This window comes from Molothrus ater, chromosome 12 (assembly GCF_012460135.2).
Source record: "Molothrus ater isolate BHLD 08-10-18 breed brown headed cowbird chromosome 12, BPBGC_Mater_1.1, whole genome shotgun sequence".
NCBI lineage: Eukaryota > Metazoa > Chordata > Aves > Passeriformes > Icteridae > Molothrus > Molothrus ater.
This window is the reverse complement of record NC_050489.2, coordinates 18989737-19246897: the sequence shown is the minus strand read 5'-3', so window position 1 is coordinate 19246897 and position 257161 is coordinate 18989737. Positions and strand designations below refer to the sequence as shown.

The 257161-nt window shown below is 52.1% G+C and overlaps 6 protein-coding genes and 1 non-coding gene across 10 annotated transcripts in view; 5 read left to right on the top strand and 2 right to left on the bottom strand.

Moving 5' to 3' along the window:
* KLHDC4 (kelch domain containing 4) overlaps nt 1-13002 on the top strand; it is a 20589-nt gene extending 7587 nt beyond the window's left edge. For both annotated transcript variants that reach the window (XM_036390468.2, XM_036390469.2), the window contains exons 6-12: nt 3031-3123; nt 3470-3629; nt 8034-8115; nt 9917-10125; nt 11206-11620; nt 12062-12184; nt 12450-13002. In XM_036390468.2, coding sequence (XP_036246361.1) covers nt 3031-3123; nt 3470-3629; nt 8034-8115; nt 9917-10125; nt 11206-11620; nt 12062-12184; nt 12450-12634 — 1267 coding nt within the window. In that variant the 3' untranslated portion in view covers nt 12635-13002. The remainder of the gene's footprint in view (nt 1-3030; nt 3124-3469; nt 3630-8033; nt 8116-9916; nt 10126-11205; nt 11621-12061; nt 12185-12449) is intronic.
* A 2901-nt stretch (nt 13003-15903) lies between these two features.
* On the bottom strand, nt 15904-63891 carry JPH3 (junctophilin 3). Its single transcript, XM_036390118.2, has 5 exons — nt 63451-63891; nt 48622-49399; nt 33349-33473; nt 27754-28673; nt 15904-17922 (listed from the first exon to the last, which is right to left on the bottom strand). Exons 1-5 carry the CDS (start codon nt 63830-63832, stop codon nt 17842-17844), a joined length of 2286 nt encoding a protein of 761 aa, XP_036246011.1. The 5' UTR covers nt 63833-63891; the 3' UTR covers nt 15904-17841.
* Nucleotides 63892-86558: 22667 nt separating this feature from the next.
* ZCCHC14 (zinc finger CCHC-type containing 14) lies at nt 86559-138519 on the top strand. 2 transcript variants are annotated; one of them, XR_008508580.1, is made up of 14 exons: nt 86559-87436; nt 100400-100523; nt 121989-122062; nt 125840-125911; nt 126116-126225; nt 128163-128257; nt 128348-128402; nt 128889-129162; nt 130415-130506; nt 131463-131590; nt 131886-132026; nt 132096-133562; nt 134475-135663; nt 136297-138519. XR_008508580.1 is itself a non-coding variant. In XM_036390106.2 (13 exons), exons 1-13 carry the CDS (start codon nt 86873-86875, stop codon nt 134528-134530), a joined length of 3252 nt encoding a protein of 1083 aa, XP_036245999.1. In that variant the 5' UTR covers nt 86559-86872; the 3' UTR covers nt 134531-138519. The 2 variants fall into 2 exon arrangements, 1 of the variants encoding a protein (XP_036245999.1); XM_036390106.2 differs by having other exon boundaries at nt 134475-138519.
* Nucleotides 138520-138661: 142 nt separating this feature from the next.
* Nucleotides 138662-147097, bottom strand: MAP1LC3B (microtubule associated protein 1 light chain 3 beta). Its single transcript, XM_036390107.2, has 4 exons — nt 146966-147097; nt 144439-144494; nt 142039-142145; nt 138662-140178 (listed from the first exon to the last, which is right to left on the bottom strand). The coding sequence occupies exons 1-4, from the start codon at nt 147003-147005 to the stop codon at nt 140004-140006; spliced, it is 378 nt and encodes a 125-aa protein (XP_036246000.1). The 5' UTR covers nt 147006-147097; the 3' UTR covers nt 138662-140003.
* An 8823-nt stretch (nt 147098-155920) lies between these two features.
* Nucleotides 155921-155993, top strand: TRNAM-CAU (transfer RNA methionine (anticodon CAU)). Its single transcript has one exon. It is a non-coding gene; the product is annotated as a tRNA-Met (tRNA).
* A 403-nt stretch (nt 155994-156396) lies between these two features.
* Nucleotides 156397-181027, top strand: FBXO31 (F-box protein 31). Of its 2 annotated transcripts, XM_036390132.2 has the most exons (10): nt 156397-156811; nt 164119-164190; nt 165958-166044; nt 169545-169621; nt 170992-171159; nt 171798-171872; nt 173203-173312; nt 173979-174132; nt 174672-175033; nt 176292-181027. In XM_036390132.2, the coding sequence occupies exons 1-10, from the start codon at nt 156433-156435 to the stop codon at nt 176512-176514; spliced, it is 1707 nt and encodes a 568-aa protein (XP_036246025.1). In that variant the 5' UTR covers nt 156397-156432; the 3' UTR covers nt 176515-181027. The 2 variants fall into 2 exon arrangements, with proteins under 2 accessions (XP_036246025.1, XP_036246026.1); XM_036390133.2 differs by lacking the exon at nt 165958-166044 and having other exon boundaries at nt 156399-156811.
* A 6563-nt stretch (nt 181028-187590) lies between these two features.
* On the top strand, nt 187591-211486 carry KIAA0513 (KIAA0513 ortholog). The gene is given in 14 exon segments (XM_036390373.1): nt 187591-187685; nt 200396-200516; nt 200518-200882; nt 201908-202007; nt 202480-202553; nt 202677-202747; nt 203222-203429; nt 203815-203855; nt 204300-204378; nt 205172-205249; nt 206754-206783; nt 209119-209199; nt 209457-209551; nt 209631-211486. Coding segments are annotated over 14 exon segments (1473 nt in total). The 5' UTR covers nt 187591-187605; the 3' UTR covers nt 209681-211486.
* Nucleotides 211487-257161: the final 45675 nt, after the last annotated feature.

Genomic DNA, 257161 nt, shown 5'->3' with positions numbered 1-257161 from the left:
GCACAAAGATGATCCAAACACAGCAAATCCCAGCCCGTTAGAAGCCGTGCCAGCAGCTGACTTTGACTTAGTGCAGCCACCTTATCTTGTGTGTGATGCTCGAGGTTTCCTCAGTCCATGAACTGTTTCTTACCCTGCCTTGGAGCAGCAATATTTTAACCTAATTGCCTCATTCCTTCCTAGAGAGAACATTCCCAGTCAGCTCTTTGAGTCCCAGTGCCCTCCCTCAGGGAGAGGCAGGGAGCATCCTTGGGGCTTGTGCTTGGGAATTGCCACATCCCTCCCCTGCAGCTCCCTTCACTGACATTCTGAAATGCTGCTGATGCTTCCTGTAGGATTTAGTGGGATGTGCTGCTGGAAATTTCCCAGTTTCACCAGTGTCTGTTGAACTGGAGCAGTCCCTGCAGTGGAGGATGGCCCAGCACAGGGTTAGGGTCTGATGGAGGCCTCTCCTTGCTCACCAGAAAAATCAGGTCCTGCCACAGCAGGTAGGAGGTGCTTAAAGAAAAGGGTGTTTTGGTGTAAATCAGGTAGATTGTCAGCCCAGAAATGAGTTTGTTCTTTGGTAGATCAGGATGCAGGTGTACAGCAGTGGATTGACTTTGCAAGGGGTTGGAATTGAGGGTTCTGGGCTCTGTGCCAGTTGTGTTTTCCCTTCTCTATTTCCACCTGAGTGTCCAGACATGGGGGGACAGGACCTCGTGTGTGCCACTGGTGTAAAACAACACAAATCCTGAGTTCACCTTCCTCTGCAGGATAAAAGTGCTCTGTCCTCAAGTGCCCCTGTGATGGAATGTTCTCTTCATCCCCACTTTTATTATTATTGAGCACTCCCAAGCTTCTCCTGAGCATCCTGTGGATGAAGAGGTAACTCCTGTAGCCACTGGGACAAGTAATTCATGAATCTGGGGGCTGAATTCAGCTCTGATTTGTTACTACAAATCCCAGAGTAACTCCACAGGCAAAAGAAAATTCCTTATGGAGCAGCTCAGCTCAGCCTCGTGCTGTACATGTGTAGAGCCAGTCCTTAGCCAGGGTTTTTCATCTATTTTTAAAAAAAGTCTGGAGAATTTACAGCTCCCTCCTACATGTCTGCCTTCTGGTGTCAACCCCATGAAAGAGAGCATTAATCACAAAGTCTGGGAAGCCATTTCCAAAATGTTTCTTTGGGACCAGGAGCACTGAAAGAGGTAAAAGAGAAGAGTTTGTGTTTGGGAAACAAGTTGCAGGAAGATCTTCCTGGAGTGGGAATGAGGTCCTGCCTCACTGTGCCATTTGTGCCTTGGAGTTAAATCTGCATTGGTGGGAGCTTTATTAAAACACATCAATAAATAAATTTCTATTGATTTTAAACTCCGAGGAAACCTGTTTGAGAAACAAGGCACAGGATATTCTCTGAGAACCGGATTTTAGTGCTCATGTTGGGTTTAATTCATCCTCCCCTTAAAAAAATAAAAAGATGATTTAAAAAGTGCCATCTTTTAGAGTAATGACACAGGAGCTTTGTTACAGCAAGAGGAAATAATGATTTCAAGTCTTGATGAAATTAATACCAGAGGTGCTGTTCTGCAGGGTGATACTTAAAGATCCAGTAAATGCTTGGAAAAACCTCCTCTCTGTTAGAATAAAGAGTCCCAGCAATCAATATTAATTCAGTCTTCCCCAAACGCTGCTCTTCTGGTGGAGTTTCTCATTATCACCAGGGTGAGGTTGTCATTTTCCATGGTGAATAAGGGCCCTCGTTCTCTCTCTCCACAGAAATCCATCACCACATTCCCAGCTCCCTGCTGCCACTTCAAGTGTGGCCAGGGGGTTGTGGCTTTAGGTTTTGCTGCTGTTTTCAGCTTTATTTATTTAGGCCCTGATTGTGCAATCACTTCCACACCCTAGGGCTGCCTGGTGGAGGAGTCTTGCTGGGCCCAGTGGTGCCAGCTGGGAGCTTTGGGAGACTCCTCAGTGAGGGAAAACAGGATGGATTCATCCATGGGGGCAGAGAACACACAGCAAACCCTCTTTGGCCTAAAGTTGGCTGTTGGAAAGTTGCTGGGGTTGTTTTTGTTGTCTCTTGTGTGATGCTGGGGGTGAAGGTGGGGAAGGAGGGTGGATCCATGGTGGGGTGGTGTCCAGCTGCCCAGCTCCTCGGGAGCCTTGTGGATGGGACACATGGAGGGGGTGTTGCTTGTTCCTGGAAATGGAAGCTGCACATTTAACTGCAAGGTCAGGAAAGCTTGGAAGAGCAGAACAGGAGTGTGTGGCTGCTTTTGAGTGCGTAGGGTCATGGAGTGAGTCACAGAGTCATGGAATGGGTTGGGTTGGAAGGAACCTTAAATCCCATCCCATTCCTCCCCCTCCATGGGCAGGGACACCTTCCACCATCCCAGGCTGCTCCCAGCCCTGTCCATCCTGGCCTTGGGATCCAGGGGCAGCCACAGCTGTGCCAGGAAGAATTCCTTCCCAACATCCCATCTATCCCTGCCCTCCTTCAGTGGGATCATGCTGACAATGATGACTTGTTTTGCTGCAGTGCCTTTGTTCTTGAGGAAATCTGGGTAATTCATGAAGTGTTTTCACTGGCTTGGAGTCATACCCAAACTGCAGGTGGATGAGTGAAGGTGGTGTTGATTTCCTGAGACACTGAGGGAGGGGGGTGTCAGAGCCAGGCTTTGTCTCTTGGTGCTTGGAGAAAACATCTCAGTTTGGAGTGTCTTCCCTGCAATTGTGAAGTGCTGTTCATTAAACTCTCCTGAAGAATCAGCTCCTGAGTCATCACTGGAAAGACTCTGGGTGCTCTTAGGGTGGTTTATCTCTAGGAATAGAACTGCCTGTGCAGTCCCAAGAGTTCCTGAAGAGCACCCATCCTGTCCTGAGGAAAAGCAGCCGTGGATTGAGGCAGCCCCGTTTCCAATGGTGCCCATTTCCAGGAGAGGCTGAGCTCAGCCAGCTCAGCTGCCAATGACTGCAGTAAAAATGGCCTGAGGCACTCCCAGGGCAGGGGATTTTGCTGAGAAATGGAATTTCTTTGTGTTTCAGGGCACCAGGAGGGCCCTCTGGACGAAGTGGACATCGGATGGTTGCGTGCAAAAGGCAGCTGATCGTCTTTGGAGGATTCCATGAGAGTGCAAGGTGGGTTGCTGGGGTGGCTGGGGGTTTGAGTCCTCCTTAAAAAAAGGCAACAAAATTTCACCAGTAACAGAAATCTGGGTGTGAATGGGAGCGTTATCCTCAGCAGGACTGGGACTGAACTGGATTTTTGGGTTAGAAGGACAAGGGATCTTGATTTAAAGTCTTCAGGTGTGGGAGAAATCATTGTAGCACTGAAGCAGCTGCCCATCCTTGTAGCCAAAGCTCAGTCCAGCACTTTTAGCCTCTCAGTCTTGTCAGATCCTTGTCTTGTGGAAGTGGGGGCTGTGAGCAGAGCTCTGAAATGCTGTTTTACCCTGTCCTGAGTGTCCCCATGTGCTCTCTGCAGAGATTTCATCTACTACAACGATGTGTACACCTTCAACCTGGACTCCTTCACCTGGAGCAAGCTGGCTCCTGCAGGGATGGGGCCTGCTCCAAGGTCTGGCTGTCAAATGATTCCCACCCCTGAGGGCAACATCATCATCTATGGGGGCTACTCCAAGCAGGTAGGGGACACTGTGGTGGCAGGTGTTGTCCACAGGCTGGGAACCAAAACAGGCATCTTCTCATTCTGCCTTTTTTTCATGCAGTTCTGCTGATTGAGGGGCTAATCTTGGTTCACATGATTTCTTTATTTTCCCTGCTGTTCTTATCCAACAGAAGGAATTGATGTCACTGAGGGAGGAATAAGCAACTGGGAGAAATGACATTTTTTTGGCAACTTAAAGCATTCTCAGGTATTCCTTTGTGCTTCAGCACTTGCAGGTTAAAAGCAGCAGTTGCCAAGAGACTTTTATTTCGTGCCATCAGTGGCAGAGGTGAGGGAGCAAACTCAATAAGCCAAAAAAGACTTTTGACAAGCACCAGGCTCCCCCAGCTCTGCTCCTTGCTCTGTTAATCCTGGGAATTCATACCAGAGAGCACATTCCTCACTGAGCAGGTATCCCTGTCCATGCTGGGCAGCAGGAAGGAAGTGTTTCATTGAGCAGAAGGCTCCTGCCAAAGCTTTTCATGTTGGGAATGAGGCAGAGGCCTGGATCCTGCTGCTCCCGTGGAAAGGCAGCAGGGGAGGAGGACGCCTTGTTCTTCTGAGGGGAATAAATGAACAAAGGAGGGAAGCAGGGAGAGGAGAGAGGGGAGTTGGTCTCTCTGTATATTTAGAAGCACTTGTGCCTGCTCAGGGCCTGAGCTTTGGGCTCAGCAGCAGGAACGACACAGAGCCTTCTCCACCCAAAAGGGCTTTGTCCTCTTCCCTTGCCTGTGCCGTGTGCCCGCTCCTGAGGGTGGGCAGGGAGCAGGAGCCTGCATGCTCTGCTGGCTGTGGAGCTCTCCTGGCAGCAGCTGGGCTCCAGGTGCCCCATGGAGATAGGAAAGTCTCACATGTTTGCAGTTGGTTCTGTTCCACTGCTGCTCTGGGTTGGTGTGAGCTGATAAAAATGAAGGAGAAGGGATGGGGGAATGCAAAGCTGACCTCAGCCTTTGGCAGGGCACTGGGTGAGGATGGGAGCTGGGGGAAGTTCTCTGCAGCTTGGAAAACAGCTTTTCCATTAAAACAAGCACTCCATTAAGCAAAACAGACATTCCATTAAAACAAGACATTTTTCACAGATGTTAAAAGTCTCCTTCCTTTGTCCTGTGGAGAGCTCTGTGTGCTTCCCTCTGATGGGCCATTCCTGCCAGGCTCTGCTTTTGTAGCACAAACTGGCCAAAGCTCTGAACAGAATTTTCTCTGCAGCCTTCAGCATGCTCCTGAAAATTAAATTCAGCAGGATATGGCCCCTCTAGGAGAGACCCACTTCTGTTAATGTGTGGCTATTTAATTCTCATTGTGTCTTCACTTAGAGCTGATTGTGGAGCCGAGTGTCTGCGTTTGCTTTGAAGTGCAGAAAATGTGTTTGCCTGGGATGCTCCTGGGAGAAGGCAGACATGGAGAAAACAACACTTAATTGGAGTTGGGCAGCTGCAGGAGAGGACTCACCCCTTGTCTCCAGTTACAGGGGCAGATACTCCAGTCAGGGCTGATGTGAAGACATTTTGGGGAGTTTGAAGACATTACTACACCTGAAACCAGGCAAATATCCAAGCAAAGCACCATTCATCAAATGCAGAGTATTCCAAGGAGAGGCAGGACTAAATCACACATAGGATAGGAAATTTTGAAGGGAAGAGGGGAGGAAAATTGTAATAGCTCTTCTTTTTGAATAGGGACATCATTTGGCTGTCACATTGCTGGAGGAGGTTGGTGCTGCTGTCCAGGGATGGGCAGGGAGCTGGGAAGGCAGGAACAGAGTTTTGGGAGCCTGCTTTGATTTCCTGAACTTGCAGAAGTGATGTGGAGAGTCTCCTCTCAGTAACATGGCAGTCCCATGCCCTGCATGGGACATGATTAAAAAGTCTCTTTCCTGGCTGGGGAAATAGAGGCAGGAAAGGTGGAGTGACTTTCTGAGGCACTGCAGGACCTGCAGAGCCAAGGCCAGCACCTTGGTCCCCACACACCTTTGCTGTGGATTTTCCTGAGCAAACCAGGCTGCAAATGGTGAAAAAGGAGCTTTCCAAGCCTGGGTGTGACTGCCTTGAGATGCTGCTGCTTGATATTTTAAAGAGCAGAATTCTCAGCACAATGATGTCTCTGTCCCTGTTCCATCAGCAGCCTGATAAAGACAATTTCTGCAATTCCTACAGAAGGGATGTTGTGCGTGCTGCCAGCTCTGCCTAGAACAGACCTCACAATGCCCAGAGGAGCTCAGACCTGCTCTCCTGCTGATCCTAAAGATGTCCTCAGCCCTTCCCTGTGCTGGGGATGGGGCTTGCTGCAGCGAGCTGCATTTTGGGCTGGCTGAAGCTCCATTGCTAGGCAACAGAGGGGCTGGAGCTGCTGCTGCTCCACCTTGCAGGTGCAGCCTACAGGCCAGGGGAGGGGTGGAGTTTCACGTGGGCAGGGCTTTGGGATGCCAGACATGGCTGTGGTGTTGTTTTGGGTTTTTTTAGTTTTTTTAGTTGTCACAAAGCTGAAGTGGATTCTGCTGGGAGATGTGGAAGTGCCTGAATTGTAAGGTCTGGTGGGACTGGTTCCCTCTGTAGCTCTGCCTGCTGAACACTTCTGCTATTTGGATGTTTTTCAGCACTGTTGATCTCCTATCAGACAATTTTGGAGAATCCTGATTCCCCCCCTCGAGCTCTCTGTGCCTCAGTTCCTTTGCAGGCTGGCAGCAGAGCTGAATTTCCAGCTGATGCCTGTAAAGCTCTTGCACCTCCCCACTGTGCCTGCATGTGCAAAGCACAGACTGTCCACTGTGGGCACCCCAGCCAGTTTTTCCTGGAAAACAAACACCTGGAACTGGAAAGCACCAAGGACAAGGACTCACTCTTGTGAGTGATGGAAGGATTTGCTCAGGGCTGACTTGTCCTGCCTGGGAGGGGATGGATCTCTCCAGCAGCTGGAATTGCCTCTGACAACAAAAACTGACTCCCACTCCACCTCATGGGGGTTTTCTGAGCCCAGGGAGCTTTGTCATGGTGCATACACAGTGTGTTTACTACAGGAGAAAGGAATGTGGATTTTCCACACAGCTTGGATGGCTGTGGAGCCAGCTGCTCTCTCTGTGTTTGCTCTCCTGCCTCTCAGGCAGTGCTGTGCTCCTCACACTTCACCTGCCTGGAGTTGTGCAGTGCCTGGAGCACACTTCCCTCTCTTCTCCCTGAGAACTGAGCACCAGTCCCAAGAATTGGGTACCAAGTCCTGCAGCACCAACAGAACCTGCCAGCTACAGCTGTGCAGCAGGAGAGTGCTGGACCCAGTTGGTTTTAATCCCCTGTGACAATTTATTTCTCTTCTCTGGGTGCCAAAATTCCTGCATCCTGTGGTCTCCACAGAGCTCATCTTGCTGAGGGCTGGAGCCTGGGGTGCACTGCAGGGATGCACTGCAGGGATGCACTGCTGGGATGCACTGCTGGGATGCATTGCTGCCATCCAGGGAGCAGAGTTCCTCGTGCCAGGAGGAAGGGAATGACAAGGAAGCTGTGCAGGAAGGATGGCTGGCTAATGACATTATTAACACAGCTCCTGTGGTGGTGTGGCACAGAGCTGCCTTGGGATGCTGCTGTTGCCATGAGCACTGGAATCCAGGGAGAGGAGCAGGGAGATCACACTGAAAATCAGGCATTTCATGGCTTCTGCTGAGCTTTCACCTCATCCTTGCTGCTGCCTTTTGCAGGGATGGGAGTGGAGTTTCTGCTTCTGTTTGGGAGGATGAACCTGTTGCTCAGGGCTGTGGCAAAGCTGCAGCTGCAGGGGGACCGAGCTGTCACCTCTGCCCCTCCTGTGCTGCCTCAGGGGGGTGACAGGGACCCACAGCCTGGGCTGCTCACAGGGCTGGGCCACGTGAGGCCACTGCAGATCAGAGCTGCTCCCCATCCAGGGCAGCATCCCAGAGGGCCTTGCAAGCCCTGGAAAGTTGTCACGTCCCACTGTGGGGTGGGAATTCTCCTTTTACAGGAGTTAAATCAGCCCTAAGAGCACCTGGTCCTGTCTGGGGCAGAGTGAAAGGCAGGACCTTGGCTCTTCTGTTCCCTCAGTGCTGCCCACCCTTCCTTTGTTTACAGACCAGTTGGTTTTACTCCCCTGTGACAATTTATTCTGCTCTGGGTGCCAGAATTCCTGAATCCCATAGTCTCCATACAGCCCCAGAAATCCGTGCTGCAGCCTGGGGAGCCCTTCCTGCTGCCACAGCCAGGAATTCTGGCACATCCAGGGAGTATCCCTGCTTTGAATCCCATGGTTTGGAGCTGCCTGATGCTCCAGAGGGACCTCTCCTTGCCCAGAGCCAGTGTTTGCATTTCCAGTTGGATCCCTCTGTGGTTTGGCTGCTGAAGCTGTTTCCTGAGTGTCTCTGTGTTTCCCTTCCCTGCAGAGGGTCAAGAAAGATGTGGACAAAGGCACCCTGCACACTGATATGTTCCTGCTGAAGGCTGAAGGGACAGGCAAGGAGGAAGGTGAGCACTGCCATGGGAATGCAAATCCTCTCCCTTCCTTGGAATAACACAAAAAAACCTGGAACCAAATTCCCCTCTCAGTGATAACCTCTGTGCCCCAGTGTTGGTTCAGGAAGAAATGAGATTTTCTCTCTCAGGAAAAGAGATTTTAGTGATTTTTTTTTTCCCCAGTTTGTATGTGGGGGGGGAATTAAAACAACATTTCCAAATTCCTGTTTCTGGGACATTTTGATCAGCACTTTCCTGTTCACAACAGAAAATCTTTGGGATTGCAGAATTCTCCTGTGGTGGGGTATTCCTGGGTGGATGCCCGGGACCTGCTAAAGCTGCTCCATCCCTCCCTCCCCAGCTGGAGAAGGGAGAGAAAATCCAATGGGAGACTCATGGATTGAGATAAGACACAGAGAATCACTCAGCTCTCCCCTCTCCCGGCTGGGCCCATTCCATGGGGTACAATCCTTCTGGGACAGATTGATCCATGCTGGCTCTTTGGTTATCTTGGATTGGAATAGGAATTCCATCACCTTCCTTAGGAGATTTCCTCCTTGACTCAGGCAGTGGGACAGTTTTCTTGGAGCTGAATTTCTAATATGTTAAAATTGTGATTGATTTCTCCAAACCTGACTGTCTGGGATGGGGTTTGGGGAGGAGGGTTGGTCACCAGCACTGTCTGGACTCCAGGCCCTGTTTGCATTATTCCTATTTATAGTTTTATCTTGCTGGAATTGCAGTTCCTTCAGAAGCACAGGGCCTGGCAGTCTTCTCCCAGCCTGAATTTCAGGGATTTGCTCTGAAGTCAGAGTAGAAGGGATTGAAGAAAAGCAGAGGGATAGAGCACAAGTCTTGTCCTGCTGCTGAGCCCTCTTTTAAAGCCTGGCTGGGGCTTTTTGGGATGATCTGTGTTTATTTTTGGGGATAAGGCAGCAGTGCAGGGTGGCAGAAGAGGTGGAGAGAACTGATGGAAGGTGGGAGGGCTCCATGGGATAACTGAGGGATGTTTTTTGGTGCTTGAAGGCTGCATCTGATCAGGCCTTGTCTGAACTCCACCCTCCAGTAAAGGTGCAGACACTTTCAAGAGTCTCCTTGCTCCAGAAAGCTCTGGAAATACCCTGAAAATGCCACGAGACTCTCCAAAACAGGGCATGGAATTGATGCCTCAGGTTTTGGCTTTTCTATTTTTCAGATTCTGTGCTGCTTTAGTGTGTGGGTCTGGGTTCACATCAGGGGATGCTGAGCTCTGTGCACAGAGCAGGGAGACAAAACAATTCCTGCTCCAGCTGGGCACCAAGGACAAATGATCCAAATCTCAGCCCAGGAGCACAAACACCGTGGGCTGAGAGAGAAAAACAAGGATGGGACTGCAGGGGCTAAAGCTGGAATGGGACAATGAACTGCAAGATGCAAATGGAGCAGAACTGATCCCAGGGAGAGACCCCAGGAGCGCTCAGGCATTTTGGGACCATTTTGGTCCATCTTGGGACCATTTTGGTCCATCTTGGGTTCATCTTGGGACCATTTTGGTCATCTTGAGTGCATTTTGGGGCCATTTTGGTTCACCTTGGGTTCATTCTGGGACCATTTTGGTTCACCTTGGGTGCAGCCCTGGCTGGGCTCTTGTGCTGCCCAAGGTGGATCCATTGAGGAGATCCTTTTAATAAATCCCTGCTTTATTCTGTAGCTCTGCCCAGCCTCTGTTCCAGCTCAGCCTTCCCAAGGCCTGCTGGAATTCTGAGAGCCTTGGAATACCCAAAGCAGCCAGGATTCTCCTTTGCTGCTGCTCACGTTTGTTCTCTCCTTGCAGACAGGTGGAGCTGGAGTCGGCTCAGCCCCTCTGGAGTGAAGCCCAGCCCCAGGTCTGGCTTTGCTGTGGCTGCTGCTCCCAACAACCGCTGCCTCCTCTTTGGGGGGGTGCAGGATGAGGAGGAGGAGGAGAGCATTGAGGGGGACTTCTTCAATGACCTTTATTTCTATGACATCGGGAAGAATCGCTGGTTCCCTGCACAGCTCAAGGTCTGGGTTAAATAATTCGCTCGTTTCATCACCTGGCACATCCTTGTGGCTGGTTTGGCCTCTTTGAGATTTCACAGATTGTTTGGGTGGGAAAGGACCCTAAAGATTCTCTCATTCCACCCCTGCCATGGGCAGGGACACCTTCCATGAGCCCAGGCTGCTCCAAGCTGGCCTTGGACATTTCCAGGGATGGAGCAAGGATTTTTCTCTCTTTAAAGGAATCCTGTGTTTCTGGTAGCTCAGGGTGCACCTGAGCAATCCCTCTCCTCCAGGAATCAGGCTGCCCCATTATTGTGGAATGCATAATGAAGCAAAGCAGCTTGAAAACATATTTCTGGTGTTTTGCTGAAAGCCCTCTCCAGGCCAGATGAGTCTGACATGAGGAGAGTTCACTCAAAGCTGCTGTGAAAAGATTTCGGGATCAAACCCTTCCCTTTTCTCCCCAGTGCTGATGAGCTACCAGAAGAGATGAAATATTAACCTTGGCTCCAGGAGCTTCAGAGCTCAGCTCAGCTCTTTGATTACGTTTGAACCACTCTCACAGGCCAAGGGAGGTGCAAACCTGGTTCAGCTTCTCCTTCCCCCTGCCCCTTCCTGGCTTTGTTCTCCAAATGGAGAAGTCGATCCCATAATAACAGGCAAACAGCCACTCAGCTGGGTGCTTCAGCCTTCCCAAACTGATTGTTTTCCAGCCCTTTCAGAGAGTTCTTCCAAGACCTGGAGTGCTGCCTGGTAATGGGCTGTAATTTAGCACCCAGCAATTGTTGTGATTTCAGGAAATCGTGGGGTACTTTCCCTTGTCACAGAACAGTGGCCTTTGTGTGTTTGTGGCACCTGGGAGCAGGAGAGCTGCTCCTCTCTTAACAGAGGGAGCAATTCCACACTCTGGATTCTCCAGGATCTTCACTGTTCCTTGTTGTAGGCTGGGAGAAGCTCATGCTGTAGGAGGAACCGCACTGATCACTTGAGACTTTAAATTGTGGTGAAAAATAGGAACAGTTCCTTCCCTCCGTGCTGTCTCTATGAACTGCTGTTAGCTGCATGCAGTCCCACAAAATCTCCTTCAATTCCTGTTCTCAGGGCCCGAAGTCAGAGAGGAGGAAGCGCAGGCGTGGCAGACAGGCTGAGGCAGAGGCTGCTGGAGGGGAGGAGCTGCAGCTGCCACCTCCCCAGGGCCCCCTGGAGATCGTCAAGGAGGTGGTGGCAGAAGATGGCACCGTCATGACCATCAAGCAGGTCATCCCTGGAGCTGCAGAGGACAAGGACAGGTCTGGCTCAGAGGAGGAGGAGGATGAGGAGGAGGAAGGTGGAGCCCTGGGCCAGCCCGTGGAGCCGTGCCCACGCTCCAGTGCCATGGTGGCAGTGAAGCACGGGGTCCTCTACGTGTACGGGGGCATGTTCGAGGTGGGTGACCGCCAGGTGACCCTCAGTGACCTGCACAGCATCGACCTGCACAGGATGGACCAGTGGAAGGTGCTGCTGGAGATGGATCCAAGTAAGCTCTGCTGCTGGGAGCTCTCCCTGTGCCTTCAGGGCAGCAACACTGGGGGAAAAAAGCAACTCTGGGGCTTCCTCAGGGGTGGTGGAGAGCCTTTGAGTGGAGGTTTTCCCTGGATGGGAAAAAGTGTCTTACCTGTGTGGCCCAGAGCTTTGGGGTCACTGTACAGTCAGCTCTGCCCTGTGATTTGGAAATCCAAGAGCTGCAAACAGAGTTGTGGTGGCATGAGCCATCCTGGGAATCCTGCTGTGCCAGCCTTGTCCACTCCTCCAGGGAACTGGGATGCTCTTGCCTGTCCCCACTGTCTCAGGGCAGTGAAGGGCTTGGGTCCTGCAGAGCACGTGGGCATTACCTGGAATTAGCTCTTGGTAGTTCAGTTATCTCCTTGGACCTTAATTATCTCTTTGGACCTCTCTTCTCTTTCTTTTCTCATCAAAGAAACCCAGGAATGGCTGGAGGAATCAGAGTCAGATGAAGAGGAGGATGATGATGTGGAAGGTGCAGAGGGAGGGGAGGAAGAAGAAGAGGAGAGCTCTGAAGAGGACAGTGAAGATGAGGAAGGTAATTACTAACAAATGCTGTCTCCATTCTAACCTCAAGTGGGCTTTAGTGCAGTGCCTGGTTCTGCTGGGAGCCTGGAAGGTCTCCTTGGCATCCAGGTGAGTTTCCAGCAGAAGCAGCTTTCCTAACACATTGCTCTTGGAATAGAAGAGGAATTTTCCTGCTTGCTGGTAGATTTCCAGGCTGTTACCTTCAGCCCCACGTGGCCTGGCTGATGTGGCCCTGGTGAGCTGTGTGTGACCTCTGTGTCCCTCTCTTTGCCCAGGGGAGCAGCAGCACCCAGCAGTGCAGCCTGGGGAGGCCCAGGCCCAGTACTTGGCCAGGACAGAGCAGTACTGGCTCGGGCTGGCCCGCAGCCACATGGGCCCCGAGGCCAAGGACAAGAAGGTGCTCAAGGTGGCTCATGCCATGGCCAAGACTTTCTATGAAGATCCCATCCAGACGTCCTGAGGCTGCTCCAGGAGTGAAGGAGCGTGCTGGGAGCAGTGGCCAGCCCTGCTGAGCTCAGCCCCATGTCCATCCTGGCTCCAGCCTTTCCCAGCTCTGGGCTGACCATCCTGGGTGGATGTTCTGGATCTGCTGCTGGTACTCCTGGGAATGCTCTGGGAGGCTCCTGAGGAGCAGGATTGCTGTCCAAGCACTTGTTCTGCTTGTTCTGGGCTGTACAACACTGACTCTGTTGTTCAGAAGTTGTTTGGGGTCTGTCTGGACAAACTGCACATGACAATGGTTCACTGGTCCCAGATTCCTGACTGGGGCAGGACGTGTCTCCAGGTGTTCCTACAATAAACTCACTTGGTTATATCACCTTTATTTTATATCGCCTTGTTTTGCTCAGTAAATCCCATCCCAGTTTGTGTTCTTGTTTTCCTCCTGGTGTGGATGAGGATTGCAGTTCCTGCTGTGACATCTGCACCAGCAGCTCTGAGATATCTGGAAAAACCTGGGAATCCTTTCCTGCCTTACCTGTCAGATGCACTCACAGAAACCTCTTCCTTTTCCATGTCCACTGTAGTTTTGCCTTTGTGGGATGTCCCAGTTCAGTTTTTCCCCCTGTTGGCCCAGTTGTCCTGCAGGTGACCTCCTGATGACCAGTGAAATGTCCACCTGCAGACCTCACTGAGGCCAGGAAGGAGTGGGCTGCTCCAAGGCTTTGTTTTTCAGCCCCTCCTCAAGGCATCCCTTCCTTCCCAGCAGAGCAGTGCTGTGTCCTTGGGGACAGCAGATGGGATCCAAGTGTGTGCTGCAGCAGCCAAGTGATGCCTGGAGGTGCCATCAGGGCTGGCTGTCCTTGTGCAGGGAATTCCAGGTGCCCTGGGTATTGCTGTGACAGGGCCATCCCCAGGGATGCAGCTCTCCAGAGAGCAGGGCTGGGATCTGCTGGGCTCATTAGGACAGAAGGAAGATTAAATAGAGCTGACAGGGAGCTTTAATTGGTGAGATAAAAACATGGCTGGCAGGGAGGGACCTTCCCCACAAAATAACAGGTGAGAGGTGAAAACAAACCATTTATTGATAACCTGGGAGAGGAGAAAATGGAGCATTTATTGATGATCTGGGAAAAGTGAAAGCAAAGCCTTTCTTGTTAATCCAGGAAGGAATCCCCTGGCTTGCTCAGTCACTCACCCTGTTGTCCTCTCACTTGGGTAAGTTCACATCTTTCTGTTCAATGTTTTGAAGGATTTGCCACTCCCTGTGAGGGTGGGCAGGCCCTGGCACAGGGTGCCCAGAGCAGCTGTGGCTGCCTCTGGATCCCTTGATGAAGTGTCCAAGGCCAGGTTGGATGGGGCTTGGAGCAACCTGGGACAGTAGAAGGTGTCCATGCAAGGGTGGGACAGGATGAGCTTTAAGATCCCTTCCAGCCCAACCCATTCCATGATTCGATGATCCCACAACTGCTGCAGTCATTCAGGAGCTGTGCAAGGAGCTGAGCTGTTTCCTAAAGCAGGAAAAGCTTTAGTCAGGATTCTGTTCCCTGCAAAGCCCTCACCCCCAGCTCAGGAGATCCCATCCCATCCCATCCCTGTTCCATCCTGCCTCAGCCCAGCCCTCTGGAGCCACCCTGTCTGTGGGACAGCTTCCAAAAATCCCTGCTTCCCATGCTCCCTGCACTTGCCAAAGCTGCCGTGTGTAATTAGTCCTTAGGTCTCAATTAAGGCCTCTGCCGTGGGTCCCACCCTGTTTCTGCTGTCGCTCCTCCCCCTCTGATGCAGTCTGGCTGTTTTCCTGGCAGGGATGCTGCCACAGCTCGGCATCTCTGGAACCTGGGGCTCTGGGGACTGCTGGAATCTGGGTCTTGGGTACAACCACCCAGACACCAGATGGGCTGGGAGCAGCTGACGTGGCACAGGGGGTTTGCCTTCCTTCCTTCCTTCCTTCCTTCCTTCCTTCCTTCCTTCCTTCCTTCCTTCCTTCCTTCCTTCCTTCCTTCCTTCCTTCCTTCCTTCCTTCCTTCCTTCCTTCCTTCCTTCCTTCCTTCCTTCCTTCCCTTCCTTCCCTTCCTTCCCTTCCTTCCCTTCCTTCCCTTCCTTCCCTTCCTTCCCTTCCTTCCCTTCCTTCCCTTCCTTCCCTTCCTTTCCTTCCTTTCCTTCCTTTCCTTCCCTTCCCTTCCTTCTCTTCCTTCCTTCTCTTCCCAAGGATGCAGTGCTGGAGCAGCCCCTTTCACACAGGTGGGATCCAAATCTCCCTTCCCAAATTCCCCCTTCCCCATTGCTCTGCTGTGCCAGCCCCTCCTTGTGCTGACAGAACATAAAAATTCCAGTGCAGCCTTAAAAACTGATCCGAAACTTCGACTGACCAAGTGCAGCTGCCAGCCTGGACATAAAGCAGCAGGGCTGGATCATTTCCATGGATTTATGGCCCACCTTGATGGGCATTTTAATGGGCCTTAGGTAGATCTGCAGGAGCCAGGCTCATAAGACAGGGAAATACACTGAATTGCCTCTGTTTCTGGGCTACTTCTCAGGAATATTTCTGGCCTTGGGCAAATGTGAAAAGCCCAGGACTGAGACAAATTGCTCAACTCCCCGGGATTAAGAAAGGAATCATTATTTTGGACCATGTGGGTTGGGAGCCAATTAATATTAGTCTGTGGCTGTCTTTCCTCCTGAGCAAACCTCAGCTTGACTGAATGGAGCAGAGAGCTGGAAAATCCTGTGCTGGTCCAGGGGCAAGAGCAGGAATAACTGGGCAGGCAGCAGTGGGAAAAATCCAGTCAGGAAACCACCAGTCCTTTTATTTGATGGATAACAAGAGGCATTCTGCTGCTGTTTCACAGATATCTAAATATCTGTGTCTGCAGGGCTGTGTTTAGCCTGCTCCTGACAGGAGCTTTGTGTCCTGCACTCAAATGCACCAAAAAAAAAAAAAAAAAAGGTCCTCGAGAGTGTCTCCAAAGTGCAGAAGCAGGATTCCAAATCCCAGGGGTGAATTCCCAAGGCTACAAACCCAATGTGTGGGGTTTTTTTGTTCATTTCAAGTGTGCAGCAAGCCTTGAAGAGGGGAAAAAAATTATGACTAAGGACCCAAAAGGAAAATCCAAAACAACACAAAAAAGGAAGAGGTGGGAAGATGATGGACAGTTACTGTGGAAAATGGAATTTCAAAATTATCCTTTCCCCTGTCCACCCATAGCCCTGTGCCTGGAAAGGGAAAGGAAGGAGAAGAGGAAGCAAAACTGCGACAGGAGGGAATCAGACCATGTAAGGAAAAGAACTGAATTTAACTGGCACATGCTCTAATCCTTAGTTTATTTCTGGTTAAAAATATAGCAATCCAGTGCAGTGTAATAAGAAATCTGCTGAAAAGGTAGCAGAGAAACAGCTAAAACAGAAGCAAAGCAAAGCTGAGTCCACGAGTCCGGGCTGGATCCAACAACTCTGGACGTGAATGTCGGGGAGGGCTTTTCCCTCCTTCCCCACCCCCAAAATCTCCTGGGAGGGTCTCACCCCCCTCGGGAGCTGCCACCCTCCCGCACCCTTCTCCTGCTGCTGCAGCTGCAGGGGGGGATGAGGGTGGGATTTGGTCCCTGGCCCTGCCAAATCCCAAAGGAGCCGTGGGAGCTGCTGGTGGGGGAGCACCGAGGGGAGGGATGGGAGCGCCAGTGCCCAGGGCTGGAGCTGAGAGCACGCTGTGTGATCGGCACCAGGACAGCTCAGAACAGGGATACGCATCTTTAATGAGTCTGCAGGTTATCCGTGGGGATAGGGAGGGGACAAAAATCAAGGCAGGCATAGTACAAAGATGGTAGAAACGAAGAAATTAAGTGACATAGAAAAAAAAAAAAGAAAGAAAATACATCCTTAGAGGCTGCCATTGCCAATGATGTTTGGTTTGATTTTCTTTTTTTTTTTCTTTTTTTCTTCTTTTTTTTTCTTTTTTTTTTTCTTTTTTCTTTTTTTTTTTTTTTTTAATACAGGGACATGTTGGAAGCTGGAATATACATCCTGCATTACAAAGTGCAAAATACTACATGCTCAGAGCCCAAGCATGATGTCTGAAACAGTCCACAGCAAGATGTAAGAGACAAACCCACCACCCTCTCCCTCCTCTCTGGGACATGCTCCAGGTGCTCCTCCCCAGGTGCCTTTGAGAAACAGTTGGATTTCTGCTTGGTTTCGTTTTATTGTCATCCTCAGTGGATTGGAATTGAGCCCTCTGTCCCCTGTCCCTCCCCACCCTGCTCCCTGTGCACATTTTTTAGGATGGGCTGGATGCTCCTCACCAGCACAGCACCATCAGCGACTCTGTCCGTGCTGCTGGAGGTGCCTCCAAAGGGCTTTTTGGGGGGATTTTTAGCCAGGAGAAATTGGCTGTGAATTAAAAGTAGCTCTGGGTGGTTTCCCTGCCTTGCCATGGGTGAGGAGCAGCCTGGGGAGGAGGAGTGAAGGCAGGAGGGTGCTGGGGCTGCTGCTCACACCTCGTGTTCCCTATTCCCCCCTGCCCCGAGGAATTCTGCAAAAAGCCAATTTTTGTTTTAAAAACAAGGATCAGAACGGGGCCTGTTCTGCCATTTTCCCATCCAGACAGGGTTCATTCCTTCCCTGTGCTCCTTCTCTCCTCCTTCTCACAGCAGCATTCCTCCATTTCCAAAGGGTGAAAAGCCTGGTTCTGCTTTTCTCTCCCATTTATCATTTGGATTTCCCTGGGAAGCTCAGCCTGGAGCATCCCAGAATCCATCCCCACTCCACCCAAACTTTCCCCATGGTCCCCTTGTCTCATCTCCATTTTGGGGTTCATTGCTGTTGTTACAAAGACAATTATTTTCTTTTGTGGGGGGGGGGTGAGGGGAAGGGAAGCGAGGTTTTTTTCTTTTGTTGGGATTCCTTCTCATCCTTCCCAGTGTTGGGGGGGCAGAGTGTTGATAGCATTTTGCCATGCCACACAGCATAGTGTTATACAAGCAAAGAATTTTGGCTAAAATCCAAAAAACATTACCCAGGAAAAAAGGCAAACTGTGAGTGAGACTCGATCATTTGTTGTTCTTCTGTGAAAAGACTTGGAAATTGTCAGAGGACAGTTCGAGTTATGATTTTTCCCTTTGTTTGTTTTTTTTTTGTTGTTGTTGTTTGGTTCTGGTTTTTTTGTTTTGTTTTTGTTTTTTTTTTTCCCCCATTCATACATGTAACTGTTATTTTTGCAAACAAGACAGTCTTGAATTAGATGAAAAAGTTAATAAACAAAATGGCGACTCCAATATTTAGTAAGATCACCATGACTACCAGGATGGGAGCTGAACCCTGCAAGAGAAAGAGAAGGACAGGAGTTAGATGGATCCTTGGAATTCTGCAGGGATTCCAGGACAATCTGGGGAGAATCCAGGAGAATCTGCTCCGGGGAGTCCAGGCAGCTCTGGGGATGAGCAGATCCCAACTGACACCTCCCAAAGTGCCCAGGAACCCTTGGAGGATTTTTGAAGCTGCCAAACAAACACTTGGCTCATCCCATGCTACTCCCATAGGAACTCTGGCCTTAAAAACAGAACTAAAATTGGTTGCTTATCAGGTGGTCAATGAAAAAAAAAAAGGCAAATTATGGGATCTTAGAGTGGTTTGGGGATGGTTTGAAGTGTCCAGGATATTTCCCAATAAATGCAGTTGTTTTCCAGGTATCCTGGACATCAGGCCAGCACATGGGGGTCCATGTTCAGGCAACATTTTGGGAATGCTCTAATAACCTTTCCTGAGTTTATATGGACCAAATGAAGCTCCTGGGAATCACTTGGGAGTGTCCAAGGCCAGGTTGGACAGGGCTTGGAGCACCCTGGGATGGTGGAAGGTGTCCCTGCCATAGCAGGGGTGGGATGGGAAGAACTTTAAGGCCCTTCCAACCCAAACCATGCCAGGATTCTGTGATTTCACCTGGAAAGCATTGCAGGAACCCCACTGCAGCTGCCCCGTGCACATCCCCACCCCAGCTGGGCTGAACATCTCAGGAATGGTTCATTCCCTCAGGGAGCATCCATTGTTTTCCCTGGAGCACATCCTGGACAATCCTGTGGGACCCCACCAACATCCCAGGAACATCAGAGCACTGCAACCAACCCTCCAACACATCCTTCTGCAGGACACTGGTCAGGAAAACATCTCTGGCACCTCATCCATCCTGGCACCTCATCCATCCTGGCACCTCATCCTTGGTGCCATGGTGTGAGCGGGGCTCTCACAGGGTGAGTGCTGCTGGCAGCAGGTGGGTGGTTGCTTTTTCTTGGATTTGCTGGGATCCTCAGCTATTCCTGCTGCATCCCAGGGCTGGGATGCTCCAAACGCTTTTCCCCGGGCTCCTGCCCCCTCCTGGCGCTCCCCACGTCGCTGGGATGGAGTGAGGACAGGGCTGGGCAGCCTCTGGGAGCTTTCCCTGGGTGGCTCTGCGGAGCTGCTGGGAAAGGAACGGGAAGAAGCAGCTCCCAGCTGCCCGGGGATGGTTTCTGTTCCGAGCAGCCTGATTCAGCTGCCGTTTGGGAGTGGGTGGCAGCGAGGATGCTGGAGCCTGCTGGAAAGGCATATTTGTAGCTTAGCAACAGGGTCAAAGGCAGCCAAGCCAAGGCAGGGATTGCGGAGAGCAGCCAGGTACCCATCCAGGGCTGGCTGCTCCCGGCAAACCTCTCCTCCTGTGCCATGAGAAGCTTCCAAAGGCAGCAACCACCCCCTGCTCGCTGCTCCTTCCCTTCCCCAGCCCGGCCGTGCCAAGCCCGGCCTTGCTGGCGCTGGGAGGGATTAGCTGCATTTCAGAAGATTATTGGGTTTTAGGGTTTTTGAGCTGCTGGTAATATAATAACAGATTGCAGGCGATTATCAGTGTCATTGTTTGCCTTGGCACGGCCCCGCCGAGGCACCGAACGAGCTCCTGCCCCAGCCCTGCAGCCAGGGAGGGCTCAGCCCCATCCCTGGGCTGCTCCATGGAGGAATTCCCTGCCAAAAACCAGCACAACCCAGCACTGCCCCTGCTCCAGTTCCCTGTTCCCTCACTTCGGGATGTACTTGAGGTCCATCCCTCCGGGGAGGGAGCTCAGCCTTCACTGCTCACTTCTCCCAAGAAACAGCAGCAGGACAAGAGGAATCACACTCCAGTTGTACCAGGGAGGTTCAGATTGGATATTTGGGAATAATTCTTCACCCAGGGCAGTGGTGGGGTCCCCATCCCCAGAGCTGTGTGGATGTGGCACTTGGGGACGTGGAGCAGTGCTGGGGGAATGGTTGGACTCAATTCCAGAGCGTTTTCCAGGTAAATGATCCCGTGGTTCTGTGATTTACACACAGGGCATCAAAGCTGTGCCCTCAGCTGGAAAACTGGGAGGATCCAACACCTGCTCACATCGGCAGCCCTGGATCCCCATGCACAGAGCTTCTGCTGAGGCTGGGCCTGTTCGCATCCTGCAGCCCTGGGCAGGGCAGGGGCAGCAGGGAATGCTTCCTTTGCCTCTGCAGGCACAGCATCTGCCCCATTTCCCATCCCAGGAACAGGGTGGCCAGGCAGGGGTGGGAGACCTTCAAACCAACCATTCAAATCCAGCTCACAAATTCTGCCTCCTTTTTACAGCTCCCTCCTTTAACCCCCTCCTCCCTGTGCTGCTGTCCAGGTGGGAATGGCAGTGAATGGCAGCTGCTGCTGGATAAGCAGTTTTGCCCCTCCAAAGCTTCTGTTTTAGCTCCAGTTACAGATCCTGCTGCACTTCTCAATGCTAATGTCTGCCTGATTTCTGTCTCGTGAGGTCTCACTGCCTTCCCCTCTGCTCAGGGGGAAGGTTTGCCCTTCTCTCCTCCCATGGCAGGGATGGCCTGGGAGATGTGACAGCACTGAGCATCATTCTTGCTCTGTGCCTGGGCAGGAGATGGATCAGTGCTGGAGCTGAGCTTTGGGAGAGAGGCTTTGCTGAGCCCAGCCTGGCTGCAGGGCACTGAACTCCCTTTTGCTGCAGCAAAGAACCAGTGCTTTAAAACCAGTGGCTTTTAAACCCTTCCCACCGTGCTCCTACCTCCAACAGGAGCTTTTGGAAAGAGGAGACACAGCCCCCGATTGGCAGCTTTGCCTGTTGCTGTCACAGTTTGGTGGGGCCAAATTTCAGTTTTTTTACAATAATATCCTTGGAGTCCTTCACAGGAGAAGGAAAACATCTGCCAAGGATGGGAATCTACACCAATGTCAGCTGGGCAAAAGGATCCTTCTCTATCAACAGGTTGGATCTCCAAGGATTTTAAAGCTTTGCTTCCAAGCTTAAAGAACAGAAACTTAGACCTTAACCCATGGAAACACTAAAATAGGAATAAGCCATGGTTATGGCACAGGAGTAATAACAGTAATTGTAGCTGTAGAGTAATTCCTGCCCCTCTGCCTTGTTTGTTTTTATCCTGGAACTGTTGTGTAGCAACTCCGGAGTTTTTCTGGGAATACGACGGACAGCTGGTTTACAAATGCAATTGTGGCATAATTAATTTAAGCATTAGCAATCCATTATTATCTGTTATCACAGGGTACAAGCTCTGCCTCTCTGCCATGGAAACCAGAGAGCAGGTTACCTAGGAATCCCTCCGGGATCTATTAAGTGTAATTACTAAGGACTTGGATCAGCAAAAAAAAAAAAAAAAAATATAGATATGCACCATTTTCCAGCCTCAGCACTGCAGAAAGGGCTGCAAACTTAGCAGCTCGATGACATTTGTGCTGAATTGTCACATCATTGCCAGGAACAGGCTCTGGGAAATGGTTAAGGAGCATTTAGCAAAGGAAACATCAGGGAGCCACTTGGCTTTCTCCAGCGGATTGCAGCAGCTCCCGTGGCTCCAGGAAGGGGCCCAGGAGATGCTAAAAGTGCTTGTGTGAGTGAAAGTGAGTTGGGTGGGATGGAAAAACCTGCTTCTAGGGAAAAAAAGGCTAAAAAAATGAGAGGTTATCCTCTTAGAGATCCTTTATCCTCTTAAAGAACTGATTTGTCACCCCCTGGTTCAATCCAGGTGCTGGAACTGAGCTCAGTGTTTGTTTAGGTATGTTTGAAGCTCTCATTTTAAGATTTTTATTCTAAAAAGAGCAGTCAAAATTTGTTTCTAATGCAGTCAAAAGCTGGTGTTTGGCCCCAAATTTTCCAAGCTAAGAGATGGAATTGGGCTCAACCCCAATATCCAGATGACAGGAGCAGAGCCAGGAAGGTGCTCCCTGGTACATCAGAGGCCGTGGAGATGAAAAGGCTTTGAAAAGGACCCTGTCGAGTTGAACATCCCATTTCTCTCTGAAGATTATTTACCTCAGGTTGTCTGAACACGAAAGGGATTAGAGGAGGAACAGTTTGTGATTATTATTTGTCTCAAGAAGAGACAACCCCTGTAGCAATGCTCAGCCCTGCCTCATTCCAGAGCTGTGATGGCAACAGGACTCCTCTTCCTCCTTACTCCCATGAAATTATGGCTTCTGTTTGTCTGGGCACGCAGCTGCCAGCCGGGATTGAGGTGAATCTGGTTGCTTGAGATGACAGGAATAAGGAAAACCCAGGGATGATTGTGTTGGGAGACCTGGGGTATGGCACCCGATGGGAAAAAAATAAATGGGAAAACCTGAAGCTGGAAGGCCACAGGGATAAATCACAGGGTTTAATCCCAGGGAGGTTAATGCCAATCAAGTCCCCAGGTTCCCAGATGGGAACACCTCCATGCACAGGGGATTTTCACACCCCAAACAGGCTGGGGTGGAGAAAACACCCAGGTTTTATTTCTAACTCATTTTACGACCTTTAGGGCTAAAGGTGCCTAAAAAAGGAAGGGAAATTCATCTCCACCTGGGATGAATCCCTTCAGGAATAACCCAGCAGCTCTGGCAAGGGTGTCACCCTGTTCTTCTAAAGTTCTTCTAAGCCTTCTGATGTTTACATTTTTGTAATGGAGTTTCTCACGCACTTTTCATGTAAATAATGATTTTTTTGCATTCCTTTCTGGAGGAAGAGGGAATTGATGAACTGTTGGTTTGACCAGTGTGGTTGGTGAGGTAGCAATTTCATCCTCCAATCCATGGTCACTTTTGGAATTCTATAAATACCGAAGTCGGGAAATAAACGCGCTTTTTTTTTTTTTTTTTTTTTTTTTTTTTTTTTTTTTGCCTTGGACATCTCAGCGGGTGAGTATCGTTCATTTCGTTTGGTGTTGCAACAGCACGGGGAGATCCAGCGGGGAGGTGCCGGTGCCGGGCTCCATCCCCGCTGCCGTGCCGGGGGAGGCTGTGCCGAGCCCCGTGCCCGCAGCCCCGGCTCCGGCAGCTCCCTGCAGATTGGCTGCGTGCTCCTGCCTTTCCCCAGCGACAGCGAAACCTGCCTGCAATATCTGCTGGCAAATCCGCCCCTCAGCCGCTCGCTGCCGGAGGAGGGAGGGAGGGAGGGAGAGGCTGCCGGGATCCCTCCCCGCCACCCCCGCAGGGGCACGGGGGGCTCTCGCAGATCTCTCAGCCGGGAGATGCCTTTAGAGCCTCTGCTGCGGTTCTTTCCCCGGGAATTTTTGCATTTGGCCTGGGATTTGCTCCGTGTGACGCTGCGGAGAACAGTCAGGGCTGGCTTTGGGCTGCTGCCCTCACGTCCCTGGGGTGCGATGGGACAGGACACCGTGAAGGGCCGGGCTTCGAGCCCCTTTCACGGCCCCGGTGCTGGAGGACCGAGCCTCGAGCCCCCTCACACCCCGGTGCTGAAGGAGCCCCCTCACACCCCGGAGCTGAAGGGCTGGACCTCGAGCCCCCTCACACCCTCACACCCTGGTGCTGAAGGGCTGGACCTCGAGCCCCCTCACACCCTCACACCCTGGTGCTGAAGGAGCCCCCTCACACCCCGGTGCTGAAGGGCTGGACCTCGAGCCCCCTCACACCCTCACACCCTGGTGCTGAAGGGCCGAGCCTCGAGCCCCCTCACGGCCCCGGTGCTGAAGGACCGAGCCTCGAGCCCCCTCACACCCTCACACCCTGGTGCTGAAGGGCTGGACCTCGAGCCCCCTCACACCCTCACACCCTGGTGCTGAAGGACTGAGCCTCGAGCCCCCTCACACCCTCACACCCTGGTGCTGAAGGAGCCCCCTCACACCCCGGTGCTGAAGGGCTGGACCTCGAGCCCCCTCACACCCTCACACCCTGGTGCTGAAGGGCCGAGCCTCGAGCCCCCTCACGGCCCCGGTGCTGAAGGACCGAGCCTCGAGCCCCCTCACACCCTCACACCCTGGTGCTGAAGGGCTGGACCTCGAGCCCCCTCACACCCTCACACCCTGGTGCTGAAGGACCGAGCCTCGAGCCCCCTCACGGCCCCGGTGCCCTCAGGCAGAGCAGGGCGGTCCCTGAAGGCTCTGGGGAGAGCTGGGTGTCACAGTTGCTGAGCAGGGACAGGGGGTGATGGATCAGGCGGTGCCTGAGCCTGGCCCTTCCCGCTGAGCTGCTCCGTGCCCAAAGCGCTTCTCTTCCCTTCCAGAAGCGGCAGATGTGCAGCTCCTGCAGGGAAGGAGATCTGCTCCCTTCTCTTCCTCCCCAGCCCTGCCATGGGCTGTGGTTTGTGGATAAAACACTCGCTGGCGTTTCAGAAAGATCCTTTCCCTTCCCAGTCTCTCGACAATTCCTTTTTTCATTTCCCATTTTACTTCTCCTCAAAGGCTCCTGTGAAGCACCCAGGCCCAGGCTTTGTGCCTCATGGGCCTTTAAGGCTGGGAGGGATGGGGACATTCCCGTAAATCCCTTAATCCCACAACACCGGCACTGGTCCTGGCACATTGGCTCCCGTTTTCCTCTGCTCCAACGCTGACAATTGCTCTGAGTTTGTCCTCTGCGTGCTGGGGTCAGTGCCCACAGAGGCACAGAGAGATCAGGTGGCCTTAAATGTCATTTTAAAGCATTTGTGTTGCTCAGTGACCCCAAAACCCCCAAATCCCCTGAGAGCCAACACCAAGCAGTGCCGAATTTCATCGATGTTACTGAGCCGTGGCCTCAAGAAGTGACCTTTATGAGAGGATTTTTCAATGATTTTTCAATTCCTGGTGTGCAGCCCCAACAAAGGACGGTGGTTCTGGGAGCTTCTTTTAAAGGACTGGGGAAAAGTGACAGAGGAGAATAAAGTTCCTACAGCTCCTACAGACTGCTCTGTGGAGTCTGCATCCCTGCCTGTGCAGCTTTGGAAAGGCTTGGATTCAAGGCCCTGTGGCTCCCAGCTTGTTTTTCAGATGGGAATCATGAGCAGTGATTATTTTGGGGTGTGTATTTGTGAGACCTGCACCCCCAGCCTGTTCCAGCACTGCCAGAGGTGTGCTGCCTTTGGAAGCTGGAGCTGCCACTCCAGCACAGAGCCAAGCCCTGGGCTCATGAATGGCTTGTGCAGAGCTGGTTTAGGGCAGATTATTTTTAAAACAAGCTAAGCTGTGAGGGTGACCTCGCTTCTGCTCAGGGATACCTCAGGTAGGGCAAAAATAGCCATGCTCAGCTCCAAGCATCCCTCCTGCTCATGGCAGCTCCTTTCTCTGGGAGCCCAGCTGGAGGGAGCTGGGAGCTGCCCTTGGAGCCCCTCCTTTTGAGGGAGCTGGCACTGCTGGCACCCAGGGGAGAGGCTGGAGCAGTGTGGGCTCTCACACACCTGCCTACAGCTGCCTTTCCCTGCCAGGCCCCAGAGAAGGGGGATTTCAGGCCAGTGTGGGCAATTGGGCTTTTGGGGGGACTGGGGAGCCTTGATTTGCTGTGGGGGAATGTGGAACTGGAGCAGGATGCAGGGGGGGTTTGCAGGATGGAGTGTGTGAGTGTCCTGTGCTGTGCAGAGATGGATGTGGGGTCTGTGGGATGAATCCTGCCCCCTCAGCCTTCCCCTCCTCCTCCTCCTCCTCCTCAGGGATTCACCACTCCCTGAAGTCTGAAATGCTTCTGACAGCAGGTGAGGTCACAGGTTTGGGCAGGAGGTTGGAGCACAGATCCTGCACCTCCCATTCCTCCCCTACACCTTCCCCTGCTCCTGTCCAGCCATCCCCTCTCTGCCAGGCCACTGGAACAAAACCCTGCTAGCACCATGCAATTCCTGCTAGAACAAATTGTTGCTGGCATTGTGGGTTATTTAAATCCACATATTATCTCTTCCTCTGTATTACATTAGCTTCCTCCCAAACCTTCGCCATCTGTTCCACCCTCGGTTATGAATGTGAGAAAACTGAACATGCTGCTCCGCAGCTCCAGCACTTCCAAAGTAGGATGTGCATCCTAATGACTTTTCCATGCACGTCTCCACGCAGGCTGGGCCCTTCCTTAGTGGCCAGGACTCGCTGGGAATGGCCAGGAATGTGTTGGTGGCAGTTTGCCTCCAGCCAAGTGGAGAGAGGTTTATTGTGACAGCTCGGAGGTGGGAGCACATCTGATGGGCTGGGTGGGGACACAGCCCAGGGCTGCTTGTGCCACTGATCTCCCCAAAATCACGTGGCTCTCAGCGAGAAGAAACAGTGGTTTCATCCCTCCTGAGGGCCCTGTGTCTCCCAGGTTTTGTTGTCAGAGGTGCTGGAACATCTGCGCATCCCACGGCCTTGCCAGGCTGTGTCTGTGCAATTACTGCTGCTGCTCTTCCCCTCTGGGAGCCTGTCAGGCTCCTAATGCTGCCTGTCATGTCTCCAGTGCTTCCCAGGCAGGCAAGGACAGCCTGCATGGCTCTGGTTTTCCAGGGCTGCAGGATGTGTCCTGTGGAACCCCTGTGCTCAGCTCCCCCTTGGTGCCGGGTGGGAGCTGCTGATCCTGAGCCCGGGGATGGGGAGGCAGAGAGCTCCAGGGCTGCTGGGGGGGATTTATCAGTAGGGGAGCTGGGGCAGATCCATCCTTCCTGCATCCCAGGCTGTTCTGGGGGGATTCATCACAGCTCCAACAGGGAAGCTGGGGCAGATCCATCCTTCCTGCATCCCAGGCTGCTGTGGGGGGGGATTCATCACAGCTCCAGCAGGAAAGCTGGGGCAGATCCATCCTTCCTGCATCCCAGGCTGCTCCCTCCTCTCTCTGCACCTCGGCTCTGCTGGCAGGTGCTGGAGGAGCAGGGACACTGCAGCCATGGCAAATGTCACCACGCCTCACACACCTCGATGCCTCTCGCCTGAATTTTCAGCCTGACTGACAAATTCATTTCAGTTTCGTGACCAGGCACCATCCTGTGCTCCCCTGACAGGGAGATTTAGCTCCTTCCTGCTAAAATGTCACCTCCTGAGCGTGACAGGTCTTCCATTTCTCCTGGGTAGGTCTGGGGCATCCTCATGGGACACCTCCAGCCCTGCCCTGTGTTTGGCAGGGACAGTTTGGGGCACTGGTGGCTTTTCCAGTGCTCCCAGCAGACCCCATCACCTCTCCTGTCAATGCCAACCAGTGGGAACAACAAGTGAGGAAACTTCTAATGGGAAATCCAGGAATCCTCAAAAAACAAGACTGCAAAAAACCTAAAATCCACCCAGCTCAGCCTTCTAAGGAGGTTCAGCCCTGTCCAGGTCCTGTCTGAGCTGTGATGTCCAACTCAGACCCTCCCTCCCCAGGCAGTTCATTACAGCCCTCACCTCATTAGCCATGGTTAATGGCTCACCCTCCTTGACTTTAAGCCCATTAATTCTGTTCGTGGAGAACAGATTATTCCCTTCCACTCTGCAGCAGCTTTTAAGATCACTCTGTCTTCTCTCCTGAACACCTTCCCAGCAGCCACTTCATGCCCAAAGTGTCCTTATCTCCCCCAAAATGAGGAGCCCAGGGTGAGGTGTCTCACAGGGAGCTGTCCTGGAGCAGCAGGAAGCTCTATGGCCATAACCATAACCCAAGGAAGCATCACCAATGCCTTGCCTGCTCCTGCAGCTTTTCCCACCAAATTCCCAGCAATAATGGATTTTTATTGCTGGCCCAGGGGCTGGGCTGCAAAACTCCATCCTCCAGGGAATGCTCCCAGCACAGTCTGCAGGGAACTCACCACACCAATGTCCAGCAGAGTGGGAGAAGGGAGGAGAGGGGATTCAAGGCACAAACCCACGATAATTCACATTTTCCAAATTTCCCCCCCACCCAACTCCACTGAGCCCCACAACAGCCCCAGGCTTTCAGGCCAGAATTGCAGTCCCAGTGCCCTCACTCACCGTACTGGATTTGAGCGCATCCCCACTGTCCTCTTCAGATTCTAGTGCAACAGGTAAAGATTTCTGTGGCGGGGAGAAGGTTAAGTCCCACCTCAGTAGCCGAGGTTCAGCTTTGTCCCCGAATCTCAGGTTTTCCAGTTTCTGCACCGTGGGCTCGGCAGAGGAAGCTGGCCTGAAATTCTCTTTGTTCTGGGACTTAGACCTCAGTCTCTGAACCCCGAAGCCCCGCTCTTCCCCGTGGTGCTCGTCAGCCACGCTCCTGCAGCCTCCCCCTTTGCTGTAGTGTCTTTTTTGGGTGTGAATCTCTTGCATATAAGAATCCATCCTCATGAGGGGCTTCATCTCCATCTCGTAATTGCTCATCTTCTCCTCGTCCAGCTCAAGCAGCTTGGAGCTCCCTGAGCTGTGGTTGTGGGACCTGTGGTGGGAAGTCCATGAAACCGTGGCTGGGGAATCTGTCCACCTCTCTCTCGGCTTGTGGTTGGAGGCCGAATGTTTGTGTCCCCCGCTCCGACCTCTGTAGTCTTCGGGGCCAGCGGTGGAGCCCAGCTGCCCGCTGCGCATCGTCCCGCTCCTCCCGGCGCGGCTCCCGCCCACCTTCTCTTCGCTCCAGCTGTTGGGGCGCAGGTAATCCCCGCCACGCCCCTCCAGCAACATCTGGATCTCGCCGCCCCTCTCTTCGTCCACCGAGACCTGCCTGGAGAAGTGGGCGCTCTTGTTCCTGCAGGAAGGGCCGAGGGGCGGCGTGGAGCAGGGGCTGGCGGGGAAGCTCTGCAGCGGGCTGTCCTCGGGGGTCAGGTCGGACGGGGTGGTCCCTTTCCGGTACAGCTCGGGGCTCTCTTGCTGCAGGGGCGTCCCGGTGGAGAGGACCTCGATGTCATCGCTCGAGTTCTGCCGCTTCGGCCGCTGGCATTCGAGCCCTTCGGGGGCAGTCGTGGAGAGGAGAGAAGGGAGAGGGGAAGGAAACAGGATTATTTCTGGTGTGCGGATGCCCCGAGGGGTTTTCGTGGCACGGAAAGGGGAGCAGAGGGTTGGGTGGTGGGGAGGAGAGGGGTGGGATTGGGACAGCAGTGTCACAGCTGCTGGCAGCACTGGTGCGACACCAAAGCTGCCCTGAGCCCCACCCTGCAGAACTATGACCAGCATGAGAATGGTTTTCCAGCCCCAGAGGTGTGGAGAAGCCGCCAGCAATGCAGAGCTTCTGGGAAGAGGTTCTGATGGTTTTTTTGGGATCCATCTGACCACATTTCCTATCAGTTTCCCAGCCTGGAAGCTTGGGAAGGGAAATCTGTGACATGGCTGGTGGCACACACCCTGTGCTCTGTGTTTGTGTGTGCTGGGTGACACCGGGACCACCCTGGGTGTGCTGGGTGTAACCGAGATCACCCTGGGTGCCCCAGGGATCACCCCACACCAACAGCCCTCGCCCCCCTCCTGCATGGGAACCACCTCGATTTTCATCTGCCAGGTGTAGGAGGGAAACGGCCACATCTGGGCAGATGTGCAAGAAAAACCCCACAAACCTCACATCTGAGAGCTTTCCTGCCCCACAGAGCCCAGCAGGACATGGAGATTTCCCTGCTCAGCCCCAGGATGGCATGGATGGACAGGGCTGGTTGTTCACGGCCACGTGAGGCCAGCACCCCCCATCCTCCTCATCCCACTGGAGGCTCCTCATTCCTTCAGCTCAGAGACCTCCCAGGCAGGGTCACCCTGGGGATGGGCACCTCAGGAGGGGCTGAATGGCTTCTGCTGCTGGAGGAACACGGAATAAAAACCTCCAACATGTTCATCGCTGATGAAACACCAAACGATTTCAAGCGAGCTAATAGTGGTTAATTCTCCTTTTCCCCTCTCCAGTCATTACCAGCTAAAGCCATGCTAAATTAGGTGAATAATTTGATAAATATATTAAGTGCCTAATGCCCCTGAAATGCATCTAATTGTGATTGCTATGGTGAGACAAGAAACGAGTCTTGAAAAGGGAGAGCTCAATTTTCCTGCCATCGTTTAAAAATGAACGCTCGGCAGCGCCTGCTCAGGTCTCTCCACTTGTGCTGAGCAATTTTCTCTCTTGAATCTTTTTGGGGAGCTGCTGAGATGTGCCTTCACCCCTGCCAGGGTTGGGATACACACAGGGAATTCTGGAGTCCCCATCTCCCCCACTGGCAGGGAGGGAAATAGTGAAGAAACTGCTTGGGTGTCTACCCAAGCAATTTATGGGAAATGGTCTCCTAATGACTCGAGTTTTTGGGATGATACTCACACAGTCCAGCCCTCATTTTTTCCCTGTTTGTATATGGGAGACTGGATCTCCTGGAGTTTATCTAGGGCCCCTGAAAAATCCTGGTGTTGGTGGGAAAATGCTGAGAAGGAGAAAGGTGGAGCTCACCCCTCTGTTTTCCTGCAGAATATCTGTCTCTGGGATAAAGGACAAGATTTTTTGGGGCTGTTTTCCAGTCATTCCTGACCCAGCTACCTTCCAAGATCCCCAATGGGAAGCTGACCACAGAGGGAATAAAGGATTTCATGTGAGAAAGCTGGAAAGCCACCTGTGGGAATGGGCTCACCCTAGGTTTTGGGCTTTATCTTCCCCAGTTCAGGGATTTTGCTGGAATTCCAGGGATTTGCAAGCTTCCTACCATCTCCAAGGCCTCCAGAGCTGATGCCCAGCCTCACAACGAGCCCCAGCCTGGCTACACCCACTGCTGCTGCTCCCAGAGCCCCAGAGCGGGGACAAGAAGCCCCAGAGATGCTCCCCACAGCCACACCAGGGAGATGGCATCAAATCCCCCTCATCCCAAATCTTCCCCAGCCCCAATCCTCACGGGGCTCTGCCTTTCCTGGCTTAATCCCTGGGGCTGGGGCTGTGGGAGGAGCAGGACTGGGGGTGCTGGGGCACATCTGGGGCACAGCTGGGGCACTGCTGCCCCCCAGCCCCGCAGCCCGCAGGGATGGAGGCGTTTCCTTGTGCAGGAACTCCGTGGATGCACCGGGGCCCTTTCGGCACCCGAGGATGTGCAACAATTATCCGGAGCTAAAATTAGCCCCAGGGCACGTGATGTTCCTGGAAGAAGGGTTGTGAGAGCGAAGGAAGATGCAGAGCACCAAATGTGGATTTCCAGAGGGATGGAGGCAGCCGAGCCCGGCCTCCGAGGCTTCAAAGGCAAAGCTGAGGAGCCACGTTTGGGATTTGGGAGCCTCTGGCTCTTTGTGCTGCTGTCTCCAGGGGGGACTCGGTTCTGCAGCACCACCCAAGCCTGGGTGATCCTGCTGTGTGCAGGAATTGGGATTGATGAGCACCTGGAGATGCCCATGGCCGATGGGCATGGGAACCATGGGTGAGAGGGCAGGATACAAAACAGGGATAGTTTTTTTACCTACCAGGAGCTGCAGCTGCCCAGGGGTGCCCAGGGCTGATGCTGAGGTGGGCACAGAGCCCTCTGTGGTGTCCCACAGCATGCACAAACCCCTCTGAGGGGGCACCCAGCACCCTTGGCACTCGCTGTGCCAGGTGGGTGGTACCCACACCCACCTCCCTGCCAGGAACACTTCCAGCACCCAGCATCCCATGGAAAGGGAGTACAGCCAGCACCCAGGGGGTGGGTGGCACTCAGCACCCACCACAGCACGCTGTGGGTGGCACTGGGAACCTGCAGCACCCTGCAAGGGAGCACAGCCAGCACCCAGGGTCCTGAAGGAGGAGGGCACATCCATAACCAACAATTCTGAATATGGGGGGCACATCCAGCACCCAAAATCCTGTACAAGGGAGACAAATCCAACACCCACAATTCTGAATAAGGGGGGCACATCCAGAACCCACGATCCTGTTTAAGGGGAGCACATCCAGAACCCACGATCCTGTGATAGGAGGGCACATCCAGCACCCACAATTCTGAATATGAGGGGCACATCCAGCACCCACAATCCTGTGGAAGGGGGGGCACATCCAGCACCCACAATCCTGTGGAAGGGGGGCCCATCCAGCACCCATATTTCTGAATAACGGGGGCACATCCAGCACCCACAATCCTGTGGCAGGGGGCACATCCAGCACTCAAAATTTTGAATAATGGGGGCACACCCAGCACGCACGATCCTGAGCACGGTGGGCACACGGAGCCCCTGCAATGCCGGCAGTGTGGTGGCAGCTCCCACGCGGCTGTCCCCAGCCTGAGGTGGCAGCTCTGTGGGTGACACAGGCACTCACCTGCCCGAGCGGCTCCGCGGTTGCTGCCAGCCCTCCCGGCACATCTGGGACGCTGTGTTTGGTCTTTAATGCGCTCTAAGTGGAACCGCCTTCCTTCCCTGCCCTCCCCTCCCGCGGCTCACACAACCCCCCAGACAGAGCTCCAGCCACACAAACCCCAGCACGAGTGAAGCGTCACGGCCCCGTCCAGGAGCTAGTAAAAAATGCATTACCTAAAAATATCTTTCCAAGAGGTGATTTAAACCAGCAAAGTCTCCTGGCAGGAGGAAATGGAGATGAGGAACATCTCAGGGCTGGAGAAGCCCCTGGGAGCACGCAGAGAAAGCTCAGATCTGCCGTGTACAGATGGGGCTGGGCAGGAGCAGGGATGGGCGGCTTTGGAGCGGGCTGAGCCTCCTCCCGCAGCCGGGAGATGCGGGGCATGCAGGGGATGCTCGGACCGGCCCTGCCTGGGGATGTGCCCCGGCTCAGGCTGCTGCAGCCCCCAAGCTGAGCCATGGGATGTCCCCGGCCGCCCCCGCAGCTCGGCGAGGCGAGCACCGGGCCGGGCTGGGCCGGCAGAGCCCATGGTCCCTTGTCCCCGAGCTCGGGAGCAGCCCTGAGTCACCGCAGCAGCCCCTGGAGCAATTAAAGCGAGTGAGTAATCCTCGCTGAGCTGGGAGGGGGAGAACAATGACAGCCGCCTCCCGAGGAGGGCTCGGGGCTGGAAAACTTCTCTATAAACACAGCCACACTTTAATTATGATGTTAATTATTACTGGGGGGACTTGGAGCGTCCGCACTCCCAGTCGGCTGCAGACCCCGGCCCGACCCCGGCTCGGCTTTGGCTCCGTCCTCCCCGAGCGTTTGGTGACTAAAAAATGTGACTGAATCAACAAGGAATGGTGAAAATGATTGAAGGAGGGAAGAAAGGAGAGAAGGAAGGAGGGAAGGAAGGAGGGAAGGAAGGATCAAATGTGGATTTTCCCAGTGACTGATTTGCATGGCCGAGGGAAGGGTCAGGTCCCACTGGGTCCAAACTTTCCAAAGCAATCAGGAACTGCACAAACCATGGGTGTAAAGTCAGTGGTGACCTCTGGGATCATCTGTTTTGTATCCAGAGCCCTTGTTGGGCTCTTTCTTTGCAACCACGAAGGGCTTTGAACTAAAAACTTGGGGAGAAAGAGGAAACACTGGGAAAACAGTACTGAACAAGGTGGAACTGCTGGATATGGACAGCTCTGCCCTAAATCTCCCCAAACCTGGTGTTCCATGGAGTTTTCCCCGCCAGGAGCTCCGATGGGGATGGGGAGCTGCAGGCACAGGCTGAGCCTCCAGCCAGGGCAGTCTGGGGCTTTGGGGTGTGTTCAGGGCTGCGAGGGCAGGGCCTGGCAGGGACTGACCGTTCTCCCTGTGCTGGAAGGAAGGTGAGAACTCTTTGGCAGTGATCCTGGCGATCCGCGCTTCCTCCTGCGCTTTCTGCGCCGCCGTCACGGCCGCCTCCGCCTTGGCCCTGGAGTGAGAGGTCCTGCAAGGCAACAGAGACACCAGCACCCCATTAGGCAGCTCCTCCCTGCCGCGGGAAACCCCACATTTCCCCCACAGATTCCTCCAAAACCCTTTGGCTGTGAGGGAGGAGCTGCCAGCAGAGCTTGGGGCTGGCTGGGGAATGGGGGATTTTCCAACACCTTCAGGAGCTGCTCCTCAGCCTGGAAATCACCCAGGAAATTCAGATTTGTTCCCCCAGGGTCCCTCCATCCCATTTCCCACCCCGTCCCAGCAGCCTCTCTGTGCATCTCCCACGAGCCTCCAGGGTTGAATTTAAAGCTGGTTTGGTTGTTTTTTTAACCAAACCCATTTTTTCGGGGATGAAAAAAAAAAAAAAAAAGAACATTTCCACGCCCACCCCCACGTTTTGCGTAAAATGCTGGATGTAAATAAATACTGGGAGCAGAGGTAGGAGCGGGGGGTTCGGCTCTGGAGCCGCCTCCACCATCCCTTCACACATTTTGATCAGGGCACTTTTTCCCTCTGGATCAACAACTGTCCCCTGCACTCGCTGATGATTCCCCAGAGGCTTTTTTTGGCTGGCATTTCATCCCATCACTCAGGATTTACAGCTTCTCTGAGAGCATCCTCCGGAGGTTGCTTTTCCCCTTTTTCCCCTTATCCGAGCTATCCAGGCACTTTCAAAAATTCCTGCTCCCACCCCGGTGCAGGCAGGGTTATAAATAACTCCACTGATTTCTTTTCCCTCCAAAATCAGGCCCTCCATCTCCTTTAATCATTTTTTTTCTGCCTCTCTCTGAATTCCCTCTAATTTCTCGACATCTGCGTGGAGAGGGAGTGCCATTTCTGACAGGCTCCTAAAAATGGAAAACAGGGCCAGGAATGTGCCTGCTTTGGTTGGAAGGGCTGGGGAACAGGGTGTGAGTGTGGCTGTGCTGTCACCTGTGTTTGCTCCTGACACTTCTCAGGTCTCTTTGCTCTAATAAATGCTTTATTCCCAGCCATTGGCTGCTTTGGAGTAGCCCTGGAAGTGAATCCGAGCTGTTTTCCAGAGTTATTGGGGGTGGTGGAGGGGCTGTGGTGATGCTGCTGCAGGCCCTGAGGGTTCTCTGTGATTAATGCACCCGAAAATTGGGTTTAAATGGGTTTTTACCCAGGGCTCTCCCTGCTCAGCACTCAGGTGGGGTCAGAGGAGGGGACAAAGGTGTCACAGCCCATTCCCTGTCAGATATCCCAGGCCTGCTCTTTTAGGAGGAGCTGCAGCAAACTGCTGGGAGAGGAGGTGCACACTGCTCCCATTTTTCATGGAATCATGGAATGGTTTGGGTTGGAAAATACTTTAAAATCCATCTCATTCCAACTCCTGCTGTGGAAAGGGACAACTTCCACTAGTCCAGGTTATTCCAACCTGGCCTTGGGCACTGCCAGGGATCCAGGGGCAGCCACAGCTTCTCTGGGCACCTGTGCCAGGGCCTCACCACCCTCACAGATATTGGGAATTTCTTCCCAATATCCCCTCTAAATCCACCCTTTTTCATCTCCAAGCCATTCCCCCTTGTCCTGTCCCTCCATGCCCTGTCACAGTCCCTCTCCAGGTCTCTTTCCAGCCACATTTTTGTCACCAGCATGCTCTGTGGGAAACACCGGGGCATCAAACCTGTGCATTAAACCATCAGAGCCACCAGGAGGTTAAAATTCAGATTCTGCCTCTCTGAGCTTCTTAAACCTCTGGCATCTTCCAGGGGAGCTTCTCAGGGACGTGGATTTGAATCTCCTCCATCCATTTATCCCCTGGCCTGGAGCTGCCCGGGCTGGGGCTGTCCCTGCCTTGCTGCAGCACTTTCCCAGGTCCCTGCTGGCCCAGCTGAGGATTAACAGTGTCTGTGAGCGCCTGGCCCGTGCTCAGCAGCCAGGATTACACTGTGCTCCTCCCTGGAGAGGCGCCTGGAGCCATCAGCCCTCTCTGCCTGCCAGGGAAGGGGGCTGGAGCGGCAGCCTGTGCCATTCCAGGGGCTGGGACACACGGGGGTGGTGGCAGAGCTGGAGGTGACACTGGAGGAGCCCACACGGAGCCACCACCCCGGGCTGGGCTTCTGGGATGGCCCAGGCTCTGCTCCTCCCTGTGGCACACTGATTGATGGAATCATGGGATCATTGATTCCATGGAGAATGAGCTCCAGGATCAGCAAATCCAACCTGTGACTGATCACCACCTTGTCCCCAGCCCAGAGCACCGAGTGCCACCTCCAGGAATTCCTGGGACACCTCCAGGGATGGGCACTGCAACCCTGCCTGGGCAGTTCCAGTGCCTGGCCACCCCTTCCAGGAAGAAATTCCTGCTGATGTCCAACCTAAATGGATTAAAATAACCATCCCTGGGGGATGGATGCATTTCCATCCCTGGAAGACTCACTCCAAGGACTCCTGGATCTGCTCATCCCCACGGACTCCCAGGATGAGCCTAGAAAGTGCAGGGAATTTTAAAAATGAAAACTTGGAGATTTGGCTCAGAAAAGGTTAAAAATCGATCACATCAATGAAGCCACCTTTGATCCAAAATACACCTGGGGAGGGATGGAAAGCACTGGATTCCCTGGAGCAGAGGGACACACTGGATTCCCTGGAGGACATGGGACACACTGGATTCTCTGGATGACATGGGACACACTGGATTTCTTGGAGGACATGGGACACACTGGATTCCCTGGAGGACATGGGACACACTGGATTCTCGGGATGACATGGGACACACTGGATTCCTTGGAGGACATGGGACACACTGGATTCCTTGGAGCAGAGGGACACACTGGATTCCCCAGAGCACTGCTGATTAATTGTTTGTAAAGCTCCCTGAGACGCTGGCAGGAGTGAAAAGCAGAATTATGGAGATCCATACGTTGCATAATAAAATCCATAAGTATTCCCAAATAAATGCCAGTAATCCAGTTAGTGCTCGCATGACTTTGTCACATCCTAAATTTACCAGCTGTCTCCTTTCTCCACGCCTGCTGCTCGTGGCGTGTGCTAAATCTTAATTCCCACTTAATTGCCTGGAGTTTATTTCCCTGGAAAAGTGGGGTTTTTTCCTCCCTGACACATGGACAGGGCCTGATCTCATCGCTCTGCTCCTCCTTCCCTAAGTGCTGCCATCAATTTTTTCCGGGATGGAGACGCCAAACTGGAGACCACGGTGAAAATAAGGCTGGGGCTTTCCCCATAAAACAGAATTATGGGATGGTTTGGGTTGGAAGAGACCTTAAAGATCATCCTGTTCCTGTGGGCTCATGAGGGGATGGAGGGAAGAGTGATGCAAGAGGAGCTGTTTAATTCCTCCCACCCCTGAGCATCCCCAGCCTCCTCCTCCAGCTGGGATGAATCCAGGAGCCTGGGATAGGGGAAGGTGTCCCTGCCCATGGCAGGGGGGGAATGGGATGGGCTTTAAACTCCTTCCAACCAAAGCATTCCATGGTTCCAGGATTTTACTGTGCTTCACCATCCAAGCTGAGCTGGGGGAAGGTGTTCAGGCCAAGACTGGGATTGGGAAGAGCCAGAGGGGGGAAGACCAGGATGGTTTGTGGCTTTTGAGCCCCCGTTTTGGGTCTGAGGGCAGAGAGTCCCTGCTGGGGCTGGCCTGGAATATTTTATTTATTAATTTTTTGCCAAGCTGACTCACTCTTCTCGGAGGATGAGCGGGCAAGTGGTCAAACTGGCAAGGGGAGCTGGCAGGAGGCAGGGAAAAATCCCAACCAACCAGATTCCCAAAAATCTTTGCAGATCTCCTGTGATTTGGCCAGAGCTGAGAGGGGAAGGGATAATACCTGGGCCTGCTTCCTAATGCCAAGTTTAGCAGCTCCAGCTAATCTATAAGAAGCTGGAATCAACTGATTTGCAAGGAAGAACTTGGCTTTTTAGGAATTCCAGCAGTGACTCTGGGCTGGCTTGGAGTGAGCAAAGAGTGGATCCAAGGGTTCTGCTGCAAAGCCACTGCTGGGGGCTGGTTTAGCCAAAAAGGGGTGAACTCCCAGCAAAACCCTCAGGGATTCAGGAAGGAAGGAAGCAAAATTCAAACCAGGTGAGGCTTGAGAGGTGTTTTGGTTCCAGGAATGCTTTGGCAGGAGAGCAAGTGGGACAAAGTGCTTTAAAATTAGGCTGGAAATTAGAGCGAGTTTGCAGAAGCCCAGAAAGGTTTCAGAGCTGGGAATGTGACACCTGGAATTGCCAGGATGGCACCTGGAGCCACGAGAAACCTGGATCACTGGTTATTCCTTCTCCATTCACTGTTTGAATCCATCCAGGGGAGGGATTTGCCCCCTTAATTCCTATTTTTCCAGTGTTTTTGTACAGAAAATACATTCCAATAAAAACCAGGCAGCAGACACTGAGCAAACTCATGCTTGGGGTCTGTGCTGAACACAGAGAGAAATCCACATTATTGGGAATGTTAAAAAGCATCCTATGGGTAAGATTTCTGGGAAAGAAGGTCTGTTTCCCAAAATCCATATGGCAGCTCTGGCTGCTCTTTTCCAAGCAAACTTCTCGTTTCCCTGACCCCAAAGCCTGGCTGAGGGAAGGATGAAATTCCTGCTTTATTGCTGGGATCCTGCGCAGGGATGGAGATGCTCAGCCCTCCTCCACCCCACACCCAGAGCTCTCCCATTATCCCCACTCCAACAGGAGCACCACCAGGCTGCAACAAGTCCCAAACCCTTTCTGCCCCATGAAAGGACCCCGTGGTCCCTATTTTTGTGGAAAACCTGGAAACTGGCACATTTCCCACAGGCTTCTCTGGGAGTGGTGAGGATGGAGTTAAGCTGGCAGTGAGCTCATCCCTAATGAACAGCCTCAAGTTTTCCTAAGGGGCCAGGTTGGCTCCATCTGATGCACTTTGTCTCCAGGTCAATACTTCATCAGGCAGCTTTGGGGCCGGTTTTTTTTCCTCTTTAAATGCATCTTTATCTTCCTATAGGAGGGAATGTTTTCTCTGCCTCCATTTCGGAGCTTCATGTATTTTTCAAAGGGCAAAATTCAATTAAAACACACGCCAGCTGCAAGGAAATACTTCAGGAAAAATTCAGAGAGAGCATTTGCAGGGTGTGTGAGACTCTCTCATCCAAACCCCGGGGTCAGGAAAGCCTTGGGATGCACCTTGTCCTGGGGAGGGATGGCTGGATGAAGGAGAAAAAAGAGATTTTCTGGAAAACCCAGGCTGGCGTGAGGCTGGGAAGGGATGGCTGGATGAGGTGAGGAAAAGGAGATTTTCAGTGCAGCTTCCCCAGCGGGAATCCCTCGGCTGTGCGGGCTCCACGGGGATTGTTTTCCAGTCCCTGTGGCACAGCAGGATCCAGCCCTGGTTGCATCCAGCGAGGAACACAAAGCACCGGTCCCCGGGGGATGGATGCCAGCCCCGAGCCCTGGGGACGCTGGTGCGGCTCTGCCGAGGATTTGGGACCGCTCGGGAATGGGGCAGGACAGGCGGTCCCAGCTCCCAAACCCTGCGCTCGATCGCTGCAACAACGCCGGGAGGCTCTGCCTGCTCCGGGCAGCCAGGAGGGGAGGCTTGGCTGGGCTTCGTGCTCTCCTAGATGGGACAAATTGGGACTGAATTATTAATAACCACTGCAGACTGTCTGGTTTCCACCTCTGCGGGAGCCTCTCTGATTTAGGGCACAGCTGCAGTGCCCATCCTGCCTCCCTTTCCCATGCCAGGGGCTCCTCCGGGCACCGCGTCCCGCATCCATGCCCCGGAGGGCCGGGATGAGCGCAGCCCGGAGCCAGGCTCTGTCTAGACACGGCCCCGAGGGAACGGGGAGATGGCAGCAATTAACAACCTGTTTGTTATTTTCCCTATCTGGCGTTTATTACCCCGATCCAAACCCGCTCCTAATTCCAGCCTGGCTCTTCCCACAGCTCTCGCGGCTTCCCTGTTATTGCAGCAGGCTCTCCGGGAGCGATTTGTGCAGGCAGCGGCACCGCGCTGGTCCTCAGGGGGTGCAATATTAGACACACCAATTAGCTGGCTCTGGAGAAATTCCCATTTACCTGCTCAGCGCAGGCGTTTTTCCCAGCCTGCTCCCTCCGTCTGCTTTTCCCTCTGTTTCCCCCTCTCCCCCCCTCCCCGACCATGGCTGGAATTCTTAATTAAGGGGAAAAAAGCTGCTTAATGTGACCTCTGACATGACGTAATGCAGCCCTGAACGTCTGCTCGGGCTCTTTGCAGCCAGACACGGAGCAGGTGCTGTGCATAGCAAAGAGAGAGGCAGCCTTGGCAGCTCCAGATGGAGATTTTGGGATGGGAGCGTGGATGGATCACCCCTGGGCTCTGAGGAGGGGCAGGAAAGCTCCCAGCAGTGGCAGGGAAGGTTGGGAGAGGCTGGGATGGATGGAATGGTGATGGCACACTCTGAAAAAATGGCTCTGGAAGTCACCTCTCAAGAGAATTAAGGAAAAATAAACACTCAAACCCTTTAATCCTGGGGAAAATAAAATCCCCTCAATGTGTTTGTTGCTGCCCAAGAAAGCAAATTAGAGAGAAGCACGGAAAATGTTGTGGTCAAGAGGCCAAACCCAAGTTTCCCTGTAGTTTTACAGCAGGAAATGTCACTTTAGAGGGGGGAAATCATTCCCAAGACCGCTGGGAAAGCTCGTGGACAGCTGGGACATGGAATGCTCCAGGTCTCCCAAATTCAGGGGGACAGGGCTGGAGCCAGGTCCTGTTTAGGTCACTGCTCCAGGCACCCGAGCCAGAGCCTTCCCCACCTTTATATTTTTGGAGTTACAAATGGGGAGTGAATTCACCGAGGGATATTTTGCCATTTTACACTGAAATTTCATTTTTTAATCCAAGTAAGGGGGAAAAAAAAGTATCCCAAGCTATGTCCTGGTGTCCTGTGCCTTGCCTTGGAGTGGCTAAAAGGAGTTTTGTTGGAGAACTGAATTCACAACATGGAAAGGTGCAAAATCTCAGCGACTGGGGGGACAGGGATGGGCCATGTCCCCCAAATTCAGGGAGAAACAGCTCAAACCACATCCCTGAGCTAGGTCATTCCCAGTGGAGAAAGATGAGAGCATCAAATGCCAGGATTGCCTCCAGCTCACCTTCATCCCACCATCCCAAAAAGGATTTATTTATTTTAGCTCTGTTTTTGCCAAACAAAAAATGCCAACAAAATCCAAATCCATCGACTTTAAAAGGCTGGGCCAGGTGGAGCTGGTACCCAGAGGCACATCTGGCACCAGGATGCTCCCAGTATCTCCCTGGCCAAGGAACACATGGAATAAGCAGGGCCAGGCAGATTCCTGCATTTCCCTTCCTTTTAACTTTGTGCCCCCAGCAAGGACAGAGCTGATGGGCTTTGCAGGGAGATGATGCCCTGGGTGTTATCTACAGCTGGCCAGAAAATCAACATCTGGAGAGGGAGCCTCATCCCTGGCCATCTGTCACTTGGAGTGGAGCTCTGCAGGAGGCAGGTGAGTGAGAACACCAGGGGTGGCTTTGAGGCCACTGTCCCCCCTGAGGTCTGGCCTCTCTCCGCTTTGCCTTCCTGGGGCACAAATCCCCCAGTCCCCCTCACCTGCCCAGCCCTGGTGGGTTCAGGCAGGAGGGAGAGGGGCTGGAGGTGTCCCCAGGGCTCTGTCACCCCTTTGTGGGGCAAGTGGTGGCCCCAGCCCTGGTGACTGTGGGGAGAAAAAGAAGAAATCCTCCCCATTGCCACAGCAAGGAGCATCTCCTGCCTGCCTCACGCTCCAGAGCCCACCCAGCACCAGCCACTTCCCTCATCCCAGCTGCCTGCATGGGGCTTTGAGCCCCAAAATCAGCTGCACCCCCCAAAATCTCACTTTTCCTACCCCCATCTAGAGTTGTGACTTTCTTAGTCACAACTCTAAAGGGATAATCAGTCAGATCCATGGGTTAAATCCCCCTGGGATTTTCAGGGGGGAAATTTGCTTAGTGGGGTCTACAGTCAAATCCTTTAATTTCCTGGATTAGGAAGTCAGGACAGCATGCCATTTGTCCTGTGGGGAGGAGGTGACAGAAACCTCATTGCTTGGGGCTTTTCAAACCTGAATAAGAGAGAGGAGGGCCTGGAAGAGCCCAGCCCCGTTCCCTGTGCTGCCCCCAGCATCCCAAACTCGGGGGAAGGAAAACCAGTGAGGAAAACCAGCAAGGAAAAGAATAATTTGGCTCAGCTCTGTGTTTTCCTCCTGATATTAATTTTGCCTCTCCCCGGGGAGGAAAGGGTGTGGGGAGGGACAAGGATGGGATGTTGGGGATGTTGGGGATGTTGCTGAAGGGAAGAGGGTGGGAACACAACCAGGAAACCCAAAATGGGAGCTGGGAGAAGAAAAAAGCACGGAGACCTCTCTCACCAGCTGGGAAAGCAGCACAGAGACCCCAGCCCTTCCCCTGGGTTCTTCTCCACCCGCAAATTTTGGGATGCAGCATCCCTGGGACACGGCAGGGACACGGCTGGGGGGTTTGGAGAGGGAGGGGTGGGCTCGGTCCGGCCCTGGGACTGGGTGTCCCAGCATCCTCCCCACCCCTGCGAGGGTGAGGATGAGGATGGAGAGGACAGCAGCTGCCAGGGGAGGGATCTCTCCTTCCCTGCCCAAAATCCCGGGGAAAAGCAGCGCTGCAGTTTCGTTGAGCAGGAAAAGGAAAAACAGCAGAAAGGAAAAGGAAAAGCAGCAGCAACGAAAAGCAGGGGCTGCTGGGTTTGTGTGGCTGTTTTTGGTGTATTTTGCTTTCCCTGCCCGTGTGATGAAGGGCTGCTCCACCCAAAGCAACAGCGAGAGGCTCCATCACTTTGTGCCGGGCAGGCGGGAGATTCCTGGGGGATCTCCGGGGGCTGGAATGGTCCCGCTCCCCTCCGGGAAGGGCTGGATTAAATGAATTCGGATGATCCGCACTGCGATGGGCTGCGGTGCGATGCCAGGGAGGAGGAGGAGGAGGAGGAGGAGGAGGAGGAAGAGGAGCCGGCAGCTTCTCCTTTCCCCGTGCTGCCCCCGCCTCCTGCCCGGCGCTCCGGGGCAGCCCCTTCCCTCCCATGGCAGCGCCGCCTGCCAGCCCTGAGTCACCTCCCGTCCTCCCCTGCCAGCCCGTGCCACCCTCCCTGTCCCCTCCATCTGCTGTCCCCGCACAGGTGACCGCTGCTGGCACCGCTCCCCCATCCCGGCTCTGCCCTGCTGCATCCCAAACCCCCTCTCCTGCTCCGTTCTCTGGCTGAGCCATCCCTCCGGCATCCCAAGTACCCCTCCTGCATCCCAAATGCCCTCCTGCACCCCAAACCCCCTCTCCTGCTCCGTTCTCTGGCTGAGCCATCCCTCCGGCATCCTAAATCCCCTTTCCTGCTCCGTTCTCTGGCTAAGCCGCTCCTCCTGCATCCCAAATGCCCCTCCTGCATCCCAAATGCCCCTCCTGCATCCCAAATACCCCTCCTGCATCCCAAATGCCCCTCCTGCATCCCAAATGCCCCTCCTTCATCCCAAATCCCCCTCCTGCACCCCAAATCCCCTCCTGCACCCCAAACCCCCTCTCCTGCTCCATTCTCTGGCTGAGCCGTGCCTCCAGCTGTGCTCGGCTGTGGGGTTGTCACAGAGCACCGCGTTTGGGAGGTCTCTGCTGGCGGGGACAGGGACAGAGCCACGGGGACAGTGAGAATCCGACGGGCTGGAATGTTTGTGCCAGCCCAGCAAAGCTGGGAATGGTTTTGGGAATGTTTGTCACACATCTGGGCCGTGGATTTGGGATGTTCTGGCTCATGTTCAGCTCGCTGGAGAGGGAAGGGGTGGGAATGGCCAAGCTGGGGTCAGAGGTGTGGGTGAGGGATGGGAGGGCAATGAAAACCAAAACCCCACTGAGCTGCTCTGCCAGGAGTACAAATGACCCTGCTGAGGTTTTCCCTGCTGGATTTCCTCGCAAATCCTCATCCCTACCAAAGGGATTCATTGTCCAGCCTGGCCCTGCCCTGGAGGCTGCACCCCGGGGTGGGGTGGCTGCTGGGGACACACCGAGCTGGCCCTGCACAAACCCGGAGGCTGCTCCTGACTTTTGACACGGCCACAAAAGGGCTTAAGGCTGCAAATCCCGTCTGAGCAGGAAGTTATTAAATTGGCATGGCCGGAGCACGTCCACAGTCACGGTGCTCACATCGCATCGCATCCCGCAGGAGCCGCCCGAGGGCAGGGAGGGAGGGAGGGAGGGAGGGAGGGATAAACGGGACACTCCGGGATGGCAGAGCCCGGGCTGGAGGTGGGAATGCGCCTGCCGGGAGCCACAGGTGTCCTTGTCATCCCGGCTCGGGGGACACACCCCCAGCAGCAGCGATCCTAATGGCATCCCCTGAGCCCTGGCAGGAGCGGGGAGGGAGGAGGCAGGGAAGTGGCAGGGAAGGAGGGAAAGCTCAGTACCAGCAGCAGCAGAGCCCGGTGGAGGCTGCCAGCCCAGGCTCTGCTCCTCTTGGGTTGCACAGGGGAGGTTTGGGGCAGGGAGGGCTGGGGGAACAAGGAGAAGGTGCTGAGAGCAGAATCACCTCCTGCCCCAGCCGCTGCCAGCCTTGGAGTCACCTCCATCCACCCTCTGAGGGGTCCCTCCCTGACCCTTGGTATCCCTCAAGGAAAGGATGGAGGAGAGACCAGGAAGGGATGGAGGGAGCGCACTCACCCCACACGAGGCCTGGGGAATCCTGGTGATGCCCTCAGTGACCCCACCAGGGCCCAGCTCATGGGCTGAGGTGACTCCTGCAAATCCCCAGCTCCAGCTGCTGGCAGGGCCTCAGAAGGGAACAGCAGCACTTCTCCAAAGGGACATGAGCAGAGGAATCCTCACTGGACTCAAAATTTCCCAGAGAGGAGCTGGTGAGAGTCCCTGCCCCACCTGGGCATCAGCTCAGCCCATCCCTGCAGCCAGCTCAGCTCTGCCCCATCCTGGCTTTGTGTGTCCCTGCTGTCCTGACCCAAGGAAGGGGACACAAAACCCTTTTGGGACCATTAACCCCCACCCCTCCTCTTCCTCCTCCTCCTCCTTGTCCCTCTCCATCCTCAGCAGGAGCCCCTGGGGCAGCACGAGGCAGGATTGAGGTCAGCACCCCCAGGCACCCAAAGAGCAGCAGCAGCAGCCCGAAATCAAAGGCAGCCCAGACAATGGCAGAGCTGCGGGCTCAGGCCCGGCACAGCATTAAGCAGCAGCATCACCGGGGCCGGGAGAGCCGGTGGGGACATTACCGGGGCTGGGGAGGGCCTGTGGGGACATTACTGAACACAAATACACTTTCACATGCATTATTTTACAGACTCCTGTGACTCTCAGAGCAGGGCTGCAGCAGCTCTGCTTTTCTCTGGGTTTGCCTGAGCTGTGTTTCCATTTTTCTCATTTTTCTCACAAAAATGCCTCTTTGGCTCTAAGAACCTCCTGCACTTTGCTGCTCGACCTCAGCCCTGGCTGCAGCATCCTCAGGGAGCGTCCAGGCTGAGTGCAAACATCCCCCTTCTCCCCTCCTCACTGCCAGGTTGTCTTTATTTCCTTCCTTTTCCTATTTCCCTCCAGTTTCCCTGGCTGGAGTTGAGTGACACTGTGCTAATTTGTGGCCCAGCTCCTCCTGAGACTCTGGAGCTTTAATTATATTTTTCTCCTGGCTGGTGCAAGGCTGGGCTATAATTATGCCAGGGAGAGCATTACTTAGGAGTGACCTGGGAGCAGCATTCCCTCTGGGAGCCAGGGCACTGGCTGCTCCCAGGAATTCTCATTTAAGGTGCTGGGCAGCAGATCCCCCACTCTGGAGAGGAGTGAAGTGTTTGCCACGTGCCACCCATTCCTGGGACTCATCCAGGGATGGTTCCTCCTCCATAACCAGCCCAGCCACTAATTACAAACCCCTGAAATGGGGTTACACTAGTTACAAACCCCTGAACTGTGGAAGCAGGATAGATGAAGGGTCTCTTTGAGCTGCCATCACCCATCCTGGAGAGCTGGAGTCAGCCCTGATCTCCCCTGACATTCCCTGTGCACCCATCCCTCCCAGCAGGTGGCTGTGCCAAAAACCAGGGGCTGGGCTCAGCTCCCTGGCCCACCTTTGTTACCTGGATATTTTATTTTAGTGGATGATGACGCACCAGAGCCTAATTGACAGCCTGAGGTGTCAATTAGCACTAATGAGATGGGGCTCGGGGTGTCCAGTGCATCCCTCATCCTTCCAGGGTGGCAGCAGAAAGAGTGCAGGCTCTTGGCTGATTGGAGAGGGAATGAAGATCTCCCAGAGCACTCAGAGAACACCCTGAACGTTCCTTTTAAACAGGCTGGGGAAGAGCTCCCCCCTTGTCCCCCTCTGAAAGCTGTCATGGAATCATGGAAAGATTTGGGTTAGAAGGGACCTTAGAGTTCATCCAGTGCCACCCCTGCCATGGGCAGGGACACCTCCCCTGTCCTGGGCTGCTCCAAACTTTCTCCAGCTGCTACCAACAGCAGTTCCTCACCCTCATCCACATCCCTTCCTCCCTGCTCACTTCACCTGAACAATTCCAGAGGATCAGAGGGAATTTTGTGCTCTCCCATTTAAATTACAGCAAAGAACATTTAGGAGAATCTCCTCTCAAGCCTAAAAGCCTAAAAGAAATCCCCTAAAGGTGCAGATATCACTGTGCTCTGCTCACACTCCACCAACTTTAGGAAAGCAATTTACTTGTCTCCAGCACACTGTTTTTAGCCTACTTTCCTCAGGAAATGGGGCTCACTCCTGTGATTGTGCTGTTTATATATCTATATGCCATCACTCCCACACTAATAACTTTTGAACGTGTTGGCCAATTCCAACCAAATCTGACAGAGCGGCAGAGTTTTCAAAAATACTGAATTCTTACAAATTTAATGAAAGCCGTGGGTGGGCACATATTTTATTTTTTTTTTCCCCACCAAGGGAAAGGCTGCAGAGTGAACTCAGACAGAAAAGAATACACACACACAGCCACTCCAGGTGCTGGGAAATTGGAGTTTCTGTTGGCATTAGAGGGGGGATATTCCACCCCTGAGCCCCAAAACCTCGGGAATGAGCCCCAGGATTCTCCCCCAGCTCTGCTTTGTGGCATTTGGACGATGCAGTTTGGTGTGGGCACTGCAGGGGAGGCTTCCTTCATTAGGAAGCTTTAAAATTAAATCGGACTAAGATTAATAAGAAAGCTTTTCCAGCTGGATCTCAGTCTGTAAAACCTTGCTCTGCTCTGGTTCTGCAGGCTCAGGGACTCTGCCAAAAGCCTCAGGAGGGGGGAGAGCTCGAGCTGAGGGATTGGAGGTTTCAGACAAAGCGGTTTAAGGTAAAAGAGCAGAGATTTACATGGGATATTGGGAAGGAATCCTTCCCTGGACCCACCTAATCCCATCCATCTCCACTCTCCATCCTCTACCCTCCACTCCCCAGCCTCCCTGGGAGGGCAGGGAGCTGCTCACAACTGGCATTCCTGACTCGATTTTTTCCCCTTCTCCCCCATAATTAGAGGTGGAATATTACATGTCAAGAGCTCATTAAGCATCTCTTCCAATCCCACTCTCATGATGGTCCAAGATCATCACCACTGGGGGACTGAGGATGCTCAGGTTCTCAGACCCAGCATCCCATGGCAGAATGGAGCTGCACATTTCCAGAATCCATCCCACATCTCACTGGAGCTCCACATTTCCAGCATCCATCCCCCAGCTCACTGGAGCTGCACATTTCCAGGATCCATCCCCCAGCTCACTGGAGCTCCACATTTCCAGCATCCATCCCACAGCTCACTGGAGCTCCACATTTCCAGCATCCATCCCCCAGCTCACTGGAGCTCCACATTTCCAGGATCCATCCCCCAGCTCACTGGAGCTCCACATTTCCAGGATCCATCCCCCAGCTCACTGGAGCTCCACATTTCCAGGATTGCAGCCTTTCGAGGCATTGCCATCCATCCCCAGACCACAGGGGAAGATCTGGCCTTCCCACTGCTCTGCAGTCTGCTTCCTACCTGCCATTCTAGTGGGATTTTCCATTTTTTTTCCCAACCATCAGCTCGAAAACATCATCAAGACCAAATGTGCTCCCAAAGCAGGCCCGGGAGGCTCATTCATATTGCAGATAAGCCCTTGGCAGACGTGCTGATAAAGATTTCAAGTGTGACTCTGCATACAAATATTCCAGGCCCAACAATTAATCCAGCACAGGAGGCTGAGGAGGTACCTGGGTTTTTCCCCTAACCCCAGCCCTTTTTTCCCAGCCTGGCTGCTAAATATAGCTCTTGTTCAGGAAACAGAAAGGAATGACATGCTCTAATAAACCACCCCAAAATGTGATACAAAGAGCCCTGAATTCTCCAGAGGAGCTTTTCCTCCTCACCTCACTGCTGGTCTGGGAGCTCCCTGCAAGGCACAGAGCTCCAGGTGCCTTTTGGGAGCCAGCTACAGGGTGCTTGAGCTGGCCCTGCTTTGAGCTGGGACCTTCTTTCAGTTTAAATTAGACATGGCTCATTTTCCCCTTCCCTCCTGCTGGTTTTCAGCAGATCCCAGCTCTGGACCTCAGAGCAGTTCCACGAGGGCTGCCCAGGGAGAAGGGGCATTGTAGGGCACCCAGATCTGCTGTTTTCCAGCAGAGCCTCCCCAGGCCTGAAGCCACATATTGGACTGGTTTTCCACTCAAAAACCCTTTTGAGAATGGAAATAGCTGGGAAACCTCCCAGCACAGGCCAGCCCTGGGATGGTTCCTCTTGGCTGCGAGTCAGGCAGAGGAATTGGGCAAACTCAGGAGCTCTTCTGCTTATCCAAGAGGAGTGGGAAAAATGGGATTAATAACCCAGCACCCTCTAAGTGACAGCACTCAGCCTGTGACAGCCACCAAGGTGCCACCCACCCTGCTCAGGTTGCCCTGCTCTGGTGACCCTGCATGGCCTCTCTGCCTCAGCTGGGGAGGTTGTGCATCCCCAGCCCACTGGGAATTACCAGAGGGACAACTGGGCTTGGATCCACCCTGTTTTGAACAGCACTCCAAGGCTTGGGCAACCTCAAGGCTGCCGTGAGATCCACGTAACACCAACCTCCAGATTCCCACCACGAGCAAAAAACTCTCTACTACAACAAAACCTCTCACCCATTTATCCCCAGTCCCCAGGGCGGGATCCCAGCTCAGACACACCAGGATGGGCAGGAGCCCCCTTACCTGGACGCCGCAATCTCCGCTTTCTGCTTGGCGATGGTGGCCGCCCTCTCGGCCGCCTCCACGGCCCGATCCACCTTCTCCCGGATCTTGCTGGCGCGCAGCGGGATCAGGTTCTTCCTCTTGCCGCTGACCAGGATGTTCTGCTTGTACTTGCCCTCCTCCTTGGTGCCGTCGGGGAAGGTCATGCAGCCGTAGCCGTGGCGCTTGTTGTTGGCCCACTCGCCCTCGTACTTGAGCCCGTCCGAGCGCTGGCTCACGCCCGAGCCCGAGCGCTTGTCGTTCTTCCACTCGCCCACGTAGATCTCGGTGGTGGTGGCGTCGATGTCGTCCTCAATGACCGAGAGCTCGGCCTCGCCCTCGCCCAGGCTGATGGTGGAGTTGATGTCGCTGGCGGTGGAGCTGACCGTGCTCATGCCGGCCTCGCTGCGGAACGAGCTCTGCTTGCTCCGCTGGCTGGCCAAGGAGCTCTTGGACTCGGACTTGCGGAGCTTGAGCCCGCTCAGCAGCGAGCGCCGGAAGATTCCCTTCTTCTTGCTCTTGAGGATCTCGGCGTCGCTGTGCGCCATGAGGACGAAGCCGCCGCGGGACACGGCGGGGCTGCCGGCCACGGCGGGCGAGGCGTCGGGGTGCAGCGCCGTGCCGTTGGTGTGCTCGCTGCGCAGGGAGTTGATGGACGTCCTCAGGGGTGACCTGATGACCGCAGCCATGCCGTAGGGAACGCTCTGCCGGACGCCGTAACCCTGGCGCATCCCCCCGACCCACTGGCCCTGGTATGTCCCTGCGGAGAGGAGACAAAAGGAAAAAGGAAGGGGGAGGTCATGGCATCAAACTTCTCTGGGAGATCTTTGAAGTTCTGGGATGCCGGTCCCAGCTCCAGGATGGGGATTGCAATGTCAGGTTGTGGAGGGAAAATGGATTGGATCCACAGAATGACCAGGTTGGAAGAGACCTCAAAGATCATTGAGTCCCACCCAGCCCTGACACCTCAACTAAACCCTGGCACCCAGTGCCACATCCAGGCTTTGTTAAATACCCCCAGGGATGGTGACTCCATCACCTTCCCAGGCAGACCATTCCAGATTGCAGGCTTGCACTCCAGCTGCAGCATGGGGGTGTTAGAAACCAGCCAAGGCATCAAGGAACTGCCCCTTGGATCAATCCCTAACGTGAAGGGGAGGGAGCGGGGCTGTGGAATGGGGGAATGGTTATCCAGGAGCACACTATGATCCTGTCCATGCTGCTGGCATCTCACAGGGGATGGATAATGTATAACAATACATTTATTTATACACACAGAGCCTTCATGCGGTGTGCTGAGGAAGGCAGCAGCTCCATAGAAATAAAGGCCTCACGGGGAGAGATCCATTTGGATATTCCCCTTGGAATTGTGCCCCTGTTGGAGCTCCCACATTTGCGTGGGCACTTCCTGGAGTTTCTTAACTGGTTGTTGGTGGCACGAAACACACACAGGGCTCCACCACAGCATTGGGAACAGAGGGACAAGGAGCCCACCCAGCCCAGGGGGCACAGCTGGACCTCAGCACCCTCCCTGTGCACCGAAATGTGGGGTGGGTGGTAATCTGCTCAGGGCTCCTAATCCCATCCCCTCCTGGAGCTCGGAGGCTGGCACAATTCCAGGCCTTATCCCAGCCCATTGAACTGCAGGGCTTGTTTTTATTCTTAGGTCGGCTTAATCTTCTCCAGAGCAGCTCGAGATGCAGTGATGCACTGTGAGCCCTCCTGGGGCAGACTGAGGAGCCCGAGGATGGCTCTGAGCTGGGCCCTGGAGCTGCTGGAATGCTGTGAGCAGCGCCAGCCCCGGGATGTGAAGAGCTGGGATGGGCACAGACAGCACCTCACAGCAGTGGGACCTCCCTTTGTGCCAGCCCTGCTCCCACACGCCCAGGGAGCCCTAAACAGACCTGCTGAAATAGTGAACCCTGTGTGAATGGGGCCAGTCCTGCCCCAGCACTCCCTGAGGAATTTCCCTGCCCAGTCCTGGGGCACAGCAGTGAGAAGGGACCTGGGCTGGAGCAGCTCATGCTGAGCATCTGCAGGAACTGCTTCCCCAGAGTGTGAAACCAGCACCTGGCCACATTCTGGGGTGTATTTTGAGGTTCTTCAATTGTCTTTTAGCTGCCAGTGCTTTGAACAAATCCCCCAGGATTTGAGCATCCTTCCCTATGCTCCAATGACATTGCATTATTGGGGTGGCAGCTTTGTGCACCCCAAAAAACCAGCAGGCCCAAGCTGGGGGCCCCACAGAACCCGCCCTGGAGAAGGGACATGGGGAGGCAGGGGCAGGCAGGATTTACTGAGGGTTTATAGGATTAGCACCGGGATTAGGGCAGGCACTGGCAGGGCAGGGAGAGGAGGTGGTGACAGGGAGAAGGTTGGGGGAAAACCTGTGAGATGCAGCTCAGGGGACACAGCAGACATGTCCTGTGGGGGGGGGTTGAGCAGTGAGCCTGCCTTGTCCCCTGTGGTGTCCCCAAGAATGAGGAGCAACCAGTGCCATGCACCCACAGCCCTCCCCAGGCCTGGGAGGGTGGCTGTGGCAGGGGAGAGCCTGCCAAGGTGTCCCTGCATTCCCTGGGCACCTGGCAGCTCCTCTCTTCCCTTTCTGGCTCCATCCCAGACTATCTCAGCAGGACAATGGAGCAGCCTGGGGAAAGATTCCCCCCAGAGCCCCAAATTCCCCTGCCAAGGCACCCCCAGGATGTCCTCACACCGTGCTCCTGCTGCCCTGGAGATGGATTCAGGGAAAGATGCCAGTGTGGGCAGGGGCACAGGGAGAACACATCCTGCATGAGATCCACCAGATCCCATCCTGCCCAAATCCTGATCTCCCTTTCCCTTGGCTGAATCCCTTCACTCCAGCCCTGACCCCACACAGGTCCCTCAGCCTCCTCATCTCCTGGCAAACGTGCAGCTGAAAACCCTCCCTGGATTCAGCTGGAGCAGCTGAAGGATCACAGCCCCGTGCTGAAGCCTGAGGGACTGGCAGGGAGCAGAACAAACCGCTGTGGGCTGGAGCACTTGTGGAAAATTGGTCACAGCAGGTCAGAGCCGCAGCTGTGCCTGTCCCCAGCCAGGCTGAGGTGCTCAGGATGCTGCCATCCCATCCCTCCTGGCTCCCAACCTGCTCCTGGAATGGCACAGCTGCCAGGAGCAGCCTTGGCATCTCCTTGGCAAGGTGGATTTTCCAGCCACTCCATCCTGCTTGTCCTGTCCCCCAGGGATTGCCTCAGAGGTCCCAGCTCTGCTTTTGAGGGTGTCATTCCTTCCCTGCAGGGATTATCCCCAGGGATTGCCTCAGAGGCCACGCTCGTGTCCCCAGCAGCCACCAAGACATCTGGGCAGCTTCATGGCCACCAGCAGATCAAAGAGCTTCCTGTCAGGGAGCTGAGCCCTTCCTCAGCCAGCAGAGCTCCTTCCTTCCCTGACCTCATGATGTCTCAAACCCTGGATCTCCAGGATTTGGCCATGGATTGCGGGAGGCTCCGGAGCCACCTGATCTGCATTGCTGAGCCACCTCCTCCCTGAGCCCTGCTCAGCTTAACCTGTGCCCCAACATTTGCACATTTCTGCACAAGGCTTGGTCTCACAAGGAGCCCAGAGCCTCCTTGTCCCTGCAGAGGAATCAGGATTTCACAATATTCCCCTTCACGTGCCGGGATGGGCCGGCTGCAGCTGCTCCAAGCTGGGGAATGGAAAGGGAAGGTGCAGCAGGAATCTGGCAGGTGGGGCTGGGAGGGGTGGAATGAGCATTTCTGACAGAACAGAATCATCTGCTGAGGTGCTGAAGGGAGAATTCCAAGGATTTTGGTTGTGAGCACCTCACTGGGTTGGGATGGGATGGGATGGGGTGGGATGGGATGGGATGGGATGGGATGGGGTGGGATGGGATGGGATGGGATGGGATGGGATGGGAGCAACCCAAGGCAATCCTGGCCACAAACCCCTTGTACTGCCCAAGCCAGAGGAGAGCCAAAGCCACCCTGATGGAGGAGAACCCTGGGGAGGAAAAGGTCCCACCCTCTTCCCTCAGCCATGCAGGGCACTCCTGTGGATACCTCCAAGATGGCACAAATATCCATCCCACTGCTGGGTGGTCCTTTTGGCACAGGGCAAAAAGGACAAAGAGAGAGGAAAGCCTTGGGCATGGAAAGTCAAGACAAAGGTGAGGAAGTGGCCACGTCCACGCCAAGCAGAGCTAAGGAGAGGGCACAACCTGAGGTAGGAGAAAACAACTGGAGTCATCCCAAAGGATGGATTGGAGAGAAAAACCCTGTTTCAGAAATAACTGCTGAGGTGTAAGAAAGGAACAGGCTCATGGGAAAGACAGGGATTGATGGAAACATGGAGAGAAGACAAGGGGCAAGCTGTCCAACACTTCAGCTGTGGGACACATTCACTGGTGTTCCTAATGCTGAATTTGGGGTTTTTTGGCTCCCTCCCCTTGGAGCAGGGCTGGCTTGTTTCCAGAACTCCTGCAGGAATTGCCATGGCCTTGAGGAGAATGCAGAGCCCCATCCTTGGGGCTGAGAGCAGAGAGCAGGAGGTCCCTGGCCTGGGAAGCATCATTCCTGATTCTCCAGCATGACAGGGAGCAGCCCTTCCTCAGCATTTGGCTAAAATCCATCCTGGGATAGAGCTGAGAGTCTGCAGGGCAGCTCCTGGTGGCCCCACAATGCCAAAATCCCCCAAATCAGGGCTGGGCTGGGTTTGCACTTAAAGCAAAGCAGGAAGGGGCAGAGCAGGACCCTGCACCTCCAAACTCCCTGCTGGGAAGCAGCATTCCAGCAGTTCAGTGGGCTGGGAACTCTGTGCAGCTCCTGTTTGCAAAGCTCCCCGTGAGGATCAGACGCATTGCAGGAACAGCGACTCCTTCTGTGCATTTCCCTTCCTCTGCCAAAGAGATTTTGGGGAATTTGCTGGGCAGGGGAGAGGAGATCTCCAGCTCTGGCCCATCCCTCTGGGATGCAGCACTGTGGGGATCCAGGACTGCTCCCTCTCACTGACCAGGTCTTTCTTCTCCATGGCTGGGAGGGAACAACCAAGGGTTGTTTGGCCTTGCTGTCCCAAACTGAGGAATTTCCTGCACCTGCAATCTTTTCCTGCTTATGGAGAGATGGTGGAACCTCACAGTGAAGCCCAGCCACTGGATAAAGGGGATGTGCAGCACTCATTCCAGTGAAATCCAGCTTTATAACAAATAAACATCCCAAGGAGCTCCCCCAGGAACAGCTGGAGTTTGAACTGCCCAAGGGGAGGATGTGGGGCTGCTCAGGTACGTGGGGTTTCCTCTGGCTTGAGGTGGGATCATGCACTTGGACATAAACCTGCTCCATGATGTTGGAAGGCGATAAAAGCAAGGATTTTTTGGGTTGGAATGACTGCATTTTCTTTCCCCCTCTGCCCATACCCAAGATTTGGCATTTTGTAGTCGCTGAGCCCTCTGGCCCCACTCCAGGAGCACCATTAAGGAGAAGCTTCACAGCTGCTCCCAGGCTTTTCCCAAACCCACAGGGCCGGTTCTGTGTCCTGCAGGATGAACCCTTTGGCAAACACACAGACAAAGCCCACAGGAGGTTTGCACAGACCTGCCCTCTCCCAGCTCCTCCTAGGGAGACACCCAGGCAGGAATTTGGGATGTTGTGAAGCACTTTGAGGGCAGCAGACACACCACACATGTGACATTATCACAACCCGACCTCAGAAAAAGACAAATTTGGAAAAAATTTGGACACGTTTGGAAAAAATTCCTTCTCCATCCCTAACGCTGAGTTAAACCCAAGCATGCTGGGTCAATATTCCCAGGTTAGATAAAATCACCAGCAAAAGGGATGGGGCTTCCCAGCTCTGCCTGGAAAATGGGAGCAGGAGGCTGCAAAGGGCAGGAGCTCTGTCCCACCCTCGAGGCACAGCCAGGTGCTCCTGGTGCAGTGGCTGGGCTGGGCACCAGCAGCTTTCCCCAGCTCCCCAAAATCCCAGCCAGGAGGGGGAAGTGGTGCAAAGTGCCCCTCCACTTTTCCAAGCCAAAGTAATTAGGTTTTACAAATTGCTGATTTATCTCACAGAGGATCCTTCCTGGCGTGCTCAGCCCCCCTCTTATCTCTGGCCTCTGCAGCATATTAATTAAAGATGTCCGATGGCAATAATTAGGCTGGGCTCTTGAATTCCAACCAGAGGAGGGAGTTTTACAGATATCCCCTTCCAGCTGCTCAATATCACAGAGCCCAGGAGGATTCACACACAAATCATCCCAGGAACACCCATCCCAAAGGGAAGAAGCCTGGGAGAAAAGAGAAGGTTGGAGGGTGCTCACCCAGCTTCAGCTCTGATGCTGTGACAATGGGGGCGTCCTCACTGGCCATCCCAGGGAATTGATGGGAAAAATGTGCCCCCAAATGTCCTGCCCGACTCTGTGGGGACTCCTGAGCACAGCAGCACAGAATTCCAGAATCGTTTGGGTGGGAAGGGAACTTAAAATTCCTGTTGTTCCCACCCCCTGCCATGGCAGGGACACCTTCCATGTCCCAGGCTGCTCCCAGCCCTGTCCAGCCTGGCCTTGGGCACTGCCAGGGATCCAGGGGCAGCCCCAGCTGCTCTGGGCACCTGTGCCAGGGCCTCAGCACCTTCCAGGGAACAATTCCTGCCCAAAATCGCATCCATCCCTGCCCTCTGGCAGTGGGAGCCATCCCCTGTGTCCTGTCCCTCATCCCTTGTGCCCAGGCCCTCCCCAGCTCTCCTGGAGCCCCTTTAGGGGCTCTGAGCTCTCCCTGGAGCTTCTCCTGTCCAGGTGAGCACCCCCAGGTGTCCCAGGCTGGCCCCAGCCCCGTGCTCCCCTCTGGAATTGCTCCAGCAGCTCCACATCCTTCTCACACTGGGAAGCCCCAGAGCTGGAAAAGCACTTCAGGTGGGGCCTTCAGAGGGGGAGATGCCCTCCCTCAAGCCCCTGGTCACTGCATGGGTGTGGGGACACATTTTCTGCCAGGACCCCCCTCCTGGGCTGTCCCCTGTGCCCAGCTGGGGGGGTGCCCAGCCCTGCCCTGTGCCCCCCAGCCCTGCCCCAACCCCCCAGAGGCATGGCAGGGATGGCTGGGAGGTGCCACCTGCACTGCCCACCTGGGAACGTGGGAATCAGTGACACTGCCTGTGCCCAGCACCACGGGGACTGGGAATCCACAGCAAATGATCCCCTCCAGCCCTGCCAGGGCTTTCCAGCACCAAGCCACGCTGAAAACACAGTCAGATGCTTCTGCTGTGGCTGCTAATTTGCCAAAAATATGCTCTGGTAACTGCTTACACAGGGGAAGGAATAAAGTATGGATTTTTGAGTATGCAAATCTAATCTGCAGGCAGGAGCACGTGATGGGTGTTAGTCATAGTGCTAATGCTGGGTGCATCCAGACAGGGTGGGCACAGCCAGGCCTGGGCAGCCAGGGAGGCCAAGGAGGAGAGGATGAGGAGGATGAGGGCTGCCAGGGGCTGCTGTGCTCCTGCCTGGCTGCAGAATGAAATCTGATAGAAATAAATAAGAAAGAATTACAGTTTGTGTCAGCACGGCCAGCTTGTGGAGGGAGGGAGCCTCCATCCAAAGGAATCCAGCAGTGGAGGTGCTGGGTTTGGCTGAGGTTTGGAAGGAGATGGCTCTGGGAGGGGTAGGGATGGGAGCAGGGATGGGTTTGGAACAGCCAGCAGCTCTGTAGGAGCTGGGGGCTGCAGGAGGAGATGGATTTCTACAGCCTCACTCCTCCTCCTCCCGCTCCTCCTCCTCCTCCTCCTCTGGATGCAAATAACAACACAAGTATTTCTGGCTGAAATCCCATGGAACAGGCACTGCTGAGCCCTTCTCCTTGGGGAAAATCACAGGTGGCAAGAATGTTCCTCAGGGGGGAATGAGCCCCATCCCAAACGTAAGAACACATGAATGTCCTCATTGCCTGGCCCAAGGATACTCTGCAAGCAGCAGGTGAAGGCTCTTCCCTCACTGAAAACATTAAAAAAAAGAAATCTTGGGTGGAAATTAATGTTTTCCAAGGGGTTTCAGCTATTTGCTTCAAGGGGAAAATCTCTGTTCCTCTGTTCCTCTGTTGCTCAGGAAGAACCAAGCCTGTCCTGAGCATCCCCTCCCTCTTCCCACTGCTGCTGCATCTCCTGCTTCCCCAAACCTGTTGGGAAGTGCCTTTGCCAGCCAGAATTGAAGGAAAGGCTTCAAAAACCCACAATAAAGACAATCAAATCTCGGCTTCAGTGATTCTGATGGGGCTCATGGTGCCTCTCAGACCAGTTGTGATTCCTCTTAAAAGCTCCAGGTCCTGCAGTCAGGGGAAACACAACTTTTAAAAGGAAATAACCAAAGAAAGATATTTCATATTGTCTGTCCTGGGAGTGGGAAGGGCTGGGTTTGTCAGGAGGGAAAGTCAAGGAAGCATCATCCCCATCATCCCCTGGTGAAATGGGGCCAGGGTTTTCCCAGGGCAGCTGAATCCCTGCAGATTCAGCTGGGGTCAAAAGCAGGATGAGGTTTTATCTCCAGGGATGCAAACCACTCCAGGATATTGCTCAGCACCTTTATTAAGGCCAATGTGCCTCTCTCAGAAGGCAGAGTGAAATCAGGCTAATGCTGATTCCCTTCATCCCCCCTGCTCTAATCCTGCCCCAAACTCTGGGATGTCTCCTGCTCCCAGCAGGGACCCAGGAGCAAGGGCTGGTCCCAGCCTCTCCCAGCCTGAGGGCACTGCTGGGTTTGGGGGCTGCATCCCCCCAGCTGTGGGAGATGCTCAGGGGGGCGGGATGAGGCTGAGCTGCCCCTGGCTCAGGGCTGGGAGGCTGCTCCAGGAGGGATGAGGCAAGAGCAGGGTTTATTTATTCCCTGTGAAATAAATCATGGAATCACAGAGAGGTTTGGTTTGGAAGGGACCTTAAATCTCATCTCGTCCCATGGGCAGGGACACCTTCCACTGTCCCAGATTGCTCCAACCCTCTCCAGCCTGGCCCTGGACACTCCCAGACCCTTACTCCTGCCAGGGAAACACCTTGCAGGCCCCAGGTGATGCCCTGAGCAGGAAATAATACCTTTGTGGTGATCATCTTCTTGTGGAAATCAGCAAAATGAGGGGCCTTGCTCTGGCTGTTCACTCATTCATGAAAATTCATGATGCTCTGCTGTGTGCTGAGAGTCAGGGGAACCTCTTCAGGGAATAATGTTGGGGAAGCAGTGGCTGTTCTTAGGGAATGCTCATGCATCCAATGCAATTTTTAAGGATTTTTGATGCATAGGCCAGAATCTGTCTTTGAAAAGCCAATATCATCCCCAAAATACAAACATTTGCCTTTCAAGTTTTGGGTTCTGCAAGCTCATGATTTTTTTTTTTTTTGGTTAGAAATACTTTAATTGTGAGTTAAACACAATTCACAAGCTGAATCCAGGGGCAAATGACCATCAGGACTCTCCTGTAACTCCTGCAAAAGAATCCTTTCTTGCCCAGGAGTTCAATCAATGCCAAAAGCAGACCCAAAGAGGCAAAAAATCTCCCAAGGCAGATGCTAAAGCCCAGAGCTCACCCCTAAGAGACCATCCCCAAGCTCACCCTGCCCAGCTCCTCCATCTCCAAGTCATGCCTGCTTTAATACAGCTCATTCATCTACGTCAGCGTTACCTGACTCAAAGCATTCAAAATTCATCAGGTTCATTTTAAAATCGAGGCATTTTTAAACAGAAGGCATTTTTAGCTCTTGTCTGCTGCTTCCCAAGCCTGGAAGAATGACTTTTCTGCAATAGCCTGGGTGGAAACCTTGCTTCCAAACCGAAGCTGAAAATCTTGCAAAATCACATGATTCCACAAGCTGGAGCTTCTAAAGGGGAAAAAAAAAAACGTTCAGCTCCAGGAGCAGATGTCACCCAACCACGAGGAGCCCCATGGGATATCAAATCACATGCAAATATCCTGAGATTTGCATTCAAAGCCATGAGAACCCACCCCAGTGCAATGACACGAGCACCCTGCTTCAGGGCTGAAGGCAGCCTCTGCTGTGGGTCAGGGAGAGGGGTTTGAGGGGCTCCCCAAGGCTGGGATCCTGCACAGCTCCCTGGAGAATCTCAGCCTGGATAAAAGACTCGGGAAGATGGAGTGAGGGTCTGAGGCCTGTCTGGTAATTTCTGTCCCATGTTCTTTTCTCCGAGGTCAAAATCCTTCTTCCTCTGTCCTGAGCTGTACCTGAAACTAAGCAGCATGTTCCAGTGAGAGAAGTAATTACCATGAGTTCATAGCATTTATTTTTAATGAGGCTGGTCAGAATCTTCATTTAGTATTTTGATTCATTTTTCTGTGCTCGGCAGCTCCTGACGTCTCCGGTTCTGCTCTCCTGGAACCACTGCAAGCAGCTTCTAGACCCAACCCAGACAGTGAGAAGCTCCATCACCAAAATCTTGACTTTTTAAATTGATTTTCAGGTTCTGGGGGGGCTGTTGGGAGCAGCTCTGGCTGTGTCTGGGTGCTGCAGGAGCGGGAGGATCGAGGATCAGGGCGCTCTTGTATTTGCTTGTTTCCGCCCACTGTTTGAAGTGCATCAACAATTCCTTCCCGGCAGCAAAACAAGGGAGAGCTGGTACTTTTAAGGTAATTCTGACATCCGTGCTATGAATAGATCCTGAGGGAAATTTGCCCTCTCTCCTGGGTTCCCTGTGCAGGAGCTCAAGGGAAGGCAGGGCTGGGGAGAGGCACCAGGCTGCTGGCACTGTGGAATAGGGGAATATTTGGGAATATGGGAATATGGGTGGAAGGGACCTTAAAGGTGTCCCATTCCAACCCTCCTGGCTGGTAGTGGCTCATCCCAAATCATGGCTCTGCTCAGGTGAGGGGATGCAGCCCCTTCCCAGGCAGGCAGGTGCCACCCAGCATTCCTGCTCCATCCCCCTGGAGCAGCCCTTTATGCTGGCTTTTGGGGAATATTCCATGCTTTTCCCCTCCTCAGCCACTCCCCAGCCATTTGGTGGGTAGCTCCTGGTGCACCTGCTGAGAGAGGTGTCACCAGTGTCCCTGCAGGGGTGGGAAAGTGGGACATGGAGCAGGACAGGCTGGCAGGGCCCCACCCCGGCAGCTCCGCTCCCCTCTCCCCATGGCAGGAATATTTCCCAGCCCGGGCCAAGAAAACCCACTTGCCTACTCAGCCAGTGCTAACAATGCAAACACTAATTATATTTCCCTCACCTATCAAAGGATGATTCATTTTAGGTGAGTGGGCACGGAGATTACACAAGATGAACAGCACCGTGCGACCGCCCGGCCCTTTCGGGGCAGCCCTCCCGAGAAACAAGGATTTAGGGAGGGTGGGACATTCAGGATGGGGACAGGATGGCAACAGGGTGAGGCTGGTTCACAGCAGGCACCCCCAGCCTGTCCCATTCCCTCAGGGATGCTGGGCACTGGGTGCCCAGGATGGGGCTGGTCCCATCCCAGAGCCCCTGTCTGGTTTAGGATCCCAGTTGTTCTGCTGGGAACAGGTGGGAGGAAGAGGAAAACAGCATTGCCAGGGATAGAAAGGGCAAAAACAGATTTGGAGGCTTCCTTTAGCCACCCCACCTCACTCACCCCCACCAAAGCCATGATGGTTTCAGCAGCTTAACCCAAACCCAACGCAGAGGATTCCCATGGGAAGGCTGGAGCTACAAGCTCCAGCTGTCCCCGGGGTGAAATCACTGAGATCCCCAAAGTATCCCGGGCAGGAAGCAGCTGTGATGTCTCCTGATCTCCTGACCTGATCAGAAGAGGGTCTCCAGCCCTCTGCTCCAGGTCCCCCAGCCCCAGTGCCAGCATCCCCAGCCCCACAGAGGCGCTGATCCAGGTGGATGCAGCTCCTTTCCCTGGAGCAAGGGAGCAATTCCTGCTCCCACTCTGGAGCTGGGGTGAATCAGACAAGTGCTTCAACTCCAGCACCCGAGCGAGGCAATCCTTGGGAGCCCGCTTTATGTAACATCAGGTGCTCTGGAGGGGGGCAGGAGGTTTTTTGGCAGCAAGATGAGGCTGTACCAGCAGCGCTGGGGACGCCTGAGCGAGCGAGGCCACGGGGACAGCAGGACGGCGCAGGGGCCGCGTGCCAGCCGTGCCAGGGACACGTGGGCTCTGGGGAGAGCAGCGTGGATGGACACCAATCCCCCAGGCCGGGGGAGCAGGATTTGCTCTCCCGGGGGTCAGGGAGCGCGTGGGAAGGGCGTGGGGGGCTGCTGGGCGTGGGGGGACGGGCGTGGGGCGCGCGGCGGGCGCGGCGTGGGAGGTGTGAGCTCGGCAAGCTGCGCGCGGGGGCAGCGCTGCCTGCGGGGCTGGCGGGAGCCCCCGGGCCACCGAGTGCCATCCCCGACACCCAACACAGCCAGAACCCAGCGGTGACACCAACAGCCCTCCCAGCACAGCGCTGGGGCAGGGGGAGGCTGCCCTTCCCCCTGCCATGGGAAATCTGGAGCAAATCCCTGGGTTCTGGGGCTCCCCGAGCATCGCTGCGCATTTAGGGCCCCCATCCCCAAAGCCAGGGCTGGGGAGCTAAAAAAAAAAATGATGTGCAAGGGATGAATATTTATCTGTGGGTGGCAAGTGACAGATGCTGGGGCGAGGATTCTTGGGTACTTCAGTTTGCTGGAGGTAATAACTGGAATAGATTAATGAGAAACATCCTTCCCTACAGTTGCCTCCCCGGTGCCACCGCTCCCGCACACAGCGGCCTCTGGGACCCAAACACACAAAGTTCAGCAAGGCTTGGTGTCCAAAAAGGCTGGAGATGCCCAGCTTTGGTGGTTTCCACCCAGAATGGAGCCAGGCAACTGGGAAAGGGATGTGGCCTCTGGGTGCTGGGAGCTGAGTTGGTGAAAGTGGCCTTGGAAGCTGGTGTGGAGGAGCATCCACAGTTACCAGCAGTCTGCATTCCCCCAGCATGGCATTCCTTCCTCCTTGGAAGGTTTGCAGAGTCCCAGGGGGAGCATTTTGCCCCAGACCCTGCCCTTTCCCAGCACTGCTCCTCTTCCCTCCTCCCGAAATCGCAAACATGCGACGACGACGTCGCTTTTGGGTCCCCGAGCGCCGGGAAGCCGGGCTGGCCTGACAAGATGGAAGGAAAAGCTGTTTCCTTCTGGTAGCTTCTCAGAAAACGCTGAAACTGCTGCTAAGCCACCCCAGGGTGGGGATGCTGCCCAGGTTTCCCTAAAAAACGCTGCTCTGCAGAGGATGGGGAGCGCGCCGGGGCGGGGGCACGTGCGTGGCCAGGGACAGGGCCAGCCCTGCAACACCCAGCCCTCAGAGACCTGTAGTTAGTCCAGACTTGTGTCTGTCCTCCCTCAAACCTCCCAGGCAGGGGCTGGGTGCCAGGAGGAGACAGCACCCACGTTGGGAGCAAGCAGAACCCCCCCACAGCCCCTCCTGAGCGCCTCGGATGTGGGAGACGGCGACGATTCCCTGCCCAAGCTTTATTTTTGACTGAAGGACTGCTGGGATTTATCCATGGCTTCCAAACACACACCCGGCACATCCCAGCTCAGTCCTCAGCATCCTTCCAGGCAGCTGAAACAAAAGGTTGCAGCTCTCTTTTTCTCGGGGAGAAAACAACCGGACCAAATGATCATTAAAAATCCCGAGGTGGTTCCGCCTCTCCCTGCGAGAGCACAGAAAAAAAGCAGCTGCAGGTGAGGTTTAACCTCCCCTCCCTGTGCAACCACAAAGCAGCAAACTGGGCTTTCCAGAGCAAGGTCTTGCAGCACCTTTCAGCAAGGCTGCGATGGAGCTCCCCGACGCTGCGATTTCCTCACCGGAGCCGTATGGAAAACCATAACACCCTAACAATAACCCGAGAGCCTGCTTCAGGAGGCCTCCATTCCTGGGAAAAGCAGGGGCCAGCGGAGCCCAGGGCCCCCCAGCTGCTGGCAGGTAGGCCTGCCTCAGATTGTGGTGGCAATTCCCATTGTGGAAGTAGCCCCAGCCCAGGAGAGAGGATGATACAGCCACTTACAGCACGGCGCCAGCTGTTTCTCCCAGTTCAGCCCTAAAGCTTGTTAGCCCAGCAATTTTTTTGGGTTTGATCGCTCCAATTGGGTTTTCTTGTTTTTCCTCTAATCCCAGTTTCCCCTCAGCATCTCGTTAAGCCGTGTTGACGGCAGAGAAGAGCTCTGGTGATCCCTCTGAGCCCATACGCTAAGCATTAAGCCGTAAACTAGGAATGTAAGACTCTTGTCTGAATTAAAGTCTTTTCCCTGGCATCACTGAGCGTGGGGCTGCCTTTGGAGGGGCTGGAGGAGGAGCAGAGCCCCCCACCCCTGGCTGGGAGCTCTGGCAGCCCTGGAGCTGCCCCATCCACCCCGGATCCCTCCCCACACACACACACACACACACACACACACTCGCCTCCATCCTGCCCCGCGTTGTCCCCATGCAAATCCTACAGGTTCCAGTGGTGCAGTCAGAAGTGCCAATCCCATGTGCAACTTGGGTTGTGTCCCCAAGGCCTGGCCCACCCCCTGCTCTGACCCCTCTGGGCCAGAGCTGGGCGTCCCCCCACCAGCACAGCCACTTCCACATCCCAAAAACCTGCTCGAAGAGAGGAAGGAGGGAGGACCCAGCGCCCAGAGACCCCATGGAACGTTTGGGGCTACCTGTGGCAAAGAGCTGGGCTGGTGCCACGCTGGGCTGGTTCCTTCTCTCCTGCAGGGTGGGAGCATCGCTTGATCCAAGGCAGCAGGTGGCAAACTCCCAGAGTCCAACCCAAACCCCGCTGGAAGGATCTCCCCACCACCCTGCACCCCACCTGCCCCAGCCAGGAAGGGATCAATGCATCACCTACCTCCATCCGAGTAGGTCTCTGTCCCGTAGCCATCCTGTAATCCATTGCTCCAGGTGCCTTCGTACTTGGCCCCGTTTCCAGTGCATTCCCGGACCCCGTACCGTCCCTTAAATCCATGGGTCCACTCTCCTTTGTACACCCACTTCCCTTTGCTCTCCATGCCAATGCCATGGCGCTTGCCCTGCGCCCAGGTGCCCTGGTAAGTGTTGCCACTGGGCCAAGTGTAGACCCCCAGCACCTCAAAGCCGTGACTCCAGGAGCCCGAATATTCACCTTGACCCTTCGGGCCGGTACAGATTCCATGGCCATGAGCCTTTCCGTCCTCCCAGCCTCCACAGTACGACCCTCCATCGTCAAAATTAAACCTTCCCCCACTGGACATGCATGTAATTCGGTTTGCAAATCTCCCAAAAGGTGAAAAAAAAAAAAAAAAAGAAAAAAAAAAAAAGGGGGAAGAAAAAAAAATAATAGGAAGAAATGCAGGAAATAAAATGTGAACGATGACTTGGGGAAAAGGAAATAAATAAAAATTTAAAAAATTAAATCAAATCGAACTCAATTGAAATCATGCACCAGATCCAGGGAGCTGCTTAAGCCAGTTTCTTGTGATTATTCATTCTCTGGGAGTATGTTGAGGATCAGTTCTCTCTTCCCCTGCTGTGGAAACAGGATCATTAAAAAAAAAAAAAAATAGCAGCAAGAACAGCAGCAGCTATTGGATTTTGGTGCAAACGACTCCACCTAAAAACCATCCAAGGCAGGGAACGGGGGTGGGGGAAAAGGAGAAAAAAAAAAAAAAAAAAAAGAAAAAAAAAAAAAGAGGCCAAATGCCAAGAGAAGGGAAAGAAGGAAAAAAAAAAAAAAAAAAAAAAAAAGGGAAAAAGCGAGCGCTGGGCAGTCCCGGGGGAGGATGCTCAGAGCCCCCGCGGAGCCCCCCGCCGCCGGCCGGGCTGGCTGGGGCGCAGGGCCGGGGGCAGCGGCGGGCGCGGCGGCATCGCGGGGCTCGGCAGCAGCAGCGGCAGCAGCAGCAATGCGGAGCCTCCTCCGCCGCCCTCCCGCACGGCTCCCGGCCGCTCCCGCACCGCGCACGCCCCGCGCCCCCTCCCTCCCTCCCTCCTTCCCTCCCTTCCTCCCTCCCGCCGCCTCCCCCGCGCCGCAAACCTCAGTGCCGGGGGGCCGCGCTGGCCGCGCCCGGCCCTGCCCGCATCCCGGCCCGCGGGCGCTCGCGGCGAGCCCGGGGGCTGCGGGGCGCTCGGGGGGCCTGGGCTCGCCCCGCCGCCGCCTCCCCCACCCCTGCCTCGGCGGCTCCCTACGGGGATAAATCCCGCTCGTTAATGAGCAGGATCCTGGGCTCTCTGCTCTGCCTCGGCTCCCGGCGCCGGGCTCAGGGTGGATTTAAAGAGACAGGAACTGCGTCGCCTTCGCCTCGCAGCCCGGCAGGGCCGCAGCCCCCCGCAGCCTCCCGGGATGCTCCCGCATTTTTATTTATCCCTCCGGCTCTCCCCAGCGGGGCGGAGAGGGGCCGGCATCCCCCGCCGGAGCCCCCCGTGGGCAGGTGGCTGGGAGGACACCGGGGATGGGCCGAAGGGCTCCGGTGCCGGGCAGAGCCCGCTCGGTGGCGGCCCGGGCACGCCGCAGCTGCAGCACGGGCTGGTTGCTGTTTATTGATGGAGAGGCCGCGCTGTGCTTCGCCCCGGGCTGGGGGCAGCGCTCCGGGCTGGGGCCGCATCCGCATCCGCTGGGTGCCGCTCCCCTGCCTCCAGCACCGCGCATCCCACCGGGGTCCTCCCAGCCCATGGCGAGGCCCTCCGCGCTCCGCTCCGCGGATATCGGGGTTTTTCCTCCCTGGGTTTTTTTTTTTTTCCTCTCCTGGAATCCTCCCCACGCTCGCGTTGTGCCCCCGGAGCAGGCGGGGTCCGGCTCCGCTGGTGCACCCCCTTGGATCGGAACGTGCCGAATCTTTTTTGGCACCGGGATGCGTGTGCGGGTCCGTGTGCCTGCAAATATCGATGTATTTGTGTTAATACACCAGGGGATTCACGCACCAGTATTAAAGGGGGAGCTCTGCTGGAGAACGATTTCAAAGATGCTCACAAGTGCTTATAAAGCAAAACCTGGGGGATGGAGGAAAAACTCAGCTCTTCCCCAAAATCTCGGATTTGCATCCCACAACCAGCGTTACTGGAGTGGGGCTTTTGAGCCAGATCCAGCCTGGCCAGGACTCGAAGGGAAAAAAAAAAAGAAGAAACAAAACAAACCAAACAGTGTAACTGCAGGTGATGGAAACCCGCGGGATTTAGGCTGCCTGTGCTCGGTACCTGCCTCACTGCCCACCCACCGGCAACTTTCAGGCTGTGTCTTCCCACTCAGTTGTTTTGGGTTTTTTTCTTCTCTCGATGCATTTTCTTGTCCATCCATGGAAACACATCACCACCCTCCTCTGGAAGAAAACCTTCCTCTCTCTCTCTCTCTCTCTCTGGGAGCTGGAGGGAAGAGATGCAACTGGAGTGGGTGGAAATTTTCCCACTGAAGCATTTCTTTCCAGTAGAAAATGTCTTTTCAAACTACCCCGAGTCCTGAATGCAAGAACTGTGCTCATTATACACTGGAGGGCTTTATTGTTTCCTTCCCTGAAAATCCCACACTCCAGGTGCTGCATTTTTTGGCAACTGCAAACTCCCTTTTTTTTTTTTCCCCACAGCGGGAGAATTTGGGTGGGAACCCCCAAAGTTTCCAAGAAAAACACCAGAACTGAAGTTGCTTAAACACATATAAAAATTTTGGCAGGGAACAAAAGAAATTCCAGTCCCCTTCTGTTGCTTTCTCAGTAGTTTTAGACAGTTATAGTCGTTTTACGTGTTAATTAGCCAACTAATTATTGTCCAGCTGTTCTTTTGGGGGCATTTAGTGGGATGGAGGGATCTGAGGCAGGCACCAAGGTGTGACACCCCTCTGGCCAACGTGGGATGCTGCTCCTCATAAAGCAGGTGCTTAAAATAACAGCAAGTTTAATGGCACCTGGTGAAGAAGAAACTCCCAACAATCTGCTCCCTTTGGAGCTCTGCATTTCCACCATGGATAGAAAACACCCATTGCTCCCACTGCCCAATCCTCCTTTTTCTTCCCCCATCCATGCTCAGTGATTTATTGTAAGCTGATTTGCCTTTTATTGTAGTTTTTCATCATTATTTTTTTAATCCCAAACTTCATCTCACTCACCTCCTCATCCACACATGCACCAGGTATTTAAAGAAAAAACCTGTCAGCCCTGTCTAACACCATCTGTCCCCCTGCAATTGGTCACATCTCCTGGAGAAATCCTGCAGCCCAGCTTTCCTGACCTGGCATGGCAGGAGGGAAAAGCCCGCTGGCATTCAGGGCTGCTGTGAAATCCAAGCTGGAATTTCCCTCAGCCTCCTGCACACCAGCAGCACTGAGGAAATGTGAACTGGTCTGGAGAGGACTCCCAAGGCTGCTCACTGGGGCCTCACCTTCTCAGCATCCCATCCCAACTAGGAATTCCTTCCCAAAATCCCATCCAACCCTCCCCTCTTTCAGTCTGAAGCCATTCCTCCCCTGTCCATGCTCCTGTATAAACTCCCTCTCCATCACCTCTGAGATCACTGAGCCCAACCATTAAATCCACACCTTAACCCTGCTCCCAGTGCCTCAGGGTGCCAGGGAATTTTCCTGCCTGGAATGCTGCAGCCCTGTGTTTTATCCACCCTCTCCATCCGATTTCCACTCGTGCTTGGAGGCCCTGACCTGCCAGTCCTGACTGGAATCCCACTGGGACTGGCTGGGAGCAGCTCTGACTCATTAACAACAAGGAAATAAATGATCCACAGAGTTTCTGGATCAATATCCTGGGAAATAAAGCACGAGGCAAGAAGGGTCTGCAGCAGGGACTCGACACATTCTGCTTCTCTAAGCAGCCACATCCATAATATCTAATAAAAACCTTGGGATCCTTGGGGAATTCTGGCTGAGCAGCGGATGCTGGAGGTCCTGAGCTGCCAATATTAAAATATCCTCAGAACTTTGGGGGAGGAGGGGGACAGATAATATCCTAATGGAAAAAAAGATTGTCTCCAGCATGAGGGAATTCCACATTTATCCTCACTCCAGCAGGTGAGGGTGGATTTCTCACTGTGCCAGGCATAGGCCTTTGTGGCTTGATTCTGTTATGTGCAAATGAAGTAAAGCTCAAAGCAGTAATGTATAAAAATCTGTATATTTACTTGCCACTTTAAAAGTGAATCAGAAAATAAGTACAAGTCAGATCAATTCAGAGAAGGACTTTAAGTGAAAAATGTGTTGAAAAGGGAAAAACCTTTAAGAATATTTTACCCAAAAAGCAGCAACACAGGCAGGAATCTTTGTTAAAATAACCAACAACACTTGGAAAGGAAGGGAAAGAGCTGCCAAGACTGACACACAGAACATAAACACACAAAAGGAAGAAAAGGGAAACTGGTTGTAATTAATAAACCTCAAAAGCTGGGGAAATTAAAGACAGAGGGATATTTTCCATGAGTTCTGAGCAGTGGGGTGATCTCCATCTCTCAGGTGGAAATGGGAGGTTTATCAATGACACAGACAAGGCAGGAATGATCAGTGAGGGATTTATTCTGGTGTTTGGTGGGAAAAAGGACAACACGCTAAGGAAATACTGCCCAGGAGAGCCCAGGAGCATCCAGGGGATGGAGCTCAGTGGTTTCAAACCAGGGCATCTGAATAACTTGAGATGGTTGTGAAGGAGGTGGCCAAGGAGCTGTGGGGACACTTCATGGGGGTTCCCAGGAGGTCTTGGGAGAGCCACTGAAGTTCCAGAGGACTGGGAAAGTTCAGAGGACTGGGAAAGTTCAGAGGACTGGGAAAAATCCAGCACCACACTCCAAGGGGACAGGACACTGTGGGATTGGAGTGTTTAAGGCTGGGAGGTTTCTTGGACAATTATGGAACCACAAAGGCTGAAGTGGGTAATTAAAAGAGGCCAGTGCAATTGGTAATTAGAGAGGGTGGTGTCATGAATGGCAAAGAGGAGGCTGAGGGGAAAGGCAGTGGAGAGTTCAGGCTTTCACCTGCGGGGTGATGGGGGTGTGAGGCAGAGATAATCACACCATGGGATTCCTCAGCCTTCCACACAGCCCTGGGTTCAGTCCCTGCCATGGATGGATTGGGAAAAATATCAAATCAACAGGGCCTGCATTAAATAAATGAAACTGCAAAAGTGAGAGGGCTCAAGGCTCAGCTGTGAACAGGGAGGGAGGCACTGAGCAGGACAGATCTGGGATGAAGTGACAGGACAAGAAGGAATGGTTTTAAACTCAAAGAGAGGTTGAGATCTGATATTAGGAGGAAATTCTCCCTGTGAGGGTGGGGAGACTCTGGCACAGGGCATTTGTGGCTGCCCCTGGATCCCTGCAGTGCCCAAGGCCAGGTTGGGACAGCCTAGGGCAGTGGAAGGTGTCCCTGCCATGGCAGGGGGTGGGACTGGATTGTTTTATTATCCCTTCTAACCCAAGCAATTCCATGATTCCAATCTCCTGCCTGTGCCACCTGCATGGAGGCAAAGGGCTCAGAGCAGGCAGGAGGAAAAAGGAGGGGTTTGCTCCCTACCTGCAGCTCAGAGCCCTGCACAGTGGGACTCCCCAAAAAACACTCCTCTGGCAGCACAGGAGGAATCAGTGGTGGCTGTGGAATCCTGCAGCAGCAGTGGGGATGAGAAGCCCTCTGAGATGGGCTCAAACTTGATACAGGAATGGATATTGTTGAATAAACGGGGCTTGTAACCCTTCTGAGGATTGCTCACCTTCCACTCCACTCCTGGGATTGCACAGGTGGTGCAGCCACCACCAAGCACAAGAGCCAAAATATTCCCAAGGTCTCCCACCATTAGATTGAAATGTGCAGCTTTGGAAAGCAGAATGATTTTCATTTTTCCTTCCTACTCCATCCCTCCCCCAGTGAATTGAATTCCAGGCGTGTAGCATCACCTGATGTTGCCCCTGGGTTTTCTTTTCTTCACTTGGTCTCTGGCTAAATGACCCCCCAAACCAATTAAACCCAGAAGGATGTTGCAGCAAGCAGAATTGCTGCTAATCTTCAGGAAGATTGGAACTTATGGAAGTGATTGAAATGGTGGGAAATTACATTACTTGGACAAGGTCAGCCTTGGAGTTGTAAGCAGCATTTTTCTTTTTTAACATGTGGCTGCTTCAATGCTAATAATCTCACAGGTCAGGAGAAGCCAAGACCTGGGTTAACCAGAAAGGAAAACTCCTGTGTGTCCTTGGGTTTTGCTGTGCAAAAAGAAGAAGAGCTGAGGAGAAAAGGATGAAATGTTTGGCACTGTGCAGCAACCCTGCGAGGGGAAATGGGTTTGCAAGGAGAGGAAGGATGGGGCTGGATAATGGGCATGTTCCAGGCATGTGGGCAATAAATTACCTCAATTGTGCTCCCTGTGCTGGGCATGGGCTGAGTGCATTCCCTGGTCACTGCCTGTGCAGCATTAACCTGCCGCACAGGACGTGGCTGTTTATCCTGCCAATTACTGCCAATCTAATCAGCTTCAGCCGGGTAAAAATAGAGCCAGTTTCCGTGTGGAAATCAAGAGGCACAAAAACAGCAGCAAAGAAGCTGATCCTGATCAGCCAAGCACATGGGAGGGAAAGGTTTGCAGCAGGAAATGGGTTGGGATGGTTTTTCCTCGTGGGCAGGTGGATCTTTTCCCTCAGGGTTGGGTTTTCCCCAGCATCCATCAGGCAGCCTGAAGGGGAGTGTGGGAATCACTCACAGGCAGGCTGAGAGCTCCTCAGGGCATGGATGTGCTTTCAGGAGAGAAGGAACAGGGCTGGAAGCAGCTGGAAGGGACACACGAGGGGAGGCTGATGCATGGAATGCAACCCTGGAATGGTTTGGGTTGGAAGGGATCTCAAAACTCATCCCATCCCATGCCTGCCATGGGCAGGGACACCCTCCACTGTCCCAGGCTGCTCCAAGCCCCAGTGTCCAACCTGGTCTTGGACATGTGCAGGGATCCAGGGGCAGCCACAGCTGCTCTGGCCTCACCACCCTCACAGAATCCTTCCCTAAAATCAGATCTAAACCTGCTCTCCATCAGCTAAAAGCCATTCCATGATGATGGAGGGATGGATGGATGGATGGATGGATGGATGGATGGATGGATGGATGGATGGATGATGGATGGGGGATGGATGGATGGATGGATGGATGGATGGATGGATGGATTGAAGGATGGGTGATGGATGGATGGATGATGGATGATGGATGGATGGATGGATGGATGGATGGATGGATGGATGGATGGATTGAAGGATGGGTGATGGATGGATGGATGGATGGATGGATGGATGGATGGATGGATGGATGGATTGAAGGATGGGTGATGGATGGATGGATGGATGGATGATGGATGGATGGATTGAAGGATGGGTGATGGATGGATGGATGGATGGATGGATGGATGGATGGATGGATGGAGGGATGGATGGATGGATGATGGATGGATGATGGATGGATGGATGGATGGATGGATGGATGGATGGATGGATGATGGATGGATGGATTGAAGGATGGGTGATGGATGGATGGATGGATGGATGGATGGATGGATTGAAGGATGGGTGATGGATGGATGGATGGATGATGGATGGATGGATGGATGGATGGATGGATGGATGGATTGAAGGATGGGTGATGGATGGATGGATGGATGATGGATGGATGGATGGATGGATGGATGGATGGATGGATGGATGGATTGAAGGATGGATGGATGGATGGATGGATGGATGGATGGATGGATGGATGGATGGATTTGAGTTCCTGTGTGCTGTGGGACACACCCAGTGTTCAATAAGATCAAGCTGCTCTCCCATGGAAGGGGCTGTTGAAGGAGGTATCGACCAAGGAGAAGAGGAGGAGGACATGGCTCTGCAGGTGCTGGGATCCCATCCTCCTTCCCTCCATCCCTCCATCCCTCTCTCATGTTTGCTGAGGGACAGAGGTACATTTTTTGTGATCTTGGAAGGTGAAAAATTAAACCAAGGGAAAACAATGGGATTTCCCCTCACCACACTTAATTTGCCCTTTTACTTTACCGGATCACCCTACAAAAAATGAGTGTTGATCTGTCTGTCCATAATAAACCCCAGATCCATCTCAAGGAGGACACAGGCAGTGGCTCTTTGCCCTTCTCATCCCAGCTGGAAAACCCCCTTATATCTGCAGGGCCATGGCTTCCCCAGCCACCCCCATCCCCCTGCATTTCCCACCCTCCTCACCTGCCTGGAGCTCTGGGACACCCTTGGCAGGGCACAAACCCCAAGGTGACCAATTTCCCACAGCTGAAAGGTGCCTGTGAACAAACCTGAGGCAGCCAGGCTTGCCCAGACCAAAGAGGGCCCTCATTTCAGGGCTCAGGCTTCTCTGTCTGAGCCCGAGGAGCGGGAACGGTGCCGATAATTAAGGGACATCTGTCACCCTGTGCTCCTGCTGGGATTGTCAGGAAATGCTGACATCATGTGAGGAGAAGAAACCTGCTCTGGAGCAGGGCTTGGCATGCTGGCTTCCAGCTCCAGCCCTGCCACGGGCAAAGGCAGATCCTGCCTGGGCTTGGGAAGGGCTGGAGGAGCTGCTGTGGGGCTCAGCCTGCCCTCCCAGGAAGGGACACGTCCCAAAGCTTTGCCAAATCTGGAGGAAAAGCCATTCCTGCTGCCTCTGCCCCTCCTCAGCCTTGACACAGGGTTCAAGCTGCATGAGGTTAAAAAATAAGCAATTTGGAGGGTATTTTTTTTTTGCTTTGAGGGTATTTGGGGTATTTCCTGCCAAGAGCTTGGGTTTTTCTGGCTTAACAGATACAGGAAGTTGGGTTTTTTTTTAAATTCTGAGAGCTTTTATAATCCAGAGAAGCTGAGGTTGTGGCTGCCTCATCCCTGGCAGTGCCCAAGGCCAGGCTGGACAGGGCTTGGAGCACCCTGGGATAGTGGAAGGTGTCACTGCCATGGCAGGGGTAGAATGGGATCTTTAAGGTCCTTTCCAATCCAAACCATTCCAGGATTCTGTGATCCCTAAGAACTCCTGGACTGTGGGAGCTGGGATTTACAAGTATTGGTCAAATGGATTTTGGGTTTGGTTTTTTAAATATTATTTCCTCAAGCTCCCAGTGGGCCGAATCCTCAAATGTGACATCACTGATGGGGAAACTGAGGCAGGGACCAAGGACACACTCACCCCTCTGGTCTAACCCTTTGCAAAAGGTGCTGCTCTGACCCTTGGGATTAGAATCTGCTCTCAGAGGAAGGAATAAACCTCAACCAAGAATTTTGGCACCTGATGAGAAAGCAGGGCTCCCTCTCTCAGTTTAATGGAGCTGCTGATGGACGAATTCCTGTGTGAATAATGAATGTTTGGAAATGCTCTGAGCACTGCAAATGCAAAGGACACTGTGATTTCCCTGGGCTCTGAGAGCCAGTGGCAGAAGTTCCCAGAATTGTTTGGACTGTAGCAATAGGGATTTATAATTCATAACAAAGAAGAAATGTCTCTCAGTGAACCAAGAAGACACAGTGATTTAAAAAAGTTGATGTTACTCGTATATTTTCTTACGAAATTCTGTCACATAAGAGTGGTCAATGATCTTTTTTCTGGGCAGATAAATACCTATGGAGGGATTTATTCCATATTTGATGTAGGTTTTCAAACCAGGTTTCTTTCTTGCAGCCTGTTTTGTAGGGATTTAAACAGATGCACACTTCAATCTGGAGTATCGTGTCCAGGCTATCCAAGCATGAGAAATTCCTTTGCTTCCCAAAAGCCAGAGCAGAAAGTTATCCTACACATTTCATGCATTGGGTTTAAAGGAGGAAAAAAAAAATAAAAAAAGCAAAGCACAAAACAAACCCTCAGAAAACTCCAAGGCAGATTCAGAGGGTTTTGAGATCTGCTTAAGGAATCAGCAAGCAGGATTCAGGAGCAGTTAATAACAGACTGTATTACATGGCACTATTAACATGGGATTATCCAGGAGGAAAAGAAAGGGTGAGGGATAAAGGAACGTCGCCCTACAACAGTGAGACCTGCAGAAATGGAGCCACGAGAATTCTAAACCAGATTAACTCGGCTGTCACTGTCAGGCACCAGCACGGGCACAAAGCAGGAGCAGCAGGGATGGGAAGGGGAGGATATTTGGATTTTCCCTGGGATGAATGCACACCTTGGTCCTGCTGAAACAGAGGGGCCCAGGTGATGACAAATCCCAGTGGAAACTGTTCTGAAGTGAGGGAACTTTGGGATTTGGACTGAAACTCCTCCCAGACATGGTGGGATGAACAGAACTCCCCAAAAGGAGCAGAGCTGGAGGCTGCATTCCCTGTCCTCATTCACTTCATACCCAGCTTCACTTCCAGCCAGGAAAACAATCTTCCCTGGGCTTCCACCTCCTAGAGAACCTCTTCTCACAACCACCCCAAGCTCCTCATTTACCCTCTGCTCATATTTCCAGTATAGCTCGGGCCTTCCCTTCAATCTGCCTTCATGGTTTGACAGGATTTTCAAGACCCTGTGAATTTTGGCTGGTTATTTCTGGAGATCTCAGGGTAAAAGCTGCTGCCAGATGAAAACCTCTTCCAATTTGTCACAGACCTTGAATGCCCCATCCTCATCAGGAGACAGGAGCACACAGGGGGCTGAATTCTAAAGTAAGGGGCCCAAGTCAAACTTTGGAGTGAAAAGCCTCCAGGTTATTTGTTGGAAGAGCAAATTTGGAAGGAGCTGGCTTTCAATCTGCCTGCAGGCACCCAACTGATTAGCAGAGCTGCTGAGCACTCAGGTTTGGCCTCCAGCTCTGGATTTATCGACCCTGAGTGCTCACACACAGCTCTGGAGTGCTGCAGAGCAGCCTCTGCTCCTCCTGACGTGCTGGCAGCACCCAGCCCCTGGCGCCATCCATCCCTAAATCTCTGTACAGGCCTCCAAAATTCCTGTGGGGCAGAGGGATGCATCCCAAAATGAGGAAATCACATCCTGGGGAAAAGCAGAACCATCTGAAATGAAACCCTGGCCCAGCTGAAGTCAATGAAAGTTTGAACAGGGCTGAGGTCTCGCTCTGCCTGCAACAGGAGCCTGCTCCAGTGTCCCAAAAAAACCTCCTTAAACAAGAGCAGGCTGCCCGTGGTTCTCATCAGTCTCAAGTACTTCCTATGTTTATTTTCTTGGCCCAGCCCCAGCTTTGCCAGTTGCTGCTCTGTGCACTCTGCTGGCCTGTGCTCCCTCCCATGTCCTCACACGTCCTGGCTTCCCTTCCCTTCCCATCCCAAACTGCTCTGCTGTGCCACTCTGAGCCCTGATCCCACCCCACATACCTCTACATTTATATTTGCTCCCCAGAATGCTTTGGGACCATTATGGGAAGAAGGATTCTCCAGCAGTGTAAGATGAGACCATCCTTTGGGGGCTCTTCCCATGAGGATGTGGCTGCAGCCCCAGACCCTGCTGTTCCCGTCCTGGGAAATCAGGGTGCTCACAGGGATCAGGGACCACAGACCTGGGGACACACAGAGTTTCTTCTTGTCCCTTGGCCACAGCAGCAAGGAAACAGCCAGGCACGGGCAGCCTGTGGTCTGTCCAAGCTCCACATGAGATGCACTAAATCCCTCCTCGTGACACCAGGACCAAAAGGTGCCCACAGCCAACAGCAGCACTTGGCCAAGCGTGGTTTTATTGGAAAATTGCTGTCCCATACAAGCCTCTTGCTCCTTTACCACCCCTGGTTTCCTGTGTGTCAGCCAGAAATAATTGCCAATGCATGATGCTGACTTTTGGGTTCAGAAGCACCAAAAAAGCAGGGAAAGAGGCGGCTGTGTGCTGGACACAGCCCTCACCCACCTGGTCAGGACACTGCTGCTCCTGCTTTGCCCTGAACTCCCAGTCAGGAGAGTGAGATCAGCCCTGCTGGTGTGGCTCAGGGTCAGCCCTTGGCCCCATCTGCTCTGGATCCCCCACTGGGAGCTGGGACAGGAGCAGACGGCCCCAAAGCTGAGCCACCTTGGCTGAAATCCACAGGGAGAGCTGTCAGGATGTGCTGCAGAGTCAGGCAGAGCTGCCCTTTGGGATTGGCCACGTTCCCTTCCCCTCCCTCACTGCTGGCACCTGTAGCTTTCAGACACTCATCCCAGGGAGGTTCCCATCCCCTCCTCAAGCAGAAATCCATGTTCTCCTCAAGATCCCACACTGGACAGGCAGGAGAGGGATGCACAGGGATGGATGTGCCCAGAGGCAGGGCAGGGGACACAGATATCTCATCATTCAAGGATTCCTCTCATTTTTCCCCCGTGCCAGCAGCAGTGTCCCCCTGCAGCTGCAGCACAAGGGAACCACTGCCCACACTGCTGGGAGGGACAGGACACAGGGAATGGCTCCCACTGCCAGAGGGCAGGGATGGATGGGATATTGGGAAGGAATTCTTCACTGTGAGGGTGCTGAGACCCTGGCACAGGTGCCCAGAGCAGCTGTGGCTGCCCCTGGATCCCTGGCAGTGCCCAAGGCCAGGCTGGACAGGGCTTGGAGCAGCCTGGGAGGGTGGAAGGTGTCCCTGCCATGGCGGGGGGTGAATGAGGTGAGCTTTGAAGTCCCTTCCAACCCAAACCATTTCTATGATTTGTGATTTCAGAGATTCTATGACTGACTTGTCATTTGTGGTTTCAGTGATTCTGTGACTGATCCCAATTGTTTCACCAACCCTGCCACGAAATTACAGAACTTTGTTTCTCCAAAGCTTCCAAACCAAGCAGGACACTTTAAAATCTGCTCTGCCTGCTGCAAGCTGCCCAGACCTGAGCGTATTCTGCTCCTCCAAAGGGGCTCCTCTGGGATGGAGAAGAAAATCCATTCAATAACTGGGCTGTTTTCTGATGCTGGGTGATTTTTGGCAGACTTGGAGTAGAGGAATGGGGCCCATCCTTTCCTGTCTGTCCTCACCACTACACCTCAAGCACAACCAGGGACAGCCATACAAACTATTGCTCTCCACCAGAACCACCACTTTTTTGTGGATAAATCTTGTTTTCTTTAAATGAAGATTTCCTATTCACATCCAAACAGTGCCCAGAAGTCCTTGGGAATGTTGAGATCTCCACATCCACTTCTTGAAAACACATCCCTGCCTGCAAAATACCCCCAGTGAAGTTTGGACTATGCTTCCAGGCACATGGTGGGAATCTTGGAAACACCCTCTGCAAATCCAAGGGTTGGACTTGATGATCCTCCTGTGTCCCTCCCAGCCCAGAGCATTCTGTCACTCCATGGTTCTACTCTAGAAAGGGCAGAAAAATGAGTATGGTCCAAAAATGAGTATGTGGCCTTGCCCAGCCCCGAAATACACGGCCCTAAGTTGTGTTTTCCACGATTCCTGGGCTCTGTAGCAACAGAAGGTTCCTGGCACCCTCTAATGGAAAAGCGCCGTCACTGAATCACCGTCTCGGGCTGCGACTCTTGGCTCCTGCCTTTCTATTTTTAATCCAATATCACAGGAATAACTGCGAGCCAGGCACGATCCACGGCGTGCCAGGAAGGACCTGGAGAATGTGCAGAGCAAATGTCAGGGCTGCTCCTGGGGAAGGAGAGGCTGCCTGGTGCTCGGCCCCGGCCCCGGGAACCCGGCACACCCAGGAATTGCTGCTTTACTTATGGAAATGCGAGGGAAGAGCTCAGCAGCGCTGACATTTGGGCTTTGTTTGTGAATTTAAGGCCCATGCTCGGGGGTTAATCGCGTTACATTGCCTGTCCTTCCCTTTCCCCCTGCTCTCCCTCGGCTGCATTGATAGGGTGGAATTTTCTAGGATATTTTTCCAAGTTTGGCATCCTGGAAGTTGCTCCCATCTCAGGTCGGACTCGGCTCTGGAGCTGTTTGTAAACAGAATTCCTGGTTGAATTATGAGGTGTTTTTAAAGCTAGAAAGTGACACCCACAGCCAGGGAAGCTCTCCAAGGATTTGTCCCCAGCTGGGGGGGACACCTGACATTTAGAGGCACAGAAAAAGCCGGGGTGGTGCCAAGCCCAGGGCTCCTGTCAGACTCAAACATCTCACAGCCAGGCAAAGGGGGCAGGACACGGCAGGAGCTGGGATCCACTCTGGGGATCCCCGGGTGGATCAGGAGAAAGATTTGGATTTTCCACAGGTGGCTCAGTGAGATCCCTGCCCAGGCAAAGCATGGAATTTCTGCCAAGTGAGAGTCTGCCCCTTGCTGAGCTGCCAGAGGAGGAGCGGGGTAGGAAGCAGGACCCAGCCCACCAATCTCACCCTTGTTCTTCGCCCTCTACACCCAGAGACAAATAAAATCATTTAAATAACTGTTTAATACAGGAAAATCCAATTTCCAGCAAATGCTGCTCCATGCCAGTCTCAAAGCTTTGGAGGGGAGCTTGGAGTCCTTGGAGAGGGGCTCTTCATCAGGACACAGGGAATGGCTTCAAAATGAGAGAGATCAGGGTTAGATGGGATTCCTAAGGGAAGGAATTCCTCCCTGTGAGGGTGCTGAGGTCCTGGCACAGGTGCCCAGAGAAGCTGTGGCTGCCCCTGGATCCCTGGCAGTGCCCAAGGCCGGGCTGGAGCAGCCTGGGATAGTGGAAGGTGTCCCTGCCATGGCAGGGATGAGAATGGGATGAATTTTCAAGGTCCTTTCCAACCCAAACCACTCCATGATTCAATGATTGGCTGCAGTGGGCAGGAGGTTCCAGTGGCATTTCCCGTGGGAAAGGGCTGCCAAAACCCAACAAAAGCTAAAGAAGAAAGCAACCTGCCCAGAGCCTGGCAAATGTGCCACTGGTGACACCGAGAGTTTGACACTCCCATGGCCACCTGTGCATCCTTTGTCTCACAACAGAGAGCACAAACCAGGCTGTGATGTGCCAGACCAGAAAAAACACAGGTCCAGAACTCCCCAGTGTCCCCTGAGGGTTACCTGAGCCCCTCAGGCGAATTTTACCTGTGAGTTTAAGGCACGGTGGGACACAGATCCCTGGAAGTGAAAGCCAGTCCCGAAATTCAGCAGGTCCCTTCTCAAATCCCTTCAAAACCCTTTTTACTTTTAGAATCCCAGTTTCCACAGCAACAAGACACACAGCTCTCTGCGGAGTTTAGGGCTATAAATAACCCCAAGATCTATAGTTGTGATATTAGCTATGAGGGCTTTAAAAAAAAAATAAAATTGCATGTGGTAATGAAGGGAAAGGCTCAGCGCTGAAAGGAAACAAATTTAATGAGGAAAAGATGGTTCCTAACTCGGTTTAGAGAGCAGCTTTGAACAAAGGAAAGCTGCTCCTGGTAAGATCCTGCCTTTTCTGAGAGTCAGATTGATTTCAGTCAGATTTTTGGGAGTGGTGCTTTACAAGCTCCCTTTTACCTGTGTTGAAACGCTGCGCTGTTTTAAAAAAAGAAGGGAAAAAAGGAAATCGGTGTTGTTTTCCCTGCCCTGCTCGTTGTGGGGAGGCAGTCAGAAGGTAACACTGAGCTGGGCTTTAGCACAGCCCGACCCCTGGCTGCCACAGCAGCCACTCCATCCCTCTTTGGGAAAAGGATGTCTCCGTGTGCTAACTTTGAACACATCTTTTAATCCTAATTGCTGCTCTGATCCGGGAGGGAAGCTGCTATTCCTCGGGATGCAGTCAGAGGGCAGGAATTCGGTCTGCTGGCCCCAGAGAAGCGCTGGCCTTCCCCCCTGACATCAGCGTGCAAACAAAGGCACAGTCCCACGAGGCAAGATAAATATTGGCCCTGTTGGAAGCAAAAGAGGAAATTAAATAACCATCACATGGCATAAAAACCAGCTCATCAGGGGAGGGGGGACTGGTGGCTCGGAGCTGGCAGAACAGATTTGTATACAGTAGTGAGGAGGAGGAGATGAGGAAGGAGAAGAAAGGAAACACAAATCAAAGAGTTATTTGGAGTTTCCTCTCTCACAAACAGAAGGTCCATGTTATTCAAACAGATGCACTGCATGTCACCAGTTTGCTGGTGTTTGTTATTTTAAGGATGGTCTCAGGAAGAAAATAAATTCCACGCCGAGGCTCCTTTATACCCATTTTAGGCAGTCTGTGGAGAGGAGCCCAAAGAGTGGGGTTGTGGAGATTCCTCCAGGCTGAGCTGCTGGTACATCCTCTGCTCTCTCTCTCCAGGAGGGAATTTTAGTGAATTTAGTGCTGGGAAGGAATCCCACAGCAGCTCCATCTTGGGGCAGGCTGGGGCAGGAACCCACCAGCAGCACTGTGGGGCTGCACTGCTGCTGCTCCTTGCCAGGGGACACAAAATCTGGGAGGGAAAAGGTGTCTGGGACAAGGCAAAACCCAGCAAAACATGGAAAATGGGAAGTTCTTCTCTGGCCAGACATTCCCTACACAGTCCTGAGTGGAGACACCTCTGCCTTGGGCTGGGGGGACAGAGGACTCTGCAGCAAAAGGAGAATAGTTCATTGAAATGTGATCCCTTCAAGTCCAACTGGGATGTGAGCATCCATGGGGATCCTCTCAGGCCTCTGTGGATGGTGATCTGCTGTGGTGCCTCCCCAAAGGAATTGGTTTTGCAACCCAGGATACAGCAGGGAGGAGAACAATGTTCTGAGCCACACCAAAATCAGGATTTGTTTCTCCTGAAGGTGTTGGTTTGTCCATGGGGAGAAAACTGAGATATAAACCACATTATTCTGGCCCCCAGCAAGTGGTCAGGTGGAGATCTGCTGCTGATGTGACACAGACACAATGAGACAGCTTGGTGGCTTCTTCTAACATTGCCACACTCAGAACTGTAGGATTTTTTGGTGGGAAAGAACCAGGACAAATATTATCCATATAAAGGGGGAAAAAAATTAAAATAAAATTAAATGCCCAAATGCAATTTCTGAGCTCAGAGTGCAAACATTTAATTCAGCACCTCCTGCCCTGGTGACATTTCTGGATGGATTATGTTTTCTAAAAGGTTTTCAAGCTTCTCTCCTCCTCTGGATAAAAGCAAAGCAAGAGGAGACATGAAAAACCTTTCCCTTCAGAGAACACATCAGGCACAGGACACGCTGTGGGACTGAGGGAACATTTCTGTCCCTGTGATTAACTGATCACCACGCAGGACACCTCAGAAGCTTTTTTATTAAAGACACAAAAGATTGGAATCAGTAAGAAATAGTAAAAGGAAAAGAAAACATGAGGCATTGCAGAGGGAGCAGGCACCAGGCCCATTCTCTGAGGGCTCAGTCCTGCTCCCACTGAAATCAAAAGGAGTTTCAGAGTTGGCTGCAGTGGGAACAGGAACAGTCCTTAAGGCACTAATTAGTACAGCTGCCTGAATAATGCATAATGAACAGTTCATTCAGCTAATTTCATCTCTTTTTCTATTCATGACTTGCCTGTGAACCAATCCCAATTTTCTCATTCTGGTTGTCATTCAGGAGCTATTTGTGGGTTTCTTCAGGAAATCATCCCCAGTGTGTGATTCCAGCGTGCATCCCAACATGTAAATATTGGGAATTTGCACAGAAGGGTTCAAGTGTGGGACCTGCAGGTGGCACAGGTGATATCAGCTCTCCCAAGGTGGGCTGGGACAGCTGGGGCTGCTCTGTCTGGAGAGGAGAAGGATCCAGGGAGACCTCAGAGCCCCTTCCAGGGCCTAAAGGGGCTCCAGGAGGGACTTTGGACAGGGACATGGGATGGGGGAATGGCTCCCACTGCCAGGGGGCAGGGATGGATGGATAGTGGGAAGGAATTGTTCCCTGGGAGGGTGGGCAGGCCCTGGCACAGGTGCCCAGAGCAGCTGTGGCTGCCCCTGGATCCCTGGCAGTGCCCAAGGCCAGGCTGGAGCACCCTGGGCTAGTGGAAGGTGTCTCCCTGCCCTGGAATGGATTTTAAGGTCCTTTCCAACCCAAACCATTGTTTCATTTCTACCCAAGCTGATTTTCTGTAACCAACCACAGCAAGAATTTCAAATGTTGCAAAGAAACACTGAACTTCACACCCACATTCAACACATACTTGGGCACTTTCCTTTTCTTCCTCATCCTTTCTCCTCCAGCACTTTAAAAGGATCTAGCTAGTTATTGGAGTACTGACCCAAGGCAGGGAGAGAAGGGATAGGATGTGAAAACACCCCAAGGAATGTCACTGGAATAAGCAAGTAAATACTTCCAGATTTTTTCCTTTCCAGCTCTGAAGTGTTTTGGCCTTCGCAAGGACTAAATTAACATTGTGTAATGGACAAGGGCTGGAATCAGCCTGTGGATCACAGAGGACAACTCTGGGCTGTGCCCATCCCTAATTTGGTAAAGTCACCCAAAATGTGAGTTTGGTGGGGTAAGATTTAAGTGAGGGAATATTCCAAACGGGAATGCAAAGGAAATTGCTGCCTGTGATGGGGCAGGGCTGGGGCACCCCTGTCCTTGCAGGCAGGAGGGGCAGGCACAGGGAACCCAGGGAAACCCAGGAGTGCTTCTATGGCAGCAGCTCCCCAGACAGATGAGGAGCAAGGGAAGGGAGCTGGGCAGAGGATTTGGCAGCCAGGCTCTGTGGATTTTCACTCTGAAGGAAATCCCACAGGGATTTTGCTCTGGAGGAAGTCCCCCAGGGAACCACACAAAGCCAGAAGGGCATCCTGGCTTCTGGGACCAGGGAGGGACGTGCCAGCACTGCTGGAAGGGACACAGGGGACACGCGGGGCAAGGGATGCTCAGGGATGCTCACGCTTTGAATTTTGAAAGGATTTTTTTGCTCTCCTTTGCATTCCCGTTTGGCAAATAAAGCAGAGCGTGATTGAGGGGGATCTTCTCTGAGGGAGAGGTGAGCCTCTCTTTTATGCCTCCAGCTGGGAAAAAACCCCTGGAAAATCCGTATTTCCAGGCAGCTGTGTGCGTGCCGGAGCCATCGGCAGAGGGCAGTGACACTCGCAGGCACAGCTCAGCCCTGGCAGCCTTCAACCCATCCCCTGTCACAGCAAGGACACCTTCCCCACCCCGCCCAAAGCAAACCCGGCTCAATCCTTGAAAATCAGACTCCAAGGGATGCTGCAGACCCGACAGCTGGCCGCTTTTTGGTTTGGGGTTTTTTTTGGGTTTTTTTCCCCCCCCTCTTCCCAAAGCCCACGTGATATTTTTCTCCGCGCTTCAAAGCTGGGGTTTGTTTGTTTTTTCAAGCCCGAGAGCTCCAATTCCAGCATCTGCGTGAAAGCCGACAGGAAATAACCCGTGGGCTCAGAAGTAGTTGAGAGAACATGCAAGGGCAATATTTATCTTCCCCTTCCGTGGGTCGGAGCGCAGACACGCAAGGCTCCCGCTCCTGCCTCTCACCGCATCCCGCCTGGAAAGGACGGGGAGGAGCCGCAGGATTTTGGGGCGGCTTGGGAGAGCTGCCAGGGCAGAACGGCCACGGGGAGCGAGGTTTGGAACAAAACAGCCAGGATGGGATAAGGGGAGAGGGGATCGGCATTTCCCGATGATCAGCGTCGGGAAATTTGGGAGAGGTGTGGTAGGACGAGGAGTGTCTCCAAAGGAGGCGGCAGCTCCGGGGTGAAAGGCACAGAGATCCCACCTTGAAATATAAAATAAAACATAAAACCTTTGTCAGGTTTTATGTTCATCCATGCACAGAGTGGGCTTTCAGACTGGATCTTCCTGGGGAGGCAATTCAGTCCCAAGAAGAGGGAAAGCTGTTTTGGCACCCGAGGAAAGGCTGCCCGTCCCAGCTGACTCATACCCCACACAGCAGTGGGTCCATCTCTGGCTTTGAGACTCATCTGGGTGGAAGGTTTGGGATTTCCAGGCTGAATTTCTGGCAGAAGTGCTAAGATTTAAGCCACATTGAGGAGGTTTAAAATGTCAAACCTGTCATTAAATGGGCAGAGGATTTTGCAAGTGTTGAACAGCCTCCAAAAGTCTCCAAAATGTGATGGGGGAAAGCTCTGAGAAGGTCCCTGTGGAGGAGCTCTGTGGGCTGGGAGCACTGGGAACTTGATGGATCTGGGTAACTCAACTGGCCTGTTATCCAGCAGCCTCCCAAATAAATCTCCTCCTTCTCTATGGTAGAGATTCTCATTCCCATTGTCTCTGTGGATGGACACAGAAGTGAATAATCTCCTTTCACACAGGACTCAGCCATCAGCCTCACATTGAATTATTTCAGTCAGTTTTTATAGGCTTTTGGACATTCTGTGTTTCATGGAGTCAAACTCACAGGAAGGAATAATGTGTGATAATTAGGATATGATAAATCAATCCTGTGATAAAGGATTTGGCTACAATGGCTCTGAGGTGGTGCTCAGAGGGAAAGAAGTACTTAAGCCAAGTCCAAGTTTAACAGGATTGAGGAAATCCAAACAGGAGAATTCAGATCTTAATACAGCAGGGAAAACTGAGGTGTTGAAGGGCTGGGCCCTCTCTCAGTCCCCAGCTGACTGCAACATCCAACAACAGCCTCTGCATGCTCTGAGAACACAAAAAGAGGAAAATTAGTTATTGCTTACTGATCACTCCAGCAAGGAATCTTCCCCAGCTGTGCCAAGCATGCACAAAGAGAATTTTCAGGGAGAACAGGCAGGGAATGGGATGATCTGGGGATGAAATGAGGAGCCAGTTTGGTGTCCTGTGCTCACAGGAGGAGCAGGGCAGCACAGGCACCCCAGAACGCCCTTCACTCCCAACCCACTGCCTGGACAAGTGGTAACTCCAGCTCTTACTCAGTTGATTTATCTCCCTCAAAGCAGTTCCTGGTTCTTCCCCTGGACAGCCAGGAATTCTTGGTGACAGAATTATGTCATGCCCCTTTTGGTTTGCCCAGGCTTCACCCAAAGCCACTTCTAATCAGAGAAAAGGCTCCCAGTTTATCTATTACACTTCAGGTTAGGCTTTTTTTTGCTGTCTGGCATCAAAGACGAAAATTTTCTGTCTGTAAACAACACAATCACTCTTTTGCAAAAAAATTCTCATTAAAACATTTATTTAGACTCAGTCTTAGATGTGGTTCCCAAGCAGAAAGTTTCAACCTTCTTCACCTTGCTACAGAAACCTGACTTTGAGCACAGTGTGGTGTTTTCAGGATGGATTAGTGGATAGAGAAGGTGCTTTCAGGATGGATAAAACCACCAATATAAGCAGAAAGGCCACCAAAGAACTCATCATGCCCATGCCAACGGCCTGGCCCAGGGTAGAACTCAAGGCAGACCTTTCCTGAGGGAGTGAGAGCACTTCCTCTGCTTTCCACACATCCCTTCCTCCCACGGACAATGCCGGGCATGGCAGGAAAAGGAAGCACATATGGTGTGCACTCCATGAGGGAACTCTGCAAGGAAAGGACACAGAGAGGCTCTGGGGCTGTCAAGGACCCTCTCACAGCAGGAGCCTGCAACAGAAGCAGGGCTGTGTCTCTTTACAATGTTTGACATTATGCAGCCCCAGCCAGTGTTCCCTGCCTGCTGACTCCTGCATTTCACTGGGGCTCCAATAAAGGCGGTCGATGGCCTGCGATATTCCACAGGGAAATAAAAAAGGGTAAACTACCAGCGTTTGGAGTGTTTGTGGTGCAGCAGTTCGTCTTAGCAAGGTGCATAATGAGATTTTCCAATAAACCATCACCCAGAGGAACCAGACTTTTTCTTGTCTGTGATACCAGCACAAGTGGTCACACAACTCATGTGAGAGCCCACATTTGGGCATCTGCACATCCCATAAAGATCAACTCGAGACAAAATGCAGTTTTTCCTTTAAAAGGATCAATGTTGGGTCTTTTGTTTATCTGTAGTGCAGCAACGTTCCACTTGTGAAAACAAAACCCACGGTCCATCTTCCAAGATTACCATCACATAAAAACCAAGCCTGGATTCATTCGCTGCCTGCCTGGGGCTGCATTTAAAAATGTTATTCCTGGCTTGTCCCACTTAAAGATCTTCACCCATGTCATTTATCCAGCTGATGCACAGTCTGGCTAGTGGGCTACCACAGCCAAACAGCCGAGTCCCATGGAAAAACACCATGAAAAACAGAAATTGTGTCCGCCCAATGCCGTCCGTGCAAACCTGCAGCCACAACCCTGGTAGAAAATGTGCATTGCTACGTTTCTGTCAGCTAGAATCACGGTTTAGAATGGAGAATGGGAACGAGGGGGCCAAAAAACCGATCATTTTGAGAGGTCTTTGGTGTCTCTTTTGTTTCCACACTGTATTTAAAGACAATCTCGAGTCAGGTGCCAAACTGGCTGCGGGTCGGGCTGGTGGCGGCCCAGGCAAGCGCCGCTGCCAAAAGCTTTATTGGGGTTTTGGCATCACCAGGCAGCGGCAGCAGCTCCGGCTGCATCCCCGGGGCTCTTTGTCAGCCTAAAAACAACCCTGAGGAAGGAGAGCATCGCAGCCATTCCCACTCCTGCTCCAGGGGTTCCTCGTGGTTGGAATGAGGCGCTTGGACAGAAAAGGCAGGGAAATCTGCCCACATTGTGAGCAGCAAACAGCACGGGCAGCACTCGGGGACGGGGGGCAGACTCAAAAAGCGCCGGCCATGAAGGACACAATGAAGGAAGGAAGGTGCAAACACACGATTTGGGGTGTCAGGCTGCACGCCGAGGCTCCTCTCCAGCCTGCGGGGAGGACAGGAGGGCCAGGCCCAAACCCTTTAGCTCTGCGGGGTCAGCGGGAGCAGGGCGAGGCACAGCTGTGCCCGGAGCGGGGTCAGCGCCCCTCAGAGCCCCCCGGGGCAGCGCCGGCCGCAGCCGCAGCCCCTCCGCACCCGCGGGCGGCCACACACAAAAGGCGCTTCTTCCCGCCCCTCTCCTATTTAAGGACTCCTCCACCAATCAGCGCTGGGGGCGGGGCTAAACTGGGAGGATTGACAAGCCCCCGAGACCCCGCTCCGGAGAGCGCGAAAGGGGGCGGGGAGAAGCGACCGCAGCCAATCGGCACGGGCGAGCTGGCGGCTCGGCCAATCAGCGTTGCGGGGGGCGTGTCCCGCCGCGGGGTCAGGCCGGGAGCGAAGGCGCCCGTCGCTCCCTGTTCCTCCCGCTCCGCTCGCGGCCGAGCCTCCTCACCGCGGGATCCCTCCGCCTGCGCGCAGCGGCCGGCGGGGTGTGCGCGCCGCTCCGTGCCCCTCCGCCCGGGAGGGATTATTTCCCGCGGTCGCGGCGGCGGGGCGGCCCCGGCGGGGCCGGGGGATGGAGGCACCGGGCGCCCGCCGGAGGGACGGAGGAGCCGCCCCGTGAGGGAGGAACGGGAGCGCAGCGGCCTCCTCGGGGCCGCCGGCGGGCGGGGACCCCGCGGCCAGGCCGCGCCTCAGCGCTCGGGCCTGCGCCGCCCTCAGCGGGGCCCGGCCCGGCCCTGCCCGCCCGGGGCTGCCCCAGGCCGGGTGTGCGAGCCCCGGCCGGGGCGTGCTCGGCGCGGGGCACCATGGTGGAGAAGCGGTGCCCGCGGCTGCAGCGGGACGGCGTGTACCGCTGGTTCTCCGAGCTGCCCTCCCCGCAGCGCGTGGAGTTCCTGTGCGGCCTCCTGGACCTGTGCATCCCGCTGGAGCTGCGCTTCCTGGGCGCCTGCCTGGAGGACCTGGCCCGCAAGGATTATCACTCCCTGCGCGACTCCGAGATCAAGGCCAACAACCCCGCCGACCTGGGCAGCCTCACCAACCTGACGGACGAGGTGGTGCGCAGCAAACTCCTGGTGTCCCTCGCCCTGCTGGGCTCTGCCCACCGCGAGGCCGCCGGGGTCCTGTTCCGCACCCTCACCCACATCGACTCGGTCATCAACAACTACGGGCTGCAGCTCAACGAGGGCCGCACGGGGGATGAGTTCCTGTTGCTCTTCACCATGGCATCCAACCACCCGGCGTTCAGCTTCCACCAGAAGCAGGTGCTGAGGCAGGAGCTCACCCAGATCCAGAGTCTCATGGCCAGCACCAGCAAGAATCCCAGCACCTCTACCCTCAACACCATGGCAACCTATCCTGGCTGCCATAAGGTGGGTATCCTGCTTTTTGCGCGCTGGAATGGCACCGGGCTGTGCCTCCGGCTCTCATTTTAAACCGTGCTGTAGCGCAGTGCTAAATGGCAGCTACAGAGGCATTGGTTGATGATGGGGATGGTCAGCTGAGGGCACGGGGAGAGGATGGATGGAGTTTTTACGAGCTTGTGACATTTAAATGAGAAGGGGTTGACGAGCAGATCACCAGCAGCAATCTAAGCCCTCCGTGATTGCTTCTCAGAGCATCTGCTGGGGGAAGAGTCCTGCCAGCTGCGTGGAAAATCGGTGATTTAGGAAGGGGAATAAAAGCATCTGTTTGAAAGTTCCCCCTAGAAAAAGTTGGAAAGGAGGAGTAGCTGTCCAGTGTCCAAAGCAGCTTGGTGAGACTGGGTTTTGTTTAGACGGATGTGATGGCAAACGTTTGGAGTTGCTGGTGTTAAGCTCAAAGGAACGTTGTCGTTTTCTGTCACTCTGCATCCCTCGGGTATTGATCCTGGTGTCGGGGTTCACCGTCATTAACTTGCTGTTCTTTCATTCAGTTGCCAGCAGTTAGGCCAGACAGGAGCGTTTTAGGATGTGCTGTAAGTCATTAGATATGTGACTGCTTAATTGCTCTCAGCCCGCTACAAATGAGGGAGTCAAAGTGCCTGTGCCTGATTTTAACCCGCTTGAAAGTTCAACCTAAGCCCCAGCTTAGAGGGTGCTTGTGAGAAGTTAACAGGCTGCAGCCCTTGAGGGCGAGTGGATGATGTGTTACCCTGCTCTTGGGAAAGGTGAGGAATACCTAAAAGCTGTGAAAACCCCTGGATTGGAGTAATATCCTAAATAAAGCTGTTTCTCAGGGCTCAGTTGAGATTTCACTAAGTTGAGTGTTGAATTCCAGACTGAGACAGAAATCTGTGCACAGTCTTCCCCTGAATACAAATTCCCTTCCATTTTCATGTTTCTTTAAACACCTCTGCTTTGTAAAATTGAGATGTGTTCAGCTTCATATTTTTCTTATTCTTCCCCTTCCTATCTTGTTCCTGATCCCCTGTAGTAAGGGGGAAAGGAACAAGGCATGGGAGAGCCTCTTCATTCAGCTGAGACCTCCATGTGGATAAAATATAGCTGGAAAGAATATTTCACACAGGATGTAGAAGGATATAATTCAAACCAGAAAAAAGCTTCTTTTCAGGTACTTCACTACTTCCAGCTTTCCTTATTCAAATGATGCAGCGACCCTAGGTTGGAAAGGAAACACTGTAAATCATATCCAAGATAAGACAAGCAAAAAATCAAGATAAAATCAGGCAGGCAGGAAGGTTTTTGAGAGTCTTCTTTCTGAGCAGCAGGATTTATGGAGCTGAGGAACTCCAGCACTATTTATGTCAATCTAAGATGGACGGAGAATCCATCCTGCCATTTTTCCTGCCAGGAATAAGGCAGCCAGGATCGTTTGATTTTTCTTTCCTTCTGAGCTCACTGAAGGGTTGTCTCTTTGAAAAGCACATTTTTATAGATTCTGTGTTGAAGAATCTTGGTTGCTAAGTACAGAGTAGTGAGAGGGAACACAAAGGTGACTTTGCCTTCACAGTCTCTGAATGTGCATTTTTTTTGAAGCGATGCAGATTTCCTTAAGATTATTTTTTGTTGTTGTTCTTAGCTGGGTAATTCTCTTACTTTTAGAGTAAGCAGTTGGCTTAAACCAGGAGTTGGATGAAGCAAGTGGAAAAAACAATCTCTCTCCATTCAGCCCTGTTTAAATATCCACAAATAAATTCCAGCACCGAGTCCTTGAGGTGTTACCAAGCGATGTTGTGACAATCCTTGTGCTGTAACATCACCTCGATAAAAACAATGTGGCTGTGCAGAGAAACTGAGTGCCCTGGGCTGCTCTTCCTCCTTGGAATTGGAGGAGAATTCCCTCCCTGGTGCCAGCACTTTCTCCTGGCTCCTGTTGCTTTACTCCTGGGTTAGCCATGGTGAGCTGGTGCTGGAGTGTTCAGTGGGGGAGTTCTGCTCCTCTCTGAGCTCATCCTTAACTGGAGAACCACACCTCACCATCTGAGGTCCTGAAAAACTTGAGGAAGCTGGGATGGTGTGGATGTGAGGTGGGTTGCAAAGAGGGAGTGTTTGTGAACTGGCTGACTTCTCCTCAGCTTCCCCCTTGGGAGAGTGAGAATTGGGTGTAACTCTTGTGTAACTGTACCTGCCCTGCTGCTACAATTTCTGATTTATGGTTAACTTGTTTAGTCAGGGAGATGCAACAGAAGTCTGAGCAGTGTTCTTTGTTCTCCTTGCAGAACCCAATGGGAATGTGCTGCTTCTGCCTAGCCAGCCCTATTAAAATATGCCCCAGCCTGATATTAGCTATAACTTTTTCCAGAGGGTTGGACCTTGCATTCCTTCTTCCATCTCCTCTTTCACATTTAACAGTGAAATACCTCAAAATCAAATTGTGTTTAACAGTGAAGAGACTGAACAGTTGATACAAGTTTACTGTAATTATTTCATGATTCCTGGAGTAGCTTTGGGGTAGGTGAACACAGCTGAAGATGGTCAGTGATACAAAAACTGCTTTTTGCTGTTTCCTTTTACTGCCTGCAGTTGCTGACTATAAGGAGGCTTAAAACAGCTGCCCATGTATTTTTGTGCTTTTTCTTGTCTTATCTGAACCTTAACTTTGCAGGAAAAGGTGGCTGTGGCTGGCTTTAAGTAGGTCAGTAATTATTAGATTGATGGTTTCTACCTGATGGTATAAAATGAACATTTTATGAGCAGGAGGGAAAATGCTGCCCTCTCTACATTGCCTTAGACTCGCTGGGGATGGAATCATGGAATATCCTGAGTCCAGCTCTTGGTGCTGCCCAGGGCATCCCAGCAATCCCTCCTGGCTCTGCACAGCTCCTGCCAGGAGGGAACAGGGAACAGGAGCAGGACAGGAGCAGAGGGAACGGCCTCAGGCCGGGCCAGGGCAGGCTCAGGTCGGACATCAGCAGGAATTTCCCCATGGAAAGGGGGGTCAGGGATGGGAACTGCCCAGGCAGGGTTGCAGTGCCCATCCCTGGAGGTGTCCCAGCAATTCCTGAGGTGGCACTCGGTGCTCTGGGCTGGGGCCAATCTGTGGGAATTGGTCACAGGTTGGACTTGATCACCTTGGGGGTCTTTTCCAAGCTCAGTGATTTTGTGATTCTCTGCTGGAGTGCATAGCAGATGCAAACACAAATCTGAACTTGAATTCTGTCATCTGCATGGATGCTGGACATGTTAATATGAATCTCTGCATGGACTTTCCTCTCAAGAACTCCACTGTCAGTAACTCTAAGGACAGAACTTCAGAGCTAGGGAGGTTATTCATGAATCTGTCACTCTGTTTCCTGGAGTTCTTTCATCTCCTCATTGAGATGGTGCTGTGAAACCAGGGAAATAAGAGAATGCTTTGGGTGCTCAGCACCTGCTCTGCTGGGACAAGAGCTCTTCAGTGCAGCCAGGGTGATGAGCTGTAGGTTTAGATCAGATCTTAGGAAGGAATTCTTGGCTCTGAGGGTGGGCAGGCCCTGGCACAGGTGCCCAGAGCAGCTGGGGCTGCCCCTGGATCCCTGGCAGTGCCCAAGGCCAGGCTGGACAGGGCTTGGAGCAACCATGGCAGGGGCTGGAATGAGATGAGCTTTAAGGTCCCTTCCCACCCAAACCATTCCCTGATTTTGTGATGATGATTCTGATCTGGCTGTGGCTTCAGCTGCAGAGCCAGGCTCAGAAATAGCCACCCTGAGTGCAGCTTGTTTGCAGCTGAGGAGAAATAAGGGGCAGTGACCCCAGAGTTATGTGCTTGTTTCAGGCTGGTATCTTGTGAATGGGAAGGAGGGTTCAGCTTCCAAATACTGCACCAATGGCTATTTCAAGTTTATAGCATAAGGGACTATTTTTCACTCATGCTAATTCCATAGGCTCCTCTAAAACTTCCAAAGAGCACAAGGCTGTGTATTGGGAGCTGTGGAGTTGCTCTGAGGGATCCATTTCAAACACTTTCACCTGTCTGCACTGTTGGCTTCAGGAGCATGAATGGACATAACTCCATTGAGAAATATTCTGATATTTTTATTTCACCAATGGAGTGATGAGTTATAAAAAACCATCACTTGCTGGGTTGGAGCTGAGTTGTCAAGCCCTCACAGAGACAGCAGTGCAGCTATTAAGTGATCTATGTCAGCTGCCTTTGTGGCTGCTTTTTGAGCTTTGTAGGAATAGAATAAATAATGACAAAGTTAATTTTTAGCCTCTTTGAGGGTATTTCGTGGATTCAGCAGATGACCATGTTGAGAGCAGTTGCTGGCTGGGGTTTGAGTGTTTACTCCCTGCTATCAGGAGTTGCTATCTCAGGATGATCTCACTTTCCAAACCACATCAATCCAACCTCAGGAGCTGTAGGGACAGGTCTTGTAGCTTCCAGCTGGTGACATTGCCAAGCCCTGCAATGTCTTTTGCATATCCTTTGAGAATTTTTGGGTACTCCAGGCAACGCGGATTGCACACAGCTCTTGATATTCCACTCTAGAAATGTGAGGCTTCCCCTTCTGGCTCTTTTTTTACTCATGGTTTCATTTGAAATGTGATTAAATAGTTCAGTCTTAAACCTGCAATATCTTCAGAAACGAGCTTTATATATAAAGGAATCCTTGGGCAGTAACAAAGTCAATTAGCACCAAATTCACTTTGCCTAATCATATGATACATGATGAACTTGAATTTAGGAACCTAGAGGAGTTTGCCTGGGAGATGCACTGTGCACCCAAACATCAGGAACAGAGCAGCCAAAAAAATGTGTGTTGAGCTAATAATGATGATGTTTTTTCCATGAACTGTTTTCCCATTTATTTTTGCACAGGCTGAATGAAGTTTTTGTTTTAAGAGTGCATTCCACTTCACTTTTTAAATTGACTCTTTTTTCTACCAATTACCTCAGAACTGTTATTTGTCAGTGAAGCAACACTGAAGTGGGCCTCATTCTTGTGGGATAAAGATAAAGGTGTTGGATGTTTTGGAGTGCACCAGATCCAAAGTGTTTTAATGGAATCAGTGCCTGAGCTGGAGGAGTTCCTGCAGCAGATCCTGAGTGGAGAAGCAGAGGCAGCAGAAGTTAACCACACCTCACAGGCATTCCAGGGGCTGGCTTCAAAGGTGCTGAACAGCAGCCTTGTTTGGCAGTGTTTAACCATTTGGTTTAGTGGCTTTGTAAATGTTTGAGTTGCTAAAAGGGAGGTGCTGTCACCTTCAGTGTCAGTGGGCACAGCCCTGCCCCTTCCTGGCAGGGCAGAGCTCGGCTGCTCCTGGCATCTTTCACATTCAAATACTGCACTCTCCATTGACTTGCTCTGGAGTGCTTTTTATCCCTAAGAAAAGCAAATATAGTTCCAAGAGCACAGATAAGATTTCTTAGAGCCAACAGAATTTTATTATAGAAATGTTGGATCTCATTTGTCTGTGGAAACAAGAGCCATTGTCATACTTCCACTTGAATTTGCCTTCAGTCTTGGAGCCAGTTGAATTGAAGCTGTTTCTTCCTGAGGTTTGAAGTGGGTATTAACTCAAGCAAAAGGATGTTGGTATGGCTCAGATCTGTGTTGCTTTGAATGAGCAAACTTTTAATTCCTTGCTCTTGCCTCATGCTGAACCAAATTTTTTCCATTGATTCCATTGGGATAATTATCCAATAATCAGCATTGGGAGCGATAAACCTTTTAACAGATGTTCAGGCCATAAAGAGTTTCAGGGCTTTTGTGAATAGCTGAAGTGATCCAGAAATAATCAGATCAGTTACTTAAGAGCAAGGTCTTAGTTTTAATTACAGACCTGCCAAGTCCTGATGATAAATAGTGAAAGTGGACACTTTTCATGTGCATTATGAATTATTCTCCAATGCTGCCTTCTTTTATCAGCATAAGAGGAAGAAAGAAGGACTTTGAGAGGCTGGAGGGTGTCCAGGGAAGGGAATGGAGCTGGGAAGGGGCTGGAGCCCAGGAGAGGCTGAGGGAGCTGGGCAGGGGCTCAGCCTGGAGCCAAGGAGGCTCAGGGGGGCCCTTGTGGCTCTGCACAGCTCCTGCCAGGAGGGGACAGGCTCTGCTCCCAGGGAGCAGGGACAGGAGGAGAGGGAACAGCCTCAAGCTGCTCCTGGGGAGGTTTAGGCTGGATATTAGGAAAAATTGCTTCATTGGAAGGGTGTTCAGGCACTGGAATGGGCTGCCCAGGAAGTGGTGGAATCACCATCCGAGGAAGTGCTGAAAAAACCTGTGCATGTGGCACTGGGGATATGGTTTGGTGGTGATCATGGCTGGCCTTGGTGTCTCAGAGGCCCTTTCCAGCCTGAATGACTCTGTGCTTCCATGATTCTGTGGAGTTTTATTACACTCAAGCCATTACTTAAGTGAATATTGAGGAGGGGAAGGAGGGGGAACCAGAATTCAGGGGATTTGTGACCTGTCAGATGATTTCTTTGTGAGTTGTTGCAAGAGAGACGGGGCTGGTTGGCTTTAGGTGGCATCAGGTGAAGAAACAGGATCAGGTTTGTGCATTAGTGCTGGGGTGTAGAGCAGCAGTGTCTGTCCCAAGGTCTGCTTAGGAGCAGGGATTTGTTTTGATTTTGAGGTGGTTTGGATGATTGGTTTGTAAAATTCAGATTGGATGAGTCCAGTACCTCTATGGGAGATTTCTGTTCCTATCATTAACAGTGTTGCCCATTCTTTAAGCACAGGGCTTTTAGTGGAAATGAGTCTATAAAATCCAGCCCAGACTTATTTTGGTCCATCTGTTCTGCTGAATTCATGAGCAGCCTCGGAGCAGGTGTGTGATTGTCCTGTGGTGTTTAAGTACCACATGCCTCATTTCATTGCAGAGACTCTCCCAGGACAAAACCATCTGATCAATTATCCATTATCCCATTTCCCTGGGAATTGCCTCTTCACCCTTTGTGTTCCTCCTCTAGGAGAAAAGGTGGATTTCGGAGCTGCTGGAACATGGAGGCACCTGGCTCTTACAGCTTATTTGGACTGTTGGAACCACTTGAATTTTAACACAAACCAAACACTTCCAGCTGCATCCACATCCCAGCCCAACAAAGCAGCTAAATATGTGTAAATTCAAGTGGTGAGCACTTCCCTGGGTATGTGGAGAGTGGGGGGTGTTTGTGAGGCCTTCTTAACCATCCTCATGGAAGAGCCTGAATCTTCCAAAGGAGAAGGTTGGAATTTCCTTCTTCTGGTGGGAGAGCACTCAGGAGTTTGGAAATGTGAGTAAATTCAGGAGTGCTGCCTGAGGCTGTGGTTTCACAAGACTGCCTTGTTACTACCCAGAGGAAGGTGTTGGCTCAGCCTTGCCCCTTCTGGGCTCGTCTCAGTGCATTTGGAATTCCACATCCCTGCATTAGTTGCCCTCATCTCCCACTTGGATTTAGCCTGGTGAACACTCACGTGGTGTCAGCCTGACAGCTGAGTGTCAGCAATGCATTTTTATTCAGATTACTTCAAACCCCGAGTTTGTGCCTTTGGTGGGGATCAGCCTGAGCTTGCAGGGGCTCTGTCCTTGCCATCAAACTTCTCCTGGAGCATTGCTGCCAACAGGATTGCACCATGTTAAAGGCCTTGGTGTTAACCTCAAATAAGCTGCTGTTAATACTCAGTAATATGAACCTGGCAGGACAGGAGCTGAGTGGTTTTTACCCCCTGGAGTCACTGTTCCAGTTCCTGGACTCACTCACACATGTTACCTGCTCCTGGAGGGCAGTTTATGGCTATAAAACCTTTTTTTTTTTTTTAAGAGAATTCAAAAGCCAGTATGGACAGAAGCATTTCTCTGTAGGACTCTCAGTTTATCACTGGCCATTGTTGGGAACATGGGAAAGTTTTCCCTGTGATCAGTGGGAGAATGTTTGTGTGGCTTGGAGCTCCAGGACCTCACTTAACTCACTCATTGCTCCTTCATATTCTTTGCTTTTCCTGTGTAATACATGACCTAAATTTCTTACCTAACCAGGTATAGAAATCCATATTTTGTTCCCTCAGATCCTGTATCATTGTTCCATGTGTCCATGGTGCTTTGGGTAGTGGCTCTGTTGATTTTTTTTTTTTTAATATATATTTTTGGCTCTGCTTCAAACTAAGTCAGCAAATACTTTGCTATTAAACCATGTATTTTCTGTGCTCTGTTTATTTTTCAAAGGAACAGATAATTGCTGTTTTGGTAAAACTCTGACCACATTAAGTTTGACTCCTATCAGTCCTGTTATTTTTATGAAAGGCTTTGCTGTATTCAGTGTTAGCAAAGCTAACAGTTACCCAGCTTCCCAGATTTCCCCTTTTCCACAGTGCCTGGGACAGAGCCACTTCAGGCAGAGCAGCACCACCTGTGGGAAGCACCTGGCTTTATTTTCCTGTGTAATTTTAATGGATTGAGAGCTTCTAGAGCTGCTTTTGCTGTCCCAGGAAGATCTGAACCTGTTAAAACCTCTCTGGTGCTGGGAAGGAAATCACAGAATTAACAAGGCTGGAAAAGACCTTGGAGATCATCATGGCCCAACCTATCACTGCACTCTGGGGGAAAAAAGGCTGGGTTTGGATGATGACAGGTGAAAATGGGAAAAATGGGACAATGGCAAAATCCTAGCAAGGAATTCTGCTCTCTTGGCACATTTGTCATCAACCCCTGTGTCACAGCAATTGTTTCTCTTCCTGGTCAGTCCTGGGGGTTGAGGACTCCAGGGCAGCATTTAGTGATCCTCCTGAATCATCTGTGTTGGGAAGGATCCACTTTTCAGTAGCTGATGCCAATTTTGATCCTGTCATCATTGCAATGGGGAGTGAGGCAGAGAAGTCACTCTGAGCCTCAGTCACTAAGCTGTGATCAATTTTCTTTGTTCTTTTCAATTCTGCCTTTAACTCGAAGTGCAGGAAACAGCAGGGTTTGCATCTGGAAAATCACAAGTCCATCTGTGAGCCAGATGCTTTGCTGTGGAGGGAGCACATCAAAGGGTCCCAGGATGATCCAGGTTAGGAGAGACCTTAAAGCTCATCTCATTCCAAGCCCCAGCCCTGGGCAGGAGCACCTTCCTCTAGACCAGTGTGCTCCACTCAAACATGCAACATTAGAGTGGAGGAAAAATAGTTTTAAGGATCTTTTCTGCAGCCACTTTCAGCTTTTAGAGGTGTTGAAGGAGCCTTCAGGCCACTGTGGTGTGGAGGGAATTGCTGAACAGTGCAGTGAAGCTGTGGAGAGGTGCATCAGAGGCTTTTCCTTCTCCCTGGGAATGCTGGGCTGGGCTAAAATCAGGCAGGATATTTAACTCTGGGCTTGCTGCTAGTTCTGATTGCTCTTTATGGACTGTTTCTGCTGATGTTCTCAAGTCATGTCTGTAGAAAAATCCAGTCTTTTATTCAAAGGTCTACTGCTGTTTTTTCTTAGACATTGAATGATTCATGGGTTTTTTTCCTGCGTTTATAAAATGCCACTCCTGTGGTTTGTTATGATGTATGGCCTGAACATTCCTGGTTCCTGTGATGCCAACTTATCCATCTTCACTGTGGCCTGTTAGTGCCTCAGAAAACAAGCCTTGAACAGTTCTGGAGCTGCAGATGTTTATTTCTAAATGGCATCTTGGCTTTCTCAGAGATGTTACAGCTCCTAAAAGGTCCAAAGCAATTTGCTCCCTACTTTTCCAGACCCTTATTTCCCTGGAATGCCTCGTTCTTTATTCCAAATCCAGTTTGTCCTGAGTAGCTGTGTGCTGAGCCTAAACCAGGGATTTCAGGAGTGTTCAGATGTGGAGAACTCTCCTTCCTGAATTTACTTGATGTTGAATTTCTGCAGCTGAATTTGTACAGGTCCTTCCTGTAAAGCTTTTCCCAGTGTTTCTCCCAACCCTCCCAGGACAATATCTCCTGCAGCTCTGAGCTCTGGGTTATTGTTCCTCTTGTTTGGCTTGGCCTCAAGTTGGGGAAAAAAAAAAACAAAAAAAGAAAGAAGGAGAAACAAAAAATGCTGTTACTATTTTGGAACTTTGATTTGCAAACCACTTTTCATTATTTCACTTTCCCTAAACAAATCCAAACCGTTGCAGTATCGTGATGTTTAAGTCAGTGGAAAAAATGATTTCAGAATTTGGAATGGGAGCTTTAAGCAGTGGGATTCAGTGGTTCTAACACCATTCAGCTCCCTAACAAAGTGCTCCATTTGGAACTAATCAGAGCTTTGTGATTTTTCTAGGCCAATTTGGAACCGCTTTGATGTGAGACGGGATCAGATAGTATGAGCTCAGGCAGACAAGACATATGGGCTAAATTAATCCTCAGCAAGTCTAGGAAAATTAAATCTTTATGGAAAAAAATGGAGGTTATGTATAAACAAAATGCAAATTATAAGCTGCACGCGATGCTTGTTGTAAGGAGAGTGGAGAGGAGGGAATACAAGATAAGAGGCAATAAATTGTAACAAACTGCTTGTTCAGAGCTTTTCTGGAGCTGTGTGGCTGCTCTTACCCAGCTTCAATCATTCTGAGTGTTTATATTTCTGATTCTTCCGAGTATTTGGAACCTGGTTGTCCAGGATAACACAGCCCTGCCTGAGCTCCTTGCCCAGCCTGCTCCTCTGGGCTGTCCCTTTGCCAGGAGAATGGAGTTCAGCCCTCTGGAACTTCCTCCCAGCAGCCCTGGGCTGGAGGGGGGGTTTAATGAGCTCCAGGAGAGAGAGGCTGTGTGAGATAAGCTCAGCTAAGGACTGACTTTGGCAAAGGAAATTTAAACTCTTCCCCACCCTCCTGCCAAGCTGGGAGTTTAATGGTTGGTCTAAGGGAAAGCTTGGTGGTAAGTTTTGTTAGTGGTGGGAAGCTGTGCTGAAGAAACAGTGTATAATTAGATAAATAGAACATTTTTGCATTTATATATATAAAAACTTTATTTTTTTTGTCAAGAAGTGCTGAAAAGGAAAGCAGCTCCCTGTAACCCTCTTTTTTCCTGACACTCATCTGCCATCCTGGATTGATTTCTTTACACATAGAAGCTTTTTTATGGATGTCAAGTATACAGAGCCTTTCACTCGTTCTACTGCCTTAAAGTGTGTATAAATCTATAAATGTCAGTCTTAAAATGGAGCTTACAATAGGTAATTGTATGGAGTGGGGCTGTGCTATTTCTGACTTGCATTGTGTGTGCTGACTGACGGCAACATGGAACAGGAGGCTGTGCAAAGTATTGTTTTCTGCAAAATTGTCCCAGCTCAGGGCACTGTGTCAAGTTAGCAGGGTCTGAGGGAGCCTTTTCCCTTCCAGGGACCTGGAGCTGCTGGTTTTGAGTTACCCTGAGTGAAGGAGAACTCATTTTGTTATGGCAAGATGCACATTTTCTCCTGTGATTTGTGCCAGGCTAAAAATCCATGTGGAATTCTAATTACAGCTCTACCTACCAGCAGCTCAGGTTGATTCCAGATGTAACAATTGAATTTCAAGTCACACAGTTCCTCTGAGTAGGTACTGGGAGTGTTTTTGTTGGTCTGAACTCCCTCTTTAAAGCATCTTTTCCTCTTCAAGGTTCTTAAACCCCTTTTTTGTTTTGATGCTTCAACCTTCTGCTTGGGCATTGCTAGTGTAGGAGTTTCCATTGAAATATGATCATGACAGGTTATTCAATGGCAAAGACAAGAAAATCAGGGTTTTGCTGAGAATTTTTCATTGCAGTTTGATGTGGAAATGCCTTGAGTCTCATCTCTGGAGAAGTAATGGAGCCCCATGGAGCCACTTGTGCTCCCCTGGCATCAGGATGGGAAAGAGTGGCAAGAGTGAAAGAGAGGGAACTCCTGGCTTAGGATAAAGATAATTGAATAGGAAAAGCAGAAGCCACACATGCAAGCCAAGCAAAGGAATCAATTCCCTATGGATGGGCAGGGTTTGGCCATCCCAGGGAACCACACAGGTCATGGTGACTGAGGAAGAATATTGGGGTCACTGAACATCCCCTGCTTCCTCCTTCCCCCAGCTTTCCCCCATCCTGAGCATGATGCCACAGGCCCTGGGAGCAGCTGAGCTCAGCTGGCTGCCCATGCCCCGTCCCAAACCCTTGTGTCGCCGTCCCAAACCCTTGTGTCGCCGTCCCAAACCCCTTGTGTCCCCGTCCCAAGCCCCTTGTGTCCCCGTCCCAAGCCCTTGTGTCCCCGTCCCAAGCCCTTGTGTCCCCGTCCCAAGCCCTCGTGTCGCCGTCCCAAGCCCTCGTGTCGCCGTCCCAAGCCCTCGTGTCGCCGTCCCAAGCCCTCGTGTCGCCGTCCCAAGCCCTCGTGTCCCCGTCCCAAGCCCTTGTGTCCCCGTCCCAAGCCCTTGTGTCCCCGTCCCAAGCCCTTGCGTCCCCGTCCCAAGCCCTTGTGTCCCGTCCCAAATCCTTGCGTCTCCCCAGCGTCTGTGCTGGTGGGGTAGAATGAGGACCCAAAAAGGCCTCATCTGTGTCAGCCCTGCTCAGCAGTGACCAAAACATCACTGAGTTCTCCACAGCTTCCAGCACAAATCCAAACCAGCCTCACAGCAGCTACTGTGAAGAAAATTAACTCTACCCCACCCAAAACCAGCACAGTGTCATAATAGAAAAGTGACATTTTCCGAGAGCCCTTTTCCTCGGTTTTCTTGTGGAAAAGTTAAAATCTGTGGTGTGCAGAGGTTAAAGGTCTTACAGTCCCTCTGCCGTTGACTGCTGGGTGACTATTGTTTAAAAAAGAATTATGCTGTAAGTAGCTTTTTAGATTAGCCAAGATAATCTCAGTGTGTGAATAGCTGCTGACTGAAAGCACTTCCCTGAACTGTTACTTGGGGAATATCAGGAGTAACACCCTCAGTTCTGAGAGGAACCAACTTCTCCTGAGTGCCTTCCCAGGGGATCCCTCTCTCCAGAGAAGCTGTGATGTTTGTGTGTTCCCTCTGCTTATTTTAATGGATTTTTGTACTTTTCCTTCCAGGTGGCTCCAAGGTCGGAGACCCCCATCAACAGTGTCAGTAACAGTTTGGAAAATGTGCTCCACACATCCACACATTCCATGGAGGAGTCACTACCCAAGAGGCCTTCAGGGAAACACTCCAAAGGTGTGTCCTTCTCCTTGTGCTGCTGCCTCAGATCCTTGGTGCTGCTCAGCTTCATTTTCAGTGGGGTTGGGGGCTGGAATTTTGCTGCTTTACTTCACACTTGGGCAAAGTTACACAGGAGTTTGTAGGAAGTGTGAGGGTCAGGGAGGAATGGCCAGTGAGAGAGGAGTATCCTGATTTTTCCATCAGGAAATAAACAAGAAGGTTTTTGAGATACCTCCTTCTGAAATACCAGCTTTGCTTTCAAGAAATACTCTCCAAGAGTAGTGGGTATCTTGGACATTGCACCTCCCAGCAGGTTATTTCTTGGATAAAGCAAGAAAGATTTCTTGCTCAATCAAAGGGAAAAGGCATTTAAACAGTTTGATTGCCACTTCCACCTTTCTCTTGCTTTCCCAAGTGGGAACTGAGTGAAGAGAAGTGGAAGATAGGTGCAAGATCTCTCTCCTATCTCTGTTCCAAAATAAATCTGGTTTTCTAATAGCTGACCTGGCTAAAAACTGGCCTTAGCAAATCAGGGTTAATTATTCCATTTCCACACTCCATGCTCTCTCTGCAGGTATGAAAATGTCCAGGCTAAAATGTGACTAACAGTATTTTTATGTAATGCATTTTAAAGATCACTGGTAATGAGGAAAGTCTTTGAACTGGGAGCTGCTCTTTGTGCAGAACAGCTTTTGTGAGCCCTGTAGGGCAGAATTAATCAGGGGAAATATCTGCCCTCATATGTTGCCTTCCAATTTCATTAAAAATATTGTCAGGCACCATCTAAATCTTTTAATTTGGAATTTGTTCTCTTTTCTTCCACTGGCTTCCTACAGAACTTTGCAAATCCAGTTTGATACCACAGAAATTCCAGAATTTCAAAGCACATCTTCACTCAGAGGATCTGATACAGCTCAGGAAGGGTTAAATGTCCCAGGAAATGTTGACTTGCCTCCACCAGCCCTCCTTTTCAGTGACACACTCCCCTGTAATCCCAGAAGTGGAAGGAGCAGTCATTTTTTACAGCCCAGTCATGCTGGAAGGAGCCATTTCTCCAGCTGTAAAAACCATCAGGGTAGAAGAAAACGCAGCACTAAGCAGAAGCATGGCTGGGTTTGTGGCTTTCATCTGATTAAAAATAGGACAGGGTTCAACACTGTTTTCATTTGTACTCAGTGATTGCTATTCCAGTACCATATATGCTAAGATTAGTCATGGTACGCTGTGAAAATTAATTAGGTTTTGCTCTGATCTGTTTTTCTCTTATAGAATACCTGCCTCGTGTTCAGTTTAATTTACAGACTGCCTCAGTGAGGGTTGGGAAAAGGGGGTGTGGAACAAATACTGATATTCTGCTTTCTGCTTCACCAGCAGTGTTGAATTCTCCTTGATGTCTTGGGGTTCTGTTTCTTCAGCTTGGAGTGCAATTTGGGATTATTTGCCACCTGAATCCACTGTTCCTGACTTACATTCCTCATTTTCATAGCAAACACAGCTCTTAATTTGGCAGGACCCAGCAATTTTTTAACCTGGAGCACATAAAATTGTCATGAAAGCACGGGATGCTTGGTTTTCATGTTGTTATTTTTTTAGTGAGCCTGGTTTCAGGCAGCTTGACAGGACAGGATTTCTCCCCAGAAGTAATGAGCTGCCCAAGGTCATCATTCCTCTCCTGGCAAAGCCCTGGAGCTGGAAGTGTCTCAGTTAAAAAGGCTGGAGCTGAAACATGAGAAAGAAAAGAAAAATGAGAAAGGTGCAGTATTTGTTGTGCTTAGCTGGATTAGAGACAGTTTGTATTAACCCAGGCAATGTTTTAATCCCGATTTGGAGACATGTCAGTAATTTAATTTACTCTCCACAGCTGAACAGTGACTGGGGTTGTAGTAGCTTGGACCTGGAAGCTCTCAGTGACTGTGTTTTCCTTAATCCACCACTTTTGGCATCAAATGTTGCAGTTCCTACACGGGAGGGAGGCAGGGAGGGAGAGAGGAGCATTCTGCTGGATCTCTCAGGGCAGTGTGTGTGCTGCTGCATGTGGGAGCTGCAATGTTTGTGCAGCTCGTGCAGAGACTTGTCAGGTACCTGGGAGTAATTTCACCAGAGCTGTGCTGCCTCAGGAAATGAATTTGTACCAGGAGTGTCAGCCTGAGAAGTGCCCCAACCTTTGCTTTTACCTCGGAGGCCCAGCTCGCCGTGGGAGCGCTGTCAGGCATTCAGTCATAAATTGTGGAATGGTTTGGATTGGAAAGTGTGACTGTGGTCACAAGGGTTTTCAGGATGAAGAAGAGACGAGAATGTTGACTCCATGATCAGAAGGCTTGATTTATTATTTTATGATATATGTTACATTAGGACTATACTAAAAAGAAATAGAAAGGAAAAGGTTTCTTCAGAAGCTAGCTAAGCTATAATAGAAAAGAATGAATAACAAAGATCTGTGTCTCAGCCAGAGCAAGAGCCAGCTCTGCCATGAGTGGTCAAGAAATCCAAACACCCACAGGAGACCAATCCCAGGTCTACCTGTTGCATTCCACAGCAGCAGATAACCATTGGTTACTTTGGTTACTGAACTGCAGCTTCTCACAAGGGAAAATCCTAAGAAAGGATTTTTCATGAAAGATGTCTGCGACAGGAAAGGACCTTAAAGATTGTCTAATTCTGTGGGCAGGGACACCTTCCACTAGCCCAGGTGCTGGATCTGTGCTGCAATACTCAAGTTATTGAGAGTGGTGAGCAGAAAACTTAGTTTTTTTTATCAAAATTCCTCAAGTTTTTTTCCTGCTGTTTCTCCAGGCTAAAGCCCTTTGTCCCTGTGTACATATCTGTGGTAAAATGGGATAAAGCAGGTGGACATTGCTTCCAAGTGGAAGTTGTGGCACTGGGAAGTTCTGTGCCTGCTGACATAAAGGTTTTGGTGATCTGTGCTCTATCTGGGCTTCTCTTTTATAAAATAAAGTTTAAAAATTTGCCTTGTGCAAGTTGAGAAAAAAAAATACAGGTGGGTTCTGACAGAAGGATGTGGAGCCCTTGTGAAATCCAGCAAGAGTAACATGCTCTGGGAATTGTGCTTTTTATTCCTATTTTGACCAGTGATTTAGGACTGTTCAGAGCTGTTTCCACAGAGGGGCAGTTGTTTTAACTGGAGGTGCCTTTAGGAACTGGGGGCTTTCCCTGTTCTCAGGATCTGCTGTTGTGCTGGAAGCTGCAGTCAGGCTGTTCTCAGGTATTGAGGCACTGACAGATCTCACTGGTCAGAGATAAACACAGAGATTCTTGGGTTACATACAATTAAAATTCCAAGAGAGATGTGTTGCTTTCTGTCCCTCTTCCCACTGTTCCTAGAATGCAGTCAGGTTTTAATAATGGTTTTAACGCCATTTGAACAAAAGAAATTAAAATAAAGGTTGAGCATTTTTTATCTCCTAAGCCTTTCCCAGTAGAAAGTGGTTAAAAAAAGTCACGAGTTAAAATTGCTTTTCACTGTTTTGTTTTGCTGGCAATCCTCTGCTGGTAGCAAAGGGAAATTCAAGAATTCCATTTTTATTCCAAAGTTCAGGAGGAGCTGTGTGACCCATGGGAAGCCCTTTGCACAGAGCTAATTTTTAACAAGCCTATGGATGTAGGGTTGGGGTAATTCCCAAAAGAGAGGAGTTACTGGTTATCACAGCTGACTGAAAAAAAATCAGCTTATTTTTGTTCAAAAAAGCAGTAGGAATTTTCCATGCTCCAGAGATGTTGTTAATTACTCTTTTGCTGTCAGGTTCCAAGGATTTGGCCATTAGGTGGAGAGCAGTGGAGGCAAGTCCTGCTCTCTGCATGTGACATATTTTAGCAATGTATTAAACATGCTCAGTGACCACAGCATATTTTCCAAAAGCACAGAGGAATTAAATGCATTAGACCAGATGTTGAAATGCAGAACAAAAGCAGCTTTATTATAAAGACAACATAAGTTACAAACATCCCAGGAAGAGACTGTGCAGGCTTCATGCTGCCACTGCTCTCAGTAAAATCAGTAAAAATCTCAGTGAATCAATAGAATCCTGATTTGTCACAGCCTCTGGGTGAAGTTTCCTGCACTGGAGGTTTAGAAGTTGCTCATCCCTGTTCATTTTGCAGGTGGCCCTTGCCATGTCCCTCCCCAGAGCAGCCTGGACAGTGATTTCCTCAAGTGAACAAGTCTCATTTTCTGCAAAGTGACAGGAACTCTCCTATTCTTGTGTTTCCTGTCTATTTTTCTTGCCTTTTCTCTGTTGCCACACAAAACCCTCCAAATTGTCTCCACGCCAGCCTGATTTCAAATGAGGCAACTGTTGAAATCTGATCCTTCTAGAGTGAAGCTGAATCATAATTCTTGCAACACAGGATCTAAGGATAGGCACAAACTGCTTCTGGAGAGTGAGGAGGAAAGCTTTGAGATGGAAAATGGGGGCAGGAGCCTTTATTCTACAATCTCTTCTCCATTTAGCTCTGCTGAGCACAGGAAAACCAATTGCTTAATTGAAGGGATGCTCTGAGTCCACACACAAGGGCCTGAAAGCCTTGGACAAACACACGGAGCAGCACATGGATAAAAGTCCATGGGCATGAAGGAAAACAAGCTCTAAATGCATCTCAGGGATATATTGATTGAGTTTTCAATCAATATTGGGATGTAAACCTGTCCCTGCTTGCAGAATGCTGCTGAGCCCAGGTGGGATCCCTTGGAGGTGCCTGTGGTGGCTGTCACGTGCAGGGCTGGGATCTGAGTTATTTCATGACAATAGGCAGCAGCAATGGGTGATGTCAGCCTCCCAGAACTTCTCACCACTATTTTTGCTGCTCTGTTTTCCTTGGCAAAATGTGTTTGTACGGTCTTGCACCTTTTTTTTTATTCTCCCACTTCCTTGACTCATTCTTTTTCCATAAGAAACCAGGCTGCAGGAGCTCTCCCAGTTTAATGGTGACCAACAGCCTTTTCCTCTTGAAATGTTTGACACCAGCCTGCTGAAGGCAGGCAGAAAATACAGGGGGAGGGGAAAAAAATGCTCTGAAATCTATTTTGTTAAGGTCCAGACTTTAGACTGCCTTGTTCTGCATCAGTTGTGGAGCTGGATTATTCTATTTTTAAGTAACTGCATCATCTCCAACAATATTGGGTCAACTACTGGTAGGGTAGGGCTTAAAGAAATATTTAGGCTATGTTAATCCTTCAGGAAAAATCTCCCTCTCCCTCCTGTATATAATTTTTCAGCTGTTTGTGTATGTCCTTGTTCAGTTTCCCTCTGAAGGGAGAGCTCTGCTTCTAAACTTGAGCAATGTAGGTTGAGATCACACAGCAGGCAGTGCATTCCTGACCTTCTGTCTCTGCCACACGAGTTGTTTGAGGAATATCAAGTATTGAGAGTGAATTCTAGAAGTCAAACCCAAGGATTAGCGTGCTCCAAAAAAACATGTTTGGCTCTTGCATATTTTCCCCTGTGGTACAGGATTATTGTATGTTAAGGAGTTTTTTGGTGATGCATCAATCACGTTGCTCAATGTGGAGTTGAGAGTTCAGTTCAGGTTGGAGGTTTGATTTTGCAATAAAGACAATACTCAAGTTTAGGGTTTTAAAAACCATCAGAAATGTATTTCAGCTCATGTTTTTATTGATAGTTCAGTTGTCCTCTGCTTACAGAAGGCCATTTTATGTCCCCAAAGCCAGGGTGAGTGGTTGTTGTAGAGCTGGGAGTGGAGCTCCTCGTGCTGGGGTGGCACTTGGACTCTGGCAAATTGATGTTGTCAGCTGTTAATAAGTTAACTTTTACCTTCTCTCCAGGTTGGAATCAGTATTTCTTTGTCACCCTCACTGCCTCCTTTTCCCTGTAATGAGCCTTGTCAGGAGAGATCTGGGATTGCTGTGATAGGCTGGGGAGGAAGAGGAAGAGGAGGCAGCACAGACACTCTGGCTGGGTGGGGAGGTGCCTCCTGTGCAACCTGGAACTGCTCCTGGCTGGGTTTGGGATCCATGGCCCCCATTCCTGCCCCTTGTGCTCCACAGGGAGGAATCCCAGCACACCCAGAGCTGCAGTGAAGGATGCTCTGGGGCTTTTCCTGTGGCTCTTCTGGAGCCCTGGGGCTTTTCCTGGGGCTCTTCTGGAGCCCTGGGGCTTTTCCTGGGGCTCTTCTGGAGCCCTGGGGCTTTTCCTGGGGCTCTTCTGGAGCCCTGTGGGTTCTCCTGGGGCTCTTCTGGAGCCCTGTGGGTTCTCCTGGGGCTCTTCTGGAGCCCTGTGGGTTCTCCTGGGGCTCTTCTGGAGCCCTGGGGCCTTTCCTGTGGCTCTTCTGGAGCTCTGGGGCTTTTCCTGGGGCTCTTGTGGGGCCCTGGGGCTTTTCCTGTGGCTCTTGTGGGGCTCATCTCACAGAGCATTCTTTAGTTTCCTCTGAGCAGTTTTAGTTGTTTCTACACCATCTGCCTTGAGCCCATATTCCCCTGAAATAATGGATATCAAGCATTTAACCTGAGGGCCTTATCCTGAAGCTGCTGAGTGATTCTCTAACTTTGGTCTTGTTTGGACTTCCTGCCTGTTTTTCCTCAGTGAGGAGGTGGAATCACTCTGCTTGGTCCCTGCCTAATTAACTGCTGAGCCTGTTGATTCAATTCATTCCAATTTAACAAAGCTATTTAGAGATTTTATTTACAGTGATGTGTGCATAGGAGAGACTCATTCATGCTTCCTCCAGGAGAAGTGAGAACAGCTGAGGTACAGCCTGGATCTGTGGGAAATCAGGCTTTGTTTTGCTCCATGATAATCCATAAAATCCCAGAATTGGTGTTGGAGGAGACCTTAAAGCTCCTCTCATTCTACCCCTGCTACCTTCCACTAGCCCAGGTTGCTCAGAGCTCCATCATTCATCTTGATTTTATTTATCCTTGTGTTAAAAATAAAGATTTGTGTGCTGGGCAATATAATTTCCTTATTAAACAGTAGGAAATGAGCAGTTTTCTGCTACAATAGGATTCGACAAAGAACACTTAATTTGGAGGAGTCCATTCAGTTTGGCTTCAGTGGGAGCTGGATGATACTTTTGTTTATAATTAATTTAGTCAAGCTACTCAGAAAAATTTAAATTCTAAGAATAGGCTGCTGGTAAATCCAGCTGTGCCAAGGATTTCACCTCTCTGTAATGCAATCCTCAGGCACATTCCTGATCTTGGATAAGGACAGTGTAGTCCTCAATATCTACTGTGAGATTATAAACTCATATTTAATATTATTTGCCTTTTTCCATGGCTCTCTCAGGAGGCCACACACAGGATGTGCATTCCTGGAAGGATTCTCCCATTTCCATGTCTTTGGAGTCCTGGAAGTGCCTTCAGTGGCCCAGGAGTTGTTAATGAAGGTGAAATGATTGGTCATTACCTCAGCAGCTCTGGAAGCAGCAGCATGACCTTCTTCCCATAATGGAAACAAGAAAGCAACTCCAGCTTTTCATTAAAATCACATTAAATGGTGAAAACCAGTTTTTCTCACATCTTAATGGTAATGGTTTCATACAGCCCATCTTCTGAGGCAGAAAAAAGGTGTTGGGAGAGCTTTTCCTGTGGTGGAACTAATGCTTAAACCTGCATTATTACTGATAATCCTTAATTAAAAGCAGGAGATGAAATTTAAAATTTAAGAAATAACTGAGGGATAACAAATATGTAATTCAAGACTGAGGAAGAAAAAAAAAAAACCAACAAAAAAACCCCAAGAAGGTAGATTTTAACTGCTGCTTTTGCCTCCTGGCCAATTCCTGCTGGAAGTGGCTCAGTGGGGCTGGATGGACATTGCTGTGTCTGCTGCCTGCAGATGGAGAGAGGGATGTGAGAAATGCTCAGAAATGCTCAGCTGTTCCTGGTGCCTTCCGAATGCAGCACCCTGAACATCTGGGCATTTCTGAAATAGCCCATTTTGCTGCCATCTTAAACAGGGCCCTGCAAGAATTTAGGAAAGAATTTAAAAGAAATGGCTTGCTTATCTTATCTAGGCCCACATAGGCCTTAAACAAAATGGGATAAAAACTGGCACTTCAGAGAAAAAACCAGGAGTGATTCACATGTATTCCTAGAAATCCAGCACATCCCTGTCCATTTTACATACTGACACCACTGTACTAATGACTAAATGGCAATTTTCTGCTGCATGTCATGCTCAGGAAGCTCTTACAGCTGGTTAGTTGTTAGCTGGTAAATGTTCCTTCCCTTAACAGTTTATTCCTAAATCCCCTCATTTTCCAAAGCACATTTTTCATTTCCATCTACCTTTCCATTTAGATGAATTCTTGCCTCCATATCTGAGGGTAATAGGCTTAAAGTACAATAATTTTCTCAATAGGCAGCTGGAGTTTTTAGAGGTATCTGAAAATACAAGTGAAAAATGGTGTCATCTCTCACATAGTTTTGGGTCCAGACCTGCAAATTTCTGGGTATTTAAAATAAATCTGAGGTTTCTTGCTTGCCTTTGATGTCAGCATTACAATTCTCATTGGGGGCTTTTCTCTGCAGACATGGGAGGCTGTGATTTTGGAAAGAATCAGACTGCAGCAGGGAAAAGGTATCAAATACTGGAGGACTGGAGAAATGGGTGATGGTGGGAATTGGAAAGAAATGAAATTGGGGCTGTTCAGCCTGCCATGAAGCTGGGCAGGGACTCTTCATCAGGAGCTGCAGTGACAGGACCAGGGCAATGGCTTCAAACCAAAGGAGAGTTGCTTTGGGATGGATATTAGGGAGGAATTGTTGGCTCTGAGGGTGGGCAGGCCCTGGCACAGGTGCCCAGAGCAGCTGGGGCTGCCCCTGCATCCCTGGCAGTGCCCAAGGCCAGGCTGGATGGGGCTGGGAGCACCTGGGATGGTGGAAGGTGTCCCTGCCATGGCAGGGGTGGCACTGGATGGGCTTTGAGGTCCTTTCCCACCCAAACCATTCCATGATTCCATGATATGAAAGAACAAATGTGAGAAGAGTCCAAGCAGTGGAATTCTGTCCATTATTCAGTTATTTTGGGGTTGTTTAAAGGAAGTTGTGTTCTCGTGTTTAATGACAGCTTAATGGAGTTTTGATGAACGGCGTCTGTTGGAAAGTGCCAGAGCAGAGCCTGGGCTGGGACCTGCATGCAGGGATTGCTGGGGAAGGGAAGCAGCTGGAGCTGTTCTTGGACTGATTGTAGGGACTAAAATGAGAATGAAATCTCATTTGTGGGTTGCAGACAGTGGGAACTCAAGGTTTGAGGGGTGCTACTGCCCCAAACCCTATGAACGTGGTCCCTTATACTCCCTGGAGCCTTCCATGGAATTGTGCATCTGATCTGGTCCTTTGTGCCACACAAGTAGAGGAGACAAACAGTCAACTTTGTCATTGTTTAGGTGCTTTGAATTTTCATTTCTAATTTAATTTTCTTTTGTTCTTTTAAGCTGGGGAGTCGCAGGCTGTAATTATGCACGACAATGCTTTTGATTAAAGTAAATTTTCTTTCTTGGGTGCACAGAAATGCTAAGCTAAAAGGTTAATGTTTCATTTGCTTTCTGGCTTGTTCTTTTATTTCTCCCTGGAAAAAAAGAAGGAGAGGGCTTGCTGTGCTGCATGACTTCCCTGCCTGGAGTGGATGCATTTCATCAGTGGAGGGTGTGGGTGCTATTTTTAACCATCACTCAGAGGGGCAGCCCTGCTAAAATTACATCATTAATATCCCCAGCTGAAAGGAAATGGCAGAAAACACCACAGGGCCTTTGGAGTTTCTCTCCCTATTGTGTTTTCCACTCCTGGGGGTGAATTATTCCAGGTGTATCATTCCAGCAGGGTTGTTTACAGTCAGCTCTTGTGAAGAGGCCTGAGGAAAAGTGCAATAAGTGAATTTGTCTGCAAAGCCAGCAGGTATGAAATAGGTCTCAGTGGCTTGGAGAGCTCCTAGTTTGTGTTCCTCCCTGTCCCTGTTATTAAGGAGTTCAGGGATTTGCTGGATCTCCAACTGTTGCAAAAGGAGGTGGGGACCTGGAGCTTTAAACATGAATTTTTGCTAGAAGTGGGGTTTGTTTCATTCTGTAGGCCCTGCTAAAGGATCTGCTGGTGAGTCTGGAGATTCAGAGCTTCAGGGCTTGGAGATTTTTAGTGGATGGGGTCTGGTGTTTTTTGCATTCTTTTGGCTCAGTTTCTGGGCATTCTCATTGCCCTGGCAGTAAAATCTACTTTGGGCTTTTCCCTCCTGTGTTTGCTTCATAGATGTGTTACAGTTATCCAGTAGTTGTGTGGTGTCTCCAAATCAGTTTAACTGCTAAATTAGAACTTCCTTCTGCCTCTTTGAATCACTGGTCAAATCTTGTCTGGGATCCAGAAAGAAGGAACAATGAATTGTACTGAAGTAGAAAAGGGAACAAGAATGTTAAAGCCTGAGAACAGAGACGCAAAAATTGCCACAAAAGGGGAACCTCACAGAAGTGAGTGAGCAGGGATATTTGTTCCTCACTGAGCTGAGCACTTGAATGCATTTGTGGCTCTTGGCAAGACTGTCTGTACTCAAGGATTTTCTATTCCACATGGGTCCCTCAGTCTGGTGTTTTTACATAGCGTGCTAAGAGAATTTTTTTTTTTGTTGTTAACAAGGCTATAATTCCTTAGAAAATAAAAATTGAAGCTGCTATAAAATGACTTTGTCCTTGCTTCTCCTGCCTGTTATTGCAGCCTTAGTCATGAGTTTCCAGTGCTGAGCCTGGTCTCAAAAAATGCAGCAAACAGCACGTGCTTATTTACAGGAGCATGAAACCCTGCTGGCCTGGAGCAGCCCTTCCAAAGCAGGCAAGCTGCTTCCTTCATCTGCCTTGGAGGCTGAAATGCTGCATTTCTCTGCACTTGGAATCCCTTACCTCCTTTGGGTAGGGGCAGGAATCCCTGGAGCCATCTGATCCCGGGGCTGTGGTGTTTTAGCACCAGATGCCCTTCGAGCCAGGGCACGTTGGCTGAGCAGCTGCAGCCTCCTCCCCTCCCTCTGGGCTCCAGCCATGCCGATATATGGTTACAAACTGCACCCTCAGGCTGCAAAACAAGCACCCCTGTGCTGGGAGCAATGTATATTTATATATGGAGCACTCAGCTCCTGCCTTGGGCACTCCGAGTTGAAATCCTGCCGGGCAAATCTTGGTCAGATGCACTCGGGGCTGGGTTCATGTCGGGTGTTTTAATAGAACAACAAAGATTAGGATTAGCTGAGTGGTGTTAAAATCTTGATTCAGTCATGAAGTGAGTAAAATCTTGGGTGATTTTAGGGGGGGAAGGTAATGGGTAGTAACAGCTTTAGCTCAGTGTCCATTTTCCTCACCTCCAGCCAAGGTGGTTTGTGGTTAGTTCAAGCTGCACCCAAAGGTGCTTTGTATTTCACAGGGTGTTGCTGTGAGACTCCATTTGTCCACTGGTATTTAGGACACTGCTCCACACTTCAGAGCAAGCCCCAGCTCATGTCCCCAGCTGTGGTGACCAGCTGAATGTGTCACTTTTTGCCTGTTCTGGTTTCCTTTCTGAGGTTGGAATCCTCTCTCTGAGCTCAGGGGAAGCAGCTGCCCCATGCAGAACTCAAACTTCAAAGCCTTCAGCTCAGCTGGGTTGGGATATTTGGGATTTAGGGAAGTCTGGATTTCTGGGCTTTGCTGCACTTTAGCAAAAAAAATGAGAGTTTTCTGTCAGTTTTTCCATGGAAAAGTGACTTTGCATGTGTAATTTTGTAGGTGAATACAGTTTTCAGATCAGAATTAATCATGAGGCTCACCTTGGGTTTGAGGGGGCTCAGGGACTTTTATGTGCCAGAGTAAATCCTTTCTGGGGAGAAGCAGGAGATTTCTCTATGATGAGCAAAGCTCCTCTTAAGAATGAGAAACAAAGCCAACATTTTGTTTAAAAGTGCTCTAAGAATAGTAAATAAAATAAGCACTCCATCAGATAAAACCAGACTAAATATACAACTGCAGCTTGCTTACCCAGAAAGTAAAATTATTTATATCCAAAGCTGAACATTTCTCTTGATTTCAGAGATGTTTTTGTTAGATAAATTCAACACAGGCAGCCTGCTTATTTAAATTTTCTGTATCATGTTAATGGTTACTGGAGCTGCCCTTCACCCCAGGCTCTGGGCTTTGCTCACTTTTGCAGGAATTCTTTTCCATGGTTCTGAGCTAAATGGCAGAAGGAAAAGGAGTCACTGAGCAAATGAGGTCCAGAACTACATGCAGAACTCACACTTGGCACTTGTGTGCAGAGAATTGATCAGCTGCAGGTGGGATCAGGCAGTAAATGCCGGGTGCAGAGGGGATTCCTGCAGCCCTTTAACAATGCAGCCCACAAGGCACAAAACCTGAGCACATGTTGAACCTCACTGGGGCTGATCTCTCTGAATTTGTTGTTGAATACCCTTAAACCTTCAGTGTTGCACATATTTACCTAAAATCATGATTTTTTAGGAAATTTTAGGATTGCTGTGGTAGGATGGAAGGGAGAGGAGGCAGCACAGGCACTGCTCTGGTGGATGGGGGAGGGAGAGGAGGCCACACACAGGATGTGCATTCCTGGAAGGATTCTCCCATTTCCATGTCTTTGGAGTCCTGGAAGTGCCTTCAGTGGCCCAGGAGTTGTTAATGAAGGTGAAATGATTGGTCATTACCTCAGCAGCTCTGGAAGCAGCAGCATCACCAGGCTCTGGGGCTTTGCTCACTTTTGCAGGAATTCTTTTCCATGTTTCTGAGCTAAATGGCAGAAGGAAAAGGAGTCACTGAGCAAATGAGGTCCAGAGCTACATGCAGAACTCACACTTGGCACTTGTGTGCAGAGAGTTGATCAGCTGCAGGTGGGATCAGGCAGTAAATGCCGGGTGCAGAGGGGATTCCTGCAGCCCTTTAACAATGCAGCCCACAAGGCACAAAACCTGAGCACATGTTGAACCTCACTGGGCTGATCTCTCTGAATTTGTTGTTGAATACCCTTAAACCTTCAGTGTTGCACATATTTACCTAAAATCATGCTTTAAAATGCCATGGTATCAAATCCCATTCTTCTGGATTCTTTTTTCCCTGCCTTCTGCCTGATACCCCAAAGAGCTGCATCTATCCTTGGTTAAAGCTGTTGGAATTAAGGAATATATTGCTGGGCTGTCCCTGATCTCAAACTCCTGCAGCCTTTTCTGGCTCTCTACACAATTTTTGCACCCATTCCAGATTTCACAGCAGATCCTGGGGGATGTTCTCAGGCCCAGCCCCTGCCCTGTGCCATGTGTTGCTGCTCAAATTTAGGAGCTGTTTCACAAATCTGGCCAATCCAGCAGTCCTTTCTGGGTACTTTATTCTGCAAAAGCTTTTTCTGGCCTCAGAAAAGAAAAAAAAAACCCCAAAAAAAGGACAATTCATCAGGCAGTTGTGTGCTCAGTGGCCATGGCAGGAGGGAGCAGGGATGCAAAGTGCTCCTGGCCTCAAGGATTTGGGCAGAAACCCCTTCAAAACAGTGCTTGAAGCCTTGTCTCCGTTCTTTTCAGAGCAGCTGAGTGGCTCTTCAGGGTTTTCCATTTTCCTGTCCTGATGGGAGTTTTCTCCAGCCTCCAGCAGAGGCACTTTGGGGTTTTGGGAAGCTTTGGAATCCAGGGAAGTGGCACAAGCCATCTTTAGGTTGATTGACTTTTGTGGTTGGCTGAAGTGCTGACAGGATCACTCCAAAAATGCATGAATTCAGTTAGAAGTGAGGTATATAGGCTTTTTTAAAAATTTTAAATATCTGTTTTGGAGAAACATAAGAAGGTCACTTAGTTGGCAGCTTAAATCAGCCAAAGTGAGGAAATAGCAGGGACATGAGAACTCCTGGTTTGGTTGGGGTGAGTGATACAATCCCAGCCTGTTATTGCTGCTCTGGGCTGCCAAAACTCAGCTCATGGCCTTGGTTTTCACAAAAATCTCTGTAATTATTTCCTGTGGAATATTGCACTTCATAGCCTTGCTCTTCAATTAAAGCAGCATTGATTTGTCACCTGAAGTGATGGTGCAGGGAAGTGTTGGTTTGGATCTTAAACATTCTGTACATTGGAAGAATCCTTATTTTTCAGGGGAAAAAATTTATTTAACACAGGAAAATGCCAGATCTGAGAGCTTTTCCTCTGCTGACAGAAATTTTTCATTATGTCCATGAAACTTTAATTTCCAGGGTTTTCCTGTTGAGGAGCAGCCAGCCAGAAGAATTTCTTGCTAAGGAGTGAAACTGTTCTGTTTGCTTACAAGATTTTTCCCAGCTGCACTTTCCTTTTCCATGGAAAAACTGTTGTCCACTTTTAGTTTTAAGGGATAGCAGCAGAAAACTGGATGGGGAATGATGTTTTGAGGCTGAGCAGGATCCAGATGAGCCCAACTCAAATTGTATCTTCCTTTTTCTGTAGACTTCAATAATCTTAATTTTTTGTTTTTCAATCTAAACGTTCAATTTAAGTATTTACCATTTAAGTATTTAACATTTAAGTATTTAACATTCAATTTAAGTATTATTTACTTGCAGAAAGTATTTGAGATCACTTCATTGTACAAATTAGGCCTCTTCACGGGGTGTTTTCTCCATCCAGAACCACTGCAGGATGTGAAAACAGGTTAATATCTTTATAAATTACCCTTCTGGAGAGGTGTGAGATGTCATTAATATAATAACAAAAGGTCATTTTCACACGACAACTCAATGCAATGAACTGCAGAGAGAATCGCTTAATCTGTTTCTACTTTTGACTTTTCTAGAAGTAGCAAAATAAGATGATTTTCAAGAAGAAACATTTGGTTTTTTGCCTGTTTTCCCTCAATATTTGAAATACTTCCCCATGCTGTTGAGTGGAAGCATTTTCCCCTCTGCTATCTCCACAGACAAGCTCATCATGGCTTGTCAATTAAGTTAATGATGCTTTTAATTGTTTGCTGCACTTCCATGTAAGGGTGTTTTTTGGTGGTTTTTTTGGTGGTTTTTTGGTGGTTTTTTGCTGTTTTTTAGTGGGTTTTTGGGTGTTTTTTGGGTGTTTTTGGTTGTTGTTTTTTTTTTTTTGTATTTTTGGGGTGTTTTTTGGGTGTTTTTTAGTGGTTTTTTTGGGGTTTTTTGGTGGGTTTTTGGTGTTTTTTTGGTGTTTTTTGGGGATTTTTTTGGCGTTTTTGGCTGGGTTTTTGGTGGGTTTTTTGTGGCGTTTTTTTGGCGGTTTTTGTGGGTTTTTTTTGGTTGGTTTTTTTTGTGGTTTTTGTGTGTGTGTTTTTGGTGGGTTTTTTGTGGTTTTTTGGTGATTTTGGTGTTTTTTGCTGTTTTTTGCGTGGTTTTTTGCTGGTTTTTGCCTCCCCAGCAGCAGTTTCTGTCCCTGCAGCCCTCCCACAGCAGAGAGCCCCTCGTGTCCTCCTGCTCTGGACTCTGGCCCATCAGGTGATGCAGATCAGAGCTCTCAGGGGGGGTTTGTGCAGCAGCTCGTGTGTCATGGAGCACAGCAGGGTGTGTTGCTGCTGCCTGGGGAATAGAGCAGGGCTCAGGCTGAATGCTTTCAGTGCCATCCTCTCCACATACTGAGTGTTCAGAGCCTGCTGGGTGCAGGGCTGGGGCTTTGGGATGCTCCCCCAGGGAATTCCTCCTCTGCAATCACCTCAGGGACAGCTCAGCAGGGCCAGCCTTCAGTGGCAGATCAGATAATTAGAAGATAATATTAGAAGGTCTATTAGAATCTTCTAATACCTATTAGAATATCTGTTAGAAGATAATATTGTCATTCTGTGCTTTGCTAAAGGAGTTTTAGTAACTAAACACAATGATCGGAGCTCCTGGGACAGTCCCCGTCCCTCCTGGAGGTGTCCTGGGGGTCGCTGGATGTGGCACTCTGGGCTGGTGACAAGGTGGGGATCTGTCACAGCTTGGCTTGCATGGCCTTGGAGCTCTTTTCCAACCTCAGGGATCCTGGGATGGCATCAACACCAAGTTCTTGGCACCCTAAAGATGCTGGTCATGCTTCAATCTCAGTTCTCATCCTACAGATTCAAATCCTAGCATTTCATTCTGCAGGTTTTCCTCAGGCCTCCATTATTCCAGTACAAGAATAATTGAAGTTTTAAGAAGTAGGAGAAAGGGAAATCAAATTTAGTGATGAGAAAACTCAGTCCTTGTGTGTTTGTGGAGAAGAGGATCAATGTCTGTGCTGGGAACAAGAGGCTATCCTGGATTTTCATCATAGCCTGGATAAAAAGCTTTAGAAAGATTTTAAAAGTGAAAGCAAGAAGTTTTCTACAAAACAGCCCAAAACCCCCTTCTCTTAAGCTGATGTTTATAAGCAGTCAAAAAACCCAAACAAAAAGCCCACAAACCCCTTTAATTTCTGGTCTTTTGTTGCCATGAATGTGCTTTGCATGGAGCAAATAAATTCTTGTCTCTGTTTTCCTTCCCTCCTGCCGGTGGATGTGGGAATATAAATCCTGGAGGGTTTGTGGGGAGCCTCTGTGGGATTTTGTTCCCAGATTTTGGCATCTGCTGGGCAGCAGCAGTTGGGTAATGCTGCTTTGGAAGCATTTCTTCAGCACCAGGACTGATGATGATGCCTTGTGAAAGTGGTGGTGCTGCATTTCTGCCCACTTCTGTGTCAACAGCGATGTGGAAAGGATTTTATGAGGTCCCTTTTGTTCCACTTTTTCAGCACAAACTCAGTTGCTTGTCATGGTGTTTGATGCCTCTTTCCATGAATGAAAATCTAATAAATCTTGTAGTTTAGAGGCCTCATTTATGATTGTGGCCTGCTATAGAAAGGATTTTACCTAGGGTTTTTGTTTGTTTGTTAGTTTTTGGTGGCTTTTGTTTGGTTTTTGTTTGTTTTGGGATTTTGTTTTTGTTTTTTTGGGAGGTTTTGTTGTTGTTGTTGTGTTTTTTACCTAGGTTTATTATTATTATTATTATTATTATTATTATTATTATTATTATTATTATTATTATTATTATTATTATTATTATTATTATTATTATTTAAAAATAACTCACAGCCTTTCTGCTGTTTTTGGTCAAGTAGCACAAACCAAAATGTTCAGCCCAGTTTCAGGAGACTCAGATTTTGCCCCTGGAGAGTGGCATTTCCATGGTACATCCCACCCAAACTGACCCTGCACCCAGGGATTTCATCAAAGGAAATCCTCTAGGTATGGAATGGTGAAATATTGGATTTTATGGAAAAGGGCTGGGCCACAATCAACACTCCTGATTTATCTTTCATTACTTTTACTTTTTCAGGAGGAGCACAAAATTCTCCATTTGCATTGAGGCACTGATCTAGCTAATCCTTTTATTAGGATGGATCCAGAAGCTGTAAAGGGGCAATTATAAAAAGATCAATATCTGATTGATGTGGCTTCTCAAAATGTCTCATCTGCCCTGGCCCACACCCAGTGCAGGTTTTACCCTGACCTTTAGCAGCCAGGAATGGCAGATCCTGAAGGGTTGGAATTGGCCTTTTGCTTTGTGTAGCTGCTGACATTTTGGGAGGAGGAGGAGATCCAAACTCCTGCTTTTTTTTGGAGAGGGAGATCAGAAATGCAGAGGATTTAACACCTGGTGTGAGCAGAGGGAGGGAATTGTGTGTCCCTTCACAGGAGCACTGAAGTGAGCAGATGAGAAACAATCCAATATCAGCCAAAAGGGTGAAAATCCTCAGCTGGAAAACAGAAAACAGGAAATATGAAAATAGGAAATGGGAAAAAAAAAAAAAAACAGGGGAAAAGCCCCCAGGAAATAGGAAAAGTAGGAAAGCAGAGCTGAATCAAATGTGTGCAGGCTCCCTGGCTGTTTGCCCTGGCTCTGGGGCAGCAGAGGAGGTGACGTCCCTGGCTGTGCCTCAGTGCTGGAGGGTTCCACACTCAGCCTTCCATGCTGGACACCATCAGATGGGCTCCAAAACGACATGGAAAACGCTTCTCTTGTGTTCAGAGAAAGCAGAAAATAATAATAATAATAATAATAATAATAATAATAATAATAATAATAATAATAATAATAATAATAATAATAATAATAATAATAATAATAATTAGAAAAGCCCTTCAGGGATGATGCCAGAAGGTCCTGGCAGGTGGCACCACAGCCTTGCTGGAGCTTCTCCAGCCCCCTTGGTTTTCCTCTGCCCCTCTCCTGGGGATCTCATCCAGCTGTTCCACTCACCTGCTGGAATTCCCCAGATATTTCTGGATAAATCCCCACAGCAAAAGGCCTCCTGTGCCCCTTTGCCAGTGCAAATATACTCAGGGAATCCCCTGAATTAGAAACTTTTCACTTTTTGTGTCCCCTGGGTTGGGAAGTTGGAGTTTTGCTGGATTCAGCATCCTGAAAAGCCATCAGTATCATGTGTCCTTAATTCTGTACCAAGGGTTTTCTGCTCCTGGATTCATTCATTGGGATACTGAGTAGAGTCAGCTCTTTGAGCTTATGAGAGTAAAAGAAGTAAATAAAAATCCCTTTTTTTTCCCCTTCCCTTTGTACTTAGTGGATGGCACCTTTTCTTCTGCAGTTCTGTAGCACTGATTGAATAAAGTTAAGCTTCAGGGTAGGTTTGGGAAGGTTATTTCAATAAAACCAGCCAGAAGTTAAACAACACACAGAGTAGGTGAGAGGCCACAGAACACAAACATACAACTTGATAAATTAAACAAGATTTCTTCAGGCAGGTGATGTTTTTCATTTTTCATGATATTTTAGCTAGCTGGGAGAAAACTCCTGGAGCTGTTTGTGTGATCTGAGGAATTACCCAGTTGGTTGTCCCTAAAGCCTGTCCTGCAGGACATGAGCTGCATTTCCTGCTCTAGAACAGAGCTCATCTTACAGGATCAGTAAATCTGATCTTTACCTACAGGTCCATTTTTCTAATTGCAATCCTTTTCCATGATAAATTCACTGCAGTGCATTTTCTTCACTGGGCAAGCTCAGCCCATGCTTTGAGCAGGAAAAGGTTGTGGCACTGTCAGCACCACGAGATCCAGGGGTGATTTAAGGTTTGTTATTAACCCACAGAGTAAAACAGGAATAGCTTGGGTTTATGTCTCTGAGTAATCCAATTCTGCTGCAGTTGCTGGAGATGAAAAATGAATGTCTGGAAGAGATGGGCTTTGAATCCTTTAGAAATGCCAAATGATAAGAACAGTTGCAGAAAAGTGATGCTGGGTTTGCTATAAACAACAAATGTTGCATAATACAGGCTGTGTTTTTCAAAACCAGATGTTGCAGCAGTTGACACCAGGATTTCTGCAAGTTATTTGCTCATCTTTCAGCTGCTTCACCACATTCCCCCTCTCAATACCCATTTTACACATTCTTTCTCATTATAATCCTGTAGTACTCATAATTCCAATCAATATTCAGTTTATTTTAGCTGCGATCACAACTCAGGGGGCCCTGAATTCTCTTAAAGAAATGTACTGAGATAGATTTTTTTTTTTCAATTAACCTTTTCAAATCTTCATGTTCAAACCTTCATACCACTGAATATTGTGTGGATGGCTCAGCAATGTCTGCTGAGCAGATTTATCCCTGTGGTGCTCAGCATGTGGCACAAAATCATTTCAGAAGCGTGAGAGGAACCCAGTGAACTCTTTTGAAAGGAACAAACCTCTCCAAAAAGCAGAATGTGCAGGAGAAAGCAGTAAGTAATGAATTGACATTATTCTAAGCCTAGAGATTGATGTAATTGTAATTAGGAGTTACATGGAGGAGGAACAGTTGTGAGTATCAGAACAGGAATGTTCATTTTCTCCATGTAAAGACAGCCACAAACATCTGTGGAGCTGAATTTGGGGGCCTTTCAATATTTTCACTGCAAATAAGACTGAAAGGAGAGATTTTTCAAGCAGCCAAGACTCAGGTGGTAACATTTGGAAATGAGCAGGACCTGCAGAGCTGTGTCCAGCCCTGGGATTGCCAGAGTCAGGAATGCTGGAACGAGCCCAGAGGAGCCCTTGGAGCTGCTCCAGGGCTGGGACACCTGGGGGTGCTCCCCTGGAGAGGAGAAGGCTCCAGGGAGAGCTCAGAGCCCCTAAAGGGGCCCCAGGAGAGGGACTGGGGACAATGGATGGAGGGACAGGACACAGGGAATGGCTCCCACTGCCAGAGGGTGGATTTAGGTGGGATTTGGGGCAGGAATTGTTCCCTGGAGGGTGGGCAGGCCCTGGCACAGGTGCCCAGAGCAGCTGTGGCTGCCCCTGGATCCCTGGCAGTGCCCAAGGCCAGGCTGGACAGGGCTTGGAGCACCCTGGGACTGTGGGAGGTGTCAGGGTTGGAACTGGGTGGGCTTTAAGGTCCTTTCCAACCCAAAGCATTCTGGGATTCTCTGAGAACACAATAAAAACAATTGAAAAGGTCTCAATGAAACCTTCAGGCCACAACTGTTGGGAAACAGAGGGAACTCAGGCTCTCTTTGGGTGGAGCCTCCCTGGGGACAGGGACAGGGGAGGTGACCCAAGGCAGGTCCCTGTTGCAATGGTGCTGCTGTCATTTCACTGCAGTGTTTTGCTGGGCACTCAGGAGGAAGTTCCATGTGATAAACATTGGTTTGAGTCTTACTGATAACAAAAAGTTAATAATAAATAGTCCTGAAAACAGGTAAGCAGCTTGTAAATGGGGATCCTCTGGAAATAAAGTGACACAATTCTGGGCTCTGCTTGTTAGGACTGCTCAGTCCAAACACTCCGTGCACAGCACGTGTCCCTTCAGGCACCTGGCACTCACAGGTGAAATTTTACTGACTCTGGGTTGGGATAATTCTGCTTTTGAAGTTTTAAGCCAATGTAAATTGGCTTTTTATAAGAAAAATCCATGTGTGGATCCCCATGTGTGCAGTCATGAGGCAGGAAGGATTTATAAGAGAATAGAAAGTTGATGAAATAAAGGCTTTTCATGGTGAATTCCTGCTCTGGGTGTCTTGGGAAGGGGGAGTCTCCCAGAACTCAGCACACCAAGTATCTGATGTGTGAATTGACCTGTCCTGGCATTCCATCCTTCCCACACTCAGATCCTGGTTTTTCTTACACCTTATTCCAAGGGAATTTTTCTGTGAAGCTGCAGGAAGGGAGGAGTCAGGATGTGAACAGAGCCATGAAACCAAAGTGAACTTGTAAAACCAGGCCCTGAAAACATGGAGAGCTCTTCCTCATGCCAGTTCCCCTGGGAGGGATGGTGTTTGTTCCTTGATGTTATTAAGATAATTCCATGTGTGTTATTACAGAGATGAGTGGGGTGGTAAGAGCTTTGCTTGGAGTGGATTATTTGGGTTGAAACTGCTTGGAATGAAGCTCTCCCAAGGCTGGAAAACAGCATCAAATGGTGGTACCAACATTCCTGAGGGAGGAAGTTGGAACTGGGCACCTGGAGCACCTCCACAGGTCATGGGATGCTCTCAAAACAAGGCCTGGCACTTCTCAAAAGTCATCACTTCTGCCTGTATTGAGGAACATCCTCCTCATTCTTCTTCTCTCTTTGTTTTTCCACAGTGAGTGTTGAAAAAGTGGAATTAAAGGGGCTGGCACACAAGAAGAATGAAAGAAATGTTGAGTATTCCTTTGAGGTAAGTTTGGGTTTCCTTTCCTATGAAAGAAGGGAGGATAATACTTTAGGAGGAGTTGAGGAAATTTTATTGTTAGATCCCAAAAATCCTTTGTTGAGATCAGAGCTCCTTTGGGACTGATAGCTTTTAATCCATGATTTGAAAGTCATAAATGGCTGTGGATGATGCAGAGGTTGGTAGGTGGGGATTGGCAAAAAAAAAAACAAACCCAAAAACCATTTTGATGGAGGAAATTTTGGCAGTGTTTATTTAGGGGAAATGTGATGCCACACTTACAGGATATTATCCATATCTATATCCAATGTCCATTCTTCTGCTGGAATGCAGAAGCCAGAGAGAATTTAGGTCTTAATCTGGACAGAGAACAGCGTGGGCTCTGAGGGCACAGCTGCTGGAAAGAGGCAGGAGGAGGGAGCCTGTGGTGGGATATGGTTCCAAAAGGTTGGAGAGAACAGAAAAGCTTTGGGAACTCCTCAGGGCTGAGTGCTGGGTTTCTCTTGGGAGCTCTCAGAGGAACCCATCACACACCCAAGATAGCCCAGCTACCCTGAATGGCATAAAATCAGCAGGATGGCTTCTGAGGCAGTGTTGGAAACAGAAAAATGTTTAATAAAAGGCAAAATAACGAAGCTCTTACAGAGAAAAACCAAGCCAGGGGCAAGAGGTTCTTGCTCCTGCTAGAACACCCCACAGAAGCAAATATTTCCTTTGTTCTTTTCTAGTGAACTACATAGGTGGGACCTCATGGCCTCTGTCCAATTGGACAGCCCCAGGTTTGAGGTGAAGTCCCAAAGGTCCTATGAGGTGTCTTTGGGAGAGAAACTTCTGGGCTTTTTGCCTTTTTAAGCAGACAGAGAACAATTGAGTCACTCCATCAACAGGGGGCACATTCCTACACTCGAGGAAAACTCAGTGGAGCAAGAACTGGGGGAATTGACTGGAAGGGAATTTTCACCATGAGCTGAAAGTGTTGGCAAAGGGAATCAAACCCTTCCCAGCAGAGAGGTGTTCATCCAGCAGATAGGGCAGGGCAGGGGCTGCTGTGTGAGCTGCAGGCAGCCTGGCCTGGGTGGCAGTGGCAGCAGTGCTGTGGCACTGACAGGGGCAGCAGTGCTGTGGCACAGAGAATGGCAGTGGCAGCAGTGCTGTGGCACTGACAGTGACAGTGGCAGCAGTGCTGTGGCACTGACAGTGACAGTGGCAGCAGTGCTGTGGCACTAAGAGGCAGTGGCAGCAGTGCTGTGGCACTGATAGTGGCAGTGGGGGTAGTGCTGTGGCACTGGCAGTGGCACAGAGAGTGGCAGTGGCAGCAGTGCTGTGGCACTGAGGGTGGCAGTGGCAGCAGTTCCAGTGGCACTGACAGTGCCACAGAGAGTGGCAGTGGCAGCAGTGCTGTGGCACTGAGAGGGGCAGTGGCAGCAGTGCTGTGGCACTGACAGTGGCAGGGGCAGCAGTCCCAGTGGCACTGAGGGTGGCAGTGGCAGCAGTGCTGTGGCACTGAGAGGGGCAGTGGCAGCAGTGCTGTGGCACTGAGAGGGGCAGTGGCAGCAGTCCCAGTGGCACTGAGGGTGGCAGTGGCAGCAGTGCTGTGGCACTGAGAGGGGCAGTGGGAGCAGTGCTGTGGCACTGACAGTGGCACAGAGAGGGGCAGTGGCAGCAGTGCTGTGGCACTGAGGGTGGCAGTGGCAGCAGTGCTGTGGCACTGACAAGTGGCACTGAGGGTGGCAGTGGCAGCAGTGCTGTGGCACTGGCAGTGGCACTGAGGGTGGCAGTGGCAGCAGTGCTGTGGCACTGGCAGTGGCACTGAGGGTGGCAGTGGCAGCAGTCCCAGTGGCACTGAGAGGGGCAGTGGCAGCAGTGCTGTGGCACTGAGGGTGGCAGTGGCAGCAGTCCCAGTGGCACTGACAGTGGCACAGAGAGTGGCAGGGGCAGCAGTCCCAGTGGCACTGACAGTGGCTCAGCCCCCAGGGCAGCAGCAGCAGCTTCCCCCTGCTGCAGCCTGGGTTTGCTCCCATCCCCCTGCAGGGATGAGTTCCTTGTTCATCCCCTGGAGCAATGGCAGCCATGGGAATGGTGCTGCTGAGCAGCTGACAAACTGGAGTCAGGTATTCCAAAGTTTGGGATGCACAGAAAACAGCTTTGGTTTGTTTGATGAGACAAAGTGGGGGTGAGACAAGGAGAACTCAGAAGGAATCAGGTGGGAGAATCCCAATTATCCGCAGCTTTCACCAAGTTATTCCTTAAAACTCCTCAGCATCTGTTGGGATTTTGGCAGCATTAACCTCTGCAGGGCTGGATTCATGGAGAATGTCCCAAATTTCCTGAATCCCCAATTGTTCCAAATGTCATCAATCACAGACAGGATTTTTCCAAGGGCTTTTCAAGCTCTGTATGAAGCCTGCAGTTGTCTCCACTCCAATTAAGATCTCGTGAAACTTCTTTTCCTATTACAAATTTTTCTATAAATAACAGAAATTACTGTACCCAGTGTTTGCCTCAACAGCTTGAACTGAAGGAAGAGCAGAGACTTCAGCTGAGTTGATAAATTGCTGTTTGCTGGGTTAAAAACCCAATTATGGAATGGTTTTGTTCAGTTTAGGAGCTTGGGAATAGCAAGTCAATGGATGGAGCAGTTTAGTGTTTGCAGTGCTATTGTTCCCCCCATTTACAGTTCACATTATTGTTTTATAAGTATTGAAAATTCAAGTTTAAACAGAAGTCATGACAGTTGTTGAGTTATTACAGAGCTAGGAAAAAAGAGAATATTTCCTGTACTTTCTGAAATTCCTTGTGAATTAAAAAAAAATTTATTTACTACAAACTTAAAAACAAAACAACCCACAAACTTCGTAAAACTGCTCAAGTTTCTGTCTTCTTTTTCCCCCCTTTTTTTTTGTGTAACAGCTCTGCTGAGAGGAAATTCCTCCCTTATGTAATATATTTTGAAATCCTCTCCTCTCCCCACTCATTTTGGCAGCTTTTGGATGGCTGGAAAAACTTAGTGTATGTTTGGAGTTGTCATTGAAACGAATGTCATGTGAGAGGCTGCTCTGTGATCCCCAAACTCCCACCCAGCTCCTTCCCTCTGGATCCAGCTGCCTCCCAGATGCTCCAATGGACATTTTGGATCCATAGGGATTCACCCCTCGCCTGTCTCATGCTGATTTTCCTCAAGCCAAGAAATGCTGATTTTTGGCTTGATTAAACTTATCTCCCAAGCAATAAATGCTTCAATATCCAAGGGTGTTGTGGCTTGTTTGTGTGGGAAGAAATACTGACTATTCCCTTTTTTTAGAGCATAGACAAGATGGAGTCTGGAGCAGGAGCTGCAGGTTTCACTGGGAAGGTTTTGCCTGGATTTTTGCTGCCATTCTCAATTTTTCTGGCATATGGAGTTGATTAATTAGCAATAGGCAGCCTTGTGTGGGGGGAGCTGTTCCTGTTGGAAAGCAGATCCTACAAACCAGCTGTTTTCTTTAACAATAATGAGGAGAAAAAATTCCATTACTCCGTGGTTGCTTGCTTAACTCTGGATGTCTGCAGGGTGTAAGGGCTGTGTAAACTCTGAGGGGCTTTTCCAAGCATCCAGGGCAGTTGACAAATGTAAAAACAGCAAGAATTGGGCAGCAATTTTGTCCTTGTGCACAAAAAAAATGTGTTTCCTTCTTGATGTCACCCATCACAACATCTGTGAGGGACAGTTGATACCAATTACTGAATTTTGAGGAACCAAATTCAATTAATTACTAAAGCAAATCCTTCTTGCTCCTCCCCAAGGTCCTGTGGTCTGATTCTTCGGTGACGTTGGTAACCAAATCTTCTGCTGAAGTGACTGAATTCATTTCAAAGGTAAAGACAATAAGAAAAACACTTTGAAAAGGAAAAAAATGTTTTGTCCCTCTCTCTAATTTTGTTCAGTGATACTTCTCAAAATGTGCCAAGAGAATTCAGATTGAATTTCATAAAATATTTCATTTATAACAGGCAGTGGCTTGAACCTCATAGAAATAACAAAACTTTTCAAGTTTAATTTGTCATATCCTCCCCCTTTAGCTGTCTCAGCTCTATCCAGAAGAAAACTTGGAGAAATTCATTCCCTGCTTAGCTGGTCCAGATTCATTTTACCTGGAAAGGAACCACATGGACCTGGAATCAGACCTGAGGTATGCTGGGATTTTGTGGAGTTTTTATCTTGACACTGGGCTTCTTCCACTGAGAAAAAGAAAAAAAAAAAAAACCAGGAAATAGAAATATTATCTCCATATTCTAAATTACTTCAAAGAAATTAGAGCCTGATCCTAAGCTTTTTTCCTGGATGTTCCATTAATTCCAGTGCATAACAAATTTTCAGGAATTCTTTCTTGAGAAATACAGATGGTAATAATATTCTGTATTGAGCTTCCTGGAGAATTGATATTTCCTCATTCCTTGTGAAGAACAAATAGAGGATCACTGGTTTTGCAAAAGTTTGGTTTGGACTCAAAAATAACCAGAATTTTTTAAAACAACCACTCAAAACTCAGGAAAAATAGAAGCCTGAAAATTCACCGTTCTGTATTGAGGAATGGGTTGTGGGGATTTTTTTCCCCCTTTCACAGAGTTTTTATTTTCTCAGTCATTTTAGGTTGTCATTTTACTTTAATTTTAAAAAGTTAGGTATGTATTTAGGTATTATTAAATTGTTACATTTTTGGAAGTCTTTAACAGCTAAGAAATTTTTGAAGCCTTATCTTGTACCTCCTCAAATTATCACAAATCATCTGGCCATTATTTAATATAAACCATTATTTTAAATATCATCATCTGTAGCAGATCACATCAGGTTTCTCTTTCTAAATATGATTTTCCTAGGAAAATTGGAGTGACTTAAATTCCTTTCAGCTGCTACTGTCTTTATCTACACAAAACGAGATTATTGTAATATTAATATCATTCTGATCCTAATATGTTATTATTATAAAATCAAATGACACTTTAAAATATTAATTCACTTTATTAGAGCTTCTCCTTTCCACTTTTTTTTTTTTTTGCCCTAAACTATGGTGGATGTTGGTTTTCCATAGGCAGCAGCCAGCAGGTGCATGCCTGGATTGTTTTTCATGGCAGGCAGCATTCCCAGTGCCTTGCAGTGCTCCAAGGAGACTTTGGGAGGCTGCAGGGAATGTGTGTGTGCCTGCTGCTTGGGAACAACAGCCTCTGCAAATCTGGGTTAATGGAGCAGCAACTGCCCTGCCAGGGCTCAGCTGCAGCTCTGGAGCAGGGGAGAAGCTGCTCCAAGGTGCTGCTCAGCTGTGAAATTCAGCTCTGAACTCTGGGCTTTCCAGCTGGGAAACGCCTCTGGCTGTGCGAGGTGCACAGCTTTGGGAAATTGGCTTTTTTTGGTGCAATCCCACAGTGGTTTGGGTTGAAGGGAGCTCAAAGCTCATCCCATCCCACCCCTGCCATGGCAGGGACACCTTCCACTGTCCAGCCTGGCTCTGGGCACTGCCAGGGATGCAGGGGCAGCCCCAGCTGCTCTGGGCACCTGTGCCAGGCCCTCCCCACCCTGCCAGGGAAGGATTTCTCCCCCAGTATTTTATCTAAATCCATCCTCTTCCAGCTCAAAGCTGTCCCTCCTTGTCCTGCCCCTCCATCCCTTGTCCCACAGGCCCCTGGAGGAGCTGGAATGCTGTTAAAGGGCTTTTTTCCCTTAGAAGAGGCACAGGGAAAATGTGACAGAAGTTTTGCCCTAAACTGCCAGACTCTGCATCTGCTGTTTATCTCCAAGAGGAGGAAATTCAATAACAGATCCATCTCTATTTTATATTCCTCAGGTTCCTGCATTTGAAAGGCAATTTTCACGTTTACATTTGAACATTTTCTGCCTTAGAAGTGTTCAGGGTTGCTGAATGAGGGGTCTTTGCTGAAACACTCACCAGAGTTAAAACAACCTGGAGTAACAGGGTTTGGTATTAAGAATATCCATAAGTTTCCAGAATTCAGAATTGCATGGTGGGTTTCAGCTTTTCAATTTCCAATCTGATTTCCAAGTGTGTTGTCCAGAGTGCAATCCTGATGGATTTGGGAGGCTCTAACAGAGCAGGGCCTTTGTTTGCTGCAGGTACCTGGCCCCGTTCCCTTCCCATGTGGTGAAAAATGACCACGTCAGGAAGTTCTTCAGCACTTCATCTCCCTCACAGCAACTTCAGAGCTCAAGTGAGTTGAAATAAAGTTTAAAAATATATTTTTTTTTTGTACTGCATTTCATAAACTGATGCCATTTGTGACTCTGTTCCTTGTTTCCAGATCCTGGCAACCCCTCCCTGTATAAAGTAGGAACTACGCTGGGAACATCTGGAAGGTGAAATATTTATCCTGTTTATAATTCATTCTCTTAAGGGGTAATTTTCATGTCCTCCAACAAAACCCAGACCACCTTCAAGGAGCCAATATTGTGGCTTCTTTTGCCACTTCCATATGGAAAGATTAAAAATTTCCATGGGATTATATTTGGGCTTCTTTACTTCTTTTTAATAATGCAAAGGCCGCTCTGTCGAAAGCTTTTTTAAATCACAGAGAGGCAGCAGAATATTTCATATCTGTGATTAGTGAAGGAAATTATTGAAAGAAAATTCTGTTGAAGGTGAAGATCAGCTTCCCCCTTTGCCAGAAGAGCCCTGTTTTACTGAGCTGTGGAGCAGGGCAGGTACAAATCCATGCCTTGGCTCCAACGGGGTCGTTTCCCCCAGAATTTCTGTGAATTTTTCCCGATTTCTGTGGCCACAGCAGCTGATCTCTGGCTGTCACAGCTCATCACACTAAACCCAGGCCTGTTCCTGTTTTGCAGACCTATCTGTGGGGTGGCTGGAATTCAGTCTTCCCAGAGCCACGTGCAGCACTCGGCCGCTGCCCCCGCGTCTCTGGCGCACTGCTCGCACTCGGGCAGCGCCGGCTCCTCGCTGGGCTATCGCTCCCAGCTGGAGAGCTCCTCCCCTGCCATGCTGATGTCTTCCAGCCCTCAGACCCCTCAGACACAGGAGCAGAACGGGATCCTGGACTGGCTCAGGAAGCTGCGCTTGCACAAGTATTACCCCGTCTTCAAACAGCTCACCATGGAGAAGGTAGGGCGGGAAATGGAGGGAAGCAGCTTTTAATTATCCCCACCTTCTCCAGGCTGGGAACATCTGCACCCAGGATCACACAAGTTTCTGGCACGTGCTGGGGAGGTTTTCACTTTCTGAAAGCAGTAATGAATTGATGAAAACCTTCTTGCTGTTCTCACTCTGTGTTGTGTCCAGGGCTGTCCAACAGCTGCTGCTTCTCCCAGGCTTCCTCATGGAAGGCTTGGAGATCCAGCTGGGATGCTGCCTCAGCAGCTCTGCTTGGCTCCCTGGACATCCTTTTGTGTGCAGGAGATACCTAAATATGTTGATTTCTCTGGAATTCTTCTTCTTGGTTGATTTCTCTCCCAAAATATTTGGTTATCCCTGTTTTAAGAACTAGATTTTCAGAGACATGTGGCATGAATATGAACATGAGTGAGTGAGGTTTGTTTCCTGCAGAAATTCCTGTGGAAAAATCATCTCTTATGTCTTTGCATTGCAAGAGTCCCAGATCACACCTTGTGTGCTGGATTTTGTCTCTCAACAAGGTTTTGGAGCATTTTCCCAGTTCCAGTGGGAGATTCCTTGTCCTCTTTCTTTTGGCCTGGAACGCCCTCCAGTGGAGGGAGGGTTGGGCTGAGCTTTGTGCTGCTTTGGAATATTTTATGGATTTAATTTCAATCTCTTACCAGAGGCTTCTGATTTAATTTTCTTCATTATAAGAAGGGAAATATACTGGGGTTTTTTTTAATCTTTAATAATGTAGTAAAACTCTGTATTCCAGTCTATTTTTAAAAAAACAAATATTATTATGCATATTTCATTGCCTTTCATTTTAATTACATCATAATATAAATGTCTGTATCTATCTACATTTTATTACTAAATTTACTATTGGTGTATATTTTTGCTCCACTTTTGTGGTAAATGACACACTGAGAAAACTGGAGTGATTTTCTAAGATCCTTAAATTCACTGATAGCACCAAGTTCTATTTTAATTTAATTCTATTTTAATATGTACATGAGTTATTTCATCTTTATTGTGACTGGTTAAATCAAACACACACCTAATTAAATTAAATCTGCACGTTTCTTCCTTTCATGCCTGTCCCCCACACTTTCCTTTTACACTATAATTGAAAACTGGAGTAGAGAGTTTCTTTGAATTTAAAAATGGTTTTAAAGTTGGCTTTTGGAATTACTCTTCACTAAAAAAGGGAATAAGAATATTTCAGGATATAAAACTAAACATATTTTTTCTTTCAAAGTTTCTGAGTCTTACTGAGGAAGATCTGAATAAGTTTGAGTCCCTCACCATGGGAGCAAAGAAGAAGCTCAAGACCCAACTGGAGCTGGAGAAGTAAGTGAGGGCTGGGTGAACTTCTTTTATGGTCAAAAAATGCAAATTTTACTTCCCAGAGCACAAACCTGCCATGATTCCCATGGAGATATGGATGATGATTATCTCCATTACTAAACAATAGTTAGCACTTTGTGGTTTACTGCTGCCTCTTCAGGGTTGTGATAAGGATACCAAATCTTTAAATCTACCAAATACACACATTGTGTTTAGGTTTTTTTAAACTTGTATCACATTTATTGCAGAGATGTTGGGCTTCCCATCCACTTGACATTGGTGGGAGCTGTTGGCTTTGCAATCCCAGGGGATGCACTCCCAAAGTCAGGCCTGTTTTTTCCTAGCAAGTGACAATTTTTTGGGCTCCAATCCACGTGGATGGAGCACAGCTACTTCAGGAGCTGCCTCAGTGTCCCACAGTGCCCCCAAGCAGCTGTGACAGCCCTTTGGGGACACTGATGCAACAGATTGTCCTGGTTTTTGCATCTCCACTGACAGGAAAGTGTTTATTCTGCAGCTGCTGCTGTTCCTTACAAAGCAATTAGAAATCCAAATCTGTGCCCATTTTTCAGAGCTCCTTGGCAGCATTTATCAGCAATCTTAGTTTCTCCAGAGTTTGTTTGGAAAACTTGGGACTGTGTTTGTTTTGTCTTTGGGTTTGGGGTGTGCTGACATAATATGTGACAGAATTTTAGAGTTTAGTCAGGGTTTGGTGATGTTTTACCCTGGACAAATAAGAGCATAGTGTTGCAATCAGATGGCAAATAGTCCAAGCCTAACTGCTGGCTGTCCTGGTCAGCACTGCTGTGATTTCCAAGTGTTTCCATTTGAAATGGGCACAGCAGCAGTGCATTGTTCAATGGGCTTTGTCTGCTTTGGGTTCATTCAGAAATGAATTTATTTATGGTTGTGTTTTAGCCAGTTTCTGTCTCTTCACGCTTCTCTCCATCACCCTGTAGGGAGAAGTCAGAGAAACGGTGCCTAAACCCCTCCACACCTTCCTCAGTGACCAGCAGTGGGGTGGCCAGGGTTCCCCCCACTTCCCACGTGGGGCCTATCCAGAGTATCCGGGGCAACCACGCTGCAGGTAAGGGGAGCAGGGGACCCTGCTGTGCTCAGCTGTGCCTGCTCGAGGGTCAGCTCCTTCCTGGGCTGCTGCTTCCCCAAGCTTTGTCTTCCAAAAGCCATTGGCTTCACGGGCAGCAAGCAAAAAGTCTGATTTCAGTGATTATTGGGGGCAGTAAAAAGTGATTTTTCCATGGCTCTGGTGGGAATAGGGCAGCTGCTCTGTTCCACTTGTGATGTATCCCTGTAACTGCTGAGCATGGCCGTGTCCTGCTGAGGTGCTGCCAGTGTCACCTGCGTGTCCCCTGTCCCTGCAGAGCTGCGAGTGGACGTGGATCAGGCAGCCCACCCCCTGCCCAGGGAGGGCAGCTCCTCCGAGTACTCCAGCTCCAGCTCCAGCCCCATGGGGATCCAGGCACGCGAGGAGAGCTCGGACAGCGCCGAGGAGAACGAGAGACGTAAGCAGAGCCCCGCGGCCGCGCCCCCTGCCCCGCCCAGGGCTGTCCTCACCACGCCTCTCTCCCCAGGCCTGGAGCTCCACCTGGACGCCTCGGACAAGGAGAAGCCGGTGATGCTGCTGAACCATTTCCCCTCGAGCTCTGCCAGGCCCACGGCCCAGGTGCTGCCCGTGCAGAACGACGGCGGCTCGGGCCCCGCCGGCCACCACGCGCTGCCCATGCAGATGCTGTCCCCGAGCCCCTCGCACATGGCCCCCATCCGCATGCTCGGCTCCATGCACAAACCGGAGCGCGGCTCCGCCGACATGAAGCTGCTCTCGTCCTCCGTGCACTCCCTCTTGTCTTTGGAGGAAAGGAATAAAGTGTCTCCGGGCTCGAGGGGCAGCATAAAGATGGAGAAGGGCTTTGGGAACGCCGTGGTGGATGTCATGTCCGCGTCCTCTCCGCACCAGCCCCTGCAGGTGCTGTCGGGGGGTGCCGAGAGCAGCTCCCCCACGTCCACCATGAACTTTGGGCCTCGCACCAAAGTCGTCCACGCTTCCGCTCTGGACAGAGTGATCAAACCAGCCCAGCAGCCAGGACTCATAGTGGAGACGAGCACTGCTGCCACGGTGACGTCCAGCACAGTCTTCCATGTGGCTCGTCCGCCCATCAAACTCCTGGTGTCGTCGTCTCTTCCCACCGACTCCACCATGGCCGGACAGACTTCCTGCTCCAGTAATATGCAAATAACGGTGTCCCCTGCAATAATCAACCCCCGGACTGCTCTGTACACAGCCAACACCAAAGTTGCCTTTTCTGCCATGAGCAGCGTGCCCGTGGCGCCCATGCAGGGCAGCTTCTGCGCCAACAGCAACGCGGCCTCCTCCAGCAGCCACCCGTCCCCATCCTTCACCACCATGGCCAACCTGCCCAGCTGCCCCGCGCCCAGCTCCAGCCCCACGCTCTCCTCCGGCGCCGACAACAACTTCTACAGCAGCAGCAGCAGCAGCAGTAGCAGCGGCGGCGGCGGCGGCTCGTCCGGCAGCGTCCCCGTCCCCAACCAGAACCACCATCACCACCACCACCAGCAGCCGCCGCCGCAGCCCCCCGGCTGCATGGTGTGCAGCTCCTGCGGCTGCAGCGGCAACTGCGGCTCCAGCGGCATGACCGTCAGCTACGCCAACTATTTCCAGCACCCCTTTTCAGGACCTTCCATGTTTACTTTCCCTTTCCTGCCCTTCAACCCGCTGTGTAGCAACGGCTACATCAACACGCAGCAGTACAACAGCAGCACCACGTTCCCCGTGGTGCACACGGCCTACAACAGCGGCCTGGCCCCCGACTCTGTCATGGCCGGCCAGTCCACCTTCGCCGTGCCCCCCATGCAGAACTTTATGGCGGGCACGGCCGGGGTGTACCAGGCACAGGGGATGATGGGCAACGGCAACGGGTCAAGCCACAAAAAAAACGGGAACCTCTCCTGTTACAACTGCGGGGCCAGCGGGCACAGAGCTCAGGACTGCAAACAGCCACCCATGGATTTCAATCGGCAAGGTAAAGGCTGGGGGGACACACAGGGTCCTTTCCTGTGGGTAGAGTTCAGGCTGATGTTTCCAGCAAACCGGTTCATTCCTTTCTTTGGGATTGTTTCCTTCGGGCCAAGTTACGGCCGATGTTTCTTCAAGTGGCTCGTGGCTGCGTTTGGGTGACGCTTTGGAACGGTTGGCTCTGGGTTTGGAGTAGGATCCAATCCAGAGTGTGGCCTTGAGACCTGCCCCTGGGGTCTGATGGTGTCTGGAAATCTCTGGCTTGTAAAACTATTTTGTTATCAAAAGTTGATGGTGTGAGCTATTGCCAAATTTCAGGCAGCCCCATGAGGATGACTCAGACGAGGCCCTCAGCTGTGATCTGTGGGGTTGGCACTGTTTTTTGGGGAGGGAAGAAACCTCAAGGAAGGGAGGGAGCTGCTGTGGACAGGTTGCAGCAGAACCACTGTTGCTGCCTCTGCATTGTCAGCCAGGTCAGCTTCAGTCATTATTGCAAGTTTCCCTGGAAGTTTAGAAACTGAAATCTCTGTTCCTCTTCCCTTCCTCCCAACACAATAACCTGAGTGAAGAATTGCTGTTCAAACCCTCCCTGAGAGGGTGGGGAGGCCCTGGCACAGGTGCCCAGAGAAGCTGTGGCTGCCCCTGGATCCCTGGAAGTGTCCAAAGCCAGGCTGGACATTGGGGCTTGGAGCAGCCTGAGCCCGTGGAAGGTGTCAGGGTTGGAACTGGATGGACTTTGAGGTCCTTTCTCACCCAGACCATTGTGGGATCCTGTGATTCCATGAAACAAAATTGTGCCAGCCCTAAAATTGTGCTCAAACTCCAGTGATTCACACCATGGGTAGGAGGCAGCAGGTTGGTTTGGGAAGCCCTGGGAGGTGACTGATGTGTAACCCCTGTGTCCCTGTCCCTGTCCCAGGTACGTTCAGGCTGAAGTACGCCCCTCCCTCGGAAAGTCTGGACTCCACAGACTGAGCTTCCCCAGCTGGCCCCACGATGCTGTAAAGCCATGGAGAGCGACGGAGATCGAACTGCAGAACTGAGACGTCCAGTTGCTGTTAAGCTTAATGTATTTTTTAATCCAAAGGTGCTTTACTTTATTAGACTAGGTAGAAAATCTAGCTTAGGGGTGCAGCCAACCCAGTTTTGATTGCCAAATTCAAGCTTTGTTGTTGGAGCTCCTGACTCCGCGTCCTCGGACCGATGGATGGACAGGTGGATGGATGGATGGATGGATGGTGGAGCTGGCCAGCTGCAGTTCCTGCTGGAAGTACAACATCCCCTGTACTTTTTTGGCTGGAGAATGTTGCCACAAATGGACTTTTCCAAGGTGAAAGGCCTGACTCCAGGGCAGCTCTGTTCTGAGGTGGAAGGTAGGAGTGGCCAGAAGGACTTTGGCACCCCTGGGCTAGGTAAAATGTCTACTTTTTTTCAAAAGTGATCAGGCACTAATCTCTGGGATTTTTAAGGATTGCACTACAGAAGAATGTAAAACTCTTCAAGCTTTCTGCACTTTTAGCAGACAGTGTCACTCTGAGACCAGTGCAAGAGGCAAAGAAGTTCCAACCTTTACAAATTGGCACCAGCAGGCTTACGGGACTTAATTCCACAATAAAAATCCTAAAAAGTCTCTCTTTTCCCTTCCAAAAGAACACACACGGCAGTTTCAGTTCCTTCTGGAAACAAACTCGTGCTTCATTGTCTCACCTATTACTAGCTAGTGCTGGCTTCCCAGCACTGGAATAAACTTAGTTTCCAAGGGTCCAAGTCCCAGAGACTCCAGAGTCATAAAAGCTTCAAGGATATTTTCCTGTAATACACAAAACCTTTACGTCCTGTTACTGTATATAGGTCTCTTTCACAGAAACCTTATTATTCTGCTTTTGTAAATGAATTTTAAACCATCCTAAAAAAAAAAAAAATCAAACTAAGAACTCTGGCAGCAGAGTTGATAAGCTTTTGCTTTACTTTATATGAAATACCCTTTGGCTCCTACCCCAGGATTCAGGAGTGGTGGGAGTCAAACATGTAAAAGGTAGTAAAAACTTCATTATTATCAAGACTTGGAAGGATTTCTTGTCGGCCTCCTTCGTTGCAGTAGGTTGTAGGTGAGTAGCTTTGGTGTTAACTACTTAGTCCATCATTTGTGGGTGACAAATCTAAATTAGGACTCGAGAGGAAGCCAAACCCATCTCGAACTGCTAATTTGAAACACTTTGGTCCTGTCTGGTTGAAAGAAGATCCTAATCCTCATGGCTCTCCCCCCTGGGAATATGACAGCATTAAATGGGTGAGGCCTCCTCTGTAAAAGTGTCTGACAGAGAGGAATTTGCATCCTGTAATTTGGGAGACACCTTTAAAGTCTGAAGCCTTGTTTACACTCGGAGGTATTCCTGACAGCAGGATGAATCCATAGGATTGGCTTGGGAAGTCCTCTGGGAGCAGGAGGGTTTGGAGCTGCCCCGGGAGCTGGGGCTGTGGGAGGGGGCAGCTCAGCCCTTCCTGGGCCCTGCTCATAGGAAAGGGACATTCTGGGCCATCCCTGTGTCCCTGCCTCTCCCAGGGCAGCCTCAGCCTCGTGGGATCATGAGCATCAGGAGAGCCTCGGGAATGTGGGTGGGCAGAACCAAACTGGGCCCAGGGAGGGATCCAAAACCTCAATTTGCAGAACAAACAAACAAACAAACAAAAGATACCTTTATTGCTATGCAATAAGAACCCCCTGATTTGTGTATCCCCAGCCCAGCTCCCTGTTGGCTCTGCCTGCGTTTGAGGACGTTCCCTGTGTTCCCATGAACAACCTTCAGACCTACAACACTAAAGGGATGAAAACTGACAATGCAATTTACTTTGCCTTAATGAGCTCAAGACAATGGTAGGAACAGTCTGTCCCACTGCATCATGCCCAAGGAAAACGTGCAGTTCCATGTTTACTATTTGCAGCTTTGAGGGTCTCTCCAGTGGCCTGGAACATGTGCTGAAAGCCAAACTTAGTGTTATTATTATTATTGTTGTTATTATTATTTTTTTCACTTTTTTTAAACAGTATTTTAAAATTGTATTTAAAGAAACTGTATTTCAACACACATGTGAGTGTTCAAAAACCCTCTTGAAACAGCAAAAAACAGCAGCAGCAAAAAAAAAAGTCATTTCTGTACCGGTTGTGTTTTGTTTTACTGCCCAGGGCTGGGCACAGTTGTGTCTGATCTTCCTCACAGAAAAAATCATATCAAAAGGACTGTAAAACTGAATGTCTGTCCAGCAAATTGTTTCATTCCTTTCTCCAGAGCTTTCTTTAGGCTCCTTTCATGTGTGTAGAGTTCAGGCTGATGTTTCCAGCAAACTGTTTCATTCCTTTCTTTGGGATTGTTTCCTTTGTGTCAAGTTATGGCTGATGTTTCTTCAAGTGGCTCATGGAACGGTTGGGTCTGGGTTTGGAGTAGGATCCAATCCAGAAGGACCTGGAGGCAACACGAGTGTCCGAGAGGAAAGTCTGGTGAGCCAGCAGCAACCTCAGAGCCTTCCCCAAATCCCAGTGAGCTGGGGCTTCAGACCTGCCAGTGAACACCCTCCACTCTGTACCCAGAACAACCAAAGTTGGTAAGTCCGAACAGAGCACCTTAATTCCATAAAATTATCCTTAATCTCTTCTTCAAAGGCACAAATCCATCTTTTTACCCCTTAAAAGTACGGCAGCTTGGGTGGGAATAGTAGAGTTCCAGCTGCCCTGCCTGAAGGAAGCAGTTCTTAAACCCTATTTTTGTACATTGAAAGATGGAGATTTCAAAGAATGTTATTTAGCCCTATCTTTGTCCTGCGAGTATAAAAGGAATTAGTTCTTCAGATGGATTTCACTGTGGAATGGGAATGATTTTTCAGTGTAGGAGGGAAGGGAATCCCCAGTGATCTCCCTGCAGGGGCAGGAGAATCAGTGAGGAGCCTTTCCCAGGGGAGGGAGCAGTGGGTGGGGCAGTTCCAGCTGCATTTTCCATTCGATGATGGAAAGACTCAAAATAGGATGGAATTTCCAGTGAACTCCTCCTCACCCTGCAAATTAAGCATTAATAAATATCCTGGGCTTGACCCTAACAGGGAGTGCAGAGAGGGAGGAGAGGGAACTGAGATACTGATCAGAGGGTTCCACCTGACTTCTATTGAAAACCACATTTGAACCAATACTAAAGTTTATCAGAACTGGTTTTTATCCAAACCAGCTCTGTCACACTCAGCTTTTTGTGAAAATTTTTCATTAAATCTTCATTAAATCTTGGCAAATTAAGCACCAGACTTCCCAGAGTAAGAGTCCAGCAGCAGGCCTTGGCCATGCCCCCACATCCCAGAGATATCCCGGGATGAGCCAGGCTGGGGCTCGATCCTCCCTCGATCTGTGGGGCAGCAGAGCTGTGCCAGAGGGACCCTGGGAGTGCTGGATTCGGGCTAGTCTGGAACACCTGGAAATGGGATGAGTATGGGCAAATCTGGACAAAAATCCATGTATTGGAGTTTGGGAGAGTAGGAATCACTTTGGCTGGTTGAGGCCCCACAGCTCTTGTAATAAACCCTTGGAATTACCCATTTGTTCCCTGAAATTTTGTGATGTACACAAGAACTGTGTTGGTACTGAAGCAGAAAGCAAATCCCGTGTGTTTTCAAGTGCAGATTAACAGCTTCTCTTGGACATAACTTTCCATTAGGAATGAAGGAAATTCCTGCTCCATTTGAGCCATTTCTTTTACTTCGATCACTTCTAGTATTACAAATTCTGCATGTAACTTTATAAATATTTTAAATAGTTTTGTAAATATTTAATATTCAGCTAATTTGATTTTGAATTGTAAATGTCAAGTATTCTGGTATTGGGATTTTTATGTTTTATTATACTTTGTTAAAAGTTAAATTGTACATTTTTAGAATGTTTTTATCTGAGTAAATTTAATGTATGGAAAATAAAGAGTTAAACAGAATCCCTTGGTATTGGCTTTCCTTTTAAAGGGATTCAGCTGTGTGGGGGCTTCTCCAGCTTGGCAGTAGCAGAGAATTATTTTTAATTCCTTTAATTAATTATTTTGCTGTGAAAATGCCTAGGAATAACCACACGAGCCGGAATTAAGTTGGGATGTAATCCATCCATATCAGCACTGTATTAATTTTAAAAAAGCAACATTTGTACAGGAATATCAGTCGATCACGTCGTAATTACAAGTACAGTTGTCAGTTATGAGTTAAACGAGTTCTTACACGAACAGAACTAAACAGAGAACAAGCTGCATCGAAAAGTTCACGTCGGAGTAAAAACACAAAGGACAATAAAAAACGGGCAGGGGGCCCCGGGAAGAGGAGATGCATGCAAAGAGTGGAGGAGGTACGAGGTGGAGGAGGCACAACGCGCGCACCCCGCGCAGTGCCGGCGCTGTAGTATTGCTTCTGTCCCCGCCAGAGCCGGTGACAGCGGGGACACACGGACACCGCGGGGATCCCGCCACGCCTCGCTGACAGCACTAGAGAAACACAGGTTTGTCCCACGGGAGAGCTCCCCTCTCTCCAGAGAGCACAGCCTGCTCCCTGCCCGGGACACGGGAGCCTCCAGCCGTGCCACAAATCATTTGTTCGTCAACTCTGGGCAGCCGCTCCCGGCCCTGAGCTGCTCCTCCCGACTGCCAGGCACGGGAAGGGCCGACCTCCGGGCTAGGGGCAGGATCCTATGGATCACTGGAAGCCAGCTCAGATGAACACACAGGGATTGGGAATTCGTAACAGACTGGATTTATTTCAGTGTTACCTGTTGGGGTGTGCATTTTACAGTTAGACACTTCCTACATCTACGATAAAGCTGTGGTGTTTGGTATGAGTAATCCAGAAAGCGGCGCCGCCCCTGAGCGTGCGGTGCCCAAAAACCGGAGACACAAAGAGTTGTCCTTCCCCAGCTCACCCCGAGCACTTGCCTTCACTCCCTGCAGCACTGACACGAGTCTGATGGAGCTGCAGAAGAAAAAGCTCCCCTTTGGAACATTAAAATGCATTTGCTCTCATGAGAAACCTTCCCATTTAAAACCAAAAAGTTTAAGGAATCGTAGGGAGATTTTCCAGCAAACTCACGGGAAACACTTTAGTTCCTCTCTGGTGCCTGTTTGCTCGTTAAAAGTAAATCGAGTGTCCCTTTCTCTGCAAGTGTCACATGCACAATTGGGCTCCTTTCGTCAGGTCCAGACCTGTAAATGTGCCTGTGTGGAATATTATTAGGGCAGGTTTCAAAGGTGGAGGTGCTCGTCTGTACTGTTTAATAGTCACAAACAAGGCAAGGTGAGATGAGACACCTGCTAAAGCAAGACTATGCTAAGGACTGAGAGCGTAGGTGACATCCGGTTCTTTCCCTGGGGGGTGTGTGGGGAAGAGTGGGGGTGATGGCCAAGGGTCAACCCAAATCCTGGGCTAGGCCCAGCGGCGTGTCCTAGGCGGAGGCCGGCGCTCCGAAGGTCTCCTGGGAGGCGTAGACCATGTAGAGGAATCCATCCTCGTCCTTCTCGCTCTCGTACACCTCGGAGATGGGCGTGGAAACGCTCACCATGCTGTGCCCGTTCACCAGCAGGAAGAAGGCCTGGTTGGAGTTCAGCTGCAGGCGTCGCCTGGGCAGGGGTGAGGGGAAAGGGGGGACAAAGGACAGATGGCAACGGACAGTCCTCAGCAGCAAGGTCACAGCAGAGAAGCAGGGAGTGGTTTGGGGTGGAAGGATTTCAATAAAGCTCATCTCATTCCGGCCTCTGTCATGGGCACCTTTCCCTGCATGTCCCCACCCAGCCCTGTCCCTCAAAACTGGACTGAATTCCTCTGCTAAATCCAGGCAGGTGCATCCACTGGCAGAGCCCCCTCTCAGGGGCAAAGCTGCACTCCAGAAGGGCATTGAACTGGAGGGACTGGGAAGAAGCACCCCATAACCAGGGACCTCTGCCTTGCAGCTCACTGGAATGAAAACCCAGAGATCCTTAGGAAGACTGGGAAAGACAGGCAGAGCTTCCTTGCAAAACCTGGGCAACTTTTAAACTCACTTTGTCACCAGCTCTGTAATGGCCTGGCTTTAACCTTGGAGCATCTTGCTCCCTTCTCCTCCTCCCTCCCAGGAGAAGCATGGTGGGAAGGGCAGGGAGCTGCAGAAGCTGCCTGGCACAGGAAACAGCTGATTTCTGGATTTCCCTTGGATCATTCCAGCTCAGGGGAAATGGGTGTTGCTGCTGAACTGCCTCCTGCAGAGCAGGTCTGCAGAGAGCAGCTCTTCCCACTGGATCAACCAAGTGAGCAACAGCAGCTCAGGAGTGTGGAGCTGCCACCAAAGCAAGCAAAGAATAGATCAGAAGAGCTTCCTGCTGCTTCCACTCGCTGCTGAGGGGCAGCAGCAGCTGGAAACAAGGATTTATTTAGCTCCCAACCACAACCCTGGACAGGGACCCTTCCAAAGCCAGGCTAATCACTCCAGAGACAGCAGGCTGAGGGAAGGCAGCAGCTCTCCAAGGTTTGGGAAGGATGGGCTTTGCTGTGCATCACTGGAGCTGGCTGAGGACCAAGTGTGGCCGGTACCAAGTTATTTATTAACAGAAAAGGCAGAGAAAAAAGGTGAGAAAATCCTTCAGCCTGCAGTTAACCTCTTTGCCCAGGGGCTTTCACGTCCTGAGAAACTCTGGAAGACTTGAGCAACCTGGTTCCTGTCTCCAAAGCCCTCTCTGCCTTTCTTCCTCCTGCAGGAGCTGGGATTTGCCTGTGACAGTTTTTGTTTGGACACCCTGGACAACTCCCACAGCCCATGGCCTCCACAAACCAGCTCCTGCTGCAGCCTGACCAGCACAAAACAAGCTCTGGTTTGCTGCTCACTTCTGGAGAACCCCTCCTAATCACACACTGCTGCTGAGCCAGCAGAGATGCACTTCTAGCAGAATTTCTGACCACACAACTTCCACTCGGGGCTGTTTCCCTCTGCCTTTCCTGTAAGCTGAGCAAGCAGGGGCAGAAACACCCTGGCCTGAGCTGGTGTTTCCCAGGCCTCAGTGCTGTCACTGAGGGAAACCTCAATTCCCAAAGGATGCCAGGAGCATCCCCAAGCAGCAGCCAGAGCAGAGCTCTGGCTCTGAGCCCAAACTCCCCTTCCCAGTGGGTGGGAAGAGGCAGCCACTCCCGAGGGGGACTCCATGGCAGAAGAGAGGAGGCATCCCAAAATAGCCAAGGCAGAAGGACCCATGGCAGCCAGGGATTCACAGCCCCACACTCCTCCTACAGCTCTGGGAATGTTATTTCTCTTGGAGGCAGACTACCAGCCCAGCCCTCTTCAGAGTGGGGTTTTTCCAGCAAAGCAAAAGGAAAAGCACCTTCTCCTGATTTGTCCTAGTGCTCATTAGATGGATTTTCCATTTAGACCTCCCAAGTGCATCAGGGGGGGAATTAACAGAGCATCACAGTCTGAGGTGGATCAGTTGACACTGGAATCCCAGCAATACTACCTGATAATTTTGATTAGCTCGCTCATGTTGACATGATCTGGCACCAGGAACTTGGTCTTATCCAAAACTGGAAGCTGCTTCTCCCCCTTGTACCTTTCAATGATCACCTGAGAAGAAACACAAAAAGCAGAAGATGTGAAAGGCAGGAACAGTGTCTGGTGCCCTCATCTCCCCCCTCCCAGCTCCATTTCCCGTCACCTGTGAATGCAGCATCTCCAGTCTGAAAAGTAGCAATTCATGGTTGGGCTCAACTATCTTAAAGGCTTTTTTTCCAACCCAAACAATTCTGTGTTTCCGTGAGAATTAATTACCTCACGTGCTCCTCTGTTCTGTTTGCAAGAGCCACTGCACAGAGGGGTAACACACAGGGATTTTACAGCACACATCCACAGCTTCAATGCAATTTTAAGAGAGTTCCTTTGCTGCAGTCATTTAACCCAGCAACAAGGAAATCCAAGGAAAGATCGAGCCCACTTCCCTCTAACACACTGCAGTGGCTGACCAGGGGTTTGTGCTGCTATGCAAGTCTGCCAGATCAAGCAGTTGTCTCTGGAATTTCTCCAGTTTCAGGCCATCTCTTTAAGAACCACCACTCTGCTGTTTCATTCACCTCCCATGGTTCCTTCCAATAGATGAGAAAAAGCTACTTTGGAAGGGTATGAAACCTCCAATTTCCAAATAAAGGAGAAAATTTCCTCAAGCACGCTCAGGAGGCAGTAACTCTGCCAGGACTGCTGTGTAATAACCACTTAATTCACAGAGAAACTGCAGATTTCCCAATTTAAGGAACACCCTGCCCAGCAACTGAGGGTAGCTCCTGCTTTTGAGAAGTGATCTCAGAAGTCGTGTGCTCCTGTTTCCAGGGCCATGTGGGGTTTGTTGATTTCCAGTCACCAGGAGCTACGTGACACCAGTCCCTTGGATCCTCTCCATGCTCACGGGGTCTGGCTGTGTTGATCCTAAAAAGCTGCACAGGTGAAGAGATGCTGATTGAATTCTACCACAGAAAGAGCCTTACATCACTTGAAATAAATGCTGGCTCATTCTGGGTAACAAAGCCCCACTATTTTTAAGCAGTAGATATTTCTACCAGCAGAATGGAGGATGTTGACAGCACAGGAGGGATTTATTATCTGGTGTGACATTGCCACCTTATCTCATCCAGAACTGCTAATGACAATAACGAGGCACTGACTGGCCCAGCAAGACTCCAGGGATCCCAGCAGGGATAGCTGGGAGTTTGCATCACCACATCTCCAGCAAGTTCCTTAGGCACCTCTGAATTTTTGGTTGGAACCTGTCCATGGCTGACTTAAAAGTGAGGGTTTTGCTATAAATCCCTGGCTTTCAATCTGTGGTCACAGAGCTTGGGGACTATGGCTAAGTGGTCTCTGAAAGGTGAGGGGAAAAGCAATATTTGTCAGGAAACAGATTTGCAAGGAAAGCACCTTTTGGGAAAATGAAACCTTCCAAAAAAAGTCAGAAAATCCTGCTGTGAAGTATTCCTTGTTCCCCTGCCCAACTGCACAGGGAAGCAGCAGTGGCAGCTCCAAAGTGAAGGAAGGAGTTTAAAGCCCAAGAAAAGCTGAAAACCTTTCAGTTTCTGTTTCTACAGCAGCTTCTGTCAGTGAGCTTGCTCTGGGAGTGGGGCCAGTTTGCAGCAGTTGGTTCACAGCAGAATTTCCACACACTGGGGTCACCAAATCCCATCACAGAGCCAAAGGCTGAGGGTCCCATTCAGTGCCCTCTGCTGAAGAACTCACCCGTGACAGAACACAATCCATGCCTTTTGCTTGTAGGATACTCTCTGCATTTTAACTTTAAGGATGCAGTAAATAAAATAAAATACAAACTTGGGCAGCATTTGGAGCTGAGCAGCTGAGGAGTGACAGGGTGAGGGGTGATATCCAATGTTCAGCTGGACAGCCCAGCAGCATTCCTGGAGACCTGAGCACTGGCCCATCCCAGCAGAAAAACATTTCTGTCCTTCCCAGCACAGGCTGATGAGCAAATCCATATCTGCCTCTACACTCCTGTCTACTCTTCTTGGTGAGCCTCTGAAGACTCTTAATTCAGAGGAGAAAACCACAGAGAGAGGAGCTGAGTGCTCAGGAGGATCTCAGAGCTCAGCTGGGGTGTGGTTTTCTTCCAAGTTACAAAACACAAGTGCAAATCTCCGGAAATGCCACTTCCTCCAGCCCCTGTGAGCACCTTGCTGCACCACACCAACCGTGAGAACTGCTGCCTGAGAATGCTCCTGAAATCCAGGCTCAGCCGCCCTGAACTGCCAGGTTTTCATGTGGTCTCCTCAGGACAGCTCTTTCACAGCTTTCTAACTGCTAAAAAGACCATCAGGCTGGAAACTGAAGTAAAAAAAAAAATTAGAAGAACTGGACTTACTGGTATTTTAGTGGGATGCTGATCCCGAATCAGTCGTACATCTTCCACTCTTTGTTCTGCAAGGGATTAAAAAAAAACACAACTGTTTAAACGTTCACAGTTAATGCTGTTATTTCCTTATTTCTCCCCACTGAACAGAAGGACCATGTGTCAGGAAAAGCCAGAAGAGGAAATTCAGGCAAAGCAATTTCCAAATGGGCCACCACTATCAGGAGTACAAGCTCTCCTGTGACAGCTGATCCCCTGCTCCTTAACCCAAGGTGACAAGCGCTGTGTGCCCCCGCCTGGCACTCCTAGAAGTGTTAAAGGAGATCCTTTCCTCCCCACACCCCTCACTTTCTGCCCACCGAGGCACACATTTAACCTCACACAGTTAAGGCCTCAAATTACACCACCCAAATGAAAAACTAAATACCCTGTGCTATTTCTGTCAGGTCCCAGAAGAGGAAATGGTCAACAATTATTTGAGCCCCGGGACTGGCCCAAGCCTGGCAGCATCAGCTTTCCTTGTGTGCTCTCCTGTTACCGAATTCCAGGTTTTATTTTGACTCGGCCTCACCCATTGTTGCAGGAGCTGCTGGACCTACACATTTTGCCACTCTCCGTGCCAGTTTTCAGGATAAAGTTCAGCTCTCCTCAGGAATATTAATAGAACAGCTATCATGAACCTGGCTAAAGTACACGAGGCAGAGTAAACAGCCCGGCTGCTTTCAGGGGCCGCCTCGTCTGTCTGTCCCCTGCCTACTTTCAGATTCAGTGAACTCCATTTCAAGCCCTCTGTTCTGCAGCAGGACGGGGCTTTCCAGGCTGTTTTCAGGTTCCAAACAGCTCGGAGAGAGATGATTTAGTGTTGCATCACGGCTTGAAGACACACCTGCCTGGGGAGAGAAGCACTTAGGCCAGCTCCCCGTTGGAATGCTAATGGCAGGACACTCAGCAATAACATCCCTCCGTCCGTGTTTGGGCCCATGGAGCACATCCTCCTCAGGAGCCCGGCAAGGAATGCAGCTCCCTGAATCACCCTTTGGAGCTGCAGGTGAATCAAGCAGAACTCAGGCAAGGAGCATGCAAAGCCTTCACCTGAAAGCCACCTCACATCCCGAGCCACATTCCCACAGCCCAGCAGGAGAGCTTCAAGGGCAGAGAGCTCCACCTCGTTAAAATACTTTTTAAGATTAACCAAAAACACAAAAGATACGTGGAGAGAGTGAGACCAAGCATCCACCTGGCAAGCACTAACTTTTCAGCTGGAACAGGTTTGTTCACAGCAATGTTATTCAGCAGAACTCCCTGGAGTAGAAGGAACATAAACCGGGCAAATCATAGAGATTATTGTGTGTGGTGTGTTCAAAATCAGGCCCCAGTCAGCCACAGATAAACACTGTTCTCTGACGACAGTAGTTGCAGTGGCAACTGCTTGGCTGCCATCCTAGCTGAACTTAATACCTGCAACAGAGGCTGCTGACAGCCGATGGGGTCAACAACAGTTTTGGAAAGCTCTGAGAAAAGGGGTGGCATAAACACAGACTTTTGTCAGACCCACATCCTCTCCTCTTCCCTGCAGGGAACAGCTCACATTTAGCACGACAGCAAAGGCAAGGGTGGGCACATCACAAAGCTCTCTTAAGCAGCTTGACTCTAACCCAAAGGCAGGAAGAAAGGAAAATCTGGATCAATTACTTCCACCAATTCCATCTCACGTACGGGATTTTATAGTTCATGCAGAAATAGGTTACGCTGCCAGTTCGTGTTACCCTCGCAGCGCTTCAGCCTCCCTCCCTGACACACATGGGCAGATCCCGAGCCCTTTGATTGCTCCGGATCCATCCTGAGCGCACACACAGGAGCGTGCCACGGCTCTATCGAGCCTGCTCCTTCTCCAAAGGCACTAATCTCATTTTCCCAGCCATCATTACACAGCTCTTTTCGATGCCCTGCTAGTTTTCAACAGCCAAACAGAGACAGGAGCCACACGCCCCGGTGCAGTCGCGGCTGCCCGGGTGGAGAATTCCCCTCCCCGCGCCAGGCACCGGCTGCCAGCGGAGCTTTAATGCCGCTGCCACTGGCGCAGAGGCCGCCGGACACTGAGCAGACACCGGAGGGAAGGGCAGGCCCAGCTCCTGGCACACGCACCGAGGATGTTTCCAGGCTCCTGGGAGTTTTGCAGTCGATAATAGATGATGCCATGAAGAGATCTCCCCATCCCAAGCACAGATCTCCTCAGCCGGGCACAGCACAGCTCGCCACACCACAAAACCCCCATGTCCCGAACCGCCCGGGTAAACAACCCCGGAGCACGGGCCGGGTTTGACTCCGCCGCAGCGCCGAGCAGGCCGGGACACCGGGGCAGCCCCGGGCCCGCTCCGCCCGCGGGTCCCCGCTGTCAGCCGGAGCCGCCCGCGGACCCTCGCTGCTCCCACCGCCCTCGGCCCCCTCCCCTCCCCACCGCGGCGATCCTCCCGCAGCCCGGCGGCACCGGCAGCTCCGGCGGGCCGCACCCCGCCGCGTCCCTCCCCGGGGCGCTCACCGAAGGTGCGGCGCTGCTTGAAGCTCTTCTCCGAGGGCATGGCGGCGTTCGCTCGGCCCGGGCCCGGCGGCGGCTCTGCGCGGCGGCAGCGGACACCTCCGAGTGCCGGCGCCCGCCCCCCGCGCCGCCGCGGCCGCTCGGCCGTCAGCTGACAGCGCGTCAGCCGGGCCCCGCCTCGCCCCGCCGGCATCTTGTGTGTGGCACGGGGCAGCGCCGGCATGGCCGCTCGGTGACACACAGGCACGGTGCTGGGGGAATGTCACGGTGCCCTGGCGGTGCTCCCGCTCTGCGACACACGGCCATGGCCGCCTTGGTGCCAGGCCGTGTTCTCCTCAGTGACACGGCCATGGCCGCCTCGCTGCCAGCCAGTGTTGTGTTTACTGACACACGACCATGGCCGCCTTGGTGCCAGGCCGTGTTCTCCTCAGTGACACAGCCATGGCCGCCTCGGTGTCAGGCTGTGTTCTGTTTAGTGACACAGCCATGGGCACCTCGGTGCCAGGCCGTGTTCCTCATTCAGTGACACAACCGTGGCCACCTTTGTACCAGGCTGTGTTCTCCTTAGTGAGGCCATGTTCCTCATTCAATGACACAGCCATGGCCACCTCGGTGCCAGGCCATGTTCCTCATTCAATGACACAGCCATGGCTGCCTCGGTGCCAGGCCGTGTTCTCCTCAGTGACACAGCCATGGCCACCTTGGTGTCAGGCAGTGTTCTGTTTAGTGACACAGCCATGTTCTCCTCAGTGAGGCCATGTTCCTCATTCAGTGACACAGCCATGGCCACCTCAGTGCCAGGCCATGTTCCTCATTCAGTGACACACAGCCATGGCCACCTTTGTACCAGGCTGTGTTCTCCTCAGTGACACATGACCATGGCCACCTTGGTGCCAGGCCGTGTTCCTCATTCAGTGACACACAGCCATGGCCACCTTTGTACCAGGCTGTGTTCTCCTCAGTGACACATGACCATGGCCACCTTGGTGCCAGGCCATGTTCCTCATTCAGTGACACACAGCCATGGCCACCTTTGTACCAGGATGTGTTCCTCATTCAGTGACACACAGCCATGGCCACCTCAGTGCCAGGCCGTGTTCCTCATTCAGTGACACACAGCCATGGCCACCTTTGTACCAGGATGTGTTCTCCTCAGTGACACACAGCCATGGCCACCTCAGTGCCAGGCCGTGTTCCCCTTCAGCCAACCAAAAGAACAATCTCCCCAGGAAAGTGGTGGATTCCCAAATGTTGGGCACTTTTAAGATTCAGCCATCTTGTCTAGAGGGTGCTTTTGGCAAGAAAGGTTGGGCCAGATGATCCTTGAGGTCCCCTCCAACCTGGCATTCTGTTATTCCATTATTCCATGAACTCGCTGATGGCCACCTTGGAGTGGCCCACAATGTCCCCTTCAACATGACCGCTTAAACACTTTTCTCCATACAAAAGTGCAATTTCAATGATCTGTCACCAGTTTGCCTTCACATTGACATGGATATGGGTAGAGTTTACAGTGGAAGAACAAAATTTCAGGAGCAGGTGCTCCGATTCTCTTGGAAGCCACCCCCCGGTCTCATGCGGTTTGTGAGGAATTGATTAAATCACAACTTCAGTCACAGATACCACGTTGTGAGTAAAACTGCCCAACTGTTTCCTGCTTAGCAGCTTTCTGACACAAGCTGTTGGCTGGAGCCTTTCAGCTGCATCTCTCTCTCTTTCTCTCTCTTTCTCTCACATACGTTCCTGGCACCGTGGTTTGAATTTAAGGATGATTTTGCATCAATAGGGCACAATCTCGCTGTACAATCCAGAGGACAGGGAGCTGTGACCAGGATTGTCCTTAGGGGTACAGGGAGAAGGACAGCTCTCTAACTATCTTAGAGATTATCAGTGTTTTTGCATTTTTGGGGTGGAGCAATGCATTGAAGTTGGAGTGAATCTCCACTCACACAAAGGAATGAGAGTTCATGACCTAATTTTGGGATTCAGGGTCACGCAGTTCCGGTGGCCTGTCATTATGAGGCCATTAAAGATGTGACTAACAAGGAAATACAGCCCTGAGGTGTGTGTTTGCTCTGTCCATCACATCACGGCACTATCCAGGGATAGCAGGTGAGACATGCATGACCAGCAGAACACTGATACATCTGCAACTTAAAACACCAATCCCAAATTTCTGTCTCAACAGGATTCTTCTTTATTTAAATGCCTGCCTTTTAAAAAAAAAAAACACAATTTCCAGGCTGAGGAAATTCCACCATGCTCTGGGAATTGTGTCTGAGGGCTGAAGGCAGGAGGATGAAACCACATAATGTTATTTTGGGGGTGTACAGGTGCATCCTGGTGTCAGGGCTGACAGTCCCGGGCTCTGTGTGCCGTGTGGTTTGCATCCACAAGCCGACTGTTAGCAGGGCTGCAGCTCGGGCTGAAAGCATCCATATGTTGCTTGGGGAGAGCCACAATCAGAGTATCTGCTGACAGGCTGGGCTATCACATGCTCCTCTCATAAATAATCTGCAGAGACTGTGAGAAGGAAACTTAGATCCACACCGAGACTCGCCTGACCTTTCCCTCCTCAGCTCAGCCCTCGCCCGTGTCTGCGTGTCGACAGCACAGACAGTTGGCGAGTCTGGATTTGAGGAAGGTGTTAAGAGCAGTTGGAATGACAGCATGGACATAGCCTTTGGGATCAGCTCTGCCTCAGCACAGCTCCCCAGCCCTGCTGAGAAAACACTGCTTTGGAAAATGCTTTGGCTTCAGACAGCGCTGGAACAGAGCCCTTCAAAAATGGAGCCACAGAGCGTTTTTATCCTGGCCTTAGAACACTTTATAAAGCATTTAGGCTGAGGAAGAGGAGACTTAACCCAAAGGGGACATTACATTGTCTTCAAATATGCAAAAGGTTTCTGCAGAGCAGGAGGGAATTAGCTCTTCCCTGCTTGCTGTGGGACCAGGATGAGAAATAATGAGCTTACAGCTTGGAAAAGGCCATAGAAATTAGGGACTGGGATAAGGGTAAGAACTGTTGAGCACCAGAAGAAATTCCCTTGGAAAGAAATGGAATAATCACCTTTGGATGTTTTTATTTAATGAAAAATTAGTAAAACATCTGCTCTGAAGAGTTCAGGGAGAATCATTCTGATCTCAGGGAAAAGGATGGGGTAAATAATCCCCTGCAATCCCTGTCAGCCCTAGTTTTGCATGAGGCAAAGGAGATGTGATTTCCCAAATTTGCCAAGCAGGTTAGAGCACAGGCTGGGTTTGGATTCCAGCTCAGATCCTCCTGTCTGCACCTAATAAATACTAATACTTAATAAATACACCAGACTAAATACTAAATTAGAAAAAAAAAAAAAAGCACCACAGGTTTTCCCAACTGTTCTTTCTTCCACAAGGTTGGGTTGGTGTTTTTTTGTTAAAAATCCAGTATGAAAAGTGACTTCAAACCATGGCTGATATTCACAGCATTTCCCTTGGGAAAAACTCCCACTTTTCCTATTTTTTTTCCCACATTTACTGCCTCACAATGAAACGAGTGTATTTCACATTCAGAATAATAAATCATCCCCTCATTTTTTCTGGTACAACAGGACTGAAAAGGCTTTCTTTTTTTTTTTTTTTTTTTTTTTTTTTCCAAGGAACAGACAAAGCTGTTCCTCTGCAGTGCTGCACCCTTCCTGGAAGACAGTGCTGTGTGTGGGGCTGGGAGCTCAGCAGCTGTCAGCAGTATTAAATTCACCAGGAACACAGAGAGAAAAGCCCCATAAAACAAAAGGAAGGACACTGTGCTGATAATAACTTGCATTTCAACCTGAATTAAAATACCTCCCCTCAGTTCTTTGCTCACAAATTGTTCTTATCGATCCAGCTCAGCTCAAGATTAATGTGGGTTTGGTTTCTTTATAAGTGTGCAGCCATTACCCAGCTGCTATTGGAGATTTTCAGGCAGAATCTGACGGTAGAGAATTGTTTGCAGTGCCTTAAAATAACTCTTCTGGGAAGTTTTCACCTGAAATTTGCCTCAAGATGGTGGCTACCCTTAAGAACAAATTCCCACACTTCAAATTTCACCTTCTGAATTAGGAGAACTTAAGGAAGAAGTGGTGAGAATGTCCAAATATCTGTTTTGGGTGTAGAAAAGTGTGATTTGAGAGAAGTGAAGCTAGAGAGGAACCCCACATTTTGCCTGGGTGGGTTTTCTCTGAGGTCAGACAACAGCTGAGCCCATCCCTCAGTGGGAGCTCAACACTGTCTTTTGGAATACCACATGTTCTAGACTATTAGACACACTTGTTTTGGATGGTAAATCCAAGCTAACACACAGATGTGTGCAATGTCATCACAAAAACATCACTTCCATAGAATGTTTGGCTAAAAACTCCCTGTACTTCCCCTGCGAGAAGGATTGCCCAAGAGATCATTGCTGGGTACCATAACTGACGTCAGATCCTGCTGTTCCAGCAAACAGCTCTTGGCTCCAGGATCAGGTTTGAAATGGGAGATGTTGCTTGATGGAACACGGTGAATCAGTTGGTGTAAGCAGCACTGAGCTGTGTTTGTGTACTGATTTCACTCACAAAATCTATAACACCTTGGCAAGCAGCAGCGACAGCGCGGGAGGCGGAGCAGGGAAACCGTGGAATAACCCGGCGTGGAACAAGGTCTTCCCTGGTTTTTGATACTCCTAGGATTAAAGCAATCCCCCACGTGTTCGAATATTAACTGAGCACTGCGTTGCCTGTGGCTCAGGAAACACTGTCCTTGCTGAAGTTGAGAGGTTCTGTGGGCTGCCAGGGGTTGCACAACCACGGAGCAGCAGCCAGGAATAGCACCCCAGCACCTGACCCCTCCAGAGCAGGAGAATGCTTCTGCCAGCTGAGCTGCTCCAGGTGTTGAACAGAACTAAATTGTTCAGGCTGGACCGGAGTCAAAGCTGGAGGGACAAGAACTGCTTGTGGCAGAAGTGTTGTGATGTCTTGGGTGACTCCAGACGCTCACAGCCTTTAGACTGACTGATTCCTCGTGGAAGCAAGGACAGCACGTTGGAGAAAGATCATACCCTCTTCCATAAGTCATGGAATCATGGGATGTTTGGGGTTGGAGGTGATCTTAAAGGTTTGGCTTGGAAGGGACCTTAAAGCTCATTCTGTGCCACCCGCTGCCATGGGCAGGGACACCTTCCACTATCCCAGGTGGCTCCAGGCACTCACAGCTTCTCTGGGAACCCACTCCAGGGTCTCACCACCCTCCCAGGGAAGAATTCCTTCCCAATATCCCATCTATCCCTGCCCTCTGGCAGGGGGAGCCAGTTAAAGAGAGGGCACGGAGCTCTGCTCTAAAGCAGAAGGAGGTGACCACTTCCTGAGCCATCAGAAGCTTTTCTGCAGTGCTCTGGATTTTCCCTGAAGAGCCCAGCCTGTCCAATGCTGTTTATCCTGCAAATCTGGTGAGATCAATGTCCACAAAGCAAGGAAGTGGGAAATCATAGACCCAGGACTAGAAGAGCTGTTTTCCAGCTTAAAATACGCACATGACAAAAACCAAAGCAAAACTCTTCAGCCTTTCTATTTGGGATATTCTTTCTTTGATATGTCCTCCCTCCAAGGATGGGAGCAGTTTTTTAGGAGGCAGGAGCAGTCTTTGTTTTTTATTACAAAGCAGAAATCTCAGTGTAGGCTCCTGCCAAAAAAACATGCTGCAAATACTCTCTGTGGCAAACAGAGCTTGCAGACAGGGTTTGTTCATCTGTCTTGGCCTGCCTTGCCATACTTTTCTGTCCCTCTTGCCAAATGGAAAATAAATCATTCTCCCCTCGCTGTTCTGGTTATAATTGGCTGGATATGCCATCAGCTGGCTCATCCCTGCTCAGAGCCTGGGAAGGCGTAAACACTTCCAGGATTACAGAAAATGAGGACACTAACTTTGGGACCCATCCAAAGCCCTTTAGTGAGCGTGAAGACTAATTGACTACAGCGAGAGCTGCATCAGCTCCTTAATTGCTGAGGGGAAATGAAACAATAACATTTCCCCTTTCCCTCCATCCTTTTCCAAGAGCCCTGTGGTAAGGGCTGCGAGCTGCCTGCCTCAGACAGCAGCACTGGAGAGCTCCAGGCCATTACTCGGGAATGTTTTCCAAGGAAGGTGCTCAGACAGTGCCACAGAGGATGGGAGATGATGATAAGGCACTTTTCCTGTTTTCCCTACTGTCACAAACAAAGCTGCTTGATTCAGATAATGGATTTGGTGAGATAGGGGAGAAAGCAGCAATTTTAGGCTTTGATGACTGAAGTTGAAGGTGATATTCAGTTACAACCACCCTGCTGCACACCAGGTCTCCACCTTCTGGGCCTCAAGGACCTTGGATGTGCCCAGGCTCAAAATCTATTGTGTGTTGCTCCACAAGAACAGCACTGGAAATTGGAGACAGCAATTGTTTCTCCTCTCTGTTGTGATGAGGGCTCCTCTCTGTCCTGTTAGAAGGGGAAACATGGTGACTGGGAGCACTGGGAGCTTTGCCTCAGGCTTTGCTGGGCTCTGGCTGACATCAGGGTGGGATGGAGGTGGGCACTGCCTTCTCCCTTTGCCCTTCCTGATCTGCAGGAAATCAGCACGGGGCAATAGAGCTCTGTGGGAATTGGCATGGATTTGTGATGGGCTGTCCATCACAGCCCATCCCAGTCCTGCCTTCTGCTGGCTTGGACTGGAAAGGGGGTCAGTGGGCCAAGGGAAGGCTGATGGATGAGAAATGTGGCTCAGCACCCACAGAGCCAAGACTGTGGTGTCAGGTTATAGGGGTCAGGTGGGTGAGGGAAAGGAGAGAAGGTTGTAGGGTGATTAGGCAGCAGGAGCATTCAGTGGGAAAGGAGAAAAAAAATGAAGTTCAGATAAAAATACAAAAGCAAAAGAGGGGAAAGCATGTGTGTGCTGTAGACTGCCGTGGTTCTGCTGCAGGCAATGTCACCCAGGACATCTTTTGTTTCATTCACACAAAAATCCTTGCCATCAGTACTTTCCCCTGTCCCCTCCATGAACCCATCACTTCCTGAACAAACAGACGTGACAAGGCCTTCAAAAGCTGTGTCAGAACCTTTAAGTACCAGCTGAGCATAATGTAACGTGGGAAAAGCCACGTGATTCCCTACAGGTGGAAACCAGCTCCGGCCGTATTTCCAAAGCTCTGATGTTTGCTTTACATGACTCACTGCCCATGTGCCTTGGTTTAGATGCTTGGAGCAGATTTTGTAATGTAATCAGAGCTGTGGGCACTCCATTTGTCCATCACTGAGGCCCCAAAGGATTAGCACAGCACTAAAAATGACACCTCATCCTGCCTGTGGGAGAGTCAGGGGGTGGAATGCAGCGGTTCAGCCTGGGGAAAGCTGAGCATTTACTCATCCCAGGGCTAGAGCAATGTTGTTTGTACCATGAGCCAGGCAGCCCGGACTCATCATGTCATCATCCCATAATCCCATATCCAGATCCTTGGGAATCAGGGTGTCCTGACCCTGACAACAAGAGCTGCCCAAAAGACCCTTGGCAAAATCTGTGGGCAGTTCAAGCATCTCATCTGGTCTGGTGAGACTCAGAAGGATTGTGAGCAGTAGGTCAAGGAGGGTGATGCTCCCTTCTTCTCTGTCTGCTCTCATGAAATCCCACTGGAGCTCTGTGTCCAGCCCTGGAATCCTCAAGGTAAGGAGGATGTGGAGCTGCTGGAGAGAGTCCAGAGGAGCCAGGGAGATGCTCCAAAAGCTGGGAAAATTCTGCTCTGGAGCCAGGCTGGGAGAGCTGGGAGTGCTCACCTGGAGAGGAGAAGGCTCCAGGGAGAGCTCAGAGCCCCTGCCAGGGCCTAAAGGGGCTCCAGAAGAGCTGGAGAGGGACTGGGGACAAGGGATGGGGGGACAGGACCCAGGGAATGGCTCCCACTGCCAGAGGGCAGGGATGGATGGGAGATTGGGAATTAGGAATTGTTCCCTGGCAGGGTGGGAGGTGCCCAGAGCAGCTGTGGCTGCCCCTGGGAGTGTCCAAGGCCAGGTTGGACAGGGCTTGGAGCAGTCTGGGACAGTGGAAGGTGTCCCTGCCATGGCAGGGGGTGGAATGGGGTGACTTTAAGGTCCCTTCCAACCCAAACCATTGTGGGATTCTACAGTGTCCAAAGGTGTGTTCCTCCTTCATCCTCTGCCGGCTCCTTGCTCTGCAGAGCAGCCTCCTTGCAGCGATTCTCGTGGGTGATGCTCTCAGACTTTCTGCATCAATTAAATCTCTGTTTTCCCATCTTCTGCCAGTTTGGGGATTTGTTGCTCGATTGTCATGGCGACTGCATCCGTGGGACCCTCACTGAGGGTGAGGCCCCTCCATTAGGATTCAGGGCAGCACTTCAGCCAGCATCACTGGGGACCCTCTTGTGCTGAGCACTCTCTGAGAGCAGGGAGCTCATTCCACTGCAGAAATCCCAGCTGAACAGCGTCTCTTCACAGCAAACGAGGCTGCCTCTAATTTTTGTTAATTATATGGAAGCAACTTGATTTCCTCGTGAGCCTGTTGTCAGCACAGCCCTCACAGTCTATTCCTGGCCAGCAGGATGAGGATGCTTAAGAACCCCAAAGGACTCTGCAGCTGTTTTGCAGAACAACATGGAATAAAAAGGAGCCATTTCCAAAATAAATAAAAAATACAAAAAAAAAGACATAACCTAAGATGTTTCTTGCAGAACACTGTGGGAAAGAGGAGCCATTTGCAAAAAATCTGAGGCCTGGCTGGTGGAAACGCAGGGAAAAGACGGAATAGGGGGAAAAAACAACGAAACGATCAAAACAGGTGCAGAAAAGGAGATGTTTGTAAGGAAAGATGTTTTTCAGGCAGCACGCCGAGAATGGCAGTGAAGACGCAAGTAGTAGGAGGGGCCCGGGGAGGCGGAGGCGCAGGAATAAATGCCATGCGCACAGAGCCAATACTCGAGGAGCCTCGTTAGCGCAGTAGGTAGCGCGTCAGTCTCATAATCTGAAGGTCGTGAGTTCGATCCTCACACGGGGCAGAGATGGTTTCCTCCTTTTTTTTTCCTCCCCTCTCCCTCAGCCAGACTTTCCCAAGGAAAAGGAGTGTCTGGTTTTTTTCCATGGAATTGGAGCAGGAGGCGGGACGGGACGCGGCGAACGCGGCCCCAGCCCCGCACCGGCCCGCAGCGCGCCGGTTACCGGGCACCGGCCCCGCCATGCGCACGGTCCCTCCGCCCGCTGGGGGGCGCGCGCGCTGGTTGCGTCGGTTATTGACCAAGCGTCCGCTACCTGCGTGGGGCGTGGCGCGGCTAGATGCGGAGGCGCTGATTGGAGGAGCCGCGCGGTAGGCGCGGCCTAGCGGCGGGTTTAGCGGCGCTGATTGGTGGGACTTTGTGGTGGGCGGAGCCGGCGGTGGGCACGGGCAGCGGCCGGCACGGTGGGGTCCCCCGGAGCCGCGTCAGAGCGGCGGCGGCGGCCATGGCCGTGTGTGCCCGGCTGTGCGGCGTGGGGCCCGCCCGCGGCTGCCGCCGGCGCGGCGCCGCCAGGGAACAACGCCGCGGCAACGCCGACAGCGAGCCCGACACCGATACGGACCCCGAGGAAGCGGGAGGTGGGGGCGTCACGGAGGACGATGAAGCCGCAGAACGCATTGAGGGCGGGCGGCCCCTGCCGCCTTCTGTCGAGGCCGGCCCGGCCGGGCGGGCCCCGCTGTCCTTGTTGGAGCTGCCCCCGGAGCTGCTGGTGCAGATCTTCGGCTCCCTGCCCGGTACCGACCTGCCCAGCCTGGCCCGAGTCTGCACCACCTTCCGCCGCATCTTGAGCACCGACACGATCTGGCGGCGGCGCTGCCGCGAAGGTACCGCCCGCCCGAGGGGCCGCTCGGCCCGGGGCCGAGGGGGGAACGCGGCTGCGGCCGTGAGGCTGCGGGAGCGCACCGGGGGTGCCAGAGGGGATGATGGGCTGGGGGTCCTGAAGGGCTCGGGCCTGGAGGTGCAGGGCATAAATCAGATTTGGGGTGCGGGCTCTGGGGCCGAGGCTCACAGGGCTCCACGTGTGCGGGGAGGAGGCCTGAGCACACCTCGGGTCCCCTGGGACGCGGGGCCCTTGGTGGTGGAGCTTGACTTGAGGTAAAGGGCATCGAGCTGGAGGTGTCCCCCGGAGCAATGGGATGGGAGAGGCCCTGGGAAGGTGATGCCGCCTTGTAGCGTGTCCTTGGGGCATCCCGAGCACTGGGAATGCTCAGCACCCGCACCGGGGAGGAAAGGGGAGACCGTGGGGATCCTGGAGCCACGGGGATCCACCGGGAGCTGGGTCCGGAGAGGCCGGGCCTGGGTAGGGGCATCCTTTGTGGGAGTACAGAGCCTTTGGGGAAGTCCACAGTGTGGAGAGGTTCCAGGTTCGGGTGTGCGTTTTCCAGGAATGCTCTGGTGCCAGGATGCTGTGCTGCAGTACTGTGAAGGCCTGGGAGGTGTTTTTTCCTCTGTGATTGCTGCGGTTCTCCCTCCTTACTCCTCATCCTCTTCCTCCCAGCGCTGTGGCTCTGTGTCCTCTGTTTGTTATTTCAGTCGTGTCCCACCTCCCGAGGTCTGCCTGGCTGTGCTCATCCTCTCTCCAAACGCTGCCATCCTGCCAGGGGCTCCTGCTGCCAGCACATGAAGTCATGTGTATTTTCCTGTTTGCTTTCTGTTTTTAATAGCAGCGAGGGCACGGGGATGAGAGATTTGGGAATGTCAGTGGCTGCCTGCAGTGGGATCTGGTGGAATGCCTGAAACCTTGCAGGAATGAATTTGTGCCTTATCAGCACTATCCAAGAATCTTTGGACGGCACAAAGGCTGCACCTGGAAAATGTAAACCAAAGCATTATTCCATAGTTCAGCATTGTCCCAATAATTTAACACTGGTTTTAGGAGACAGGCTAATGAGATTGTGTTAATTCTTTCCTTATACTTCTCTAGTGACATGGAGATTTGTGTGTTTGATGAATGGTTTGCAAAACTTCACTGATTAATTATTTTAATAGGTTATGATCCTGGCAAAACCTGTACATAGGAAATTTGTGTCACTTCTAACTCTAGGCTAGGTTGGCTTGTGAAAAAGACCCGCTGAATTAGGTATGACAGGGATTTACATTTATTTATCAAATTCATGTCTGCTCTGTGGATTTTCTTTCCAAGGGATAAAGCTCAGCTGAAATTTAAGGAAATTAAGGAAACAGTGGGATTTTTATGGCTAAAACTAACCTGGACAGGAAGGGAAGGTATCAAGACAACCCTTTTGTCTATGGCCCCCTTAGCTAACTGCCAGGTGAGGGGTGTATAAACCAAATTTTGATTCTCTTTGCATGTAATTTCTCCAGTTTGCCAACATATCCATTCCAAGCAGTGTCAGAGAGTGCTTTGGTGGCTGCTGCTGTGGCTGAGGAGGATCCTGTACCCAAGGCAGGTGCCCAAGCTCTGCTGAACAGATAAGGGGCAGTTCCTGGCCAAAATCTTCCTACCATGGTGAAGCTGATTCTGAACCTTTTAACCAGCTCTGGTTTTCCAAGAGTTCCTCAGCTGGACTTCTCAGGCTGTTTGTGGTGCTTTGCATTCTCTGCTGAGGTAGGACTGTAACTTTGAAAGGTTGTACACACAAGGATAAAATTGGGCATTATTTTATAGGTAAACATCAGGTGTTGGTAAATAAATACACATTTAAAGCTTAAAATGTTCTGTGCTGTGTTTCTGCACAGCCATACACCGTGTGATAATCAAGCATAAAATGTAAACAAAAAATGTGATTGTTTTTTGTGATATTTTCCAAAACCAATTTTTATTCCCATCTGAGCTCAGTGTTTAAGTGTGTGTGTGTTTATGTCTGCCTGAGCCTTGTTGTGAGGCTGCATGTCCTAAAAACAGAACAAGAGCACGTGTGCCTTGCTGGTTTATTCACCCCGAAGCCTCCTGATGATCATGGAATCACAGAATATCCTGAGCTGGAAAGGATCCACGAGGATCATCCAAACCCAGCACGGTGTTCCAGGAGTAACTGGGAAACTTCATCTTGCTGTCAGCTGCCTGTGCAAAACCACTTCTGTTTTTAGGAGTGCACAGCAGTGCAGAGGCAGGGAAGAATCCTGAAATAATCAGAGCAGAGAGGAGCTTCTCTGGGAGAAGCTGTTGTTGCAGTGCTTTGTTTTGGCTGTTTTTTCCCTCCCCCTTGGACAGGAGCAGCCTGGCTGTGCCCCAAGTTGGATGGAGCCCTCAGTCCTTGCAGTGCTGATGTCTTGCTCTGCCCTGGGCCAGCCCAGCTGTGGATTAGTCTGAAGACATGCTGTGATTACCCCAAGTGTCCTGAGGATTTGTCTGCCTGAAAGTGGAGTGGCTTTTGCTGCTGTGGGGAACTGGGATGACACTGGCAGAGCTGTTGTCCTTTTATCATTGCAACTGTTTGGGGTAAACAATGTCTCTGGATTGCTTCCTTGGCAAGGGGAGGGTTGCAATCACTTCCATGTTTTCTATAAATAGGAGATTGCTGATCCCTGCAGCAGGAGCAGAATTAAAGCTGGTGTCACCCTGGCTGGTGGCCTGACCTACCTTGATTAACACCTTATAGTCCATTTTTAATATTTCATTTCTTTCATCTTTGATCAGAGCAGGGCAAGTGCAGCATAAACCCTGGGAACAGACCAGCAATGCAGAATAACCAGTTCTAGAGCTTGGCAGAAAAGGCTTTTGTTTGTGAAAACAGCCTCCAGCAGCTTCTGGGCCTGCTGGAAAATGTCAGCCAAGGTGCTGGAGTTTGTGACCTTCAGGTTGTGTGGAAAGAAGGGTGGGAAATGAGGAGACTTTTTGGGTGGGGTTCAGCTCTTAGAAGACTCCAAGGCATTTGTGCAGGAGTTGGATGCACAATTCTGCCACAACAGGAACCAGTTCTTGCAGAGCTGTGCCCTAGTGCAGGTGGCTTTCATAGGTCACAAGGCTCCAGCCTCCCTTGGTGTGGTGTGAAAACATTGTGTGCTGTGTCAGTCTGTGGCTTTTCTTCATCTCTGATGCCCTTTGCTGGCTTTAAACCCCAGCTTGGCAGTGCCTGGCTGTTCCTCAGCGCTCAGGCAGGTGCTCAGCACTCTCAGGCACCCCTCAGACTTGGCTGCAGCTGAAGCTGCCCCTCCTCTGCTGCAGGGTTTCCACAAATGGGTGCATTTGTTGCAGATCAAATCTCCTGTTCCTTGATGGTAGCCACAAGCCTTCCCCTGGAAGAAGTGTTTGGGGGAGGACTGAGTGTGTTTTAATCTGATTGCTCAACCTTTGGAAACAAGAAGCCAATTCCAAATTTGTCCAGCTGGTACTTCAGAGCTGCTAACCTGAGAATCTCCCATTTTTGTGGTATCTGGAATAATCCAGTGAGTTTTTCTCCTCTCTGTTCTATGTCCAGGCTTGTGAGCTTGCATTTATCCAGGGATAATTGGAAGATTTGATTAGCCAGGACACAGTGGAAGTTCAGTAATGGTGAAGGGAATCAAGCTCTGCCAGACATCCTCATTTCCTCAGAACTGTGGATGTGCACACACAGCTTGCAGCAGCTTCCTGGGGTTGCCATGCTGGGAAAGGCAGCAGAAAAGCAGGAATTTGGGCTTTGATGTGAGCACAGGGCTATTCCCAACCTGGATGGAAGAGCCTTGATTGTTTTTAAACTCCACGCTGGTCCTTGCAGGGTGAAGGGGACCCAGCTTCTTTTGGGGAGGAGCAGGGAATGTGAGGCCTGGGAGGGCTGGAGCAGGGCAGGGGATAAATGGCACTTGCAGAAGTGTTGGTGCAGCTCATAGCAAATGGAGATTGCTTTTCCAGGTCCTTAAAATCCCGTGCATGTGACCATGGAAACAGCAGCATGTCCCTGTGCTTGGGAAATCAGCACTCCTTCTAAAGCAGCAGCCTTTCCAGCTGGCCACTGGGAATCTGAAAACCAATTTCCATCTTTGCTTTGGAAGCAGGATTAAATAGCCATTTTCCAAGGGTGTGAATTTGGTGACTATTAACTCCTTAAAATAAAAATACTTTACTCAGTGAGCTATTGCACTGAGATACATTTCCTTAAAATAGATTTAATTGCACTGAAGTGGAATTTTCCAGGAAGCTCAAGCCCTTCATATCTTTCTTGGAAAGGGATTTCTGTTCTCTGTAAAGAAAACCTTACCAGCTTTATTTTTCTCTCATTGTCCTGAAGCCCTGCTTGCTGTTTATTTATGTCCCTCTTGCCTTCTGGGCTAAAAGGAGATGGCCTTTCTTGCTTATGGTATTTGGAGGGGGGGTTTTTTAGGCACTGTGAGCCAAAAGATTGATTTTTTTTCCCATAAAATGGCCATGCTGGTATGAGCAGCTGGGTCAGAAGAGCTTCAGTAATGCACTTATGGAGCTCAGCCATCACTGTGGCATTTTCACTCTCTGTAGCTGTTTGCTGACCAAAACAGGATAAGAATTAGTTATAAAATGAGTCTTAAAGCACATAAGGATGAGATTATTTTTTTTCTTGATAATACTCTCTTGGATATCTAGTGATAAATAATGTGTAGCAATATAGAAATTCTCAATTTTTGTATTATTTGAAGGAGTTTATTTGAATCTTTCCAGGTGAGATTGGAATTACAGGCACTTTAATAACAGTTTGGCTTTGATAAAATTTCACTGCAGGTTGTCAGGGGCCCTTGCATGAAGCTGTGACATCAAATCCTTTCCCAGCCTGTTATTTGGAGGAAACTGCTGCGGGTGGATCTCCCATGGCACTCACTTGAGGGATTTATGGATTAGGGAGAAGGCTTTGGGGAGCTGTGGGAAGAGGGAATAATGTCACTCTTGGTGCTGTTGGAGATTCCATTTGGGGAGGATCCTCCAGGTGTCTCCTCCCTTTGCCTCTCCTCTGGGAATTGCAATCCAAATCCCTTCCCTGCCTGCAGTGCCCTGGGCTCCTCTCACCTGTCCTGCTGATGCCTTGGGAAGGCTGAGCTGGAGCAGAGGCTGGGCAGAGCTACAGAATAAAGCAGGGATTTATTAAAAGGATCTCCTCAATGGATCCACCTTGGGCAGCACAAGAGCCCAGCAGGGATGAACCCAAGGTGAACCAAAATGGTCCCAAGATGGACCAAAATGGTCCCAAGATGGACCCAAGATGAACCAAAATGGTCCCAAAATGGTCCCAAGATGGTCCCAAGATGGACCAAAATGGTCCCAAGATGGACCCAAGATGGACCAAAATGGTCCCAAAATGGACCCAAGATGAACCAAAATGGTCCCAAAATGCCTGAGCGCTCCCGGGGTCTCTCCCTTGGATCAGTCCTGCTCCATTTGCATCTTGCAGTTCATTGTCCCATTCCAGCTTTAGCCCCTGCAGTCCCATCCTTGTTTTTCTCTCTCCAGCCCACGGTGTTTGTGCTCCTGGGCTGAGATTTGGATCATTTGTCCTTGGTGCCCAGCTGGAGCAGGAATTGTTTTGTCTCCCTGCTCTGTGCCCAGAGCTCAGCATCCCCTGATGTGAACCCAGACCCACACACTAAAGCAGCACAGGACCTGAAAATCATAAAAGCCAAAACCTGAGGCATCTCTGGGGCCAGGTGAGTTTTGTTCAGGTGCACAAGAGTTGCCTGTTCCCAAGCCCTGCTGTTCCTGCCCTTTTCCAAGGACTTTCCAGTCAGCTGGGGACATTCCACACTGTTCCTGCACCCCTTGGGTGTGTTTACCTCCCTTGGATGTGTTTACCCCTCACTCCCTCACGTGCAGAGGGGAGCTGGGAGGCCCGGAGGGCTCTGCCAGGGTGGCTCTGCATTGCCAGGCTCTCCATGGCTCTGCAGCACTCAGCTGGCAGAGCCCCAGCACTGAATGCTTTGTTTGTGCTGGGCTGTTCCTCCTGCCAGCCCAGCCCTGCTCATTGTGCTTCCCCAGCCCACCCTCAGAGCTTCCCCTGCCTTTGCCTGCAGAGGTCAGCAGGGATTCTGCCACTGCCCTTGGCATTTTTTGGTGAAGGGCAGCGTGTTTGTTGTGCCCTGTGCCCCCCTCACCCTTGCTGCTTAGCCAGGGTGTGCAGGATGTGTATTCCCTGGAGACAGGCTGCCAGTAAACCTTTCTCATCCTTTGCTTGCATTTATAGACAGGAGGAGGCTGAATTAATTCAGGGAACCTCCTGCTTTTCTCATATTTGAAAGCAGAGTTCTCTCCTGCAGCAGGTTTCCAGCATTAGGTGGTGCTTCACAGCCACAGTTGTTGATTCAAGGATGCTCAGCTGAGGATAAAATTTGTATTTAATGGCTTGATGAGGGGCTGCAGAGATACAGTTTTGTGTCAAATATCTGGCAGGTGTTTGTGCTGCTGAGGAAAGCTGCTGTTTGATCTGTGCTGTTGATGTCTTTGATGTCTCTGTACTGAGATCTGTCAGGGTCACTGCAGCAGGGTGGCATTGTCACTGCTGATTTTTTGGGATCTCCCTGCTCTCAATTCCTCCCTCTGCTCTTCTGAGAATTCCTGGCATAGAGACATTAGTACTTTTTTTTTTTTATTTTAATTTTAATTTTCTTAGAAGTTTGACGTTGACTTCCTGAAAATGAAAGACCAGAATCTCATTTTCTGCTTCAAAGCTGCTCCCAGATCTCCAACTCCCTTTGTTTTCGGGGGATTCTGGAAGCAATCAAAGGCATCTGAGTGCACAGCAGCCCTGTCTCAATCTGATCTGCTTTCAGTGTAACCATATTTGTACATGCTGGGGCCTGTTTTATGTCTGTGTTTCATTCTTTTTTGAGCCTGTGACCTTTCCTTCAGGATCCTAATAAGCAGTTTTCCCTGTCGGGTACCTCAGCGAGGGAAGATAATTGCTGCACACAGCGGTGATTTGCTGGGAGCAGGCACACAATCCCAGCTGGAATGGGGATGTCTCCCACATTTCACACTCCTCCTGGCTGAGATGTGAGCAGCTGGCACTTTGCTGGCTGTGTTTGTGCCTTATGGTGTTTTTGTGGCAGGCATTGCTTGTGAGATGTCTTGGATTCTGCAACAAAATCTCATCCGGTTTTTCGAGCAAAAATCAGATTCTTGGTCTGCTTTGGCAACTCCAAGAAAGCAGAAATCAGATCTCAGTAGTTGATGTCAAGGCTCCAAACCTTTCTGTGCCAGAGTTGACCCTTTTTTGCTGTGTTGTTGCAGAATATGGAGTGTGTGAGAACCTGAGGAAGCTGGAGATCACAGGAGTGTCCTGTCGAGATGTTTACGCCAAACGTAAGTGACAAATCCATTCCAAGTCCTGCTTAACACCAATTCTGAGAGCACAGAAATGATGAATATTTATTAAACTTTGATGGCAGAAGTTGTTCAGACTGACTTGCAGGGGTTTCATTGGGAAATTTACATGTTTGGAGTTTTATTTAATACCAGGAGTTGGTATGAAATAAATATTTATTTATTCTCTGCCTCCCAGTCCTTTGGTGGGAAAAGAGGATGGAATTTAATTTTTAAATGAAATTTATTGAGGGTTTTTCATCATGTTTTTGCTATTTTCAGATCTTGCTAAGGAATTAACAAGTATTTTTCCTAAGCTTTGAGCTCAGTGAAAGGAAAATGGCTGTAGGAGAGTGGGAAAGGGATGAACATTCCCTGAAGGAAGACAGCCTGGCAGGAGCTGTGTGTGTGTTTTGGGAATGGCTGTGGGACCCTTTAGAACCCTGAAGAAGCAATGACCTCAAGCATTGATCTTAAAGCTGGGGAGAACAGGTAGAAGGGCTTGAATCCCATCTTTAATGAACTGTGCTGAGCATCCACAGGAAAATTATTTCATCACCTGGCATCTCTCTTTCCCTATCACACTACACTAGGGGTGGAACTGCCTCGTTTTCCTGGCTGGGAGGGCTGAGTGAGTGATGCTGAGCCAGCACACAAATGTCCCCAAAGGAGTCCCATTAACCCTTGAGACCACCCTTAATTCCCATTTAATCCCACATCTTGGTGTGGTGACAGCCACACAGCACATACCAGGTCAGATCTCAGCTCTTCATTGCCATTTTTAACTGGCACAACACCTCTTCATGACCTGTAGTCCTTTTCACTACATACCTTCCATGGTTCAGAGATCCTGAAGTGGTATTTAGTGCTTTTTATGCACATGTTGTGGGTGAAAATGGCCTTACTGGCTCAGGACAGTGGTGACTGTCCAGCCCAGTATCTCCCAGCCTTGGCTGTGGGCAGGGAGGCTGGGGAGAGGACAAGCCTGTGGGATATTTTCCTAAACATTCCCATTGTTTCCAGCTTTCCAGAGTGTAATCAGGTTATTTATTCAATAACCTGCAGCAAATCTGTCTCACACATACATTTCCATGAGTAGTTTTCAAATCCATGGCATCCATTAGCAAAGGGTCACGCTTGATGTGTGAGAACACCCCTGAGATGGCCTTTCCTGCCCTTCTGTGGAAGATCTGTGTTTGTAGGCACCCAGCAATCCCAGGCAGGGATGGTTACCCCAAATGGGAATGCTTGGCAGCTCTTCCTGGCTTTCAGGATGCTCAGATTCTGCATTTTGCCCTGTGCCAGGAGCAGTTTGCTGCTGGTGTACCCCATTTTCTCTACTGTCCCATAAACCTCTTTAATTGCAGAGGAGTTAATTTGGGATTACTGCATTTTCCATTCCTTGAGTGTGTTGCTGTGAGAAATGCAGGGGGAGAATGGGAACTGAGCTCAAGTGCCTGAAAGCAGAACTAATCCAAAGCCCATGGAGTGACTTGGTCTTCTTGAGGCAGCAGTGCAGAGTTTGAGGAAGGACTTTGATCCCATTTGGAGTTCTCTGGATGCCATTTGGAAATAATGTCTGTGGGAGCCTGGAGCAGCTCCGTGTGAGCAACCCTGCTCAGCGAGGCTGAGGGTGACAGAAACAACTGGAAGCAAAGTCAGGAGAGAGCCTGGGCTTCCCTGTGTGGCTGGTGCAGATCCACGGAGGTGTTTGCTGGTGCCAGTGGAGCACAGCTGGCTGGCACTCACCCTGCTCTGTCTGTTCAGGTATAAACCCCCGGGTGAAGTCGGGGCGGTTCATGCGAATCCTGCCCGACTACGAGCACATGGAGTACAGAGATGTTTACACCTGCCGTACGTACCCGCTGCTGCTGCTGCTGCTGCTGCTGCATGGACTGTGCCCTGCCTGCCTGCCTGCCTCCCTGCCTGCCTGGGGCAAAGCACTGGGCTGGCCCTGGCACAGCAGGGACTGTGCCACCAGGGCTGGCTGCAGCGTGGCACAGGAGCGCTGGCGTGGCAGCGACAGCAGGGCAGGCGCTGAGGGGTGCTGGGGTTTCTGCAGGGCCTTCTTGGAGCATCTCTCACTCACTCTGCTCATTGAGAGTTGCTCCTTTCTTTGAGGAAAGAGTTCAGATAGCCAGGTGAGGCCTCCTTCTGGACTGGCAAAGAGCTTTGTGGTGATTCACAGTGAAATCCACAGCCCTTTCCAGTGGAAAATGCTGAGTGTTCCCATAGTAATTCCCTCCCTGCACACTCAATCCTTTTAAGCACCATCTCTGTCTCTAGGAAACGTTCTGCTAATGTTTTAAACATTGTGATTTGGCTTCCTCACTTAGGATAACCTTTTTTCCCCTCCTTGTGTTGTGTTGAGGGAGGAATAGTTAAACCCTTGGAGTTCAGTGTTCAGCGGGAATTGAGGGGGAAGGACTGATTAGTTTACATCAATTAAGGAAGCCAGGACTATTTGGTGTTTACTTAGAGGGGGTGTTGAGCTGTGTCTGATGCTCCTTTGGGTCTGCAGAGTTTGGCAGACTCCAGTTCCTAACCCACTGCTGCTTGGGAATGGAGTTTTTCACACACATTAATCAGTGAGTGGATGCTGCAGAATTCCCTGTGCTGAGGGAAGCAACTGAGCAGGGGCCATGCTGCAGAATTCCCTGTGCTGAGGGAAGCAACTGAGCAGGGGCCATGCAGGGGAGGTGGTGCCTTTAATGTGAGTCAGGACAGAGCAGCAGCAGGGCTACAGCAAGAATTGGGACAAAGTTTGAGGTTTGGCAACCTGGGATGCCTGTTCTGGAGCTGGATGGGATGCAGAAGCAAATCCAAGCTGCAAGATGGATTCCTTTGGGGACTGGATGTTTCCTCCAAACTTAAATGGCATTTAGTGCTGTTCCCTCAGTTGTTATTTCTTTAGCTGCAGCCCCAAATTTCTGATGTGCCCTTTCTGTCTTGGGGAAAAGCTTGGATGGTTGGAATTGGTGATCTTAAAGGTCTTTTCCAGCCTAAATGATTCTGTGATTCTGAGCCCCTGTGGTTTAGGACGCAATGGCCCATTTCCCCTTTTTTCCCTCCTGTGCTGTCAGGATTTTCCATGGGACTCTTCCCTCATTCCTGTTCACTCAGGGTCAGCCAGGTGAGCTCAGATCACTTTCCCCAGGGCTTTAAGCTCCCCTGGATTACTCTGAGCTCTTGCCAGGAGCAGGTCAGGTGTCACCAACCAAGGGCACTGCTTTCATTGCTCCAGCTCATTTTGCTTCTAGAGACCTTCCTGCATCGAGGAGTCTGGGGGAATTGCAGTGGATTGGGTCAGGACATGCCCCAGGCAGCCTTTTGGCAGTGGGAGCTTGGCATTCCCTGCTTTCCCAAGGCCATTCCCAGGTGGATTTCAAGCCCCTTTCCCATCTGAAGGGTGTGCAGAGCTGCTTGTGGAACGTGGGGAATATCCAGCCTGGGTGAAGGCTGTCCTGGAGCATCCAGTGGATGTGGTTTTTTGCTCCATTTGGCAGGATGTGGACTCAGAAATTCTGATAGGCAAGAGGCTTCTCCAGGACTGAGCACAGGCAGTGGAAAAGCTTGGAGAAAAAACCCAAGTGCTGTTTTCTTTCGAGGAGCAGGAAGGGAAACAACTGCCAGATCCATCCTGTCTCCTACCAGGAGGAGCCAGAGCTGGAACTCATCAGGTTTTCCCTGCAATTAATATTAGCTGCTGTTTTGCTAGAGCTCAGAGACAGCCCAGCCTTGAAAACTGAGCTGTGTTTTGAGACTTGTTTGGGCCTTTGGCCAAGCACCAGCATTTTCCCCAGTAAGTTCTGGAAGTGAATGGCATTTATTTTGCCTCCTGTGTTCAGAACTCAGCTCTGTTTCCTGAAATTGCTGCTAACAGGAGCTGGGCTAGGAGGGACATCCTCATCCCCCTGGGACAGCTTAGTTTTCTGTCCTAAAAAATAATAATACATTAAAAATGGCTGGGTTTTATCAGCTCTGTGGCAGACAGGGTAGAAGGCAGAGTGTGGTGGGTGGAGCAGCCCATGCCATTAATTATCATGTAATTACTGAGCTGGGAATGGGGTTTGCCTGCTTGCCTTAGTGTTGTTTGTGCTGCACTTGGTTCCCTGGGTGAAACCAGGCCAGTCTGAAATTGTTTACTGCCCAGGAAAAAGGCTCCTCCAGGCCAATTGGCAGCAGCTCTAGAAATCCCTCCCTGCCATCCTCAACTCCTGTGGAAGTTCTTGCTTTTGGTGGAATAAAACCACTCCTGTAGCTCTTGCTGTCTGAAGTAATTAATGCAGCAAAGCTGCTGGAGCAGCTGCAGTGAAACACAATTCTTCTTTTAAATTAATGCAAACCCAACCCTGTTATTCAAGCCAGTCCTGAGTCCTGGAGGTTACAATGAGTTACTGTGGCCTTCTGAGTTGGCCATGGACATTGAAATATCAGTGAATATCTTCATGGAAACAATGTGCATGCTGCTGTTCCTGCCCAGAATGCCAGAGTGTGTAATCCCTTCTTGTGAAGGTTGCTGGTTGTGTGAGGAGACCAGATGGACAAAAGGGAATTAGATGGACAGGAGGAATGGCTGTGTAAGGACTGGAGGTGGGTCCCATCTCTAAGCTTTCCTCACCACAGGAGGTTTAAGGTCATTCTGTAAAAGCCCTTTTTTCCTGCTTGCTGAAAATATTCCTCTATTTAGGTGGGATTGGAGGGACAGCTGGCTCTGAGATGAGAAACAGGGAAGCCTCAACTGCTGGAGTAGATTTTGAGTGGGTTTTGGAAGCAGCTTTTGGGCACTGCTGAGGTTTAGCTGCTTCTGTACAATTTTTAAGGCTGTGACTGATGTGGCCACACCACCAGATTCCCAAGCTGGAGTGATCCAAGTGCTTTGCCCATGCTCCCAGTGGCTGTTTCTAAGGATGTTTAACTCTGGAGCCAAGTTTGTCTACACAAGGCAGTGAAATGCTTTCAAAATCCTCTTGATTTCCCTGTTCCTTCCTTCCTGCCCTTCCCTATTTTCTGTTGCTTTGCAGTGTGAACCATTGAGTGCATTTTTGGTAACTGGAGGTGGCAGATGCTTTTATTTGTTTTCAGCTCTGGTTATATTGTGTGATTCACATTAATGGCACTGTGTTGCAAAAGTTTTTTGGGAATTCCTGAGGTAGGTGGTTCTGCCCTTCCACAGGGCCAGGAATAAAGAACACAAACATGTGCGAGCTTGGGGGAGGGCTCAGCTTGCCCACAGTCACTTTTCCTGAGTGAATGCAGCTGTGGGTGCTGTGTGCAGCCTGGCAGCAGGGATTTCAGTCCCAAAATGCCATTCCTGGGCTGGATGTGCTGACGAGTGTCTCCCTGTTCCCCAGTGCTGCACCGCTACCGGCACATCCTGGGACTGTGGCAGCCGGACATCGGGCCCTACGGGGGACTGCTCAACGTGGTGGTGAGTCAGGGCCTCATCCTGGCCCTTTTGGGCCTGAGAGCTGCTTTTTTTACACTTTGCACACCTGGCAGCCATTCCCAGACCACTAACAAGTCTGAACAGTCAGCCTCAAGTGGGTGATTTGGACACAGAGGGTGCTCCGTGGTTCTTTGCTGGTTTCTCTTAGGTTAGGCATCAGGAGGAATTGCTTCCCAGGAAAGGTTGTTAAATACAGGAGATGGCTGCTCAAGGAGGAATCCCCATCCCTGGAGTGGATGTGGCACTCATTGCTGTGGGTGGGGATTGCTCACAGGCTGGACTGGATGGTCTTGGAGCTCTTTTCCAGCCTGAATGGTTCTGGCATTCTCATAATCACCAGAAAATTCTTTTATATTTCAGCTCCACCCCAAACTGCCCCAGGAGCAGGTGAAAACATGATCAGTGTTTGAGGGGAAGGCTTGATTTAGAGTTTGACACTGATATTCCAGTGGCTGGCACAGTAATCTGTTCATTTACTTCATTTTCTTTGCCTGCAGCTGAACCTTTTGCAAAGGGCTTTGCAGTTGTGTGCTTGGCAAACCTTCACCCCAGCCCTAAGACTCGTGCATCAGGTGTGGAGTGACACTGGTGCAAGATCTGTGGAGCCTGGCAGCTCTGGGGCTGCTGGGAGAGCAGTTAATGAACAACATTTGATCTGAACTGTGAGAGCTGAGGCAGGAGTGTGCCTGGAGCCCTCATTCTCTGCACCAGGGTTCACCAGCTGCCAGCCTGAGGCAGAACAAATCACGAGGCCTTTGGGGTTTGCAAGATCCTGGTGCATGAACTGGTGTAAGGGGGCATCCAGCTGCATCAGGGCTTCCCCTGTGACCTTTTAAAGACTTTGTCTCAGGTCTCTCTGTTTGGAGACAATCCTGCCTATATAGGAGAAACTGCCCTATCCTGAGGGAAAGGATTCTGGTAGGTGTGCAGGAAGAGGCTGCCCCTTGTGCCTCTCAGCAGAGGAAAGTTGCTTCCTGTGTTCTCTGAGTAATAAAACTAAATAATTCCTCATCCAAAAAGCAGGGATAGTCATGGGAAGCAGAATATCTGCCAGCAGGAGCTCTCAAACCAATTAGAGCCTGACTTGCTGTGTGGTCTTTCCCTCTGGATGCTGCACTGCAGGCAAGTCATTTGCAGCAATAAAGGTCTGAGCTTTTTCCAGTGGTGCAGGAAGCCTTGTAAAGAAACCCTCCTCACCCTGGGAGTGCATATGGTCTGGGTTAATGGCTGGAAAGCTGTTTGGGAATGCAGCAAACTGTTCTGCAGCTCCTGGGCCACAAGAGGCCTCAGAGAGACTCCTAAGGAATCCTGCCAAGCTGATCCCCTGGGCTGTGTGTCCTGTCCCTCTGCAGGTGGATGGTTTGTTCATCATTGGCTGGATGTACCTACCCCCTCATGACCCTCACGTGGATGATCCCATGAGATTCAAGCCCCTCTTCAGGATCCACCTCATGGAGAGGAAATGTGCCACGGTGGAGTGCATGTATGGCCACAAGGGACCTCATAATGGCCACATCCAGGTGAGCTGCTCTGCCTCCCTCAGCACTGTGTGTGCACTTTGGAAATGGATCCATCAGGAAGCTGGGAGAATGTTATTTCAGAGATATGGCTTTCACCACCCTGCTGTGTGTGTGGGCAGCAGCTTTACACTCATTATGTGTCTGACAAGTTGTGTGGGCTGTTCCCTGCTCTGAATCTGTTCCCTGGCAGTGGCACAGCCAGGCTGTTGGGCTGGGAGCACCAGGATGTGCACAGGCTGGGGAAGGGATGTGTAAGCTGGCCTTGGGCAGCTGCTGAGTGTGCCCAGGCAGACCCAGACCTGTTCTGCATCTCTCTCCATGGTGAGACCTTGAGAAGGGGATGCAGCATCCATTGGATGCTTTGAAAAGCTTCCTGACAGATTTTCTTTATAGGAGGAAGCTGAAATAGGGAAGCAGCTTAAAACTATTATTTTCATTAGAGTGCATTGAGGTTTTATTGCTTTTATTTCTCTGTTCTGTAGCTGCTGCACTGGGTAGCAGTGAATGATTTCTCTGTAGTAGTAAATCCAGTAATGTTTGTTTTGTGAAGTGTTTACTGGGAGCAGTCTTAGCTACATCATCCCAAGCATCTGTAGACAGGTGTGTAACCTGTTCAATTCTCCCCCTGGTAACTACAGATTGTAAAGAAGGACGAGTTCTCCACCAAGTGCAACCAGACCGATCACCACCGGATGTCAGGGGGCAGGCAGGAGGTGAGTGCTCTGCCAGGGCTCTGCACTGAGCCCCTTTGTGTGTCCGTGTCCTGAGATCTGCCCTCAGCTGCTGCCCTTCTGATTTCTGTGTGATTGGGCAGCTATGAACCCCCAGGCTGGGAGCTTTTGGCTCATTCCCTGTTCCAGGCAGTTTTCTGTGTCAAGGTACTCTTTGAACCCCAGCCTTCCTCCTGTTTTGGTAGCAGACCTGTCCAGGGAGGGTCAGCAGCACTTCTTGGCCATCAGCAGCACTCCAGGCACTGATCTCAGTGCCATTGCTGTCTGTGTAATTAAGATCCTTCAAACACAGTGAGCACCAGCTGCACTTGGATACCTGCTGGTCAGTGAGGCACCTTCCCACTGCTTGCCTTGCTCAAGGGATTAAAAGCTTCATTTGGTTGTTTCTCCTGTGTGTGTCAGCTCTAGCCAGCAAGGCAGATTCCTGACTGAAATAGCTGTGTTTAAATGCAGGTATAAATGGCAGGATGGATACCTGTGCCAGGTACTGCTGTTTGCTTCCAGCTGGTTCCACGTGACAAATCTGATATTTCAGCTGCTTTCTGAGGAATGCTGTAAAATGTCTGTCTGCTAATGGGAAACAGCTGGGTGAAAGGTTTAGTTAAGTGTTTTCTGGTGCTGGAGCAGATGAGAAATGCTTTAATACTTTCAAAGCACCACGTTAAGTGTGCGTGGCTTTATGGAAATTGGAGGATCTGGCTTGGGAAGATAAAGGAGGCAGGTTTGGAATATCACTTGGCAGGCTGCTATCTCAGTGTAAGCTGTTATCACACCAACTCATGGCAGGGTATTAACTTGTCAGAGCTGCAGTTGGGGTACTTCAGGAGATGCTTTCAAAGCACCCTTTGGATTTAGATGCATCAGTATTAAATCAGCAGGATTTAACCTCCTAAACCCTCAGTGCTTTTCAAAAGCTTTTTTCTTTTATGTTGAGCATGTCAGGACAGGGCACAGGAGTCAGCTTGTGGGCACACAAATGAGTTACTGTGAGAGAAAGAGTAGATGAGCTACTTTGCAGTGACAGGCCCTGCTCATGCCTTTATTCTGAGGAGGTTTATGCTTCTACCTGGGATTTATTTGAAGGGGAGCCTGTTTATTGTGTGATCACCATAATCACTCTTTGTTCAGCATATTTCCAAGCCAACACGTGCTTGTTCCCAAATCCAGCCATGTTTCCCTGTCCTTGGCAGAGGATGTGCCCTGTCTGTGGCTCTGCCAGTGAAATGTGCTGTCACAGAGTCACACAGTGAAGCCATCCTGGGGCACATCACTGAAGTGACCTCATGCTCCCCCTTTTCTCCTGGTGCTGCAGGAATTCCGGACGTGGCTGAGGGAGGAGTGGGGTCGGACTCTGGAGGACATTTTCCATGAACACATGCAGGAGCTCATCCTGATGAAGTTCATCTACACCAGCCAATATGAGTAAGGGCTGCTGCAACTTCACACTCTGCACACTCTGAAGCATTTTTCCCCCAAGATGAGGTTTTCCATGGGTTTTCACAGCCAGAGCAATGTTGTGTCTCTGCAGTGCTTCCCAGCTGTACAAGGAGATGAGGTGGAATGACAGCAGTAGGAATAGGATTCCAAGTTCTACACAATAACTATGCACAGTAAGGTGCTTTTGAGTCATTTAACTCTGTTTAATTTGAAGACAGAGCAAATGCCTGTGATCCCAAGGAGTGTCTGGTTATTATCCATATTAGTCAGTGTGCTCTGTAGTGCAGGAATTAGAGAGTCCCTGAGAAACTGGGGATTTTAACCAGCTCTCCAAGCTTCTATTAGCAGCCACCTCACTGTAGCAGATGTTTAAATATGCTTCACTCTCAGGTTCTCTGGGAATCTCAAGGGCTGAGGAAGTTTCCTTGCTGCAGGAATCTCCTGCTGTGCTCACGAGGATGGTGGGGAGAGCAGCACAGGGAGGGAGGGAGGAAGTGCTCGCAGAGCTCTAAAGCAAATCCTGAGCTTGCTGCAAACACAGATCCTGCCTGTCTTGACAACATCCCCAAGCTGCTGGAGGAGCAGAATGCCAACACAGTGCTGCTGGGAAGGGTTTTTCCTTGACTTGTGTGATGTTTTTCTCTTGCACAGCAACTGCCTGACGTACCGGCGCATCTACCTCCCCCCCAGCAGCCCCGAGGACCTCATCCAGCCAGGCCTCTTCAAAGGCACCTACGGGAGCCACGGGCTGGAGATTGTCATGCTGAGCTTCCATGGCAAGAAGGCCAAGGGCACTAAGATCACTGTGAGTGCATTTTCCTGTCTCTCAGGTGCTTGTGGAAGTGTTCTCAGTGGATGTGCAGGAGAGGTTTCTGTCTGGGAGCTGTTCCCTGTGGAGATTGGTGGCACTGGGTGAATCTCAGCACACACACAGTGACCAGGATCTGCTCTGCAAAATTTCTCCTGGCTCCCCCTTCCTTTCCTCTCCCTTCCAGCTCCTTTCTGTGAGCAGCTGGTAGCAGGTCACTGGAGATCCCCTGTGTGTGTGTGAGGAGCAGGTACCAAATGTTGGCAGCTCTTCACTGAAGTCAGGCAGGGGAGCTCCTTTCCTCCCTGCAGGGAGGGATTCTGCAGCTGCAGCTTTGACTTTCTTTCACCCTTGCAAGTATACAGCTTTTGATTTAAAATTCTGCTTCTGGGAAGGGGGAAAGCAGAGATGGCAAAGAAGCTCCAAGCAGGGTTTTGTTTTTATGTGATTGTAGAACAGGGTGAACTATTAACAAGTTCAGGTGGTGGCTCTGTAGCACTGCTGTGTGCAGCTGTGCTGTTCCTTCCTGTCCCTAGGGAGATCCCAACATCCCAGCTGGACAGCAGACTGTGGAGATAGACCTGGCACATCCTCTGCAGCTGCCTGACATCGAGACCCTGCGTGACTTCAGCGAGCTGTCCCGCATCGTGCTGGAGGTGCAGGAGCAGGTCCGGCGGGAGGAGCAGCAGCGGGAGCAGAGGCAGGAGGAGCAGGAGCATTCCCAGCAGGCTGCCTCCCAGCCTGCCAGCCCCCTGGCAGGAGAAGGTGCTGAGGGGGAAGAGACTGCAGCTGGGGCAGAGGGGACGACCCAGGACAAGGCCCCAGCTTCCCAGCCCTTCGTGCTGCCCACGGGAGTGATATCGAGGAATGAGGATTATCCCCGGACCTGCCGAGTCTGGTAACTGCTGCTTTTATGGCTGATTCATTTTTTAAAGGGAAGGGGAAATCTTTGAGGTGTGTCCTGTATTTGTGTGCCCTTTATCTGCCTGTGGATCTCCCAGCCCCTTGGGCTCAGATTTCACAGAATCCCGGAATGGTTTGAGTTGAAAAGGACCTAAAATCCCATTTTTTTTCCAGCCCTGCCAGGGGCAGAGACACCTTCCACTAGACCAGGTTGCTCCAAGCCCTGTCCAATCTGGCCTTGAACATTTCCAGGGATGTGGAGTCCACAATCTCTGGTTCCTGCCTCTGCTGCCCAATTTCCCAGGCTTTGATTTGTTCCCTCTCTCACCACGCTGTCATCTGCCATCCCACTTCCTTGCTAGATTTACTTCAGAAGCTGGCACCTCTCCTGAATTCCACACACCCCCTTTCTTTTTCTTTTGGTGTCTTTTATGTCCCAGAGCTGCTCAGTTCATATATTTAGAACTGTTGAAGCTGCTTCCCGTTCCCATGTGTGTCATTCATGTTCCTTGGCTGTGGGAACACAGTGCTCTCTCCCACCTTTCCCTGGCCTCTGGTGCCTTGGGGCGGCCCTGGCAGGTGCTGAGCAGCCCAAGCAGGAGGTGCAGGCATGCAGAGAGCTGTGCTGAATGGGAGCTGGAGTTGGTGAAGCAGCACACTAAATGAAGTGTGGAAAAAGAGCCCAAAAGCTGAGGCTTAGACAGGTGACCTTCAGCCAAACATCTGTGCTCATGGAAAAACCTACCCAGAGCTGGTTAATCCCAGAAGGCTCCTGCTGTCACAGCTCAGTTGTGTTTGGATAAAGCCCTGCTCCACCTGCTGCTTGCTCAGAGCTTTGACTGACCTTTATTCCTCCTCAGGTCCTGGTAGATTTTTCTGCTTTTTAGATTTTTCTCTCCCTTGAATTTCACCTCTTCATGGTCACGCTCTCAACATTTGAGAAATATTCAAAAGCCTTAGCTTTCCTGGGAGATTGAGCCTGTGCTGATCCTTGAGTTGCACAAGTTAATCTCAGATGGGTTTGGGGGCTGCACTACTGAAAAACCCAGCTTTGGTGTGCAGGTGCTAATTGGGATAACCCAAAGCAGGAACCTGCAAATAGCAATGGGGAGTTCCTTGTCTTACTAGGAAAACCGAGTGTGAATCTCGCTGCTCTGTCAGGGTGCCTTCACCAGAGTTTTGTGCTGATTTGTAACTGAACACTGGGTGGTGCTGCCTGTTCTCACACCTGTTTTGTCCTCATCCCCTGGCAGTTTTTATGGGACAGGCCTCATTGCTGGCCACGGCTTCACCAGCCCCGAGAGGACGCCGGGGGTGTTCGTCCTGTTCGACGACGACCGCTTCGGCTTCATCTGGCTGGAGCTGAAATCCTTCAGCCTCTACAGCCGCATCAAGGTCTCCTTCCAGAACGCCCAGGCACCCTCCCAGGAGGCCTTTGATGAGATGCTCAAGAACATTCAGTTCCTGGCTACTTGAGGGGTGTTTGTGGTGCAGGACAGGGCTCGGGGTGGCCAAGGCTGCTGCGCTCCCCAGCCGGGCTGGCCGGGGATCCTCGCTCTCGGTACCTCTGGATAGAAGCATGCACTTTGAATAAAGCCTTTTTACCCCAAATGTACACACATCCCACTTCAGCCATCCCTGACTGCCCTTTCCTCTGTGCCACTCCACGCTGCTTGCCAGCAGTCCTTGTTTGCCAGGCTGTGCTTTGGAGAGCTGAAGGATCCTGCAGAGGAGGGAGCAGACCTTCCTTAGTGCAAAGAAAAGAATGTTATGGGACAAAACCAACTTCTGGTCAGAGCTGGACAGAGGAACAGGCAGTGGCAAAGCACATCCTCCTCTCCAGAGCCTTTCTGTGGGTGCAGCATTGCCAGGAGGGGTTGGTGTGATAACTTCATCTTTGCTAATTGCAGTGTGTGGTTTCCCCTAGAGAATTCCCTCAGCCAGGGCAGGATCCCCACTGCAGATGAGTGTGTGCAGCATTGGCCTGGCTTCTGGAGCTTGATGGATGTGCTGTCCCTGGGGCTCCAGGTCTGGATGAGACCAGAGATGATTTTTTCTCCTTGCAGAAGCTGGCTGTGGGACTGGAGATGGGTCTAAACTGCAAAAGCTCTGGTGTGTTCAGACTGCTTTGTACCTGAAAGGTTTTCTCTTGTAGAGTGGGTCTGAAAAGGGACAGGAAGGAGCCAAAAGAAACCCAGCTGTGAGCTGAGCCCAGGAGGCTCCAGCTGGGCAGCAGAAGGTGCCACTGTTCCTGTGTGACCCCAGGGCTGCCATTCCTGCCCAGGTTTGCCCTTCAGAGTGACAAGGGGTTGTCCTTGTACTGTGTGGTTTGTTGTGGCTCCTGGAGTGGTGGGTGCTGCTGCCCCACTCCCAGAGCCCTTTTTCCCTTTCTAGTTGCACTTGTTTGATCCCAGGTGGTTTTGTGGCAGATCTGAGCTCCCGTGGGAGTTGTGTGCTGCAGGCAGGGGAGCAGATTCCCTTGAGCTGTGCAGGAAAATCCTGGCCAGTGCTCATCTCCAGGCTGGGAGTGGTGCTACCAGCACTAACTCAGCCCTTTGCTGCAGCTGCCCTCTGGCCGTGATGACAAACTCCAGGTCCCTTCTCTTCTCCCCAGATCAGTGTCTAACAAACCCCTGCTGTTACATCTCTGCAGTTTTAGGTCTGTGAATGTGTCTGGACCTGCTCTGGGAGGTTTCAGGTCCCTTCTGTGGAGAAGCTTCAGTCCCTGCCTGGTTCCAGTGCCTGTGAGCAGCTTTTATTCTCACTCTCACAAGGGCTTTTTGCTTTTTCTGGCTCTCATGTGTTCCCCCAGCTGTGTGAGAAGCCAGGCTCCAGCAGCAGCTCCTGTCACTCACAGGACTCATTCCTGTCCCTCTGGATAGAGTTCTCCAGAGCTCTGGGAATTTCAAGGTGGTTTAGGGCACTTTTTGCTTTGTTTCCTGCAGCTTTGTGAGGAGTGCCCCAGTGTTGGGGGTGAGGAGCAGTTTCAGGCTGGTGAATAAGCTGGGAAGGGCAGGGTGGTGGTGAGGGGTTTCCTGCAGAGGGAGGAACCTGCTGGGATCTGAGAGAGGGAGGGGCTGCTCTGTGTGCCTTGAATGGGCACAGAGGGGGCCTGGAGCTGGAATGGGGCATCTCAGCCTCGTGCTGCAGCTGCTGAGCTCTGTGCACAGCTCCTGCCTGCTCTGCAGCCACAGGTTTCCAGGTGGGTGCAGGTTTCTGGGACAGCTGCAGATGTTCAGTGCTGGGTTAATGGTTGGACTCAATCTCAGAGGTCTTTTCCAACCTAAATGATTCTGTGATTAGGACTTGATTTGGTATCTCAGTGGCTTGTTGATCTTGGAATTTGCTGTTAGGCTGCTGCAGTTCTGCCTGGTGTTCTAACAGCCCAAAGGGGTGGGAGATGTCCCCTTGGGCAGCTGTTCCCATTGTCTGGCCCTAAAACCAGCTCTTCTTCAGCTGCATCTGTAGCTCTGATTGCAGATTCCTCCCCACTTCAATATCCCCACCAAAAAAAAAAATCCTTAGGTTTCACACAACTGATTTGATAATTTTTGCCTTTAACTTTTAAATTACAACTAATTTTTTTAATGGAGATTAAAATCTAGATTGCATTGATTGCCCTGCAAGTACCTGAGGCTTGAGTCCCTCTCCCAGGTACTGATCTGTGTGTAGCCTCTGTCCTTTGTCACCTGGTTAAGGTGTCACCTGTTTGTTGTTGGCACAGGTTGTGCATCTGCTCTTCTGCAGGCTGCCTGTCCCTTCTGAACCTTTCCAGTGGCAGTGCCAAGGGTCTCCTGGTGGCCAAACCTGCTTGGCTGGCTGGAGAGAAGGGCTTGGGTGGAGGCTGATGCCCTGTGGGAATTTTCCCAGCTCTGCCTTGCCCCTGTAGTAGCATCTTTTTATTTATAACTCACCTGGCTGGCCTCAAAATGTCAGGATAATTCCTGATTAAAGGGAAAACTGCAGGTACCCCCTGGCTCCATTCTGTCTGGAGCAAAGGAAATAGCAAATTTTGTATTAATATTCCTCTGATGCCTTTTCTCACCTTCTGCTGCTCCAAGCCTGGCAGGCTTTTGTGGCATTTCAGAAGAAAATTCCCTGTGCTTTGGCTGAGGGAAGCATCCAGTGCAGCTGGATTTGGGAATGCTGGGATGCTCCTGTGCCTGTTCCTTTGTGCATGGCTCTGCCACTGCTTCCAGAGCAAGGCAGGAGAACATGGAGACAAAACTCCCAGCTCTGGAACCTTTGGGAAAGGGGAGACATTCAGGAGCAGCAGTGTGGATCTGCTCCCCCATGGAGCGGGGGATGCTCCTGCTTTTCCTGTGCTGCCAGGCCAGGGCTGTGCTGGGTGCAGCCTGTGCCAGCCCTGCACTGCTCTGCACTCCCCTCTGCTTCCCCAAATCCCACTTCTGCAGCCCTTGGGATCTCTGAGAGAGCTGTTGACAGGGATAATGCGTGCTGGGGCCCTGCAGATGGTGAGAAATCTCTGCTGCTGACATCTCCTCGTCCTTGTGGCTCTGCAGGAAATCTTGGGGACAATTGGCTGGATTCCTTCAGCCCAGATGGGTGGAAAGTGCTGGCGAGGATGGAAAACAACTTGTCAGGGGTAGGAATACTCTTGGCAGGAGCCTTTTGGATTAAACAAAGCCTTTGCAGGGAGGTGGCAGAGCCCCAGTGGCCACTGCAAGACCTGGGGGCTGAGTTCTGGCTTGGGGACAAGTGTCTGGTTCATGTGGGATGGGTTCTGCTCCTCCATCCTGCTCCCTGTGTTGTCAGAACACACAGATTTGGCCAGCTGGAAAACAGGAACATCAGAGCTCCACTTTGTTTGCCTTGTTCTGCCTGGTTTGAGGGCTGTGAATGTGCTATGCTCAGGCTGTGGGGGACTCACTGCCCTCCACGGGGGTTTGTCAGGCTGGATTTTACTGAGGAGGAGGAAAAAGGATGGAATTGCTGGTGAATTTGGGTGTCAGCTCCGTGGTGGAGCTGCTACAGCTGCCCTGGGATAGGAGGGCAGCTCCTTAGGAAATGTGTGCTGGGGAAAAGGGAATTGGGTGCTAACGTGCCTGGAGGTGTCAGCTCCCAGGAAAAGCCCCAACCACAGCTGGCTCCGTGTTCACTTTTCAACAAGGATGACTTTTTCTTGCTTTTCATTAATTTAAACCTAGTGGAACTTGATGGGAGTGTTGGGTGTTGTGTGGAAATGGGTTGTTTAGGCTCACCTTGCTAGTTTAGGGAATGGTGATGTGTTAACTCTGTCTTGTAGCTGGCTGCTCACGTGGCCACCGATCCTCTGTGCTGTTCAGCCTCCAAAGGCTCCTGCTGCCCTTGCCAGTGGGACAGGGAATTGTTTGGGATGCGCAGGGGAAGAGAGAGGTACCAAACTGGGAGTGCCACTGACCTTCGGGTGCTTTGTGTGCTGAACTGAAATGTGTGGTGCTGGTTTTTGTTTGGATTGCAATCCTTGGAACTTCTGAGGCAAAGAGCACTTGGCTCTGTGTTCATTAGCTTAATTAAAGCAATCTGCACTTTTGTTTTGTCATTGATTACTCCCCCTTCCCCCTTCCCATGTGTATTTTGCACTCACCACTTTAACATGACACTGATGGATTAATCTGGGCATTTCCTGTAGGTTTTGAGTGTGGATAAGTCTCTATAAAAAGTATTAAAAATGAAGGTGAAACTTAAATCCCTGCTTTGTACAGAGAGCAGTGGGGGGAAACCATTGGACATCCACCACCACAAATATCCATGTGGAACATGATAAATTGCATTTTAACCACCTCACCTGTCCAAGGGCTGGGGTTTTGCCTGTTCTTTTCTTAGTGGCTTTGAGAGAAATGGGATGTATAAAATCAACACCTGGCCTGCTTCACTGCAGGCTCTGGAAAGCTGAGCAAGCCCTGTGTGTTACTTTTACACCTGATCATTGTTACCCAAGGAGCCTTTTCCAGTTTCAAATAATAAAAAGCAAAGTTTTGTGAACTTAGTTCTGTTTGCTTCCTTTTCCCCCCCTTTGCCCCACAGGAACATGTTGGGCTAGTCCCACCCTCCTGGCGTGCAGCTGCCCGTGTTCCAGCGTGGGGTAGGAAATAATTCTCCCTTGTTTGGGTACTGGGGGAGCAGTTCTGATTTCCTGAAGATGTCAGACACACATCCCACTCCTCATGCTGTGAAATCCCAGTTCCTGCCTTATCCCTGTTTTCTGTCCTCTCTTCCTGGGGTTCCTGGCTCCCTCCCCCAGCAGGTTTGGGGTGGCAGAACTGACACCCAGACCCTGACAAAGCCTCCTGCCCTCCCAGGCCCAGCTTTCTCTGTCTGAAAGGAACCCTGAGGTAATCCTGGATATTTTTTTTTCCCCCATTCTTCCTTCCTTTTGGTCTGAAAGGGCTCAGCTGGCAGCAAACCAGCACGAGGGATGAGGAGGGGGCGGTGATGGTGTCAGCCCCTTCTCTGTGGGATCAGACTGAGCTGTCTGTGTTTCCTACACTTCAAATTCACACCCACTCCAGCTCTGCACTGCTTTTCCAAGGGATTCTGTGGAAATGGGAGAACTGGTGGCATGAGCTCAGCTGCCACCAAGGAGCTTTTCCTCCTCCTGCTGCTGCAGGTCCTGTGCCAGCCCCGTGTTCCCTGTCCCGCCTTTCCTGGAAGGAATGTCGTGCTTTGAGTTTTGCAGCCCAGTTTGGCTGGTCAGTTCCTTGGCAGCTGATTGATTTTGAGAACAAACCCTGGGCCGTGGAGCTCTGAACTCCCCAGGTTCAGGCATGAGCTCCTAATCCTTGCCCTGTGCCATGACCCCGCTGCCCTGAACCTCTGTGGGTGATGGGCTCTGCTTCTGGCTCCTGGTTTAATGTCAGCTCGTCCCTCCAGAGCCCCTCTGGGGTCAGTCCCGAGGGGTTCGATCCCTTGGGATTCAGTCCTGTGGGGTTCGATCCCTTGGGATTCAGCCTTGAGGGGTTCAGTCCCTTGGGGGTCAATCCTGTGGGTTCAATCCCTTGGGATTCAGTCCCGTGGGGTTCGATTCCGTAGAGTTCAGTACCGTGGAATCAATCCCGTGGGGTTCAATCCCGTGGGGTTCAATCCCGTGGGGTTCAATCCCGTGGGGGTCAATCCTGTGGGTTCAGTCCCTTGGGATTCAGTCCCGTGGGGTTCAATCCCGTGGGGATCAATCCCGTGGGATCAATCCCGTGGGATCAGTCCCGTGGGGGGGGGGTCAATCCCATGGGGATCAGTCTCATGGGTTCAATCCCGTGGGATCAATCCCGTAGGATTCTCCCCGAACAGCCGCTGCCGGGCGAGGCTGAGCCGCGTCGTGTCCGCCAGGGGGCGCCTGGAGACCGGACACGGCCACTCGCGGGATTGGGATCGACACGGACACGGACATGGACACGGACATGGACACTCGCGGGATTGGGATTGGGATCGGGATGGACACAGACACGGACATGGACACTCGCAGGATTGGGATTGGGATCGACACGGACACGGACATGGACATGGACACTCACGGGACTGGGATTGGGATCGACACGGACATGGACATGGACACGGACATGGACACTCGCGGGATTGGGATTGGGATCGGGATCGGCACGGACATAGACACTCGCGGGATTGGGATCGGGATCGACACGGACATGGACATGGCCACTCGCGGGATTGGGATTGGGATTGGGATCGACACGGCCACGGCCACTCGCGGGATCGGGATGGACACGGACACAGCCACTCAAGGAATGGGATCCAGATGGACACGGAGATGGACACTCGTGGGATTGGGAACTGCATGTTGGGATCAGGATTTACATGGACGGTCACAGGACCTGGATCCGTACAGACACTCGTGGGATCGGGATCCACATGAATATGGACACTCATAGGACTGGGATCCACGTGGGTATGACCATGTGTCAGACAGGGTTCACGTGGACCCTGACACTTGCGGGACCGAGATCCACATGGACACTCGTGGGATCAGGATCAAATGGACTCTGACATTTATGGGACCAGGATCCATGTGGACATGGACACTCATAGGGTTAGGATCCATGTGGATATGGACACTCATGGGACTGGGAGCCACACAGACGTGTGAACTGTTGCACCCTGAGGCTCTTGGGTGAGGCCACCTGCTGAAACCAGGACCCCTGGAGGTACCTGTGGCACTTGGGACCCCTGGGGCACCCCTGTGGGACTCGGCCCCTCCTTCCCCACCAATCCACTGTCCCACGTCCCACCCCTCTCCAGCTGATCCCAAGTGAACCAGTTCCCATCATTCCATCTCCAGAACCGGGAGGACAACCCCAAATTCCTCCCTTCATATCTTACCTCTCTTGGGAGCATTTTCCTCCATAGGTCACTTCTCCCTGCGGCTTTCTGCCACTTTGTCATCCCTCTCCTCACCTCCAGGAACCCAAATTATTCCTGCCCTGGGACACCAGAGCTGCCCACCCAGAGCTGCAGTCCCTCGTGTGTCCCCTGTCCCTCAGTCCTGGTTTGCACCACCCCTGAGCCCTCAGAGCCAGTGTCCCCTTGTTCCCTGCTCCAGTGCCTTGATCCCAGCCTCTCAGGGTGGTTTTCCTGATCTCCCAGGATCCTGAGCTCCATTACCTGCCTGGCTCAGCCCCTGTGTGCTCCTGCTAATTAGAAACAAATGAGGGGATGCTGGTGAGTGATGAGCTGGGAGGATCTGCTCCATTTAGGAGTTCTTGGATAAATAACATGGAAATTTAATTTTCTGCTGCTCTGGAAAAGAGAGGCCTTCGATATTACTCATGCACCTTCCCAAGGGCTTTTGCTGTGAAGGGAAAACTTGGCTTTGCTTGGGACCCTTCCCAAAGATTCCCACATGGACAAAGTGCTTGTTTCACCCATGACCACATCCTGGCCCCTGCTGTTTTTTTAGGGAGAAGGTGCCAAATTATCCCTGTGCTGGGCGATGCCTGACAGGGGAGGCGGCTGCAGGGGAAACCTCCTCCTCTCCAAAACAAGCCATGGGAAAAAAACACGGCTGGGAGCCAGGAGGAAGGAGCTGCGCCCCGGGCCCCTGCTCACACAATTCCCTTCTCCCCCTTTGTTTTCTCTAATTGCACAGCCAGGCCTCCGGGCACAGCCTGGTTCTTCCTCCGCAGCGCTACAAAGGGCTGATATCGCACCGGGAATGCGGGAATGCGACCTCGGGAGCGGGATCCAACCGTGCCGGGCCTCCCTGGACCGGGATCCGACAGTGCCAGGCTTCTCTGGACCGGGATCCGACCGTGCCAGGCCTCCCTGGACCGGGATCCGACCGTGCCGGGCCTCCCTGGACCGGGATCCGACCGTGCTGAGCTTCCCTGGACCAGGATCCGACCGTGCCAGGCCTCCCTGGACCAGGAACCGAACGTGCCAGGCTTCTCTGGACCGGGATCCGACAGTGCCGGGCTTCCCTGGACCAGGATCCGACCGTGCTGAGCTTCCCTGGACCAGGATCCGACCGTGCCGGGCTTCCCTGGACCGGGATCTGACCGTGCCGGGCTTCCCTGGACCAGGATCCAACCGTGCCGGGCTTCCCTGGACTGGGATCCGACCGTGCCGGGCCTCCCGGGAGCGATGCTCGGCCCCAGCCGGGGTGGAGGCCCTGCCCTGCAGGGCTGGGCTGCTCCCGGGGGGGCAGAGCAGGATGAGCCCCCTCTCATCCCCATTATTCCAGCTGGAGCATGCCCTGGGATGGATGGATGGATGGACGGATGGATGATGGACAGATGGATGATAGACAGATGGATGATAGACGGATGGATGGATGGATGGATGGGTTAAGGGAGGGATGCAGAGATGGATGGATTAAGAGATGGATGGATTAAGAGATGGATGGATGGATGGATGGATGGATGGATGGATGGATGGATGGATGGATGGATGGATGGATGGATGGATGGATGGATGGATGGATTAAGGGAGGGATGGATTAAGGGATGGATGGATTAAGGGAGGGATGGATTAAGGGATGGATGGATGGGTTAAGGGAGGAATGCAGGGATGGATGGATGATAGAGGGATGGATGGATGGATGGATGGATGGATGGATGGATGGATGGATGGATGGATGGATGGATGGATGGATGGATGGGGGCATTGGGGCAGCACCACAGGCAGCCAGAGCAGGTCCCCACTGGGCTGACAGAGGATTTAACTCTTTCCCTTCAGCCTTTTGGGGCGGGACATCAGCTCCTCCCACTGGGTTTGAGTTCCCTCCTCTCCCCAGCGTTTCCCTGCCCGCAGCGGGGCTGTTTCCCATTGGAGAGGGCTCAGGGAGGCGAGGTGGAATTACAGCATTACAGACAAAGCTTTAATATAATCTTCCCTGCATGAAGAGCAGCGTTGCAGGGGGAGCGTTCTGCGGGGCGAGCTGCAAATGAGGCACGGGCGGTGCAGGATGTACCGGGAATTGCTCCATCACCGCTCCTAATGGCTTAACCAACACGATCCATATTCATAAATCAAAGCAGGAGCGGGAGCCGACCTCTGTTCGGTGGTGCAGCCAGGAATAAAGGCAGATTAGGAATTGCAGGGAGCTGCTGCAGCTGCCACGGCTCGGCCTTGGCATTAAAGGGAGCCCAAGGAGAGAAGATACAATCAAAGCTGTCTGGCGGCAGCTGAAGGATTAGCTGAGTCAAGCAGCAAAGAGCTGAGCTCATTTATCGGGCTATTTTCAGGAGCCTGGATGGAATTTTACCCTCAATTAGCGATCTCACACTTGGGCAGAAGGGAATCATCCAAAATGGGCTTTTTCCATGTGTTGGCTGCTGGGGTTGGGCATTGCAGGGGAGTGATGGAGTTCACTGGGGTGAGCTGGTGAGGGCTGGGAGCGGAGCCAGGGGTGGAGGGAGAAATGGATGGGTCCGTCCTCTTTGGCCAAGGGGATTGTGGTGCAGGGAGTGTCACAAATGTGTTGGCAGAAGGACCTGGGGGTCTCTCACTGGGTCAGGCCAGCTGGGGCTTTTTCTGTCCCCCTCAGGGACACAGGATTCATCATTTTCCAGCCTGAAAATGACCAGTGACCCCTAAAATGTCACTGGAAAACCCAGCACAAAGTCTGGCTCTGCCCCTTTGCAGCTGAGCTTTGGGTTATCACAGAATCCTGCAGTGGTTTGGGTTGGGAGGGACTTTAGAGCTCATCCTATTCCACCCCTGCCATGGCAGGGACACCTTCCATGTCCCAGGGTGCTCCAAGCCCTGTCCTGGGGACACTTCCAGGTGTGGAGCACCCACAGCCAGGGCTGCCCACCCTGCCAGGGAACAATTCCCAATTCCCAATCTCCCATCCATCCCTGCCCTCTGGCAGTGGGAGCCATTTCCTGGCTCCTGTCCCTCCATCCTTGTCCCCAGTCCCTCTCCAGCTCTCCTGGAGCCCCTTCAGGCCCTGGAAGGGGCTCTGAGCTCTGCCTGGAGCCTTCTCAGTGAGCCAGGCCAGGGGGATCCTGCAGCTTGAGCCAGAGCTGCCTCAGTTTCCCCCGAAGTGCATCCCTTCCCTGGAGTGTGGCAGGGAGGGAAGGGGCTCTGCAGGGCTGGCTCCTCTCCAGCCCCAGCTCCCTGGGACAGAGGGGCCAAAAATAGAACCTTTCCCGGGAGAGGAGAGGAATTTCACTTTTCCTGACACCCTGCAATAGCCTTGAGGCTGCCAGCGTGGTGATAAGCAGTTGTTTGCCTGTGCTCTGGAGCAAACCTGGTTTATCTCTTCCTTGTTCCAGCCCTGCAAGAAAAACCCAGCGATTTCACTGCTGTGGGACCCCCCCCCTCAGGTCTGTATTTGATTATTTCTCTCTCTCTCTCTCTTGCAGCAGCAGCACCTGGAGATTGGACTGGAATTCCCAACCCTGGCAGGGCTCAGGATTAAAAGCCAGACACAGGAGGTGTCTGCAGGTTTTAGGGAGGGTGATCTGAGGGCATCTGATTCCTGAATTCGAGGTGTTTTGGAGGCTGGGGAAGTCAGGGGTGTGAGAGCCCATCCTGGCTGCTCCCCCGGGAGGAGGAAACGCTCCTGCACAAACAAGAGGCCCCGAGGAGGAAACACGTCAGGCTGGGGGAAATCCTGACCTCCTCCTGCAAAACTCAGGGCTCCAGGAGAGGATTCAGTCCCACAGAAAACCGGGGTTCCTCCCTCCTTCCCTCTGCTGTCCTGCCCCCAAACTCCTGGTTCTGGCTGAGGTGATGCCGCTGCTCTGTGCAGGGCGTGGTGATGCTGCTTTAGTGTGGGCAGGAGAAAACCTGAAAACCTTGCTGAGACCCTTCATAAAACATTGATTTCCCCACATGAAGCTGATTTTAGGCGTTTTTCAGCCAGCAGCTCCTGGGGGTGATATCTCACTCCAGTGCTCCCAGCCTCTTGCAGCCCTGCCCAGGTTCAGCCGAGCTTTTCCCTCCACAAAACTCCTCGAATCCCCCCCCTTTGCCTCCACCTTCCCCGGGCCACGGCCGGCACAAGCAGAGGCTTTTCCCACCTCCAGGAAGCAGGATGCCATTAAATCCGAAACAAATTACCTCGTGCATCCGAGCGGGGCTGCTGGGCTGCGTTTTCCTTCCCTAACGATGGAGGCAGAGGGAATTGCAGCACCATTAACTCCTCCTCTCGCCTCCTGCGGGCTGTCAGCGCCTCTCCCCCGTGCCCGGTAAGTGCCTCATCCTCTGGCTCCGATGCTCTGCTGCATCCCTGGGATCTTCTGCGCTGAAAGATCTCCCCCAGCAGCCCGGGAACGCTGCGGGGATCCCAGGGAGCTCAGGAAGGGCCCCCCCAAGCCTGGCATCCCTCCTGCTTTTGGAGCCTTTTTTTGGGGTTCCTGGTGCAGGGTGAGGGGATGGAGCAGCTGCCGGGCTCCAAAGCTTTTCCAGCCTGGAGGAAAATCAGCTGTGCTGCCAAAAATCTGCTGCTCAGAGGACAAGAAAGGTTATTAAACATCAGGGAGGAGTAAAGCTGCATTTCCCCCAGTTTTCCCCCGTTTTCTCCCCCTGGCTGTGCTGTTTGTGCTGCCTCGGGGCGTTCTGGATTTGGGATGGGGCATCCCTGGGGTTACTCCTCGAGCATTTCAGGGTCCCAGCCATAAATCAGGAGCCTCCAGGCCCAGCCTGGCTCAAGGACAGATTAAACGTGTTCATTCCCTGGGCAGACCCGGGGGATTGAGCTTTGGGGTTTTCATCAGAGCTTTGGGGTTTTCGTCACAGCTTTGGGGTTTTCATCAGAGGGTTGGGGTTTTCATCAGAGCTTTGGGGTTTTTATTAAATGTGTTCATTCCCTGGGCAGATCCAGGGAATTTAGCTTTGGGGTTTTCATCAGAGCTTTGGGGTTTTCATCAGAGCTTTGGGGTTTTCATCAGAGTTTTGGGGTTTTCATCAGAGCTTTGGGGTTTTTATCAGAACTTTGGGGTTTTTATTAAATGTGTTCATTCCCTGGGCAGATCCAGGGAATTTAGCTTTGGGGTTTTCATCAGAGCTTTGGGGTTTTCATCAGAGCTTTGGGGTTTTTATCAGAACTTTGGGGTTTTCATCAGACCTTTGAGGTTTTATCAGAGTTTTGGGGTTTTCATCAGGAATTTGGGGCTGAAACAGGTTCGGGTTCCTCTCTGGGCTGTGGGATGCATCCCCCCGTGTCCCCCGCCCTTCTGCAGGCTCGGGGCGCGGTGACAGCCCCGAGGCGGTGCCGGATCCCTGCTGGCCTCTGCCGCTCCTCTGGAGCCCGGACAGGTCTTTCCAGTCCCGCCGGGAGCTGCCAGCGGCGGGCGGCACCCGCGGCCAGGGAAAAGCAGCGGGGACACCCCGGCCTCGCCTTGTTTGGCTTTCACTTTGTCACCCGGAGCTGGAATTAATCATTGCTCAGCGGCAGAGGCCGGCGGGAGTGTCCCTGTGTCTGTCCCCGTGTCTGTCCCCGTGTCTGTCCCCGTGTCTGTCCCTGTCCGGCATCGCCGCTGGAAGGAGCAGCTCCAGGGCCAGGAGGTAAAAAGGGAATTTTGGGGTGCCCCGGAGCAGGCTGGGGATGGAGGGGGGCAGGCTGAGCTGCTGGGAGGGAACATCGGGGGCCGGGCTGCAGCAGGGAATGGCAAAAGTTGGGAAATTTGCTGTTTTCGCATTGTTTTGGGTGGTGAGGAGGGCGAGCGCCGGTGAGCAGAGATCCCAGATTGTGGCATCTCTGCTGCTCCTCTCCAGGGGCTCATCCACAGCCCTGTGTGACACATCCACGGCTCAGTGTCACATCCATCCCCTGCATTGTCCCTGTCCATGCTCTGCAGGATGGCTGCCGTGGCAGTTGCTGCCTCCAAAGATGAATTTGGGAATTCCTGGCTGGGGTTTTACCCAGCATGGGGTGGAGCTTTACACACACAGAGAGCTCCAGGAGTCACTGCTGGGGCTGCAAGGGAAATTACAACACACAAAGCACTTGCAGAGAGCCCAGGGGCCTGGCCAGGGGAGCAGCTTGGGGGGGTAAAATCAGAGAATCATGGAATGGTTTGGGTTGAAGGGACCTCAAAGAGCATCTTGTTCTGTGCCACAGCTCAAAATGAGCTTGGTTTGGGTAGATTTGGGTGTGTGTTAAAAAATAGTCATTTAGGGGTGACTGGCACTGGCATCCCATTCCATCCCATCCCAATCTGCCCTACCCCATCCCATCCCACCCCATCCCATCCCATCCCAATCTCTGACGCCACTGGAAGGAGCTCACCCCATCACAGAGCTGCAGGGCCCTGAGCTGGAGCTGCCTGGAGTTATTTCAGTCACTCTTATTATTCTTGTTTATTTGCTCATTAGTTTGGAAGATCTTTGGCACAGCCTGGATCCCTCTGGGGCTGCTTTGGCACAGCCTGGATCCCTCTGGGGCTGCTTTGGCATGGTTTGGATCCCTCTGGGGCTGCTTTGGCACAGCCTGGATCCCTCTGGGGCTGCTTTGGCACAGCCTGGATCCCTCTGGGGCTGCTTTGGCATGGTTTGGATCCCTCTGGGGCTGCTTTGGCACAGGTTGGATCCCTCTGGGGCTGCTTTGGCATGGTTTGGATCCCTCTGGGGCTGCTTTGGCACAGGTTGGATCCCTCTGGGGCTGCTTTGGCACAGCCTGGATCCCTCTGAGGCTCCTCCCCAGCTCCATGTGGATTTACAGGCAGAGTTGGTGGGTGCAGATCCCTGAGGATGTTCCTGCACTGAGCTGGATGGATCCAAACAAGATCCAGGATTATTTGGAGGGGAAGCACAGGGAAAGGAGCTCCATTCCCACTGCTCCAGCCTGTGCCAGCCTCTCCACCTGTGCCTCCCTTTATAAACACATTCAGCTTTCCTTTTAGGAAAGCTAAACCAGATTTCCTCCTCTGTGTCAAGACTTTCCTGCAGATTCCAGGGATGCTGAGGGTAATTACAGCATTTCCATCCTCCTGGCTCCTGGCTGAGCTGCTCTGCTGTGCCACACGTGTGGTGGCCGATGTTTGCTGGCCCTGGGGACACAGGGCAGGGTTTTCTCCTCCCTGAAGCAATCGGCACCACAGAGGCTTGTGGCCGTGGCAGCCTGGGGCAAACCCACAGCTTTGTGTCCTCCCCATGTGGGATCCATCTGTGGGATGGCCCCGGGGAGGGCAGAGCATTCCCAGCCCTGGGCTGTGGTGGGAATGCGGCTCTGGCACCTTCTGGGGGGATATCACACCAAAATAATTCGGTTTGGGGCTGGTTTCCTAACCTGGATCCCAGCTGGGATTTGTGGGGGGAGCTGGAGGTCAGAGCAGGGTTTGTCTCCTCCAGCTCCTCCCTTGTGTTGGGATAAGGTGGAGAAATCTCTGTTTTAAACCAGGAGAACCCAGCAAAGGAGAACTCCTGGCTGTGCCAGGCTGGCCCAGGGGCACACAGGGACTGTGCCAGGGGGATGTGGAGCTGGGGGTGCAGGTCCCTGTCCCCAAACACCTCCACACACGAGGAGAAGGAAGCTCTGGAGTGTGGTGGTGCTCACAGGGGTCTGAGGGTGAGGGGAGAGACCAGGATCTGACTCCATGTTTCACAAGGCTGATTTATTATTTTATGATATATATTATATTAAAACTATACTAAAAGAATAGAAGAAAGGATTTCATCAGAAGGCTGGCTAAGAATAGAAAAAGAAAGAATGATAACAAAGGCTTATGATTCTCAGAAAGTCTGAGCCAGCTGGGCTGTGATTGGCCATAAATTACAAACAACCACATGAGCCCAATCCCAGATGCACCTGTTGCATTCCACAGCAGCAGATAACCATTGGTTCCATTTTGTTCCCGAGGCTTCTCAGCTTCTCAGGAGCAAAAAAATCCTAAGGAAAGGATTTTTCATAGAAGATGTCTGTGACACTGGTGCCTCCTGCATCAGATCTGCACCCAGCACTGAGAAAAGCCCAGGATTTTCCCAACTGTGGAGCAAACAGGGGTGTTCAGCATGGGAGGGTCCAGCTTAAAGCCACAAACAAGATTGGATTAGGAGGGATTTGCAGAGGGTCAGTGGGGAAGAGCAGCTTACTCAGGTTTTCAGCAGCTGTGTCACAACCAGCCCTGGTGTGGCAACGCTGGGGTTGCATTGTGCTGCCCTTGGGTGCTGGGTTTGAGGGGCCAGGGAGCAGCCAGGAGCTCACACCAGCTCCAGGAGCCCGGGATCCTCCTTGGCTTGGGGGGCTGAGCCGAATCTTGGAGCCCTGAGATGGTGGAGGGTGAGTTTTTTGGGGGAGCTTGGGTGGTTTCCTGCTATTAATGCAAATTAATTCATCCTGGGGCTGTGGCTGGGTGCTGTTGGAGCCTCTGGTTGTCCCTGTCCCTCTCCAGGAGCTTTGGCTCTGGTGGCACAGCCCTGCCCAAGGAGCTGCCCCTCTTTGGGCACGGGGGCAGCCTGGCCCTGGGGGGCTACAGGGCCTGGGCTTTGGGGTTTTATCAGAGCTTTGGGGTTTTTATCAGAGTTTTGGGGGTTTTTAATCAGAGTTTTGGGGGTTTTTCATCAGAGTTTTGGGGGTTTTTCATCAGAGTTTTGGTGTTTTCATCAGTTTTGGTGTTTTCATCAGAGTTTTGGGGTTTTTATCAAAGCTTTGGGGTTTTTATCAGAGATTTGGGCATTTTCATTGGAGTTTTGGGGTTTTCATTGGAGCTTTGGGGTTTTTCTCAGAGCTGTTATCTCGTTCCTCACAGCAGGGCTTGACATCCCAGTGGGAAGTGCAGTGGCAGCTCTGACACCCCTGTGGTGGCCGGGACAGGACCCGAGTGGCAGAGCTGGGCCAGGGCGGGTTCAGGGTGGGTCTCAGGGAAGGTTCTTCCCCCCCGAGGCTGCTGGCACTGCCCAGGTCCCCGGGGATGGGCACAGCCCTGAGGCTGCCAGGGCTCCAGGAGGGTTTGGGCACCCCCAGGCACAGGGTGGGGTTGTTGGGATGGTCCCTGGGGGGGCATTTCCAGCTCAGGACATTCTGGGACTCTGGGATCCCCCTGCCACCAAAGCCCTTCCTGGGTCTGCCCTTGGGCCTGACCCTGCTGCTCAGGGCTGGGAGGCAAAAAATTACCCAATGCTTCAGGAACTTCCACAAAATCTGCTTCCCCTGAGCTGTGAGGGTGCCACCCTGATGGGGACATCGCCCTGTCTGTGACAGGGACATCGCCCTGTCCCTGATGGGGACATTGCCCTGTCCCTGATGGGGGTGTCACCCTGTCTGTGACAGGGACATTGCCCTGTCCCTGATGGGGACATTGCCCTGTCCCTGATGGGGGTGTCACCCTGTCCCTGATGGGGGTGTCACCCTGTCCCTGATGGGGGCCTCTCCTCTCCTTGCTCAGGTGAAGAATTCCCAGGCAGGGCTGTGAGCTGAGGTGGAGGAGGCACAAAACCTCACAGAACCACGGGAATTTCAGGTTTAGGTGGGAAGGGACCTTCAAGCTCACCCAGTTCCACCCCCTGCCATGGCTGCTCCAAGCCCTGGCCAGGAACATCTCCAGGTGCCAGGGATGTGTGTGCTCCCAGGATTCCCACCTGCCATGCTGCAAACCCAGGGTCAGGAGCAGAATAAACAGAATAAAACCAAAGGCCAGGCATCCACGTGGAAACCCAGCCAAGGACTGGAGAGGGGGAGGCACCAAACCCCTCCCCGTGGTGCCATGTCAGAACTGGGGCGTTTTTTCCCTGTCACTTGCAATTCCTGAAGTCTGCCTTAATTATAATAATCACCCTGGGCTCTCAGTCAATGAGGGATGCTCCTGGGTTTCTGCTGAGCTGTGTCACAGGGAGCTGTTCCCTCCAAGAGCTGGTGATGATGATGATGAAGGGTGTGCATGTCCCCAGCGTGGGGATGGAGGGGACAATGAGCAGTTTCACCCTGATTACATCCTTAGAGCTCTCCTGACGAGGATGCTCCGTGGCAGGAGTGACTCACCCACCTCCCTCAGCCCTGCCTGCCTCCAGAGCACTGAGAACCACACAAGCTGAGCCCTGGAGCTCTTTTCCAGGGGTGCCCTTGAGCAGCAGAGCTCAGCCTTGGCCAGGCTGTGCCAGGGGTGCTGCATTTCCCACCCCAGCAGTGTTTCCCTGGGTTCACACAGTTTGCTGCTCCAGAGGGGGAGGTTTTTGCTGGCTGGTTTTTGCTCTTCCTGGGGATCAGAGTGGGACTGCAGCTCCTGCCTCCCTGTCCGTGGGGGAGGCTCTGATGCACAGCAAAGGGCTCTGCTCGGGGTTGGGGTGATGCTGGGGTGGGGAGGATGAGCAGGAGCAGGGATCCTGTGCTGATATGGGGGTTTCCAGCCTCCTCTGCTCCCCCAAATCCTCAGGGAGATCCCTCTGGGTTAATGCAGGCAGTGCCAGGGTCCTTTTGGGAAGGCTGGCAAGGGCAGAGCTGGGGCTTTGGTGGCCTCCTGTCCAAGCTCGTTTGCCTCTCTTTGTGTCAGAGACTCCCCTTTGTGCAGAGCACCCCAAAATTGCTCCCCCAGGCGTGTAACACCCCCCTGGGGGACATCCCCCTCCCAGGGGCTCAGCCTTGCCCTGTTCCCCATCTCTTGCCATGAAACCCCTGGAGTTTTTCTCCCAAGGCTCGGGAGAAGCCAGATCCCAGCACAATTCCCCCAAGCTTTGCCCCTGTCCTGGTGCTGCTCCCACCCAGTTCCTCCTCCCCACTGGGGCTTTCCCACCTCTGATCTCACCTGAGACTTTTTCCACCCTGAGTGGCTCAGCTGGGGAGGGGCAGAGCAGATAATTCACAATGCTCAGGGGGCTGAGTGCTCGGGAGGCCAGAAAACCAGCTAAAGGTGAGGAAAGGGGTGAAGAATCCCCCTTTGGTGGGGATCCTGCTCGTTTTGGTTTAATATTCCAGATGTCAGGGTGCTGAGGGGCTTGGACAAAGAGTTCTGGGCTGGAGAATCCCCCTTTTATGGGAACCCCACCTCATTCTGGTTAATGTTTGGGATATCTGCATGTGCAGGTAGTTAGGCTGGTTTGGGCTGGAGAATCCCACTTTTATGGGAACCCCACCTTATTCTTTTAAGATATTGGGTTAATATTTGGGATATCTGCATGTGCCAGGACTTTAGGCTGGTTTGGGCTGGAGAATCCCTCTTTAATGAAGACCCCACCTCATTTCCCTTGATATTTTCACTATCTGCAGGGACTTAAGATAATTTGGTCCCCTTTTGATGGGGACCCCACACTAGTTTGGTCAATATTTTGCATATTTGCCTGGGCAGCTGCTTTAGGCTGGGGAACTCCTCTCTGATGGGGATCCTACATAACATTTCTCAATATAGGGGGCACAGGGGCCGGTTTTGGGGGAGGGTGGGGATCGCTCCCGGGCTGAAACGCTGCCCGTGTGCCGCGGGAAGGGCTCTGGGCAGCCAGCGCAGCGTGCCCGGCTGGCACCGGGAGCTTTTCCCGGAGCCGGCGCTGAGCGCGCAGCCGCGCGTGGGCACCGGGAGCGCCGGAGCTCCGCACGGAGAGAGGGAGGGAGGGAGGGAGGGAAGGAAGGAGGGACAGCAGCGTCCCCGCGTCCCTGCATCGCCCGTTCCCGGCCTGCCGGATGCTGCCGGGGCAGCGGCGAGCCGAGGCGCTGCGAGGCTCCCGGCTGCAGGTAAAGGAGGAGGGAGGATGAGGATGAGGATGGCGCCGTGACCCCGCCTGGGGACAGGCCTGCGCTTGGCTGGGCTTTAATCCGTTTTCTGACCCCATATCCCGCTCGGGAGGGGACACCCCGCTTTTTTTTTTTTTTTTTTTTCCCCAGCTGGTTTTGGGTTCAGCACATCCGGGGGGATGCAACCATCGTGCCCGGGAAGGGTCCCCGGGCTCCATCCCGGTGTCCCCCCGGGCTCCATCCCGGTGTCCCCCCGGGCTCCATCCCGGTGTCCCCCCGGGCTCCATCCCGGTGTCCCCCGGGCTCCATCCCGGTGTCCCCCCGGGCTCCATCCCGGTGTCCCCCGGGCTCCATCCCGGTGTCCCCGGCTCCATCCCGGTGTCCCCCGGCTCCATCCCGGTCCCCCCCTCCGGCAGGGGCTGGAAGCAGCGTTTCCCATTTCCCATGGGAATGGGGGGCTGAGGGTGGCTGGGGCAGGGAACCCCCCCCGCCTCTCCCCGCGTGTGCTTTTCGGGGGGATCGTTTCCAAAATACAGCCTGGTACGGCCCCCCCCGGCAGGAATTTTTGCCAGGTCAAAATGGGAATTGCAGAATAAGTAGCCCCGTTTTGGGGCCCCCTGGGGATGTGGCCGTGTGGGAGCTGCGCCGCTGGGAAGTGTGAAAGGAGAAACCGCTGCTCGCACAAAAGCCCGGCTTGCGCAGCTCGGGTCTATTCAAGAAACATTTAATTCCCCTCGCAAGCCCGGCAGGATGGGGAGCTGCCATCTGCTGTCTGATGGCAGCGGGGGGAAGGAAAAGGAAAAAGCTCCCCGGGAAGGGAAGCAGGGCAAGCTGGGAGCTCGCCGGGTTCAGATTCCCGGGCAATGGCTCCGGTTTAAGGGCTGGGTGATGGTTTATGAGTGCTCCGTGCGAGCTAAAGCCGGGCTCGGGGAGGGGAAGGATCCGCCTGGGAGGCAGCAGCGCCCCAGGACTGGGGCCGGGAGAGGAGGTGATGCTGGGGAAAAGATCCTCTAGACCTGCACGTATCACACGCCAAAAATCCTCCTTCATCAGGGACTGGGATCCTGGTGGGGGCTCAGGATGGGCTGGGAGCTGACCCTGGCATGCACCGAGTGTGTGCGGTCTCTGCCCCGGCCGTGCCAGCCCAGCTGGGCACCGCTCTCAGGTACCCACCCCCCTGGGATGCAGGGAATTATTGTAGGGATTGGCAGAGCTGTGGGCAGGGCTGCAGCAGGGCCGTGCCTTGGCCCGGGCACAGCCGGAGCCTCCCCGACAAAGCCGGGAGCGCGTCCCGGCCCCGGCATCTGCGGCGGGGACGGGCCAGCCCAGCCAGGGGGAATTTCGGCTCTCCAAAGCACCAGGATGTGTTTAAACGAGGAGGTTTGTGTGGTTAAATTCAGCGGGGTGCTTGGGAAGGGGTGAGGGGGGTACCTCCGGATTCAGGGCGCGTTTGGGGCTCTGGCACTGAACGGGTCCGCAGCCCGGAGCCGTGACCCCGTGCCGGCGTGTTCTCCCCGGGGAGGGACACGGGGAACAAGACTGACCAGTTCCCGGCAGGAAACACGCTGTTCCCTGCCGGCACAGGGAGTTTTCCTTGGCAGGCGCTCAGGGTGCCCTGCAGAGCCCGGCCGGGCTGGCACAACTGCGGGCGCGGGGCTGCGCGGTGTCCCCGGGCAGTGCCAGCCCCAGGAGCGGGTGGCACACCCGTGTCAGACCCGTGCCAGGGCACCACAAACCCCCGGGCTGGATGGGACAAGGGAGGGTTTCCAGGGAGGGCCGCAGCGTGGAGAGGTGCCAGCACCGAGCAGTGGCGCTCTGCCAGCCCCCGAGCAGGCGGTGACACCCTGTGCGTGTCCCAAAAACTCCTCCCAGCGTGTCCCCGGGGCTGCCTCCTCTGCAGGGCATCAGCAGCAGGGCTGGGAGGAGGCAGCAGCGCTCTGCCCCCTTTCCTGCAGGCTGGGGAAGGATTTGTGCCCTGGCACAGCTGGCAGAGAGGCGTGGGATGTGTTGGCATCACCTGAGCTGCAGCACGGGGCACAAACCCTGCCCGGGCCGGGGCCAGGTGCTGCCCAGGTGAGCATCCCTCGCCCCCGCACAGCAGCGGGATGCAGGAGCCCTGGCATGGATGCAGGAGCCCCTGGCACGGATGCAGGAGCGCCTGGCATGGACACGGTGCCAGGGCTCTCTGCAGAGCTCTGGCTTTGTCCAAAGGAGCAGAGTTGTCCCCTCTGTGCTGCCAAGAATGAGTCCTGCAGGAACATCGGTTGTGGATTTTCCCCTTTCCCGCAGCTGAGTGCCCCCAGGGCTCTCAGAGCTCCTGCACTCCGTGTCTGGGTGCCAGACTGCAGGGCTGAGGCCAGGAGGAGGCAGGCAGAGGTTTCTTTGCTTTAATTACAGTTTTTAGTCATCCCTGACAGCTCCAGGCTGGAGCACTGTCTCGGTGCAGGATGCAGTGAGTGTGGATTGGAGCAGTGTCACCGTGTGGGATGTCACCCACAGCCCGAGCTGATAACAGGGATTACTATCTCAGTTTGTCATCCAGCTCTGGGGAGCAGAGCACTGGGATGGAGAGACAGGAGAGCTGGGACACAGCTTGGCCAAAGCCTGCTCCCCACTGGGATTTCCATTGGATTGGATCCCATTGCCCAGGTGTGAATTGCTGAGGCCCGGGAGCAACCCTGACCTCAGCACCTGGAAAAAGCCCCGAGGGGAAACTCGGTGCAGGGCTTAGGGATGCTGGGAGATCCAGCCAGGAATGCTGGATTCAAGGGCAGGTCATGGATAAAAGCTGCTTGCACACATGTGCAGCTGTAGGTGAATCATTCACATCTGCCCCAGCATTTCTTTTTAGTAAAATCAGGCATTTTCCAAAGTTTCAGGCCACCATGGCCTCCTGTGGCATTCCCATACATGGCTTCAGCACATTCATGGATTTTATTTCTGGGCTGGTGCCTCCACTTGTCTGGTTGAGCTTCGTGGTTAAAGTCAGACCTGCTGACTTTCACGATGATGCTGAAGCTCGTGATGTTGCATCAAGGCTGCCAAGCAGCCTAAAAATCCCTTTTTATTCCAGAACCCTCATTTACTGTCAGACTTGACCCAGCCAGGCGCTGCCGTGCCTGGGCAGTGCTGGCATGTGCAGCTGAGCTGAGCCCATGAGTGGATGCTGCCAGCTGTGGGACCTGAGGCTCTTGTTTGGAATTTTGGCTACTCCTCCCCTGGAATTGTTCTGCTGGAGCAATGAGCAGGTTGGGGAGTGGGCACAGGGCTGGTTCTGCAGCTGGTTTTGGGTTTGAAGCTCTTCTGGGCTCTGTGCTGAGAACCTTTGGGGGACCCTGGGCACCCCCAGCAGCTGCCAACACCTTGGGACAGCTTTGGTGGCCTTCACTCAAGGGCAGGGCTTTACCATGAGCTGGTCAGTGAGGGATTAAATCTTTCCCATCCCCCTGTGAGCAGGATGCACTCCCTGGGGCTGCTGGGCTGAACTCCAAGTCCTCCTTCCTGTGTGCCACAGCCTCACCACCCCGTGGGGAAGAATTCCTTCCCAATGTCCCATCTAACCCTGCCCTCTGCAGTGGAAGCCATTCCCTGTGTCCTGTCACTCCTTGCCTTCATCCAAAGTCCCTCTCCAGCTCTCCTGGAGCCCCTTTAGGTACTGAAAGGGGCTCTGAGCTCTCCCTGGAACCTTCTCTGCATCGGTGCCAAAGGGACTTTGCAGCTGCTGTGAGAGTAAGAAGGGAGGGAGGGAGGGACGGATGGATGGATGGATGGATGGATGGATGGATGGATGGATGGATGGATGATGGATGGATCCATGGATAGATCCAAGGATGGATGGATGGATGGAGGTCCCTGCAGCTGGAGGGGTGGTTTGGGATGGGTCACACTGCCAGGGGCACGGAGCCAGGCTGCAGCTGGCTGGATCCCTGTGGGAACACTGCCAGTCCCTGCTGTGCTGCAGCCTTGGGCTGCTCCTCTCCCAGGGGCCAAACTCTGCCCAGCTCCTGGAGCTCAGCAGTGTCCCTGCAGCTCCTGGGAGCAGCTTTAGGTGTGTGCCAGGGGCTCAGTGTGAGGGAAGCTGGGACAGAAGCTGCCAGCTGAGGTGGCTGCAGGGGTTCTGCCACCCCAGGTGACTTTTCTCTCTGTCCCTGCTGTCCCAGCCACTCAAGGAGCTGTATTTCTCTCACTGTCCAGTGCCCCAGAGGGTCCCTGGAGGAAAGGAGGAGGAGGAGGGGGATGCTGCTGAAGAGTGGCTGCTCCTGCAGCCCAGGGGTTGTTTTCCCACTGTGCTGTGCTTGGTGAAACACGTCAGATCTGCTTTCAGCTTCATCTCCTGTTTGTCTGATGAACTGGACATTGGTCCTCTGGGGGATTTTTGCTCTGGGGGTGGTTGCCTGTGTCCTGGGATCAGATCCCTGGAAGGCAGAGGGGCTGTGTCAGTGTTGCTGTTGTGCTGCCCTGGGTTTGTCACTGTCACCTGTGCTGCTGTCCCTGCTCCTGTCCCGGATGCTGCAGTGTGTGCTGGGTTTCAGACACTACAGTTCACCCCCTCCTGGGCCAGAAACACCCTCAGTGAGTACTCTGTGACTCTCTGACACGGGGGCAGCTTCAGGGTGGCCTCTTTTGCCTCTTTTTTTTTGCCTCTTTGCCTCTTTGCTGCATTGCTGTCCACGATGGGCGCGTGCTGGAGCATCCCAGTCCATCTCCATCCCTGGGCTCCCTATACCTCCTTTGCAGGACCTTTGCAATTTGAGGTGCCAAACCCCTTAACTGCAGTCCAGAGCTCTGCATCCTCATCCCATTCCAGCTCCTGTGGTGTCCAGCATCCCCTTCCCATTCCCAGCTCAGTCAGTGTGTGTTAAACTCCAGGATGCTCCACCCCGGAGATGATCCCATTTCCCAACGGGGTCAGACAGAGCCCTGAGCAGAGAGAGGCCAGGGACAGGAGGATGTCAGGGCTGCCCTGGAGAGCCACCAGTGTCCTGCCAGCTCCTGCCAGCCCAGTTCTGCCCGTCAGGCCACGAGATGTCACATCCCAAATGTGACATATGGAGCTGAGGCTCCGATTGTCCCTTTTCTGGGCTAAAGGATGGAAAACCCTCTCGAGCGGCGCCGACAGCATGTGAGCATTCCATGGGATTGCTGATTCACGTGGCTGCTGGAGAGGAGCCAGCTCTGTCTGCCTGTCCCTCAGTGCTGATGGACATCCTGGGGACATCGTGGGTGGTGGCCTTGCCCAAGCTCCATGGTGGTGGCTCCCCGGGGTCCTGTCCTCACTTTTGTCCTCCTTGTGCCTTTCAGATGTGCTGTGGTAACCCCCACAGGAGGTCCTGCCTGCCTTAGCCAGCTTCCTGCCAGCCATGGCCTCAACGCCCCAGTGAGGGACAAAAGGACAAACAGCCAGTGTCCCCAGCACTGCCACATCCCCTGGGAGAGCCATGGAGGCCCCTCTGGATGTGCCTGTAGGGAACCTCATTGACTTTGACAGCGAAACGCCCGCCTGTGGCCCCTCAGAGCCGGCTCCTCCCGCTGTCCCCAGCGACAACGGCCACCCGGGGGATGACAACGGGGACACGGGGGACACAGGGGACGTGGCAGCCGAGGAGAGCGATGCCACCGAGTCAGCAGACAGCGAGAATGACATGGGGGGCTCTCCCCAGCACTGGGGCGGCCCCCGGCGCTCCTCCTCCAACGAGTCCCTCTCCTCTGGCCAGAGCTCGGAGTCGGCGCCGCGGGACGAGCGCCGCGAGTTCATGCGGGGTTACGTGGAGAAGATCTTCACTGGGGGGTGAGTGAGCAGGGACAGGCACATCCCAGGGGATGGGGGTGGATCTGGCTGCTTTCCCACCCCAGGAGCAGCAGTTTGTCCTTCCCCCTCGTGGCGTTGGGGGATGTGGTTTGTGACCATGTTCACAGGGGTCTGAGGATGAGGGAAGAGATGAGGATCTGACTCCATGTTTCAGAAGGCTTGATTTATTATTTTATGATGTATATTATATTAAAACTATACTAAAAGAATAGAAGAAAGGATTTCATCAGAAGGCTGGCTAAGAATAGAAAAAGAAAGAATGATAACAAAGGCTTGTGTCTGGGACAGAGAGTCTGAGCCAGCTGGGCTGTGATTGGCCATTAATTAGAAACAACCACATGAGACCAATCCCAGATGCACCTGTTGCATTCCACAGCAGCAGATAACCATTGTTTGCATTTTGTTCCTGAGGCCTCTCAGCTTCTCAGGAGAAAAAATCCCAAGGGAAGGATTTTTCAGAAAATATCATGGCTACAGTGGTTTTTGCCTTGCACTCCTCTCCTGGCCGCATCTTCCACCCCCAGCTTCCCTCCCTTCTCTGTCCCCATTGCCATGCCAGGGGCTCACTGTCCCCATCCCCTCTCCCCACCGATGCTCAGGGAAGTGCCAGTGGCTCTCACGTGCCCAGGGGCCCCGTGGCAGCCGCTGGCTGTGCCCCCAGCCCTGCATCCCCCAGCTCTCCGTGGCTCCGTGTCAGGCTGGATGCAGCAAATGGAGCGTGAGGAGCAGCAACAGGGCTTGGTTTTGCTCTGGGGCTGCCTGCCTGTCTCTGGAGCTCAGTTTCTGCTCTCACTGTCCTTGGCTCTTCCCTTCTCCCCCTGCCTTTGGTTTCCCTCCTGCCAAGGAGGGAGAAAAGAGCAGCACAAGGCGCGGGGTGACAAAATGGATGCTCCTCTCCTCCTCTTCCTCTGCCTTCCTCCAGCACCAGGATGCTGATGCCAAGGGGGGGGGTACAGGTCGCATCCTTGACTTGAATGATGTTTTTTATTCTTTCCCTGTTGCAGAGAGGATTTGGACCAAGAGGAGAAGGCCAGGTTTGGGGAGCTGTGCAGCAGCGAGGACGGGAAGGGCAGGGAGTGGTTTGCGAGATACGTGAGCGCCCAGGTAAGGGCAGTGCTGGGGAGGAGCAGGGATCCTGCCTGGGCTCTGCAACTGCCTCAGGCCAGGGGGATTGAATCATCTCCCAGAGAAGTATTTTTGGAAGGCAGGAACTGAAGGAAAGTGAGGAACCACAGCAGAGGGAGACACAGGAGTGAATAAATGCATTTTGAGCAGTTAAACGCACCCTTGGTGCAACGTGGGAGGGAATTCACTCGTTTTATTTAAAATTAAATCCCACCAGCACTCAGACACATCCTATTCCCTAAAAAAACCCCAAACCCAGACAGGCACAACGCTGTCTCTGAGGGGAATCTCAGCCATGAGTGCTCTTTTCCCTGGCCATGGGGGGGGGGGTCCTGGGGGGCTGAGGCTGTCCCTGCTGCTGTGCTGAGCCCTGGGCTCTGTCCCTGCTGCTGTGCTGAGCCCTGGGCTCTGTCCCTGCTGCTGTGCTGAGCCCTGGGCTCTGTCCCTGCAGCGCTGCAACTCCAAGTGTGTCTCAGAGCAGACCTTCTACCGCCTGATGCAGTCCTTCGCCCTCGTGCTCTTTGAGTAAGTCCTGGGGGCCCTCTGGGGCTTTGTGGGAACCCCCAAAAGGCCCTGAGGGCAGAGCTCTGTTGGGCTCCCATCAGTGAGGACACAGGGTGTCCTCACTGGGTCTTGCCTCTGTGCCAGGTGTCACCAGATGGACGATTTCAGCCCTGCCAAGAACCTCATGACCATGTGTTTCACCTATTACTACATAGGTAAGGGAGCCTGCACCCCTGGGGAGGCTCTGCTGCTGTGAAATGTGTCCTGTGTGTGGGAAAGGAGTTGGAGGGGTGCCCCAGGTGGAAAAGAGCCCAGAATCCATGCAAACCTGGCAGAGCCCCTTGCTGGGGTGGTGATGCTGCTTTGTCCTCGCTTCCAGCCAGGAATATTTGTGTGTGACAGCCCCCAGGTGATCCCAGCCCCAGGGTGGGATGTGGACACCCCAGCCCAGGAGCACCTTGGTTTATTGTTTGGTGTGCAATGGCTGCTCCTCCACGGGGGGGGGGAGGGTTGGATTTTCTATCCAAAATGGGAGTGGGGAGGATAAAAATAAAAACCTCCAGGAACTGGGAGGGGATCTGGGGTGTCCCCATCTCCTGCTGGTGCACCCTGGAGCTGGATGCAGGTCCCCAGCAGCTGGCAGCACTCAGGGCTCTGTGCCCACTGAGCTCCTGGCACATTTTCCCCAGGGAAGCCTCAGGCCCTGCCCCTGGAGGCCAAGGAGAAGCCCACAGGCAGCATCGACTCGTACCTGAAGTCAGCGAACACCTGGCTGGCTGAGAAGAAGGACATTGCAGAGAGGCTGCTGAAAAACACCTCAGCCAAGACAGAGAACGTCAAGGGCTTCTTTGGGGGCCTGGAGACCAAACTGAAGGGTCCTGGCACCAAAAAGAGCGAGTGGGTACCAGTCCCTTGTGGGGCTGGGCTGGCACCATGACCAGGGGTGTGGGGCCACCACGAGAGCCTGGTCCCATCCTTAGTCACTGTCACCTCATGGTCTGGGAGTCCTGTTTCCCTTGGCCATTGTCCTGATTCCTCCTGATTTGTCTCAGAACCGAGGCAGCCATGGAGTTGTGTGGTTCCAAGCCGGTGGTCTTGTGCATCATCTCTGTACTGAGGGGAGGGATGTCCCTGTTTCACTGTCTCTTTGTCACCTTTCTGGCCCTGGGGGTGGTGGCATGGGATCAGGGGGTCTCTCAAATGAGGTTCCCTCTGCCAGGGGGTCATGGGCTGTTGGGGGGGACAGGATTTTTGGAGCTGACAACGATTTCTTGTGCCACAGAGAAGGTGAAGACAAACCAAAGGAGAAGCTGAAGAAAACAGGTGAGTGCAGCCAGCATCACTGATAATAGGAATGGCCAAGGCACCCCTGGGGAAGGAGAGAGGGGTGGAAATGCTGGAATTCCTTGGGGCTGGGTTTGAAATTCCAGTCACAACTCTCGTTCTGCAAGGATCTTGTCCTCAGTGTCACAGGCCGCAGAGGTTTGGGCACCCACTGCCCCTGGGCTTTGGTGGTGCATCAGTCTGCGTGCTCCCAGAGCAGCGGCCCCGTCCCTCCAGGATCCTCCTGGGGCATTCCTGCCTTCCTCAGGGCTCAGCCCTGCCCTCCAAGGGCACTCAGAGCTCCTCCTCCCATTGCAGGGATGTGTTTGGTTTGCAATCCATCCCACTGCTCAGCCACCAGACTGGGAGGGAGCACAAAATCCCCACGTGGGTGGGAAGCTGGGAGTCCCCCGGGTGCTGGTGTGTGACTGTGTGTCCCCACAGTGTCCCTGCAGAGCCCAGAGGAGGAGAAGAAAGGGGAGAAGATCTACCTGTACATGCACCTCAAGCAGCAGCCGATCTGGTAAAGCCCCAGGGCGAGCTGGCTCCTGCCTGGGGAGGGTTTGTCCTGCTGGCCATGTGTCCCCAGTGTTCACCAGTGCCCCTGACAGAGCTGGCCTTGGCTTTGGCACGTCCCTTGTGCCAATGAGAGCGTGTGTGCAGCCACCAAAGGCTGCTCCAGGAATCTGCCAGGTTTGTTTGGCCCACCCTGACCCTTGGGAGGACTCAGGACAGGCTGGGTGAGACTGGGGAATCCTGGAGTGGTTTGGGTTGGAAGGGACCTTAAATCCCATCCCATCCCATCATCCCATCCCATCATCCCATCCCATCATCCCATCCCATCATCCCATCCCATCATCCCATCCCATCATCCCATCCCATCATCCCATCCCATCATCCCATCCCATCATCCCATCCCATCATCCCATCCCATCATCCCATCCCATCATCCCATCCCATCATCCCATCCCATCATCCCATCCCATCATCCCATCCCATCATCCCATCCCATCATCCCATCCCATCATCCCATCCCATCATCCCATCCCATCATCCCATCCCATCATCCCATCCCATCATCCCATCCCATCATCCCATCCCATCATCCCATCCCATCATCCCATCCCATCATCCCATCCCATCATCCCATCCCATCATCCCATCCCATCCACTGTCCCAGGTTGCTCCAAGCTCTGTCCAACCTGGCCTTGGACAATTCCAGGGATCCAGGGGCAGCCCCAGCTGCTCTGGGCACTCTGTGGTACCCAATTATAAATCCCAATTAGCCATTCCCACCGTTCCCTCCCTCCCTGCAGGCACAACCTCCGTTTCTGGAACGCCGCCTTCTTCGACGCCGTGCACTGCGAGCGCAGGAAGAGGTCCCCCACCACCAGGTAGGACACGTCCCTGTGGGAAAAGGACACCCTGTGTCCCCTCCAGCCCCCCAGGGGGCTCCTCCCAACAGCCCTGAGCTTGTCCAGCCCTGGGGAAATGCTCTGATTTCCATCCCCACTGGAATCCTGCCGGGAGTGCTGGGCAGCGGGCAGTGCTGGTGAGATCTGCAGCCTGGCAGGGCTTTGGGGACAGGAAGGGTTTCTTGCTTGCTGTTGCAGCATTTTTGGAGGAACCAAACCCTAGAGATGTGCCCAGAAATCCCAGCCAGGGCTCAGGCAGCTGGTGCTGAGTTTGCCAGCAGGTCTGGGAGGTGGGAGGTGCAGCCACCTGCAGGATGGAGGGGATGTCCCAGCTGTCCCCAGGAGCAGCCAGCAAGGACAGAAGCTGGCGCTGGTGGCACTGCCAGCCCCCAAATTGGAATAAACCTGCCAGGGATGAGGCTGCTCATGTCAGGGGGTGCAGAAGTGGGTGAGGCACTCACCAAGCTTGTGCCCATCTCTCGCTGCACCTGGAGCTGTGTGAGGGCTCCAGCCTCTCCCTCCTCTCCTGGCAGCAGTTTCCCATTCCCAGCCGGCCCCTCCCGCTGTCTGTGCAGTGCCTGAGGCTCTGAGCTCTCCTTGGAGCCCTGGAGCTGCCCGTTTTCCCCGTTTCAGAGCTCTGCCAGCCCCGTGGAGCAGCCAGCCCCCGTTTTGTCCCCCCAAACCCCGAGCTGAGCGCAGCAGCCCTGGCTCGCAGCCCTGGGATGCTGTGCCAGCCTCAGCTCTTGGATCAATCCCTGTTTTCCCCTTTATTGCTTCCCTTTTTGCCTCCCAAGCAAGCACGGGAAGAGCCTACAGAGCAGCAGTGTGGCCATGACTGCATTTGCTCTGATTAAGCCCCAAATTAGCAGCAGCAAGTGCCTCACAAGGACAGACGCCACCGGCAGCTGCTCCCTGCTCCCAGTGCCTCTCCCAATTAATCTGATGGCTGAGCCTGCCTCGGCTGCAGGAGCAAGCCTGGCTGACAAAGGAGCTTTGGGAGCTGCAGCCTGGAGAATTCTGAGTGTCTCAGGGGGTTGGGAGGTGGTGGTGACCCCCCCGAGTCCTCTGCAGAGGATGCAGAATCCTTACAGGGAGCTGAGGATGGAAATCCCTGCTGGGAGGACGTGGCTGGGGCTGGGTTTGGAATTGCAGGTCGGTCCTTGGCCATGGCAGATGCCCAGAAAGATCCATGAGGATGGGGCTGAGGCCACCTCTGTGCTGGGGTGACCAGGACATCTCTGGGGCTGCCGGGCTTTGTCCTCTGCGAGACCTTTGGGGAGGCTTTTCCTCCTCTGGGTGGGGAGGGCAGGGGAGGGGGGAAGGAATCAGAACTAAACTCCTCTTTTTCTCTCTCTTTCCTCTCTCTCTCTGCCTCTAACAACCTTCTTCCATCTCTTCCTCTCTCCGTTCCCCTCCGCCCCTCTGTCTTGCATGACCTTTTCACGCGCCACCTTTGTGGGCCCCGTTTCTGCCGCCGCTCCAGAGGGAACACTGGGGAGGAAGAGGAGAAGAGGTGTGTCTGTCCCTGTCCTTCCTTAGTGCCCACAGGCTCCCTTCAGGTCCAGATCCTGCCCTGGGCATGGGGGGGATGTGTTTTGGGAGGCTCTGCAAGGCCCTTCCTCCATGGAGGAGGAGGAGCAGCTGCCGGAGGTTGGAGCGTGAGCATCGCCCTCCCCAAGGGCCTGAGGGGTTTAGAGTGGCTCCTCTTTCATGTGGCTCTTAAAAAGGAGCCTGAATGGTTTCAAGCTGTGATATTTCTCTGGGAACATCCCTCTGGGCAGGTTCTGGGCATGAACTGAGTCTCTTTGTGTAGAAAGCATCTCCCTCTCCTGTCCTCCCTGCTTGCTCCTGGCTTCTGCTGCCACTTAGAGGTGCTGGGGGTCCTTTGCCAGCTGGAAAAGCTGCTCCTTTTCCATTTTTAATGCACTTTTCTGCTGCCATCCCTTAACGAAATTAAAATTGCAAATGGGGAGGGCTGCATGTCACAACTGGGAGCGTGTCCTTGGGGCCACGAGCTGGGAACAGTCACTGCTCTCTTGGAGTGTGGGGTCTGGGGGCAAATCCCTCCAGGTGATGGCATTAGCAAGAGGATGAGGAGCTTTGGAAGCCTGGCAGTGAATTTTCTGTGTGGCTGAGGGATGTCCTGGCTGAGGGATGCTGTAATTATCACTGCTGGGGTTTGCTGTGTGGGGGGAAACCCTGCTGCTGCTGCTGCTGGGAGAGGAAGGAGTTAATGGAAACTTCTCAGCACTTCCAGGCACAGCAAGGCTTCCCTGGATACCCCAAAATGCAACCCCACAGCCCAGGGGGTTCCTCACCCCTGTTCCTGTCCTGCTGGTGAGGATCAAAGGCTTTGAGTGGAGCCACATGTGGGTTTTCTCCCTTCCCAGGCACGTAATCATAAGCCAGAAACGTGGCCAGATTTTCTTTTTTTGGGGGCACTTTGATAATGTTTTTTCTCCCTTCTTCCTCCCTCCAAAACATAAAAAGGCAGGAAAAAAAGAGTTACAAACATGCCTCTCCTGTAAGTGAGCCAGTGGGGTCTGTGAAGTTTTGCTTCCAGATATCAAAGCCCCTTAATTTGATCCTTCCCCTCTCCTTTCAGCCTCTGCATTTGGCTGGGGGTTTTATTTGCTATCCTAAGCTTTATCTGAGAGAAATTACACCTTCTTTTATTTAAAAAAAGTCCCCTGAAACATGTTGTGTGCGTTTCCAGAGCCCTGTAAACAATGAGCTGCTGGCTGCAGGCTCAGCTCAGCGCTCTGCACATTTGGGTTGGGGTGATTTAGTGGGGACTGGTTCCCTTTGTGGGGTCAGCCGGTCTGACTTCCCATTTTCTTCCAGTTCCAGGCACACTGGGGCTGAGCCAGCCTCTCTGAATTTTGGGTGAGACCCCCTCTATCCCAGTTTCCTCCCAGCACAGCTCCCCCCTCCTGCTTGGTATTCTGGCCAGCTACAAGCGTCCCTTCTTCTCCTGGTGTTCTCCTCTTCCTTCTCCTCCATTTTTCTTCTGCCTATCCCTGTTTTTCCTCGCTTCTCCTCCTCCTTTCCTTGGCTGTAACCTCATCTGGTTCTTGGGAAGGGGCTGGCTTCACCCTGGAGCTGTAGTTTCCCTGGCATGCATGCACCGAGCCCTGCTGCCACCACCCCGAGTGACATCCCTGTGGCACAGGCTTGATTCCCGGGCTGGGGACTCTGCCCCTGCCTAGAGCTGGTTGCAAACACCCAGAGCTTTAACCCCTCCACCCCCGAAGGTGCTGCTGCAGCTGCAGGGAGCCAGAGTGGAGCCAGGGCACCCTCAGGGCGCTGCTGGCCCGTGGGGAGGGGTGTGGGAGCTCCTGCCCTGTCCGAGGGGGAGGTATGTCTGGGGAGCACCTTGGCTGGGATTCGGGGAGTTGGAGCCTCGCTGCAGGTGAGGGACAGCTGCCGTGGTGTCCCCCTGTCACCCTCCCAGGCTGGGGGGCTTCAGCAGAGCCCTGCTGGGAGGGCCATCCCCTGCTTCCTCCCTTGCACACGGTGGCACTGAAGGTGAGCTCTGTGCTGGAGGGATCGATGATATTTTTAGCTCTTAACCAGGACCTTTCCAGGCAAAGCCAAGGCTGAATAAGGTTGTTTTTTTTTTCCTGGGGCATCTCTTGCTTTGCTCCAGGGCAGGAGCTCTGCAGATGGATCCATGTTGTGAGCTCATCCAGCACCCAGCACCACACCCAGGGGCCATCCTGTGCTCCAAGGGGCTCTGGGTGCTTTCCTGTCCTCCAGCAATGTGGTCCAGGGTGGGAGGAAGCAGGCAGGGGGTGCTGAGGTGACAGTGGTGACAGAGTGGTGCCAGACTGGCTCGTTCCTTGCAGGGAGAAGTGGTGCCACATGACGCAGGAGGAGCGCGACGACAGCCTGCGCTTCAATGAGAACATCACCTTCGGGCAGCTGGGGTGAGCAGGGCACGGGCACCACCCCTGGGGACACCTCCCAGCTGATCCCCCTCTGGGGACATCCCCTATGGTGCAGAGCATCTTTGAGGCTTCTCCCTGGGACCTGCTCCTGCCCCTTCTGTTGAATACCCCAAGGGACCGAGCTGAGCATCATCCCGGTGCCTGCTGCAAGGGGCTGTGGAGAGGAGGAGGAAGGCGGGGGGAAGAAGGGGCAGCCTGGCCATTCTCTCACCCAGAGCATCTCTGTCCTCCCTCAGCACCTTCATCCACAACATGCTGGCGTTTGGCCTCAACAAGAAGCTCTGCAGTGACTTCCTGAAGAAGCAGGCGACCATCGGCAACTTGGACGAAGGTAGGGGGGAGCCCGGGGGATGGAGCGCGGATGGGATGGTTCAGCAGCCTCCCTGAGCCCTTCTCTCTCTCCTTCCCAGAGCAATACAAGCTGCTCAGTGACCACATCGAGCAGATGGCCCCGGAGTAGCCGCCGGGCAGAGGCGGAGAGACGGCGGCCGGCCAGGTGGGGAGGGAGAGGAGCCCACGCCCGGGGCTACCTGAGACTGCAGCTGGGCTACCTACAAACCAAACCACACACGCGAGCTGCAATAAAACCTGCATGATCGTCCATCAAACTCTAGAGCTGCCCCAGGGCAGCCTGTAGACATAGGAGCCAAACAGCCCCCGCCCTCGCCAGACCCTCCCGCCTCTATTGCCGGAGTAGACGCTCCCAAAGGTGAATTTGGTTGGTTAAAAAGCAAAACAAAACGCAAGGGGAAAGCAGGAAGAGCGGTGGCTGTGCAGCCCCCAGGTGCTGTGTGCGCAGCCCCCCATGCTGAGGGCTCTGGTGGCAAATCCAGAGGGATCCGAGGCTGCCTTTCCCTGCTGGAGTCCCCTCGCTGATGCTGGAGCTGCACCCGGGATGCAGGGAGCACAGCCAGGAGCTGGGGCTGCACCCGGCCACCGCCCAGTCAGGTTCTGTGCTGGCTCCAGGGTGTCACCACTGCCTGGGGACATGGGCAGGGCGGGGCCATGCTGGGGGCAGAGGTGGGGATGGCAGAGCTCTGGTGCCATCCTCCTTGGGAGCTGGAGGGAAATCCTTCCCTTGGGAAACCTTCACTGTGCTGCCTGTGTGGGTTTGTACCTCTGGGCAAAGGGACAGCAGTTTGCTCCATAGCATTAGCCTGGATCAGTAGGAAAAAAGCCATGGCCTTGGGCAGGATTGCAGGCAGAGGCAGAGGAGCTCTGCTTGCCTTGGGAGGAGATGACAAAACCTCATCCCTCTCCCTGCTGCCCTGTCAGTGCCGGGATGCTGCTGCATTGTGACATTTCCCAAAGCCTCCTGGCATCCTGTGGCAGTAGATTCGTGTCCTCCTTCCCCAGGCTGCTCCTCTCTGCCCCCTCCTTTGCTCCAGCTGCTCATCCATCAAACCTGAACCAGCCCTGTCCAAAGGACACCTCCTGTTCTGCTCCAGGGGCAGCAGCTCTGTTTTATCCCTTGGACCTTGGCACGGTGTTTGCAGAGAGGCTGGGGCCATGGGGACATTGCTGGGGACATGGGGACATCACTGCTCCCTCTGCAAGGAGCAGCCCACAGGGGCAGAAACCCCCAGCCCTGTACAGCCAAGGGTTCAACAGTCTCACCCCAAAAACCTCATCCTGAAACACGAGTCCAGGTTTCCAACAACCCATTTTCCCCTGCGCTGCCAGCTCTATCCCATAGGAAATAGCATAAAAGGATAATTTTTCCATGTAGCTCTTGGCTTCTGGTGTCATTTCCAAGCATCAAAGTGATGCTTTTACCTAAGCTGGACTTCCCTTGCTGCTGGGGATGGGATCCGTGCTGGGTCCTGTAGGAAGGACAAATCCAGCACCAATTTTTCCTTGGCCATTCCCAAACCTGGGCAGAGTCACTGGAGAAGGGTTTTTGTTGGGGACAGGGGCTGATGTTGGTCCCTCATCCCAATAAACCCCTTCCTGCTGGAAAAAATGTGCTGTACCATGAGCAGCTCAGCATCCTGGAGCATCCCATCCCCATGGCCTTCCCTGGCTCTGTCTCCACTCAGGTCTTTCCCAAATCCTCCTTCATTTCTTTATTATTATTATTATTATTATTTTTTCCAACATGAAAAGAAATGTTCAGCGCTGAAGTATATATATATTATTTGCATGTGTATTTTTCTATAAAAACAATTAAAATCCAATAAAAAATAGCCATGAACCCTCCTCGACTGGGACTGTGTGAAGGATGGGATATGAGAGAGAGATTGGAATAAATTATCTTAGAAATGAATATTTTTGCTCAGTTGTTGTTGTGGTTTTTAAGCAGATGGATTTTCTCCCCGTTGTTCGACCTCGCTGGTCCCTGGTGCCTCCACCAGCTTCTCCCTTTTGATAATCTATTTTTTAATAGAGAAAAATTGTTGTACCTTTTACAGAGATATTCACATTTGCCCCGGAGCCAGAGAGGCACTTGAAGGAGATTTCATTTTTATTTTCTTTTCCCTTGTGCTTTCCATCTCTGCCAGTGGCCTCGGAGCTGATGGCAGAGCTGGGATCCTGCTCTGGCCTCGGGACATTTGATTTCAGTGTATTTAAAAATCAATTACTCAGTATTATCTTATTAAAAGAAAAGATGTTCCCTTAGGTTAGCAGGCTGGGAACGTCCCATTCCACCCAGGATTCAGAGTCCACGTCCCCTCAGGTCTCTGTGAGGCCAAGCTGAGCCTGTTCCTTGTCCTGCAGGGCTGGTTTCTCTCTTGCTAGCCCAACATCTCTCTCGGTAGCCACGTTTCTCTGAGGAAGGAGCTTTCCCTGTTCCTTGTTTTTATTGAATTACCCCCTGTGCAGGAGGGAAACCCACCAGCCCCAAAGCTTGGGTGTTTTCCCTGGGTGTGGACTGCTCAGCTGTGGAAAACAAAGAGCCTGGGATCAATTTTGTTCCCTCCACCTGCTGGATTCCTTATCACCCGGCTGTGCCTGATAAGTTTATGTGTACAGGAAGGGAGGGGCTTGTTCCTGAGGTATTTGCCCAGCTCCACGTGGCCTTTGCAGCAGGTGCCCCCTGGCACCCCCCTTTTCCTGGTTTTGCTGCCTGGGTGCTTAGAATTGTTTTGGGAGGCTGCAGGGGCACTTTAGGAAGTGGAGATGAGATCTGGGGCTGCTGAATCCCAGCCTGGGAGGGTGTGAGATCCATGACCAGTTACCCTGGAGCTGGGAGATCTCCTGAGCTCCAGGAAGTGCCAAGGGACAGTGTCCCTGTCCTGCTGGGGAAGTGCCAAGGGACAGTGTCCCTGTCCTTCTGGGGAAGTGCTAAGGGAGAACATCCCTGTCCTGCTGGGGAAATGCCAAGGGACAGTGTCCCTGTCCTGCTGGGGAAGTGCCAAGGGAGAACATCCCTGTCCTGCTGGGGAAGTGCCAAGGGACAGTGTCCCTGTCCTGTTTGGGGAAGTGCCAAGGGAGGACATCCCTGTCCTGCTGGGGAAGTGCAAAGGAACAGTGTCCCTGTCCTGTTTGGGAAATGCCAAGGGACAGTGTCCCTGTCCTGTTTGGGAAATGCCAAGGGACAGTGTCCCTGTCCTGCTGGGGAAGTGCTAAGGGAGAACATCCCTGTCCTTTTGGGTAAGTGCTAAGGGAGAACATCCCTGTCCTGTTTGGGAAGGGCTAAGGGAGAACATCCCTGTCCTGCTTGGGAAGTGCTAAGGGAGGACATCCCTGTCCTGCTGGGGAAGTGCTAAGGGAGAGCATCCCTGTCCTGCTGGGGAAATACCAAGGGACAGTGTCCCTGTCCTGCTCAGGTGGTGGCCATTGAGCCAATTTAGTCATTACTGTTAAAAAGTGGTGTCACCACACCCAGGGGGGGGTCATTAATGCAGCCTTGGTTTAAATCCCTGCAGGTGGGCCAGGGCAGGTGTGAGGTGGGGACTGCAGGAGGAGCCCCTGGAGAAGGTACTGGATGTCACAGGCTCAGCCTGTCCCCTGTCCCCCTTCCCTGCCCGGTGGTAATTAATTAATGAATTAAATGCAGCAGCTTTGGGGAAGCTGATCCAGCTCTGGGGTGATTCCACCCATCCATTAAAGCCAGGGTCAGCCCAGAGGCTGCTGCAGCCCTGCCCCTTCAAGGCTGAGCCCAGGCAGCAGCTCCCAGCCCCTCTCCCTCCCTCGGGAGGGATCAAAGGACGGCTGCTCGCCCGGCTCTGGGGGTTTTATTGCGTCTCTATTAAAGCTGTTAAAAATCTTTCCATTGTGGCAGTGTCTGGGAGTGATAAGTATTCATAACAGAGGGGATTCAAGATGGGTTTGGTTGTAAAAACACCTCTAAGCTGGCTGGATTTATGGCTGTTAAATCATCCCTCCTCTCATCTGTCACAGCCTTTTCAGATGTTCATCACTGAACAACAGCGAAGCTGGGGCCATAATTTGTGCTGCAGTGTGGAGCAGGAGGAGGGGAGTCCTCTCCACCAGTAACTGCCTCAGGATTTATGGAGACTTCTCCCAATCTTTTTTTTTTTTTTTTTCCCCTCAGTAGAAGAGGCTTTGCCTCTCTTGCTGCTGTTGCCAGCTTGCTCAGCCAGCTGGAGCCAGGGAGGTCCGGGTGGATTTAGGGCCCTGCTGGGAGAGCTGGCAGCAGCTTGCAGGGAATTTGGGGCTGCCCAGGATCTGCAATGCGGGGCTGGGCCTCTCCCTGGGCTCAGCCTCTGCTTTGGGGCTGCATCTTCACATCCTCTCTGCCTTTGGGGATGAAACTGGGAAAATCCCACTGGTGCAGCTGGCAAAGACTCCTGGAGTGGTTTGGGTGGGAAGGGAACTTGAAGATTTCCTGATATTGAGGTGTAGGCCTGGGGGGGCTGGTTCATCAGGCTGCAAACCAGGGGCTCCTTGCCTGCTCTGGCAGCCTGAAGGGAAATTTCTGGCAAATGTCACATTCCTGGTGGTCCCACACACTGGGATTTGCTGATACTGAGGTGAAAGGCTGGGCTTGGCGGGGTCATCAGGCTCTGTGCAGCTCCAGGGGCTCCCTGCCTGCTCTGGCAGCCTGGGGGGAAATTTCTGGACATCTGGGATGATATTTAGGGACCTTCTCACTCTCTGCACCCTCCTGAAAGGTCGGAGCCAGGTGGGGATGGTCTCTCCTGTCAAGGAAGAAGGGACAGGAGGAGGAATTGTGAGATGCTGGAGCTGGGGAGGCCAGGCTGTGTTTTCTTGTTCCCTGGGATGATTTTGGGAGCCAGCACTGCTCTTCCCACAGGAAAGCTTTAGGATGCCTGGTTTGGAGCTGTGTGAGGGGCAGGGCTCTCCTCTCCCCTCTGGGTTTATTTTAGGGGTGCTGAATCAAGATCAGACAGAGCAGTCAGGGACATCTCAGGGGTTTTGTGCTCAGTTCTTGCCAGCCCCAGGTCAAACCCCTCTGTGGCCCTGCTCTGGGGAGGGGACACGAGCAGGAACCTGCCCTGAGCTCCTGTCCCAGCCCCTCTCAGTGACACCCTCAGAGCTCTGCTGTCCCCTGGCTGTCCCAGGGCTGTCCCCAGCACAGCCCTGACCAGACAGGAGCTGTCGCCTGCCACACCTGGTGTCCCAGCAAAAGCTTTGAAAGGGTTGGATGTATTTTTATTTGGATTTATTGGATTTAATTTATTGGATTTTATTTATTGGATTTTATTTGTGAACATTTCCAGCAGTTGGGATTTTTTTGGTTCTGAGAGTTGCAAGGCTTTTTTAATCTGTGTGAAAATAAAGGTTCAAAGCTGAGTTGAGGAATTTGCTCCCACAAACAGAAGGGTGGGAAGGGAATTCCATAATCCCATGGAGGCTCCAATAGGATTTATACCCCTGTGGCAGCTAATAATACATTGCTAATTGCCAATATTAATAAATCTACTGTTTATTATAAGAAATAATCATAGTTTTATGTTGTAATAGGTGATTGTACTACTGGATCTTAAAAGATAATATTGTAAGTAGAATTTAATAGATTTAATAGAAAATTTTTAGATAATTTTAATAGATACTTTTTAGATAATAGATTTAATAGATAATTCAACTGATAATGTAATCCCAACAGTAGAATTTATTGATGATTGTATTAATAGCTAACACCAATTCCATAGATGCTGCTGCTTACAGGAGATGATAATAAATGCTAATACTATAAATACAATAAATAATACTCTAAATTAATAATAAATATTAATAAAGCTAAAAACCAGCCTCTGTCACTATGCTGAGAGGACAGAGGGCAAAGGATGGGTGACACCACAGGGCACTGGTGTCACCTGGGGCCTTGGGCTCCCCTGGCCTGGACTGGCACTGTTTGATCCATTACACAAAGTGTCCCTTCCCAAATGGCCACAGCTCAGAAGAATTAACCCCTGTGCACCCATTGACCTCTTGATCAATTAATGGGGACACAAATGACCCCAAGGAACCCCTGTGTCCACATTTGACCCCACACTCAATTAATACAGATGCAAATGACCTCAAGTAACCCCCAGATCAATTTAAAAAATACTTCAATGACCTCAAATAACCCCTGTGACCTGAAGTAACCCTGATCAGGTCCTCAAATGACCTCAAATGACCCCTGTGACCTGCAGTAACCCCGATCGTGACCTCAAATGACCCCAATGACCTCAAGTAACCCCGATCATGACCTCAAATGACCCCTGTGACCTCAAGTAACCCCGATCATGACCTCAAATGACCCCTGTGACCTCAAGTAACCCCAATCAGGGCCTCAAATGACCTCAAGTAACCCCAAAGAGGGACTCAAAATGACCTCAAGTAACCCCTGGAGGAACGAAAAATGATAAAATGACCTCAAGTAACCCCTATGACCTCAAATGACCCCAATGACCTCAAGTAACCCCGATCATGACCTCAAATGACCCCAATGACCTCAAGTAACCCCGATCATGACCTCAAACGACCCCTATGACCTCAAGTAACCTCGATCATGACCTCAAACGACCCCTATGACCTCAAGTAACCTCGATCATGACCTCAAACGACCCCTATGACCTCAAGTAACCCTGATCATGACCTCAAATGAACTCAGTGACCTCAAGTAACCCCGATCAGGGCCTCAAATGACCCCAGGTAACCTCTGTGACCTCAGGAAAATACAAAGAAGAGTTCAGTGCACAAAATCTCATTCCAATGTTGCTGAGGGAGTTTTCACAATAATCCTGACATAAAGTCACTTTCTAAACTGCCAAAGGGAGGCCAGGTCCCTCCTTGCTCTAGCTTCTGCATTGGGCACACCTCTGTAGAATTCCAAAGCAGCTCTTCCATGATAAAAGATGGTTTTACATGTTAGGAGTGTTTTATTATTGAATTGAATGGGCAGTTTTGGGGATCTTTACTTTCTGCAGATGCAGCCCACGTTTGCATTTCCAAACAGGACAAAGCTGCTGAGAGCAGAGTTGGCAGCCCCTGGGTCCTGGATTTGTGGGGAGGTTCTGCACTCCCAGAGGGGCTCACCCTGCCCTGGGCCGTCCCTGAACAGGCAGGGGCAAAAAAAAACACGAGAGAAAAAACCTTGGCTGACCAGGCCTGGGACTGGAATCTCTGGGATTCAAGGAGAAACACAAAACCGTCTGCTTGGGGGAGCAATCTCCACTACCCCCACCTTTGAAGCCGTACTTTATTTTCACTTATTTTATTTTTTATTTTTTTATAGATTAAAAAAAAACCAAACAAAAAACCTTGCAAGTATCAGACAACAAAACCAAGCTCCTGGAAACGCAGACACACTGCAAGGAGTGACACTTAACCCTGGGCACAGGCTGAGCTGTGCAGGGACAGTCTGCAGGCAGAGTGAGCTTGTCTTGGGTCTGGGGTCTTCAGGGAGAAATGAGCAGTTGGTGGTTGCTATAAAGTTGTTTATTATTATTTTTACATATATACACATATTTGTTAATTTATATATTTATTTAAATTTAATATACATATATATATTATATATTTATTGTATATAAAAAGATTACATATCTCATATGTATTATATACATTATATATAATAACATATTATATTATAAATAACACATTAATATACATATATTATATGTACATTAATGTATTATTATAATATAATATGTTATTATATATAATATATAATAATAACATATACATAATATATATTGTTATATATTATTAATTTACATATATATTGTTATTATATATTAATTCATTATTAATACTGATATATTAATAATAAATTATTAATATATCATTAATTTTATATATTAAATTATTATATAATTTTAATATATCAAAATTAATTCACTATTAATTTTGATATATATTTGTTTTGAATTTATTTTAATATATCTATATATTTTAATATATTTTATATATTTATCTACATATAAAAAGATTACATATATTATATGTATTATAGATATAATATATAATATAGACTAAATAATAATAATACATTCTATGCAATTATATATTACATAATTAATTTCTATATGTATATAATATTTATTATATAATATTCAATCAATTATGTAATATATAATTATATGTATTTTTACATAATTTATATTTTGTATAAAGTTATTTTTATAATTTAAAAATATTTTATATGTTTATATTTTGTATATTATATAATGTATAATTTTATATTATTTATTATATTAAATTATTTAATCTATTCCATATTTATTATATATGAATACATCACTCTCAAAGACAAAGAGTTCTAAGTTTAAAAGTCCATACTAAAGTATTAAAGTCCATGCTAAAATCTTTCTGGCGTGGAGTCCCAAGCAGAAGCTGCAGCTTCAGGGCTGCTCTGTGCTGCAGAGTCCCAGGTTCTGTGAGGAACAGCAGCAGAAGTTGTTCCCTGCACAATGTCCAATGTCCTGAGCAGCAGGAACCACAGCCTTTTCTTCTTTCTTCTTCTTGTTCCTCCATGCCAAACACCTCAATACACATAATAAACATAATTTATGTTTTTATCCCTAAATCATCCAATCATCTAAAAGCACAATTCTAAAACACTCTTTCTAAACCAATCTAAATTAATTCTAATGTGCAAAAGTAGTGTCAGTTCTTACCTAAAAACCTACATATATAATATTAATCTATTTACACAAATATACTATCTGTTTTCTTACTTTAAATTTCCATCTATGAGTTTATCTATGCACATGAGTAGCTCTATCTATTTACACACACAGTTCTGTCTGTTCTAGAGACACAGACAAAGCTCTGCTATGTTTTTGTTAAGTCTGGAACTAAGTTACTGAACTTTAAACTAGGCCTTAGGGCCTTTACTAGCTAACACAGTTTCTTAAGGCACTTAAAATGTATTTCTACTCACTTAAAACTGTAACTTACACTTCCACTTACTTCAAACTTAAACCTACACTTCTACGATGTGGCTTAATATATCTTAATTTGTGGCTATCTTAATTTGTCTAAAGGCTTTAATTCAACGCCTGCATTCATCCCTCTCTCTGAGGAGCTCCGAGAGGCTGGCATTCCAACACTGAGGGAAGAACAAAACACAGGGAATGGACAAACCCCCCCCCATGGACACCCCTTCTGCCCCTTTCCCACCCCAAAAAACCCCCACAAGAGATCTCCAAATGGAAAGCCACAAACGCTAGCAACAAAATGCCTTTTATTGTACCTCTATTCCCATGCTGGATTCTGGAACTCCTGCAGTTTCCTGGAACACCATGAAGAACACACAATTTCTTTAAAAATTATGGATGGTGGGGCAGGGTTTACCCCAGTCCAAGCAGCTGTGCCACAAGTCCTGGTGGAGTCACCAGGAACCAAAACCTTTTCCCTGGTGCTAAAATTGTGAGCCAGACTGGTTTAGGTGATAAAAAGGGGCTCCCTCTGAAAGGATCCTTATGTGCATGACACACTGAACGAAAACATGCCCTATAAATATTTACAATTTTGTATTTTTAGCAAATTAGCATGACTGACAAGAATCCCCAGTTAGTGATTCAGGTGATGAGGCAATTCCTCCCTGGTTCTACCCTTTCCTGAAGTCCCAGAGAGGAGTTACTTGATGTCACAGGGGTTCTTTGAGGTCATTTCAGGCTCTGATAATTGATCAAAAGGCAATACAGGGGTTAATAATTGTAAGCCAAATGAGAACAGGCACTTTGGTGCAATGGATCAAACACCACCAGTGCAGGCCAGGGGAGCCCAAGGCAGACAGAATTTGCTGTTAGGGGCAGGAAGAATGGGGAAGAATGGGCTGTCTGAGCACTGTCCCCATCTGCATCCCCCAAAAGCTGTGGGGCAGAGCCATGTCCTGTGCCACTGCCCCCTGGACACCGTGTCCCCGCTGCCACTCTGCTCTCAGCGTGCACAGGGAGCCCTCGGGCTCAGGCCACTGACCCTGCTCCCAAAGAGGGGCCAACACACAGCTGCCCACTCCAGCTGTGTCCCCAGGACACCGTTGGGAGGCAGCACGTCCCTGAGCAGCCAGGCACAGCCAGGACACCCAGGACACTCCACAAGCTCTGATCCTGCTGCCCCAGCAGGAGCCCAGCAGTCAAAGGCAGCCCTGCAGCATTGCCAAGGCTTCCCCTGGCTGCTGCTCTGCTCCCTGCCCAGCTCTGCCCACCCACAGCACTCCAGGGAGCAGAGCTTGCCTGTCACCCTGTTCTTCTAAAGTCCTTCTAAGCCTCCTGATGTTTACATTTTTGTAATGGAGTTTCTCACGCCCTTTTCATGTAAATAATGATTGTTTTGCATTCCTTTCTAGAGGAAGAGAGAATTGATAGACTGTTAGTTTGATCAATGTAGTTAGAGAAGTGGCAATTTCATCCTTCAATCCATAGCCACTTTTAGAATTCTAAACAATACAATTCTAAATAACAAAAAGAATAATCCTAAATAATAAAAATCTAAATGATAAATACCGAGGTCCAGAAATAAACACATTTTTTTTTCCTTAGACATCTCAGCGTGTGAGTGTCATTCATTTCGTGTCCTATTGTGACACTTGCCCATCCCTGCTCCCACAGCAGTAATGCAGCTGCTGGCCCTGCTGCAGAGAGGCTGGAAAGGAAATGGTTAATGATCCAGGGCAGGGCACGGAGCAGCTTCCCGAGGGATTGGGGGCAGAGCAGAGACAAGGGCAGCATCACAGCAAGGCTGGGAGCGTCACTGCCACCATCCCTGCCAAGGCAAAGGGGGCTCTGCACATGGCCCTGCAGAGGGGACAGCAGCCTGTGCCCAGGCAACAGAGCCAGCCCAGCCTGGGGACAGGAAGCGATGGAATCAACATCTCCTCGATAACACCTGCTTGGTAACAGCCACCACTGAGACTTCAAAGGGCAGCGCCGTGCCCACAAAGTGCTCTTTGTTTGGAGTGGGTTTGTGGCGGCACAATGCCAAAATTCACCCAGCAGCCCTTCTGCCACAGCCAAGGCCCCAGCTCGCAGGATCAGCCAGCTCAGAGCTCCCCAGCACCCAGGTTCTGGTCCTCACCCATCCCCTCAGCACATGACAGCTGGCACTAAGCAAAGAGCAAAGCACAACACAGCAAAGAAGATGCTGGAAAAACAGGTGAAAGTCCCAGAAATAAGCACACAGCATCCAGCCTGGCCTCAGACACTTGCAGGGATCCAGGGGCAGCCACAGCTGCTCTGTGGGGCCGCCCCATCCTCACAGGGAAGAGTTTCTCCCCGATTTTCCATCTCACCCTGCCCTCTGACGATGTGAAGCCATTCCCTCTGGTCCTGACCCTCTGTGTCCTTGTCCAAAGTCCCTCAAAGAGCTGGGATTCAGGCAGGTAGGAGGGAGGAAACTCACCTCACCTTGCCACTGCAGCAGAAACCTTCATCAGCACTTCACAAGACGGGAACTCCCGCTCTCCCTTCCCATCTCCGTGCTCAGAACATGGAAAAGCTTTGGGAGGTGAAGCCTCCAGCTCTCCCCAGGTGCTGCCAGGCTCTCACTCAGCATCCAGGAGAGGTGGAGCCGGATTGAAGCCACCTGGTGCCCGGCGCAGTGAGTGGTGGCAGCTGTGACCCGGCCAGCCTGGCACCCGCAAAGAGGGACCCCAAAACACCTGGCAGGGGCCGCTGTGCCCCCCGGCCGTGCCAGCTGTGCCGGTGACCGGTTTCGCAGCCCCATCCAGTGTCTGCCAGGCGAACTGCACCGCTGGCCCCGGGGGGCTCACGGAGCTTTGGCTCCCGGGGCTGTCGAGGCCGGGATGTGGCTGGAAAAGCTCGGTTGATGGGCTCCAGCTGCTCTCCCTCCGGGAAAAGCACAGCTGGGAAGGGGGGTCTGGGCAGGGCTGTCACCCCTGTGTCCCTCGGTACCTGGTAAATAGTGCAGGTGAGTGTGCTAAAGGCTCTTGGGGGTTGGTGTGGCAAGGGAAGCCCTTCCCAAGGCAGAGGAGCTAAGTGGGGATTCACAGGAAGGGCCAGAAAGGATGAGCTGAACCCAGCTGGCTGCAGAGCTCCCCTCTTTCGATCCTCTGATGTCTAACACATGGTGGCTCTGCCTGATCTCAGCCCTTTGGGACTCTCTCCACTACATGCTGCTGAGTTTCCTCCTGACTGCGGGAAGGAGATCTGCTGAAATCCCCCTATTCCTCCCTCCAGACATGGAACATCTCCAGATGTTTCCTCTTGCCCTGTTGGAAGTGTCCAAGAAAACCCAGGGGATTCCTCCCTGTCCTTCTCATTGGGATTGGGGCATGTTTAGCTTTAAAGTCTCTAAAGAGATGAATCCTGCCACTAAAACATCTGATTTTATCCTTCTCTGAATGACTTACAACTGAAATTGGAAGATTCCATGCAGAAACATAACTTTGATTTGTTTTAATTTATTCTTTCCCCTTCACAGGAGCCTGAACTTCCCAAATCAGTTTTACTGCAGCAGAGGGAAGCTGCTGGGAAGGGCTGTGCTGTGGCTCCTTTAGGAAGGGCCTGAAGGCAAGGCTGAGTCACGGAGACAGAGCTGCAGAGAGGGGCTGGACAGTAATAAAACACATCTGTCCTCTGTGGCCACGTCCCAGATGTGAGTCACATCCTCTCCTTCCTCGCTTCCAACTCCAGGCCATGTTTGGACAAGGTCACTGTAGCTCCTTGTCCAGCTGGGAGACGCAGGGGGTGTCTTGGCTGAGATGGATTTTCCCCTGCTGGTTTCCCCAAAGGACTCTGAGCTCATCTGCCAGCAGTCCTTGCCGTGGGCTCAGCCAAATTTGCCCCTCCACGAGCAAAGAGAGATGGACAGCTCTGTAAACAGTGGATAAGCTGGAAAATCCCAGGAAATCAGCATGATTTCTCTGCCTCTGGAGCTGGCTGGGTTTGGAGCTCAGGGATGGAGCAGGATGCAGGACTGAGGGGGCCAAACCCACCAGGCAGTTCCCTTCTCTCCTGGTGCTGTTTCTGACAGCACTGCAGAAGCTTTTTGTAGTTTTATTCCAGCCCTAAGGCTTTTCCATGTGTTGTGACTTCCCAAGGAAGAGGAGGAATGCTGAGCTGGCTGGCTTGGGACCAACCAGCAGGCTCTGGAGCCCCCACCAGCAAGAAATGCCAGCCCTGATCCTGGGCAGCTCTTGTAAAAGGTGAAAGCCTTGTGTGTGTCCTTGCTGGGAATGGAGGCTGAAGGGAGATTTTCCTCCTCCTTTTCCAGCCAGGAGGGAGGCAGGTGTGTTTTCCCCCAGAGCACGCTGTCTTCATCTGGCAGCTGATCTGCTCAGCTGCATCCCCAAGCTTGTGCTTTATGAGCCATTTCTGCACTTTCTCCATGAAATGGGACATTTTTGGCTGCAACCCTGGGATAAAAATCCCGTGGGGCCACGTGGGGACGTGAATTCTCTTGTGTCACCTCTGCTCAAGGTCACCTTCTCCAGCTTTTAGCTTTTAATAAAGGATGGACACCTTTCCTTCTCGCTGGGGATTGGGAATTCAGGGTGTGAGCACCCCTTTCCGCAAGAAATCCAGGGATGTGGCTCAAAAAAAGGCGAAGGCTGAGGTCCTCAGGGGATTGCTGTGGGGCTGGCAGCCAGCAAAGCTACTTCCCTGCTGAAGGGAGGCAAAATTGAGCAGTTTTCCTTGGCTGGCCTCTCCTGCCACTGCGTGTGCCGCTTCCAGGCAGGATGCTCGGGGACATGAGGGGACAGCAGGACCACTGCTTGCTTCCCTCAGTCTCCCAGCTTTGCTGTCACTCAGGCTGTGCTGGAAGTGGGTCTGAAATGACCTTTCCCTGCTGCAGCCCTGTGGGTTGCTGCTTTAGCCTGTGGGTTTTGGCATCCAGCCCCTCCATCCCTCGCAGAGGGGGTGGCTGCTTGAAGAGGAGCCGGTCCCTGGAGCAGGCGAGGAAAAGGAGGCTGGAACTGCTTAGCTGGGAGGTCAAGTTTCCCAAGATGGCACTGTGGTGGCTTTTTTGAAGCTGTCACTGCCAGCAGAAAGGAAAAAAGGAAAAAAAAAACCCTCCTGGATAACGCGGGTCTGTGCAGGGCAAATATTTGACGTGGTGAATAAATGAGCAGGAGGGAGATGTCAGGGAGAGCAGGGAGCTCTGACTCATGTTCCCACTGCACTCCAGACACCTTCCCGGCAGGCAGCTGCCAAATGTCCCTGTCCCTGCAGCATGGCAGGCACAGAGAGTGTTCCCACAGCCCTGCTGGCAGCCAGGGATCTTTGCAGCTCTCCAGGGGTGCCGTGGGTACCCCCAGGTGCGCTGGGACAGCCCCAGGAGTGATGGGGAGGCAGCAGCAAGGGGGTGTTTGGGATTTTGGGTTGGCCCTGCTGGTTCTGCTCGCCCTTCCCTCCCTTTTCCTGGGGATGCTGAGTGCAATCCAGCCTTGTTCCCACTGGGGATGCTCCTGTTGAACAAACAGCCTGGGGGTGCTGCAGGCATTTCACTGTCAGGATGGGCTTCACCTCCTGGCTCCACCACAGCTTTGGGGTGAAAACAGTGGCCAATTTCCTCCCTCCCAACATGCAATTTAAGCATGTGGTGAAGCAGCAGCAGCGTTTCTCTGGCTGGAAAGCTGCTCGGTGTGAGCGTTTGAGCAGAGCTCTGTGGTTTTCCTGCCTGTCCGCCTGCAGCTGCAGGGGAAAAGCGGAAGATCTCGGCTGAACTCTCGTTTCCCATCAGGGCAGCGCTTGTGCACAGCGGGGAGGGCCAACCTGCAATTCAATCTCCAGCTCTGGGGACAATACAGCCTGTGTCCTGCTGCTGACAGCCATCCTGTGCAGGGACAGGCTGTCCCAGCCCCGTGCTCACGCTGGTGGCACCGGTGCCTGGAGGGACAGCTTGTGCCTCTGAGGACACGGAGTGTTTTGTGATGTGAGCCGGCTTTGCTGCCTGTGTGTGACTGGGAAACGCTCTCTCCCCCACAGGCTGCGTCCTGAGGTTTGTGGATATGAAAGTCCACATGCCTCTTTCTTCTTTTTAATTGCTATAATTTGTCTGCCTCTTACCCGTGGTCAGGAGCAAGGCTTTGCTCTGAGTTCCCTCCGTGGATTTATTTTGGTTTCGATGATGTGCAAAAAACCAAACCACCCCAGCCCCTCTCCTGGTGCCCTGGGTGTGCATCCCGTGCCCGGATAATTTTCCTCGCTGGAGTAATTTCCTTGCCCCCCGTGGGACTTCTCTCGTGAATAAAGCTATGTGGGATAAGAGGCTGAAAACCACAGCCTGGGAAATTTATGCAGAGGAGGGAAGGAGGGAGATTGTTCCTAGCAGGCGAGTGGTGGCTCTGATTGCTGTTCTCATGGCAGGCGGAGCGGGCTGGGGCTCATTAGCAGGCGGCGGGAGGCAGGGCAGGGTTTGGAGCTCACAAATTGCCTCGGGGCAGAGGTTGGTGCCTCCTGCCCTGGATGCCGTGAGGATGGGTGCCCAGGGGGATGGGGGTGGGCTGGGAGCGCTCCCCTGTGCCAGTGCCAGGCGTGGGCTGCTCGGTCCTGCCCCCATCTTCCAGCAGCCTGGAGTCTGTGGTGCTGCTTCCTCTCTTGAGCAGGAGAGGAGCCTGGATGTGCTGCTCTTCTGGGGCTCTCTGTTTGTGGTGTCCAAGATGGGGTGAAAACAAGGTCTTGAAATATCAGGAAAGGGAGTAGTTGAGAAAAAAAACAGAGGGTCCCAAGCTGAGAGAGGTGAAATTTGAAGTATCATGGGCAGGAAAAGGTAAATGCTGATGGTTTTTCATGGGGAGAGTGCCAGGAACACCCTGGGCTGAGCAGAGGACATGGAGCAGGGCAAGGGCAGAGCTGTGATGGGACACATCCCCTGGGATGTGTCTCATGGCCCTTTTCCTGCAGACACAAGCAATGTCCCCTATCCCTGTGGGACTTCCCAGGAACAGCTCCCACACCTGTACCCATCCCTGTGGACCAGGTGCCCCCAGCCCCTTTGGCAGAGGGGATCAGCACGATCCCCCCAGCCCCTGCTGTCACACCTCGCCCCGGCAGAGCCAGCGAGCTGCGTGTCCCCACGCCGGCACTGCCACCCCAGGTGGCCTTGTTTTCCTCAGCAAAGGCGGATGGGAGCCACCATCTTCTGAGCAAAGAGCATTTTTAATCTCCTGCTCCCGCTCCATGCAATTAACTTGATTCCCTCCCCTCGTTTCCTGCAGAGGTTTAATTAAAATGCATTGTTCGCCTCGCCAATTATTTGCTCTGTCCCCCGGATAACCTCTGTGCAGCGGCTGCTTCTTGGGGCTTTTTTTTTTTTTTTCTTCCTTTCTTTCTCTTTATTTTTTTTTTCCCTTGTTGGTTGTTTCTCTCCGCTCCCCCCTCGGCAGCTCCAGCAGCGTTTACCTTGCCGGGGAGAGCGGGATGGGGCAATGATGGAAGCGCCGCAGCCCTGCACGCACAGGGCCGAGCGGGGGCCGCTGCATCCCCGCGGAGATGCAGGGAGGGGGAGCGCACGGAGCTCCGTGCCCCCGAGCAGCTGAAACAACAAGACCTTGTTGACTCGCTTTGAGTTCCCGGCACTCGGCAGCTGCTGCTCCAGCAGGTGATAATTGAAACCGGGAGCGAACCTGGATGGCGGCAGGGGTTGAGATGTAGTTCAGCCTTCATCCCCCTCCCTCCTCGCCCTGCTGCCACCGGGATTTGCACAGGGCGGGGACCCTGGGGGCGGTGGGTGACAGTCCCCGAGGATAGGGGTGGCGCTGGAGCAGGGAGTGAGCGGCTGCAGCTCCGCAAGGTCATCCCTGGAGGAGCCGTTTGGGAGAAGGGGTGTTCAGCGCTTTCTAAAAATAACCGCGGAGCAGGACCGAAATAACAAGCTGCTCTCGAGCAGTGCCGGGCTTGAAGCCGGGCCAAGGCAGCTGCTGCCGGGCCCCTCGGGTGTGCCGTGCAGCTGGACCTGGAGGGGGGCCACGGGAGTCCCCCATGGCGGCCAGGGGGCGAGCATCGGATACGGGATGGCTCCGAGAGACGCTGGTGCTCAGGCTGAAAGCGGGGGAGGAAGGGCAGGGGCTGCTCTTGGGAAGGTCCCTGAGGAAGTGGGGTTGAGCCCCCCGGAGGAGCTGGGTGTTGGGAGGGGGGACACGACCATGTGGTTTCCTCCTTTTCCATGGGGTCCAGTTTGGAGAGCAGGATCGTGTCTGGATCTGTTGGAAAATGCTGGGTGTCTGCAGAGCGTCAGCAGCATCTCCTCCTGCAAAGTCTCCTTAATGTGTCCCCAAAGGCTTCCCTGCTCCTGCCTTTTGCAGATTCTGCCCCAATTCTTGGCTTTCCTTGCAGGGGCTCTGGCAAATGTCACATTCCTGGTGGTCCCACACACTGGGATTTGCTGATACTGAGGTGAAAGGCTGGGCTTGGGGGGGTCATCAGGCTCTGTGCAGCTCCAGGTTGCAAACCAGGGGCTCCCTGCCTGCTCTGGCAGCCTGGGGGGAAATTTCTGGACATCTGGGATGATATTTAGGGACCTTCTCACTCTCTGCACCCTCCTGAAAGGTCAGAGCCAGGTGGGGATGGTCTCTCCTGTCAAGGAAGAAGGGACAGGAGGAGGAATTGTGAGATGCTGGAGCTGGGGAGGCCAGGCTGTGTTTTCTTGTTCCCTGGGATGATTTTGGGAGCCAGCACTGCTCTTCCCACGGTGATGGGGTTTATTGGAATGTACAAAGGGTTGCTGGGATGGGATTCAGCTGTTCATGGACCTCTGCTCCTTGAAGTTCCAACCCAGCAGCCTGGCTGGATCTCAGAGAGCCATCCCTGAGAGATGCAGGTGGAAATTTCTCCTACAGGACATTGGGATGAGCTGCTCTGGGGGCTCCAGGCCACTGCATTCAAGCCGAACAGTGCCAAGCTCCCCTCTTCTCCCACCCACCTTTCCAAATCCACTGATGAAACTTGGAGCAGTTTCCAGTCTAATTGCAGCTTCAGAGTGGGAATCCCCAGCCCTTCAGGGAGGATAAATCCTCTTTTATCCCTCTGGAAGAGGGTACAGCAATAGCCTGGGGGAGGCAGCCCCACTCACGCATCCTTCAAGGGAAAGGTCCAAACCTGCCTCACGTCCCTGCTTCAAACCTGGCTCGAGTTCAGCCCTGGCACCTCCCAGCCAGACCTGCAGGGCTGATTTTGGGGAGAGAAGGGCCCAACTCCGTGCCACAAGCTGTTGGCGCTGAGATTGGAACAAGCACATCCATAGGCTGACAGCGGTGGCCCTGCTCCACCCAGCCAAGCAGCAGCTGGTCCCTCCTGGGGCAGCGTGTCCTTCCGAGTGCCTCTCATTTTGTTTTTAGTTTGATGTTTTTTAGGCTTCAAATCCATACTCCTGGCTGTTCCTGCCCTTATATGCAAGTTCTCTATAATTGAAAACTCTCAGTTGTGCGCTTCTCCCATGCAAAGCGAAGGCTTCAGAGCAGCAGGTGGAAATTGAGCCGATATCTTGGCTGCCAAAGTGAAAATTTGAATGAAAATTTAATTTTTCCTCCACAAAGCAGGGAATTGGGTTCCTGGGGCCCTGGCCAAAAGCCTGACATGACCCTGACTTGCAGGGGCAGTGAGGGGAGCAAACCCCAGTTCTGCCTCAGGGATACGGGAGATGCAGTGAAGCAGATTTTTCTGGAAATTCTCTTGGCCAGATAGAGTTTCAGCTTCTGTGTAACAATAATGTGATTTCCTGGTGGTTTTATGGGTTTAGTGGGTCGAGGAGAGGGGACTGAGCATCTCCTGGGTTTTGAGCTCACCCGTGGGGCTCAGTCCTTTCCTACAAGAACACTCAGCAACCTCGGAGCCTGTTGATGGCATTGAGCGGTGCTCCCAGACTCCAGGTGTGCTTCCTCCAGGTGCTTTTCTGCAACATCCAGCTGTCCTTGATCCTCTTTGGCACGCTGCTTTTCTCCCCACCCACCTGGTGGCCCAGGACCCTGTGCTTTCTGCCGTTGTCACCTGCAGAAGGCAGCGATGACACCGGCATTGGGCAGGAGGTAAAACACCACCATGAGCATCTCCTTCTGGGCTGGGGACATCCAAAGCCTCCTGGGGGATGCCAGGGGCTGGATCCACTGTGGAGGATGCAGGGTAGGAGCTTCCCATCCCCATGCCCACATTTGGGGACCAGAGGGATGGCAGGGAGGGAGGGAAGAGAGGAGAGGGAATGTGCCGGAGCTGGAGCTGTGCCACTGCCGGCTCTGCGAGGGAGGAGCGTTCCCCCGGGGGGCCGGGGGCTTTCAGGGGGGCGTGTGGCCCCTTAGGAGCGTTCTCTCGCATCCCACGTGGATTTGATTTCCCAGCCCGCGGATGCCTTTGGGGTGAGGAAAGCCGGCGGAGCCGCCTGTGCGAAGGAGCCGCGCGGCCTCAGCGGGCGGGTCCCTCCCGGCTCTTATTTTGTGTTTGTTTTTAATTGAAAGACAAAAGGCCGCGTGCTATAGGCAGCCTGCCTTTCCCTTTGTCCTACGCCTTCATGGGATGAGGAGAGGGAGGCGAAGGGAACGCAGCAATCCCGATGTTCCCCATTCCTGTTCCAGCATTGCCTGTTCCCATGGGACCCCCAGAGCCCACCGAGCAGCAGCTGCCCCTTTCCTGGGGGTGAAGGGGGAGCAGCTGCGGGGTGATGCCACAGGCAGGTGTGTCCATCGCTCCTGCTCTCCTGGGCTTCAGTCCTTTCTTCTTTTTTTTTCCCTTTTAATCCCTGGAAACAAAGCCAGAGGGCAGCTGCGCCTGGCAGCACATCCCGCTGCAGGCAGGGCCGGGGCTCTGCTCGCCTGCGGGATCTCGGCTTTGCGGGTGATTCCCGAAAATCCCTTTGCCAAAGCAAAGCCTCTGCCTGCCGGGGGCTCCGGGCAGCTCAGGGACCCCCCTAAGCTGGAGCAGGGATGTTTTGGGAGTCCAGGAGAGGAGCCCCCCTCGCAGCACCCAGGGCTGCCCAGAGAAGGGGTGGCTATTTCTGGGCTGCAAAAGGAAAATTGTCCAACTGCTGAAATTGGCAGTGAACCCCAGGGCTATAATAAACAACTTCCCGGCCAAGGTCCCTGGCTATTTTCTCTCTGTTTTGGCTTGGAGAGGAAGATTTATTTTGTTTGCTGCTTGGAATTTTTTTCCCTTGTATTTTTTTTCCCTTTTCCTTTGGAGGTATTTAAAGGCAACAACCCCCCTGAGGCCAGGCTGGGGTTGCTGCTCTCCTGGATGTCCCTGGGTCCATGGAGGTGTCAGTGCCACCAGCTCCTATGGTGGCACTCCAGGCAGAACTTTTTGGGATGTGTTCAAAGCCCATCCCTTATAGACCTGCAGGGCATTTGTAGCCTCCAGATGGGCCTTGATAGTAAAAAAAAAAAGAAATAATAAAAACCAAAGAAACAAGCAGGGAAAAATTCCACTGGCTTCCAGGAAGGCTTTTCCTGGCTGTGGGACTGACCAGTCAAGCAGGAAGATGGATTCTCTGTGCAACCTTTTCCATCCTCATTCTCCTTGGGGAGGTGTGGGCTGCCAAAGCCTGCTTTGGGAGCTCCCCCATTGCTGTGCAGTCCCTGGGTGCCCCTTTCCCCATGCTGCAGAGAGCTCCCAGGTGCCACAACTCATTCCTGTGGGATACAAAGGGCATCAAGCTGGATAAATCATGCTCAAGTGATGGGGCTGTGCAGCATCTCTGCAGGGTGACAGCTTCAGTGGTGCTGCAGCTTCCCAACCCCTGTGCCTGCAGCAGGCTGGGGCACTGCAGGTGGGATATCAGGAGTTGAGATCCATGTTTTGGGACAGCCTTGGCTTTGCACAAGTGATGGAGCAGCAAAGTGAGGGACCACCAGCACCCAAACCCTCTGGGAACAGGGGGAGCTCTTGGCACAGGGCTTCCCTTGCAGGTGGAGTGGGAGGATGCAGTTGGAAGTTTGTTGTGGATGGGGTTTGGTCAAAGGCTGCTCCCCTCTGTTTATTGAATTGGAATGACATTTGGAATTGAATTGGAATGAATTGGAATTGAATTGGAATGACATCTCTTGGAATGACATTTTCCCCCTCAGTTTTCCTGAGGCAGGACTCACTTTGCTCTCCAGCCAGGAGCAGGGTAAGTCCAGGTGTGTTTTCCCTGATACTGAGTCCTCAATGTGCTGCCAAGGACATGAGGATTTGGGCAGAGTGTGATGCTTCAGCCAGCTCTGGTCCCACAAAGCCACCAGCTGTGGCAGAGGGGACCCCCAGGAGGGATCCTTTAGGATTTTGCATGGAATTTCTTCCTTTTCCCACAGAGCCAAGCTGGCTGGTTGTTGTCAAGTTGAGTGTGGGCATATCCAAGGTCTCTTCCGGAGGGAGGAGCAGAGTTAGGCCACCAATTCTGTTACTTTGTGATGTCTGGGCTGGTGCATCCTGGATTTACTGGGGGTCATTCCCCACTGGAGGGGCAGGGCAGGGCAGGATGGGGCAGGGGGGGTTGGCAGCATTCCCACAGGTGCAGCACCTCCCTTCAGAGAGCCCCGTGGAATACGAGGTGCAATCCACAGCAGGGTCCCTTGGCATGGCCCACATCTGGCTGGAATTTCTGGGATGCTGAGAGCCAGCTGGGAGATAGAGTGGGGCAATGATGAAGCTGTGCAGAGCACATGGAATGAGGGGCCAGGTCTCAGCAGAACCATGGGAAAGGCTCTCTGGGGCTAAAGTTTTCTGAGCTGGGTGAGCTCAGAGCTCTGTTTTCACCTCCATTCCAAGTGGATGTGGTGTGTTTATACAGGCAGCTATCCCTCAGCACCCAAAAAGTGTATCTTCTATTCCTACAGCTGGAACTGGGAAATGGATGGGATCTTGGAGGGATTTCCATTAGGGGTGAATGGGGGACTCCTCTCATGGGAGCAGGATGAGAGCTGGGGCTTGGCTGTGCCCTTGCTGCATTTTCCCATTGAAAAGGAGGTGCTGCCCTACCCTGACCCCACATCCCTGGATCCATGTGACCTGGGGAGGCTCTGCAGCACCTCCTGGGCGAGCTGCAGCCCCGGGGAGCTGATGCTGACACGAGCCAGATTTCAGAGCCGGGCGCAGGAGGCTGGCGAGGCCTCGCCTTGGCAGAGCAGCCAGGGGAACAGCTTGTGACAGCCTCTCTCCCTCTCCGAGCGCCTGCTGGGGTGCGTTCCCTAACCTTTCCTGCCTCCGTTCCACTCCTGTGTTTCTCTCTCTCTCCTCTTTTTTTTTTTTTTCCCTTCCCTTTCCCCTAACTGTAAATGCGCCATAAAAATGGATCAAATTGCTTAAATCACTGTCATTAAATCAGTGTGAGTCCCCCCTCCGCCCCTGTGCTCGAAGCCTGGCAGAGAACATTTGTTCCAAAGGCTGAACAGCCGTCTTATTGCTCTGAAAGCATATTTGCTGCTTGATGGAAGGAGGAGAGGAGGAGAAAAACAGTCTGCAAGGGAAGGAGGGGGGGTGAAACCACCGGGGGCTGGCTCTCCTTGGACACAGAGGGGGGAGCAGGGGCTGTATCCTGCAGGCTGGGTCCATGGGAGGTAATGGGGGTGACAGAGACGAGGGGACTGGGGCACACCTGGGGTTGGCTTTGATGGTGAAGTTGGGGTTTCATGGTACAGGGGATGCTGGAGAGGGGTGGTGGGGATCGCAGTGCCAGCACAGACCACACAGCCCCATCCTGCAATCCTGCAGAATGCTCTCCATGGAAGCCCAGCAGTGATGCTGTGGAACAGCTCGGCCTGGTGCAGCACAGGAGAGCAATGAATTCCCAGTAAACAGGGCAGGTTGGGCTGGTGAACCTTCCTGAGGCGCTGGGTTGATAAAACCCTGCCAGTCCCAGCTTAAAGAGTGGCTTTAGACCCTCTGGTGTTTGCACATCCGAATAAAAAGCTTTTGCAAACCCTCACCACAGGCCCAGGGGAGCTGGGGAAAAGCGATTGCTCTGTAAATTCGGAGTATTTTGGGAGCCTGGGTTTTGGCACGGCAGAGCAAGGCAGCCATGGAGGCAGAGACAAGGCTGGCTCCAGGAGCTGACGCCGGCAGCGGGCCACACGGGGGAATGCAGGAATGCTTCTCCCCAGGTGGTCTGGAAAATCCCTAGAGAGAGCAAGAGGCGAATGCCGAGGAGAGCCGGGAGCTGGAGGCAGATCAAAGGGCTGGGGAAGGGGCTGCCACAGGTGGCAGGTGCTGGCAGGGAGAGCACATCCCAAAGGCACCTCTGTGCCGAGCCCTCCTGCTTTTCCAGAGCTCCAGGCTCTTGCAAAGCCGTAGCACTCACCAGCGGCTTTCTGGTGCTTTGTCCCCAGGAGGGTTTCTCAGAGGACGCTGGTTCTCCCCCGCCTGCATCACCTCTGCCCCGCTGGGCTCTGCCCGAGCACTGAGGACCGGGCTGAAGCTGTCTCCAGGACCAAAAGGTGACCCTGGGTATGCTGTGCTGCCCATAGACCCCGGCAGGGCTGGTTGTAGCCTCCTGCTGCACCGATCCCAGCTCCAAAGCCCTGAGGAAAGCAGGAAGATCATTTATAACAATGAGATGTGCTGGCGCACATGCCCGTGTGTGGGGCAGAGCTGGGGGGGCACAGCCCTGCTCCTGCCTCTGCCCTGGGTGCAGGAGCTAAAAGCCAAACTGCAGAACAGCTCCGAGGGCTGGAGAGCTGCCCGAATTTCCACAGCTCCAGATTAAAAACGCTCCAGCTCAGAAAGGCTGCCCGGAGGCTGGGGACAGGCTCAGCCTTCCCGAGGCTCAGCACGCTGGGGAAGCCCCTGGGTGCTGCTTTAGGGAGCCAAGGTGGCCCTGCCCAGCCCTTTGGATGCCCTTTTCCAGGCTGGCAGGGACTCCCATGCCCTTGAAGACCCCATAGATGGTGAGCAGGGACCCCCTACCACGAGATGGGATCTGACTGGAACTTTTCCAGGCTCCCCCTTGGAAATGGGAGCACGGAGAGGGCAACACAGCCGTTCCCTCCTCGTGGGCTTTGCAGATTAATTATTCCCAGGGTAAGGAGCTGCTTAATGGCTCTCCCCCTCCACTCCCCCTTCCCATGGGAAACTGCAGGGACAGCTTCTCCTTGTCCCTCAGGGGTGATGCATGTCAGGCTTAATCCCTGAGCATCCTGCTGCTTGCTGGGGACACTCAGAGCTGATCCTTGGCCCTGGTCTGAATCAGGAACAACTCCCTTAAAGGCAGCAGCGGTGAGTTAGCATCTCCTGACGCTGTGGCACGGGAATGCTCCATGGAGGAAAGCAGGATTGATAGGAATAATCAGGTTTTGTTTAACCATATTGAACTTTAGGGCGAGGGCCAACTCCCCTGTTCTCAGCTTTTGGTCTTTACTTTGGTTTCTGAGTGCCTGAGGGCAGCAAATCTGTCTTGATAGAAGTGCTAATGGAGAAAAAAATGGATATTAATTCAGGGGAAGTGTTTCCAGACAGGGATTCATCTTTGTAAGCACCACTGAAGTACATGAGCTGCTCTGCTCAAAGCAGGAGCAATGATTTTTTCCAGCTGCATCCCACAAGGATGCTGAGGGACAAAGCTCATTTTGGGCTCGTTTGGACCAGATACAGACCTGGGGGTCTCCCAGCTGGTAGTGACAGAGCATCCAAAAATCCACTTTACCTCTAGGTTCTCCATGCCATGAGGCAGTACAGAGGAGGGGGTGACTTCCCTTTTTTCCACCCCAAAAACCCTCTGAGAAGCAGAGATGTGTCATCATCCCAGGCATGGTCCAACCCTTGGCTCGATTTCCCTCAGCCAGGCATCCCAGGAGCAGGAATTTCTGCCCAGGGATGGTGAGGGGAGGAGGGAGCAGATCCCTCCTGGCAAAGGCAGTGGCTGCCACGGAGCCCTCGCAGCTCCCCTCACAGCAGGTGTGTGTTTATTGCTTCCTGCCGGGAAGGGCGACAGCTGGGATCTGTTTGCTCAGGACCTTGTCAGGGGCTTGTGGGCTCAGCCACTCTCTGCCTCGGCCTGCCTGGAACCCTGCAGTAGGGATAAATCCTGGCAAACCCGGCCTGGCAAAGGGCTGTGAGCTGCTTCACCAGGAGATCCACCCTGTTCTGGGGGCTGGTCACCTTCTGAGGTTAGGAGCCATCAAGGACCTCTCTGCATTGGCCAAACTCTCCATGAAATTCATCCAGATGTGCCTGGGAGTGTCTATAATTGCCAACAATGGTCTGAAAAATTGAGCCATGATGTTCCTCAACATAAAGAACCATCTTTCTCACCTCCTCAATGGCTGGACTGTTCTTCTCCTTGAGCACTTGTTTTCTGTTGGGGGTTAGGATTTTTCCTTCTCTCATGGAATTTTGTCCCAAATGTTGCTAAGAGAAAATAATGACCGGTATTTAAGAGACAAAGGAAATGGCCAAGATGGGTGAAGGGTGCGGTTGGCTACTCTGTTACCAGGGGGGTTTTCTCTTTGGAAGGGCAAAGATACCTCGAGATTTCGGTGGGGGGCTGAGCTTGGCTCCTCTCTCTCTCAGCATCTGAGGGGAGACAGGCTGGGGTTGCTGTGGGGAGAATTTGCCACCATTGCAGGGTTCTGTCTCCTGCTGTCTTCTCCTACTGCAAACGAAGTTCTGCTCATGGGAGCAGCCATTGCATTGGGACCTTGTAACACCCGACCTCACTGGAAGGCACCCTCACCATCTTTAGGGTAAGGGGCAGCTCCCCTGTTCCCAGCTTTTCGTTTTTACTTTGGTTTCTGAGTGCCTGAGGGCAGCAAATCTGTCTTGACAGAAGTCTGTGCCTCAGGGGAGAACCCAGAACCCTGGGCCCTTTTCCCCTCCAGACAAGCCTCTCCCGGCCACGTTCATGAACCCGGCTGCCAATGCCCTGAGTTTTTTGCTACACTGCCTGCCGGGACACCCTGTGGCTCTTTCTACAGCTGTGGAGTTTCAGCTCCATCTTTACCTCCTGCGGTATCTCCTCCTCCCCGCCTTTCCAGCCGCCGTTCCTGCTGCAGCCTGACCTCGCCGTCCGTGCCGCCCGCCATCCCCGCGTGAGGGAGACCCGCGGCACCACAGCGCCCCCTGCCGGCTCGGAGGAAGCGGCACCACAGCGCCCCCTGCCGGCTCGGAGGAACCGCGCCACGCCCCGTCCGGCCGGCAGCCAGCAGCGCCCCTGGTGGCCGTGCCTGGAACTGCAGCGCAGGGGACGCGCCCGCAGGCGGGAGAGGCCGCGCTTGGGTTTCTGCTCTTTTTGTTGTTTGTTTGCCTTTTTACACATCCTAGTAAATAAATGTTGTTCCTTTTCCTCTCATTGTCACCTGAAAACATCTTAATTTCAAAGTGATAATAGTTCGGAGGGAAGGTGATGATTTTTTTTGCCGTTCCAAGGGCAATTCCCGCCTTCCTTGGCAGACACCTGTCTTTCAAACCAAGATGCTTTCCCAGGAGTGGTGTCTGCCTGTCAGATGGACCCTGAGGCCAAGAATCTGGCAGAACACAGCTGGACAAGGCTGGCAGGAGCTGTGCTTTCTCCTCCAGCCTCTACGTGGTTCCTGTCCATCCCAGTGCTGGTGGTGCTGGTGGGCTCTGGGCTGATATTTGGGAGCACCTTGAGTTTCTCTGTTCCTGTGAACTTCTGCTTCTCACTCCTCTGCCAATACCAAAGCATTTCCAAGCCACTCTGGTGCTCCTAAGCCATGTGGGGTCATATCCATTCCTTCTGCCTAATGAGAGAAGGGAACTGGGACCAGTAAGGAGAAGATGGGAAGAGCTGACATGAAAGTGAAGAGTAAGGGAAAGCTGTGGGGGCTGAAGGCACCTCTGGGGATGCTTTTCTCCAGACACAAGGAGGATGCTGGGTGGATTGGGATGCACAGCTTGAATCCATGGACTCTTGGGAACACCACCAGAGCCAGCAGGTCCCCACCAGAGCTACCTGGGAGGTGGGACAGTGGTGGGAACGAAAGGGATGTCTCTGCTGGGAGGAACACCTGGGGCAGGGAGGAGGATGCAGCCTGGTTGTAGCTGCCTGGGAACCTCTTGAGCTCTGGAGCTTTTTCCTGACGAGGCCCCACAAATCCCACGGTGGGATCTTGGCTCGGGTTGCACAGAATAACGTATGGATCCAATAGAGCACAACCCCTGCTTGTCAGAGCTGCCGCCGAGCTCCAGCAGATGCAAAGTTTCGAGGAAATTGTGGTTTCTCCATGTGTCTCTGAACACCGGATCCAAAGAGGGTCCTTCTCCTCCACCTTCTGCTCTCGTTGGGAGGTAGCAGGACAGCAGGATGCTTCTCTCCCAGCTTTCCTCCCTTGAAGGGATGCAGGAGGGGCTGTGATTCCCTGCACATGGCTTTCCTTGGGGAGCTGCGCTGCTGGAAGAATAATCCCTTGTGTATTTGGAGAGCAAAGCTGTTGGTGGCAGCCTGCTCCAGCATCCCCACGCAGGTAACAGTGCCCAGGCGTCATTGCTGGGCTCGTTTTCAATTAAAAACTGATTTGCTACAGCCCTTTGCTGACCTTCAGCCTGGCAGGCTGCTGCTCTGCAGGAGAAATCAGCCCTGCTCCCCCCCTCCCTCCTTCCCTCCCTCCCTGCTCTTGTTTCCTTCCCCCATGCCCGAGATAACTCCCTGTCTTGCTCTGTCATCATGTCTTTATCTTAACCCTACAGATTTTTCCCTTCCCCAGCGAGCTGGATGATTTCTTAATGCTTATTGACAGGGGTTTGTGAGCACGATACAGGACCCGGGAGCAGGACACAGAGGAACCTGGGGGAGGTCCGTTCTCCTGGTGGCAGGAGGGGCCACGCACAGACAACACCCCCAGCTCGCCTGACAGACCCATGGCTGTGCCCACACCCTGCAGCTGATGCTGCTGCATAAGCAGGATCCCAAGAGATTCTCCTTCCCCAGGGTCCTGAGATATCTCCCATTCCCACAGCCTGATGCTGCTGCATAAGCAGGATCCCAAGGGATTCTCCCTCCCCAGAGTCCTGAGACATCACCCATCCCCAGTGTGTGTCAGCACTGCTGCTGCATAACCAGGCTCCCATGAGATTCCCTTTTCCTGGGGCTCTTGAGGCATCTCCCCACTGCTCACAGAGCATCATCCCTCCCTCCTCCCCGTGTGCCTTGGAGCTTCCAAGGCCGTGGCGTGGGCAGGAATTGCCAGGCAGGCTCTGGCTCAGCAGCTCTGGTGCCAAGCCTGGGGACCCGCAGGCAGGGCAGCTTTGGCCGGGCCCTCTGCCAGTGCTGGGACTGCAACGACAGCTTTGGATTTAGCAATCTTCAGACTTTGCCTTCCGGATGCCAGCCTCCCTGTACCTCCTATGGATTTGCTTATGAGAGGGAAAATTACGGAGCTTTGGAGTGAGGGAGGGAGGAGGAGGAGGAGGAGGGAGTTACCTGTTGGGATGGGTGCTTTCTGCCTGGGCATGGAGATGGGGGTGGGAGGAAGCGTGACTCCAGGGTAGGTTGCAATCCCCTGGGGGTGGAGATTGGATCTCTACCCCGGAGATTTGATTTATTTCCTGGAGATTTGATTTATTTCCTGCGTGGAAGGCATTGCCCAGCTCGGCTGAGTGTCTCTGCAGGCTCAGCTAGCAGCAGTGCCTGTAAGGAAAAGCCTTAAGTGAGAGATAACAGGGACATAGGACCAGAAAGGCTCTTTGCCAGCCAGGGGGGTGGAACAGGCACACACGACTTTGCCGGGGCGGTGGCAGCCGGGCCGAGCACGGGCACACTCAGCACACGGTGGCATCAAGGGACAGCAGTGTCCCGGCCAGCCCGGCTGAGACCCCGGGGTGGGAGCCGGGCTGTCCCCGCTCTCCCTGTCCCTGGACCAGCAGAGGGCAACAGTGACCTTTGCAACCGCCTTGTCCCCAAAAAATCGCCCTCCCTGCACCTGGGAGGCTCGGCTGGCGCATCCCGGCTGCGGGGGACACGGGGGCCCCGGCTGTGCCATGGTCGTGTCCTGGGAACGCTCTCAGCATCTGCTGTGCAAAGTGGTGGCACCTGGAGTGGTGACCCCATCGGTGGAGCGACAGTTGCCACCTTGGAGCCCATCCATGGGAAGGAACGGCCACTCCAAAGTGGGAATGATCGTCTCAGTGAGGGCTCACTCGTCACCCCATCCATGACCCATTAATGAGCTCCAGTGTGGGCTATAATCCAAGGAGAGCTGCTCTGAGCCCAAATTTTGGGTCTGAGCAGGGCCTGGAGCTGCCCCCAAGGGTGATGGGTTTACCAGCAGCAGAGCTGCTGTGTTTCCCAGCCTGTGAATCCTCCCCGTGGACACAACTTCAGGTAACAACCAGTCGATGAGAAGTGCTTGGATGCTTCCTTGAAGCCCGAGTAACATCCCTGGTGCTTTGGGAGGGAATGACTCGTGGGAAATGTGCCGGGATGGGCTGTGGGATGTGGATCTGGAAGGAACAGGGCTGCAATGTGCGAGATGGGCACAGCCAGAGCCGGCTCAGCTGCAGCTTGGAGCCTGCAGCGGGATGAGCGCTGAGGGACCTGAAACCCAGACAAGATGTGAACCATCACCCCCAAGCCTCAGCGGCCAGCCCCTCTGCAATTAGCCTCCTGAACCAGCCAGCGGGCTGAAGCCGCAATTTTCTTGCTGGAATAGCTCTCTCCCTCGACCTGCTCGAAGGTCACCCCCAGAGCGGTCGTTAGCGCCGCATCGACCTCCCATTAACGCCCCGAGCTGCCGGGAGGGGCGGCCGGGCAGCCCCAGCCCTGCCAGCCCGGCCAGCCAGAGGGGTGCGAGGGGGGCCCTTCGATCCTCCCGCAGCCGTGGGAGTCGATCCATTTGCTGAAATGAATGGGAAATGCTTGAAAGGCTAAACCTCAAATGAGGTATTGACTATCTGTCGAGCCGGGCAGCGCTACCTGCGGCAAGCTGAGCCCAGCTCCCGTCACTCTGGGTGTGCCTAAATCCGCTGGACCCCCCTACGGCTGTGCCAAAGGGCTGCTGGCATCCCAGCTCAGGGATGCTGGAGCAGGCATCGCCTTGGCATCAGGTTTTCCAGTGCCCGCTCGCCAGGGAGCCGGAGCCTTCTGTGGGGCTGAGCTCCAAGGCGAGACAGTAGGGCTGAAATCCTGCCGTCACGCTTGGGTTAATATTAAACCATTAAATGTGCTCAGCTCTTAATAGAGGGGCTGGTTGGAGTCTTAACCCTGTGTTTGCTGGCAGCTGCTGAGTGTCCGCCTCTCCTCTGCCAGGGATGGCAGTCCTGGCCCTGCTTTGCACGTTCTCCCTGCCGAGGTGTTTGCTCTGCAGGCTGTTTTCTTCTATTTTATTTAATTTCATTTAATTTCATTTTCATCCCCCCCCTCCCCTCCAGATATTCTCCTGCCTCCTTTCCCGGTACCAAATCCAAGGCCACCCCGCCAAATATGTTTTTAAAAGTCTATTCATTCGAAATGCTGTGGTACTCTGCAAAAAACGGTGTTTGAACAAACTCGAAATCATACTTTAAAGAAAACACAGCTGTTTAATTACAGCCTGCATGCAAAGCAGCCTCCATCATGTGAGTGGAGGAGCTGGGTGCTGACTGTGTGTTTGGCCTCTGATCCCCTTTAATCTCTGCAGTCAAAGGATTTTGGTTTGATTTCCTTTTATTTCCCCACCCGCCTTGGAATCTGCAACCAATTTGTTGTTGTTGTTTGGGAAATAAACCCCAGGGAAAAGGTCTGGATCCGGCACAGCCGGGCTCGCACCGGCTCTCGCCGTGCCGCCTCCTGGTTACCCCAGCGCCAAGAAAAAAATCTGTTTTCCCTTTGCCCATCCTGCTCTGCTTTTTTTGGCCCGTCTCTCTCCCGCCCCGAAGGAGCCGATGACTTTCGCATCTGCTGCTGCATCTGTTTTCCCCATCGGGTCCGAGAGCGCCGAGAGCTTCAGCTGGGAACGGGAACCGCTGCCGAGCCAGGGCTGGGGGGAAAAGCCTTCCTCCAAAGTCCCTCCCCCGCGAGGAATTGAGTGTGAAAAGCAGGGGGGTATGTGAATGGCTGGGTGTTCCACGAGGCTTGGAGCCCTTCAGAGGTGGTAAATCCAGCCTCGAGTTTTAGGCAGTGAGAGGAAGATGGGGATTCCAAGTCCCACAGCCGCCCCCCACACCATATTTTTGGGATGGGGAGTTTTTTGGGGATGGTGAGGGTAGCAGGCTGTGTTTTTTGGGGATGGTGAGGGTGGCAGGCTGTGTTTTTTGGGGATGGTGAGGGTAGCAGGCTGTGTTTTTTGGGGATGGTGAGGGTAGCAGGCTGTGTTTTTTGGGGATGGTGAGGGTAGCAGGCTGTGTTTTTGGGGATGGTGAGGGTAGCAGGCTGCTCGGCGGGTGAGGACACACAGATGTTGCTGCAGGCTGCAGCCCCTGGTTCATCCTGGTACAAATCCAGCGCTTCCAGGCTCTGCCTGAGGGGGATCCAACAGCAGCGAGCAACAAGGCAAACAACCCCTGGCCCTGGATTAAAGCACAGAGCTCCAGGCGAGCCCTGGTTTGCATCGCTGAGGGGTGGCTGGGCGCTGTCCCCGAGCTGCAGGGGCAGAGGTTGGTGTCCCAGGGGATTGCTGGCTGCAGAGCAGGACCACCAGGGCAGCAGGATGAGCTCCCTCGGCTCTGGCAGCCAGTTGTTCATCCAAACAAGATGTGGGCAAGGTGGGAGGGTGAGTGTCCTCATGGTGTCTGGGGTCACCAGCTGTTGGGGACAGTGAGTTATGTCTCCTCGGGCTGCTTTGTTTCCCTGAGGTGACCCTGGGCTAACTTTGGCCAGGCTTCACACAATCCCAACCTTTCCCTGTGCCTCTCCTTGCCCCGCTGAGCTTTACCCCGTGCCTCCAGCCCTGTCAACCCCTGCCTGGACCCTGCACCTTCCAAGGGCTCCAAGCTGTGCTCAGCTCCAGCCTCCAGCTTTGATTCCCCCTTGGAGGCTGCACCAGCCTTTCATTCCTCTCTGCTCCTCCGTGCCCGGTGCCTGTGCCATGAGCCTTTCCAGGCGAACATTAAAGCCTTTGTCTGCTTGGGAGTGCGGAGCAGACCATTTAGGAGGAATTAGTGGTTACATTGAAAGGGGAAAATAAGGGCTCCTGGGTTAAATGCACTTTAAATGTCTTAATAATTGCAATTGGCCAACTCGTTCCTCCCCGGAGCCAAAAGCCTGTAATATGGGAAGCTTTTCTCTAATCAAGAGCAGCACTGATACCTTATGTAGGAAGCCACATAGGATGGAGGGAATTATTTCTCAGCGCTGCCTGTCTGTCATCCCCCAGCTCCCGGCCGGCCCCTCCGAACCCGCCCGGTCACAAAACAGCCGGGGTGGCTTTGGGATGGCTCCGAGTGCTCCCAGGTGCTGCCCGTGGGATCGCAGCCACGCTCCCCGCTCCGAGCCAGGGTGGCCTTGCTTGTCGCGGTGCCACCCCCGGGGCTGTCGCCCTGGCCGCGCAGGCTGTCAGTGCCATCCAGGTGGCTGGCTGAGCCCCCGTGCAGACACAGCCCGGCTCCCTGGCTCCAGCCGCCGCACAACCACGTCATCCATCAGCGATGACAAGCTCCTTTTGCAAGGAGCCTTTGTTGGCACCCGGTGCCGAGCCAAGCGAGGGGGGGATGAATCGGGCTGGCTGGCTTGCGGCAGACCTCCAAGGCGAGAGCGTTGGCCCCGGCGAGGAGCAGCCCCCCCCTCCCTGCCAGCAGCCGGGGGAGGGAGGTTAAAAGGTGCAGCTTGGAGGAGGTTAAAAGCAAAGCAGCTTTTAATTTATAACGTGGCCGAAAGAGAAATGGTAGCCAAAAAAGATAAAGATGCTGAAATAGCTGGAATTCTCCAGCCGCCGCGACTCCCGAAGGGTAAAGCCACTGGAATGTGTGTGTGTGGCGGGTGGGGAGTTCTGCTCTGTCCCCCTCGGGTGTCCCCCACATCCCCCCTGGCAGAGGCGGGAGGGGTGGAGGTGGTGATGCCCGAGGGTGCCCTGGCACACACGCAGCCCCACCAGGGACTGTGGGGTGCAAATCTGCCCCTGCTCCCACCCCCTCCGGCTGCTTTTGGAGCCTAATCGGACCTGCTGCCACCCGGCCTGGGTGAGGGCAGGCTCGGAGGTGCTCCCAGGGCAGGGCTGGGGGCCAAAGCGCCTCCGTGTTTGGGCTCAGGGCTTGGCTCGGGCTTTCTGAGCTAAAATTGAACGGCTGCCCGAGGAGGAGGCTGCTCCTGCCCTGGAAAGCGGAGTGAGCAGGGGCTGCCCCCCAGCTGGGTGCGCCCCCACCGGCAAGGTGGGTGGCAAAGAAGGGGTGCAAGCCAGAGGGGAGGTCTGCTCTTCCAGACGGGCCATAAGGCTGGGTCTGCCTTTTGCAAGGTCTTTTGCAGCTCGGGTTTCTCAGATCTGGGTAACCTTCAAGCAAGGCTGGCCTTTAGCACCTGGCTGCATCGCTCAGGGCTCGGGCCACCGGCCCGTGACGGGGACCAGCCCGCTCCCCATCTGCTCCCTTCCCTCTCCCCATCCGCTCACAATAGCCCATTCACAGACCCATCCCGGCTCTTGGAACAGAGGAGGAGGAGGGAAAGAGTCATCAAACCCTGTCTAGATGGGGAAACACCCCCAAAAATGACTGGGAGTGATCCATCCCCTCACTGCCACACTTGCAGGGATGGGGCAAAACTCATTCCAGCTCCAGGGGTGAAATGCCTCTGTCGGGGAGGCTTGATTTGGAGCTGGTGGTGCCTATGCCACCTTCCCATGCTGTGCCATCTGCTCCGTGCTGGGAAAGCCGGCTGGAGCTTTATTTTGGGGTCCAGGAGAGGACAGATGCCCCCAGCACAAGGGTGTGCCAGAGCAGTGCTGCCCTGAGGACACTCGGTGGGAGCCCTGCGTGTCCTGGCTCCCTGCTGGAGAATCCAGCGCTCTCCCCAGGCTGGCAGCACCTCCAGACACGGGTCAGGGGGAGGAATAAGGAGCTGCTGGAGCTCTGCAAAGTGCAGGGCCTGGCTGTGGGTTGGCCTTGCAGGGCCTGGCAGAACAAGGTGTCCCTGTGTGGCTCTGGCAGCGCGCCGGGTGCGGCTCGGCCGCAGACACCGCTCGTGTGTCTGCCAGAGCTCCAGCCTGAGCTGGGCTGGGTGTGCACACACAGCCCCTGCTCTCGAGCTGGGCTGCCCATCCATACCCAGCCCTGTTCACTGGAACCTGGAGCTGGATGTGCACACCCAGCCCTGTTCTCTGGAGCTGGGCTGCCCATCCACACCCAGCCCCTGCTCTGGAGCCAGGGCAGGTCTGAACCTCCTGTCCCAGCCTCACCAGCTCTGCCTGCACGGATGGATGCTTTGACCCAGTTATTGGTTCTTTGCTATTGCAAACTCCAGCCAGGCATAAAAACCAGGACTGGGGCTGCCTGGATGGACATGGGGGAACTTTTGGGATTTGTTTTCCTTCCCAGCCCTTCCCCAAACAGTACAAAACCACCCAGGGCATCCCGGGTGGTGTCAGCAGAGCCAGGCTGAGTTGCTGACACTCATTTCAACTCCCTGGTTTCTCCTTTCCATGGTTCATTTTCCTTCCCTTCATCTGGGAGATGGGACAAGAGGCTTCCCTGATTTTTTCCATGGTGTTTGTAACAGCAAATCCTGCGCCTGTGGTTGTTTAATGGGAACAGTGTTAAAGCAATGGAGTTTATTTGTTGCAGCACCCCCAGGCTGCCAGGCATCCCTTCCCAATGGGATTGGAAGCAAAATCCGGGATAGGCAGCCAAATTATCCATGTTTTGTTTGTGTGGCAAGAGGCAACAGCTCTTGGGATGGCACAGCCCTGCTGTTGGGGTGGTAAGGCCTGTGATGCTTCCCCTCTAGGATGAAAAGATCCCATTTTCCAGTGTCTACAGGGAAATCTGAGGACATGGATGTGTATTTCCCCCCCTTCTCTTCCACACTTGCACAGACACAGCTGCCAGCATCCCTTTGGCCAGAGAGGAGCCCCATCCCATCTCCCATCCAGATCCCAGCTGAGGTCTGCCTGGCTGCTTTTATCCCAGGCTTTAATACAAATAATATCATTACCAGGAGCTAATGGAGCAAGAGTGCCTCAACTTCCCTGCTCCTTGCTGCACCTTCCTTATTTGCTTTGAGTTATTTAGAGGGGAAAAAAAGTAAAACCAGGGCTGAGCCCACCCCCATCCCCACTGCTGCATAATTAGTGCTACAGCAAACCCCTTAATGCCATCCCTGGAACAGGAACTGCTCCAGCTGCTGGCCTGGGAAACAAAAGAGATTTTTTTCCCCCCATGGCTTTATTGTTATGGGAATACCCAGTGCCCTGCTCAAAGCCATCTCAGGCAGATGTTGTCAGCCTGAAAATCCCACCTCCTGAAATCCCACTCTTCCCTAGTGCTCCTTCCTCTCACCACCATGGAGGGTTAGCCCCGGTGAGCGGGATGAGGATGGAGCTCCTTCCTCCTGCATCATCCTGAATGGGAGCGGACACCAGAGGGAATCTCCGTGGATAAGCCAGGGAAGTGGTGATGGGGAGGGTTGTTTTCCCTGCTAGAAGCTGCTTTGATGCTGAAAAAGCTGCTTTATTTTACCCAAGGTAAGTCCCACCCAAGAGCTTCCCTGCAGCAAAAGCTCCAAACCCAGCAGGTCCACCCAGGAGGGTGCCCGTGGCCCAGCACGGGGAGTTATTTCATCATGGAATTAAAGCAGCTCCTCTCTCTGCTCTGCTTTCACCCCGAGACTCAGCAGACACTGCTGAGCTTTTCCCAGCTTTTAAAGCTCAAGCCTGAGCTTTGAAATGGCAGCTCTGTCCCTGCACTGGGACACCGGGTAAAAATAACGCCGGGGGGATGAAAGAGGATTTGCCATTTTTAGTTGAACTGCTGGAAGTTCTGCTTTTTTGGCAAGGCATCAGGGCACTGCAAGGGGGGCTGCTGCCGTGCTTCCCACCCCGTGGGGGCTCTTGGCTTCGGTGTGGTGGAGACCTCACCAGTGTGGAGCTGCTTTGCCAGATGGAAATGTGCTGTTTTGCAGCCTATGTTAAATATTTCTTAACCTAGAAGCCATTAACAAATAAAAACTCTGTGGTATAGAGTGAGGTGATGCTCCTTGTGCTGCTTTTCCATCACAGTGTGCCCAAGGGCTGCAAAAACCAGCTTGGAGGCTTCTCTCTCCTTATCAAATTGAGCAAAACCTCTGTTTTTCCAGTGGCTGGGTGTCAGGATGGCAGCAGGGAAAATCTGCCTTCAGATCCAGCTGGATTAGGACTCCACAGCCTGAGATTTTCTCTTGTGCCCGTGGTTTTTATCACCATCAATGTCCCCACAGATGGTCTCGCTGTCCATAGAGGCCTAGGAGATAATTATTTGTTGGGAAAGGAATTAATCCATGCCTTTAATCCTGCTGAGCTCCCAGCTTTGCTGCTGGGGAGCTGTGAGGAATTCCTCAGGTTAGCACTGAGCTCTGTCCTGGGGGAAAAAAAGGGAAGTAATTTTCTTTCCATGGGCTGGTTCTCCCTGCTTAATGCTTCCTCTGCAGCTCTCCCAGTCCCTCTGCATCCCATTGCCCAAGGCCTTATCCTTCTGCTCCTGCATTTCTGCACTTGGCTTCCCTGCAGGGAGGCAGCATTGGGCAGCTCCAGCTCCTCCTCCTCCTCCTCCATCGCCTTTGCTTCCTCTCTGGTGGTGCTCCCCAGGCTGGGGTGCAGCAAGAAGAGTGGTTTGCATTGATCCATCTGCTGCCACGCTTGGATCTCCTTCCTGAGGGATTTGGGCTCGCTCTGAGCCTGGCAGTGTTCAGGAGTCACTCTCTCCATCTTTCATGCTGCTGAAGCTCAGCTCATGCTGCCTCGCCCCACGCCCTTCCCCAGAACCCCTGAACGTGTTCAGCACTGGCCCCACAACCCCCTGTGGGATTCTCCAGCTGGATCGAGCCTTTATTCCCTCCCTCTGGAGCTGTTTCCAGCCTTCCCAACCTCGCTGACCTCTGCAGAGGCTGCGGCAGCCTCCGGCAGCGCTCTGCACCCTGCGCCTCCCAGCCCGTGTCCCCTGCCACGCACCAGCCGTGGCATCTCCCTCTGAGCACGAATCCTGCTCAGCCCCTGGCAAATTCCCGTGCCAGGAGCCGTTAGTGGGAATGTCTTGGCTTGGCCAAGCTCCCTAATTTGAAGGTTTGCCTCCAACACGCCCGTGCTGGCGCCCAGCGCCGCGTCTGTGCTGCCGCGTGGGTGGTGGGGAGCAGGTTCAGATGGTTTCCCTTTATGGAGCTGGGGGGAAAAAAGGTTTTCCTGGGGATTTCTCAGCCAGAAAGCTGCTATTTCTTTTCCATGGATGGAGACTGGGGTGTCCTGCTGTGGTGTAGAAGCAGGGAGTGATCAGGGAGATTGGGGCTGAGAGTTCCCTTTTTCCAGATCCCAGCTGGTGACAGCGGCCCCTGGACTGGGGAGGGGGAGCCTGGATCAGATTTATCCAGGAAATTCTGAAATGTGGAGAGTTTTCCTATGCATCCCAACCTCTCCCTGTTGTGTTGCTTCTTTCCCCTCCTTCTCTGGGAATCCTGGTCCTAGGGGAATGCTGGGGGCTCCTCAATCTGAGCCCCTTTGTCCTGCTTGGGGTGAGGGGGCTGATATTTATAGGAACTATCTCAGTGCTGGTTGAAAAAAACCCCACAGAGTGCCGGGCTGGATCCGTGTTCTCAGGGACTTTCCCTCCTGCATTTGTCAGTGTCAGCAGGAGTAATTTCATAAATATGCTGGGAGCAGGGGTGGGGACTTCACCCAGACTTTACGTCAATGTAAACAGCCCTAATTGGTGCTGGAGCCTCATAATTCCAGGATTCTCCCCCCTCCCTGCCCGCGTGCATCGAGGAAACTCGCGGTGCCAAGGCCAAACGTGTTTTCATTCATAAATCCTGGGAGGGGGGAGCGGGGCCTCGCTGCCATTTCATGCCTGGGGGTGCTTTTTTTACATCCCCCTCTTCACCCTCCTCAATCTGACTTATCACTGGCTTAAAGCAGTGGCAGAAACGTGGAGTGTTTAATGGGGGAGTGCTGGGAAGAGAATAAAGCCATTTACTGCTCAAATGCTGTGCTGGAGGCTGCTGAAGGCCTCTGGGAGCCTTCATCCCTCTCACATTCACTCACTTGATGGCCTCTGTGTGACTGGAGCCATGTGGGCTTTGTTAGGAGGGGCAAACCCACCTGCCTGCCCCACACCTGGGGGTTTTAGGGCAGGGACACCCCCCTGGGGCTGTGGGATGGGGTTGTGCAGGTTGGCTCCTTGGAGCAGGCAGCGATCCCTGTTTCCTTGTGGCCTGCATCACCCGGGGGCTGCTTGTGTTTAAAAATCCATCCTGTGCTGGGAAGCAGCTGGGAAGGGAGGGAGATGGGTGAGGGTGTCCAGCAGGGAGGCACAGAGCCCTCCAATCGTCCTGGGCAGCCCAACATCCCCAGGAGGCAGCTGCCAATCACTCACTTGCACTGCAGCTCCTTTTTTTTTTCCTATAAAATTAGGTTTCTAAAAGAAGAAAAATAAACTTTGTAGCCCCTGGGGCTGTGTCCCGCTTCGCTGCAATCATCCCTGAACCACAGCAAGGGTTGGCAGCTGTGGGATGTGGCTCTTCTGGCTGCCCTGCTCTGTGGGGATGGGTGTGAGTGTGGATTTGGGGTCCCAGGAAGGGCAGCATCACCCCTGCTCCTCCTTTCAGTGACTCAGTGGGTGCAGCACGGTGTGTGGGAGGGTTGTGGTCCCTTTTCTAGGCTGGGAAAAGGGAAATGACTTCTGGTGTTCCGACTTAAATGCTTCCCACCCACTCATCCCCAAATCCAGGGGAAATCAGCCACTGTGGCTGTGTTTGCTTCCCACATCTCAGTCTGTGGGGACTGTGATGGATGGCAAAGCCATGTCACCAAGCTGGGGGAGCCCAGTGGGTCCCTGGGGAGCTCCCCATGGGTCAGATTCCTCTGCTGGCAGCACCGGGAGGGTGTGGGTGCCACTTCCTGCACCTTGGGAGGCTGCTGTGGGTGTTGGATGTGCCTTGGTGGAGCCAGGGGCTGCTGCTCATGCTCCCACCACACTCTGGGCTTGTCAGGGTGAATCCAGAACTACACAGAGCTGGGCTCCATCCTCCCCAGGCAGCTCTGCTCCGGAAGGCAAGCCTGCTGAGTTAATCCATGTTTTAGGGGACACAGTCTCCAGCTACGTCAGGGAAGGTATAGGTTGGATATTAGGAAGCAAATTTTTCACTGAAAGAATAATAAAGTACTGGAATGCTCTTCGCAGGGAGGTGGTGGAATCACCATCTCTGGATGTGTTTTAGAAAAGACTGGACATGGCACTGGGTGCTAGAGTCTGGTTGAGGTGTTAGGGCATGGGTTGGACTGGATGATCTTTGAGGTCTCTTCCAACCTCATTATTCTGGGATTCTGGGATTCCACGATTCTGTGATTCTGGGATCCTGTAATTCTGTGACTCTGTGATTCTGGGATTCTGTGAATCTGTGATTCTGTGATTCTGGGATTCAGTGATTCTGGAAGTCCGTGAATCTGTGATTCTGTGAATCTGTGATTCTGGGATTCTGTGAATCTGTGAATCTGTGATTCGTGAGCTCTGATTCTGTGATTCTGGGATTCTGGGATTCCGTGAAGCTCTGATTCCGTGATCTGATTCTGTGATTCTGTGATTCGCCCCTCTGGGTTCCAGAGCTGAAGGGAGAAGAGGGCAGGGTCTGGGTGTCCCCGAGCAGGACCAGCTGCCCTTGTGCCCTGGTGCCCTGCCTGCTGTCCCTGGTGTCACCGTGCCCTGGGGCACACACAGAGGCTCATTTGCACCCTCAGCCCCTGGCTGGCTTTGAGGGATTGCAGATGTTTTCTCTGCAGCCCGGTCAGCGCGGGAGGAGCGGCTCCGCGTCCATCGGAAGCGCTGTAAATCACCGCGATGGGTTCCTCAGAAGGGCTTCCAGCCAGGGCCATAAACATCTTGCCTCGGGCCAACGTGACATCCGTGGAGCTCCCCGGCCGTCCCCGGCCGGCGCACGGCTCACGGCTCTATCCCATCCAGCTAGCACTCAACAGCTGATAACTTTTCCCCCCTTGCCTTTCCTTCCAAGAGTTGGGCTGTTCTTCAAACTCAAAAGCTCGGAAGGGCTTCCAGCCAAGAGTTTAAAGCCCAAGAAGAAGGTTTTGAGAGCTGGGTGGTTTAGCAGTTACAGAACATGTGCTGCAGGACCCCCAGCACGGGCCAGGTCCCCCCAAGCAGAAGCTCAGTCCCTCCCCAGTGTGCAAAGGCTCTGGTGACTCTGGAAAAGGAAATTTATTTCTACTGGCCACAGCAACTCCCACTTCTTTGGGGAAGCAGTTAAAAAAAAAAAACAAGAAACCTTTGAGCACAATTAAATTTTTTAAACCGTAGTCATCCCCTCTGTTCTCCAGTGATTTCCCACCGGCAGGGTTAGGAAATCATGTTTTACATCATTCTGGCTGCTGACCCTTGTGGGAGCTGCTGGATTTCTGAGAGGAGCTGGAAGGGATCTTCTGGGCTCACCTCAGCCCAGGCAGAAGGAGCTGTTTCATAAAGAGGTACAGTTAGCAGTTTGATCTAAAGAAAATGGCAAGGAAAAAAATCCCTGAGTGATGGATACCCTGTTTGCATTGTGGAATATCAAATCTTCTCTGAGGGAAAAGATTCTCTGTGAGCACTGCTGCTCTGTGTTTCTGGGTCCTTTAGGACCTTCAGAGAAGGGTTGGCCTCCCAAAAAGTTTATAGTGGATGTGGTCTGATGTGGAAAAGTACAAACAAGGGATTTTAATTTAAAGTTGTCAATGCTTAATCACTGCACAGTCAGTGTTTCATCCCTGGTTCGCAGGATGGGCTGGGTCACAAGGGACATGGTGGGGCTGTGGGACCATCATGAGAGTGGGAAAGTTTTCCAGTCCTTTCTCCTGGTGCTCTCAGAAGGGTCTGGCTGGGATTTTGTGCTGGCTCCCAGTGCTCTCTCCATATGGGTGGCTGCTTGGCATAAGCCTCTGGCCCAGCAGCGCTGCCTGCCCTGGGAGAGCTCCTGAGAGCCACAACTTGGCCTGTGGACAGGTATCTGCTGCCTTCCACAGCCTTTGCTGCTCTGCCCCTGTCACCTCCAGCTTTTCCATTGATCCTGGGGGATTTGGGGACCTCCCCATGCCGGGCTGCTGCACTCAGCATCCTGGCTGTGCCACCCCACCCCAGAGCGCCGCGGTGCAGGTGAGCTGCTGGCAGCTGAGCCAGCCAGGAGCTGCTCCCCCACCTCCTGCTCTCCCTCCCTCCCTCCCTGCCGAGCGTTTGGACAAATAAAGTTCAGAAAAAATCCGAGCTGGAGCTGCTGACTCCTTGTGCAAGCGGTTTAAAATAGGCCACGCTGTTCCAGGCTGGCGGCAGCCAGCTGGCCCCGCGGCCTCCCCGCTGGAAAACAACCGGCAACAAAAACACGGGAGCCCTGCGCCGGGCCTGTCACCGGCCCAGGACGTGACCTGCTGCCACCCGGGGCCTCAGGGACCCTGGCAGGAGCAGGAGGGCAGCTTCATGTGGCATTTCCCTTGGCCGTGCAGGCGGGATGCCAGGGCGGGGAGGCTGCGACGGGCAAGGAGCATCTCCGGTGACATCTCCGGTGACATCTCCGCGCATTGCTCCGGCTGTGCCCGTGTCGCTGCCCCCCCAGCGGGGTCCCGGGCAATCCCCCCGCTGCTCCCATTGTGTTTGTGGGTTTTGAAGACAAAGCAGCAGCGCTGCTGGCCGGGAGCCCGGCCGGGAAGCGGCCCCAGGTGGGCTGGACAAGGTGCTGGGGGCAGAGCCCGCGTCCCCCCGGGGCCGGCCGGTGCCGCAGCCCGCGGGGCCTTTTCCGTGCTCGGCGCTCCTTCGGGGACAGGAAGGGCTGCATTGTAAGATGGCCTTCCAGGATTTCCTCCAGCAGCCCTTGGGGCAGGATGCGGCCCTGCACCAGCTTCCAGGGGAACCTGCGGGGATGCTGGGGTGTCCTGGACGCTCTCCACAGCTCCTTTCCTAGGCAGCCCCAGGGCAAGCCCAGGTGTTGTGGTCCTGGTAATCCCAGGATTGGGTAATTCCTTGAGGAAGGGCCAAGAACCCAACAAAGACATGAGAGCCCCATTAGCCCTGAAGTGATCCAGCTACCCAACAGGGCCATTCACCACCCTGGCCCCAAAAAGCTGTGTGAAGACAGCAATGGGATCCCAGTGCACGTGGGTTAGCTCAAAGGTGATCCTTGGCAGTCTCAGGGGATGATGTGGCAGTGAGAACTCAGTTGAATGCAGAGCAGGAGGAGCACAGTCGCCTGAGGGAGATCTGAACTGCAGGTGTGGTGATGCAGCTTGTGAGGCTGTGAGCAATGTCCCTGGGCTCCCAGGGATGTCACCCCATCCCAAACCTGCCTGCACACACAGTGAGACTGTCCCTGCCTTGTTCTCTTGTCCCTGAACACCCCTGCTGGCACTGGCTTTGCTTCCCTTTGTCACAGTGATCATTTTGGATCTTCCTTCCAGTGTGGTCTGGGAAAGAAGGAGGGCAAAGGATCCATCCACAGGGACAGAGCAGCTGTTGTGTGCTCCAGCAGCACATCAGCCCTGGCTTGGGGCATCAACCAAAACCTCTCCCAGGAGTGCAGCAGCTTCCCTGTCACCTCCGTGGGGGACATCAGCACTGCCACTGGTCCTCTGTGCCCTGATGATGCCAATTCCTCGTTGCAAGGTTTAATGGTTGTGCGCAGCTTGCCTCAAAGAGCTCTGCACCTTGGCTGGGGGGAGGAGGAGGAGGAGGAGGATTTGGCAGGCGGGAGCAGGGGGATTAGCAGAGATTTGCTGGATCTCAAGGAGAGAGGTGCCAAGTTTTATTTGTCAGAGCAGGAGTCCTGAGGGCAGGGCACACCCCCAGAGGATGCTGCGTGTCCCTGTCAGCTGGATGCAGCACCCAGGGCTGTCTGAGGGGGACTGGGGCTTTCTGTGTGGGGAACCCCACGGGCCACTGCTGGGGGAAGATGCCAGGGAGACAGGTTTTGGTTTGGAATAACCACAGGCTCCTGGATGGGGATGTCCTGGAGGATGGAGCTCTGTGGAGCAACCGTGGCGCTCCTGGAGATGTGCAGGTTAAAAACCCAGCTTGAGTTTAAGATAAGCCCATGCAGTGCTGGTCCCAAAATGCCCTCAGGATGCAGATCCCTGCTGTGGGGAAGCAGGGAAGGTGGTGACTCGTACCCAGGGCACGGGGAGCCTGCAACATCTTGTGTAACAAGGAGCGAGCATCAAAGGGAAATGCCTGAGCGAAGCAATAACCCATGCTAACAACAGAAAAAAAAAAAAAAACCCCTCTCCCCTTTCATTTCCCTCCCTCCCCTCTTGACCTTGAAGAATGCTGGAAGGTGTCATGTCATCAGCATTTCCCAGCCGCTGGGAGCTTGGGGGGGGGGATTTTTTTCTTCCTTCAGGGCACCCTGCCAAGAATAACAGCCGACTCCAGCAGGTCGGCACAGGAAGGGAACGGCTGGAACCTGATTTGCAGTCAGACGCTCCGAGAGCCAGAATGCGTTTTATTGAAGAGGTCTCCAAGGAGGCATAAACCTTTCCCCCCCCCTAAAAAAAAAAAAAAAAAAAAGGAAAAGAAAAGAAGAAGAAGAAAAAAAGCCTTTCCGATGAAGCTGTATTTTTTTTATGTGTGTTTTAAAAAGTCTTTAAGATAAATTTGCTTTTGGGTCATGCTGCTGGTGTTGATTTAGGGCAGGAGCAGGAATGGGGAGGAATGGGGTGCATGGAATCCCTTGGATGAAGGGACATTTATTTTCCTGGTGGGATCAGACTTCATCTCTGCCTCCTCCAGCAGGGCCAGTACATCCCTTGGGATGGACTGTGTTTAGCAGAGGTCAGAGAGAGACACAGGCACAATTCCTCCCAGGAGGATTTGTGATTGCCCGGGAGACAACCTGGGCACAGGTCAAGAGGTTCAGTGTCCCCATCGTGACCAGTGCTCCTGTGTCCCACAGTGTGGGAGGTGTGGGGGCACTGAGAGAGTCTGGAGTGGGAAAATCCCTGCTGGAAACCCAGGTTTGGTCAGGGAAGTGGTGAGCAGGACAGAGGGAAGCACCTCAGCTGGACAGACAGGACAGGAGCTGGCAAAGGAGGCGATGCTTGGCCCATGTGGAATCTCTGGGATGAGGGCAGCTCTGGGGCTGGTGGTGCCTCTCAACAGGCATGTGGGGAGCAGGGCTTGGAACAGCAAAGCCATCAGCTGGTGGTTATGGGACTTTGGAAGGGCTGGGCTCACATTCCTGCAGATTCCTTGCCTCAGTTTCCCCAGGTGCGAGAGCTGCAGTGTGTCTGAAGGGATGTGTCCATCCCAGCTCATGGGTGCCAGTGCCATGTGGGCAGGGTGAGCTGGCAGTGACAGAGGTGAGTGCCTGTTTCACCTGGATGGTGGCACCTGTCCTGGGCATCCATGATTGCCATGCTGGGGCTGGACCCTTCACAGGCTGCTCTGGCTGCTGCATGGCCATGGGTTTCTGTCCCATTCTTGCCAACAAAAATCTTTCCAACACAGAGTTTCTCTTGTCACCCTCTGGCTACACAAGGCGACAGTGATTCCTGATCTGTTCTATTGATTCCTGATCTGTTCCATTGATTCCTGATCCATTCCATTGGTTCCTGATCTGTTCTATTGATTCCTGATCCATTCCATTGGTTCCTGATCTGTTCTATTGATTCCTGATCTGTTCTATTGATTCCTGATCCATTCCATTGGTTCCTGATCAGTTCTATTGATTCCTGATCTGTTCTATTGATTCCTGATCCATTCCATTGGTTCCTGATCCATTCCATTGATTCCTGATCTGTTCCATTGATTCCTGATCCATTCCATTGATTCCTGATCTGTTCTATTGATTCCTGATCAGTTCCATTGGTTCCTGATCCATCCCATTGATTCCTGATCCATTCCATTGATTCCTGATCCATCCCATTGATTCCTGATCCATTCCATTGATTCCTGATCCATTCCAACCTGCCTGCACCAGCCTGCCTTCAGAAAACAACCAAACCAAATCCCATCCATTGCTTGGCTCCCCAAGGCACAGCAGAACCTCCCAAAAAAGCTCTTCCACCAATTCCTAGAGGGAAGACACTGGAGGCAGCCCTTGATCTCCAGCACTGGGGGTGAACCTGCTGAGCTCCCAGCCCTTGTTCCTCTGATCTCATCCCCCAGTTCTCCAAATCCAGCAAGACATTCCCAACCAGGAGCACAGAGCGGGCTGGGGTTGTTTGCAGAGCTCCATCCTTGGGAACATCTGGAACCGCTGGCTCATCCCACCTCCAGCTGGTTTTGGGGGAGCAGTGACTGTGGGTGGTCACCCTGGGTGCCACAGGGCTGGTGACAACCATCCCTGGCATGGATCTCCGTGCTGGCAGCTTGGCTCCTCCTGGCACATCCCCATCCCAGCCCTGGGAAGCTCCAGGCAGGAGCAGGATCTGAGGGTGAGGTGATCCATGCAGCTCCCAGCTCCCTTCTAATTCCTTTCCCAGCTGCTTTTGCTCATGGCCATGACCAGGCTGTAACCGGAGCAGGTCAGCGTTTTGCTGATGGAATGTTTTTCCATTGGGAAATACCAATTTCTGTGGGAACATCTCAATTTTGACCAAAGTTTTCTCTCTTTTTTTTTTTTTTTTTGGGTGGGGGAGGGAGATGGGGGAGGGAGAATACTTGAAAACCAGACTTTCCCAGAGGTTAACCTTCTGCCATTGCTTGTGAGATGAGCACAGAGGGTGCCTGTGGCATGGGAAAGGTGGGAATGAAAGGTGGTGTGGGAATAAAACCATGGCTAAGGACAGACCACAGTGCAAAACAGTAAGCAAGAATAATTTTGAAAAAGTCAAAATGAAGTGAGCTGGTAGATTATCCTCAAAAATACTCTCATTCTGGGTTTTGGAGTAAGATTATTTGGGCTTTGCCTATCTCTTCCTCTGCTTGCTTTATCTTTTCCCAAGTGCTGTTACTTGAGCATCCCCTCCATCCACTTGGGTTTGACATCCTGGCAGGAGGGAGAGGCGATGCCAAGGGGGATTTTCAGCTGGGCAGGAGCTGTGAGCTCCACCTGCCTCCCAGGGGGATGAGGGTGCTCGACTGCAGCCCCGGACCCAGCCCCAGCTCCCGTGGCCGCCCTGCGGGGCAGTTCCACCTCGGAGTGCTGAATAACGGGCTGGGAATAGAAAGCTGAAACCAGAGACCGAGTCTTCCCGTCGCATCTTCGCAGTCATGTGAGAGGTTCCTTCCCTCCCATCCCGCTCGGCAGCAGCCAGGGCTTGCCTCGAAATGGCTCCTGGCACTCAGGGGGCAGGACCTGGACCCCGCCCGTCCCGGCGAGCCGATGCCATGCCCGGCCCTGTTGTGGATCCCTGCAGCAGGGCCTGGAGGCCAAGCAGGAGCACAGCAGGCTTGGAAAACCCTCGGAGCTTGAAAAACACTTAGTGCTGCCCACTAAGGGGATGCCAAGTTGCTGGGATGGGTTTGTGCTCTGGAAGGACACAGGGTGCAGAGTCCCTGCTTGATGCCAGCGCCCAAGGGCACTGCAGGGGTCCGGCTGCTGCTCCCGGATTTTTACTGCTCTGCAAACTGTTATTATTTGCAGTGACAAACCTTTTCTTCTCTTTTCCACCCCCCCCCTCCCTCTCCTCTCCACCCTTTTTTAATAGCAGCCTCTAACAGCCACACTCATTCTTCTTTGTTGACACGGCCCTTTGGCATCAGCACTTGGCATTTGCAGAGCTGCTCGCCCTGGAAAGGAAAAGAAAAAAAAAATCCTTTTAAAAAAAAAAAAAACCCTTCTGAAAAAGCCTCACAGCCAGCAACTGGGCCCTTGTGCCTTGCAGGGGACGTGGCTCCCTCCTGCCCATGGGGACATGGGGGGAATCAGGGCTGGTCCCACTGGGGTGAGCAGGAGGAGCAGCACACGAGGTCAAGGCCATGGGTGCCCACAGAGGGATTTGGGGCATGGACTGAGGATGCTGGATCATCCACTTATATCCATGGACTCACAGGGTACTACTCCTGGTTGGACTCAGCCACTGTGACCACCGTGCCAGGCACCAAATGTGTCCGCACATGGCTTTGTCCCCCGGCTGTCACAGGAGCAGCAGTGTCTTTGCCACAGCCTGGGAGTGCCCAGAGAGGCTCAGGGTGTCCCCACAGGGCTGTGGTGGCAGTCAGTGATCCCCTCCTCTTCCCAGAGCCACCTCCCTCCTTCCTGCCTGCTGGGGACCATGCCAGCAGCATCCTTCCCTCCTTCCCTGCCTCCTCTCTCAGCCTGCAGCTGTGATTCCAGCATGGGATGGCCATGTCCCCTTCCCCTCCACCCTGTCACAGCTCCCTGTCACCTGTGCACAGCTTTCCTTGGGTCATTATTTTTTGATTCCAGGCTCTCTGCTGTGCAGAGGCAGATGTTCCTGCTCTCACCAGCTGGGATCTTGGCCAGGAGCATCCTTGACTCACCTGCATGGCCACGCGAAGGACTGGGGGAGAGCAGTTTGCAGGAGAAAAACCTGCCTGGGCTTTTCCAGCGAAAAAAAATCAATGAAGTCAGTCCAGAAGTTCAAAGAAAGGTTGAAGCAGCAGATAAGGGATATATCCCCACCATTTCCATGAACCAGCCCTATCTCTCCCATCTGAAAAATCAGCACCAACTGAGTGCAGAG

Bases quoted from the DNA above. Each gene is read 5' to 3' on its own strand.
- JPH3 (XM_036390118.2), bottom strand. From the start codon at position 63,832: ATGTCCAGTGGGGGAAGGTTTAATTTTGACGATGGAGGGTCGTACTGT. The intron at 49,400-63,450 runs GTAGGTGATGCA...TCCTCTCCGCAG, and splicing joins AGAGACCTACTCGGATGGAG to GGACATACCAGGGCCAGTGG. The intron at 33,474-48,621 runs GTAAGGGGGCTC...GTTGCCTTGCAG, and splicing joins GCGGAGATTGCGGCGTCCAG to GACCTCTCACTCCAGGGCCA.
- ZCCHC14 (XM_036390106.2), top strand. From the start codon at position 86,873: ATGGTGGAGAAGCGGTGCCCGCGGCTGCAGCGGGACGGCGTGTACCGC. The intron at 87,437-100,399 runs GTGGGTATCCTG...TTTTCCTTCCAG, and splicing joins CCTATCCTGGCTGCCATAAG to GTGGCTCCAAGGTCGGAGAC. The intron at 126,226-128,162 runs GTATGCTGGGAT...TGTTTGCTGCAG, and splicing joins GACCTGGAATCAGACCTGAG to GTACCTGGCCCCGTTCCCTT.
- MAP1LC3B (XM_036390107.2), bottom strand. From the start codon at position 147,005: ATGCCCTCGGAGAAGAGCTTCAAGCAGCGCCGCACCTTCG. The intron at 142,146-144,438 runs GTAAGTCCAGTT...GTTTCTTCTCAG, and splicing joins AGCATCCCACTAAAATACCA to GTGATCATTGAAAGGTACAA. The intron at 140,179-142,038 runs GTAGTATTGCTG...ACCCCTGCCCAG, and splicing joins GAGCTAATCAAAATTATCAG to GCGACGCCTGCAGCTGAACT.
- FBXO31 (XM_036390132.2), top strand. From the start codon at position 156,433: ATGGCCGTGTGTGCCCGGCTGTGCGGCGTGGGGCCCGCCCGCGGCTGC. The intron at 166,045-169,544 runs GTACGTACCCGC...CCTGTTCCCCAG, and splicing joins CAGAGATGTTTACACCTGCC to TGCTGCACCGCTACCGGCAC. The intron at 173,313-173,978 runs GTAAGGGCTGCT...TCTCTTGCACAG, and splicing joins ATCTACACCAGCCAATATGA to CAACTGCCTGACGTACCGGC.